Genomic DNA, 288,358 nt, shown 5'->3' with positions numbered 1-288,358 from the left:
TGCCATTTAAGTAATGATCTGATCTTCCATTCTTCCTTCCAAAGTGAATAACCTCACATTCGCCAACATTGTACTCCACCTGCCAGATCTTACCTATATCTCTCTGCAGACCCTCTATGTCCTCTGCACAATTTGATTTTCCACTCAATTTAGTGCCATCAGTAAACTCAGATGCACAACACTCTGTCTCCCCTTCCAGATCATTAATGTACATTAACAGTTGCGGGCCCAGCACTGACCCCTGCGGTTATCTCCCATGGATCCTGCTCGATCCCCCCCTCCAGTGAGTTCCCCCAGAAGGTTGTATTTAACTTCAGATTCCAGCATCTGCAGCCTCCTCTGTGTCAACAGTGAAAAAAGATAGATGTAGATTTTTTTTCATTTTGTTTTGCTCATACTTTGAAGAAGGGTTCAGGCCTAAAAAGGCCATTGCATTTCTTTACCTCCTAATGGATGCTGCTGAGTTCCTCCAGCATTTTTGTGTATTTACTACAATCACTGCATCTGACCCCTGCAGAAGTAAACCTGCATATGGTTACCAAGGACTCAAACCTAAGCTCATTTGCAAATAATGCTTTACAACAAAATACATTATAATCCAGCAAAGTATCTTGTATGTATACAATAGATGATAGACAGTAGGTGCTGGAGTCAGCCAATTGGCCCGTCGAGCCAGCACCACCATTTTTCAGATCATGGTTGTTCATTCTCTGCCAGTATCCATTCCCTGCCTTATCCCCATAACCCTTTACTCCCCTGCCCACAAGAACCTTATCTAATTCCCTTTTGAACATATCCAGCGAATCGGCCCCTACCACCCTCTGCAGCAAAGCGTTTCACAGATCCACACCTCTGGGTAAAAAAAATTTGCCATCATCTCCATCCTAAAGGGCCTTCCCTGTAATCTTAAACTATGCCCTCTAGTCCTAGTTTCTCCCAACATTGGGAACATGTAATCCGATTTCACCCCATCTAGCCCCTTGATAATCTTATATACCTCAATCATGTCTCCCCTCTTTTAAACTCCATCGCATATAAGCCCAGACTTTCTAACCTTTCAGCATATGTCAATCCTGCCAACCCGGGAACCAACCTTATAAATTTCAGCTGCACTCCCTCTATAGCGAGTATGTCCTTCCTCAAATTTGGGGACCAGAACTGGATGCAATATTCCAGGTGAGGTCTCACCAGGGCCCTGTACAACTGCAGGAGGACATCTCTGCTCCTATACTCCAATCCCCTCTTTTATGAAAGCCAGCATGCCATCTGCCCTCTTCACAGCTGGCTGAACCTGCATGCTAGCTTTTAGTGACTGGTGTACGAGTCCACCCAGATCCCTTTGCACTACCCCACTCCCTAGCTTGACTCCATTTAAATAATACTCTGCTCTCTTATTACTGCCTCCAAAGTGGATAACCTCACATTTGCTTACATTGAACTTCATCTTCCATTCCTCTGTCCCCTCCCCCAACTTCTCCAAGTCCCTCTGCATTTTCCTGATATCCTACTCACACTTTACACTGCCACCCAGTTTAGTATAATCTGCAAATTTGCTCATGTTGTCAATAATCCCTTCATCCAAATCATTTACATTAATGGGTATAAGTGTTTCTCAGGCTTGTTCCTGGAGGCTCCCTTTTAAATGGTATGCATTCTTGTTCAGGTCCAGAGAGTTAATTCTGTGAGAACAATGCTGTTTCTCATCTGACAGGTTCCTGAGCAGACTTGTCCTGGGGCATGATGTGCCCCGCCCAGTGCACTTGGGCGTTGTCATTAAGGCAGCAAGAGCCAGCTATTTCACACTCTTTTCTACATGATGCATGCAATCGGGGTGGTGGTCGTGGGGGGGGGGGGGGTGGCTCTCTCCTTAGCCGTTTTCAGGTGCTTGGATGCAGATAATGCACCGGCAGACGCGGCTGGGGGAGTGCAGCTGGGACATTCAGGTGGCCAGAGAAGAGACCTTTCTGTCACCCGAACGTGCTGGCTGAAAGAGAGCCGCATCCGAGCGAATGCTGGCTCCTGTGGACTGTGGCTGTAGTCACAGCTTGTTTATGGAGCATCTTGTTGCAGCACTACATGAAAATAATGGAAAAGAAATAAACTTTAATTGTTGTCCACAAAACAGTTGTTGGTTTGTCTACACGAGGATAATATCTCCGCGCGTCGCTCCCTATTGATGTATCCTTTCCTCTTGATCAATGATAATTTATGACAGAATTTCTGTGGGTTTTGGTTTATCAGGTTTAAGGATTGTTGGAATATAGGGGTTAATTAATCATAGAAAACATGTAGAATATATGCTTATGTACTATTCAGTTTGTATACATGAATCCAGAACTATGTAACAATTTAATATTTACCTCATGGTGAAGGGAAAGAGTAATGTAAGTAAGGGGCAGCCACAGTATGTAGCAAAGTTGGCTGATTACAGTAGGTTTAGAATTGCCTGCTCCCAAAATACAAAAGAGAGGATATGTATGAAACAATTTAGTAGGAAGGTTAAGGCAAAAGGAGGTGTTGATGAGCTCAGGAGACAAGCCACCTGAAAGCACCTCTTGCCTCAAACGTCCTTGTCCAATTTATATTATAAAAAGCAAGGGTCCTCGTACTAAACCCTGAGACACTCCACTGATCTGGAAAAGTGCCCTCCATCATCACCTTCTGTCCTGCTGAGTTCATCCAGCACAGGTGCTTTGCTGAACACCTTCGCTCTTGTCTGCAACAATGCCGGTATCGCCCAGTGGCCAACCCTTCAATTCCATGCCCCACTCCCGCTCTGACATAACACTCCATGGCCTCATGCACTGTCCAAACTAAAACATCCTGTAAATTGGTGGTGCAACACTTGATTTTCCATCTGTGCGCTCTCTAACCTGTTGGCATTAACATCGACTTCTCCGGTTTCTACTAGCCCACTCCCTGTTTTCCCTCTCTTTTCTCCATCCCTCTGTCTTCTTTCCCCCACCACTCCACCCCCTTCCCTCTCTATTCACAGAGCCAGCACCCTCCCCTTGTTTGCTGAATTACCCTCCCTCCCTTATCCACCTATTACCTCCTGCTTTGGGCCTGTGCTCCCCTCCTTCCTCCTCCCCATAACCATTTTGTTTGGGTGCCTGCCTATATTTTACTTAAGCCCAAAATGTTGGTCGTGTATCCTTATCTGTGCTATATGCTGAGTTTCTCCAGCGTTGTGTTATTACTTCAACCACAGACTCTCATATTTACCTCTGACTCCTATCACTGAGCGATTATTTTTACCCAGTTGGCTAACTGGCCTCCTATCCAGTGAGCCCTAACCTTTCAAAACAACCTCCCATCACTAAAATCCATAACAACTGCTTGCCCTCGTCTATCTCCTCAAAAATAATTCCAGCAAGTACATAAATCATGATGTCCCATCCCCAATTCCATGTTATCTCTCCTAAATTTTCCCCTGGCCATCCAAATGTTGTAAGATTATTATTTCTCAGAACGTTCTCCAGCCATTTCCTGGCCACTGAGGTCCAACTAACAGGTCAGAAATTAGCCAGACTGTCCTTAGAGCCTTTTTATTTGAACAACAGCACCACATCTGCCATGCTACTGTCCTCCAGAATGTCTCCTGTCTTCAGCCATGTGTTGAACGTTGTAAAAACACGATGCTGGAGAAACTCATCAAGTCAAACAGTGCCCTTTATATAGCAAAGATAAAGGTACATTGTGGTCGTTTAGTGACGAGCTAAATTCATCAGTTGTTGTAATTAAGACTAACTGCTTTACTCAATTCCGATGCTCATTTTTTAAAGCACCCTCGCTCCCGACGACCTTCGCAATGCTTGGCCCGGAAATGACGTCATCTCTGACGTTCGACAGCAATCCCAGAACTCCAGGGATTCCTGTTCTTGCCTACTCAGATCTCCATGAGTCGGTTCGTTGTTTAGCGCGGTTCGGCCCGCTACAACGTAACCAATGGTTTGGGCTTGAAACCTTCATAGAAAAATGTCAGAAAGTGCCCGAATAAAAAGATAATGGCAGGAGGGGTAGGGGGAGGAGCACAGTCTCAAAGGTAGAAGGTAATAGGTGGAAAAGGGAGGGAGGGCAGTACAGGAAAAGGGGGGAGGGGGTGGCTCGATGAATAGAGAAGGATGTGGAGACCTGAAAGAAGGAAGACAGGGGAAAGGGGAGAAAGGAGAGTAGGTTAGCTGGAGAGTGTCCAGATGGAAAATTAAGTGTTTTCCTCTAATTTTCGGGTGGTCTTGGTGGGATACCACATGAGGCCATGGATAGATGTGAATATGGGACTGGTATGCAGAACATGAAATGGTTGGCCACTGGGAGATCCCTGTCACTGGTAGGACAGAGCAAAGATGCTCAGCGAAACAATCTCCCAGTCTGGGCCCAGTCTCTCCAATGTAGAGAAGGCCAGAAAGGGAGCAACGGGTGCAGTAGATGACTCCCACGGATAACAAGTGAAGTGTTGTTTCTCTTGAAAGGCCTGTTTGGGGCTCCAGACTGTGGTGAGGGAGAAGGTGTGGGCGCAAGTGTCGCACCTCCTGCGGCCACAGAGGAAAGTGCTGGGGTGGGGATGATTGGTAGGATGAGTGCACAAGGGAGTCACAGAGGGAGCGGTCCCTATGGAGAACAGTGAGGGGAGGGGAGAGGAAGAAGTGTCTGGTAGTGAGATCCTGTTGTAAGTGCTAGAAATTCTGGAGGCTAGCGGGGTGGAAGGTGAGGACAAGGAGAATCCTGTGTTTGTTGTGTCTGGGGGCAGAGAGGGCCAGGGCAGATGAGCGGGAAATGGAGGAGATGCGGTGAGGGCTGAGTTGATGGTGATGGAGGGGAAGCCATGTTCTCATCTGAAATGTCCGCCTTATTCCACAAACGTGGCAACACTTCACATGTGGCTTTTTCTACATCGGAGAGACTGGGCGCAGACTGGGAGATCACTATGCTGAGTGCCTTCGCTCTGTCCACACCAGTGACGGGGACCTCCGAGTGGCCAACCATTTCAGTTCTGTATTCCACTCCCACACTCACATGTCTGTCCACGGCCTCATGTACTATCCCACTAAGACCACCCATAAACTGGAGAAAATCACCTAATTTTCCTTCTGGGATCTCTGCAGCTGGATGGCATTAACATTGAATTCTCCAGATGCTGCTAATCTACTCTCTCCCCTATCCCCTATGTTCTTTACCTCATCTCTCCACCTCCTTCCCTCTCTATACCCTGAGCTATCCCCCTTCCCCCTTCTTGCTGCTGTGCCCTCCCTCCCTCCCTTCTCCACCTATTACCTCCAGCCTTTGTGACCGTGCTCCTTCCCCCCACTCCTCCCCCATACCTTTTTGTTCAGATGCCTGCCAACATTTTCCATACCTTGATGAAAGGCTCAAGCCCGAAATGTTGGTTATGTATCCTTACCTTTGCTATATAAAGGACACTGTCTGACCTGCTGATTCTCCAGCGTCGTGACTTTACTTCAACCAGGGTACCTGCAGACTTTTGTGCTTTACATCAGTTAAACATGTCTGACTCGGTCCCGACTATCTCTTATCTGCCTTCATATCATTTTCAGGAATTCACCTAGCCCAGAACTAGTCACTAATCTATTGTGAAGAAATAAGACTACTAAAAGCTTTCATTACTGATGCAGATATGCCCTCGGTTTTCTTCAGTTACCTCCCGCCCTTGGTTATCCTGCTCCACTGCAAAGAGAGTCACAAAGTGTAAGATCTTCCTAATCTCCTCTGATTCAGCACATAATCGCCCATCCCGATGCTTAAGGGGACCATTCTTTCTATTGTGACCATTTTGCTCTTAATAAGTTTATAAAATCATTTTGGATGCTCCTTTATAAGGTCTGCCAACGTCATCTCAAGATGTCTTTTAGGCCTAGTTATTGGCTATGCTCCTACATTCCTTATCTATCTCAAGTGATTCCTTCAAACCTATCTGTCTTTATCAGAATCAGGATCAGAATTTATTGCCATGGACAAGTCATGAAATTTAGTGTTTTGAAGCAGCGTCATAGAGCAAACATTCATATTGTAACCATTTTACAACATTGCGATAAAAATAACAGAGCATGAAAAGTAAGGCAGTGTCTTTGGTTCATTGATTATTCAGGAATCTGATGGCAGTGGGGAAGAAGCTGTCCTTGTGCCACTCAGTGATCGTCTTCGAGTTCCTGTACCTTTGTGGCGATGGTAGCAGAGGGAAGAGGTCATGGCCTGGTGGTGGGGAGTGCCTCCTTGATTGCCTCCATTTTCTTTCTGATCTCTTGTAAACAAAGGTTTCTTACCCTTGGCATCCATACCCTGGGTACTAGCAATAATAATTGATGGCAATGTGTTCATTGATGAGCAGCTGCAGAGGCTGCGGGAGGGCTGGAGGTGAATCCATGGACACTCAGTGTCTCTGAAAGGACTCTCTTTCTCTCCCACTTTAAGGGGCGCCGGGCAATACTAAGGCTGGGCAGTGGGTTAGTGGGGTGGAGTGGGTTAGAATCCTCCCATTACTGACCGAAGGAAAGTCCCTCAAACAATAGAGCGGGGAGAAGCAACAAAGTATTATGGGGTGATAATGGTGTATTCAGAGAACAAGTACATGTTGGGAATGTATAGATATGTACTATGGCCATGAAAAGACTTGGAATGGTTTTCTTTTTTGTACATTATTGTGAATAAAGTCTAGTTTTGGAAAAAGATGGATCAACTCATGGCGGGGTGGACTCGATGATCTGACTAGCCTATTTCTGCTGCTCTGTCTTATAATCTGAGCAATTTAGCCCTGTTTGTGCTTGCATTCACTGAAGGGCTGGTTGTGTTTCACATTCCTGTAACCTGCAGATGTGAACACAGCTGTTCTTCGGCTTGCACCTGGAGCTAGTGATTAATGGTTTCTAACCTCCGAGCTAAGGGCGAGGCTCATCTAGTGTCAGAAACTTTAGTAATGTAGTTGTCTCCATCTCTCGCTCTCCCTCCCAATTCTCACCTTTCCTTCCTTTATGCCTTCTCACACTTACTGCTGCCCAGTTGCTTCTTCTGCAGACTGGCTTGCTGGGCCACTCTGGAGGGCATTCAGAATGAACCACATGCTATAACTCCCACCTAAGTGGTTGGACCCCTTCACTAAAGTTAGATAACACTGGATAATGACAATCTTTCTTCCTGAACACTTGTATTTAATGGATTTTGGGCTGCCGATCATGAAAATCACCGTAACATATTCCCATCATGTACAATTTTTAAATATAACCTAATTTTGTGATTTCCTGACATTTTTTAACTCTACTTCAAGCAGACAAAACCATGTCATTGAAAATTTATTTTCTGCATTCGCACTTGGACGCTTTCCCAGCTGGTCTTGGTGCAGTCAGTGAAGAACCTGGTGAAAGGACATTGCGACCATGGAAAAGCGGTATCAGGGAAACTGGAATCCATCAGTGCTCGCCAACTATTGTTGGACACTGACACGAGAGGCATCAGATGCTGAGTACAAACTAAAATCAGCGGCAAAACATTTTGAGGTCAGTTGAACTAATGTAACGTGTCAGCATCATTATGTAATTAAACATGGTAAATTCAATCAAAGTTAATTTGATGTTTCTCCAACTTCCTCCATGATGCAGCAAATCTGAAATGATCTTTGTATTTAGATTGAAGTTTTCTATCATAATCCCCAAGATTTTGTCAGAAAGCAAACCTTTTGAAAATAAATTATCGTCCAGTGATGTTCCTTTATCCTCAATTAATGTGAGCACTTATGATATTCACTCTTTACCCCGAAACCAGTAGTAGATGAGGTAACTCGCTGGATCATTTCAGGGAGTAGGTAAGAGCAATGGTGCTGGTGACCCACCATGATGTTCTGCGAGCTGCAGAACACCTTACTCCCTTTATTGTTAAATTTACTGTTAAATACTCACCTCCAAAGCTAAATGTTTCTCTACGTCTAAAGTTGTGTTTTGACCAAACTGAACATTGATAACAGACCACCTTACACTCTACGGCAAACCCAGTGATGCCTACAGCTACCTAAACCAAAGCTCCTCCACCCATTCTCCTGCAGGGACTTGCCTCACCCTGAACAACTCTGTTTAACACCTCTCATTTCTGCCAAATTAGATGTGCACATGCTATGGGTCCCAGGTGTGGCTACCTTTTTTGTTGGCTATGAACAGACCCTTAGTTTGTGCCATCATTCATAGCTCACCCCCTCCCACATTCATCCTACGGCCTTTTACTCCTTCCTCCTTTCCTACACATTTAAAACCGAAGGTCTGTTCCTCGCGAGGTACTATAAGGCACTAAGTGCCTTACACAATTTCTCCTGCGTTCAATTTTTTTTTTCAAAAGTTTTTAATTTAGTTACACAGCACGGTAACAGGCCCTTTAGGCCCATCAGTCCGTGCCTTCAAATTTACACCCCATTAACCTATGCCCCCAGGACATTTCGATTGGTGGGAGGAAACCGGAGCCCCCAGGGAGAACCCATGCAGATACGGGGAGAGTGTGAAAACTCCTTACAGACAGGGTGGGATTCGAACCCCAGTCCCGATCGCTGGTGCTGTAAAAGTGTTGCGTCAACCATGGCCTTCAGATCAAGAAGGTGTTGGAGGATTTATTTTCCATTCATCGTTATGTATTCACTTCCTTTTTTAAAAATAAATTACAAATAAAATGTACAAACTCTTAAATGGCCACAGAATAAAATAATGTACTATGAGGCGCAACTAATGTTCAGAAGCAGGAAACCATTGTTAACTCAGAGCCAGCGCATCAACAGGGCGCAAAAATATGCAATGATCACAAAGTTAACATCGGTCAGCATGTCAGAGAAACCCCTCACTCATCCCATTCCTTCACCACCCTCTGCTCTTCTGTGAAATTTCACAATGGGATTGTTATACATTCAGATGAAATTAAAGTGCTGGATGAACTCAGCTGGTCATGTGATATCCACAGGAGGTAAAGGTATACTCCCCCTCCATGTCCTCCCCCTCCACGTCCTCCCCCTCAAAAGATGCTCACAAACTCAAGCTAGCATGCTGGAACATCAGAACCATGCTAGACAAGGCTGACAGCCACCGACCTGAACGTCGGTCTGCCCTCATCGCACATGAACTCCTCAGACTTGACATCGACATAGCCGCTCTCAGTGAAGTCCGCCTGGCAGATGTAGGCAGCCTCCAAGAACGCGGCGCGGGCTACACACTCTACTGGTCTGGCAAGCCTTCGGATGAATGACGCCTATCTGGTGTAGGCTTCATGGTCAAGAGCTTCATTGCCTCCAAACTCGAAAACCTTCTGACAGGCCTCTCGGACCGAATCATGTCCATGCGACTCCCCCTTCAAAACAAGCGTCACATCACCCTCATCAGTGTCTATGCTCCAACCCTCCAGGCGGAACCAGCAGAAAAGGACAAGTTCTACACCGACCTGCGCAACCTCATCCAACGCACCCCTACAGCCGACAAGGTTGTCATCCTGGGCGACTTCAACGCTCATGTCGGCAAAGACTCAGAAACCTGGCCAGGAATCCTGGGCAAGCATGGCGTCGGCAAGTGCAACGACAATGGGCGCCTCCTGTTGGAGCTCTGCGCAGAACAGCGGCTTGTCATTACAAACACCCTTTTACAGCAGAGGGACAGCCTTAAGACCACCTGGATGCATCCCTGATCCAAACACTGGCACCTCCTGGACTACATCCTGGTGCAAGAAAGTGACAAACGAGATGTGCTCCACACCAGTGTGGCGCAGAATGCCACACTGACCACCGGCTGGTTCGCTGCAAGCTCAACCTTCACCTCAAGCCAAAGCCCAGGAACAATAAAGCCCCCAGAAAGAGGTTCAATGTTGAAAACCTACAGTCAGACGAAGCGAGAGGAAACTTCCAGGCAAACCTCAAAGCAAAGCTCGATGATGCAACCCGCCTCACGGACCCGTCCCCTGAAACCCTCTGGGATCAGTTGAAGACTACCATACTGCAATCCACTGAAGAGGTACTGGGTTTCTCCTCCAGGAAAAACAAGGACTGGTTTGACGAAAACAGCCAGGAAATCCAGGAGCTGCTGGCAAAGAAGCGAGCTGCCCACCAGGCTCACCTTACAAAGCCGTCCTGTCCAGAGAAGAAACAAGCCTTCCGTCGCGCATGCAGCCATCTTCAGCGCAAACTCCGGGAGATCCAAAATGAGTGGTGGACTAGCCTCGCCAAACGAACCCAGCTCAGCGCGGACATTGGCGACTTCAGGGGTTTCTACGAGGCTCTAAAGGCTGTGTACGGCCCCTCACCCCAAGTCCAAAGCCCGCTGCGCAGCTCAGACGGCAAAGTCCTCCTCAGCGACAAGATCTCCATCCTCAACCAATGGTCAGAACACTTCCAATCTCTTTTCAGTGCCAACCGCTCAGTCCAAGATTCCGCCCTGCTCCAGCTCCGTCAACAGCCCCTAAGGCTAGAGCTGGATGAGGTTCTCATCCTGGATGAGACATATAAGGCAATCGAACAACTGAAAAGTGGCAAAGCAGCAGGTATGGATGGAATCCCCCCCAGAGGTCTGGAAGGCTGGCGGCAAAACTCTGCATGCCAAACTGCATGAGTTTTTCAAGCTTTGTTGGGACCAAGGAAAACTGCCTCAGGATCTTCGTGATGCCACCATCATCACCCTGTACAAAAACAAAGGCGAGAAATCAGACTGCTCAAACTACAGGGGAATCACGTTGCTCTCCATTGCAGGCAAAATCTTCGCTAGGATTCTACTAAATAGAATAATACCTAGTGTCGCCGAGAATATTCTCCCAGAATCACAGTGCGGCTTTCGCGCAAACAGAGGAACTACTGACATGGTCTTTGCCCTCAGACAGCTCCAAGAAAAGTGCAGAGAACAAAACAAAGGACTCTACATCACCTTTGTTGACCTCACCAAAGCCTTCGACACCGTGAGCAGGAAAGGGCTTTGGCAAATACTAGAGCACATCGGATGTCCCCCAAAGTTCCTCAACATGATTATCCAACTGCACGAAAACCAACAAGGTCGGGTCAGATACAGCAATGAGCTCTCTGAACCCTTCTCCATTAACAATGGCGTGAAGCAAGGCTGTGTTCTCGCACCAACCCTCTTTTCAATCTTCTTCAGCATGATGCTGAACCAAGCCATGAAAGACCCCAACAATGAAGACGCTGTTTACATCCGGTACCGCACGGATGGCAGTCTCTTCAATCTGAGGCGCCTGCAAGCTCACACCAAGACACAAGAGAAACTTGTCCGTGAACTACTCTTTGCAGACGATGCCGCTTTAGTTGCCCATTCAGAGCCAGCTCTTCAGCGCTTGACGTCCTGCTTTGCGGAAACTGCCAAAATGTTTGGCCTGGAAGTCAGCCTGAAGAAAACTGAGGTCCTCCATCAGCCAGCTCCCCACCATGACTACCAGCCCCCCCCCACATCTCCATTGGGCACACAAAACTCAAAACGGTCAACCAGTTTACCTATCTCGGCTACACCATTTCATCAGATGCAAGGATTGACAATGAGATAGACAACAGACTTGCCAAGGCAAATAGCGCCTTTGGAAGACTACACAAAAGAGTCTGGAAAAACAACCAACTGAAAAACCTCACAAAGATAAGCGTATACAGAGCCGTTGTCATACCCACACTCCTGTTAGGCTCCGAATCATGGGTTCTCTACTGGCATCACCTACGGCTCCTAGAACGCTTCCACCAGCGTTGTCTCCGCTCCATCCTCAACATCCATTGGAGCGCTTTCATCCCTAACGTCGAAGTACTCGAGATGGCAGAGGTCGACAGCATCGAGTCCACGCTGCTGAAGATCTAGCTGCGCTGGATGGGTCACGTCTCCTGAATGGAGGACCATCGCCTTCCCAAGATCGTGTTATATGGCGAGCTCTCCACTGGCCACCGTGACAGAGGTGCACCAAAGAAAAGGTACAAGGACTGCCTAAAGAAATCTCTTGGTGTATGCCACATTGACCACCGCCAGTGGGCTGATAACACCTCAAACCGTGCATCTTGGCACCTCACAGTTTGGCGGGCAGCAACCTCCTTTGAAGAAGACCGCAGAGCCCACCTCACTGACAAAAGGCAAAGGAGGAAAAACCCAACACCCAACCCCAACCAACCAATTTTCCCCTGCAGCCGCTGCAACCGTGTCTGCCTGTCCCGCATTGGACTTGTCAGCCACAAACGAGCCTGCAGCTGACGTGGACTTTTACCCCCTCCATAAATCTTCGTCCGCGAAGCCAAGCCAAAGAAAGGTATACTGTAAGAGGGGCATTGGGTGACACTGAAGCAAGGCTACCAGAGAAATGGTTCAGTGGCCAATCTGCAGGACCATAAGAGTGGCAGAGAGGATCACTGGAGTCTCCCTCCCCTCCATGGACGTGATCTACTTGTCTGAAGAGGGTGCGCAAAATCATGGAGGACCCCTTCTACCTCACGTGCAGCATCTTTTAGCTGCTCCCGTCGGGGAAGAGATACAGGAATCTCAGACCCAGCACCACCAGGCTGAGGAACAGGTTCTTCCCATGGACAGTGAGAATGCTGAACGACCAAAAGAATGGATCACACTGACCATCCGAGATTGACATATTTCTGAAACAATATTTATTTATTTATTTGTACATATGAATACTTGACCTGCATATGTATTGTTTGTCTGTATGTGTGTTATGTCTGGTTGTGTGCTATGTCTGGTTGTGTGTCTGCATGTTTTGCACCAAGGACTAGAGAGCGCTGTTTTATCAGGTTGTACTTGTACGATCAGATGATAATAAACTTCATTTGACTAATGGTGATTCCTTAGACAGGCAGAAGGCTATTACATGTAATACTACATGTTCTGTACTATTACATGATAATGAAGGAATTTTGAAATAACCAACGTTTCTGGCCTGAGCCCTTCGTTATGGTATGACACCCATTCAGTTGCTTTACTGCGCAGTTTCTTTGAAGGATGCCTATCCTGGAGACGTTCTTCTCACACCTCGACGAAGGGATCACAAGAAGTCAGGTCCTGATGGCGTACCTGGCAGGGTACTGAAAATCTGTGATAACCAACTAGCCAGTGTTCACAGATGTTTTCAACCTCTCGTTGCTGCTTCAAAAGGGCTTCAATCATCCTGGTGCCCAGAAAGAGCAGGGTGAAGTGCCTCAATGACTATCGCCCAGTAGCACTAACATCTATGGTGATTAAATACGTTGAGAGGTTGGTCATGGCCAGAATTAACATCACTCCACAGCAGATGCAATATCATTGGTTCTCTAATCAGCTCTAGATCACCTTGAAAACAGCAACGCATAAATCTGGCTGCTCTTCATAGACTACAACTCAGCCTTCTACACCATTATTCCCTCAGTGCTGGTCAAGAAGTTCCAAACAGTAGGCCTCTGCGTGCCCCTCTGCAACTGGATCCTTGATTTCCTCATCGGAAGACCACAATCAGTACCAATTGGAAACAACATCTCCTCCTTCTCACTGAATATCAACACAGACGTGCCTCAAGGATGCGTGCTGAGCCCATTGATCTACTCACTATACACCCATGACTGTGTGGCCAGGCACAATTCCAATGTTATCTACAAATTTGCCGATGACACCACGGGTTATCGGCAGAATCACAAACAGCAATGAGGAAGGGTAGATAGATCTATTCGTTGAGTTGTGTCACACCAACAACTTTGTTGCTTGCACTCAACATTAGCAAAATGAAGGAGATGATTGTGGACTTCAGTAAGAAGTCAGGAGAACATGGTCCAGTCATCAATGAGGGCTCAGTAGTGGAGAGGGCCAAACCTTCAACATCTCTGAGTATCTGTCCTGGAGACTTCATATCATTGTAATCATGAAGAAGGCTTGCCAGCAGCTATATTTTGTGAGGTGTTTGAGAAGATTCAGTATGTCACTGAAAACTCTCGAAAACATCTACAGGTTTACTGTGTAGAGGATTCTGGCTGGTGGCATCACTGCCAGATATGGAGGCGCCAATGCTCATGTTAAGAAAAAACTCAGCCTCATGAGCACCAGACTTAACCCCATTGAGGACATCTACATGAGGCGGTGTCTTAAGAAAGCAGACTCTATCCATTGGGGAAAAGGTACAGGAATCTAAAGACGAGCACTCAGCGGCACAAGGACAGCTTCTTCCCCTCCTCCATCAGATTCCTGAATGATCAATGAACCAAAGACACTGCCTCACTTTGACTTTTTGTGCACTATTTTTATTTATTGAAAGGTGATTTATACGAACGTTTCCACTGTGACGCTGCTACAAAACAACAAATTTTTTGACAATATATTCTGACTTTGAAAAAGGCAATGAATGAGATTTCTCTTTTTCATTGTGTTGTATTAGCATAGATTGATGGTTAGTCATCAAATAGAAACACAAACGTGTTTCTTTCAGGCAGGAAGGGTGTAAACAGGGTGCTCCAGGGATCAGTTCTTGCCATTCAATTATTTCAGATTTATATTAATGGCCTGGAGCAGGAGTCAGAGCGTAAAGATATCTAAGTTTCACATTGACACCAATAGAGGCTTTGAACTCAGTGGTTAGAGCACTGGTCTTGTAAACCAGGGGTTGTAAGTTCATCCCTCGCTGGGGTCTCGTCCCTGTGAGGGGCACTGGACAAAGTGGTGACTCTCTGTATTCCTTATGGTAGACAAAGTTAAAAAGAATTTCATATACGTTACATTCTAAATGCGACAATAATGGAAACAATGTGGCCGGGACAGCATGCTACAATGAGGACATTAGGACGGTGTAACTGGATATAGATAGGTTAAGCGAATGGGCAAAAAATTGAGAAATGAAATTTAATATGGGATTGTGTGAGGTTATGCCTTTTGGAAAACTACTTTCCGAATGAAGAGAGATTGCCAATGAGTGAAGTGTAGCGGTATCCAAGCATTCTTGTGCATGAATCATGAAAATTGGCAGGTGAGAAAGACAAATGAGATATTGACCTTCGTTGCAAGATGGTAGTCGTTTAAAATAGGGATATATAGGGATGGAACAGACTCAATGGGCTGAATAGCCTACTTCTGCTCCTCTACGCTCTGGTGAGACCACACCTCGAGTTTTTGCATTGCTTTGATCTCCCCTTTTAAGAAAGGGTTTACTAGTAATGGAAGCAGTCCAAAAGGGATCCACGCAGCAAATTCCAAATCTGATGCATTTCAATAAAGATCACCTCTCGTTCTTAGATTTACACATAGAGCACAGTAAAAGACCCTTTGGGCCCAGGAGCCCATGCCGCCCAATTACACCCAATTGATCTACAACCCCTGGTACATTTTTGACCGATGGGAGGAAATCAGAGCACCCAGAGGAGACCTACGCAGACACGGGGAGAATGTACAAACTCCTTCCAGAGAGCGATGGATTTGAACTCCGCACCCAATCACTAGTGTTGTAATGGTGTTGTGCGAACTGATACGCTAACCATGCTACTGTTGCCAAGAGCATAAGCTGGTCAACTCTTTTTTTCACCTGAGGAATTATCCCAGCAAATCTTCCCTGCAGTCAAGTATACATTTTCTTCAGTATTCAGTCAAAGAATATAATTAGTCTTTCAGCTGTTGTCTCATCGGCACTCTATAACATTAATTTAATTTAATTTCATCACAGCACATGAACAGACCAATTTGGTCCCATGAGTCTGTGCTGCCTTAATTTACATCACATTAACTTGCGTCCCCAGATATGTTTTGAATGGAGGGAGGAAGCCAGAGCCCCCGGAGAAAACCCATGCAGCAATGGAGAGTACATACAAACACCTTACAGGCAGCGCGTGATTTGAACCCCGGTCCAGTCCCCATCGCTGGTGCTGTAAAGGTATTATGCCACGTGCTACCCTAATGCGATGGTGCTAACATCCGAAACGTTAGCTCCATCACCCTCACATTAAAGTCCCCTAATTGCACTGAATGGGAAGTTTTTGCTTCTTGAACACTTTTGGGTGTATTTTATGGTTTTGAGCTGCTTTACACAAAAATTATCTTAATATTATCCCATTACGTAGCTTTTTTAGCTATTACCTATTTTTGTGATGTGCAACATGGCATAGAAAATGCATTTTCTGCAATCGCACTTGGACTTCTTCCCTGCTGATCTTGGTGCAGTTGGTGACGAACACGGTGGAAGGTTTCACCATGTACATTGTGCCCATGGAAAAGTGACCAGGGCAACTGGAATTCTTCAGTGCTGACCAACTATTTTGTTGGACACTGACATGAGAGGCATCAGATGCTGATCACGAAAATCTCCTTAAAATTTTCCTATGACTTACTTTTTTTTTAGATACAACCTGTTTTGTGATTTCCTGTCATATTGCCTACAAAGCAAGCTGTTTGGGTCAGTCCAAGCATGCCTGGGCCTGCACTCAGGGCAGGTACTATGCAAATGTTGCCTTAGGCAAATGTTGTCTTAGGCATTCTTGAAAGGCATTTACATAGATTGAGAATTTTCTTGGCATCTACAGAGCTCCAGACTACATCCAGCTGATTGAGAACAGAATCAGAAGCTGAATCAAGATTTATTGTCATGAATAAATCATAAAATTTGGTGTTTTGCAGTAGTGTCTTAGTTCAAATATACATATTTATAATAATTTTATGACATTATTGGATAAAAGATTAATAATAATAATAGTGGATGAAAAGTCATGCTGTGTCGTTGGTTCATTGATCATTCAGGAATCTGATGGCAGCTGTCCTTAAGCCGTTGAGTGCTTTAGGCTCCTGTAACTTTTTCCTGATGGTAGCAGAGTGACGAGGGCATGGCCTGGGTGGAGGGTGTCTTTGAGGATAGAGACTTTTTTAAGACACCGCCTCATGATGGAGTGAAGGTTGGTGCCTGTGATGGCGCAGGCCAAGTTGACAATAGCCGCTGGCGAGCCTTCTTTGTGATTGCATCAACATGAAGGCTCCAGAACAGATCCTCGGAGATGTTGGCACCCAGGAATTTTATGTTTTTTTAAATGTTTTATTTTGTCTCTTTTTCATAAATATACATATCAAAAAATATATATGAAAAAACTTTTTCTTACAAAAGAAAACACAACAAGCCCCTCCTCCATTCCCTTCACAGTATAAATCCATACACCACTGGGTTTAAAAAAACAAATTTCATTGAGGAGGTCACTTATATTTTTATAATAGCAGCACCTTATTTTTTATTATATTTGGGCCCCTATCCAAAAATGGTTGCCATATTTTTATAAATACATCATCTAAATACAACTGTTCATCTTTGTCTTCCATTGTGCTATCTGTAGAGGGGAGTCATATTTCCAAGTAATCGCAATACTAAAGCTATTTTAACAAATTAAATTTGGAATTTAGTTAGTTTAGGAAATTGAAGTTCTTGACCCTCTCCACTATTAAGACCTCGATGAGGACTGGGTCGTATTCCCCTGACTTCCTCCTGAAGTCCACATCATCTCCTTGGATTCGCTGACATTGAGTGCAAGGTTGTTGCCGTTCCACCATTTAACAAGCTGATCTCTCTCCTTCCTGTACGCTTCCTCATTGCCTTTTGAGATCCTGCCGACAACTGTGGTGTCATCGGCAAACTTTAGATGGCATTGGAATTGTGCCTGGCCACACAGTCGTGGGTGTATATTGAGTAGAGCAGTGGGCTAAGCTCGCATCCTTGGGGTGCACCTGTGTTGATGATCAGAGAGGGGGAGATGTTGCTTCCAATTCGTACTGACGGTGGTCTTCCGATGAGAAAGTTAACGATCCAGTTTTAGAGGGGGATATAGAGCCATCGAGTTTGTAGCTTTTTGACCAGCACTGAGGGAATAATGGTATTGAAGGCTGAGCTATAGTCAATGAAGAGCAATCGTATGTATGAATTACTGTTTTTGAACGATATTGCCAGCAATATTCCATCTGCCATGGAGTGATTGTGACAATAGGCCAGATCTTTACAGGTACGTGTTAACTCTGGCCATGACCAGCCTCTCAAAGCATTTCATCACAGGAGAAGTTAATGCTATAGGGTGGTAGTCGTTGAGTCTTGGGTACCAGGATGATTGTTGCACTTTTGAACATGCTTCAAGCAGACAAAACCACGACCTGCACCACGTCATTGAAAATTTATTTTCTGCATTCGCACTTGGACTTCTTCCCTGCCGATCTTGGTGCCGTTAGTGACGAACACGGTGAAAGGTTTCACCAGGACGTTACAACCATGAAAAAGCGGGATCAGGGCAACTGGGATCCATCAATGCCGGTCAACTATTGTTGGACACTGACACTAGACCAGTGGTTCTCACCTTTTTCTTTCCACTCGCTTACCACTTGAAGTGTTCTCTATGTCATAGGTGCTCTGTGATTAGTAAGGAATTGCTTGAGATAGTATGTGAGTGGGAAAGAAAACGTTTGAAAACCACTGATTTGATCGTACCTCATTGACTCATTATGTGCACTATTTCATAATTCAAAGGAAATGGGCCAATGACCATTTTTCTCCAGCAAAATATTTCAGTCATAATCGGGTCCAGAGCAGTGATTCTCATACTTCCCTTCCCACTCACCTACCACCTTAAGTAATCCCTTACTAACCACAGAGCACTGAGGGCAGAGGAAATATTTAAAGTGGTAGGTGAGTGGAAAGAAAAAGGTTGAGAACCCCTACCCTGGAGGCATCAGATGCCGAGTACAAACGAAAATCAGCGCTGAAACATTTTTGAACGAAAATGGTGCATTAACTATATTAAATTCAATAAAAGTTCATTTAATGTTTCTTCAACTCCCTACGTGGTACAACAAATGATCTTTGTGCTCAGTTTGAAGAAGTCTATCATCGCCCCCAATTTGTTTTCGGGAAGCCACCCTCTTTGGGAAAAAGTTGTTGTCCAGAGTTATTAATTGCGCCTGGATGTTGACTTGCTTTCAACTGATGAGTCCAACTTGATCACCCCGCCCCAGCTCTGACCCGTTCGCCCTGCCACACCTGCCTCGGAGTCGATCCAATGAGGCCGCGGGGCGGCTCCCTTGGGGTGTATAAAGGGAGGCGCGGGTGGTCCCAAGGTGTCTGTGCAGCGTCCCTACCGCTCGTCATGGCGTTCAGCTCGTTCAGTCTCAGCGCTCAGGGGCCCCGCAGGTATGCCCAGAGCGTCCAACAGCTGTCGTCTCGGTCGCCCTCCGGGAGGTCCAGCACGACCTACTCCGTGCGCTCCAGCAGCCGGGGCTTCGGTGGCTCCGGCTTCAGTGGCGCCGGCTTAGGAGCGAGCAGGAGCTTCGGGCTTGGCAGCGCGTCCTTCTCGCTGGGAGGCGGCGGCGGCGGCAGCGGCTCGTCTTTCGCCATGGGAGCCGGGGGCATCGTCGGCGACGAGAAGAACGCCTTGCAGAACCTGAACGAGCGCCTGGCCAACTACCTGGGCAGGGTGCAGCAGCTGGAGCAGTTCAACAAAGACCTGGAGAGGCAGATCCGCGAGTTCGGGGGCAGTAACGTCACGGAGGGGTTCGACTGGTCCCTGTACGAGCAGACAGTCAAACCTCTTCAGAAGGAGGTAGGCGCAGTACCCACTTCAATTCCCCCTCCCATCCCCTTGCTGACCTGTCTGTCCGTGGTCCAGTGCACTCACTGCCAGACTGAGACCACCTGCAAATTGGGGGAGCAACGCCTGGTCCTTGGTCTGGGCGCCCTCCGATGGGATGGCATGTACGTGGACTTCTCCCCTTTCTGCTCACCTTCTGTCCTTTCTCCCTCTCTTCCCCCTTGTCTGCTTTCCACATCCCCCCCCCCCACCCCACCCTACCTATAGATGGGAGGGAGGGAGATGGGAGGGAGGGAGGGAGGGAGGTGGGAGGGAGGGAGGGAGGGAGGGAGGTGGGAGGGAGGGAGGGAGGGAGGGAGGTGGGAGGGAGGGAGGGAGGTGGGAGGGAGGGAGGGAGGTGGGAGGGAGGTGGGAGGGAGGGAGGTGGGAGGGAGGTGGGAGGGAGGTGGGAGGGAGGTGGGAGGGAGGTGGGAGGGAGGTGGGAGGGAGGTGGGAGGGAGGGAGGGGGGTGGGAGGGGGGTGGGAGGGAGGTGGGAGGGAGGGAGGGGGGTGGGAGGGGGGTGGGAGGGAGGGGGTGGGGGGGAGGGAGGGGGGAGGGAGGGAGGGAGATAAAAAACCAAACTGGCATCTGAAGATAGACTGATGACTGGCCAGGGATCCAGATCAACAAAAGGCCTGAAACATTAGCATTATATCTTTACCTCCTATGAGGTAAGACTGGATGAGTTCCTCCAGCATTTCTGGGTGTTTTCACAAAATACAGTGAAACACAAAGACTGCAGATGCTGGACTCTTGAACAAACAATGAGGGACACACAGACATTATCTGTGGGTAGAAATGATCACTCAGGTTTGTGTCAGGACCCTCAGTCTGGACTGTTTACTCTCCAAGGCTACACTTAAAGCAGGCAGTGTCTCCCCTGCAGTTATAACTACAAAAGTACTGGAGAAACTTGGAGGGCCTTGCAGCGTCCATAGGAGGCAAAGGTCAATAACCATGTTTGTGGTCTGAGTAAAAAGCAGATGCCTGAATAAGCAGCTGGGGGACGGGGTGGGGGGGAGGGAGGAGGGAAGATGGGGAGGAGGATGGGGGAAGATGGGGAGGAGGATGGGGGAAGATGGGGAGGAGGATGGGGGAAGATGGGGAGGAGGATGGGGGAAGATGGGGAGGAGGATGGGGGAAGATGGGGAGGAGGATGGGGGAAGATGGGGAGGAGGATGGGGGAAGATGGGGAGGAGGATGGGGGAAGATGGGGAGGAGGATGGGGGAAGATGGGGAGGAGGATGGGGGAAGATGGGGAGGAGGATGGGGGAAGATGGGGAGGAGGATGGGGGGAAGATGGGGAGGAGGATGGGGGGAAGATGGGGAGGAGGATGGGGGGAAGATGGGGAGGAGGAGGGGGGAAGATGGGGAGGAGGAGGGGGGAAGATGGGGAGGAGGAGGGGGGAAGATGGGGAGGAGGAGGGGGGAAGATGGGGAGGAGGAGGGGGGAAGATGGGGAGGAGGAGGGGGGAAGATGGGGAGGAGGAGGGGGGAAGATGGGGAGGAGGAGGGGGGAAGATGGGGAGGAGGAGGGGGGAAGATGGGGAGGAGGAGGGGGGAAGATGGGGAGGAGGAGGGGGGAAGATGGGGAGGAGGAGGGGGGAAGATGGGGAGGAGGAGGGGGGAAGATGGGGAGGAGGAGGGGGGAAGATGGGGAGGAGGAGGGGGGAAGATGGGGAGGAGGAGGGGGGAAGATGGGGAGGAGGAGGGGGGAAGATGGGGAGGAGGATGGGGGGAAGATGGGGAGGAGGATGGGGGGAAGATGGGGAGGAGGAGGGGGGAAGATGGGGAGGAGGAGGGGGGAAGATGGGGAGGAGGAGGGGGGAAGATGGGGAGGAGGAGGGGGGAAGATGGGGAGGAGGAGGGGGGAAGATGGGGAGGAGGAGGGGGGAAGATGGGGAGGAGGAGGGGGGAAGATGGGGAGGAGGAGGGGGGAAGATGGGGAGGAGGAGGGGGGAAGATGGGGAGGAGGAGGGGGGAAGATGGGGAGGAGGAGGGGGGAAGATGGGGAGGAGGAGGGGGGAAGATGGGGAGGAGGAGGGGGGAAGATGGGGAGGAGGAGGGGGGAAGATGGGGAGGAGGAGGGGGGAAGATGGGGAGGAGGAGGGGGGAAGATGGGGAGGAGGAGGGGGGAAGATGGGGAGGAGGAGGGGGGAAGATGGGGAGGAGGAGGGGGGAAGATGGGGAGGAGGAGGGGGGAAGATGGGGAGGAGGGAGGGGGGAAGATGGGGGGAGGAGGGAGGGAGGAAGATGGGGGGGAGGAGGGAGGGAGGAAGATGGGGGGAGGAGGGAGGGAGGAAGATGGGGGGGAGGAGGGAGGGAGGAAGATGGGGGGGAGGAGGGAGGGAGGAAGATGGGGGGGAGGAGGGAGGGAGGAAGATGGGGGGGAGGAGGGAGGGAGGAAGATGGGGGGGAGGAGGGAGGGAGGAAGATGGGGGGGAGGAGGGAGGGAGGAAGATGGGGGGGAGGAGGGAGGGAGGAAGATGGGGGGGAGGAGGGAGGGAGGAAGATGGGGGGGAGGAGGGAGGGAGGAAGATGGGGGGGAGGAGGGAGGGAGGAAGATGGGGGGGAGGAGGGTGGGAGGAAGATGGGGGGGAGGAGGGAGGGAGGAAGATGGGGGGGAGGAGGGAGGGAGGAAGATGGGGGGGAGGAGGGAGGGAGGAAGATGGGGGGGAGGAGGGAGGGAGGAAGATGGGGGGGAGGAGGGAGGGAGGAAGATGGGGGGGGAGGAGGGAGGGAGGAAGATGGAGGGGGAGGAGGAGGAGGGAGGAAGATGGAGGGGGAGGAGGAGGAGGGAGGAAGATGGAGGGGGAGGAGGAGGAGGGAGGAAGATGGAAGGGGAGGAGGAGGAGGGAGGAAGATGGAGGGGGAGGAGGAGGAGGGAGGAAGATGGAGGGGGAGGAGGAGGAGGGAGGAAGATGGGGGAGGAGGAGGGAGGAAGATGGGGGGAGGAGGAGGGAGGAAGATGGGGGGAGGAGGAGGGAGGAAGATGGGGGGAGGAGGAGGGAGGAAGATGGGGGGAGGAGGAGGAGGAAGATGGGGGGAGGAGGAGGGAGGAAGATGGGGGGAGGAGGAGGGAGGAAGATGGGGGGAGGAGGAGGGAGGAAGATGGGGGGAGGAGGAGGGAGGAAGATGGGGGGAGGAGGAGGGAGGAAGATGGGGGGAGGAGGAGGGAGGAAGATGGGGGGAGGAGGAGGGAGGAAGATGGGGGGAGGAGGAGGGAGGAAGATGGGGGGAGGCGGAGGGAGGAAGATGGGGGGAGGCGAGGGGATTGGCGGGGGGTGAGGGTCGGGGCGGGAGGGGAGAGGAGAGATGAAGGGGCAGGGGAATGAACAAGAATCAACAGCACATGCCACAGGTGGACATGGATCGGCTGATAGGAGAGAAAAGCTGACAATTGCTCAGGGGAGGAGGGCAGCTCTGTAAATGCAGAACTGGAGGAAAGTAGAGTGGGGAGAGGAAGATACATAAAGAGACATCATGTGCCAAGGTTCGCTTCCTGAAAAAAAATATTGGGGATTATGATAGACAACTTCAAGCTGAACACAAAGATAATTACAGATTTGCTGCATCATATAACATTGGAGAAACATTAAATTAACTTTGATTGAATTTAACATGTTTAATCACAAAACGACGCTGACACGTTGCGTTAGTTCAATTGACCTCAATGTTTTGCTGCTGATTTTCATTTGTACTCAGCATCTGATGCCTTTTGTGTCAGTGTCCAATAATAGTCGGCCGGCACTGATGGATTCTAGTTGCTGCTTTTCCATGGTTGCAATGTCCCGGTGAAACCTTTCACCATGTTCATCACTGACTGCACTAAGATTAGCCGGGAAGACGGCAAAGTGCAGATGCAGAAAATGAATTTTCAGCGACATGTTGCACTTCATAGTTTTCGATGTGTGAAGCAGACTTAAATATATGACAGGAATTCACAGAAATAGATTATATCTACAAAATAACAGTACGTGTTGAGGTGATCTTTCATGATCAGAAGCTCAAAATCCCTATAATGCACCCACAAGTGTTCAGGAAACAAAATCTTTGTTGTCCAGTAAGCAAGTCCCTTCAGAGACACAGAGATTTGCCTCCTGTGCTTCTGTCAGCCATGACTGAGGGTATGTCACAGTGAAGAACATAATGAGGGTCATCATCAGGACAGATATGATGGGGAAATCAGGAGTAAGGGGGGACGTGAATTCAAGATATCTGAAAGAATCCATCAACCTTTAATGGAGATTGCTCCTGAGTGAGCAGAGAAGGTAGAGAATGCACAGATTCAGAAAGATAATGGGTGGAAACTATTGGCATGGTAATGAATCCTTTGAGCTCTTCATGAGGGTAGGAAGCAGCACTGATACATTCATAGATGACCTGCCAAAAGGAATGAAGGAGGGGCTTGAGTAGATAAACAGGACAGACCCCACTTGGGTGTGCATGGGATTCCAAAGTTGCACCTTTTGATCTGGAGGAGATGATACAGAAGTTCTCCTCTTTAAAATCGAGAATTGTTTGTAATCAGGTGTTGAGAAAGGGAGATCTGCACCAATTAGGAAAGGCAGAGCCCAGGAATCTGTGTCCAGGAATATTTGTTGTCCTCCAAAGCTCAATACCAACACTGATGGTGCTAATTGCTAACTAAATTTAGACATACTGATCGGTAACAGGCCCTTTTGGCCCATGAGCCAAATTTACACCCAAGTGGCCTACACACATGATATGTTTTGGACGGTGGGGGGAAACTAGAGTGCCTGGAGGAAACCCACACAGACGCAAGAAGAATATACAAACCCCTTCAGACCGTGACCGATTTGAACCCTGGCCATTTATGCTGTAACAGTGTTATGCTTAATAGCTGTGCTAATCCTGCCGCCCAATGTTGAAAGGCACGTTATTGGTTGATTTCTCTTCATCTCTCTTAGATACTAGATGCTATGATGATGAATTCCCAGATCGCTCTGGAGATTGACAATGCCAAGTTGGCAGCTGAGGACTTCCAAAACAAGTAGGTTACCATTTCTCTGCAGTGTCCTTCCTCTCTCCATCACCCAGAGTATCCTACACCATTATTCCCATACTTGATGCTTGCTGATGTGGCTTCTTACGTGAGCGTCCTGACTGCATCACAGTGGGGTACGGTTGCTGCAGAGAAATAGAACGGAGGAATCCACAGGACCATAAAAGTGGCAGAGAGGATCAATGGAGTTTCCCTCTTTCCCACCCCATCACCACCCTGCCCCCATATATGATCTATGAGGATTGTTGTCTGAAGAGGACAGCCCCCCCCCACACAGCATCTTTCAGTTGCTCCTGTCGGGGAAGAGATATAAGAGGATCAGAGCCAGCACCACCAGGCTGAGGAACAGCTTTTTCCCATGGGAAGAACGACCAAAGGAACTGCTCACACTCACCCTCTGAGGCTCTCGTATTCAAAAACTATATTTATTTGTATCTATGAATACTTGTCCTGCATATGTGCTGTTTGTCTGTATGTGTGCTATGACTGGTTGTGTGTTTGCATGTTTTGCACTGACGACCTGATTCGTTGGGTTGTACTTGTGCAATTGGATGATAATGAACTTGACTTCTTGTTCTGCCCTTTCTACTCCAGGTGGCAGACAGAGCTGATGCTGAGGCAGTCTGTGGAGGCTGACATTGATGGCCTCCATCAGTTAAAGGACACCTACCTGCAATTACAAGGCAATGTGACCTCTGACATCGCTGGGCTGGAGGACGAGATTGCCTACCTGAAGAAGAACCATGAAGAGGTGGGGCTTTCACTGTCCTATTGTTATACTGTTTATATCTGTCTAATAGTCGATATCATGTAAAAGTCGACACCCTATATTTAGCCCCAAAACTGGTATTTTCCCTAAATCATGCATAAAAGTTGACCTCCCTATTTTCAGACCTTGTGACTACCCACTGGATCTCCCGATGCCCTGAACGCAGACTTGCCTAGGCTCCAGCTGCCTGCCTATCTAAGCTTCCCCATGCCTCGTCCACTGACTCTTACCTAGGCCCTGCCCACCCGCCCATCTGAGCTTTCGACACCCTGAGCACAGACATAGCACCCTTTCCTGGCCACCTGGCCATCCGAGCTCCTGATGCCTTGTCCATGGACTCTCGCCAAGGTCACTGTTACCCTAGCTCCTGACACCTCGAATAACATGGGTAGTTACCATGATCAAAACTAGTATGTGTGTAATAGTTAACCCCCTAAATTTTACCCTAAAAATTGACTGTTATATGTGTAAATACGGTAGTTTTTTTTTTGCATTAGGATTGATGCTTGTTTGGCCTCTCTTGTTCATGGGAAGCTGTTCCTCAACCTAGTGGTGCTGGCTCCCATACTTCTGTATCTGTTCCTTGATGGGAGCAACTGAAATGTGCTGTCTGTGAGGTGGTAAGGGTCCTCAAGGAAGGACCAAGCAAAGGTGGTCAGAGTAACCTTCCCCAGCCAATGGGGAAATTGGAGGCATCTTACTGGACATCTGGCTTCAACATGTGTTACTGTGGGAAAGCATGAAACACGGATTAATCTGAGCCCATCACATTCCAAGCAAGAGGTTTCCACACAATCAACATGAAGCATTCTCACCCCCTTTCCCAGATCCAGGTTTATGTTAGGCAGTCTTAGACCCATGCCACTCTTTGGATGGGTGTGGAGTAATATGTCATCTAACTCTTCTGGGATCTTGGCCTCCAATTACCTTGCAGTGTTCAGCCCATACAGTGTTGTTATACCCACAGTCTCAGGATGAAGGAAGTCCTCAGTGCACTTGCCAGCTACAGGTGGATTGAACTGATCCAGCTGTCTGTCACCTGCTTTTTTTCTCTAGGAACTGAAGATGTTACGGCAGCAGAAGACCCAGGAAATGAACGTTGAGGTGGATTCTGGTCCATCCATTGACCTAGGTGCTGTCCTGAAGGAACTCCGGGACAAGTACAGCAGCATGGCTGAAAAGAACCAAGCTGACTTGAATGATTGGTACAAGGAACAGGTAAGGGGGTGGATTGGCCATGAATGACAATACAAGATGAATCTGAGCAGTGTCATGTGATGCTTGGTGAGGCAGCTTAGATGGTAGTGGGATAAGGGGGGAGGTGTAATGTTGCTGGACGATTCACCATGATTCCTTACGGTAAACTACAGTACCTCCACCAAATTCCCACCCACTTTGGTCATCACCCAATACAAGCGCCCCTCCATCGACTCTGTCTATACCCCGTAAAAGTCACTAACCTATTAGAGAAGCCATCCCATGCTGGTCATACTCTACCCCTATCCCCCACCCCATCAATCCTTTCCATGGCATAAAATGCATGTGCTTCAGAACACAGACAATTTTTTTTTTTTTTTTAAAGTTTGCTTCCTGGAAAAAATGAAAGGTTTTATGATAGACAACTTCAAACTGAATTCAAAGATGATTTTAGATCTGCTGTATCACGTCGGAAGTTGAAGATCACCTCAGCACGTACGACACATTTTGTTAGTTCAACTGACCAAAAAATGTTTGGCCGTTGATTTTCATTTGTACTCAGTACCTGATGCCTTCTGTGTCAGTATCCAGCAATAGTCGGCCAACATTGATGGATTCCAGTTGCCCTGATCCCACTTTTCCATGGCCGCCATGTCTGCCACTGGCTGCACCAAGATCAGCAGGGAAGACGTCCAAGTGCGAATGCAGAAAATGTATTTTTAGTGACATGTTGAACTCCATGGTCTTGTATGCGTGAGGCATGTTTAAAAATATGACAGGAAATCACAAAAATAGATTATATCTTTTAAAAAAACGTACATGTTGAGGTGATTTTCATGATCAGCAGCTCAAAATCCCTAAAGTGCAGCCAAAAGTGTTCAGGAAGCAAAATCTTCCTTGTCCAGTGTAGTCAGAAACTTGAATGCATTTATCACTGGCAAAAGATGATGACCCTGCATTTTAAACTGTTCTTTTCTCATATCCAGCAGATGGTAGTTCTCTTTATACCTGCCTTGAATTATAGTCCCACCACTCCCTGTACTGTTGTTTACGGGTATTTGTTATTATTGCTCTATGTCCTGTGAGTTGATTTGCCTTGATAGCACTCAAATTAAGCTTTTTACTGCACCTTAGTACATATGGACTGCAAACCATTCAATTAATTTCTGTGGCCAAGAGCAAGATTAAAATCAAGATTATTTTGATGTCGTCATAAAACAGGAAATGTGATATGGCACAAAATTTTCTTTAGTCAAGATTCAGGATTCAATTTATTATCTTAACATAACATAACAGTGTTATGTTACATGAAATTTCTCTCTTCCTGCTGCAAGGCAGACAGATTTGCCACTGGCAGGAATTGCCTAAGCAGTCAGAGAGAGAGAAGCAAAAGAGACTACCCACCCCCACCCCCAGAGTCACCAAAAGATGGTAGATTCACTCCTGCAGCCCCACAGAGTCCAGATCCAAACCTTCGACAAGGTCAGGAAACCTTCAGCACCCTCAGCATCTCCTCACGTCTCGGTTCTGGTACCTGGTATCCCCCTCGAACCAATCAGTGCACAGCCTGGCGCGAGTCTCCCAACAGCAGACCTCGGCAGCCCGCAGCTTCCACGGGTTCCTCGGCTCGAGTCGTCAGCAGCCCGCCGCAAGCACTAGTCTCTCGGCCACAGAGCCCCCTCACTGGTCTGCCGCCGTGGTCACAGTCCATGTGGGTTGTCTCCTCTGCTTTTCCTTCTCAGACTGCGGCTGCTGACATTTAACTGTCACCGCCATCTTGGGCGCAGATCAGTTCACAACCCATGCGGCACTGACGGCAGTCAACTGGGTGGCTGGCCCCTCATAGTTCCTAAGTTCAGGTTTATTATCGTGCAGCTGTGCAAGTATAATCTGATGAAGCAGTATTCTCTGGTTCTTGGTGGAAAACACTCAGGCACACAACCAGACAGAAATCTTATTGATCTGAAGCTGCTCATTTCAACTCCATCTCTTCTAATGTCCCGCTTGTGTTTTTCTTCAGCTGGCAGTTCGAGAAACAGAAATCACTCAGAATGACCAGGTTGTAGCTGGCGCCAAGAACGAGCTGATTGATCTTCGTCACCAACTGCAGGCCCTTGATGCTGAATACAATGGATTAATTGGAAATGTAAGTGGTGTTTGCCAGTGTGTTTGAGTTTTAACTTTCTCTTCAGACTTTGGTTCTGCCTGATTGGGCTTCCAGCCTGATTGTCATGGACTTGAGTAGCTCGTTGGACCATTTCGGGGGTCAGCCCCTGACAGTTGTTTTGGGTAGATGCACAGCCCAGATTGACAGATTTCTGCTCCTAAGAGGCATCAGGAGAGCCTGTGGGGGTTTCTCACAAGCTGGTGATGTGCCAAGGAACCCACTGTCCCAGATTTTGATAATTAAATTCCCCATCTGAGGTGGTGGGAGATGAATTTGTCTCCAGATTGAGTCCAGTAATGTAACCTACAGACTTCTGTCACCATGCTGGTCACAAGATCCCAAGGTACAGGAGCAGAAGTTGGGCCATCGAGTCTGCTCTGCCGTTCTTCATGAGCTGATCCATCCTCCCGCTCAGCCCCGCTCCCTGGCTTTCTTCCCCCAACCCTTGATGCCCTGACTAATCAAATACCTATCAGTCTCTGACTTAAATGCACCCAATGACCTCAATTTCACAGCTGTTTGTGGCAACAATTTCCACAGACTCATGACCCTCTGACTTTATATGGCATCTCTGTTTTAAATTGATGCCCTTTTATCCTGAGGTTGTGCCGTCTTGTCCTAGACTTCCCCGACCATGGGGAACATCCTTGCCCATTTGGAAAGAGCAACAGGCTGATTGAGGTGACCTTGTGCTTTTAGTTGAACGCACTGGAGTCCACTCTATGCAATACAGAAGCATCGTGTGCCGCCGAGCTTCAGAGTTTACAGACCAGAATCGCGCAGCTGGAGGGGGAGCTGGGAAACATCAGGAACGAGGTGATGCGTCAGATCAAAGAATACGAGAATCTCCTGAATGTCAAGATGAAACTGGAAACTGAGATCAGTCAGTACAGATCACTACTGGATGGTAGCAAACAGAGGTAAGGCAAATGAATGTGGTCATCAAGGACATACCAACTTGTTCAGCTAGTTATTCCCATATAAATTTAACCACTTCCCTGTTGTAAAATAATGATGGGAAGTGAGTGAAATATGGAAGTCTGCAGATGCTGTGATTGTAGTAAAAGCACACAGTAAATGCTGGAGGAACCCAGTCAGTCTTGCAGTGTCCATAGGAGGTAAAGATATATTACTGACGTTTCGGGTCCTTCAAGATGGAAGCAAAAAGCAGGCAGGCGTCTCAATAAAGACAGAGAAATGTGGCAGAGGGAGAAGTCCAGGCCAACAGACAAAAGATGACAATTGGATTTGATAAGAGGAAAGGTGAGAATTGACTTTGCCTGAGAGAGAAAGAGAATGTGAGAACACGAGGAAAGGAGGCAGGGGGAAGGGGAACCGTTTTAATGTAATCCGGAGAAGTTGATGTTAATGCCATCCAGTTGGAGGGTGCCCAGGTAGAAGATGAAGTGTTCTTCCTCCAATTTTCAAGTGGTCTTAGTCTGGTAGTGCATGAGATCATAGACAGACATGTCAGCAAGGGAATGGGGCGGATGATTGAAATGGGACACTCTTCAATGACCTATCAATGCCTGCCATGATTTTGCATACCTTTATTTGGTTCCACTCCATATTAGCTCATAGCCAAACAAGCCAGCCATTCCAGTCCCTCCTTATAACTGAAACATTCCATCCCAGGCCACATCCTGGTGAATTGTCTCCACACCCATTACCATACCATCAATATTTCCAAGGAGCCAACCATTTCAAGTGCAGGCTGAACCTTTATTCCTCTCCAAGAGCAACAAAGTTTTTGTCTGAAATATCATGTCCTGGTCAGGTTGTACACTATTGGAAAGACCAGATAGCACTAGAGCATGCATAGATTAGCAAGGACTTGACAGGGCTGGGGAATAATTTTTATGGAGAGATCTTAACAGGCTGAGGAAAGTTTTCTTTCCAATGTAGAAGACTGAGGGGAGATGTAATTGAGACATTTTTTTTAAAAAATGAGGTGTAGGCAGGATAAGATAGCAACCTTAGGATTAACTCACAATCCATTTCCCTTAGCAGAGACCATAAGTCATAAGAGCAGAAGTTGGCCATTCAGTCCATCAAGTCTTCTCTGCCATTTAATCATGAGCTGATCCATTTTCCCCACTCAGCCCCACTGCCCAGCCTTCTCCTCATCACCTTTAATACCCTGGCTAATCAAGAACCTTACAATCTCTTGTCTTAAATACACCCAATGACCTGGCCTCCACAACTGCATGTGGCAACAAATTCCACAGATTCACCACCCTCTGACTGAAGAAATTCTTCCGCATCCTTATTCTGAGTGGACACCCTTCAATCCTGAAATAGTGCCCTCTTGTCCTTGACTCTCTCACCTTGGGAAACAACCTTTCTACATATTCTCAGTACACACCTTTCAACATTCGAAATGTTGCAATGAGATTCTCCCTCATTCTTCTAAATTCCAACGAGTACAGGCCAAGAGCTATGATAACTGGAATCATCCTAGTAAACCTCCTTTGAATCCTCTCCAACATCAGCCCTTTTTTTGTTAAACAAGGAACCCAAAACTGCTCACAGTACTCCAAGTGAGGTCTTCCCAGTGCCTTAAAGAGCCTCAACATCACATCCCTGCTCTTATATTCACAATGAATGCCAGCACTGCATTTGCCTTCTTCCCTACCTTCTCAACGTACAAGTTTCCCTTCAGGTGGTCTTGCACAAGGATGCCCATGTCCCTTTACTGAGGCGTCAGTAATCAGGAGAGTTGGAGGGAGGTGAGAAGATTTTCTGTCCTGAGGATGAAGACCTGGAACTCGCTGCCTGGAAGGGCAGAGGAGACTTGGAACTCTCATCACATTAAGCAGGCCCTTGGATGTGCCCTGGATCTGCTCTGACTGGACCAAGAGCTAGAACGTGGTTTTTGATCGTGATGGGGTGAAAACTATTTTGTGTCTTTGAATGTTTGATGATTTGGCTTTGCAAGGCAGGGATGCAGTAGTAGGAGTAGTAGATCAGACCTCAGGAGGGAGAAGCAGTGACACCACTTGTCTCTTTATATTATTCCAAGGGAGAAGTGGACCAGCTTCCCTTGAGAAGCCATTCCTTGTGGATAAAGGGCCAACTCTGTTCTTGGGGATGGTAGTGTTAGAGACTAGTTCGATCAAATATTTTCCAATAATTAAAGTCACGTCCAATGGAAATAGTGCCAGGAACCAGGAGCAGAGGACAAAGAGATTTTGCTTTCCAGCTCTGCTGGGTCGAGACTTCTGACTTTCCTAGGGCAAGGTTTTCAAAGGGAATGGATGGGTTTGCTGCCAGCAGCAACTCCCGTGAAAATCCACAACTATGTTCCGGGGATATTTCCTTTGAGCAGATATCCAAAGTGCCCCAAGCTGTGGCTGAGAACTGCTCTCCTCCACTCCCAGCCTGTCATCGTCAATCTCCATTTTTGTGTCAGTCTTGCTTAATTTTGTTTTCTTTCCCTCCCTTTTCTCCCCCCTCCCCCAACCCTTGTCTAGTCTGGTTATTGGTGGCTTATCTTCCGGTTTATCGTCTGGTGGGTCAGGTAAGTCTGGCAGTGTTATTTTTGTTTGTTACATGAGGGAGAAACTTTGTGTTTCAGGGATGATAATTTTTTTTTTTTTTCTTTTTTTTTCAACGTCAGTCCCGCACAACCCTGAGCTGTGGGTGAGAGAAAATGTCCCTCCGTCTATATGACTATGTATTGGGCAGCAATCATCACACCAGGACTTTCACCTTGACTCAAGCCCTCTACACTCTCTTGCCTCCTCCATTGGTCCCTCTTGCCTCCTCCATTGGTCCCTCTTGCCTCCTCCATTGGTCCCTCTTGCCTCCTCCATTGGTCCCTCTTGCCTCCTCCATTGGTCCCTCTTGCCTCCTCCATTGGTCCCTCTTGCCTCCTCCATTGGTCCCTCTTGCCTCCTCCATTGGTCCCTCTTGCCTCCTCCATTGGTCCCTCTTGCCTCCTCCATTGGTCCCTCTTGCCTCCTCCATTGGTCCCTCTTGCCTCCTCCATTGGTCCCTCTTGCCTCCTCCATTGGTCCCTCTTGCCTCCTCCATTGGTCCCTCTTGCCTCCTCCATTGGTCCCTCTTGCCTCCTCCATTGGTCCCTCTTGCCTCCTCCATTGGTCCCTCTTGCCTCCTCCATTGGTCCCTCTTGCCTCCTCCATTGGTCCCTCTTGCCTCCTCCATTGGTCCCTCTTGCCTCCTCCATTGGTCCCTCTTGCCTCCTCCATTGGTCCCTCTTGCCTCCTCCATTGGTCCCTCTTGCCTCCTCCATTGGTCAATCCTGAATGGTTCAGCTTCCTAACTGTTTATTGGACTCTCTGTATCTTTATGCCCCATAACCTTTGACCCTTGATTCACCTTTGTTTCTCATTGTGGAGTGACTACCTTTTGAGTTGGGGAAGGGTAAAATTTGGTTCGAACTGAGCCTTGCCATCTGTAATGAAGTCTGATAATCCGGCACCCATGGCCCATCTGGATTTCTGGATTACTGGAAGTTACTTCCATTAATCACCAAAACCTTTGTACCTTTTACAGTAGTGTGGTAACTACTGCAGGGGGCATAGTGGTTAGCCCAGCACTGTTACAGTGACTCCAGGCTTGAATCCCACCCTGTCTGTGAGGAGTTTGTATATTTTCCTGGTCTCTGGGTGGGTTTCCTCTCGGGGCTTCAGTTTCCTCCCAACCTTCAAAATGTACCTAAGGTGCCGAAAGGGCACCATATTGTATGTCCAAATTTAAATTTACAGTAAAATCCTGGCTATCTGGAATTCAAGGAACTGGCAAAAAGATGGGTTAAAAAATTAGTTTAAAATTGCCCCCCCCCCCCCCCCCCTCCACCCAGCGGTTAGTTAATCAATCCACACAATCTCAAGCAACTGGCAAATTTGCTTATCCAGTATCTCGGTGCCAGATACTGGGAGCTTTACGGTAAATTTTAAAATCCTCCACTGAACCTGGTCAGTGTAAAAGGAGCATCAAATGTTCAAGCCATCTGAATCTTGACTCCTAGCCAGTCCTATCCTGGACTGTAGTCTGGACTCTAACCACTCACCCTGTTTGCACTTTGAACCCTCTATCAGAATCCAGACTAATGAAAAAGGCAGACCCTGAGAATTATTAACTCGTTGGATGCCGGATTATCAGAGCTCTCCTGCACTTTGAACTGTGCTTCTCACTGTTGGTTAACTGTGCTCTTTTTCCTTTCCAAACATAGGTACAGGAAGTTCCAGGACAACCATCACGTAAGTTGGACCTGTTGATCTGGGCCTGGGAGATAGCTGAAGGCTGGGATTGAAGCCCATGCCCAAGGCATTGGGATGAGATCCAGAGTGTGTGCCCTCTCCCGGAATGGCTACCATTCATTTTGGATTACTCCGACTTGTTGTTTTTGGATGTGGCCTATGAGGAACGTGGGGGGTAGATTGGTGACTATCCCAAGAAGCACCTGTTCACACGCCAAGTACCTGATGAAGTTTGCCCTTTAACTCACAGCATTTTCTCAAAAGCCTACTGGGGTGGGGCATCTAGAATTCCTGAAGCAGATTTTAAGCAATAGGACACAGTATGGATTTTAAGATGAGTGGCAGGAAGTTTGAGTTTTGCACGGCGATTGGGTCGGTTCGGATTTTCTGGATTCTCGGGCAGTACCTTTAAAATTCAAATTTAAGGAGGAGTAAAGATAAATAGGTATGATGGGCCCAGAGGACCCCAAAACCCAGCAGCAATAAAAAATCACCAAGACCAATGGTTACATAAAACAAAAGTTGCTTTTCATTGTCTTTAAACATGAAAACAGAATCAAACTTGTTACTATTAATTTAACCCCCTTCTAATCACACATGTATGTAATGTGTGTGCAAGTTCAGAAAAGTTCTTTGATTCACAGTGCAATTTCACTTCTCACTCCTCCAAGTTCACGGCAATTCTTATACTGTGCACAGAATTGAACATTTATGAATCTTCACCAGGCTTTGGTGCTTGAAAGGTAAATGGTTACCGCTCAGGAAGGTTCTTGTCGGTTTTCAGAGAGAGATTTATTGCTCGTTGGACAAACTGATTCCTTCTAATCAGTCATTTACTGAAGAAACTTGCCCCATTAGGGTTTTCCAGATGATGACCTCTTTCTTTCAGGTTATCACAGAGTTCCTTTTTGTTTCCCTTATTTCAAGTGAAACATTATACAGCCAGTCCTCTCCTCTTGTATAGACCACAAGGGCATTGACCAGGATGAACTCGGAACTCACAACCCATCTTCAGAATGGGTTTTTTTTACACAAGCTTGTCCTGTTCCAGTCCCAGCTGCTGAAACTGCATCCTTACAGACTGTGGCACTGGACCCAATCTTCTGAGTCCATTCATCTGTTGCTTTCCAAAACAATATCCATGTCCAATTAACACCTACTTGTGAAGTCCTTCAGCAAAGCTGTTTCCATTGTCTTTACAATGGCACTGGGAGCCTGGACTGTCTGGCTTGAGCAGAGCTCTAGCATTTTAAAGGAGATCTGTGTTTAGTGTTTGTTTGTGACCTACACTTTATCTATATTCAATATAAAATATAACAATCTGTCACACAGGTCAACGTGGATAGGTTATTCATTAGTAAACACTGCCGCAGTTCTAAAGAAAAATAAAGTCAACGCTTGCCAAAAATGTTCACATAGAAATTTTCACTCCAAAAAAAAAGCATGTAATGCTTGAAACTGTTTAAAATGAACATTGTAAAAGAAAAATACAGTGCACAAATGAATTTCTTTGTGATAAGATTACTTGTATTAAGCGTGATTACTTGTTGCTGCTGTGCATCTGTGGCACTTACGCACAAACACAGAACACACTAAATTTAAAAAAAAATGTGAGAGTCCAGGGTCTCAGGTGGTTCAGATTTCTGGCATCCAGATTTTGAACTTCTACCATATTGTGTTTAATGCCTTTCTGGTTTGAGTTTGTGAATACTGTTTAACCTAATGCTATATAACCCAGGAACTGGATTAAATTGCGAGAGATTCAGTGTCATGTGCATATTTAGAAGCCGTATTTCTCAACCTTGTGGTCCAATAATAAACAAATTTCTTAGCATGTAAAATATCACACAAACTAAAGGCATTTGAGGTCTGCACTTTTGGTGGGGTGGTCAGTTTAGAGCCTGCTCCAGTGCTTGCTGTGTAGTTTGTGTCCCAGATCGCCACTGATTCTACTGTCCTTTGTTCTGTTTCAGGTCCACGACTGAAACCAAAGGTAAAGTCTTCTCTTTGCTCTGATGTCAGTGGGGCACTGTGTTCTCAGAGTACAGTGCAGGCCTGAGTTTAATGCTTGCACCTTTCTAGGATGTTTGTGACGCTCTGGCACTGTGGGGAATGGTGGGTTCTGATCCATTATCCAGGGCTTGGATCAAAATTAGAAAGGGATCTGCAGTTCTGGGCAGAACATCTGACGCGTCCCATCAAGTCTGGTCTGTGGAATTGCAACTCTGTTGTGGGTTTTATCCCCAGTATAGAGTCAAACAACATCGGTGGGGGGGGAGAGGTCTGTCCCATTGTAGATACAAACAAAACCTGTGGATGTGGTGTCTCATAGAACATAGAACATGACAGCACAGTACAGACCCTTTGACCCATGATGTTGTGCTGACCTATATGAACCTACTCAACAATTTAAAACTTTCCCTACTTCACGCACAAGCCCTTTAGTTTTCTTACATCCATGTTTGTTTTAGGGCCTTTTATATGTTCCTATTTTACCACCACCCTAATGGCAATGCATTCATACTGTTTTAAAAAATATTTACCCCTAAACTTTCCTCCCCTCACCTTGTACAGACATCCTCTGGTGTTTGCTACTCCAACCTGGGGAAAAAAGGCGCTGGCTGTCCACCCTATCCATGTCTCTCATAATCTTGTAGACCTCTGTTAAGTCCCCTCTCAACCTTCTTCATTCCATGGAGAAAAGCCCAAGCTCTGTGTTACTTCATAACACATGTTCTCCAAACCAGGCAGCGTCCTGGTAAATCTCCTCTGCACCCTCCATAACTTCCATAACTAGAGAGTTATAGAGCTGCAACATTACCTCATGACTCCTGAACTCAATCCCCCATCTAATGAAGGCCTGAATACCATGGGTCTTCTTATCTTATCAACCTGCACGGCAACATTGAGAGATCTATGGATTTGGATCCCAAGGTCCCTCAGTTTTTCCACACTGTTAAGGATCCTACCATTAACAGTGTACCCTACCTCCAAGTTTGACCTTCCAAAATGCATCACCTCACTTTTATCTGAATTGAACGCCATCTGCCACTTCTCTGCACAACTCTGTCTATATCCTGATGTAACCGTTGTCAACCCTCAGCACTATCCATAACACCTCCAACCTTCGTGTCCTATTTGGGAGACCAACACATACATTTGGGTTGATGCTCCAGCACAGAGCTGAGGAATTGACCAAAGGATGTTGAGTAAAGCAGGAAACTCTGCAGATACTGTCATTGAAATAAAAAGACAATGATGGAGAGATTCAGCAGGTCAAACCGTGGACTTCATGTCGCAAAGATAAAGATACATAACCAACATTTCGGGCTCGAGCCCTTCATCGAGTTATGAGCAAAATGTGGACAGGTGCCCAAACCAAATGGTGGGGGGAGGGGGAGGTGGAATAGCACAGTCCCACAGGCAGGAGGTAATGGGTAAGGGAGGGAGAAGACAGCAGAAAATGGGGGAGATCTGTGGATGGAAAGGGAAGGGGTTGGAGAGCTGGAGGAAAGGAGACCGGGATGGGGAAGGGAGGGAGAAAGGAGAGTAGGCTAGCCCCAGTTTCGTACACAAAAATCACCTTGCATTCTCAGGGGCTTATGTTGAAGACAAATGGAAACTTTCCTTCCTCCAAAGTGAGGGGAAATGATCAAATTCACCCCAACTAGTTTCCTGTTGTCCTTCAGCAGATGAAATCCTACAGTCATAGGCTCATGAAATTATACAACGTGGGACAGGCCCTTTGTCCCATTTGAGCTAGCCTCACTTGTCTGCTCTTGGCCCAATTCTTCTCACCCTTTCCTATCCATATGGCTGTCCAAATATCTATTGTATTCATCTCTACAGCTTCCTCTGCCAGCTCATCTCCCCACCACTGTCCTTCAGCAGAGATTGCCCTTTGTATCTCTTTTAATCTCCTAGACCAGGGTGGCCAACCTTTTAATTTTTAATTTAGACATATAGCACAGTAACAGGCCATTTTGGCCTACAAGTAGGTGATTTGGGCGCCACAGACTCGTGGGCTGAAATGGCTTGTTGCTGTGCTGTCTGTCTAAATTAAGAATAAAAGGTTGGCCACCCCTGCCTTAGAGATATACCATCGCCCTCCCCCTATTTACTAGTTTGCCGTCATCCCTAATCCACCTCCTGCCTGAGGCTGTATTCCTCCCCCCTGCATCTTCCCACTCCACCCCACCATTTTGTTCAGGCACCTGCCTCAATTTGGCTCACACCTTGACGAGAGGCTCAAGCCTGAAATGTTGGTAATGCATCTTTATCTTTGTTATAGAAAGGAGACTGTTTGACCTACCAAGCATCTTCAACATTGTTTTTACAGTGTCTGCAGACTGCTTTTTCCACCTACACCTCAAGTTTCTGAAATTTTCACCTTCTCTATGCTCGTGATGATTTAATAGGCCTCTAAAACATCACCCTCCCGTTCTTGAGATGGGGAGGACTAGCTAGTCTCTCCTAATAACATAGTCGGCTGAAGCTGAAAGGGGAACGGGCAATAAATGTTGGTCTCGTCAGATCCTGAAATGGAAAACCTTCAGTTTTCCGAAGGAAGTTCTGGCCTTGGAGGAAATGGGAGAGGGGGAAATTAGACTGGGGAGGTGATAGATGCAGGGTGTTGGTTTACAAACTTAACCTGAATTGTTTGTTTTTGTTGAAAGTGTTTTGAATTGGACTCTCCATCTGCAAGGGGCTTGCTGGCATGCCTGGATTAAAGCCCTCCGACTGCTTGCTGCTGTGGCTTCTGCCAGAATCACTGGGATGCGGCTGTCTGTTCTTCATGCGCTGAGACTTCTGATCAACAGGACTGAAAGTCCTGCCACTCCCCTCAGAGAATTGCACTGCTTCTAAGTCCAATGTGGTGGTCATGGAGACAAACACCCCCTTGTCATCCATTTTCTTTCACCCACTGCCTCTTGTGTTTTCAGAGGCTTCCAGATCCACCTGTCTGTCCCCTGCCGCCCCCAACCCCCTCCCCCTCCCCATCTCTGATGGGCGCTGGGTCTTGTTGCTGGTCAGTCATTCAGCACTACTGTCCTATGTCAATAGGTGAACACTGGAACATCCCAATTGGCCTCAGAGAGGCCTTGTCCGTGGGACAGACTTTCTGTCCAAGGGCAGATGTCCAGAGGTCACAGTCCTAATGTGACTGTGCTGACTCACTGTTGGACCAGGACCTGTCAACCACACTGGTCCCAGTGCTGCTGGTCAGACGGATGGGGGTTGGGACTGGGACCAACTGCTGTGACTGTCTTGGTGTCCTCTGCAAATCTGCTGTTTTCATTTTTGCTTTCTGTTCAATGTCTCAATAAATTCATCTTTGGCCTACCATCAAGCTGTTGTGTTTGAAATGATTAATGAGCACTTTAAACCCATGGGCTTTGGTGAAGTTGCCCAGACTTAGAGACTGGGATACTGTCCTCGTGAGGCAGAGAGAGCTGCAAGCTGAGCAGGTGGGCCAGACCAGGGGTGGGCCAAAACTGGGTTATATTACATGAAATTGCTTTTCCCGGCTGTAAGGTGGACAGATTCACCATCGGCAGAAATTGCCTGAAGTGCCTCTTGGAGTCAAAGAAAGAAGCAAAAGAGAGTCTTCCCCCCCCCCTCCCCAACCCCACCAGAGTCACTGCATGTATGTCTGTAGATTTGCCTCCTGCAGCCCCCACGGCCAGAGTCCAGTCCGAACAATTGCCAACCTGAGATCCAAATCTGAATCTCCAATGCTATCAGGATCTCTTCAACACTCTCGCATCCCGGTTCCAATACCTGATACCCCTCCAGCCAGTCTCCAGCAGTCTGCAGCCTAGTGCGAGTCCCTTGACCGCAGTCCCCTGCGTGGGTTCCTCGCTGCGAGTCCCCAGCAGCCCACTGTATATGAGGTTCCTTCAACCGCAGAGCCCCTCAATGGTCTGCCGGTGTAGATGTCCTGTGGGGCTTCTTCTCAGACAGGGGGTGTTCTCCCTGTTTTCTGTACCCTGCACTTGTCCCCTGCTTCCACCAACACCCTGTTCAGCTGGAGCCCTAGCGTTATCCCCTTGCAATACAGGCCAGTATTTCATCTTACCACCAGAATTTTTTATGTCCTCAAGTAAGAAGAGCCCTCAGCTCTCTTTAGTCTCCGTTCTGTAGTATCTCCATTGAAATTATGTTTTCTTTTTCCCAGTTAGTTCACATTGCACTTCATCTGCCAGACTTTGCGTAAGGAATAGGGGCAGGAGTGGCTCATCTGTCTCTTCGAGCATGTTCTGCCATCCAGTAGGATTGTGGCAGATCTAGCCATGAACTCAGCACCTGCCTATAACCCTTAAGATCTATCCAAAAGTATCTGAAATAGTTATTGAGTGGATTCCAGATTCACTCCTCTTCTCATGTCTTAAATCTACACCCCTGAATCTTGAGGCTAGTTCTAGTCTCACCTGCCAATGGAAACATCCCTTCTATCTTCCTTTCATCATTTTGTTTCCATAAGATCTCCCCGCAGCCTTTTAAACTCCAATGAGTATACTCCCAATCTTTATAAGTGGGGCACAGTTGGCGTAGTGATTAGCACAACGCCTTTACAGTGCCAGCGATCGGGACGGGTTTGAATCCTGCACTGTCTGTAAGTTTATATGTGCTTCCCATGTCTGTGTGGGTTTTACCCCGGGGGCTCCGGTTTCCTCCCACAGTTCAAAACGTACTGGGGTGTAGGTTAATGGGGTGTAAATTGGGCCTGTTACCGTGCAGTGTGTCTAAATTTAAATTTGAAAAAAAAATGTAAGCTAACCACTTCATTTCTGGAACCAACCAGATTAATTCCAGAAGATAAAGAAATGAATCCAAAGGAGATGTGAGAATGGGATCAGAGGCTTTGGTGATAAGGGGTTTAGGGATGGAATTTTCAAGCTGAGGGTCCAGATCTCCCCTCATCCTTTTAAACTCCAATGAGTAATGGGTCAATTCTGGGATGTGCAAAGTGAGACATGGGGGAAGGCTGGGGTTTCAGAGAGTTGTCAGCGAGGAGATTAATATGCCCACGTGGAAGGGAGTGGAACCTTTGTTGGCAGGATTCTGTTGTTTGCGTTAGCAAACAGGTTGATTTGGTGCAGTCTTGTGGTGCTCTATCTATTGTAATACCAGTGGAAGGATTCCATCACACTGTCCCATCAAACAGTTCTGGGCAGGTTCAGCAACCTAATCTCACTGGACAATTTTTTTTTCAAAAGCTTAGCTGAACTCAAAAATAACTTCAGATTTGCTATATCACGTAGGAAGAACTTCACTGAATTTAGCCTGTTTAATCGCATAATGATACTGACACATTGTGTGAGTTCAACTGACCTAAAAATGTTTTGCCGCTAATTTCCATTTTACTCTGCATCTGATACCTCTCGTTCGTGTCAGTGTCCAACAGTAGTTGGCCGACAGTGATGGATTCCAGTTGCCCTGATACCACTTTTTCATAGTCGCAATGTCCTGGTGAAACCTTTCACTGTGTCGTCACTGACTGTCAAGATCAGCAGGGAAGAACCATATAACAGGCCGGTTTGGTCCTTCAAGTCCATGCTGAACACCCTCTCCCACTTAGACCCACACCCACCCCATAACCTTCTATACCTTTCTCTGGTCCATACACCTAGCCAACTCTTCCTTAAATATTAAAATGGAGCCCGCATCTACCACTTTGGCCGGAAGCTCATTCAACACTCCCCTCTGAGTGAAGAAATTCCCCCTCATGTTTCCCCTTTACTGTCTGATTTATGAAGGCCAGCATACCAAATGCTTTCTTCACCATCCTATCTACATGTGACTCCACTTTCAGGGAATTATGTACCAGAATTCCTAAATCCCTTTATCCTACTGGAATCCTCAATTGTCCACCATTTAACATGTATAACCTTTGCTGATCAGTCCTACCAAAATGTAGCACCTCACACTTAGCAGTAAAACCTCACATCTTTCAACCCACTCTTCTAACCAGCCTATATCCCACTGCAAGCTTAAGCATAAACTTAAGCATTGATTACAAACGGAAAACCAAAGGATTTGATTTGGACTCCACTCCCCTTCTGATGAGGAATTGAATTACACCACTCAGTGCGCTGAAGAAAGTATTTATTAGCTGATTTTGAAGAGAATTAAAACATGCCAGAAGGTATGGAATATTAGGTGTCTCTGATGATTGAGCTGGAGGTCCGGAGGGGATTGGAAGTCCTGAACCCCACTCACATGAAGCCCCATGAGCAGTGACTCTGGATCCCAGTGAGATTCTCTCATTGTTGGGTGTTGGACTAGCAAAGAGATGGTGGGTTAGACTGGTTAAACACCAACCATCTAGGCTGTGGTTCAGCCCCAAAGGAGCTGAGGGTCTGACTTGTCTAGCACTGGTTGGGGGTTCAGCATGGCGGACAGCGACTGCTATGGTTGGGGAGTGAGGGTGGCTGGTGAGACCGCATGGTTCAGCGGTGCTAATCAGCCATCAGCTAAGGGTGGAGCAGCTGACGGTTTGTCTCCGTGGCAATCCCAGTGTAGTGCAAAGTGAGTGGCGGGGATCATCTTCCACCCAGCGGGGGACATCAGAACAAAGAGCGAAGAGCATAGGGCGTGAGTGGGGAGCTCACAGCCGGAAAGAGCACATCCTAGGGCATCCAACAGAAGGTCCAGCAGCAAGGAGCACCAGTCAGGGACAAAGGAACCATGGCCCTTTAGTTGTAGCGAGTTGTATAACTTTCTGTAAAGACACCAAATAAAGGGAAATTTCAAACTTCATTTACCCTTTCTCTCACTGTCAGTTATAATATACAGGTTGCACAAGCAGAGTCACAGATCTTTACAGCATGTAAACAGGCCCTTTGGCCCATCGAGTCCATGCTAGTTCCATTTGCCTGTGTTTGGCCCATATCCCCAAATCTTTCCGATCCATGTACACCCCTGAATCTTGAGGCTACGTCCCCTAGTTCTAGTCTCACCTCCCAGTGGAAACATCATCTCTTCTATCTTCCTTTCATCGTTTTATTTGTTTCCATAAGATCTCTCCCCATCCTTTTAAACTCCCATGAGTATACTCCCAATCTTTATAAGTGGGGCACGGTTGGCTACCTCTAAACAATTGTAATGTGACAAACTTCAGGCTATGGACCCCCCCCCCCCCCCCCCCAACCCATGTCTCCCTCTCAAGTGGAAATAGTGGTTAGCGTAGCAGTTAAGACAACACTGTTACTGCACCAGTGACAGGGGTTTGAATCCAGCACTGGAGTTCGTACATTTTCCTTGTGTCAGCATAGGTTTACTGCTGGGCTTCCTCCCACCGTTCAAAAAAAACATACCAGGGGTATAGATCAATTGGGCGGCACAGGCTCGCGGGCCAAAAGGGCCCATTATCGGGCTGTATGTCTAAATTTTAAAGTTAATTTTTTTTAGATCGACTCCTCAGCTACCTTCAAAGCCCAGGGCAGAATCTCCTGCCCACACCTGACTGCAGTTTTTTTTAAACTCAGCACAGGCCACGTGTTCACTGGATCCGAGGGCTTGAATCTAATTGTATTCACAACAATCGATCCCATCAAATAGAAAAACAAAGGTCATTTACCTGTTATAATTTCCTTTCTGTAATAAAAAGAGAGAGATGGTAAAATAAGTTAGTTTGTCTTTATAATACAATATAATTTTAGTAACTTCGATTAATTTAAAATTCTTGGGTGTTAGCTCCTCTGAGGAGCTGTCCTGGGGCCTCCACATTGATGCATTTATGAAGAAGACTCGCCAGCGGCTTACTTCATGAGGAGATTTTGTATGTTACCAAACACTGTCGCACATTTCTGACTGGTTGCATCACTGTAGTGCCAATGCGCAGGATAGGTAAAGAACTCCAGAGAATTGTTAACTTGGCCATCACTACTGCAGGCATCTTTACTCCATCAAGGACTTCTACAAGAGACGTTGTCTCAAGAAATCCTCAAGGACCCCTACCACCCAGACCACGCCCTCTTCACACACACATTTCATGGATGCTCAAGACAATAAATTCAGATTGTGATTCTAACCACTGTGACATGAAAATCAGAACTAATGAGGTGAGCTTTGCTCCTCACTCCCCATGACCATTAATCCAATCCATGCGGAAAGTTCGATTAATTTCAGCATTGTCCCTGCCTTGAAAGGGGACAATGGGATAGTAAGGAAGGAACTTTTGACTACGGATCGATGTCCTTGAAGTGTCCCGGGACCAGTCTGTATGTTTTCTTTTGTGGAAGACCATTAGACTTCAAGACATAGGAGCAGAGAAAGGCTCTTCATCCCATTGAGTCTGCCCCGCCACTTAATCATGACCTGATTCATTTTCCCATTCAACCCCTCTGCCTGGCCTTCTCCCCATAGCCTTTAATGCCCTGTCTTTTTAAGAACCTATCAACTTCTGCCTTAAATAAGCCCAATGACTTAGCCTCCACAACTGCCCAGGGCAACAAATTTACCACCCTTTGGCTAAAGAAATCCTCCGCATCTCTGTTTTAAGTGGAGACGTCCTTCAATCCTGAAGTTGTGCTCTCTTGTCCTCGACTCTCCCACCATGGGAAACAACCTTTCTACATTTACTCTGTCCACGCTTTTCAACATTCAAAAGGGCTCATTTTCTTAAATACCAAAGATTATAGGCCAAGAGCTGTCAAAAGCTCCTCGTACGATAGCCCTTTCATTCCCAGAATCATCCTTGTGAACCTCTTCTGAACCCTCTCCAACGTCAGCACATCCTTTCTCCAATGAGGAGCCCAAAACTGCTCCCAATCCTCCATTGGGCCAGGGATCTCCCAGCCTTCTCTAAAGTTATCAATCAGAATAAAGGCAAATCAACTCACGTAGCCATGGAGCGTTCTGGAGTCACGTCTGCAAAAGAAAGAACAATCCAGTGTGGAGCTAATGATTTTAATGAGCCTCTATGATAAGTTTCATAAGATTATTTGAAAAGGTGTGGAATCCTGATCAGAGGAGTGGAATACATAAATGTGCTGGAGAAACTTAGCAGGTCACACAGCATCGTAGGAAATCGATTCATTTTTACAATATATACAGATAACCTGGTTTAGAGGGAGGGGGTAGATTAGTAGGGATTTTAAAAAATCCTTTTTATTATTGACTAATAAGGAGGGGGTTTAACTACAAATCACAGAACAACATGATCACATCAGCGAAGGATAAAATATCTTGTTACACGTGTATTATTTGTATAAGTTTTATATTTAATATTGATTTTGGACAGTACGAATTATGATTTAATTGATTAATTATTTGATGTCCTGAACTAAGTAAGTTATGTAATAATTAGTTATGCTTCTAATTTATATTTGATTCATGATGTGTATATATGATTTATGTTATCATTAGTTTACCTTGTGTAAAGGGTTTTCACTAAACTCAATTAAAAAATTTACAGAGTAAAAGCATCTGGATCAGGGGTCCTCAACCTTTTTTCTTTCCACTCACATCCCACTTTAAGTATTCCCTATGCCAGGGGTTCCCAACCTTTTTGTTCCTCTGTACCCCTTGGGCATTTTTATAGGTTCCCGTGTACCCCTAAAAATTAAGGATAAAAAAAACACGACATTGTGCAATCTGACTGCAGATTACACCACCATGTATTGTACAGCAGTGGCTATTCTCCCTGAAAAATGCAAATATACCACTGGGGGTACATGTACCCCAGGTTGGGAACCCCTGCCCTACGCCATCGGTGCTCTGTGGTTAGTAAGGGATTGCTTAAGGTGGGATGTGGGTGGGAAGAAAAAGTTTTAATCGTACTGTCTTAATCATTCCAAATTGACTCGTTATGTGCCTGGTTTCATAACTCCAAAGGAAATGGGTCAATGACAATTTTTCTCAAGCAAAATATATCAGTCGCAATTGGATCTGGAGCAGTGATTCTCAACCTTCCCTTCTCACTCATCTCCCACCTTAAGCAACCCCTTACCATTCAATGAGCACCAATGGTGTAGGGATTACTTAAAGTGGGAGGTGAGTGGAAAGAAAAATGTTGCGAACCCCTGTGGTAGTGGTTTCTCCAGCATCATGTTTTTACTTCAATCACCGTGTCTGCAGACTTTTATATTTTATTTTTAATTCTTGTTGATCTGGTCAGAGGGATGATAGGTTGACCTCTTGAGCAGAGGAATATCACAGCATCTCTTCTCCCCGTCCCCTCCCCTGCACTCCAGCCCAAGGGTTTGGCAACGCCCTCACTGCCAAGGACTCGAACGTCACACATTACCGCATAGACCACGTCCTGGCCATCAGAGCCCAACAGCAGAGGTTCTCCGAGAGCCTGGGTATGGGCACTAGGTGCCAGCGGTGGCCCTGTGGACACCTCCTGCATTGATTTGGGTGGGGAAACCCATCGTGGTCCACAGCAGATGGCTGTGTGGTCTCGGCTACTGTTCCTCCCAAAACCACTTACTTGTGAAAAGTTGCGAGACTTTTGAAGAGGAGCCTCCAGAAATTGAACAGCTAAAAAAAGGAAAGGAGAATGATTAAAATGGCTAACACTCCCTCTGCCCATCAGATACCTGCATATCCTCCTCACCCTCCCCCTACCCTTCTCCAGCATGGTCCTTGATCTCAATAGAAGCACAAGCACAAGAGAAGGCCGCACTACCCATCGAATCTGATGGATTCTGGTTGGCACCTTCTCCTGTGGACACAAGTGGTGCCACGCTTGAACCCACACCTCCTACCTCACCACCACTCAGGGCCCCAAACAGGCTTTTCAAGTGAAGCAGCACCTCACTTGTATATCTGCGGGAGTCATCTACTGCACCCGGTGCTCCCGCTGTGGGCTTTGCTACATCAGAGAGACTGGGAGGTCGCTTCGCCAAGCACCTCAGCTCTGTTTGCATCAGTGACAGGAATCTCCCAGTGACCGACCACTTCAATTCTGCACCGCACTCCCATACTGACACATCTGCCCATGGCCTCATACACTGCCAAACCAAGACGACCTGTAAATTAGAGGATCATCACCTAATTTTCCATCTGGGCACTCTCCAACCGCATGGCATTAACTTCAACTTCTCCGGTTTCTGCTGGACCATTCTTCCCCATCTCTCTGTCTCCAGCTCTCCATCCCTTTCCCTCTCCATTCACAGAGCTGTCCCCCCTCCCCCTGTTTGTTGGTGCACCCCCTCACTTATCCACCTATTACCTTCTGCCTGTGGGACTGTATTCTCCCCAGCCCCTCACCCCCAACCATTTTGTTTGGCTGAATGCCCACATTTTGCTTATACCTTGATGAAGGGCTCAAGCCCGAACATTGGTTAAGTATCTTTATCTTTGCTACATAAAGTCCACAGATTGACCTGCTGAGTTTCTGCAGCATTGTGTTTTTAAACTCTGTCCTGTCCCCTTTGTACTGCGGGCTTCTCATATAGTAACCCAACTCCCCTCGGACACCACTGATTCCCCTGCCGCACAGACCACATGTTCCAGGATGACTTCTCCTTTGTAGCTTTTGTCCAAGGAATAAACCTAATGGGGTTCAAACCCTCTGTAAATGAAAATGGTTACAGTTTCCTCAACCCATCGTGAGTGGGGGCTCCTTGATCAAATCTTCTCACTCCTATCTGCTCCGATGAAAAAGGGTCCCACTGACCCTAGACTCTGGAAATGTTTCAGAAAATCTTTTCAGCTATCTTTCCAACTTTATTTCCCCTCTTCTTCATTGTGTGTGTGTGTGTGTGTGTGTGTGTGTGTGTGTGTGTGTGTGTGTGTGTGTGTGTGTGTGTGTGTGTGTGTGTGTGTGTGTGTGTGTGTGTGTGTGTGTGTGTCCATGCGCGTGGGCATACATGTCTGTATTATTGTGTGCAAGTGCATACACACGAGTAAAAGTGTAATTGAGTGGGTGCTCACATGTTTGCGTAACTGTGTAATTTTGCGTGAATGTTTGAAATGGTCTGTTACACCGTGAGGGGGGAAGAGGGTGAGAGTTGTCTCAGAAAGCCAATGGCTTTGATCTTGAGTTTATTGGAGGAGAGTGAGTTTCACTCATGAGTGCATTGGACAACTGAGAACACAGGCAGTGGGAGAATTGGGACATGTGCTCAGTTTGATCAAGCGTCTCCAAAGTACAAGGAAATTTACCCCATGCTTCTGGATGACTTGAAAATCAAGGAGAGGCAGAGAATGAGGTACAGACAACAAAGAAATCCAGAGGTAAGGTTGCAGTTAATCCAACCAAGGTGTATAATGAAATGAGGAGATGCAAGGTTCAGCTTCAAGACCAATGCATGATGTGGTTGAGTTGGCTTTTACCCTCAGCTCATCCAAAACCCACCCAAAAAATTCCACTTCTGTCAGAAGAACTTCTGTGTTAGTTGATGTGAACAAAACAAAGTGAATCATTCAAACTGTCCCTGACTCCCTGTCCCTCTGACTGTAAAGGAGTCGAACCAAATGTTGAAAGTTCCATATTGGAAACAACTAATTCTTTACTGAATCTCCCTTCCTCTTCAGAATCTTCCTCAAAACCTATTCTCCACCATTCAGCTCTTCTCAAACTGCTGCCCAAACCCACTGGTTGGATTTCAACTCCTTTTGCTGGGCCAACCAAAGTTTTGCCTTACCTCTGTTTGCTACCATCCAGTAGTGATCTGTACTGACTGATCTCAGTTTCCAGTTTCATCTTGATGTTAAGGAGGTTCTCATATTCTTTGATCTGACGCATCACCTCGCTCCTGATGTTTCCCAGCTCCCCTTCCAGCTGCGCGATTCTGGCCTGTAAACTCTGAAGCTCGGCGGCATACGATGCTTCTGTATTGCACAGAGTGGATTCCAGTGCCTTCAACTAAAAGCACAAGGTTTCCTTGGTTAGTCTGAAAACCCTCTCCAAATGGGCTGCTTTAAGAAGCAAGGTCATTGATGGGGCTATTTAATTTTTTTAAGACCTTCAACAAGGTAACAGTCCCCTTCTGGAACGCGAGCCCAATTACCGCCAATTAACTTACAGCCCCTGATATGTTTCGAACAGTGGGAGGAAACCAGACCCCCCGGGGAAAATTCACTCAGATACAGGGAGAAGGTTAAAATTCCTTACAGACTGCGCGGGATTCAAACCCTTTTACCTAAGTTGACACATGTTGATCAAACAGGTTTCATAAAGAATAGATATGCTTCAGATAATATTCTTCGAGTGATTAGTTTGATTAATAAATATCGACAGTGCCCTGACCATCCAATGGTGATATCTCTCGATGCAGAAAAGGCTTTTGATAGAGTTGAATGGAACTTTTTATTTAAAGTTTTAGAGAAATTTAACTTTGGTCCTTCTTTTATTGGTTGGATTAAAGCTTTATACAATAAACCAATAGTCAGGGTATTGACAAATGGTCAGATCTTGGAACCGTTTAAATTAACTCGTTCAACTCGACAAGGTTGTCCTTTGTCTCCAGTTTTGTTTGCGTTAGTAATTGAACCTTTAGCACAGTTGATACGACAAAATACACAGATACAAGGTATGAGAGTTTTAGATGAGGAGTATAAAATTAATCTATTTGCTGACGATGTACTGGTGTATTTAACAAATCCAGCTCAGTCACTTTTACACTTGAAGGAATGTTTAACACAATATGGATCTTTGTCTGGATATAAAGTTAACTGGGAAAAAAGTGAAATTTTACCGATAGGTGAAGGAGATTATTCAGTTTATAAGAATATTATTAATTTGAAGTGGACTGATCAAATTAAATATTTGTATATAAATGTGGACATTGATTATCAATCTTTTTATAAATTAAATTATGTACCGTTACTGAAAAAGATCAAAGCTGATTTGATTATCCCACCACCCAAAACAGGAAACTTAAAGTAACACTGGACAATGAAGATTTTGCTTCCTGCACACTTTGAGCTGTATTTTGTGGATTTTTGGGCTGCTGATCATGAAAATGACCTTCAAATTTACCACATACTGTTTTTAGATGTAACCTATTTTTGTGATTTCCTGTCCTACTTCAAACAGACAAAATCACGAAATGCAACATGTCGTTGAAGATTAATTTTCTGCCTTCGCACTTGGACGTCTTCCTTGCTGATCTTAGTGCAGTCAGTGACGAACACGGGGAAAAGTTTCACCAGGACTTTGCGACCATGGAAAAGTGGTATCAGGGCAACTGGAGTCAGTGCCAGCCGACTAATGTTGGACACTGACACAAGAGGCATCAGATGCTGAGTACAAACAAAATTCAGTGGCAACTGAACTAATGGAATGTGTCAGCATCATGATGCGATTAAACATGTTAAATTCAATCAAAGTTAATTTAATGTTTCTCCAACCCACATGATGCAGCAAATCTGAAATTATCTTTGTGTAGCTTGAAGTTGTCTATCATAATCCCCAATTTTTTCAGGAAGCAAATCTTTTGAAAAAAAATTGTTGTCCAGTGTCATTAATTAAATGTGGGACAGAGGTCCCCCCAGCCAATCCCACGGGCTCTGCCGATGCCCTTCAGGAACAGAAATCTGTCAAACTAGGCGTGCATTTCCCCAAATTGACTGTCAGGGGGATGACCCTAAGCAGCTCTCCAAAATGGCCCAACAAGCTAGTCAGCCCAAGGGGAAATCAGGCTGGGGGCCAAATCTGGCAGAACCAGTGACACCCCAACCCTGTGACGTTAAAACTCTACACAAACAAACTAGCAGACGCCACTTACATTTCCAAGTAAGCCATTGTATTCTGCTTCGAGGCCCTGCATTTGGTGACGAAGTTGAGACACCTCGCTCTTGGCACCAGCCATAAGCTGGTCATTCTGAGTGAACTGAGTCTCTCGAGCTGTCAGCTGGATAAAAATATGAGAGAGATGTTAAAGGGGATGGAGATGAGACGAACAGCCTCAGGCCTATAAGGCCCTATCAAGATGGTGACACAACGGCACAAGCCCGTCCACATGAGATTTGTGGATACACTCCGCCAGAATCCAGAGGCCTTCAATTCTGAGTCTCAGAGATCATCTAGACAGGGTGTGGATGGAGTCAGTGCACAATTACTGGGCCACTTGTTGTCATGAAACTCCTTGGTTGTCCTCAGTGTGTACGTCATGGTCATGAAGCTCTGGGCCGGGGTGGGCAAGTAGGGGATGGGGAAAGAAGGGACTTGCTTATCTTGCAGCCTACATGACCTTAGGATATCCAGCCCATCCCATTCTTCTGAGGTTTGAACTCACTAGAAAAATTAATCATCAGGAAAGCAAAGGAGCCTTTGGACTCACAAGACCTCTTCCAAACACAACTGGATAGGAACTAGCCAATGCAACTCCACGTATCTTCCTTATCCCAATGCCAAATGTATCGCATGACAATCCCCTTTATCAAGATGAACTGAAATGAGGCTCATGGAATTATAGGAAATCCTTTCCATCAAGCACACAGGATCTCTGACCCACTGCCCCACAAGGCAGGTACAGGAACATCAAAATCAGGACTGCCAAGCTGGGAAACCGCGTCTTCCCACAAGCTGTGAGATTGATGAACTGAACCTGAGTAAATCATCCCAAAATAGTTATATATGTTTATTTTAAATGATGTCTTAAGGTGGGAGGTGAGGGGGAAAGGAAGGTGGAGAACCACTGCTCTAGACCCAATTGTGACTGAAATATTTTGCTTGAGAAAATTGGCCATTGGCCCATTTCCTTTGGAGTTCTGAAACCGTGCACATCACGAGTCCATGCGGGATTATTAAAACAGTGGTTTTCAAACCTCCACTCACAGACCACCTTACATAATCCCTTACTAATCACAGAGCACCTATTGCACAGGGATTATGTAAGGTGGTCTGTGAGTGGAAAGAAAAAGTTTGAAAACCACTGGTCCACTTATTTGAACTGTCACTCGTGGCCAATCCACCCCCTTACCTGTTCCTTGTACCAATCATTCAAATCAGCTTGGTTCTTTTCAGTCATGCTGGTGTACTTGTCCCGGAGTTCCTTCAGGACAGCACCTAGGTCAACGGATGGACCAGAATCCACCTCAACGTTCACTTCCTGGGTCTTCTGCTGCCGCAACATCTTCATTTCCTGGAGAAAAAAGTGGGTGACAGACGGCTGGATCAGTTCAATCCATCTGCAGCCGGCAAGTGCACTGAGGACTTCCATCACCCCGTTTGGTATGATAATAGGCTATGAGCTGAACACTGCAAGGAAATTCAGGACCAAAGTCAGAGACTGGGATTCATTAAGAGTGCTGGAGAAACTCAGTAGGCCATGCAGCACCCACAGGAAGGTAGTAACATCTGTTGATGTTTCGGCCCTTTTTCAGGAGGTGCTGAAAATCATGATTTAAAGGGTGGGTAGGGTGCTGGGGGAGGACAGTGGCTTCGCTAAGGTTGGTGTCACCAAGTGCGCTAACGCAAGGTGTCAAACCCACCCCCATGGACTACCTCCTGTACTAGACAAAATCCTTAGTAATGTTGTGCATCATTGCCTGGTTTGACACAGGATAAGAGGGTTTTTGACTTGTCTTGCTGGTGCGGACTTGAAAGGCCGATATGGCCTGTTTCTGCTCCGTAAATGGTTATATGGTTTGTTGTACTGATGTTACTTGTAAATCGTAATTCCCGTCGATCACTGAATGTAGCGACAATAGTAGTGAGATAAACAACTAGCAAAATTAAAATTATGCCTTTAAAATATAATATCATATGCACAGCAGCCACAAAAACAAACAGCGCTTGCTGGTGACACGGGCAGATGAGACCACGTGGTTCGAAGCGTCATTGTCATCAGGTAATAACGGTAGCTCTGACATTAGAGGGTTCATAAAGTAAATTTGCGTCGAGTTTTAGCTTTGTATGTCTATTGATACATGTAAGCTGGGCTTATGAAAAATGTTTTTGTTGTTATAACGAACTGCAGGGAAATATATAGAAAAAATAATAAATTTCTGCTGAAACGCTGCACAAAAATTTTATAGACTGTCATTTTGGTGTCACCCCCTCTGATGGTGTGGTCCGCCCTCCCCGCACCTCCCTGGTGACGCCAGCGGGGGGGGGGGGGGGGGAGAAGGGAAGGGAACACAGGTGAACTGGTAGGTGGTAATAGATGGATACAGATGTGAATGTAGAAGAGAACAAAGGTGAGGTGATGGGGGAGAGGATGGAGGGCTAAGAAAGATAGCTCTGTCGTGGAAGGAAGGGAAGGGGATAGGGAGAGGGAGAAATGAGCGAAGGTGCTCAACGGAGCGATCTACCAGTGTGAAGAAAAAATTAGTAAAGAAAGTTTTAGTGGATAACAAAGAGTTAAAAGTAAGCTGTGCGCTGCCACTTTTAAGACTATTAATCATTATAAGGACACTTGGTACGTTAAGCTGTGCACTGTTGAATAAGATTGTGTACCCTCTGCATTCCGCCACAGTCTTTAAATTGTTTCTTTTTGAATCAACCAATGACAATTGCTTTCTCCCTTATATGGTGGACGCTCTCAGAGCTTCAGTGTGTCATGTGTCTATTGTTTGTACCTTTGTATAAATTAAACCGGCTGGTCCGTGCTCAGACAGAGCAGCCCCAGTATTTTGGTGGGACTGTTCTCCAAGATATCTTATAACTAAAAACTCCTTCTGAAGCGACTCCTTGGTGCCTCAGTAGAGTTATTTCGTTATAAAACACTTTTCTCTGCCACAACCAGTCTGCATCCAGTCCACCAGATGTAGAGGAGGTCATAACAGGAGCACGAGATGCAGTGAATGATCCCTTTAGGTGTGCAAGGGAAGTGTTGCTTCACTTGGAAAGCTGTTTAAAGCCCCCAAGAGTGGTGAGGGAGGGGGTGCAGGTGCACTGGGGTAGGAAAGGATGAGTGGAGGGCGTGATCCCAGTGAAAAGCAGCGAGGGGAGGGGATGACATGTCGGGTGGTAGGATCCTGTTGTGGGTGGCAGAACTTTTTTTTTGCCCACTGGTGAAGTAAACTGCAGATTTCCTTGTTTAGCTGTTTACATTGCAATTAAGGGCAACTCGTTCTTGCAGAACCGCCATACTTCCTGATTCACAAGGATTGTTGAGGCCAAATTTGGAGCATTGTGTGCAGATTTGATCACCTAACTACAGAAAAGATACCAATAAGATTGAAAGAGTGCAGAGAAGATTTACTAGGATGTTGCCTGGACATCAGGAACTGAGTTACGGGGAAAGGTTAAACAGGTGAGGACTTTATTCCTTGGAGTGTAGAAGATTGAGGTATTTAAAATTATGAGGGGGATGGACAGAATAAATGTAGATTGGCTTTTTCCACTGAGGGTGGGTGAGAAACAAACCAGAGGACATGGGTTAAGGGTGAAAGGGGAAAAGTTTAGGGGGAACTTCTTTCACACAGAGAGTGGTGGGAGTGTGGAATGAGCTGCCAGCTGAGGTGGTGAATGCGGGCTCAATTTTAACATTTAAAAAGAATTTGGACAGGTACATGCATGGGAGAGGTGTGGAGGGCTATGGACTGGGTGCAGGTCAGTGGGACTAGGCAAAAAAAATGGCTCGGCACAGACTAGATGGGCAGAAGGGGCCTGTTTCTGTGCTGTAATTGTTCTATGGTTCAATGCAAGTCCAGCATAACCATTGCACCAGAGCCATTGTAAAGCCCAGCACTGGCCACAGGGGGGCAGTAGCCAGCTCTCCCTGACTCCACCTGACAACTGATACTCAGGGGCACTGGGCTGCCATTGCACTGCTTCACTGGAGGCACCAGAGGGCACTACTGCCCTAATCAACTCTCACCTTTCCTCCCTCTTGTCCTATCCAATTAACACCTTTTGTTTGTTGGTCTGCACTCCTCTCCCTCCCGTTCTTCCCTCTTCCCCAGCCTTTTAATACAGGCACCTGCCTGCATTTTGCTCAAACCTTGAAGGACTCAGGAAACATTAGTAATGTATCTTTACCTCCTCTGAACACTGCGAGATCAGCTGAGTTCCTCCAGTATTTCTGTGCTTTTTACCACTTGGATGGACAATTCCAAAGATTCACTGTACCTCTCAGTGAATTTATTTCCCCTCAAGTCAATCCTGAATGGGGCCAACTCCTAATTCCGAGACTGTTCCCTACTCTCCCAGTCACCCAGCGTAATAGCCACCCCTGAATCCAGTACACATGTTAAACTCATTAGAGTACAGGCAATTTCTCCTCAGAGACAAACCTGCCATGCCAGGAAACCGCCTGGTGAACACTGAGCATGGCACGGTTAATGTAATGTAACCCGGTCAAATCCAGTACTGTCTGTCTGTCTGTCAGGAGATGGTACATTCTCCCCGTGACCATAATATTGTTGGGGAGCCGAAGCCAAAAGGCAGACCTTAAAGATTAGAACGTGTGAGAGAACTCTGGGTGGAAGGGATAGAGGGAGTGAGAAGAGCAGGGTGTGAGTTGAGAAGGAGGAGGGGTGGTGAAGGGGGTGGGTGGCGAAGGTGGGAAGGGGTGGGAGGAGAAGGTGGGAAGGGATGGGAGGCGGTGGAAGGTGAGGGCAAGGGGCAAAGCTGTGTGAGATGGGAAGTGAAAGGTGAGGAGGGGAGGTGAGAGATGAGGGAGTGAGGAGGGCAAGTGAACACATAGCCTCTGGTGTCACCCTCCCACAATGGGCTTCAGTTATAAATTTCTGGTCAGTGATGATTAGAAGGTGTCTGTTTGCTCGGGTCGAGTGCAAGTATCTCCCAGCAGGTTGCTACAGGAAATCCCTGTGTGCAGCAACAGGAGTATGGAACACCCACCTCAGCATGGTTCTTCTTCAGGTAGGCAATCTCATCCTCTAGCCCGGCGATGTCAGAGGTCACGCTGCCTTGTAATTGCAAGTAGGTGTCCTTCAGCTGGTAGAGACCTGCAATGTCAGCCTCGACGGACTGCCTCAGCATCAGCTCTGTCTGCCACCTGGAGCAGAGTGGGGAGAGAAAGGGCTCAGTACTGTAATCATTGCTTCTCCTCTCGACCAATTCACACCTTGAGATTTTTTTTTTCAATCTTGCACAGTAACAGGCCCTTTTGCCCACAAGCCCGTGCCATTCAATTTACACCAAATTAATCTATAACCCTTGGTGTATTTTCTGATCGCTGACTAACCGCAACACCAACCATGTCACCCAGGGTTTACCAGGATGTTGCCTGGACTGGAAAATAAGTCTTACGAGGCGAGGTTAGCAGAGCTGGGACTTCTCTCTTTGGACCAAAGAAGAATGAGAGGAGACCTGATAGAGGTCTGCGAGATTATGAGAGGCCTAGATAGGGTGGACAGCTAGCACCTTTTCCCCAGAGCAAAGGCCAAAAAAAATGTGTACAAAGTGAAGGGAGGAAAGTTTAGGAGAGACATCAGAGGTAAGTTTTGTTTTACACACATAGAGAGTTGTGGGTGCCTGGAATGGTGCTGGAGGCTGGAACATTTAGGGCTATTTAAAGACTCTTGGACAGGCACATGGATTAAAGAAAAAATAGAGGGATATTGGGTAGGAATGACTTAGTATTTTTTTGATAGGAACAACATTGAGGGCAGAAAGGCCTGTACTGTGTTGTAATGTTTTACATTCTCTTTCAAAGCTCTGCTGCCTACGTTTGAATTGGCATCAATCCCCACTCTCCACATGGTTGCCTCTGGAAACTCAGCCTGCCCCTGAACACCTGAAGCTTGGTACTTTCCTTAGTTTTCAGTGTTTTTATATTGGTGAGGGCATTAGCCGGGACTTTTTAACTGCAGTATTCTCCCCTTAAAAGGTGCACGGTTAGCACAACGCCATTACAGCGTCAGCGACCCGGGTTCGAATCCCGCACTGTCTGTAAGGAGTTTGTACGTTCTCCCCATGCCTACATGGGTTTTCCCCGGGGCCTCTGGTTTCCTCCCACCATTCGAAAACATTTGGGGGTTGTAGGTTAATGGGGGCATTTGAGGGGCATGGGTTTGTGAACCCGTTACCATGCCATATGACTGAATTAGAATTAAAATACTGCTCATGAAGATGCTCCTTTAATCCTACGACTTTCACTGAGCTTTTTGTCACCTGCTCTAATTTTCTTTTTGCCACAACAACTGCCCTGTCAACCAAATGGGACGTCTGGGCATGTGGGAGGGTTGAACTGTAATTTTTTTTGTGCAACCATGTTCTTGAATCCGCTCTGCTTTCATCCAGCGACGTCGATTGTTGTTAAGATGATGGAGCGTTCCAGAGAATTATCCTTTACTCACTTCAAGGTTCCCAGCCCAGGGAAAGCTGCAGAAGAAATCGGGCCACTTACTTGTTGTTGAAATCTTCGGCCGCCAACTTGGCATTGTCAGTCTCCAGAGCGATCTGAGCATTCTGGATCATGGCATTGATAATCTGGGAGAAATGGAAGGGACTGTATTAGGAAGGTAAAGGGAGAATCTGTAGGAGATCCTCCATTTGAATGCACCACTCCTGGAGAAGGTGATTAACCCTCCAGATGGACCATAAGCCATGGGAGAAGAAATAGGCCATTCATCGAGTCTGCCCCACCTCTCAATCATTTCTCCACTGCCCGGCCTTCTCCCATAAGCTTTGATGTCCAGGCTAATCAAGAACCTCTATCTTAAATATACCCAATGACCGTCTGTGGCATCAAATTTTACAGAATTACCACCCACTGGGTAAAGAAGTCCTGAAGCATCTTGGTTCTAACCAGATGCCCTTCAATTCTGAAGTTGTGAGGATAGGAGTCACGTGATGGAGTAGTGGCCGGTATGGTAAAACCAACCCTCTCCAGAAAAGAAGAAAAAAAGTTAAGAAAAGACAGAGTTCAATAAATACAAAATATAAGAAATAAAAGATAAAGTTGTAGAGAAGAGAAAGAAAATGGCACCTAAGAAGGAAAAAGTAAAAACAATGGAAAAAAAAAAGAAGAAAAGATGCCTGAAAAGAAAGAAGAAGGCCTTACCTGCATGAAGGAACAGGGAGCCGTGGTGGAGAAAAGCGCCCGATCTCCGAGGTTGGTGTCGGCCCTGCAGAGTCGTGACCCCCCCGACTGGTGGACTGCAAAAATGGTTCTCTGAGCCAAAAGTGCGCAACTGTGCAAACTAAGGTAAAGGAAAACACCGACGGGAGGGGGCTCAGCCGAGGAGCGGGCAACCACGGGGCGACCAACTGAAGGACGCCCAACACCAGGGCACTCAGCTGGAGGAGAAGGAAAGCAGCAGGAGAGGGAGTGAGGTATCAGGTGAGAAAGAAAGTCGACGGGTGAAAGGAAAGAAGAGCAGCAGCTAGAGGCTCGACAGATGAGCAGCCCAGAAGGGGAGGACCAACAGCGAGAGGCCCAGCAAGAAGAGACCTGACAAAGTGAGACAAGTTACTCATCAGAAAAATCAGAAGAGACACAGATACAAAGAAGAGAAGAAGACACAAACACAGGTACAGACACAGAAGAAGAGGAAGAAGAAGACCAAGATCTTCACAGAGAAATAGAAGGTGGACAGAATATAGATAAAGCTTTTTTTGAAGAACAAATGAGAGCATGAAAAGAATGGTTGTCATTAGAATTTAGTGCAATTAAAAGAAAAATTAAAAGAACAGAAGATAAAATGCAAAGATTGGAACGAGTCATGACAGAAATAGGGAAAAGAGTAGAAAATGTGGAAGAACGAGAAACGGCTGTAGAAATGGAAATAAACGACTTAAGAGGAAAATTGGAAGAAAGTGACAAAAAAATTAAAGAGTCACAAGAGCTGTTAGCTCAGAAAATTGATATGTTGGAAAATTATAGTAGGCGAAACAACATAAAAATAGTGGGCCTAAAGGAGAGTGAAGAAGGCACAGACATGAAGGAATTTATAAAAGGATGGATCCCGAAGGTCCTGGGAATGACAGTAATGCAGGAAGAAATGGAAATAGAAAGGGTTCACAGAACACTAGCTCTGAAACCACAGATACATCAAAAACCAAGATCCATCTAAATAAAATTTTTGAGATATACGACAAGAGAAAATATACTGGAGCGGGCAAGGAATAAAATTAAAGAAGATAATACACCATTGGAATACAGGGGTCAAAAAATATTTTTTTACCCAAACGTAAGTTTTGAACTCTTAAAGAGGAAGGAGTTTAATACAGCAAAATCGATCCTATGGAAAAAAGGTTATAAATTTATGTTAAGACATCCAGCTGTGCTTAAAATATTTATCCCCGGTGAGCAAAACAGACTGTTCTTGGATCCGGAGGAAGTACAAGAATTTGCAGAATGCTTGCAGGACAGGAGAGATGAAGATATGTAACAAGAATGAAGAACGGCGATAAAATATATATAAAGATGTAAAAACAATGTATATGTAAAGAACTAAAGAAGGGAAAGAAAAGGGACGAAAGGAAGTAAGGGGAAAAAAAGGGAGAACTTTGTAATATGTGTAAAAAAAGTGTTTTCTGGGGGGTTGGGGGGGAGGGAATAACTGTCACTGTGAAATCAGTTGATGCTTGCAAGCAGGTTCGCAATCCAAATGGAAAAGGGAGTTGTGGTTGCCCGGCAAAGGATAAGGGGCAACTCAGAGGGGGGGTGGGTGGTATTTGGGGTTAAGGGAATATTGGATGTGGGAGTTGTTGGGAGTATTTTATGTTTTAAATGTGTTGTTATACATTGAGTTTAAAAAGGGAAAACTGAGAGATGAAAAAGGGGAAAAGGGGGATGGTGGTGGTGAGGAAGCAGAAATGAGGTATAAACAGAATATGAAAAAGCCATGTTGAACTATTTGACTATAAACATTAATGGAATACATAACCAAATTAAAAAGGAAGAGGCTATTAAATTTACTGAAAAAAGAAAAACTAGATATAGCATTATCAGCCACTAATAAAGAAATTGCAGGAAGACTTAGAACATTGGAAAGAATTACCGCTAACGTTGATGGGAAGGATAAATTGTATTAAAATGAATGTCTTCCCAAGGATACAAAACTTATTTCAATCATTACCAATTCCCTTAACAGAGAAATCCTTTAATGAACTAAAGAGAATAATAAGGAAATTCTTGTGTAAGGGTGGGGGGGGGGAAAATCGAGGGAAGCGTTAGATAAGTTAACAGAGAGGGATAACCAAGGTGGTTTGCAGTTACCAAACTTAAAAAATTATTATAGAGCCACATAATTAAGGTATTTATCAGATTTTTACCAGACAAGGGAAAAACCAGACTGGACTAAGATAGAACGATATAAAATAGGGGAGAAGGTACCAGAACATATAACTTTATAAATGGGATGAAAAGCTGGTATAATATAAAAGCTCACCAGTACTGCATCATTTCTTTAATATATGGAAGAAGATTCACTTGGAAAGGAATAAAACGAATTACCAAATACCAAAATTACTATTGACGCAAAATCTGCTAATCCCTTTTACAATAGATAACCTTTCCTTTAGAGAATGGGAGAGAAAAGGATTCAAAAGAATAGAAAATTGTTTTTTGGGAAATAATTTATTAACATTTGAACAGTTGAAGTACAAATATGGAATAACTCATGGTACAATGTTTGCATATCATCAACTGAAAGCTTATTTAAAGGATAAATTGGGAAACAGATTGAGATTACCAGAAGGAAGCAGCTTTGAATATGTGAATACAGACACAATGATAATTAAAAGATTTATAACGAACATGTACATTAAGCTGCAAGATAAGGAAAATTATGAAATAAGCTATAAACCCAAACAAAAGTGGGAAAAAGATTTAAACATAAAGATAAAAAATGAAACATGGGAAAAGTTATGTTCTGGAACTATGAAGAATACAATAAACACAAGGTTATGCATGATACAGTATAATTGGTTACACAGGTTATATATCACGCCCCAAAAGTTAAAAGAATGGGATCCAACATTATCAGATAGATGTTTTCGCTGTAAGAAGGAAATGGAAACAACAGTACATGCAATTTGGGTATGTACGAAAGTGAAAATGTTTTGGGAATATTGAAATCAGATATTAAATAAAATCACAAAAAATAACATACCAAAAAATCCAGAGATCTTTCTTCGAAGTAACATAAGAAGTAAAGAATTAGGCCTCAAACTGGATGAAGCGCAAAAAAGATTTATTATGATAGCCTTAGCTGTAGCAAAAAAAGGTATAATGTCAACTTGGAAAATGGAAGACAGCCTGAGAGTACAGCAATGGTACATGTAAATGAATAAATGTATTCCATTGGAAAAAATAACAATTTAAAAAATAAAGTCACATTATTTGAACAAATTTGGGAACCGTACATGGAACATAACAGAGAGGGCTTGCCTCGGACCTCCACCCCACTAAAATGATAAGAAGACAAAACGACTTGATCCAGTGTGTAAAAGTAGATGACACATTTTTCTTGTTTATTTTTCATTGTGTGAAGACATTGTTTAATGTTTTTTATTGTATTGTATATGTTGAATATTTATTGGTTTTGAAGTGGGGTGGGAAGGGGGAAAAAATAAGAAAATGCCACTGTGTATATTTAATGAGAAACATTTGTATATATTTTGGTTGATATGGTTCACAGTGTGAAAAATAAAAAAATATTTTTTAAAAATCCTGAAGTTGTGCTCTCTTGTCCTAGACTCTCCCACCATGGGAAACAACCTTTCTACATCTACTCTGTGTGTCCACACCTTTCAACATTCAAAATAAAAGAAATTCCTTCGCACCTCTGTTTGAATTAGTTTATTGGATGGACCTGGGGGTTGCACTGGTGGGACTACCCAGCAGTCCAGGGTCCTTCCTTTCCTGAAGTTCAGGTTTATTGCCGTGTTATATCTAGTACAGTGGGGAGGGGTTTGCTTCAAGAGAAGACCACCAAGTCAACTCCAGCATGCGCAACAAGGCAGACAAATTCACCGTTGGTTTCCACGGAGGCTTGGCTCATTTCTGCATCAGGTAACATTCCAGCAACCACGCTTTCTTCCTGAGATTGTTCCTCCAGATTGGACCAGCTGCATTCTCCTGTGTCTGGGAACTATGGGAATCAGTCCAACACCCTGCCACATTCTGTATGACACTGGCAGACATAAAATGCGAGAAACTCAGCAGGTCAAACAAACAGAAATGCCAAACAAAATGATGGGGAGAAGGGGCGGGGGATGTTAGTTTGCAGCACAGTCCCTCAGGCAAAAAGTAATAGGTGGATATAGGAGGGAGGACACACCAGTAAGTAGGGGGAGGGGGGATGGCTCTGTGCATGGAGAGGGAAGGTGGTGGACAGGTGGAGGAAAGAAGACCAAGAGAAAGGGAAGGGGGGAGAATGGGGAATGGGCTAGCAGAAACCAGAGAAGTCAATGTTAATCCAATCCAGTTGGAGAGTGCCCCGACGGAAAATTAAGTATTGGTCCTCCAATTTACAGGTGGTCTTGGTGGTATGGTGCATGAGGCCATGGACAGACATGTTGGCAGAGGCATGGGGTGTGGAATTGAGGTGGTTGGCCACTGGGAACTGACACAGACAGTGTGAAGGCCTGCAGCAAAGTGATCTCCCAGTCTGCATTCAGCCTCTCCGATGTTGAGGAGGCCACACGGGAGCACCAGATGCAATAGATGGCTCCTGCGGATTCACAAGAAAAGTGTTGAAAGGATTGTTTGGGGCCCCGAATGTTGGTGAGGGAGGAGGTGTGGCACTGGTTGACATAATCGCTGCCAATATTTTCTGTTGAGAATAAAACGGCAGCAATGAGGAAGTGTACAAGAGAGAGATAGATCAGCTCATTGAATGGTGTCACACCAACAACATTGTACTCAACATTAGCAAAACCAAGTGAATGATTGTGGAGGAAGTTCTCTCCACTACTAAGTCTTCATTGAGAGCTCAGTAGTGGAGGGGTTAAGAACTTCAAGTTCCTGGGTATCAACGTCTACAAGGACCTGTCCTGGGGTCACTGTGTCGATGCGAACATGAAGAAGGCTCGCCAGCGGGAGGAGTCACGTGATGGAGTAGTGGCCGGACGGTGAACTCCAGCCCTCTCCAGAAAAGTCGGGAAAAACAAAGGAAAACACAAAGGCACAGAAATAAAAGTTACAGAAAAGTGAGTATAAAGGTGGAAAGAAGATGGCGACAAAAAAAGAAAAATCGAAAGCAACGGTAAGAAGAGAGGAAGAGAAGACAAAGGAGGAAAAAGGTGAAGGCCTTACCTGTCCGAAGAGGCCCGCTGCGGAGAGAGAAACCCGCTCCCTCAGGTCGGTAAATAATGGACTACAAAAATGGCTCGCAGAGCCGAGTAAAAGTGCGCAACCGCGCATGCGCGATACTTCGCGCATGCGCGATGCGAATGAAAAAAAACACACCAACGGGAGGGGGGACCAGCTGGGGAGTCGATCTCCACAGCCGGCAACGACAGCTGCAGAACACCTGCAGCAAGAAGAGACCACAGAAGACAATAGAAACAAGAAAGAAGAGGAGGAAAGGGCAACAAAGAAACAACAGATGGTCAACCCAGAGGAAGAAGAAGAGGAAGAGGAAGAGTACAGTGAAATAGAAGAAGAAAAGAAAGGCAAGGGAAAGGATATACTTGCTCTTATTAAAGGATACATGGAGTCATTTAAAGAATGGCAAACACAGGAATTTAAGGATTTAAGAAAAAGAATAAACAACACAGAAGAGAAAATAAATAAAATGGAGATGACCTTAACAGAAATGGGAAAGAAAATGGACAAGATGGAAGAGCGGGCAGTAGCAGCAGAAATGGAGGTAGAAGACTTAAAAAAGAAATTGGAGAAATCTAATAAAAAAACTAAAGAGACACAAGAACTACTAGCTCAAAAAATAGATACATTGGAAAACCATAACAGAAGAAATAACATAAAGATAGTGGGCCTTAAGGAAGATGAAGAAGGAAAGAATATGAGGGAGTTTATAAAAGAGTGGATCCCTAAGACCCTAGGATGTCCAGAACTACAGCAAGAAATGGAAATAGAAAGGGCACATAGAGTATTGGCCTCTAAACCACAACCACAACAAAAACCAAGATCTATTGTAGTAAAATTCCTAAGATATACTACAAGAGAAAAGGTACTGGAGAAGACAATGGAAAAAGTAAGAGAGGGCAACAAACCACTGGAGTATAAAGGGCAAAAAATCTTCATTTATCCAGATATAAGTTTTGAACTCCTAAAGAAGAGAAAAGAGTTCAATACAGCAAAGGCGATTTTATGGAAGAAAGGGTATAAATTTATACTAAAGCATCCAGCGGTATTGAAAATATTTATTCCAGGACAACAAAACAGACTATTCTCGGATCCAGAAGAAGCACGAAAATTTGCAGAACAATTACAAAAATAGACTGAGGGAGGAAGACGGATAATGAGAGTTAAAATGATCACGATTGATATGTATGTGGGTAAAGACAAAAATAGACTGAGGGATGAAGACGGGTAATGAGAGTAAAAATGATCACGATTGATATGTATGCGGGTAAAGAGGTATAAGAGTGAATAGAGACAATGAGCATACATGAATGTATCTGTACTTAGAGGAAAATATAGATAGTATAGACAAGAATTAATAAGGGAAGGTAATGGAATAGAGAGAATAAGGAGGGAATTAAAAGAGTGACCTTTGTGACATATGAAAAGTGAAATCTTTTCTGGGGGAGGCGGGGTGGGGGGAAATAGCGGTCACTGCAAAATCAGTTGACGCTTGCGAGTGGATTCGCAAATCCAAATGGAGAGGGGAGATGTGGTTGTCCGACAAGGGATAAAGGACAACTCAGGAGGTGAAGGGGAGATTGGGGATAAATAAGATAGAAATAGGAGAATAAGGAAAATGTTGGATGTTGTAGGAATGTTGTCTTATAAAGAGTTGAAAATAAGAAAACAGAAATGGAAAAGGAGGAAAGGTAATGATGGAAAAACGGAAAGAGAAGATAAACAAAATATAAAAGGGCTACGCTGAACTATATGTCTTTAAATATTAATGGAATACATAACCAAATTAAAAAGGAAGAAACTACTAAATTTAAATGAATAAATGTATTCCATTAGAAAAAATAACATATAGGTTAAGAAATAATATTGAAATATTCGAACAAGTATAGGAGCCTTACATTAAATACAATAGCGAAAACCTACCGGGGACAAACATTACCTAAGTTGATGGAAGGAGAAGGAAAGAAAAGAATGGACTCAGTAGAATTTCTGGGGTAATTTTGTTGAATGACAACATTGTCTGACTGGCTTAATGCAACCTAGATTGTATACCTAAAATGGATGAGAGGGGGGGGTGGGGGGGTGGTTTGGGAGGAAAGGGGGGGGGGGGAGAAAAAGTCACTGTATATGTGTGAAAAAGAAATAGTGTATATCATGGCTAATGTGATTAATGGTGTGAAAAATAAAAAATTTAAAAAAAAAAAAGAAGGCTCGCCAGCAGCTATATTTTGTGAGGAGAGATTCGGTATGTCACCGAAGACTCTTGAAAACTTCTACAGATGTACCATGGAGATCTACCGTGGAGATCATTCTGGCTGGTCTCATCACAGGCATCAGTCTTTACTCCATCGAGGACATCTATAAGAATTGGAGTCCTAAGAAAGCAGCCTCTATCCTCAAGGATCCCCACCACCCAGGCCATGCACTCTTCACTCTGTCACCATCAGAAAAAAGGTACAGGACCTTGAAGACGAGCACCCAGTGGCTTCTTCCCCACTGCCATCAGAAGCCGGAATGAACAATGAACCACAGACACTGCCTCACTTTGACTTCCCATGCACTATTTTTATTTATTTTGAAATGTGGTTTATATGAATGTTTGCACCGTGACATGTCTATCCTATGCTGCAAAGTAATGAATTTTGTAACATGTTCATGGCAATTAATCGACTGGCTGAAGGAACTCAGTGGCCCAGCAACATCAGTGGGAGGGGAAAGAATAGACAAATTCTGCTTCACCCCCTGAGTTCCTCCAGATTACAGTAAAAACACACCGAAATGCTGGAGGAACTCAGGGGGTCTTTCAGCATCCATAGGAGACAAAGATACCTTATATTGCTGACGTTTCAGGCCTGAGCCCTTCTTCAAAGAATAAACAAAATGAACCAGAAGCAGGAAATCTCAGAATTCAGACAGTCCCAACAAAAGGTGATAATTAGATATGATAAGTGGAGAGGTGAGAATTGGTTATATCTGTGTGAAAGGAGACAGGGCTGGGGGAAGATGTGGGGGGGGGGGGGGTAACAAAAACCAGAGAAGTCAACATTGGAAGGTGCCCAGTCAGCAGATAAGGTGTGTTCTCTCAAATTTGCCAGTGGTGTCAATCTGCCAGTGCATGGACAGAGGACAGACATGTCAGCAAGGATGGGGATGGGGAAATGAAATGGGTGGCAACTGAGCAGTGGTGGATTGACCATTAGGCTGAATAGGCTTAAGCCCAGGGGCCTGGAAGGAAGAGGGCCCAGCAGGAGCGGGTACCTCGGGCAGGAGCGGGCACCTTGGGCTTGAAGTGAACTGCGATTCGCTGGTGGTGTGCTATACTGATGGCTGGCTCTGCCTCCCAGCTCCACCCCCATCTACCCATATGTAACCCTGGTTTCCCGCCAAAACCCTGAGCCCCTCTGAAGACCCTCGCCTCAGCGAACAAAAGCAGGTGTTCTCCCTCCAGTCGTGAGAGCTTTTATTCCCGCTACAGGGCTCTACAATTCTTTTGACCCCAAAAGTTCAATCAACCCTTCCCCCCACCCCACCCCCTCCTCGCATTCGGATAGTCCGAGGGGTTGAGGTCGACCACTCCCCCTAATTTGTAACTTAACGTCATTTTATTCTATTCAAGGAAGGGGGAGGCAGGTGGGCGGGTGGTGGTTACCGCCATGCTCTTGCTGCAGATAGACAGAGCCATCTGCCAGTCTCTGAGATGTAGAGGGGAGTCTCCCCCTCCCCAGATTTCAGCCACTGACTTACTTGCTGCTGCAGGGGCTTCACCAGGCTGTTATATTTGGACCAGTCGAACGAATCCACGCTCTTGGAGGAAGCCAAGGCCAGGATCTGCTTCTCCATTTCCCTGTTGGACGCATCCAGCGTGCGGACCTTCTCCAGGTACGAGGCCAGACGGTCGTTCAGGTTCTTCATGGTGTCTTTCTGGTCGGTGATCACGCAGCCCCCGGGCATGATGGAGGCGAAGGAGCCGGAGCTCAGCCCCGAGCCGAAGCCGGCAGCGCAGCCCAGTGTCAGAGCCGACCGCGCCGACGCCCCTCCCCGGTAGCACAGGCTGGTCTGGGACCGGGGGCTGTAGCTCTGCATGGAGCAACTGGAGAAGGAGCGCTGGGGAACGCCGAGGGAGCGGCTGCTGATCGAGAGAGATTGCCTGCCGAAAGATGAAGACATGGTGCCGGCAGAGGGGTCTGGATCGGAGGCAGAGAGCAGTGCGAGGTCTGCGCTTCGTTCTGGGAGCGAGTGGCCCCCGTCCCCGGACCGGCTCCTCTTATACCCAGTCTCAACCGCACCCAGAGCGAACCTGGCCGTGCCCGGAGATCCACCCACAGCCGACAATTCAAGGCTTTGTTGCCTGAGCCCAATCCCTCCCCTCCAGCTCCTGATCCACCTCAGCCCCGCAGGGCGAATTCTCAACCACTTCAAGACGCTGAAGCTCCCTCTTTTTTCTCTTGATGAACCACCTGAGGGCGACTACGGTTTGCTCAGACCTTGATGAAGGGCTCAAGCCCTAAACGGCGGTTATGTATCTTGTGACGGGCCCAGAGGACCCCAAAACCCAGCAGCGCTAGAAATTCACCAAGACGAATGGTTACTGCAACAAAAGTTTTCATTATCTTTAAACATGAAAACAGGAACAAACTTATTAACTTCTAAGTGCACGGGTATGTAATGAGTGTGTATAAGTTCAGAAAAGTTCTTTGATTCACAATGCAATCTACACTTCTCACTCCTCCAAGTTCACTGGTTGCAGGCAATTTTCTTAGACTGGGCACAGAATTTAACATTTATGAATTTGGTGCTTGAAAGGTAAATGGTTATCGTTCAGGAAGGTTCTTGTTGGTTTTCAGAGAGAGATTTGTTGCTCATTGGACACAAACTGATTCCTTCCGATCAGCCTCTTCAGGGTCTTGCCGAAGGAACTTGCTCCATCAGGGTTTTCCAGATGATAACCTCTTTCTTTCAGGTTTCCACAGAGTTCCTTTTTGTTTCCCTTATTTCAAGTGAAATATTGTGCAGTCAGCCATCTATCTCCTTTTGTATGGACCACAAGGGCTTTGACCCGGCTGAACTAAGAGTTCACATCCCGTCTTCAAAATGGGGTTTCAAACAAGCTTGCCAGCTTGTCCTGTTCCAGTGCTGCTGAACTATAGAACTGAATTCTCTCTTTCTCTCTCTCTCTCTCTCTCTCTCTCTTTCACTCAGAGAAAACCACATGACCATCTTAGAACAGCAAACTGCATTCAGACAGACTGCACACGGACACAATCTTTCATCTGCTGCTTTCCAAAAAAATAACCCTTTACTCCACAGCATGTCCAATTAACACCTACTTGTGAAGTCCTTCAGCTAAGCAGTTTGCTTGGTTTTTACAAAGGCACGGGAGCCTGGACTATCTGGTTTGAACAGAGCTCTAGCATTTTAAAGGAGATCTGTGCGGTTTAAATCATATCCATATACAATATAAAATATAACATATTCTGTCACATGCTATTTAAAGTATGTCGTTTGACCTGCTGAGCTTTCTTCCAGCCACATCTGCCTACATTTTGCTACCTTCGTGAAGGACTCAAGCTTGAAACGTTGGCTATGAATTTTATCTTTGCTATACAAAGGACACGCTGCTGAAGATCCAGCTGCGCTGGGTGGGTCACGTCTCCAGAATGGAGGACCATCGCCTTCCCAAGATCGTGTTATATGGCGAGCTCTCCACTGGCCACCGTGACAGAGGTGCACCAAAGAAGAGGTACAAGGACTGCCTAAAGAAATCTCTTGGTGCCTGCCCCATTGACCACCGCCAGTGGGCTGATATCGCCTCAAACTGTGCATCTTGGCGCCTCACAGTTCGGCGGGCAGCAACCTCCTTTGAAGAAGACCGCAGAGCCCACCTCACTGACAAAAGACAAAGGAGGAAAAACCCAACACCCAACCCCAACCCACCAATTTTCCCCTGCAACCGCTGCAACCGTGTCTGCCTGTCCCGCATCGGACTTGTCAGCCACAAACGAGCCTGCACCTGACGTGGACATTTACTACCCCCTCCATAAATCTTCGTCCGCGAAGCCAAGCCAAAGATACAAAGGACATTGTTTGACCTGCTGAGTTTCTCCAGCATTGTGTTTTTACTTCAACCATGGTGTCTGCAAACTTTCGTGTTTTACTACTGTTCAAGGTGTGACTGTTTGTGAGGCAGAAACTCCCCCCAAAATTCAGCAGGAGAGGCTAATGTTGTCCACAAGAGTGACCTCACCAGAAGTGGGTCAGGGGAGAGGGAAGATTTCAAGGAGAATGCAAATGCTTCTATCTGGAGCGAGAAACAACTTGCTGGGGCAACAGTGGATCAGGCAGTGTCTGTGGAGGTAGAAGTCCAGACACTACGAGGAAGACCATGTGGGTGGGGGTGGGGTGTGTGGAGGTGGTGGGGTTGGTTATAGAGTGAGTCGGGGGCTGAAATAACAGCGTCACAGATACATTGGGGAAGGGGCTTCTCCAAGAGGTAAATGAGCCTTTTAGGGCTGGAAAGACTTTACATTACAGAGACGGTTTGGCTGGAGGGGGTTCCAGAGGGAGGGGTATAGGGGTTGGAGGGAGTTAGAGGGAGAAATGTTGGGGTGAAGGAAGTTACAGCGATAAGGAGGGGTGTGGGGGACTAGAAGGGGCTTACAAAGACAGGGAGGAGTGTTTGGGACTGGAGGGGGTTATAGATACAGGGAGGAGTGCAGGGGACCAGAAGGGGGTTACAAAGACAGGGAGGAGTGTTTGGGACTGGAGGGGGTTATAGATACAGGGAGGAGTGCAAGGGACCAGAAGGGGGTTACAAAGACAGGGAGGAGTGTTTGGGACTGGAGGGGGTTATAGATACAGGGAGGAGTGTAGGGGAAAAGAGGAGTATAGAGATAAGGAGGGATGTAGGGACCAGAAGGGATTACAGAGACAGGGAGGGGTGTAGGGGAATGGAGGGAATTACTGAGACAGGGAGTGGTGTAGAGGACCAGGGGGGTTACAGAAACAGGGAGGGTTGTAGGGGACTGGAGGAATTACAGAGAAGTGGTGGGGTATGGGGGACCAGAGGGGGTTATAGAAACAGGGAGCAGTGTCAGAGACTGGAGGGAATTAGAGGGAGGGGGACTCAAGGGGGTTACAGAGATAGGGAGGGGATGGAGTGGGTGGAGGGGATGCAGAGGGAGGGGTATAGGGGTGAAGGAAGTTACAGAGGGAGGGATGTAGGTGGGGAAGAAGTTGGAGGGATGAGTGCAGGGAGTGGAGTCAGAGGGGTCGGTCTGGGAAGAATTAACCATGCCCCTTCGAATTCGTTTGTCCATCACCCACACCCTCCGTATTTGGGTCCATCTGCACATCATCCCTACCATAAACGATTCCTGGATCCATGTCTCTTCCCCACCTCCACCCCTTAATTGAATTATTTTCCACATGCACTGAGATGGAGAGAAAAAACTTCCATTTTGCATGCAATCCATGCAAGTCAGCCCAGACATAATTGCAACAGTCAATGCAAAACAAAAGAAGAATTGTAATTAACTAAAGGAAAGGATTGAGTGCTTGCATCTCACAAAACGTCACCATGTTCTGGTACCAACTGGCTATCTCCTCTCCACTCTCTCTAGGTCCTGATGAAGGGTCTCTACTCGACACATTGACTGGCTCATTCTCCCCACCATCACTGCCTCCAGTAATTATTTTTTGGACCAGCATCTACATTCTCTGGCGTCTCCATTGGAGGGACAGGGCTGAGCAATTGATGGTGGGGGTGGGGGGGGGTCACAAAGAGAGGAGACACGGTGACTGAAGGAGGTTACCGAGCAGGGGTAGGATATGTTGGAGGTGGGTACACAGGTTGGGAGGTATCTGGGGCCTGGAGGGGATTACGAAGATAAGGTGGGTGTGGAGCTGGATCGATTTATGGACAGGCCAGAGGGCTAAAGAGAAGGAAGGTGTAGGGATGGATGGGTTTTAGAGTGGGGATAGAGAGTTGGTGGGAAGGGAGGTAGAAGTGGTTGGTGACACCAAGTCTGTCAATTTTAAATTCAAGAGCTTTGAGTGTTTTTAGACATACATCATAGTAGCAGACTATTTCAGTCCATGCCGCCCAATTATACCCAATTGACCTACAACCATGGTAAGTTTTAAAGGGCTGGAGGAAACTGGAGCAGCTGGGGAAACCCCACGCAGACATAGGGAGAATGTACAAACTCCTTACAGATTCGAACCCCGGTCTCTGGTGCATAATTGTGTTGTGATAAACCTTGCTAATAGATTTCCTCTGTTGGCTATTCCAGATTCTGTTGGTCTCACCCTTATTTGGGAGGTGTTCGTCATTGGGGGGGGGGGGGGGGTGGAGAAGGTGGTAAAGTTATACCACAATACAGATTTCCCACTGTCCATTGCAAAACTGCTGCCTCCCCCTATCCTCCTCTTCCCATGTTTTCAAAGGAACTCAGCGGATGAGTCAACCAGCCTCTGTCCTTACTCTGCGTTTGTTCAGACCTGTGAACTGACATCCTAGAGACAGAAACGAGATGATTGATAACCTGATTTAGCTACACCCCTCCACTCCTCGTTCATTGAAACTTTCACCTCATTCATGGAAGCCTGCCCTTCATTGGAAGACACTGCAATCTCCTTACAGCCTAAGTCATGCTTAAAGTTTTAGTCATAACTTTTGGTCCGTAAATGGGATGATCAAGGGCAGATAAATTGTAGTGCAGACATCATGAAAAGGTAACCTGTGGGGTGAAAAGACAACTGGCCTGATAAAATTCTTGAGGAGCTGAAGGAGGGTGGGGTTGATCTAGTCCTTGAGGAATGTGTAACACAAGTCTTGTGAGAGAGAATCACTGGATTCTCCCCTCCGCCCAGCACCCCCCCCCCCCCACTAATTGACGTGATCTACCGGAATCGTTGTCTAAAGAGGGCTCGCAAAATCATTGAGGACCTCTTCCACCCTGCACACAGCATCTTTGTCCCAAACATTATGGAGAGCACTGTACATGAGGATCAGAGCCAGCACCACCAGGCTTGTTCCCACGGGCAGGGAGAACACTGAACTACTCATACGAACCCCCCATCTGAGACTCTCATATTCTTGAAACAATATTTGTTTATTTGTATAGATGAATGCTTGTCCTGCATATGTATTGTTTGTCTAAATGTGTGTTATGTCTGACTGTTTGTCTGTGTGTTTTCCATCGAGGACCAGAGAACGCTGTTTCGTCAAGTTGTACTTGTGCAATCAAATGACAATAAACTTGACAACTTAATTGCTCTGTTTGGTTTTTTGTGTGAGTCAGATATCGCTCTGTCTACAACTCAGGGAAAGATTTTTAGCTTTTACTACCCTGATGGCCAGACGAACAATTTTACTGAAATGGAAGGATGATTCTTGACTGCACATTAGGGTTAGGGTTATACAATCTAATGTCTTCCTTAAGCTTGGAGAAAATTAGATACAGTATTAAAGATAGAAAATTCCAATTTGTAAAGACGTGGAACCCATTCTTGGAATAGTATTATGATTGGAAGAATTAAGAACTCTGAAGAGTCCGGGAGTTCGCCGTCCGATGTCTAATTCCAAACTTTCTTTTGTATAATAAATGGTTACCTTGATTAGAGGGAGGGGGTAGATTAATTGTAGCTTTATAGATTTGCTTTTTTTTCCTTTTTATCTTTTTTTAACCCAAATAATTTGGTAAATGGGTTTAATTATGTACATTAAGAATATGTTAATTGCTTTGTTTCATATGAATAGGGAACTGGCCAACACTGTATTTCTTTCTGACCTTTACACATGTGTGTATAATCCCATTGAGTTTATATATTAAACTCAATAAAAATATTTGGAAAAGACTTGACTTGTAAGGTGTGGCCATATTTTAAGTCAGCGCCCTGTCGGGGAAATGGAGCCAACCCAATTAGGTCTCTGGGCAGGTGGATATTAAGTGTTTGAGCTGATGTGAATGATAAAATGGATGCCATTGATGTGAAATTTTACAGACATCTTTATAAAGAATCATAGAAAGATAGAAAAGAGAGGCCTTCTTGGCTGATCACATGACTTCACTACCCTATTCCTGCTTTCTCTCTGTTATGCTTGTTCTTTTTAAGAACAATTATGAGTGGGTTTAACACTTAACCAACTTTATTTTCTTAGAGCTGCTTTTACAGACTTTATTTTCAAACAGCTGTTTCAACCGTTTAACCGACTCCAACTAACAACGCACACGATTCCCGTCATATTCTAATTCCGGATTCCACCAAACCGCGAGCATTGCCTGCTGGGAAATGTGGTTCCTTATTTACACGCATAATATCCTCCACAGCCTTTTGATCCCTTTAGCCCTTTTGAATACATCTAATGAACTGGCCTTGACATGCTTCTGTGGCAGGGAGTTCCAAAAGTTAACAACGTTCTGAGTGAAGAAGATTCGTCCTCATTTCGGTCCTATTTGGCTTCCCCCTTCTCCTTAGACTGTGACCTCTTGTTCTGAACCATTTACTTCCTTCACCACCTGCTGTTACCTGCATTCCACCCTTCTCTGATGGATGCAACATTATCCCCAGCACATGTGGTACCTATTCATTCATTTGGGTGCCTTGCTGTTTGGCGTGGATAATCATGTCTCTCCATCCGCCACGAACTCTGACTCTCCGAACTGTAGTAGTTCTCCTTCGATGAAGGCTCCATCTTTGAGCTGAGACCATGGTTGATGTTGAGTTCATGATTATACGAGGGAAAAAATACTGAAGTAGTTTCCCCATTGCCTTCTTCAGCTGCGGGGTCCATACTGGACAGGAAAACCCTGGCCATTGATCTGCAAATTCATCTGCATAGCATTTTTGGTTTGACAACCATAAATTCCAATTTGTGGAATCTGCTTGTAAAAACCAACCACCGTCTGCTTCATGTGACCCTGATTTGGAGGCTAAACATATACTACACCTTGCCCAAGGGTGACCTGCAGGCTATTGGATGGAGGGAGCGCCTTACACCTCCTTTAGCGGAGCAATTGCACAGCACCAACACTTTTCATAACTTCTCGCCATAATAATCTGCCTTCCTTTTATTGCCAACCAAGTGGGTAACCTCACATTTATCGACATTAGACTGCATCTGTCACACATTTGCCCACACTCATAGTCTATCGGAGTCACACTGGAAAATTCCTCATAGCTCACACTGCTACCCAGATCAGTGTTATACTATTGTATCATATGTGCTTAGCCCACTGCTCTACTCATTATACACCATGACTGTGTGGCCAGGTACAAGTCCAATGCCAACTACAAGTTTGCCAATGACACCACAGTGGTTGGCAGAATTACAAACGGCAATGAGGAAGTGTACAGGAGGGAGATAGATTAGCTCATTGAATGGTGTAATGACAACAACCTTGCGCTCAACATCAGCAAGACCAAGGAAATGATTATAGACTTCAGGAAGAAGTCAAGGGAACACAACTGAGTCCTCACTGAGGGCTCAGTAGTGGAGAGGGTTAAGAACTTCAAATTCCTGGGTGCCAACATCTCCAAGGATATGCCCTGGAGCCTCCCTGTTGATTCAATCACAAAGAAGGCTCACCAGTAGCTATACTTTGTGAGTTGTCTGAGGAGATTCAGTATGTCTCTGAAGACTCTCGTAAACTTCTACAGGTGTACTGTGGAGAGCATTCTGGCTGGTTGCATCACTGTCTGGTACGGAGGCATCAACTCTCAGGACAAGAATAAACTCCAGAGGGTTGTTAACTCGGCCTGCAACATCACAGGCACCAGGCTTCACTTCATCGAGGACATCTACATGAGGTGGTGTCTTAAAAAATCAGACTCTATCATCAAGGACCCCCACCACCCAGGACATGCCCTCTTCACCCTGCTACCATCGGGGAAAAGGTACAGGAGCCTGAAGACGAGCACCCAATGGCACAAGGACAGCTTCTTCCCCTCCGCCATCAGATTCTTGAATGATCAATTAATCAAAAACACTGCCTTACTTTTTGAGCTGCCGCAAAACTTCAAATTTCATGGCTTGTCCATGACAATAGATTCTGATTCTGTTCTCACAGCTGAAATATGGTAAAAGGCCATCTGGTCCGACTGGTTTGTCGCGGTTGACAAAGAAAGCATTGTACCTGTCAAGAATGCAAAGCAGTCAACAGTTTTCCCATCAGTAAGAGTTAGCTGGTGATTGACAGTATCTGGAACTACACCCTTTCACAAAACACCTGAGGGTTTAACATTATCTCTTCCTTGAAGCAGATTGCTCAATTGTCTAGTCTCTATGCAGTTCCATTTTGGGTTGAAAGAAGTTGTCTCAAAACAGATTAATCTGATGACCAATTTCTTGTTTAGGAAGATACAAAATCCCAGAGTTGGAATGAGACACCCTACACCATTTACTCCCTGATCTGCTCCAAATATAAAGGCACAGGCAAGAGAGGTTTAATTTCAACACAAAACCATTTAGGTGCGGTGTATCATATGTTTTTTAAGACACCTTGATTTCACTATCTGTTGATTTTAAGTTCTGAGTGGCCACCCCCGGCATTGATATCAGGACAAGAAAATTTCCAAGGGTGTGAGAGATGTTTGTCTCTCTGGGTCAGGCAGAGGGAAAGAATTAATGTTTCCAGTTAAATCCATTTTCAGTTTTGGTTAGCTTTGGGTTTGTCTGAAAAGTTTGGTTTGCCACGAGCAGGTCAGGAGCAAGGTGAAGAATCACCTGAATCATTCTCTTCATCAAAGCCCCCCGTTCCCCTCTGTGCTCTCCCCACTCCACTTCCACTTTCCTTACTTCTTGCCTCCCTCAACCCCCAGGCCACATCTCAGAAGGTGAGAGGCACAGACCCAGGGCAGGGAAAGCAATTGCAATCAGAGGAGCGGGCAAGGTTGGCTCCCCTTTCCAGTGGGGCCTCCCTGGGATCCGAGACTCATGTGGACTTGAAAGCGTCAAGGAGATCACCCCCCACCCCTCCGGTTGGACCAATGTCTGATGTGAAGGACCAATGGAGAAAGACCATTCAGCTGGGTGGACTGGTTGTAAATTCTTATTTACCCTGGAGCTTTTATGTGTACACAATTGGATTTGGCAACCCTCCTTCATTCTACACTCCCTCCCGTTAGCAGTAATACAGTCAAACAAAGCCAGATATTAGAGAACTGCATAGGACAGTTTCAGTGGGCAGCATAGGGTTCCTTGGTGTGCATGTGAAGGACAACCTCTTCTGGACCCAGGAAGGGGCAGCAGCGTCTACACTTCCTAAGGAAGTTGTGGAGGGGCCCTTTTTTGACACACGTAGGTGGCGAGCTGTTGGCGACTTGCGGGCAAGGAACCCACACAGGCTGCTGGAAACTTGAAGTCAAAGGATTCAGATTTCAGACTTTAGGTCAAGTCAAATTTATTGTCATCTGATTGTACAAGTACAACCTAATGAAACAACATTCTCTGGTCCTCGCAGACACACAACCAGACATCACACGCATGCAGACAAACAATACACGCGCAGGGCGAGTATTCATGTGTACAAATAAATATTGCTTCCGAAATACGAGAGCCTCGGATGGTCAGTGTGAGCAGTTCCTTTGGTCGTTCGGCATTCTCACTGCCTGTGGGGAGAAGCTGTTCCTCCTGTATCTCTTCCCCGATGGGAGCAGCTGAAAGATGCTGTGTGTGGGGTGGAAGGGCTCTTCCATGATTTTGCCTGACCTCTTCAGAAAACGATCCCAGTAAATCACATTGTTGGTGGGGGGGGATGGGAGGGAGACCCCAGTGACCCTCTCTACCACTCTTATGGTCCTGTGGATTGATCTCTGATCGATTTCTCTGCAGCAACCATACCACACAGTGATGCAGCCGGCCAGGATGCTCTCAATAGAGGCTCCTGTAGAAGGCTGGCGTGATGGTGGTCAGTAGCCTTGCCCGCTTCAGTCTTCTCAGGAAGTGCAGTCACTGTTGTGCCTTCCTGATGAGTGAGGAGATGTTGAGTGTCCACCATAGGTCACTTTATTGTCAGAGGACTTACATGACATCACATACACCCTGAAGATTTTTCCCATGGTTGAGGCAGAATTACCACTAATTGGAAATGAAGAAACTATACACAACATTCACATGTAAACAAATGAAGAAATATAAACAGATAACAAATGTAAACAAACTGACTGCACAATACTGCAAGAATTTTAAAAAATTATAAGAGTACACAAGTAAGAGTCCTGATTGAGTTTGTTGTTGAGGGGTCTGGTGGTGGAGGGGGAGCAGCTGTTCCTGAACCTAGTGGGTGTGAGTCTTGTGGCACCAATACCTCTTTCCTGACTGCAGCAGCGAGAACAGAGCGTGGGGATCCTTGATGATCGTTCCTGCTCTCCAATGGCAGCGTTCCCTGTAGATCAGTGGTTCTCAACTTTTTCTTCCCACTCACATTCCTCTTTAAATATTCCCTATGCCATAGGTGCTCTGTGATTAGTAAGGGATTGCTTGAGATAGTATGTGAGTGGAAAGAAAAAGTTTGAAAACCACTGTTTTAATCGTCCCTAATTGACTCATGTGCACGGTTTCAGAACTCCAAAGGAAATGGGCCAATGACAATTTTTCTCAAGCAAAATATTTCAGTAACAATTGGGTCTAGAGCAGTGATTTTCAACCTTCCCTTCCCACTCACATACCACCTTAAGCAATCCCTTACTAACCACAGAGCACCAATGGCATAGGGAATACTTAAAGTGAGATGTGAGTGGAAAGAAAATGGTTGAGAACCACTGCTGTAGATGTTCTTGATGGTGGGGGGTGGGGTTTGCCTGTGATGTCCAGAGCTGTGTTGCAGGGGTTTATGCTCAGGAGTATTGGTGTCCCCATACCAGAATGTGGTCCACTACACATCTGTAGAGATTTGCCAGGGTTTCTGGTATCATACCAGGCTGCAGGATGCTGGAGAACCAGGTATCGGAACTGGGATTCAAGAGGAGGCTGAAAGTAAAGCAGGCCTCAAAGGGCTCTGTGTACTAAAAGTCTCATCATGTCAGAGGTTTGGATCTGGGCTTGGGTGGCCGATGGTTTGAACTGAACCGAAGTCTTGTGGAGTTGCAGAGGGTGTGGGAGGGCTGGAGGCGAATTCACAAACACTAAGTGACTCTGAGGGCACTCTGTTTTGCTTCTCTTTCTCTGACTGTAAGGGGCAGTGGGCAATTCTAATGGTGAATCTTCATCTGCCTTATTGAAAAAAGGCAATTCCCCATGTAATACATTTTCTGTTTTATTACATAACAATAAATAGTATCTGATTGGATCTGTGTCTGATCTGAACGTTTCGAGGAGCATGACTGAGAGTGTCCTGCCTGTCTGCACCATTGCCCTCATCTGTTGCAACAGAAAACTAATCAGTGCTGAATTTTCATGCGAATTTCTGGCCAGCAAAAAAGGATTTTCAAAGGTGACATTGCCCGGGTAAAAACTCAAAGCTGGAGAAACTCAGCACGTCAAACAGTGTCCTTTATAAGGCAAAAGTGAAGATGCAAAACTGATGTTTTCGGCTTGAGGTCTGGGAAAATGTCGGCAGGCATCCAAAAAAAAGCAGGGGGGGAAGGGTTGTTGCAAAGGCAAGGAGGTGATGGGTGGAGAAGGGAGGGAGGGGACAGTAGTGAGCAGGAGGAGAAGGGATGGCTGGGTGAATTGAGAGGGAAAGGGGAGAGGAGAGCAGGTTAGCAGAACCGTCTATGTGAAAATCCTGCCCCTTTAAATCTTTGCCCTATTTTAAAGATTCTCCCTCCTTAGGAAAAAAAGACTGTGATTATCTAACTTATCTACGCCCCTCCTAATTTTATAAACCTCCATACGGTTACCCCTCAGCCTCATTAACTGCATGGAAAACAATCCCAGCCTATCCCATCTCTCCTGATTAACTTAGCCCTCCAATCTTGGCAACAACCTTGTGAATCTTTTCTGCATTGAAAGCACAGTAATTGGCGGAGGAACTTAGCCGGTCTTGCAGCATCCTTAGGCGGGTAAGATATATCACCGACGTTTCGGGCCTGAGCCCTTCTTCAAGGTATAACTGAAAAGCAGGTAGGTGTCTAAATTAAAGACTGGGAGAGAAAGGGGGACGATTGACAGGGGGGAGGAGTTCAGGCCAACAGATGAAAGGTGTTAATTGGATATGATCAGAGGAACCGTGAGAATTGATTTTGGTTCTGTGAAAGGAGACTGAGGGGAAAGGGGAAGGGAGGGAGCGAGAGAGAGAGAGTGAGCGAACAAGAAGAAAGCGGTTGGAGGCTGCCCAGATGGAAGATGAGGTGTTGTTTCTCCACTTTGCGGGTGGTCTCAGTCTGGCAGTCCACCTTTCTGGGTTTTTTCTGTACCTTCACCTGCTTTAGTCACTTCCTGCATTGCCGACTCTGGCTAGATGTTTCCATGGAGATTTCAACACATAACTTTCCTCTGCCTATCTCCTGATATCAGTCTTATTTTTGCACTTTTTGTACTGTTGGATTCAATAAGCACAGTGTTAAAATTTGTGTATTAGTTTGGCATCTTGTGCCCACTAATGCAGCAGGGTTTAATTTGATAAAAACAAGTGGAATATATGCTGATCAATCTTCTAATAGTTTGCACCTGTTGGGTGTTTTACCTTGAACATCAAATACTTCACCACTGTAATTAAAATCTGTCATGACACAATTTCTTCAGGATCAAAGGACACTGTGGGCTGCAGTTACAATTACCTCAGTCCTCCTATGTTGCAGGCAGAACATTAACTGATGCTGAATAAGTTAATGAAAACGTTGGGCAACCAAAAAAGATTTAAAATGTGACACCGCCCTGGTGTAGGTGTGGACCTTCAGCTAAAATTATAGTTTTAACTGTGAACACACTGTCAACTACCTTTATTATAATTTCCTCTCTTTGGTTCTCAAGCACTGTTTTTTCGCACTAACGATAAGTGGAACTTTTGCCTGGGCCGCAGGAAGAAAGAATTTCAAGGCTATACGTAGGGAGGCCACTTCCAAATTTCCAAAAAGAAGGGCACGGTCATAGGTTACCAGAGATACAGTGTGTTTCCAAAAAAAATATATTGCAAGAACAACAAATACACTATATGAAATATATGCATACACATATATGGTAACCTATGTCCATGATCTCCTTTTGGAATGACCACCCTAGTAGTATGTGATGTTCTCTAATTTTGCATATCTATCCCTTGGGAACAACCTTATCAAAAGCCCTTTGAAATTCCAAATGCAGAAAATCAACTAGTTCACTGTTGTCCACGCCACTGGTTACATCCTCACACAATCCTGGATGATCAATTGGGGATGATTTCCCTTCTGTAAATCCACGCTGACCAGTCGCTTCTCTCCAAATGTGCGGCAACAATGTTTTTAATCAGAATCCAGTACTTTCCCCAGCACCAATTGGTCTATATTTAGTTGATGTGGCAGATCCAAAAGCGCCATTTTGGATAAGACAAGTCGAGATTATTGTCATCTGATTGGCTCGAGTACAAGCTGACGAAACAGCTACATAAAGGATACTGTTTGACCTGTTGAGTTTCTCCAACATATTGTGTTTTTACTTCAACCGTGGTGTCGACAGAATTTTGTGATTTACTTGTGTGTGCGCGCTTGCGCGCATGTGTGTATGTGTGCATGTGTGTGCATCCGTGCGCGTGTGTGTGTGTATGTGAATGATTGTACGCCTGCTCCATATTCTGGAGAATCACTGTTTTGTCTCGTACTGAATGTACACTCAGACGTTAATAAACTTGAACTTAAATTTGGTGGTGAGCCACTTCTTAACCTGTTGCAGTCCTGGTGAAGATATTTTGATAAGTGAGGAGGGAGTTTCAGGGTGTGGACACAACCTTGATGAAGAATCTGAAGGCTCCTCGGGTGGTGTTCCCATACAGCTGCTATCCTGACCCTACCTGGTCTTGGAGGTCACGGATTTGGAAAAGAAGAACCCAGCCAAGTAGCTGCAGAGCATTTGTAGATTCGACTGTAAGGAGTTTGTACGGTCTCCCCATGACTGAGTGGGTTTCCTCCAGGTTCTCCGGTCCTTCCATGTTCTGAAGATGTATGGGGTTAGTAGGTTAATTGATCACATGGGTGTAAACGGGCGACGCGAGCTTGTGGCCAGTAGGGCCGGTTTCCGTGCTGTAACCCTAGATTACAGTAAAATCTCTGTTATGCAAGCTCGAGGGCAGTAGGACCGGTTCCCGTGCTGTAACCCTCGATTACAGTAAAATCTCTGTTATGCAGGCTCGAGGGCAGTAGGGCCGGTTCCTGTGCTGTAACCCTAGATTACAGTAAAATCTCCGTTATCTGGGATTCAAACAACCGGCCAAAAAAAAAGTGCTAAGTAAATAGGTAAAAAATATGGAAGTTTAAAATTGTGTCCACCACCTCCCCCCCCCCCCCTCACAACAGTCAATTCGCCAATCATGCAACATGCAATCTCAACCAACCGGAAAATCCACTTATCCGGCATTTACCAATCCACCATGATTTGGACCAGAGGTAAAATATCCAAGTTGGAGTTGATGCAAAGACTGTGTGTAGGATGACTGTGAACTCTGAGGAGGAGAAACGTGACTTAGATATTGAGTGGGTGGCACTGCAGTACAATTTAGTCGAATGCACTTTGGTTCTCAAACTTGGAAAGTTATTAGACCTCATATACCAGCCAGTGGAAGCAAGCATTGAGGTGCCGCACGTTCCCCATCACTGCTAGAGGGATTGAATACAGGTCCGAGGATGTCTCTTCTCAGTTGCTTAAACTTAAACTCTCCCTGATTCAGATCTCCGATTTCATATTTATAGTCAGAGTACAGCCATGATATCACATACCACCTGAGATTCTTTATCTGTGGGCCAGGCAGATTTACCACTTATTGGTAGTGATTTAAAAACTATACATAATGTACACATGTAAATAAATAAAGAAATGTAAACAAACTGACTATGCTATACAGTCAATAAAGTGCACAAGTAAGAGTCCTTAAATGAGTTCCTGATTGAGTTTGTTGTTGAGGAGTCTGACAGTGGAGGGGGAGCAGCTGTTCCTGAACTTGGTGGAGCGAGTCTTGTGGCACCTCTATCTTTTTCCTGATGGCAGCAGTGAGAACAGAGTGTGTGCTGGGTGGAGGGTGTCCTTGATGATCGCTGCTGCTCTCCAATGGCAGCGTTCCCTGTAAATGTTCTCAATGGTGGGGAGGGTTTTGCCAGTGATGCCCTGGGCTGTGTCTGCTACCTTCTGCAGGGCTTTACGCTTGGGAGGTATTGGTGTCTACCATACCAGACCGTGATGTAGCTGGTTGGCACATTTTCCACCACACCTCTATAGACATTTGCTGGTGTTTCCGACGCAGAGGATGCTTGTTTAACGTTGACAGACTCAGCATAATATCACTCCCCTTATAATAACGTAAGTAAAAAAAAAGACATGTTCATCATGACTTAATATCGCTCATCTCAGGGACTGAATGCTGCCAACAAACCCACACCAAAGGCGTTTAAACTGAATACTGTGCAATGTGTCCCTCCTGTGACAAGTTCTTGTCTGGGCAGAGTTGTTGTGTATGACAGCTTCAGCTTTAGGGTAACTTGCTTTTGGAACTGCTTAGGACAGTTGTCCTTTCTATAATTATACAATGCCTCCCACCTTGAAAATTATTGCTGATGCATTCAAATAAAACAATATAGAGCTGCCAGAATCTTTAAAGGCAGGACTGATATTATGTTATATTATGATATTATGTAAGAGAGTGAACATTTCCCAGTAACAAGTTATATGATGAATGTCGAGGGTGTGAACCTTGAATACTAGAAAACCTCTGGAGTTAGAAGAATGTGACAGTAAGGAACTCACCTCTCGGGCAGCTCTTCATCATTCAGGGCAGAGCAGCTCAAGTTCATGTTCAAATTTATCAACCTGATGGAACAGCCTTCTCCGGTCCACTCTGAACTCTGCAAACAAACATACCAACCTAACAAAGGTACACTTTGTGTGACCACACTTGGAATAGTGAGTTCATGCTATATCTAATTTTCTCCAAGGCATATCATGCAACCATCGAGGAGGTGAAGTATTATCTTTCCATTTCATTAGAATTGCTCTTCTGGCTATCAACAAGATAAAAGCTAAGATTCTTTTTTTGGGTTGAAGTGAAGGGTGTAACTGTTTCTTGAGAAAAACAAAAGAAAGCAATTAAGGGACATGGTCCTAATTTGATCATTAAGAATCACTGATAAAGTTTGGAAAAATTGTACCCAGAATTTCTTTAATTTGGGCCACTCCCAAAACATATGAATCAGTGAAGCTTCAAAGATTTTACATTTATCACATAGCGGAAAAATATTAGAATTAAAGCAAGATAATTTAACTTTAGACGTGTATTCTACGCACCGCCTTAAATTGTAACAGAGAAGCTCGTGGACAAAATGAAGATTCATTCTTCAAATGAAGAGTGTGCCCCAGTCCTCATCTAAAAATGATCTATTCAAATCTCCTTCCCATTCATTCTCAAGCCCAGTCACTGAGGTTGTTCTTAGGTCCACCAAATTGTTGTAAATAACTGATATCAATCCACAAGGGGAAAACCAATTCCACTCTTAGCTGTTGTAATACCACAGGGAAACTGCAGCATCAGCATTGAACTGTCCCAATGAACATTACTCAGGCCAATTCAGCAAATGTTAGATACATACACCCAATCTTTGGACACCTGGTGCAAGAAGGACCCGGCCAAGATGGACCTTCAGAGGTGCAGGCAGTGGCCATTGAGGCCTCCTTCTGAGCCCAACTCCTGTCAGTATTCAGAAAATACATCAAAGCACATATGTGTGTGTTTGTGACGTGTATGCATGTGCACAGACAACAACAGACAGCAATGCAATACAAACCAGCTCCTAAAGGTATGTTGTACATTTTTCTACACATGCCCACCCACACACACATACACAACCCCACACATGTGTGTGCACAAACTCAGACATGCACATACATGACAAACACACAAATACACATGACACACACGAACATGCACACACACCAACACCCATAATCACACACACACACACGTAATCTCACACACAGACACATCTACACACATCTCAGACATAATCTCACACACACATGACACCCCCCTGGGGCCACTGCACACTTAAGGGGGAAGTGGGGTGGGGGGGGGGTCACAGATTGAAATTTTCAATATTTTAAATATGTTTTACATCATTGTTTGGAGAGAAGTACAGAAGAAACCAACTAAACTTGACTGCTTCACAGGGAAGGGGCCCATAAACTATGAGCAGAGACCTAAGGGAGTCATAGCCAAAAAGTGGTTGAGAATGGCTGTTCTAGAATGAGCAGTCACGGTTAGGAAAGGGGAAGAAATGGAAAGATAAAGAGTAAAGAAAAAATGCTGATTTAATGATATTTGCAAATATGTGGTCATAAAGGAAATTATTGTGAATATAAACTGCTTGAAATAATAGAGTGACTGCTGCCTGGACTAGTCAAGTCAAGGTTATTTTCATCTGATTGCACAATTACAACCTGACGAAACAGTGATCTCCAGTTCTCAGTGCCAAACACGCAGATACACTGTAATGCGCGTCAAAAGAACCAAAGACTTGTTGATCCAAACCAAGGCTTTTATTAACTAAAAGACTGGAGCATATCACAAGTAGGTCGACCAGTCCAGAATGACCTGGTCTGGCTAGGAGCAATACTTTATGACCTGCCAGTAGGTGTGGCTACACTCTCAGCCAATTACAGTCATCCTACACTACCATCTGTACATATGTACATACACACATTGGTGATAGAATCAACCAGATGTAGCACACATACAGACAAACAACATATATGCAGGACCAGTATTCCTATATACAAATAAATAAATAAATATTGCTTCATGAATATGAGAGTTTTGGAGGGTGAGTGTGAGCAGTTCCTTTGGTCATTTACATTCTCGCTGCCCGTGGGAAGAAGCTGTTCCTCAGCTTGGTGGTGCTGGCTCTGATCCTCCTGGATCTCTTCCCCGACGGGAGTGGCTGAAAGGTGCTGTGTGCGGGGTGGAAGGGGTCTTCAACTACTGGCTCTGCCCTAACCACAGGCATTTACTTTCACACAAGGCACATTGCTTTATGCAGGGAGTTTCCATTCCAGCACTGGAGGTGGATGAGGGAACACCTATGGAACTGCAACAACTGTTTAACCCCCTGGAAACCTCAGCCCCGACAGGCGGGCATCTTCCGCCTTTCAGGCACAGAAATTGTGGATGGTGGAGCAGGCCACCTTACCTTTTTGTGAGAGACCACTGGCTTCGAGTGCAATAATCTAGACTGAAGCTCCAGTGCTGTCTTGAGGGAGTGTCCAAGTTTATTTATCATCCCATTGCACAAGTAGAACCCAGCAAAACATTGATCTCCAGTCCTCGGTGCAACACATGACAAACACACCCACATATGCATAACACATAGATAGACATGTGCACAGTTCACATATACAAATATTAAAATAAATAAATGTTAAATAAATCGTGGCATCCCCGATGGTTAGAGTGAGCAGTTCATCAGTCGTTCAGCATTCTCACTGCCCGCTGGAAGAAGCTGCTTCTCAGCCTGATGGCGCTGGCTCTGATCCTCCTGTGCAGCGCATATTTGGGACAAAGACATTTTTTCCCCTCTATTTGCCCCTGTGCTCCACAGTTTTAAATTTGTAATCAAACAATTCACATGGGATTAATTGTCATCAGCGGTGGAGGGTCTTCCTTGGCCGACCAGTCACTTTGCAATTACTGAGCTCACCAGTACATTCTTTCTTTTTAATGATGTTCCAAACAGCAGATTTTGTTCATCCAAAGGTGTCTTTTAACTGTTTTATTCTTGTTTTTCAGCCTCATATTGGCTTCTTTGACTTTCATTGGGCACAACTCTGGTCCTCGTGTTGAAAAATGGCAACCACAGACTTCAAAGGTGATCAAACTTCTAGAAGCAAGCCCCAGCTCTCTCATACCTACACCAATGAAGCAATTTATTTTTAAAATTTAGACACAGAGCATGGTAACATCGCCATTTCAGCCCACGAACCATTGCTGTCCAATTACACTCAATTGACCTACATCCTCAGTACGTTTCAAACATACCTGGATCCTCACAAACACCTGTGAAGCCAAATGTCCCAAACATTACGGTGCCTTGAAATGAGGGGACTATGTAGAAAAGTGCTGGTCAAACTGAAATGTTTACAAATAAACTTGAATAAAATCTGGAAGGTGCACTTTATTGTTTGATTACAAATTTAAAACTGTGGAGCACAGGGGCAATTAAAGGTAAAAAAAAGTGTCTTTCTCCCAAACATTATGGAGGGCCCTGTGTCTCCCAACGCCCACCCAGTACCACTGCTGCTCTTTAACTGTGGCACATGTATCGTGGACGTTGAGGGGGATTTGTCCCCAATTTCCGCGTGAATATTGATCTTCTCAATCACAAAGGTTATTGCAATGTTCTGATTTGAAAGATTTAGAGGGACTTGGGCCATGTGGATGAGCTCAGATGGGCACTTTGGCCAGCGTGGATGAGACGAGCCAAAGAGCCTGCATGGTTTTATGCCTCTGGCCAAGAGGCTCAGGAGCTCTGAGGCCCTCCCTTCTCTGCTGATGGCCCTTCTGATTACAAGACCACTTGCACCTTGTCTTCACCCCTCCCAATGACTGCATCCCGAGACCCCCTCTATGAGTCAGTGTTGACTCACCAAGGAGCATCCTACTTCCCAATACCACTCCTGTGTGAGGTCCCTGCCCAGCGCTGACTCACTAGGGAGCAGCCTACTTCCCAAGACCATCCCTGTGCGAGGTCCCTGCCCAGTGCTGATTCACCAGGGAGCATGTGATGTTGGTCAATCATCAGATGTGCTTTGCACCAAGATACTTTGCCCAGAGATCTTTCCCCCTCTCCAATTCCTGATGTCAACCAGCTCCTTAATCACCCCGTTTAATTCCTCTAACTTCAGGTGCAAGGTTTCTTGTATAAATAAATGCAGGAATACTGAATACCCACAAAGGCGAATGACAAACTTCAGTCTTAATAACAACCTTGAAGAAGTTTCACCAACACTTCTACTTCCTAGGAGACGGGGGTGGGGGTGGGGGGGGGGAGGGTGGTTGACATGTCATTGAACACATATGGACAGTATAAAGAGTGGATGCATTGCAGTCTGGGTTGGGAATTAGACTGGCCAGGAACACTTAAGGTTGCAGAAGGTAGCAAACATAGAGAGGTCCACCACATGGGGGTCCTTTGTGGAGTCGGCTGCCATCTTGAGGCAGCGCCTCACGTGGATATCATCAATGGATAGGAGGTTGGTGCTTGTAAAGGACTTGCCGAGGTTTGCCACTTACTGAATTCCTAGGTACTCGTGTTTCCAAAGTGCACCCCAGCAGATATATTTCGGTAAGGGTTTGAAGAGATTTGGATTGTCACCAAAGACTCTTACAAATTTCCTCAGGTGTACCATGGAGAGCATTCTGTCAAGTCGCATCACTGCCTGGTATGAAGGTGCCAACACACAGGACAGGAAAAGGCTGCAGAGGGTAGTTAACTTGGCCTAAGACATCTTGGGCTCCACTCTCCACTCCATTCAGGACATCTGAAAGAGGTGGTGTCTTAAGAAAGTAGCCACCATCCTCAAGGACTCCCACAACCCAGGCCATGCCCTTTTCTCACTGCTACCATCAGGAAAGAGGTCCAGAAGACTGAAGACGAGCACCCAACGGCCCAAGGACCCCGTCTAACACACAGGTTGAACCAGAGGGACCTCATCTATCACACAGTTTAAACCAAAGTTCTTTAATACATCAGAGGAGATTCTCACAGACGCCCAGGAAGCACAACATTACAAATTTAAACTTAATATTTGAATATATGGTGCTAAATTCATAAAAATGTAGCATATTTATTTCTCAAATTATGTTAATTTTTTCGAAAGGAATTTCTGCATTCCATCGTGCCGTACCCAAATGTGTATTTGATTTCCAAGTAAATTCGTTCATTGTTTAATACAAATCTAATATGGTTCCCTGCATCGCACATGAGTGACAACATCATCACGCCCGGCGTGGTGATGTCATACGCATGCCGGCGTATATACATAACACTAACAAACAAGAAAATAACAATTGATATCCGCCTTTGAGCTCTCAGCTGCTACATTCTTCCCATATTGACGTCTGGCTGCAGATCGTGGACCATCACAAAGGCAATGGAAAAAAGAATCAATGCAGCAGAGATGTGGTTTCTCTGAAGAATGCCGTGCAGATCGTATACGGTCAGGATAACCAACGAAGAACGAAAACAAAACATACATTACTTGAAAGAATCAGAAAACAGCAATGCAAATTCTTTGGACATATTATGCGAAGATTTAGTTCCAACTGGAAAAAAAAGAAGCAGAAGCCAACAGTAACATTGTGGTTAGAAACAGGGGAGGCAACAGCTACAATTTATAGATTCGGAGACTGATAGATGGGGAGAAATGATCACCCACGCCGAACTGCAAGGCACCTGAACCATCTCCAGTTCACGAGTTCAGGCAGGCCAGAGAGAGGGGGCAGGTGAGAGGGGCTGGAAGCTCAGTGGAGTCCAGGGAAGACCAGTTGGCAGCTAGACTGCAAGTCCTGGGCTGGTGTGACACCCGCTCCACCCTGTGGCCATCACTGGTATGACAGCTCTTTGAGCTGATGGCTCCCACTATTTAAAGCACACACATTGTTGTTAATAGGACTTAGTTTCACCTTCTATTCTCCGGCTACGTCAGAGGTTTTTTTAAAGAAAGAGCCCTAAATGGCATTCTTTTGTGAAAGGGCACAGATGGCGGTGCCTATGATTGGTAGCGGCCACGAGGAGTTGCAGACTCCGGGGAAGCAGAAGACTGGCGCAGGGCACCAGAAAACGCTGTTTGAGGAGAAGCGGAGGAGACGATCCACAGGAGGGTGACCATGGCGGCAGACCAGCGGGGGGCTCTGAGGCTGAAGAACACACAGGCGGTGGGCTCGAGGCGAGGAACCCGCGGAGGATGCAGGGTGCAGAGACTGCAGGAGAACTGGAGGCACATCCATGGACACTCAATAACTCTGGGGAACTCTCTTTGGCTTCTCTTTCTCAGGATGTAAGAGGTGCTGGGCAATTTCTGCTGACAGCAAATCTTTGTCAACTAAAGGAAATTTTGTGTAATATCATACTTTCTGTTTTATTACACGTGACAATAAAATAATGTTGAATCTTGAATAATGTGAAAAAAAGTAGATGCTGGATATTTTTAAGTTCAAAGTTGAGATTTATTGTCAGAGTCTATACATGACATCACATACGACCCTAAGATTCTTTTACCTGTGGGTGTGGCAGAGTTTCTACTTAGCAGTCATGGAAACTGAACTTAAGAAAAGCTAAGTATACAAAAGAGAGAAGTGGAAACAAAGAAAGAAATGTAAACAAACTGTCTGTGCAAATTCAGTAATAAATAATGTGCAAAGTACTTAAAAGAGTCCCTGATTGAGTGTGTTGTTGAGGAATCTGATGGTGGAGGGGAGCAGCTGTTCCTGAACCTGGTGGTGTGAGTCTTGTGGCCCCTATACCTCTTCCCTGATGGCAGTAGCAAGAACAGAACATGTGCTGGGTGGTGTGGATCCTTGATAGTCGCTGCTGCTCTCCAACGGCAGTGTTCCCTGTAGATGTTCTCGATGGTGGGGAGGGTTTTGCCCGTGATGCCCTTTTCCTTTTGCAGGGCTTTCTGCTCAGAGGTATCGGTGTTTCCCATACCAAATCATGACACAGCCAGTCAGTCCAAACAGAAAAAGCTGGAAACACTCAACAGACCAGGCAGCATCCGTGGAAAGATTTAAATCTGAAATGTTTCAAGCTGAAGAATGCTCATGGAAAGTCTGCACAACAGATATATTTTTGCAATGATCTCAATGAAGGAACTGCCATGTTTTTTTACTCCTCTATAAGCAACCACCTTGCAAACAGGCTTCTGAGGCCGGTCATGTGTGCTGGGGCAGGTCAGAACGGAATACAATTCTGGCTGACGACCAGTTGAGGTGGCAGCTAATAGCCTGTGGGTACTCATGACCGGTCCTCTGATGAAGGAAGGAGACCAGGGCGAATGAGGGTATGTTCTCCCTGCAGGAGAAACCTTCTCAGATGGGGAGGGGCTGGTATGATCTCCCTATTTTCTGGTGCCCTTCACAAGTCCTCTGCTTCCCTGGAGTGGATAAGGATGGTAGGCTCAGTGGAGATACTCTTATCATTCTTTGGCGATTCTCCGCTTTTTCCCTCACAGTTCCACTCTTCCAAAACCACAAAAATTTCTGGATGCTCCAGGAAGGAGTGGTCTCCTGGTTCAGGTGCCCACCTACATTTTGCTCACACCTTGATGAAGGCCTCAAGCCCAAAACATCAGTTCTGTATCTTTATCGTTGCTGTATAAAGAACAATGTTTGACCTGCTGAGTTCCTCCAGTTTTATGTCTTTACTTCAACCACAGTGTCTGCAGACTTTCGTGTTTTACTTTAGGCCTAAGGTGACAGAGTGTGGTGGAGATGGGGTCAGATCATTTGTCGCATTACAGACAAGTTCATCGCAATTATCTAATATTCCACCAATAATTTACCAGCCAGGACAATTTAATTTAATTTGGATAAGTGCCAGGATTTGCATTTCGGCCCCACAAATCTATCTTGCGTGTGTCATGTTTACCCTAGGTTAAAGCTCCAGTGTGTGACTGATCAACCAACATACCACAACCTGACTCTGCCGACTTGTAATTTCCTTTCTCAGATTCACAGGTAGCATCAAGAATCAATTTCTGTTACAATGTCGGCAGTGTGGGTTTGGTTATTCAGAGGCTTCCCAAGCAGGAGGTCAGGAGCCTGATGTGGACTGCTGACACCACTACCCTTGCCTCTGGCTTTTGTCCACAGCCCTCCCTCACATCTGGCTTCAGCTGGGACCCCTACACTGACCGTTGAACGTCCTTGTGAACTTTTATTTTGTCTGTTGAGGCAAAGTTAGCAGAGCTGGGACTTTCCTCTTTGGAGCAAAGAAGAATGAGAGGAGACTTATCAGAGGTTACAAAACTCTGAGAGGCGTAGATAGGGTGGACAGCCAGCACCTTTTTCCCAGGGTGGGATAGCAAAGGACATCTGTACAAACTGAAGGGAGGAAAGTTGAGGGGAAACGTCAACTGAGAGAAAGCAAAAGTGGAATAGGGATGTGTGAGGCAAGATTTTTTTTTACACAGAGGAGTGAGCCTGGAGCGTGGGAATAAGACACTGGTGAGGCCAAATTTGGAGGATTGTGTGCAGTTTTGGTCACCTAACTACATCAGTAAGATAGAAAGAGTGCAGAGAAGATTTACTGGGATGTTGCCCAGACTTGAGGAACTGAGTTACAGGGAAAGGTTAAGATTAGGACTTGATTCCCTGGAGCATCAAAGAATGAGGGGAGATTTGATAGAGGCATACAAAATAATGAGGGGGATAGATAGAGAATGCAAGCAGGCTTCTTTCACTGAGATACAAACTAAAGGACATGGGTTAAGGGTGAAAGGGGAAACATTTAAAGGGAACATTGGGGAGAATTTCTTCACGCAGAGTGTGGTGGGCGTGTGAAACGAGTTGCCAGCTGAATTGGTAAAAGGGATCAATGTTGACATTTAAGAAAAATTTGGACAGGTATGTGGATGGGAGAGGTACAGAGGGATATGGTCTGGGTGCGGGTCAGTGAATAATAAAGGGAGAATAATAGTTTGGCATAGACTAAAAGGGCCGAAGGGCCCTTTTCTGTGCTGTAATGCTCTGAGGTTTTATGGAGGGTGGTGGACACGATACAACCGCAAGATTTAAAAGACATTTAAGCAAATACATGAACAGGCAGGGAATAGAGGGATACAGACCAGGTGCAGGCATGTGGGCAATCTAAAACCAGAGGGCACATGGGATTAGTTTATACTTGTGGTAGACGGTCAATCTCACACACCTGTTTGGCTGCAGCAGTTAAGTATTTCAGTGCATCTGTCCTTTGTACGTTTGAGTATGACAAGTTTAAAGGGGCAAGTTTACACTTGCTTATGGCAACATAGGGGAGGTGGGCTGAAGGGGATGTTTCAAGGTTATTATCTTCCAGACAAAAACACTGTTTCTCCAGACCACAGTGCACACTCATACACACACAGTAAACAGCCCATAATAATCACATAGATACATACTGATATAATTTATAAATATTTTGGGATGATTTACTCAGTTACAGGATGCTGTTGAACAATCTCACAGCCTGTGGGAAGGCTATTTCCCAGTCTGGAAGTCCTGATTTCAATGCTCCTTCCTGATGGTCGTGGGTCACCGATACTGCACACTGGATTGGAAAGGGTCATCGATAGCACTTTGTGCCCTATTTAAGATAGCGGAGGTCAGGGAGACTCCAGTGATCTTCACGGACGTTCAAATGATCCTCCTTATTGACTTCCGGTCCGATTCTTTGCAGCTACCACCCCACTCACTGATGCCACAATGTAATGACACACAATGCAGTACGACTGTGATTCTATAAGTACCCCTTGAACATGATTCATAGCACGGAGGAACAAAACCTGTGCTCCTGATAATCAGCCCTGCCTCTGACGTGCCTGAGGGATGCTGAACTTTGAAACTGAAGATTTCAGATTTATTTGTCAGAGTAAATACATGATATCAGATACAACCCTGAGATTCTTTACCCTGCAGAATTACCACTTATCGGGAGAGCAAAAAAATCTGTACACAATGTACACGTAAACAAGTAAAGAAAAAGTAAACAAACTGCAATACAGAGAGAAAAAAAATCAATCAAGTGCATAAGTAAGGGTCCTTAAATGAGTCCTTGATTGAGTTTGCTGTCAAGGAGTCTGACGGTGGAGGGGGAGCAGCTGTTCCTGAACCTGCTGGTGGGAGTCTTGTGGCACCGATGCCTCTTTCCCGATGGCAGCAGCGAGAACAGAGCGTGTGCTGGGTGGTGCAGATCCCTGATGATGGCTGCTGCTCTCTGATGGCAGCGCCCCCTGTAGATGTTCTCAGTAGTGGGACGGGTTTTGCCTGTGATGTCCTGGGGTTGTGTCTGCTACCTTTTGCTGGGCTTTAGGCTTGTGGGGGGATATTGGTGACCCCGCACCAGACAGTGATGCAGCCGGTCAGCACATTTTCCACTGCACCTCTGTAGCATGAATTTTCCACCCACTGCTTGAAGCCCCAATGCCAGCAGTAACAGTCGAGATTTCCAGTGGGCTCAGTATGAGATGTTTATAACTCGGTGCTAGAGTGGGAGGTGGGGAGGGGGGAGGATGTCTCGCTCAACCACACTGGATGTGGTCAGCAACGGTTGAGATGCTGGCTGGGGGCAATGGGTTTTGTGGTCACATCTGTTACCTCTGTTTCGTTGGATGGAAACAAAAAGTCTGCCTCTATATTTAGTGAATCTTATTAAAATCTGTTCTGACGGTGGGTGGGAGTATATGGGAGATGGCTTAAGTCCATTCCTGATTTTCCCAAGGCAGTAGCCACAGAGCAAGGGAACACCCAGTTGGAGAGGGTTCAGAGAAGGTTTACTAGAATGATACCAGGAATGAAAGGGTTAGTACATGATGAACGTTTGTCGGCTCTTGGACTGAACTCGTTGGAGTACAGAAGGATGAGGGAGAACTTCATGGAGTCATTTCGAATCCTGAAAGCCCTGGACAGAGTATATATGGCAAGGGTGTTCCCCATGGTCGGGGAGTCTAGGGCAAGAGGGCACAACTTCAGGACAAAAGGGCATCAATTTAAAAAAGGGATGCAGAGAAATTTCTTTTAGTCAGAGGGTCGTGAGTCTGTGGAACCTGTTGCCACAGGCAGCTGTGGGTTGTTGGGTGTATTTACAGCAGATATTTAATTAGTTAGGGCATCACGAGTTACGGGGAGAAAGGCCGGGGAGTGGGTATGAGTGGGAGGATGGATCCGCTCATGATTAGAATGGCAGAGGAGACTCGATGCACCAAAGGGCCTCCTGCTGCTCCTATATCTTATAATCTTGCAAACTTCCAGCCCCACTCCCTGGCCTTCTCCCCATAACTTTGGATGCCCTGGCTAATCAAGAACCTTTCAATCTCTGTCTTAAATACATTCAATGACCTGGACTCCACAACTACCTGTTGCAAAAAAATTCCATAGATTCACCTCCCTCTGGCTGAGAAAATTCCTCCGCATCTCTGTTCTAAGTGGGCACCCTTCGATCCTGAAGTTGGTGCCCTCTTGTCCTAGACTCTCCCACTATTAGAAAGAATCTTTCCTCATCTACTCTGTCCACACCTTCCAACATTCAAAATGTTTCAATGAGGTCCCTCTCTTTCTCCTAAATTCCAACAAGTACAGGCCAAGAGCTGTCAAAAGTCTCGGAGAACAGAGTTACAGGGAAAGGTTAAACAGGGCTTCAATCCCTGGAGTGTAGAAAAATAAGGGGAGTTTTGATAGAGGAATACAAAATTATGTTGAGAATAGAATCTGTACTCTAGATAGAATAAATGTAAGCAGGTTTTTTCCATTGAGGTTAGGAGAGATGAAATTAAAGGACATGGGTTAAGTTTAATTTGTTTTAAATTTAGACATACTGGAGGCCTAGTGGTGTGCCTCAGGGATCAGTGCTAGAATCATTGTTGTTTGTCATCTATATCAATCTGGATCTGGATGAGAAGGTGGTCAATTTGATCAGTAAGTTTGCAGATGACACTAAGATTTAGCGGCGCTGTGGACAGCGAAGATTTTCAAAGTTTGCAGAGGATTCTGGACCAGCTGGAAAAATGGGCTGAAAAATGGCCGATGGAATTTAATGCAGACAACTGTGAGGTGCTGCATTTTGGAAGGACAAACCAAGAAAGGACATACATGGTAAATGGTTGGGCGCTAAGGAGTGCGGTAGAACAGAGGATTCTGGGAATACAGGTACATAATTCCCTGGAAGTGGCATCACAGGTGGATAGGGTTGTAAAGAGAACTTTTGGCATATTGCCCTTCATAAATCAAAGTACTGAGTACAGGAGTTGGGATGTTATGGTAAAGTTGTATAAGGCATTGGTGAAATCAAATTTGGAGTATTGTGTGGAGTTTTAGTCACCTAACTACAGGAAAAATATCAATAAGATTGAAAGAGTGGAGAGAAGATTTATTATGATGTTACCTGGACTTCAGGAACTGTTATAGGGAAAGGTTAAACAGGTTAGAACTTTATTCACTGGAGCGTAGAAGAATGAGGGGAGATTTGATCGAGGTATTTAAAATTATGAGGGGGATAGATAGAGTAAATGTAGGTCAGCTTTTTCCACTGAGGGTAGGTGAGATTCAAACCAGAGGACATGGGTTAAGAGTGAAAGGGGAAAGGAGTAGGGGGAACATGAGAGGGAACTTCTTCACACAGAGAGTGGTGGGAGTGTGGAATGAGCTGCATTGGTGAATGCTGGCTCACTTTTAACATTTAAGAATTTGTACATGTATGGGAGAGGTATGGAGGATTGTAGACTGGGTCAGGTCAGGAAGACGGCAAAAAAAAGGTTCAGCACAGAATAGAAGGACCAAAGGGGCCTGTTTCTGTTCTGTAGTGTTCTATGGTTTCTGTACTGCTCGGTAACAGGCCCTGACAACTCACAAGCCCGTGCGGCCCAAATACCCCAATTAACCTACAACCCCATACATTTTGAAGGGTGGGAGGAAACCCACGCAGAAACGGGGAGAACGTACAAACACCTTACAGACAGCGCTGGATTCAAACCCAGGTCACTGGCGCTGTAACGGCGTGGCACTCATCGCTACGCTAACCGTACTGTGCTGTGTTTAAAGGGAACATAAAGGGGAAACTTCTTCATGTTGAGCGTGGTGGGAGTATGGAACGAGCTACCAGTTGAAGTGATGACTGCAGGCTTTATTTTGACATTTGACAAAATTTGGGCGGGGTAAGGAGGGCTATGGACTGGAAGGGTCAGTTTCTATGCTCTATGGTTCAATGGAACTCACAAAGTGCTAGAGGAAGTCAGCAGATTGGCCAACTTTCACGACCAGCGACGATTCAGGCTGGAGCCCTTGATCAGGGATAGCTTTAGACAAATTCTCAGCCCCCAGCTGGAGGAAATCAATGAGATGAGAACTGTCAGTGGCAGAAAAGGAACTGGGCAAGGTTGAGGGTTAGAAACTTTCATCAATTCTTGGCGAAGGGCTCCAACCCGAAACGGTGACCATTCTCCCCCACTGATGCTGCTCACCCCGCTGGGTTGTTTCTTGGAAGAAGGGAGGATGCTCAGTGTCCTCTTACGAGGGAGCAAGTGGGAGCACGCACTCTTGCTTCTCATTAGTACTCTGGAGTGCCCGATGCCAGCAGCTTCCTGCCCCCATCACAAAATCACTCACCCCTTGTACCACAAGGTTCTACAACTTCTACTCTATCGAGAGAGTATCCTAGCCAGTTACATCACTGTGTGGTACGGTTGCTGCAGAGAAATGGGTTGGAGGTCGATCCACAGGACTATAAGAGAGGCAAAGAGGATCAGCGGAGTACCACCCCCCCCCCCACCATCAACGTGATCTACTGGGATCGTTGTCTGAAGAGGGCACGCAAAATCAGTGAGGACTCCTTCTACCCCGCACACACCATCTTTCAGCTGATCCCGTTGAGGAAAAGATACAGGAGGATCAGAGACAGCTCCACCAGGCTGAGGAACAGCTCCTTCCCATGGGCAGTGAGAATGCTGAACGACCAAAGGAACTGCGCACACTGACCCTCCAAGATTCTCGTATTCATAAAAGTATTTTTATTTATTTATTGTATAGATGAAATACTTGTCCTGCATATGTATTGTTTGTCTGTATGTGTGTTTTGTCTGTTGAATGTCTGTGTGTTTTGCATCGAGGACCGGAGAACGCTGTTCGTCGGGTTGTAGTTGTGAAATCAGATGACAATAAACTTGACTTGACTTAACCCTTTGAATTCCAGCTATTTTTAACCTTTCATGAAATATACTCCAGACTGGGTCCATGGGTAAACTACACTATGAACACCAATACGAACCAGCTGGTGGTTGGGTATAAAACAAGACCTGGAAAACCAGGTCATGGAGTATATGTGCTACCTGAAAACAGAAGCGCGGAGTCCAAAAGGTTAAGATTCTCTTTGTCATTGTACAATACTTGACCAGCTTCCAGGACAGCCAAAGCAACTGTGTTTGCCCTGTCACAGAAAAATGGCCAAACAGTGGATGAGGCAAGACCCAAGCTCTGAGTATATAGTCAAGCCTAGAAAAACTGCTTCAATTTTCACTCTGGAGTTAATTTCTCTGAAACAAGAGGCAGGGTTTTCCATTAGTGTGGGAAGTGAGTGGGAACTTCCTCTGTAACCAACATCAAGACTACAGATCACACCTCCACTGAGTAACTGAAAGCCAAAATAAACCAGTAGATGTTGCAAACTTGAAATAAAACATAAAGTGCTGGAAACTATGAGCAGGTCCAGCCACATCCGACCCTTTGAACATTCCCTCAACTTTTACGTTTATTCCATTTGGTGACTAACCAGCTTCGGTCATGTTGATGCGATCACAGGCCCATGGTCAGCGCAACGTGGTTACAGCGCCAGCGACCCGGGTTCGAATCCGGCTCTAACTGAAGGAGTTCGTATGTTCTCCCTGTGTCTGCGTGGGTTTCCTCAGGGGGGCTCCGGTTTCCTCCCACCCTTCAAAATGTACTCTAGGTCAATTGGGTACAGCACGGGCTCGTGAGCTGGAAGGGCCTGTTACAGTGCTGTATGTCTAAATTTAATTTAAATTTAAATGATATTATGTTACTGGTTATTCCCTGATGTTTATCCATGTCATGGATGGTACCTTGGTTTGTTCCTAATTCAAGCTATTACTCCAATGTAAAACTCTGTATCATCTCTCGTACATGCCACATTACTTCCCCCAACTGTTTCTCCACCCAATGACTTCCTTGCATTAACTGGAGTTATTACTTCATTTTATAAAATCCACAGGTTCATTCCCTCGCTTTGTCCTAGTCACACCTAAGGCCATTATTCCTCAGTTTTCAAGTTCAAGTTTGTTTATCATCCGATTGTAACAGTTCAACCCGACAAAACTGTGTTCGCTGGTCCACAATACAAAAACAATGTGGACAAGCAATACACGTATACAGATACACAGAATTTATATGCATGCTTTATATATTAGAAATAAATATTGCTAATAATTAGTAAAGTCCCTGTTTTAGCAGGTTCATCAGTCGTTCAGCAGTTTCACTGCCCGTGGGAAGAAGCTGTTTCTCATTCTGGTGGTTCTGGCTCTGATAATGGCTATCCCTCGAGGTCAAGGACGAGGGACTTCATTCCGTTGATGCACAGAGCGAAGGCGCCTCTGTATTTATTTGTTTAACGTAGACTTGATGCTGCACTCCAAGAAACGCACGATACTTCACAAATCAATCAAATGACATGGAAACCACGTTGATTGGAGCTGATGGATTTGTTGCAGCCTTCATTGCTGTTGAGTTCAGAGTCACTTCATCCACCTGTTCCACCGTTGAGGACTTAGTTGTATTATTCTTTGTCAGGGACCCCCCCCCATTAGCCTTACTGCCTTGGGTGGCCCTACCAGGTGACAACTGGCTCTGGCTCTAATACTTCTGTGAAAACACAATACTGGAGAAACTCAGCAGGTCAAACAGTGTACATTAATTAAAGTTTAAAGTCTGCTGTTTGACTTGCTGACTCTCCAACCTTGTGTTTTTACTTCAGTCCCTGCTTCTGCAGCCTTTTGTGTTTAGCACTAATACTTCCCTGACAAGGGTAGCTGGGAGTTGCTGTGTGCCAGGTGATATGGGTCCTTATAGATTTTGCAAGCTCTCATTAAACAATGATCCCGGTTAAGTATATCAATGGGGGTGAGGGAGACCCCAGCAATCATCTCTGCCGCTTTTATGGTCCTGTGGATTGATCTCCGAACCACTTCTCTGCAGCAACTGTACCGTACTGTGATGCAATCGGCCAGCTCGCTCTCAATAGAGCTCCTGTAGAAGGTTGACGTAATGGTGGCCGGTGGTCTTGCCCACTTCAGTCATCTCAGGAAATGCTGCTTCCTGACTAGTGAGGAGATGTGTGTCCACAATAGGTCACTAGTTAAGTGGTCTCTGAGCAACTTGGTGTTCTGGAGGGAGGTCATTCTTAGTCCTCCTGAAGCCCATGATCATCTCATTTGTCAGTCACACAGCTGCTGCTTTTTCTTCAGGTGGACTTTCAAGCCACCTATCTGAAGTAGACATTGATAATGCATCTTATTGCCTCTACTTAGCAGCAGAATGACTGGCTCAGGATTCACAGCTTTTTTAAAAAACTCACATTGACTTCAGTTTCTTCCAAGGTCTATTTCTAGAGTTCACACTTGAGCTGACGCTGACTTCCCCACAACCACAACCACTCGGGTTATGGGGACAGGCTGAGATCTGGTGTGTAAATGGCTCAGGGAAGACATGTAACCATGTACTGAATAACTGAAGCCACAGCCCTTGGGGATACTCCCCGAATGGTTTCAGGTGCAGGCCAGTAATGGTAAAAAGAAAGAAAAAAAGAAAGAAAATGTCCCCAAAATTCCCCCGAGAGAGAGAGAGAGAGAGAGAGAGAGAGAGAGAGAGAGAGAGAGAGAGAGAGAGAGAGAGAGAGAGAGAACACAGAAAGCAGTTGGGACACAGTAGATCACACAAATAGATCCTTCTAACAAGAGCTTACGACACGAGAAACAAACTCCTTATTGAGTATTGGGCACAAGTCAATAACTAGCGAGCATGGTGGAGAAAGTTCTAACAATTTTAAATTTGAGAATTGTTGGGGGCCTTTATCATCCTGCTACCATCGGGGAAAAGGTACAGGAGCCTAAAGGTGAGCACTCAGCCAACAACACAAGGACAGCTTCTTCCCCGCTGCCATCATATTCCTGAATAATCAATGAACCAATGACACAGCCTCACTTTCCATCCACTATTATTTTTATAGTAATGTTGCAAGATGGTTATAATATGAATGTTTGCTCTATGACGCTGCCATAAAACAATGAATTTCATGGATTGTTCATGACAATAAATTCTGATTCTGATCTAATTCAGAAAATTGCTAGTAACTACCTGCCAATCTGAGAAGGACCCATTTCTCACCACACTCTCTGCTTCCATCCTGTCAACCAGTTTTTTAAAATCTAAGTCAGAACATTCAGGAATCTGATGCAGCGGGGAAGAAGCTGTCCTTGTGCTGCTGGGTGTTTGTCTTCAGGCTCCTGTATCTCCTTCCCGATGTTAGCAGAGTGAAGAGGTGATCAGGGTCCTTGAGGGTAGAGGTTGCTTTCTTAAGAGACCACCCCTTGTAGATGTCCTTGATGGAGTGAAGTCTGGTGCCTGTGATGTTGCAGACCGAGTAGTTAACAACCCTCTGGAGATTTTACTTGTCCTGAGTGTTGGGACCTCCACTCAAGACAATGATGCAACCAGCCAGAATGCTCTCCACAGTACACCTGTATAAGTTTGAGTCTTTGGTGACATACCAAATCTCCTGAAACTCTTCACGAAGTATAGCCACTGGCGAGCCTTCTTTGTGATTGCATTGATATGGAGGCTTCAGAACAGATGCTCAGAGATGTTTGACACCCAGGAATTTGAGGTTCTCGACCCTTTCCACTCGATGAGGATTGGTTCACGTTCTACTTTGGCCCTTCCATTAGTCTGCGTTGTCTATGTGAGCCAGTCCCAAGACGAATTGTTGACTATCCATTTTGCACCACGAATGCTGCCAGTCCTGAGGAGTTCCTTGGGGTTAACCAGTCTATCTCCACACTGACTTCAAGGTGGAAGATCTGGCCCAATCTTTCTCCAAACAGTAAATGCTGGGCAGAATCATCTGGCCAATCAGCTGTCACCAGAAATAAAATGATGATTCCTTCAGATGAGGACCTTTAATCAGAAGCATTCTCTCGATGTTGGGTGCTGACTATGTGGAGTTTAGACAGCACCTGATATTTCATAGCCATTTTCCAGGGTGTGGTTGATAGAGCTGTTGAATCACTGCTCCAGAGAGCCTGACAACATTCTCTCACACCTTGATGAAGGGCTCAAGCCTGAAGTGTCGGTTATGCATTTTTACTTTTGCTACATGAAGGAAGCGGTTTGACCTGCTGAGCTTCTCTGGTATTTGTGTTTTCTTCAACCACGGTGTCTACAGATTTTTGTCATTTACAGTTCTCATGGGATACTTTTCTCTTTTTATTGATTATCCACATCCTGCACTTCAAAGGATTTCCTTCACGATTTATCAGTCTCTAAAATTTGTGATCAAATCTGGGCTGCACCTGCCAAGAGGGAGTCTCCGACAGCCTGTGCACGACTCTCAGTCCATTCCTCTCTCTGTTTATCTCTCCACCTGCCTTTCCCTTTATCATTTCCTCTCACTCCTGCGTGCGTTCACCACAGGGAGGCATACGGATGCACCGCAGCATGGGATGGGAACTACTCTGCGCAACACGGCTCAGGCCATCGCACAGACTGACCTCCTCTTCATCAACTTGGTCCATGTTTCCTGCTGCCTCAGGAAAGCAGCCCATGTGTTGCAGGACCCATCCTACTTTATCAGGCAGCTGGAGAGCAAGCTCAGAAATGTCAACCTCCAGGTTCAAGGACAACTTCTTTCTTGCTGTTAACAGCCTTGTGATGGACCTCTCATTGGTAAAAGATCATGACCCATATTATTTTAACTGTACTTCTCTCTACACCCTGCCTTTTGACTTTGGAACACCATAGCTTGCACTCTCCAACTTAAGGTAACACCAACCCCTGCACTTCGGTTTTATTATCACTTAGTACTGTACTTAGTATGGGATGACTTGTCTGGATAGCACAAAAAATGAAGCTTTTTCACTGAATCTTGGTACATATGACAATAAATAATTTAATTTACAAAACTCCTGCTAATCTCTCTCAGTGTGACTATTGACCCCTCTCTCAGTCACTCTCTCTCTCTCTCTCTCCCCCCCCTTCCCCCTTCTCTCCCTCTATCCTCTCTCTCTTTTCATCTCTCCCTCTCTATTCCCTCTCTCTTTCTCCTTCTTTCCTCACTCTCCTCTTTCCCTCCCTTTCTGACCCTTTCCCTATCCAACCTGCCTGACTGCCTTTCTCTCTGCAAGCCTGTCCGTCTCACGACACCCTGCCTTCCCGTCTGTCCCTTACCTGTTTCTCCTTCAAAAACAAATCAAGTAACCGGACAAAGTGTGGTGTTGTGCTGGGGACAATGTTTTCCAGTGGCTGGTCCTGGAATGGAATCTGTACTGATCCCATCCGATCAGACCAATTTCAGATTTTGCCTGGTCTTGCTCCAATCGGAGATCTTCCAAGACCCAGTCTGCAACCAATCAGGGACGTGGGTTTGAGAGGCCTCCTGGTGCACTGGGTCCTAAAGAATCATTTGCAGCCTGTCAGTTGTTCTCCAGACAGACTCCTGTTCAGAATTAGAAACAAAAGATGCTCGAAACACTCAATATGTCAGGCAGCATCTGTAGAGGTGCTAAGGTTTCAGGTCTTAGACTAGGAAAGAGAGAAGAGTTTTCTCAATAGCCCCTTTCACACGGCCAACCCTTCTAGGAAGCGGGTAAACATGCTGAACTCAGGAGCCTTTCCTACTGCACCATGATTTTCCTGGTTAATCGGCAACCCGACGTTTTAAGAGGGGGTCCCACCTCCAGTGGTGACAATGTGAGAGCAGGTTGTGCTTTCTTACCGCCAGAAGGTGATTAGTGAGTTAACTCAGCCGGGCTCCGACACTTGCCTCCACCAACTGTCAGGGCCTGGTTGAATTTAACCCACCCAGACAAGTTACACCTTGCACGATTACGGACCCACTAAATTAGCCGGTTAACCCACACGGGATCAGCAGTGTGAAAGGTGTTTTTTGATAGTTCAGGATCAGTTCTCAGTGCAGCCTGAGACCACACTTCCTGCAGCTGCCAAGTGTCTCCAGCACATGGCACTAGAGAACCAATAACCTCTTGCTACCAGAGTGAATTTGAACAATCTAAATGAGCTCCAGAAACAGACAGATGCTCGAAGATGAAGGGACAGTATTGTGGAGGCACCTTTGGGTTACTGATGGCAACCAAGGAATTGAATAAATATTTGTGTGAAAACAAGAACTAAGGCCCTAACATAAGTAGCACAAGGCAACTGGTTAGAGTCCACTGATGAGGAAATCAAGGATCCAATTGCGAGGGGAGTAACAGACTCCCCTATCCCTGAGTGCGGTTATCAATTTGGCTGGTGTGATGGAGTAAAATACCTAGCTGTAGTCAACAGCTATCAATAGAAATAAAAATTTTGAGACTGGTGAATTGTAGCTAGATAATTTCAAGTCAACTTTATTATCAGCAAGTCCAATCTGACAAAACAGCGTTCTCCGGTCTTCATTACAAAACACAGACACGGGACATAACACACATAAGACAAGCAATACATGTGCAAGACAAGTATTCATGTCAGAGTGCAGATTCACATTTCAGATTTATATTTTCAGATATGTACAAATAAATAAATCAACATAGTTTTGTGAATCTGAGAGTCTCGGAGGGTCAGTGTGAGCAGTTCCTTTGCTCATTCAGCATTCTCACTGCCCGTGGGAAGAAGCTGTTCCTCAGCCTGGTGGTGCTGGCTCTGATCCTCCTGGATCTCTTCCCCGATGGGAGCAGCTGAAAGATGCTGTGTGAGGGGCGGACAGGGTCCTCAATGATTTTGTACGCCCTCTTCACACGTTGATCCTGGGACACCATGTCGATGGAGGGTGGGATGGGGATAGGGAGACCCCAGTGATTCTCTCTGCCACTCTTATGGTCCTGTGGATTGATCTCCGATCTATTTCTCTGCAGCAACCTTACCCACACTGTGATGCAGCTGTCCAGGACACTCTTAATAGAACTCCTGTGGAAAGTTTGACAGGATGATGGCCGGTAGCCTTGCCCACTTCAGTCTTCTCAGGAAGTGCAGTCACTGTTGCACTTTCCTGACAAGTGAGAAGATGTGGTGTGTCCATGATAGGTCACTAGTTAAGTGGACTCCAAGGAACTTGGTGTCCTTTACTCTCTCAGTGAAACACAAAAGTCAGTAGATGCTGTGATTGTGGTAAAAACACACCAAAATTCTGGAGGAACTCAACCGGTCTTTTCAGCGGGCATAGGAAACAAAGATATATTGCTGACATTTCAGGCCTGAGCACTTCTTCAAGGAATAAGCCAGAATTAACCCTTTATTTTCTCCAACATTGATGTGTAGTGGAGGGTGGTCGTTTCTGGTCCTCCTGAGGTCCACGATCATCTCCTTCATCTTGTCCACGTTGAGACTCAGGTTGTTCCTCTCACACCATATCACAAGATTTTCCACCTCTTCTCTGGAGTGTGACTAATCGTTGTTGCTGGTGAGGCCGACGACCACCGTGCCATCTACAAACTTGGTGACACTGTTGGAGCTGGATGTGGTGATGACGTAATGGGTCAGTAGCGTGAACAGGAGTGGCCTGAGCTCACAGCCCTGAGGTGCTTTAAATCACAAAATAAAAGCAATTGAAACTGCAATAAAACTTTAGGTGTAGTACATTGAAGCATTCAGCATTGAACACAAAGTATAGAGACTAATTGAACATGGACGGTGATGAAGTGCTTTGAGAGATTGTTTATGGAGCAAATCAACTCCCACATGAGGAAGGAGCTGAACCGACTTCATCTTGCTGTCGTTTCTCTCTGCGTTTGATCACCTGGACCAAAGGAACAGCCACATCAGGCTGTTGTTCATTTTTTTTTAATTTTTATTTTTCACACTATGAACCATATTAACCAAAATACACACAAACATTTCCCTCTTGAATATACACAGTGTCATTTTCTCCCCTTTTCCCCCCTTCCTTCCTTCCCTCCTTCCTGCCCCCCTCCCCACCCACTAAACGTTCAACATATATGATACATTAAACCCATTAAACAATGTCATCACTCAATGAAAATAAACAAGAAATTTGTGTCATCTACTTTTATACACTGGGTCAGTTTATTAGGCTGTTGTTCGTTGACCACAGCTAGGCGTTTGACTCCATCACACCAGCCAAATTAATAATCAGACTTGGGGATCGGGGAATCTGTTCCTCCCCCTTGCTAATGGAGCCTTGATTTTCTCATCAGCGGACCCTAACCGGTGCAGATCGGCAACATCAGCCCCTTCCAGCTGACCGTCTACACAGGGGCACCACAAGATTGCACGCTTAGCCCCTCCCCCTCACTCTTCCCTCTATTTCCTCTTTTGCATTGCCAATGTAATCTGTAAATTAGCTGACTACACCATCACTGTTGGCCGAATAACAGACAACAATGAGTCAAATTATAGGACAGAGATCATGAGTCAGGTTGTGTGGTGCCAGAACAACAATCCTTCTCTCAATGTTAGCAAGACCAAGGAGCATATTGCACAAGTAGCAATGTCAGTGCATCTGTACATACCGTCATATCTGTATATGACAATAAACTCTCATAGCAAATCAAATCATTTTGGAAATGTACAGGAGTTGTAGGTTTATTGGGGTATTTGGGCTGCACTGGCTCGTGGCCTGTTTCATGCTGTAAGTCTAAATTTATAAATTTAAAATTTAAAATGGTGCTTTGTATTAAAGGAGTGCAGGGAGAGTTCTGTGTAAAGTTTTACAAACCTTATCTATTGAAAAGACTGACAAGAAAATATATCAAAGGTCATTGTGAAAAATCCATGTAATTCTGGATAACTCTAGGTAGTATTTTGGTATATTGGATAATGATAGAAAGAAGACTGGTCTATCAAGACATGCCTCGCCATGGGAACCATGCTTTTCACTCAATATCCCAAGTTCTGATATTACCAGGGTATATCCCAAGATCTTGGCTACCAGAAAGATTGCAGTATATAGTCACGGAATTATCCAGAATGGAAGCAGGCCCAACTGCTCCACTTCCATGCCAATCAAGTTATCTATCTTAGCTATCTCTCTCTGCAGATTTCCCTCTTCTCTGTGGCTTTTAAATCTTTCATTTGTACCTACTTCCACCATTTCCTTTGGCAGCTCAAAAGTGGCATCCATCCTCTGTGTGAAAATGTATCCTCAAGGACCGCCACCATTCAAGGGCACCAGACTTCACTCCATCAAGGACATCTACATGAGACGGTGTCTTCAAAAAGCAGCCTCTGTCCTCAAAGACCCCCACCATCCAGGCTATGCCCTCTTCACTCTGCTACCATCGGCAAAAAGGTACAGCACTCATCAGCACAAGGACGGCTTCTTCCCCTCCGCCATCAGGTTCCTGAATGAACCATGAACCCCAGACACTTCCTCACTTTTCTTTTTCTTGCACAATTTTTATCTATTTTGTAATGTGATATATTTACCCTATGATTCTGCTTCAAAACAACAAATTTTGGATGTGTTCATGACAATAAATTTTGATTCTGATTAAATCTTTGCTTTTTCACTTAAAACCATCATAATTAACTCAAGGGGAGTGTAATCCATCAGACACAGTGAAGGTGGGGGGGGAGGTGGGGCGTAATACTACAGTGATATGATGGCGATTGTGGAATATTAGATGATGCAGCAGTAATATCTTCGCATCTGGCTTGGAAGCACAAGGGCCCAGGAATGCAGAAGGCTGCAGTAGAGTGGCAAACCCTAGCCAAGTTCATCAAGGGCTGAGATCTCCCATCCATTGAAGACATCTATGTGAGACGCTGCCTCTAGAAGGCAGTCAACGTCATAAAGGACCCTGATCACAACCTCCTTTCACTGCTACCTTCAGGCTGAAGGCATAGAAGCTGAGTCCAGCTCCTCTAGGTTCAAGAATGGTTTCCTTCCCAATGGCTAAAAGATATTTCCTTCTAGCTTTCCAGTTGGAACTAAATGTTCTAATGAATCTCTTCCCATGATGTGTCCAAAGAATTTGGATTGCTGTTTTCTGATTCTTTCAAGTAATGTACATTTTGTTTTCGTTCTTCGTTGGTTATCCTGTCCGTATACGATCTGCACGGCATTCTTCAGAGAAACCACTTCTCTGCTGCATTGATTCTTTTTTCCATTGCCTTTGTGATGGTCCATGACCCGCAGCCAGATGTCAATATGGGAAGAATGTAGCAGCTGAGAGCTCAAAGGCGGATATCAACTGTTATTTTCTTCTTCCTCTGTATCACCCATCCATAAGACATAGGAGCAGAAATAGGCTATTCCGCCCATCGAGTCTGCCCTGATCCATTTTTCAACTCAGTCCCACTGCCCGGCCTTTTCCCCATCACCTTTGATGCCCCGGCGACATCAAGAACCTGTCGATCACGGCCTTAAATACTCCCACTGACCTGACCTCCACAACCTGAGGCAACAATTCCACAGATTCACCACCCTCTGGCTGAAGAAAATCCTCTGCGTCTCTGTTCTAAGTGGACGCCCTTCAATCCTGAAGATGAGCCCTCTTGTCATGGACTCTCCCACCGTGGGAAACAACCTTTCTACATCTACTCTGTTCACGCCTTTCAACATTTGAAATGTTTCAATGAGATCGCCCCTTCATTCTCCTAAATTCCAATGAATGCAGGCCAAGAGCAGTCAAACAACTCTAGGACAACCAAAAGATCAGTTTGAACTATTGAATTGTCACTTTGTTTCTTGTACTAAGTGCAACTGTGGATATTTATTTATACCTTGATAAAGGACTCAAGCCTGAAACGTTGGTTCTGTAACTTTAACGTTGCTATATGAAGTCCACTGTTTGACCTGCTGAGTTTCTCCACCATTACTTCAATCACAGTGTCTGAAGACTTTCATGCTTTACTCTTTTGAATATTTATTTAACTGCACTTTTACATTTAAACATGCAACACTTTTACATGTGAAGGTCAATCCAAAGGACCATAAGAGTGGCAGAGAGGATTACTGGAGTCTCCCACCCCTCCCATCGATGTAATCTACTGGGATCATTGTCTGAAGAGGGCGCAGAAAATTATTGAGGACCTCTTCCACCCAGCACACAGGGTCTTTCAGCTGCTCCCATGTGGAAAGAGATCCAGGAGGATCAGAGCCAGCACCACCAGGCTGAGGAACAGCTTCTTCCCATGGGCAGGGAGAATGCTGAACGACCAAAGGAACTGATCATACTAACCATCTGAGACTCTCATATTCACTATGCAACATTTATTTGCATATATGAATACTTGTCCTGCATATATATTGTCATATCTGGTTGTGTGTGTGTGTGTGTGTTTGGACCGAGGACCAGAGAACACTGTTTTGTCAGGTTGTACTTGTACAATCAGATGACAATAAACTTGACTTGATTTGAATACAGGCCCAGAGCTGTCAAATAACTCTAGGACCACCAACAGACCTGTTTACACTGTTAAAATATCAATTTGCTTCTTGTGCTAAGTGCATCTGTAAATATTTATTTATACCTTGATGAAAACCTTAAGTCCAAAATGTCAGTTATATACCTTTATTTTTGCTCTATAAAGGACACTGTTTGACCTGCTGAGTTTCTCCAGCTTTGTGTTTTTACTTCAACCACGGTGTCTGAAGACTTTCGTCCCCCCTCTCTCCTCGGCCCCCTGGTCGTCCCCCTCTCTCCTCTGCCCCCTGTTCATCCCCCCCTCTCCTCTGCCCCCTGGTCGTCCCCCCTCTCTCCTCTGCCCCCCTGGTCGTCCCCTTCTCTCTCTCTTTTGAAAGTCTGCAGACTTTCATGTTTTATTTTGTGAATATTGATTTAACCTGCACTTTTTCATTTATTATCTCCTTTTCTCTCAGCACATGATCAGAATCAGAATTTATTGTCATGAACAAGTCACAAAATTCGGTGTTTTTGTCACAGTGTCACAGTTCAAACATTCAAATTATGAACCATCTTACAACAATAATATATCAGAAAATTAAAAATATTAGGGCATGAAAAGTGAGGCAGCCTCTGTAGTTCATTGATTATTCAGGAACCTGATAGCAGAGGGGAAGAAGCTGCCCTTGTGCTACTGGGTGCTTGTCTTCAGGCTCCTGACAGTAGCAGAGTGCAGAGGGCACGGCCTGGGTGGTCTTTAAGGAGGGAGGCTGCTTTTTTTAAGACACCGCCTCATGTAGATGTCTTCGATGGAGTGGTGCCCGTGATGTCGCAGGTCGAGTGAACAACCCTCTGGAGTTTATTCTTGTCCTGAGAGTTGGCGCCTCTGAGGCAACCGGCCAGAATGCTCTCCACCTACACCTGTAGAAGTTTACGAGAGTTTTCGGTGACATACCGAATCTCCTCATTATTATAATTCTTGAAAGTATATCAATCATTTTATTATATTAATAAATATATAAATTATTAGAATAAATTAATTAATGCCATTGTAACTGACTGCAGCAAGAATTTCATTGCATCTGTACATACATGTACGGGAAGAAATAATAATTTTTCCCCCTCCTATTTTTTTGCCATTATTATTTCCAATTAAATTATCTCAGATTCCAAAGCCTTCAACTGGGCTCTGGGTGCATTCAAGGGTTAATGTTTGGCAGACGGCCAAAGCGTCAGCTTTGAAAAAACCCCCTCCATTCTCCAGACTCTCAGGTCCGGGGGAACCAATCCTCTGTTCGCCAAGCCTTTTACTCCCACCCTCCCCTGGTTCCCCTCCTCCAACACCGCCAGGGATATATATATATATATATATATATATATATAAAGCAGCCAAGACTTTATAAGCATTGTTGTCAAAAAGGCTTCTGCAGCTGGGAGCTTTCCCCCGACTCAGAGAGTAAACGGCACAGAGAGAGGGGAGTCGGGGGAGTGGGGGGAGAAGAAACGGCGTTCGACTCTGTGGCGGTGAGTGTTCCAACTTCATTATTTGGGGGACGGGTTCTTGCCCTCTCTCCAAGGGGGGGGGGGGGGTCCTCAGGTCCCCCCGGCTGAGCCGACCTCTGATCATGATCTCTGCTTGACCTCTGGACCAGGGAATAAAGTTTGAATCTCTCCCAAGTGTTAACTTCCCGGGACGGTCGGGGCGGAACCACGGTGCCAGCATCTAACCTGGTGCATCAGAGTTTACTGAGTTGGACGTGCCACCAAATTCGCGGCATTAATGCAACAAATTACTTTTTAAAAATAGTGTAACAGAAGAAAAAAAGCGAGGGGGGGGGGGATGTCGTGTCTGATTCATTGCACATTCAGAAATCTGATGGGGGCAGGGGGTTTCCTTGGTTTGGGTTCAAGACTTTTAGCGGGTGTTGTGTTGGGAGGGAGTCCTGGGCTGGATGAAGTGTCTGGGACCGGACGGGGAGGAGACGGCAGGTTGGTTGCCCGGGCCACTTGCTTCTAACAAAGGGGCTGCAACCCGGGCTCCTGCTCCGCCCCGGCTCACGACTCGTGGGGAAGTTTTGGAGGGGTCCCGACCACCTCCGTCCCCGCTCAGACAAAGCCCCTTCACTGCTGGCCCCGCGCCAGCGAGGTGCCTCCTCTCCCACCGGGTGGTGCGGAGACGTGACCCGACGGAAGTTGCTGGGGACCGTAGAATAGGGCCCTTTGGCCCATCGCCCTGGCTCGCCCTTGACCTAATCCCATCGGTCCAGATTCGTTTAATTTCTATTTCTCTTTGATCTAGCGCCTCCATCCGTCCCTCTACCACACCCCTTGCCTCCTGGTTCCCCCCCTCTCTCCTCTGCCCCCCGGTCGTCCCCCCTCTCTCCTCTGCCCCCCGGTCCTCTCTCCTCTGCCCCCCGGTCCCCTCTCTCCTCTGCCCCCCGGTCCCCTCTCTCCTCTGCCCCCCGGTCCCCTCTCTCCTCTGCCCCCCGGTCCCCTCTCTCCTCTGCCCCCCGGTCCCCTCTCTCCTCTGCCCCCCGGTCCCCTCTCTCCTCTGCCCCCCGGTCCCCTCTCTCCTCTGCCCCCCGGTCCCCTCTCTCCTCTGCCCCCCGGTCCCCTCTCTCCTCTGCCCCCCGGTCCCCTCTCTCCTCTGCCCCCCGGTCCCCTCTCTCCTCTGCCCCCCGGTCCCCTCTCTCCTCTGCCCCCCGGTCCCCTCTCTCCTCTGCCCCCCGGTCCCCTCTCTCCTCTGCCCCCCGGTCCCCTCTCTCCTCTGCCCCCCGGTCCCCTCTCTCCTCTGCCCCCCGGTCCCCTCTCTCCTCTGCCCCCCGGTCCCCTCTCTCCTCTGCCCCCCGGTCCCCTCTCTCCTCTGCCCCCCGGTCCCCTCTCTCCTCTGCCCCCCGGTCCCCTCTCTCCTCTGCCCCCCGGTCCCCTCTCTCCTCTGCCCCCCGGTCCCCTCTCTCCTCTGCCCCCCGGTCCCCTCTCTCCTCTGCCCCCCGGTCCCCTCTCTCCTCTGCCCCCCGGTCCCCTCTCTCCTCTGCCCCCCGGTCCCCTCTCTCCTCTGCCCCCCGGTCCCCTCTCTCCTCTGCCCCCCGGTCCCCTCTCTCCTCTGCCCCCCGGTCCCCTCTCTCCTCTGCCCCCCGGTCCCCTCTCTCCTCTGCCCCCCGGTCCCCTCTCTCCTCTGCCCCCCGGTCCCCTCTCTCCTCTGCCCCCCGGTCCCCTCTCTCCTCTGCCCCCCGGTCCCCTCTCTCCTCTGCCCCCCGGTCCCCTCTCTCCTCTGCCCCCCGGTCCCCTCTCTCCTCTGCCCCCCGGTCCCCTCTCTCCTCTGCCCCCCGGTCGTTGTCCCCTCTCTCCTCTGCCCCCCGGTCATTGTCCCCTCTCTCCTCTGCCCCCCGGTCGTTGTCCCCCCTCTCTCCTCTGCCCCCCGGTCGTTGTCCCCCCTCTCTCCTCTGCCCCCCGGTCGTTCCCCCCTCTCTCCTCTGCCCCCCGGTCGTTCCCCCCTCTCTCCTCTGCCCCCCGGTCGTTCCCCCCTCTCTCCTCTGCCCCCCGGTCGTTCCCCCCTCTCTCCTCTGCCCCCCGGTCGTTCCCCCCTCTCTCCTCTGCCCCCCGGTCGTTCCCCCCTCTCTCCTCTGCCCCCCGGTCGTTCCCCCCTCTCTCCTCTGCCCCCCGGTCGTTCCCCCCTCTCTCCTCTGCCCCCCGGTCGTTCCCCCCTCTCTCCTCTGCCCCCCCGGTGTCTTTTCCCCCCCCCTCTCTCCTCTGCCCCCTGGTGTCTTTCCCCCTCTCGTTCCTCTGCCCCTTTGCTAACATTATTCTCCTGCTCCCGTTTTTGCTTTTAAATTTGGACATCCAGCACGGTATCTGGCTCGTTCTGCTCTACGAGACCGGGCCCTTAGTCCCATTAACCTACATCCTGGTATGTCTTTGAAGGGTGGAGAAGTCCGGCACTCCCCCAGGGAAAACCCACCCAGTCATGGGTTGAATGTACAAACTCCTTACTGATAGCGCAGGATTCAAACTCTGGGCTGATCGCGATCATTTGTGCTTTAAAGGCGTTGCGTTAACTGCTCTGCCAATTGTTCCGCCCCTTGCCTACCTTTCTCCCCTCCTCCTTCCATGATGGGGATCATGGAACCCACTGTGTTTTTGGGAAGTGGTGGGTAGGGGAACAGGAGCATCCGGAGAAAAACTGTGGTCACAAGGAAAATGTGTAAACTTCAGGCAGGGAGCACTGGCGATCTTGTTTTTTTTTTAAAAAAAAAATGAACGAAACAGCAACCTGTCACAAATGAGAGGGACCAAAAGGTGTGTGTCAATCATTCTGTGACACTCCCTGATGTGCCCTTCTGCATTTCCCCCTCTGTGCCCTGTCAGGCACCAAGTGGTTTGGTGGTGTTAGCATTTATTGCTACCACCTCACAGTACCATTGATCCAAGTTCTGCCATGACCACTGCTGCTGTGTGTGTGGAGTTTGCACGCTCTTCTTGTGACCACAGGGTTGGCTTTGAGTGTTTCTGCCCCCATTACCAAGAAAGTACAAGTCAATAGGTTCATCAGCTACCTAAAATTTCCCATCATGTGCAGATGTGTGGTGGAATGTTAATCCACTTTGTCAAGTTCAAGTTTATTATCATCCGATTGCACCTGACCAAATAGCATTCTCTGGCCCACTGTGCAAAACCTGCAGACACACTACCAGACATAAAACGCATACTGACAAACAACACATCTGCAGGACAAGTATTCATAAATACAAATAAATATTGTTTCCTGAATAGGAGAGTCTCAGATGGTCAGTGTGAGCAGTTCCTTTGGTCGTTCATTCTCACTGTTCGTGGGAAGAAGCTGTTCCTCAGCCTGGTGCTGCAGGCTCTGATCCTCCTGGATCTCTTCCCTGGTGAGAGCAGCTGGTAGATGCTGTGTGCAGGGTGGAAGGGTTATTTTTGTGTCCCTTCTTCAGGCAACAGTCCCAATAGATCATGTCAACTGGGGGGGGGGGGAGGAGAGGAAGACTCCAGTGACCCTCTCTGCCACTCTTAAATCCTGTGATTTGACCTCTGATCCATTTCTGCAGCAACCATTCCACACTATGGCGCCACTGGCCATGGCGCCACTGGCCATGGCGCTCATGAAGGAGCTCTTGTAGAAAGCTTGGAGGGCTTTTGATAAGGGAAGAACTTCATAAAAGGCAGACTTGAAGGGCTTGTTTCCATGTTATAAGAATCTAAATTTAATATTCATATTGTTTCAGCTTCAGAACCATTTTTGCAGTTCTATGAAAGGAATTGAGGGGCATTAATCATGTACAGATAGGTGAGCAGTTTAAATGGCCACAGACATCCAAAAATAAACTTTATTCACAATAAATAATTAACAAAGGAAAATTGTTCAAAATCCTTTAGGAGCCTTCAAGATTCAGTACAGAAATATGTAATATTACACAAAATAGCCTTCTGCCTGCAGTAGAGCAGGCAAAGAGTCACCATCAGTGTCGTCCGCTGCCCCTTACAATAAGGGAGAAAGAGAAGCAAAATCACCGAGTGTCTGTGAATTTGCCTCCAGCTCTCCTACAGACTCCTGTTCAATCCCTTGGCCATAGATTGTCCTTGATCTCGTTTCCATCACTGGTGCATTGTTACACGTTCTCTGTTGTGAAGGCAGGACTTCATTCCAAGAGAATGAGGCTCTATTTCAGTTGGCAAAGCCCTGATAAAGTCGCATCATTGAAGAGGTCAGAATCATCAGGTTTATTATCGTTAACATTTGTTTTGTGGCAGCAGGTATTGGGCAGAACGGGCTGCAAAGTTGCATTAAATTACAATTTCATGAATACAAGATTTAAAATAAATAACTAGAGCAAAAAAAAGTGGTGTAATGTCCATAGGTTCATTGTCCGTTCTGATGGCAGAGGGGAAGAAAGTGTTCCTGTAACGTTGGGTGGTGAGTATATAACTAGCCCTGATTAATTAATGAGGGGAGGTGCAGAATGAGATTGGTATGTGATTTTTCTTTACATAAATCACTGAACTTGACGTGATTGTTAATTGGTACCCAATCACAAACTGCTGGTTGATTATGAACCAATTTGATTTGTAAACCAGCATGAGATTGTGAGGCGATAGGTTTGGTGTCAGAAAGAATTATGTGACTGATTCCTCAGCTGCTTGTAATTGTTAATTAATAGCATGTAACTCCGAGTCCTACAGGGCATCAGGTAATATGTTATGGGTAGCATTCAAAACTGCTTCAAATGAAGTTGCAGCGTGTTGGTCATTGCGTGCTTTTGCCAGCCTGTGATATGACACCTGTGCAGAGATGTTATGTTTTGCTGTAATTGACTTGAGGCAACATGGAAAATGTATTGTGGGGAGGAGGAATAATTGTCAAACCACGTCTGTAGCAGTTAAAATAAAGATACCAATTATATTACTTTATTGAAAGCAATAAAGTTGAGATCCCATGACCGCAGGGTCTACGCCCGTGCAGACTCCAGGGAAGCAGAGGACTGGAGCAGGGCACCAGGTCAAACCCTCCCATCTGAGAGGGAGAAACAGAGGAGGTGACTCGATGGAGATTTGCACCAGGCCGTGTACTGGAGGAGTAACTATACTCTGAGTATAGTGGCTTGAGGGGTACCAGGTATTGGAACTGGGATGCGAGGAGGGTCCCTGACTGTGTCGGATGTTTGGATCTGGAGCTTGGGTTTGGACTGAACTCTGAGTGGCTGCTAAAGTGCTGGAGGTTAATCTGTGGACATTAGGTCATTCTGGTGGGGGGAGGGTGGGTCTCTCTCTCTCTCTCTCTCTCTCTCTCTCTCGAAGAGGCGTTTGGGCAATTTCTGCCAGTGGCGAATCTGTCTGCCTTGCAGCAGGCAAGAGGAAATTTTGTGTAATAGGACACTGTTTTATTACGATGTCAATAAATTTAATTTTCAAGACTTGTTAAGTTTTGAGAAACAACATTTGAAGGATGCCATGTGTTTATGGGGAACGATTCATGGTGCTGTTGCAGTGGTTTAAACAGTCACAGAACTTTCCAAAGTTAATTTCAATGATTTGATTTTTTTTTAAGTGGTTATTGGAAACCTAGCTCCCAATAAGCACAGAGTAGGCAAAGCCTACCAGGTTTTTTTTGCTTACACCCTGGAAAAAGGGCTTTGGCCCGAAACGTCGGTAATATATCTTTACCTCCTATGGATGCTGCGAGACTGGTTGAGTTCCTCCAGCATTTCTGTGTGTGTTTTTAATACCTACAGCAAGGTCAGGGAGACTAAGTAATCTGCTCTCTTGAGTGAGGATGGGTCTCTGGGGCCCTTCTGTCTGTGAGCCAGACAGATTGATCTTAACATCTTGCCTGAAAACTTTAAAGCCAGGATCTTTCAGGTAGAGCCAAATTCAAAGGTGTTCTTATCCTTTTGAATGTACCCGACTACCCTGGCTGGTCATTCCAGAACTCTATAGGCAAAAAAAACATTTAAAAATGTTCAAGGTTTTCAGCTTTTTTGCAGAGTACTTTAATTAAGTGTCCTCTTGTGATTAACTCTTCCACCACTGGGACCCTTTTCTTATCCGTGCTGTCAACACAATGGATTTAATAATGTGTATCTGGTCTCCTTGTGGTTGTACTCTTTCCCAGTACAGTGGATTTCAACCTTTTTCTTTCCACTCACATACCACCTTAAGTAATCCCTTATTAACCACAGAGCACCTATTGGCATAGAATGCTCTAGGTGCTCTGTGGATAGTAGAGGATTACTTTTTTAAAAGATGACTTTTTTTAAAAGAAAAGGATCAACAAAGAGATAGACAACAGACTTACCAAGGCAAATAGCGCCTTTGGAAGACTACACAAAAGAGTCTGGAAAAACAACCACCTGAAGAAACACACAAAGATCAGCATGTACAGAGCCGTTGTCATACCCACTCTCCTGTTCGGCTCTGAATCATGGGTCCTCTACCGGCATCACCTACGGCTCCTAGAACGCTTCCATCAGCGCTGTCTCCGCTCCATCCTCAACATTCATTGGAATGACTTCATCACCAACATTGAAGTACTCGAGCTGGCAGAATCCGCAAGCATCAAATCCACGCTGCTAAAGACCCAACTGTGCTGGGTGGGTCACGTCTCCAGAATGGAGGACCATCGCCTTTCCAAGATCGTGTTCTATGGCGAGCTCTCCACTGGCCACCGAGACAGAGGTGCACCAAAGAAGAGGTACACGGACTGCTTAAAGAAATTTCTTGGTGCCTGCCACATTGACCACCGCCAGTGGGCTGATCTCGCCTCAAACCGTGCATCTTGGCACCTCACAGTTCGGCGGGCAGCAACCTCCTTTGAAGAAGACCACAGAGCCCACCTCACTGACAAAAGACAAAGGAGGAAAAACCCAACACCCAACCCAAACCAACCAATTTTCCCTTGCAACTGCTGCAATCGTGCCTGCCTGTCCCGCATCGGACTTGTCAGTCACCAACGAGCCTGCAGCAGACGTGGACATACCCCTCCATAAATCTTCGTCTGCGAAGCCAAGCCAAAGGAAAAAAAAGACTTTTTTAAAAAAAAAACCACAAATGCTGGAGAAACTCAGCAGGTTGAACAGTGCCTTAATGTAGCAAAGGTAAAGATACATCACCAACATTTCGGGCTTGAGCCCTTCATCAAGGGTACATGAGTGGAAAAAAGGTTGAGAACCACTGCCCTTGAGGAACACCACCACTATCTTCTCCAGTCTTAAGACACTCTTCTTCGCTGACCTGATGCTTTGCTTCCCCTCTGCTTAATCCACTCACCGAGCTCGTGTAATGTTTCCCATCTTTTTTCTCTCTCTCTTTCCATGCTTTCCACATGCTGCACCAATGGAGCACTGCCAAAAACACTGCTGGTTTTAAATTAGTGGCAGGAATGCAGGAATATATCAGGAGAGCAGGAAACGGAGCTCTGACTAATGTGGGACCTAAGCCAAACTCTTTGATCTTTCTAGTTCACTCTGACAATGCAGATGTTATTAAAGGAAAATCTGCTTCATTTGATTACAAGCTCTTTACAATGACTCCCCATCACAACTCTCCATACTGATGTACTGTTATCTCATAGTCGAGGTAGAATTGCCGTACCTTGACTTGATTATAGACTCGCACACTTAACAGATCATCCCTCAAATTTTTTTTTAACAGAGCCTAGAGATTTGAGATGAAAGGCTTCAAGGCTGTTGAAGGTTACTGGGGCAGGAAAACAAATCCGGTGCTGTATCACTTCCAGAGAACAGGGATTCTGTTCCAACCAGGGAAGAGTTGGATACCAAAGCTTTGTGTGCACTGTTTGTATGTACCTCAGTGGCAGATATGAGCTTTTGTAATGTCTGTGAAACTGGAGTTTCACAATCGCTGAAGGTTGTGTTCAAAATATTACAGCTTCGTCAGCTTGCATCTCTGTATAGTCCTTGCTTTTTTAAAAAAAAACAAGCCAGGATGCACTGTTCCCTCTTAGCTGAGCATGTGCACATGTTTTGCAACCAGCACACAAAGGAACTTAATGTGCGCACGAAAGGTTAGTTACCTAAAATAATGTAGTAATTAATAATTAGACTTATTGAAAATAATCTCTAGGCTGTTTCTGTTAACTAATTCGTCAGTTAAACAAGTAGATAATCATACTTGAATTAGATTAAAACATGCCAATACAATTTTAATAGCCATGAAATGTAGGCTGTGCCAAAATGGTCTTGAAATTGTTTCATTTGCATTTACATTCACATTCAATATGCATGCACTTTTGTCACAGGAAAAAATTAGAGGGAACATTGCCAGGATGCTTCAATGGGCAAATAGAATCAAGCTGACCGTAAAGGGGGTATTGGGTTAAGGAATCGTTAACTGTAGATCTACTGCACCTGTTGTGGCCTCCTTTACATCGGAGAGATTGGGAGATCACTTCACTGTGCACCTTTGCTCCATCTGCATCAATGACCGGGATCTCCCAGTAGCTAGCCATTTCAATTCTTCGCCCCACTCCCCTGACATGTCTGTCCATGGCCTCGGATACTGCCAAACCAAGGCCACCTGTAAATTGGAGGGGCAACACTGAATTTTCACTCTGGAGACTCTCCAACCAGATGGCATTAACATTGTCTTCTCCAGTTTCTGCTAGCCCACCACCCTGTTCTCCTTCCCTTCCCCATCCCTCTGTCTTCTTTCCTTCAGCTCTCCACCCCTTTTTTTTAAATTTAAATTTAGACATACAGCACGGTAACGGGCCCTTCCAGCTCATGAACCATTAGAAATGCCATATCACTTGGGGATCTGCACCTCCCCCACCCCCTTCCCAGTTAGCAAGACATCCTAGGCTACTCACAAAACAAATTCCTCACTGTACTTCCGTATGTGTGACTATGAACCTGAACAGGAGATGGTAGTCGATCCGATATTGGCTTCTTTTCCATTCTCATGCAAGTTCACCATTGCCCTCAACTCTATAGAAGTGTTTGGTTGATTTCAAATTTCCTTGTATTGCCACCTTATAACCATACACATTAAAAATGTGATTATAGACAATAAATGTCAACTTTTGCCTGCTGTAAGTAACCATGAGCATTGCCTGATGCCCCTAATAATAGGAGAAAGAGAAGCAAAAGAAAGTCCTCTTAGTCACTGAGTGTCTGTGCATTCTGAAGCACAGACTCTTGTTCAATCCATCGGCAACTCTAGATCCAAATCCCTGACGTAATCGGGAACCCTTCAGCACCTAAGGCTCTTCAGGACCCCTTCTTGCCTTCAATGCCCTTTCAAATCCCAGATCTGATACCTGTTACCACAACCTGTGTGACTGAGTCCCTTGCTGAGCCAATGCTGTGGTCATCATCCTGTCGGGTCATCTCCTCTGCTTCTCCTTCTCGATGGGGATTGGTCGCCCTGTTACTGGTGCCTTGCATTGATCTGCTGCTGCCATGGAGTCTGCAACCCCTTATGGTATGCTGCCCAACAAAGGCACTTCCATCTTGGGTACAGACCCGTGTTGCAGGATTTTTTTAAAAAAAAACACCTTCAATTCCTTTAACGCTTCTGCTTTACACATGTAAACAAATAAAGAAATGTAAACAAAGTGTGCAATAGATAGAAAAAAAATCAATAAAGTGCACAATAAATGAGTCCCTGATTGAGTTTGTCATTGAGTCTGATGGTGGAGGGGTAGCAGCTGTTCGTGAACCTGGTGGTGCGAGTCTTGTGGCACTGATACCTCTTTCCTGATGGCAGCAGCGAGAACAGAGTGTGTGCTGTGTGGTGTGGATCTTTGATGTTTGCTGCTGCTGCTCTCCGACGGCAGTGTTCCCTATTGGGGCGGGCGGGGGGGGGGGGGGGGGGCAACTTTTTAATTTGGACATCACATTATCGGGCCATTTCGACCCATGAGCAAGTACTGGGGGTGTAGGTAATTGGGCGGCATGGACTCGTGAACCAATATGGCCTGTTACTGTATGTTCAAATTAAAAAGTTGGCCACCCCTGCAATGGTGGGGAGGATTTTTTCTGTCCTGGGCTGAGTTCACTACCTTTTGCAAGGCTTTACGCTCAGAGGCTACATCCAGTCACCCACTTCCAATGCAAATATGACCTTCCTCAAGAGGGAGACCAAAATTTTATACTCCAGCTGTCATCTCATGGAAGGCTTGCAATGAGAAATGAGTACTGACCTGTGTTCTTTCTCCTGTAATTACACAATGATGTCATTTTACAGTATTGAATTCTTGTCCTGTTGAAGGAAGGTCTGCATTATACATTTAGTAATCCTCAGTAATTGAAACTCTAACACTTTAATTGAAAACTAACACTTGTAAGCTGGTTTACTATTTAATTCTGATTCAGTGATTCGAACAAGGAGCTCGATGCAGCGAAACTGTTGACGTCATGTTGGGGGCCAGCGATTAAACTCTCTCTCTTTTGTTCTGTTAGTTTTGAACATTCGGAGTTAGAGTGAGCAAATAAAAGCAATTATGTGTGTAACAATGACACCTGGTGTTCAACAGTAGAGCCACTCCAATGTCTGCTTGTAAAGCCGCAGAACCCTTTTGTTTCCCAGCCTTGTCAGTGCTGTCCACTTTAGGTATAGACTTTACAGAGCAGTGATCCTTGTGGGCACCAATTCTGTGGCCAAGACAAAGGGAACAGTGGAACTTGCATTTTTGCTGTGCTTTTTGCAATCTTTGCCCCTGTGTTATCCCTGTGATTTTATTTTTCAGACGGGCAAGTCACAGTTGTAATGCGCTTGCAAGTTCCCAAGAGCAGCAAAGTGGTGCTTGGATCAAGGTGGCTACTGAAGGCTGAACTTGCACAGCAACGGGTAAGTCTGTTTTGTATTTTGACGAGAGGGGGCACGGTTGGCATAGCGGTTAGTGCATTGCTGTTACAGTGCCGGCAGTCGAGATGGGTTCTAATCTCGTGCTGTCTGTAAGGAGTTTGTACATTCTTCCTGTGTCTGCATGGGTTTTCCCCGGGGAATCTGGTTTCCTCCCATCATTCGAAATGTACCGGGGGTGTAGGTTAATTGGGCAGCCTGGATTCATGGGCCAAATAGGCCTGTTTCCATGCTGTATGTCTAAATAAAAATAAATTAATTTAAAAAATAGCAACTCCAATACTCGAGCACTTTCTCAGTTCTCTGAAGGATCACCCATCCCCCACCATTGATGTGTTTGAGGGGTGCGCAAAATCGTTGAGGACCCCTTCCACCATGCAGACAGCAACTTTTCAGCTACCCCCATCAGGAATGGATAGCACATTAGAATTCTAGTGGGTGAAATGATTCGAAGATTCTGGGTTCAAGTCCAAGCTCCTTGTGGCTGGCCCAGTTGGCGCAATGCTGTAACAGCGCCAGTGATTGGGAATTGGGTTCAAATCCGTGCAGTCTGTAAGGAGTTTGTATGTTCTCCCTGTGTCTGCGTGGGTTTTCCCCGGTTGCTCAGGTTTCCTCCCACCCTTTAAAACATACTGGATGTGGTGGGTCAATTGGGTGGCTCGTGGCCTGAAATGGCCTAAAATTTTAAAGATTTTTAAAAAATATTCAGGAGGATCAGAGCCAGCACCACCAGGCTGAGGAACAGCTTCTTCCCACAGGCAATGAGAATGCTGAACGACCAAAGGAGCTGCTCACACTGACCCTCCGAGACTCTCACTGCCATGAAACTATATTTATTTGCATGTATGAATACTTCGCCTGCCTAAGTATTGTTTGCATGTGTGTTACGTCTGTGTATTTTGCAGTGAGGACCAGAGAACGTGGTTTTGTCAGGTTGTACTTGTTCATTCAGATGATGAAAAATTTTGTGCATCTCCATGCCCAGGTCATTTTGCAGGCAACTTTCAATTGATCTGGAAGGTGAGAGAACCCTCAGAAATTTTGTTTCGTTTTTCCCAGATTGAATTGGCATTTAATTTTATTTCCCTTCATTTTGCCCTTGCTGTGTGGAGAAAGGCTGCCCTTTCCCCATCTCATTTTCTCAGTGGATGTTCAAATAACAAGCCCTTGGTGGATGTTGAAAGCTGCTGTTGCACCTGTGAGAAGCTCTTGGCCAGGAGACTGAGGGTTTTTGAGTGGAGTTCCATAGGGATCTGCTGCTTTTGTGGAGTAGCGAATGAATTGTCAGAGGTCCATCTTTCAGTTGTCACCATATTGAGTCCCTTTCTGATCTTTTGGATTAAATGTAAAAGATCTTGTGGGCTTTACACCAAATAAAGTAGGGAGAGTTACTCTAGTAACTCGATCAATGACCAATGAACCTTCCTTGTGAAGAACTGTTGTCAGCTCTTTGGAATGTCCTGAGATGGTGAAAAGTCCTCAAAGATTCATTGCACATCTTAAATGCTTTGAGGTACCAGGTGGTGGAATTAATCATGGTCCAAATGGTTCCAAATTATTGGGTAATTGGTGCATGTGTGTGTCTGGAGGCTGGACATTGAATGACATGTGAGGCTCATCTTGTAGCAACTGGTGCCAAGCTGTTTGGTGGATTTGAAGCCTGTGGGCTGGGAGAGGGTGTGTTGGTGGCTGTGATACAGGCTATCGCACAGGTGGGGAACTCCCTCCTGGGCTATTGATGAGATGCCCACGTTTCCTGGTTTTGTTTACCACTTGCATCCCCCTCCCTACCGCTGATTTTTGTTGGGACTCTTTGGACCTCTTCCTGATTGTCACTGGTGAGACCTCACTTGGGCAGTTTTGGGCTCCTCGTGTAGGAAAGGATATGCTGACATTGGAAAGGGTTCAAAGGAGATTCACTAGGATGATTTCGGGGAATGAAAGTTATCACATGAGGAGCATTTGACAGCTCTTGGGCTGCACTTGTTGAAATTTAGGAGAATGAGGGAGAATATTTCAAATGTTGAAATGCATGGACAGAATAGATATAGAAAGGTTGTTTGCCATGGTGGGAAAGTCTAGGACAAGAGGGAACAACTTCAGGACTGAAGGGTGTCCACTTTGAACAGAGATGCTTTTGCCAGAGGGTGGTGAATATGGAATTTGTTGCCACAGGTAGTGAAGGCCAGGTCATTGGGTGTATTTAAGGCAGAGATTGATAGTTTCTTGATTAGTCAGTGCATCAAAGGTTATGGGGAGAAAGCCGGGCAGTGGGGCTGAGTGAGAAAACTGATCCGCTCCTGATTTAATGGTGGAACAGACTTGATGGGCTGAATGGCTTGTTTCTGCTCCTATGTCTTATGATCCTAATCAGGTCAAGTTTATTGACATCTGATTGTGGAAATCTACGAAACCGTGTTCTCCGTGCAAAACACATAGTCACATAACCAGACATAACACACATACAGGCAAACAATACATATGCAGGACAAGTCTTCATATATACAAATCAATAAATGGATATTATTTCTTGAATATAAGAATCTTGGATGGTTAGTGTGATCAGTTCCTTTGGTCATCCTTCTTGTGGGAAAGATGGTGTGTTCAGGGTGGAAGGGGTCCTCAATGATTTTGTGCACTTTTTTCAGACAACTATCCTGTTGATCACATTGATTGGAATGGGCAGGGGGAGGGGAGGAGAGGAGGAGACTCCAGAGATCCTCTCTGCCCCTGGTATGGCACTGTGGATTGACCTCCAATCCATTTCTCTGCAGCAACCGTACCACTCTGTGATGTTGCCGGCCAGGATGCTCTCAATAGAGCTCCTGTAGAAGGTTGACATAATGATGGCCGGTAGCCTTGCCCACTTCAGGAAATGCAGTCACTGTTGTGCCTTCCTGACAAATGAGGAGACGTTGAGTGTCCACAATAGGTCACTAGTTAAGTGAACTCAAAGGAACTTGGTGCTCTCCACAGAATTGTTGTGTAGTTGAGAGTGGTCATTCTGAAGTTCACAATCATCTCCTTCGTCTTGTCCATGTTGAGACTCTGGTTGTTAATCTTGCACCATGTCATGGGATTTTCCACCTCTTCCCTGTAGGACAACTCATCGACTGTCATGTCATCTTCAAACTTGATGACAGTGTTGGAGCTGGATCTGGTTCAGTCGTGGCTCAGTCGTGTGAACAGGAGAGGGGTGAAAACTCAGCCCCAAGGTGCACCAGTGGTCACTTTTTGACTCTCCTCCTGATCCTGGCTGATCCTTGCCCCTGTTATCATTTTGAAAACATCAAATCTCCGATTAATAATTTAAAAAAAACTTTACTGAAAGGTGCTGGCAAAATATTGACCTTCATAGTGTGCCTGTTGCCAGAAGCTAACAGCATAAAGTTGGCCTCAATGGCTATTCTTGGAGCAGGAACAGTACATGAGCTGTGGCTTTTTCTGGTATAACTTAATTATTTACATTTTTCCATACCTTGATGAAGGGCTCAAGCCACATATTATATCTTAGCTTTACTTTTGGGGTGGCACGGTTAGCGCAACGCTGTTACAGCGCCAGTGGTTGTGACCAGTGTTCAAATCCTGTGCGGTCCGTAAGAAATTTGTACGTTCTCCCCATGGGGGCTCTGGTTCCCTCCCACCTTTCAAAATGTACCGGAGATTGTAGGTTAATTGGGTGTAATTGGGCGGCACAGACTCGTGGGTCGAAAGGGCCTGTTACCTTGCTGTCATCTAAATTTAAAAAAAAATTGAATTAAAAAATATAAAGTACACTATTTGATCTGCTGAGTTTTCTTCGGACGCCTGCCTGCATTTTGCTCATACCTTGGTGAAGGGCTCAAGCTAAAACATTGGTATGTACCTTTATGTTTGCTGTATAAAGGACATGGTTTGACCTGCTAAATTTCCCCAGCAATTGTGTTTTTACTTCAACCACACCGTCTACAGGCTTTTGTGTTTTAAAGCTAACTTAATGATGTGCATTAAAAATGCAAAGCTTATTTTACTGATGCAAGGAATGAATTGTAATAATTTGAGTTGGACGACTTGGCTGCCTGAAGAGACAGAATTAATATGACGAGGCACGACCTTGAGCATTTAGACATTTTAACCTTGAAAAATTTGCCTGATCTGTCAGGATAAACACATCCCAGCTTTTCATCCTTTGATTTTTCAAGTGTTTGATATTTTAAGCACTAAGAATTTTAAAACTTCTTCATCTTGTGTGTAGCAGATGCCAGCAAATTATGTCTTGATAATGACATTTTTTTTCATGGAAAAGAGTGTGATTTGGGCAGATTCTAGAGAGAGGGAAGTTTTACATACAAGACCAAGAGATGGGATTCAGTGTAAGGGGAGGGGGTGGGTTTAGAAGTGGATGGTGTGAGTGAAAGGTGGAGTTGTAAAGAGGTGGATGTTGGCTTTTTGGAGGGGAGGAATGGAGTGGGAAAGGTTGGGGGGTGGGGGGAGAGAAGTAAAGTGGGAGAAACCAAGCGGGAAAAGACACGGGAAAAGACAGGGACTGGAGGCCAAGAGGCACACAATGGAAGATGCAGCGGAATTGCAGGCTGGCAGAGGGACAAAAGAATGGTGGGGGGGGGGTGGGTGGTGGAATAGAGAGTACATGGTGGGGGGAAGGGGAGAGGAAGAATGAACAGGTGTCCGGGCCAAAATCCCTGAGGAGCTGTCTAGACATTTTTAATGCCTATTATGCGGTAATGTTGCTGAGGATTGACCTTTCACCTCCGTCTCCTTTGGCAGCAGCAGGTGCTGCCTGTTCCCTTCACTCGGATCTGGAACACATGAGGGTAATGAAGGAGCCCTCCCTCCCGCCGGGGGCACAATGGGTCCCCTTTGTCAGGGCAGTGGCTGTGTTTAAATACCATGTTGGGGATTTTTGCTCCTTCCTCCCTGCCATGGCTGGAAGAACGGGAGGGGGGGGTGATGGTGGGGGGTAGACTAGCTCATCTGTAACACAGTGAATGCTAAAGAGTCTCCAAGCTATTGTATAATCTGTTATTATCACTTTTATCTCCATTGCCAGACCCTGATGGATTGAAATTTTAAAACATTTTGTACAGAGCATTGTCCAGCCTTGAGCTGCGCTATCTGCCCATCTCTCCCTAGTCCAGCCGATCTTTGTCCCCTCTGCAAAGGTCCTTTATTTTCAAACTGCCACTAGGCTGCAGTGAGTCGCAAGATCACAAGGTATAGGAGCAGAAGGAGGCCCATCGGGTCTGCTCCTCCATTCTAATCGTGAGCTGATTCATCCACCTGCTCAGCCCCACTCCCTGGCTTTCTCAACAACCCCCCCCACCCCCCGTAACCCTCGAGTCCCTGACTAATCAAATACCTGTCAATCTCTGCCTTAAATACACCCAATGACCTCGCTTCCACAGCTATCTGTGTCAACAAGTTCCACAGACTCACGACCCTTTGACTAAAGACGTTTTTCCGCATCCCTGTTTTAAATTGACTCCCTTTTATCCTGGAAGTTATGCCCTCTTGTCCTAGAATCCCTGACCATGGGGGAAATGGTCCTATGTTCCTACTCTATCCAAGCCTTTCAGTATTTGAAATACCTCTGAGGTCCCCCTCATCCATCTGTACTTTGAGTACAGTCCAAGAGCTGACAGTCGTTCCTCATCTACTAACCCTTTCATTCCTGATATCATTCTAGTAAATCTTGTCTGAACCTCCTCCAACGCTGATATGTCTTTTCTCAAATACAGTGCCCAGAACTGTACCCATTAGGTCTCACTAGTGCATTATAGTCTCAACATTACATCCCTGCTCTGATAGGCTATCCCTCTAGAAATGAATGTCAACATTGCATTCTTCTTCTTCACCACCGACTCAACCTGGAGGTCAACCTTTAGGATCTCCTGCAGTCACTCCAGCTCAGAGACCACGTTAATCTCTGAAATCTCCTTCGCCAAATGAAGAGGAAACTCTCGAGGCGGTCTGTCTACAGAGAATGTTTCTGCCTTCAGGAGCAGGCCCTTGTGGGTTGGCCTGTGACTTAGACAGCATGGAGGAGGGATGGGAACAGGAAGGAAGGTCTTAGCAGTTTAGGCAACATGTGTAGAATAAAGTTCGGGGTAAACATTGTTTAGGATGTGAGACCCTTCTTTGGAATGGGTGAGGTTCAGTTCTAATTAAGTGTCTTTGTCTTGAAACATTAACCTTTCTGCAAATGCTACCTGACTTGGTGAATTCTTCCAGCATTTTAAATTTAAACCTACAGCATGGTGGCAGGCCCTTCTGGCCCTCGAGCCTGTGTCACCCAATTAACCACCAACCCCTATACATTTTGAAGGATGTGAGGAAACTGGAGAACTCGGTGAGGGGGGAGGGGGGAGGGGGGAGAATATACAAACTTCTTGCAGACAGCGCTGGATTCGAACCTGGGAGACTTGGTGCTGTAACTGCGCTATGCTAACTGCTGCCCATTTCCTGTCAGGATTCCAGTGTCTGCAGTTTTCTCTTTGCCCCCCTCCTTTAGGTGTGGGAGAAAGTTGAGAGGTTTTGTCAATTGTCTTGCCAAACATTACTTCCATCCTTTTAACATCTGTTACCAAGCCAGATCAGGAGGTGATCAAAAGCCTCCAAAAACAGATGGTTTGAACTGAACTGGATCCTTGTGTTGAGAGTGCGAGGTGAATCCACGAACATTTGGTGCATCTGGGAGACTCAGACTCTCTTTTGCTTTTCTTTCTCTGACTGTAAGGGCAATGCTAATGGGGAATCTTTGTCTGCCTCGTGGTAGACTAAAGGTAATTTGATGTAATATTACATTTCTGAGTTGGTACATGACAATAAATAGTGTCTGATCTGACCTGTGAAAAAGACGTCCATTTCTTTTGGATTAAGAGCCTTGATGACGAAGAGCGGTTTTGAAAGCTAACGTGAGATTTTTTGCCACGAGTTTTCAGGCAGGTTCAGTGAAGGTTCAAAGTTCAGATTTATTGTCAGAGTACATACATGATATCACGTACAACCCTGAGATTCCTTTTTTAATCCCTGTTGGCTGGGCAGAGTTACCACTTATTGGTAGTGGGGGGGAAAAAAAACTGTAGACATGTAATCCAATAAAGGAATGTAAACAAACTGCAGTACGCAGGGAGAAAAAAAATCAATAAAGTGCACACGTCAGAGTCCTTAAATGAGCCCCTGATTGAGTTTACGGTTGAGGAGTCTGGCAGTGGAGGGGGAGCAGCTGTTCCTGAACCTGGGGTGGGTTCGAGTTTTGTGGCCCCGACACCCCTTTCCTGATGGCAGAAGCGAGAACAGAGAGCATGCTGGGGGATGTGGATCCTTGATGATCGCTGCTGCCCTCGATGGTGGGGGAGGGGTTTGCCTGTGATGCCCTGGGCTGAGTCCACCACCTTTTGCAGGGCTTTAGGCCGGGGGTGGGGGGGTTATTGGTGCCTCCGGACCTCTTTAAGCTTTACTAAAATGAGCTTAATCAAGCATAAACCAGTTTGCCAACATGATGGAATATGAGGTCTATGTCTCCGACAAGCAGTACTGTCCTCAGCTGTGATTCTAAAACATTGTGGCGGTTATTGTGCAGGGTCACTAGTTCTGATTGCCTATGGCTACAAGCTGCACTCTGCATTGATGTCCTTTGCTGCTCTCTCAACTGAATCTTCTATTTGTCTTCACAGACAGCTTCCCCATCTGAATGCCCTGAGGTCTGTGTAGGTGCAGAAACTCTCCCGTTCCTTCTCCAAACCCTAGCTTGGTGTGGTGAGTGACCCCAGCCTCTTAACCATCCAGTGCATTGCAACCTAACCAGGTGTTGGACATCAATAGGGTGTTGGAGGGCTTGGTGCAATCACGAGATCAACTAAATGGTTTGTTTCTGACCTGGCATTCTATGTTGGATTCTGTACTTTCCAGTGGGAATCATTGGGAGGTTGGTAAAAGCTGGAATCGTGCCTGTTTGCAACTCCTCACAGCTCAAGCCTAATCTAAGTGGGTCAGATTAAACCCTGCTCCTTGCTCCATATGACTCAGGGGACATAATAAGGCCATTCAGCCCATAGTATCCACCAATCGAATCATGGCTATGTTTCCTCCTGGCCCATTCTCTTGACTTCTTGCCATTATCTTTGAGGACCTTACTAATAAGGTCATCCAATGACTTGGCCTATGTAGCAGCCTGTGGCAATGTAGTCCATGGGCATACCACCTGTGGCTTAAGAAACTCCACATCATTTCTGTTCCAAAGGGATGCCCTTTTATTCTGGTCCTAGACTCTTCCACTACTGGAAACTTCTTCTCCAATAGTGGGGATCTCCCAATGACAACACATATCAATTTCCTGTCCCATTCCCGTGCTGACACCACCAGACACATATTTTCCTCTCCTCCTTTCTCTGCCTTCTGTAAGGACTGTTTCTTCAGCAATTCCCTTGTTCACTACTCCCTCCCTACCCATCACTGACAGTATCCCTGAGACTGCAGGAGATGCTTCATTTGCACCCTCATCTCCTCCCTCACCACCATTTGGGGCTGCAAACAGTCCTTCCAAGTGAAGCAACACCTCACTTGTGAATCTGCAGGGGTGATGCTACGTGTATGAAATTTGAGATTTTTTTTTTCCCTTCCTCACGTAACTTTGCCAAAATGTGAAATCCCCTTCCTCCCCCACCAAAGGCCAATCTTTTGTTTCTCCTTGAGTGAACTGGAATGCAAGCAGGTAGGAGTGGGCCGTCATGGTTCTCGAGCTCACCGTGATCTTGGCTGATTGAGCCCAGGGCTCTGTTCCTTCTGTGCCACTTCCCCTTCAGCCCAAGGTATGCAAGTGGCTCGAGCATCTGTAAGTAACCCTGAGTTACTGCAGTTGTGCGACTCGCTCCCCAGCAGGGTGGCAATGCTGAAGCTGTCTCCAACTTGTTCTTTGTGTACTCCATGCGCAGTCTCAAATTACACACACTTTCTGCAAAACCAGTGCCTGAATGTTGAGGTCTGGCTTTGCTCTTGCAGTAGCTAATGGCACCAAAATCTGACTCAACACTATAACGTTTCCCTTGCTGTGTTCCAATTGATCTCTCTCAGTAACTCAGTACTACCATAAATTTAGTCTAATGTACAAAGGACCTTGTGCTATGTATGGGTTGACGAGCTGGATTGCACACAAGGTGAAGTTTCTTGCCGATGCACAGTACACTTGACAATAAACTTGAACTTTAAATCTGTTGCTGAGGAATTTTCGAAGCACAAGGGGGAAGGTTGCTGTTGTTTGGCCCCCACCTTCATTGAGGGGATTGAGGGAGAAATGTAGTAAAGAAAGATCCCCTGGCCAGAGATTTGGTGGATAGCTGTCAACGGTGTTTGGTTTAAAATAAAAATCTAATGCTGGTGAAACTCAGCAGGTCAAACCCTGTACTTTATATAGTAAAGATAAGGTACATAACTGACATTTTGGGTTTGAGCCCTTCGTTAAGGTATGGGCAAAATGTTTTACTTACTTCTTGATAAAGGCTCAACCATGAAATATTGGCTATGTATCTTTATCTTTGCTATATAAAGTACAGGGTTTGACCTGGTGAGTTTAAATTTAAATTGCATTTTAAATTTAGATATGTAGCATGGTAACAGGCTCTTTTGGCCCGTGCCGCCCAATTGACCCACGACTCATGTTTTGAACAGAGCGAAGAAACCGGTGTGCCCAAAGGAAAGCCATGCAGACATGGAGGGAGTTTATAAACTCCTTACAGACTGCATGGGCTTCAACCCTGGTCGTTGGTGCAGTAACAATGTTGCGCTAACCACTACGCTAACAGTGTCACCCCATCAATGTGCTTTTAGTTTAATCACGGTGTCTACAGACTTTTGTGTCTTACAATGGTGTTTGAACTACTCATTCTGCCCTGGATCATTTGTATTGGATTGTAGTTGCACACCTCATCTGAGAGATGGTCCACTCCAAATCTTTATCCGTCATTGATGGTAGGGGAAAGGCCTTTCCCTTGCACACTGCCCACTCAGTAGCCAACCCAACTGCTTGAAGATTGAATAGAGAAAAAACACATGAAATGTTGGAAGAATTCAGTCAGTCTCTCAGCGCCCATAAGAGATAAAGATATATCACCAATGTTTCAGGCCTGAGCCCTTCTTCAAGGTGTAAATAAAAAGCAGACCGATGTCTGAATTAAAGACTGGGGAGAGAAAGAGGGAAGAATGGGAGGAAGAGGAGTCCAGACCAGCTGGCAGAAGGTGTTAAGAGGAAAGGTGAGAATTTATTTTTGGCTCTGTGAAAATAGATTGAGAGGAAAGGGAGAGAGACAGAACTAGAGAAAAGGAGACTGGGACAAAGATGGCCACACATTTCAAATTCCCCACCCCATTCTCTTGCTGACATGTCTGTCCATGGTCTCGTGCACTGCCAGACTAAGACCAACTTTGCCTTCAACCCCCCTCCACCCTCTCCTTTTCCCTCTGTCTCCTTTCAGAGCCAAAATCAATTCTTACCTTTCCTCTTGTATTCAATTAATACCTTTTGGCTTTGGTCTGGTCTCCTCCCCTCCCATTCTTCCCCCTTTCTCTATCTATATTGAAAGTAAAAGTGGAAGAATGGAATGTGATAAAGGTATCTCTCATCCTTATTGAGACGCCTGGCTGCTTTTCACTTGATCCTTGAAGAAAGGCTCAAGCCTGAAACATCGGTAATATATCCTTACCTACTATGGATGCTGCGGAGTTTTTCCAGCATTTTTGTGTTTTCACAACAATCACAGCATCTGCAGACTTTCCTGCTTCATGAAGATTGAGCAGAACCAAGCACTCTAATTAATTCTCCAGATGTAATGTGCATTTTCTTTTTAATTTGCGGTAAGAGGATCTGGCAGTGACATTTTTTTTTGCTTTTGTACATATCCTGATAATTATAGGATCTAAATTATAGGATTCTCAGATTGCACCATGAAACTGCACCCTCTCTCTGTCACGAGGAAATATGAGAATCGAAGACGCTCGTGATTCTCTGGGGCTGATGAAAATAGTATTTGTGCAGGATTCCTGGAGCTATTGAGAGGGAGCATTCCTTTCCCTTATTATAAAGTGAAGCCCCTCCCCTTACTGGCTGGGGATTAGTAAACATTACCTGATGTAAAATGATTGGTGGGCAAAATGTGGAATTCTTCCACAAAAAGATCTTGGTTTGTCAACATTCTGTTTTGCTAAGTATGGAGTACGGAGTTAGGATGTAATGGTACAGTTGTATAAGTCATTGGTAAGGCCAAACTTGGAGCACAGTCACCTAATGACAGGAAAGCTCTCCATAAGATTGAGAGTGCAGAGATTTGTAGGATGTTGCCCAGACTTCAGGAACTGAGTTACAGGGAAAGGTTAAACAGGTTTGGACATTAGTCCTTGGAGTGTAGGAGAATGAGGGGAGATTTGATAGAGGTATTTAAAATTGAGGTTTGTAGACAGAGTAAATATAGGTAGTCTTTTTCTACTGAGGGTAGGTGAAATACAAACCAGAGGACATGGGGAAAATTTCAGTAGGAACATGAGGGGGGAACCTCTTCACACAGAGAGTGGTGTGAGTGTGGAACAAGCTGCCAGCTGAACTGGTGAATGCGGACTCATTTTAACGTTGAAGAAGAATTTGGACAGGTACATGGATTGGAGGGGTATGGAGGGCTATGGCCTGGGTGCAGGCCAGTGGAACTAAACAGAAAAATAGTTCAGCACAGACTAGAAGGGCCAAAGGTGTAACACCTTTACAATGCCAGCGATTGGGACACGGGTCCGAATCCTGCGTCGCCTGTAAGATGTTTGTACATTCTCCCCATATCTGCATGTGGGCTTTGGTTTTCTCCCAACATTAGAAATGTATTGGGCATAGGTTAATTGGGTGGCATGGGCTCGTGGGCCAAAATGGCCTGTTACTGTGCAGTATGTAAATTTGAAGGGGCCAGTTTCTGTTCCATAATGTTCTATGGTTTGGAATAATTTGAAAAATTCCTGGCTTGCCAACCTTATTTCTGATCTCTTGAGCTTGGCACTGTATGTCCTTGAAGTTGCTGTTGGGTGAATGGTGGAATTTGGGGCGAGTTGATGAGCATAAAATGTGGTTGGTGTAAATGAACACTTGAACTCAGCAACCACTGATAATCCAAACCTGACTCTGCTACTTTCTGGCCTTCTGTGCTGTTGCTATAGAGTTCATTGTCAACATTCCAAGTTCAGATTCCTTGCCAGAGTACATACATGATATCACATACAGCCCTGAGATTCTTTTTCCTTTTGGCCAGGCAGAATTTCTACTTATTGGTAGTACAAAAAAACAATTGTACTCAAGAAAAGAGAACAATTGCCACCTCATTCTTCCCTGATCCAACAAGTACAGTCCTGAAAAATGTTCCTCCTATGCTAATGCTGGCAGAGTTTAGTAAATCTTCTCTGAACCCACTCCAAGGCCAGCACATCATTTCTCAAATAAGGTGCCCAAAGCTCCCAGTGAGGTCTCACCAGTGCTTTATAATCGCTGGCACTCTAACAGCGTTGTGCTAACTGTGCCTTCCTTGCTTGCAAAGCCTATGCCAGGGAATTTCTTCCAGGTTCCGAGTGTCCTCAACTATTAAACAGCACGTGTGAGAAAATGAATACAGGCATTCTGACCTCTGGCTGAGGTGGACCAGAACATTTTTGCACGGCTGCTCATTTCTGTTCTCGCTTCCCCCTCCTTGGCTTCAGCGTAACGAGCCATTGGTTGCAATCACCCCTGCAGTTTTCCTTGCAGTCTGAATTAAAGCTTCAGCTGTGTCACCTCAAACTTTGCTGCTTTCCAAAGAAAACAAGTTCATTTCTTTTCAAACCTGGGCTGGCAACGGTTTCTGTTGCACAGCTGAATCTGTGTAACCCTCTTTCAGGGGAACCCAGCCAGCCGTAATACAAACTGATGAAGTGAATGTGCAGATCAGTGTTGGAAGTACTTTTTTCTTCTTTCCTCCTTTCTCTCTACCCCCCTCCCCCCAGCCAAATATTTACAGAAGTCCAAAAATACCCAGAATCCAAACTCTCAAACTTTTTAAAGTTGATGGGCTTTTGCGTGCATAAGCGCCACAGATTCACAGTGGCATTTTTAGTTTTCTTTAAAACTATTCATTTTGATCAATGAAGTGTGCGGTATTTGGCAATGAATAAACTATCAAAATTTTACTGTTCATCTCTTCTCCTTTAAATTTGAATTTTAAAAGTACTGCCCAACAATCCGGACCGACCCAATCCCCAAGCGGTCCAGATTTTCGGACTTCTATTCTAATCCGTACAGACAACAATTACCATTTGGAGTATGCATTAGGGCAACCGTGCATGCTTTGTCCCCAGATGGCAGCTTCTCCTGCAGAAGTGGGTCACGACGCATCAGAACAGTTATCCACCTGTGTGCATGTAATGTTCCAAAGCGTGGCTATTGCTGCCTTGTTTTTCTGTGATTTTAAAATATTCATGAACCATGTCATTTTTAACCATTATTCCAATTTTCTAGCTCACATTTTGTAAAGTAACATTAATCTTTAAAGCCAGATTCTGTGAAAGCCATCTATTTTCTTCCTTGGCCGTGCATGCAATACAATGCATGGAATCTTGGGATTGTTATGACACACGCCGCTCATCTCATTTAAAATCTGTGATGGCCCCCAGTATATATTCGTGTGTTTTTTTTTTTAATTGATCTCATGTAAAAGTTGACCCCCCCCCCCCCAACTTTTGGCCAGAAAATATCTTGTGTTAAAGTCGACCTTCGTCTCTCACCTGATGTCTTGGTCGTGGGCCTGCCTGCCTGTCGGAGCTCCCAACTTCTCCCAACAACTAAGATACTTACCGCGATCCTGACCTCCTCCATGGTAGGACGTGAGTTTTGATGCACAGACTACATTTCTTTCTTTATTCATTTAGAGATCATTTGGACTTCTGCTACTGATACAGTATTCTGAATTCTAGTGTGAATTTCTGCCCCTCAAAAATATTGTCCATGTAAATCTGGACTGCTTGGGGATTGGGTTGGTCCAGATTGTCAGGCAGTACTTTAAAAAAAAAAAAAAATAAAAATAAAAAAAAATTCAAATTTAAGGAGTAAAGAAGAGATGAACAGGTAAATGTGGATATTTAATTCATTGGCAAATATAGCACACTTTATTGATCAAAATGAACAGTTTTAACATATTTTTGTCTACAAAATTCACCTTTTACAGGAGTATATTCGGTGATCCCATCAGTCCCAATTTCATCAGGTTGTATCTCTATTTACCCTTTGACTGCTTCCACTTGCACCAGTAGCGAGAACCAGATTGTCACCATTCTTGTCACTTTGGGAGAAAAATATTGTCCCACCTTTGTATCTTTTTGTCAATTGCTTTAAATCTGTCTCCACTAATCCTTGGGCTCTCACCAATGGGACCAGCTTACCTCTATTCCTCCTCTTTCATTTACCTTTTATCTTGTCATCTCCAAGGAATCTCCTCTCTATTTGCTCCAAGGAGAACATTCTCTGCTTCTCCAAGCGCTGAAACCTCTCATCCTTGGAATCATCCCACCAAATCTCTTTTGCATCCTCTCTGGGACCTTCACGTCCTTCCTAAAGTGCAGCGACCAGAAATGGGTGTGATACCATTCCCTCAGCTGTGCCAGGTAGGAGGTAATAGTAGGATAAGGGAGGGAGGGCACATTAGCAAACAGGGGTTGGGTCTGTGAATGGAGAGGGAAGGGGGTAAAGAGCTGGAGGAAAGAAGATGAGGGGAAAGGGAAGAAAGGGAGAACGGGAAGTGGGCGAGCAGAATCTGGAGAAGTTGATGTTGATGCTAACCAGTTGGAGAGTGCCCAGATGGAAGATTAGGTGTTGCTCCTCCAATTTTCAGGTGACCTTGGTTTGGCAGTGACAGGCACATGGAAAGACATGTCAGTATGAGAGTGATTGCAAGGGTTGGCCACTGGGAGATCTCTGTCACTGATGCGGACACAGCAAAGCTGGTCTCTCAATCTACATGCTGTCTCTCGGATGTATTGAGGGCCACAGCAGGAGCCCCGGATGCAATAGGTGACCCATTCACAAGTGAAAATGTGGCTTCACTTGGGAGGACTATTTGGGCCCTCGAATAATGGTGAGGGAGGAGGTGTGGGCACAAGGGTGGCATGTCCTGGTCCCTATGGATGGCGGAGAGGGGATGACGTGTCTGGTGGTGGGATCGTGTTGTAGGTAATGGAAATTGTTGTTTTACCCTGTTGAGGCTGTGTAAGCCTGGAGTGAGCAGCTGTGAAGGGGTTAACGAGGGTGCATTTGAGTGGAATTGACTGGATCTGCGTACTTGAAACACTAGGCTAGGGTGTGTAGTTTCCTGTACTCTCTCCTGTCACATCTAATCAGATCATTACCATGAGCCGGGTTTCAGATGATGATGTCTCTCTGAGCCTGCGGACATCTCCCCTCATATTAATTTAGTAAAAAATCCAATTGTCGGTAAAATTCTCCAGCAGGATGTCTCCTGGGAAAGTGGATCTTGTATAAGAATGAGTCACAAAAATCAGATATCACATTTTAACTGGGGTAAAAGCAGTGATTCTTTTTTTATTGGACTAGAATTGAACCATGCCTTTGTTATTTTACAGCACGGTAATGAGCCCTTTCAGTCTACAAGCCTGTGCCGTCCAAGTGACCTACAACCCTGGTACGTTTTGAAGGGTGGGAGGAAACCAGAGCCCCCAAGGAAATCCACGCAGACATGGGGAGAGCGTACAAACTCCTTACAGGCAGTGTAGAATTCTAACCTGGGTGGCTGGTGCAGTCACGGTGTTGTGCCAACTGCTAAACCCTTCTGTAAGGTCACCGTCTTCAAGGGAGTATGTTTGGTGTTTACTCATCCCTATAATTTAACCTTGGCAGCCCTAGTTTTACTTGTTTCAATCTCTATTACTCTTGGAGTAATCCTCCTCCAGAAGCTGAAGTGCAAATTATTTATCTGTCCCTTACCAGGGACGCAGCCATTTGATAATGATGGAGATAACTTGGTGTTAGGAATGCATTGCAGAGGTCTGATGTGTGCTCTCAGGGAGATAGTGGTGCAACTACAAGAGCTTCTGTCTCCCAGTGCCAGAGTCCTGGGTTCAATCCTGAGCTTGGTCACCAGGAGAAGGTACAAATTCCAGGCAAACCATGTGGATCCCATCATGTCCTGGGGAAATTATACACCTGAGTGCTCCAGTTTCCTCCCACGTCTCAAAGACACCAAGGTTGGCAGGTTGATTGGGCTGCCCTTAATGGTCTCTTGCTTGAAGGTGAAAATCTGGAGGGAATTGATGGAATGCAGGGTGAATAGAATGGGATTAGTGGAGATGAGTGGTTGATGGTTAGTGTTGACTTGGTGGGCTGAAAGGCCTGTATCCTTGCTGTATCATTTAGAGTTGACAAGATGCAGGACGTATCTGAGTCTAGAGAAGCAGTGTAGGTGGAATTGACGAGTGGGAAAGAAATGGTAACACTTATGGGGGTGTATTATAGATCACCTACTGTGGAGAGGGAACTGGAGGAACAAATTTGTAAAGAAATAGCAGTTAATTGTAGTAAGCACTGGGTTGTGATTGTGGGAGATTTTAACTTTGCACACATTGACCCATACTGTACATGGGCTGGATGGTTTGGAGTTTGTTAAATGTGTGCAGGATCGTTTTCTATATCAATATATCAATATATTATATATAGATATAGATATATATATACCGGATGTAAACAGCGTCTTCATTGTTGGGGTCTTTCATGGCTTGGTTCAGCATCATGCTGAAGAAGATTGAAAAGAGGGTTGGTGCCAGAACACAGCCTTGCTTCACGCCATTGTTAATGGAGAAGGGTTCAGAGAGCTCATTGCTGTATCTGACCCGACCTTGTTGGTTTTCGTGCAGTTGGATAATCATGTTGAGGAACTTTGGGGGACATCCGATGCGCTCTAGTATTTGCCAAAGCCCTTTCCTGCTCACGGTGTCGAAGGCTTTGGTGAGGTCAACAAAGGTGATGTAGAGTCCTTTGTTTTGTTCTCTGCACTTTTCTTGGAGCTGTCTGAGGGCAAAGACCATGTCAGTGGTTCCTCTGTTTGCGCGAAAGCCGCACTGTGATTCTGGGAGAATATTCTCGGCGACACTAGGTATTATTCTATTTAGTAGAATCCTAGCGAAGATTTTGCCTGCAATGGAGAGCAACGTGATTCCCCTGTAGTTTGAGCAGTCTGATTTCTCGCCTTTGTTTTTGTACAGGGTGATGATGGTGGCATCACGAAGATCCTGAGGCAGTTTACCTTGGTCCCAACAAAGCTTGAAAAACTCATGCAGTTTGGCATGCAGAGTTTTGCCGCCAGCCTTCCAGACTTCTGGGGGGATTCCATCCATACCTGCTGCTTTGCCACTTTTCAGTTGTTCGATTGCCTTATATTGTCTCATCCAGGGTGGGAACCTCATCCAGCTCTAGCCTTAGGGGCTGTTGAGGGAGCTGGAGCAGGGCGGAATCTTGGACTGGGCGGTTGGCACTGAAAAGAGATTGGAAGTGTTCTGACCATCGGTTGAGGATGGAGATCTTGTCGCTGAGGAGTCTCTTCAATCTGAGGCGCCTGCAAGCTCACACCAAGACACAAGAGAAACTTGTCCGTGAACTACTCTTTGCAGATGATGCCGCTTTAGTTGCCCATTCAGAGCCAGCTCTTCAGCGCTTGACGTCCTGCTTTGCGGAAACTGCCAAAATGTTTGGCCTGGAAGTCAGCCTGAAGAAAACTGAGGTCCTCCATCAGCCAGCTCCCCACCATGACTACCAGCCCCCCCACATCTCCATCGGGCACACAAAACTCAAAACGGTCAACCAGTTTACCTATCTCGGCTGCACCATTTCATCAGATGCAAGGATCGACAATGAGATAGACAACAGACTCGCCAAGGCAAATAGCGCCTTTGGAAGACTACACAAAAGAGTCTGGAAAAACAACCAACTGAAAAACCTCACAAAGATAAGCGTATACAGAGCTGTTGTCATACCCACACTCCTGTTCGGCTCCGAATCATGGGTCCTCTACCGGCACCACCTACGGCTCCTAGAACGCTTCCACCAGCGTTGTCTCCGCTCCATCCTCAACATCCATTGGAGCGCTTACACCCCTAACGTCGAAGTACTCGAGATGGCAGAGGTCGACAGCATCGAGTCCACGCTGCTGAAGATCCAGCTGCGCTGGATGGGTCACGTCTCCAGAATGGAGGACCATCGCCTTCCCAAGATCGTATTATATGGCGAGCTCTCCACTGGCCACCGTGACAGAGGTGCACCAAAGAAAAGGTACAAGGACTGCCTAAAGAAATCTCTTGGTGCCTGCCACATTGACCACCGCCAGTGGGCTGATAACGCCTCAAACCGTGCATCTTGGCGCCTCACAGTTTGGCGGGCAGCAACCTCCTTTGAAGAAGACCGCAGAGCCCACCTCACTGACAAAAGGCAAAGGAGGAAAAACCCAACACCTAACCCCAACCAACCAATTTTCCCTTGCAACCGCTGCAATCGTGTCTGCCTGTCCCGCATCGGACTTGTCAGCCACAAACGAGCCTGCAGCTGACACAATATATATATATATATATATATATACACACACACTATATATATATATATATATATATATATATTGTGTATGTATATATATATAGTGTGTATGTATATATATATATATAGTGTGTATGTATATATATATATATTGTGTATGTATATATATATATTGTGTATGTATATATATATATATTGTGTATGTATATATATATATTGTGTATGTATATATATATTGTGTATGTATATATATATATTGTGTGTGTGTGTATATATATATATTGTGTGTATAAATATATAATATATTGTGTGTGTGTATGTATGTATATATATATATGGGTAGCAAGTAGAGAAGGGGCAACGCTGAGATGGGTCAGGTGATGGAGGTGTGTGTGGGGGAGAACTTTGGGTCCAGTGATCACAATACCATTGGTTTCAAAATAATTATGGAGAAAGATGGGTCTGGACTCTGGGTTCAGATTTTTGATTGAAGAAAGGCTAATTTTGAGCAGCTGAGAATGGATTTGGAAGGTGAGGACTGGGATAAATTGTTTTATGTGGAAGATGTAGAAAGAAAATGGAGGGCATTCAAAGGTGAAATTTTAAGGGAATCGAGATATGTTCCTGTCAGGATGAAAGGAAAGAAGTTTTAGGGAGCCTTGGTTTTCAAGGGTTAACAGAAATATAGTTCAAAAAGAGAGAGAGGTGAACAAAAAGTCTAGACAGCATGAAGTAAATAGGTGTTAGAGGAATATAAAGAATGTAAGAAGAATCTTAAGACAGAAATGAGAAAGGCCAAGAGGAGATGAGAGGTTGCTTTGTCAAGTAGGGTGAAAATAAATCCAAAGGGTTTTCACAGATGTATTAGGAGAAAAAGGATGGAGAGGGATTAAAATTGGTTCCCTAGAGGATGAGAGTGGATGGCTGTACGTGGAGCGAAAAGGGATGGGGGAGATTTTGAAGTTTTTCTTTAGTAAGAAGAAGGATATTGATCTGTGTAAAGTAAGTAGGGAAGTTGTGGAAACCATGATGCTTTAAGGAAAATAAAGGTGGTTGTCTCCAGGTCCTGACAACTTATTTCCTATGACCTTGATGGAGGTTAGTGTAGAAATAGTAGGGGCTTTGACGGAGATATTTAAAATGTCATTAGTAACAGGAATGGTGCTGGAGGATTGGAAGGTAGCCCATGTAGTTCTATTGTTTTAAAAAAAGGTGCGAGGAGTAAAGCTAGTAATTATAGGCACACAAGTTTGATGTCAGTAAGTTAATGGAAAGTATTCTTAGAGATGGTGTAAATAAATATTTGGATAGGTAGGGTCTGATTAGGAACAGTCAACATGGATTTCTGAGGGGAAGATCATGCTTGATAATGAATTTTTTGAGGAGGTTACTAGGAAAGTTGATGAGGGTAAGGCAGTGGATGTTGTATATATGGATTTTAGTAAGGCCTTTAATAAGGTTCCTCAGAGAAGGTTAGTTAGGAAGGTTCAATCATTAGGTATTAACATTGAAGTAGTAAAATGGATTCAACAATGGTTGAATGGGAGATGCCAGAGAGTAGTGGTAGATGATGGTTTGTCAGATTGGAAGCCACTGACAAGCGGTGAGCCTCAGGGTTCAGTACTGGGTCCATTACTATTTGTCATATACGTTAATGATCTGGATGATGGGGTGGATGAATAAGTGTGCGGATGATACTAAGATGAGTGGAGCTGTGTATAGTGAAGAAGGGTTTCAAAGTTTTCAGAGGGATTTGGGCCAATTAGAAAAATGGGCAGAAAGATGGCAGATGGAGTTTAATGCAGAGATGTGTGAGGTGTCAAATTTTGGTAGGGATAATCAAAATAGAATATGCATGGTGAATGGTAGGGCATTGAAGAGTGCAATAAAACAGAGGGATCTAGGAATTATGGTACACAGTTCTCTGTTGAAGTCACACGTGGATAGACTGGTGAAGAAAGCTTATGGCATGTTGGCCTTTATAAATCAGACCATTGAGTATAGGAGCTGGGATATTATGTTAAAATTGTACAAGGCCTACATTCCTTGTACATTGTACAAGGCCAAATTTGGAGTATCGGGTATAGAAGTATAAGAAAGATATCAACAAATTGGAGACAGTGCAGAGAATGTTGCCAGGGTTACAGGGTCTAAGTTAGGGAAAGGTTAAATAAGTTAGGTCTTTATTCTTTGGAGTTTAGAAGGTTGAGAGGGGATTTAATTGAGGTATTTAAAATTATTAGGGGAATAGATAGTTGACATGGAGAGGCTTTTTCCTTTAAGGGGGAGATTAAAAACAAGAGGCCTTGAGCTGAGAGTTGGGGGGCAAAAGTTCAGAGGAATCATGAGGGGGGACTTGTTACTCAGAGTGGTGGGTGTGTGGAGCAAGCTTCCAGACAAAGTGGCAGAAGCAGGCTCGATATTAGCATTTAAGGAGAAGTTGGATATGTATATGGATGGGAAATGAATGGAGGGTTATGGGTTGAGTGTAGGTCAGTGGGGTTAGGTGGGAGAAAGTGTTCAGCATGGACTAGAAAGACCAAGTTGGCCTGTTTCTAGGCTTTAATTGTTATGGTTATATAGAACAATATTGACATTAGTTGCATATGGTGAAATACTGGAACCGAGACACGAGAAGGTGCCGAGGGCGCTGGAGGTATGCCGATGGTTCGGACAGGACTCTGTGCGACTGTGCAAGCACTCAAGGCAAATCCATGGACACTCAGTGACTCTGAAGGGATTCTCTTTTGCTTCTCTTTCTCTGACTAAGGGGTGCCGGGCAATTTCTGCTGATAAAGAATCTTGCAGTAGACTAAAGGAAATTTCATGTAATATCACATTTTCTGTTTTGTTACTTAGCAATAAAATTGAATCTTAATTATCTTTCAGTTTCCATCTATGGAGAACAAAATTAATAAATCCTCATCTTGGTGGATTTAATCAGTATGGTCTTTCCATAATGGGGCCCACCACAGAACTGCCCTTCAATCAGTAAGTCCATACTGAATGTAATGAAGGAATGCACAACTGTAGCTGTCGTCGTCCATATATATATATATATGATGAAGCAACTGCATTGAATTTGAACAGATTCTGAAGGGCAGTGTTAAAACACGAAAGTCTGCAGACAATGTGGTTGAAGTAAAAACACAATGCTGGAAAAACTCAGCAGGTCAAACAGTCAGTAGAGATATCTTGGCCCCAAGCCCAAATTGATGGTGATGTATGGAAAGGAATGTAGGCAGTTGCCCAAACAAAATGGTGTGGGGTGGGGGGGGAGCAGAAAGAGGGCCACAGTCCCACAAGCAGGAGGTAATAGATGGATAAGGGAGGGCACAGCAGCAAACAGGGAGGAGGAAGGGAGGGAGAATGGGGAGTGGGCTAGCAGAAACTGGAGAAATTGATGTTAATGCCATCTGGTTGGAGAGTTCCCAGACGGAAAATCAAGTATTACTCCTCCAATTTATCGGGTGGTCTTGGTGGGACAGTACATGAGGCTGTGGATGGGCATGTTAGAATGGGAGTGGGCCATGGAATTGAAGTGGTTCGCCACTGGGAGATCCCCGTCACTGATGCAGACAGAGCAAAAGGTACTCGGCAAAGCGATCTTCCAGTCTCTCTGTTGTTGAGAAGGCCACAGCGGGAGCACCAGATGCAGTAGATGACTCCTGTGACTATACAAGTAAAGTATTGGTTCACTTGGAAGAACCTTTTGGGGTCTCTAATGCCAGTGAGGGAGAAGGTGAGCAGCTGCAAGAAATGCTAGTGGGGGGAGGGGAAGGAATTGATGGGGGGGAGGTATGTGTGGACGAGGGAGTCGAGGGCTCAGCCTCTCCAGAAAGCGGAGAGGGGAAGATGGTGGGATCCTGTTGTAGGATATTGTGGAGGATAATGTTTTGGATTATGAAGGACGTTCTCTCAGAACTGAGATGAGCTGCAGTAATTCGGACAGTTTCCAAGGAAACGGGAATTTCAGAGGCCAATTGAGAATCATCTAATGGAACAAGCTTGTGGCATTGCCTTGGGATCAAACTCTTCCAGGTCAGCTATTGCTTGAAACTAATAGAAAGTGCTGCCTATTTGTGTTTAAATATAAAGTATACCTTAGGCAAATGCACTTGTAAGATCTGTAATTGTCTCTTTTCATAAGATTGAAGCAATATCTTGACAATTGGTGCATGAAAAGGATGGGACGTTTATAGGTTACCTTCTTATGAAAGATGTTGTGAAGAATTGGGCAGAAAGGATCAGCTAAGTGCTGTTGTGGTGCTTTGAGGGCAGGCTGTGGGGCTCATTGAAGGTCGTTGGTAAGATTTTTGGACCTCAATTTGGGCAGTGACTTCATCAACACTCAACATCGGGACAAGGGAAAGATGTGCGCCAGAAACCAAGGGGACACGTCTATTCCTTGACACTCGACTCCCCAGCCTGAGTTAACATGTGCCCCCCCTTATAGAAAGAGTGTCTCTGGAAGAACTTCACTGGAGGGTCAAGGAGGTCAGAAGTGGAGGAGGGATGGTTGCTGACCCTCTGTGAGGGGCAGAATCCAGAGTGCCTCTGGATAAAAACAGAGTAAGTGGACCTCCCTCTCTCCCACGAGCCCGTGCTGCCCAATTACAGCCAATTGAGCTACACACCGGTACACTTTTAAAGGGTGGGAGGAAAGTGGATCATGCTGACAAATTTTGTTTGCTGGTTGCTGGTATTGTAACGGCATTGCCCAATCCACTACGCTAACCGTTCCACCCTCCCCATATCAGGACCCTGAGGAAGGCTCTGATCTGAGACAGGGTTCTGAACTTGCCTCTTGGTATTGTAGAAATGATGAGCAAAGGAAAATGAAGTTCCAGGGAGGGGAAAAATAAACCCAGAACATTTGCAACTGCAGCAAATGTCTGCTGACGTAACATCACATGGGAATAAAATCCTTGAGTTTGAGGTTCATTTATTGTCACGTGCATAATACTTTTGTTTGCCCATGAAGGCGCACACAGAGGAATCACTCGTCCAGCGTCCTTCCAAAGAGAAGGAAAAGGGAATCCCTTCAGAGACAGTGTCTGTGGATTCCAACTCCTCCTCTGCCACCTCCTGCACTCCCTTAACTTCTGTAGCTGCGTGCCCTCCTGTCTATTCAAGCGGAGAACCAACATTGCCGTCCTTGACCAGGCCTCCTCATTGTGCTGAGATCAATAGCTCTGAGGTATGTACTTAACATTGACTGCTTATTTACTTGACATCCCATGATTTAATAAAGTTTCAGAACTTTATGGATTTTTATATTCACTCTGCCTGTTTTAACTGACCCTCCTGCTTTTGAATCTCATTGGAGAAACAGTGACAGTATTGGCCATTGAAACGGAGGCTAGACATTGTTCCTTTGGCAACGAGTCTGGGTGAAGAGCTGAGATTAATTGCTGAGGGGGGGGCCGGTGGGGTGTAGCTGGGAGTGTGGTCGAGTGCCCCCAGTGAGAGAAGGGGGTCTGTTGGGAGGGTGGGACAGGTTAGAGACCACTTGAGGTGGGGATGGAAGAGAAAGCTTTGATGAGGGATTCTGGAGGGCAGGTTGTGTGAAGAGGGAAGGGTGCAGAGGCAAATCACCAGATTGCTTCCAGGAATGAAGGGGTTAGCCTATGAGGAGAGATTGAGTCGTCTGGGATACTCACTGGGATTTTAGAAGAATGAGAGGCAATCTTATTAAAAATGAATAAAATTATGAAAAGCATAGATATGATAGAGTTGTTTCCATTGGGGACAGAGGACTAGGAGACATAACCTCAAGATTCAGGGTAGTAGATTTAGGACAGAGATAAGGAGGAACTGCTTTACCCAGAGGGTGGTGAAACTGTGGAATTTGCTACCCATTGAAGCAGCGGTGATCTCTAAATATATTTAAGACTAGGTTGGATATATTTTTACATAGTAGGGGAATTAAATATGTGGGGAAAAGGCAGATCGGTGGAGATGAGCCGATCATCAGATCAGCCGTGATTTCATTGAGTGGCGGACCAGGCTCGACAGGCCAGATGGCTGACTACTGTTCTATTTCTTGTGGAGAGAAGGGTTCATGTGACTCAAGCTGTGTGAGAAATGCATCATGGTGGATGGATCAGGTCTGTTGGACTAAGTGGCCTCCTGCTGGCTGACTGAAGCTTTTGCCCTGCTGGGAATGGGCTGGGGTCTTGTTTTCCTTCTCTTGCCACCTGTGAAGTTCTCTATTGACCTTGCTGTTCGAGACCTTTCCTATTATCACATCCAGATAACACCTTTTGTCTATTGATCTGTACTCCTTTCAAAATTGGAATTTATTGTCATGAACTAAGTCACGAAATTTGTTGTTTTGCAGCAGCATCTTAGTGTAAACATTTATTCAAAAAAAATAGAGCATGAAAAGTCAAAGTAAGGCAGTGTCTTTGGTTCTCTGATCATTCAGGAATCTGATGGAGGAAGCCGTCCTTGTGCCGCTGGGTGCTCGTCTTCAGGCTCCTGGACCTTTTTCCCGATGGTAGCAGAGTGAAGAGGGCATGGCCTGGGTGGTGGGGGTCCTTGAGGATAGAGGCTGCTTTCTTAAGACACCGCTTCATGTAGATGTCCTTGATAGAGTGATGCCTGTGATGTCACAGGCCGAGTTAACAACCCTCTGGAGTTTTTTCTTGTACTGAGCATTGGCACCACCACACCAGACATTTGGCACTTTTACACAGCCACTGAGAAGCAGAAAATTTTCACTCTGCTGGCAGTGTAAAAACATTGAGACAAAATCTATTACATAAATTCCATCCTGGAATATTTCCACCAGGACCCCTACACATTTTTACAGAGCGGTTACAGTCTAATTTGACCACAGGCTCTCCGCAAAAATGGGCTTCTAGCCCAGACTGACTGTGTTGAGTGCTGTCACAACAACAACCTTGTACTCAACGTTAGCAAAAGGAGATGATTATGGATTTCAGGAAGAAGTCAGAACACAAATTAGTCCTCATTAAGGGTTCAGTACTGAAGAAGCTCAAGAACTTCAGATTCCTGGGTGGCAACATCTCTGAGGATCTTTCCTGGAGCTTCCATGTCGATCCAATCACAAAGGCGGCTCGCCAGCGACTATACTTTGTAAGGTGGTTGAGGAGATTCAGTCTGTCACTGAAAACACAAACTTCTACAGGGTTACCATGGAGAGCATTCTGGCTGGTTGCATCACTGTCTGGTACAGAGGCGCCAACTCTCAGGACAAGAAAAAACTCCAGAGGGTTGTTAACTTGGCCTGTGACATCACGGGCAAACTCTATCAAGGACGTCTACATGAAACGGTGTCTTAAGAAAGCAGCCTCTATCCTTAAAGACCCCCGCCACCCAGACCAAGCCCTCTTCATTCTGCTACCATTAGGAAGGAGATGCAGGAGCCTGAAGATGAGCACTTAGAAGCACAAGGACAGCTTCTTCCCCTCTGCCATCAGATTCCTGAATGGACAATGGACCACAGACAATGTCCTGCTTTGATTTTTTTTTTCTTGCAGGGTGGTTTACATAAATGTTTGCCCAGTGATGATGCTGCAAAACAACCAATTTCGTGACCTGTCCGTGACATTCAATTTTGATTGTGAACTTCATCCATGGCTGGAGAAGCACCTGAACCACAGATTCTGGAATCTAGAGCAGACCAAGGAAAGCTGGAGGGTCTGGGTAGGTCAAGCAGCATCCGTGAAAGTAAAAAAAAAAAAAATTTTTTTTAATGTAGACAAGGTCCCGACCTGACACATTTCTCTCCACGGATGCTGCCTGACTTGCTGGGTCCTACCAGCCTCTCACTTTGGTTAACCTGTGGTTGGTTGTTCTGGAATTGCTATCTGCTTTGTGAAGCTGTTAATGTGACTGACTTGGAGAGTGGTTCAGGACTGAAGCGCATCCAAAAACAGAGATGTGGAGGAATTTCTTCAGCCAGAGGGTGGTTAATCTATAGAATTTGTTGCTACTGGGTGTATTTAAGGCAGAGATTGATTGGTTCCTGATTAGCCAGGGCCTCAAAGGTTGGGCAGTGGGGCTGAGTGGGAAAATGGATAATTAAATATGGGGTAGACTTGATGGGCTGAATAGCCTATTTCTGATCCTGTGTCTTGTGGTTTTTGTGGTGTGAAGAAGCTCCTGTTGGGAGTAGATGTGGTGCTAGTATTGTGGTCAGTCGCAGAGTGAGGATGGTGAAGGTGTAAAGTGGATGCTGGAGATAGGAAGGACATCAGAGCAGAATTAGAATTTAATCATGAATATGTCACAAAATTTGTTGTTTTGCAGCAGTATCACAGGTGTCAAATTGATCTAAATTACATGTTTTTTTTAAAAATGGTGCAAAAGAAGGAAAAAGTAAGGCAGATTCTTGGATCTGGTGGTGGAGGGGAAGAAGCTGTCCTTGTTTTGCTGGGTGTTCATCTTCAGGCTCCTGTACCTCCTTCCCGAGAAGAGGGCGTAGCCTGGGTGTTGGGGTTCTTGACGATGGAGGCTGCTTTCTTGAGACACCCGGCTTGAGATCTCCCAACTTGGGTCAGCATAGAATAAAATCTGGGAGTTGAGTTTTTTGGTAAATGTTAGCAGGAATCACGAGTCCAGATTGTCAGTCAGTAAATACAGTATCCGGCACTTTGGGGATTGTAGAATATGGGTATGTGAATTTTCTGGTTGCCTGAGACTCATTCATACAATGTCTGATACACCTGCTTTAAGAATTAATAGTTTAAAAGACAGTACAAAATATAAAGTAATTTGAAAAAAATTTGTACTGTAGTCCTTAATTATGTAAAGTTCACTTTACATAAAATTCCTGTAACTTACAAAATTTAAATTTGAACCCGGGTTGCTGGCCCCTTATAAGTGTTGTCCAAACCAATACAATGTTGCCATCATAATTAACCCCAAGTTTTCAGATAAAGCCTAAAAGACTTAATAATAAAGATAAAGACTTATTAAGCAGGGTAGAGGGAGACACGTTGGGAGAGTCGCTTCAGCGGCGAGTGGCATCCTGGGCACTGTCAATTTGTTGTAATGCAGCCTTCTTCACGACCAGGGCGCACCGCTGGCTCCCATCTTCACCAAGGGGTTGTGGGTTGCTTCAGAGAACATGTACAATTTTAAACTTTTTCTTAAATTTGTATTTATTAACAATCTAAATATTTATTTATTTCTCAATTTTTTTTTGCCAGATGCTTGAATAACACTGCATTGAGGGAAGGGAAAAAAAGACCTCCAACAAGGTGAAGGCAAATCTAGGAGAGGGGTTTGAAAATTCTAAAGGTTGATTAACAAATGCAGTAGATTTCTAGATGCAGGATTTATTGAAGAAGCTCCAATTTTGAGGGAAGAAAGATTTTTGGAAAGCTTATCTACCACAATTTCCAGGGCAGTACTCCATCTAGTGGCAGAACTGAGGAGCACAAAGCAACACTGGTAAAACTCGAGCTGAATCCTGAGAAAGGCTTCACGAGCTGAAGTACAGTCTCGGCTTCAGTGAGATTCACAGGGACATGGGTAATGTGAATAAATAAGAAAGCCTGTACGTGCTGGGGTTGAGTGTAATACCTTGGTTCCCCTTTGTTTTTAATGATGAAGGCATGGACAGAGTAGATGCAGAAAGGTTGTTCCCCATGATGGGTGTGTCTAGGACAAGAGGGTAAAACTTCAGGATTGAAGGGCGTCCGCTTCGAACCGAGGTGCGGAGGAATTTCTTCAGCCAGAGGGCGGGGAATCTGTGGAATTTGTTGTCACAGGCGGCAATGGAGGCCGAATCAGGAGGGATTAACCGGCTACAATTGAGAAACCTGCTGAGGAAAATACAATGTGAACTCTCATTGTGAGCCAGCATTCGTGAAGGTTCAACCATGGATTGGTTACGACTTCAGTGAACATTCAACGCTGTCGGTGAGTTTGGGCATCAGAAGAACCATCGACCGTTGACTGTGCCCTGCGGTTGGCCTGGCGTCTGTTCTGCAACCTGCTCATTTGAGTAGCACAGAATCAAGAGGGAAGGGAGTCCTTGGGTTGGGAACTCCACTCCACCTGGAGTGGAAGCAAGCAGCTTGTGAGGCCAAGGGCAGCAGGTGGAGTGGTTCAGAGGGTACTGCAGCTTACTGGCAGCCAAGATGTGCCTGGGGTTTTTTCAGCAATGACGAGGTGATCTATGGCCCAAGCCCACCCCGTGGAGAGGCTCACTTATTGAGGAGTGCAATGGTTAATGAATTGGCTCCTGTTGGAAGGAACACTTCCTGATCTCCTGTCGGAATCCTGTAGCAAGTACCATATATACATGTTTAACAGTTGATACCATGTAAAAGTTGACCCCTATTTTTGGCCCAATAATCAGGTATTTTCTGTATATCATGTGTAAAAGTTGCCCCCCTCCATTTCTGGCCCTGGCTGCTTGCTCACTTGAGCTCCCTACACTCCAACCGCAAACTCTTGCCTGGGCCCCGGCCACTCACCCACTATGCCCCGACCACGGACTCTCTCCTGGGCCCCAGCTTCCCCCGACTTGCTAGCTGGTCCGTCCAGATGCCCACCTGCCCATTGGAGCTCCCATTGCCTTAAACAACGCAGGTACTTTCCGTGGTCAAAAGTAGTGTGCGTGTAATAGTCGACTCCCTAATTTTACCCTAAAAATTCGTCCACAAAATTCGACTATTGCACGAGTATATACAGTAACTCTCCCACTTACTTCCCAAAGCCTGTGCATTATCTACATGAGTGTGATAGAATACTCTCCGCTTGCAGCTTCAACAACAAAAGCTTGATACGGTCTGGGACACTTCAGTGGTTGACAACCATTCCCACACCCCTCCAAGGCATGTAGCTGCATTCTGTACCCTCTATAGCAGTGGTTCTCAGCCTTTTATCCACTAACCTATGGTTAGTAAGGGATTACTTAAGGTGGTATACGAGTGGGGGGAGAAAGGTTGAGAACCACTGGTCTATAGGATGCACTGCAGCCACTTGCCCAACCCCACTACCTTCTCTATGTGGAAGGTCAAGGGCAGCAAAAGCAGGGGAACCCCACCACCTGGAAGTTTCCCTCCAAGCCATGCACCATCCTGACTTGGACGTGGCTTGCTATTCCTTCACCGTCATTGGGTTACATTTCTGGAACTCCCTTCTCCACAACATTGCAGGCAGACCCACACCTCAGTGATCACAGTGTTTCGAGAAGGTCACTGCCCACCACCTTCTCTGGAGCAAATGGTGATGGACCGGGGCGTGGTGGGGGGGCAGCAAACTTGCTTAGTGTAAGAGCCACATACGATAAACTTCAGATGTTTGAGATGCAAGACATGAAAAAATATACATTTTTACTCTTGCGTGCACATTGTCATTTAAATTTTAAGAAATACATATACATAATATTTATTCATGTATGGAGATTTTAAACTCTATTAGTTTCAGTAATCATAAGGTTACACCAAATGCTTTCAAAATCCTGACTGATTTTCTGTTTAAAAAAAAAATCTGCCTAAGGAAGCAGTAAAGGCTGCCTTATTAAATATATTTAAGATACAGAAAGAGTTTTTGCATCGTAAGAGAATTGAGGGTTATGGGGAAAGGCAGATCTGGGCCCATGGCCAGATCAGCCGTGATCACGCTGAATGTGGGAGCAGGCTCGATGGGCCAGACGGATGTCTCTTGCTCCTGATGTGTTCTTTTTGGGAACGCTGCTCCTGCCACTAGTCTCTGCATATACTTGCATCAGTGCAGCGTCCACAGCCAAGCGCATGATATGGAAAGCCAACTCAGTGCAAAGCTGCCTCCTGCAGCAGGGCGAGACCAGGGTGCCTGGACTAGTGGCAGGGATTTGGAGTACCCTGGGGCAACCGGGAGCACTGGTATCTCCTCCCCAGCCAATACATTTCCACAAGCTACACATTACATCAAAGAGCTGGATGTGGCTCGCGAGCCATGTTTGGCCACTCCTGGGATAGAGAGTTGAATGTTGGTTTAGCTTGAAAAGCCCACATCCCTTGAATGATTAAGAAAAGACACTACCCAAGGGCCCTGATTCATTGTTCCTCAACAAATGACCTTGTTCATGCCAGTCTGAGAAGTGAACTAGACCACAGTTTGAAAAAAAAACCCAAGGCCTCGGGAGCTTTCTGTGTCCCTGCTCGCAATGCGCACAGTTCCTACACGGGAAAAAGGGAGGGCTTCTGGGGGACCTCGAACATGGTGATTGTCACCTTCTTCAGGAAGGGAGATGTGTTTCAATGATCGATTGTAGTGTTTTCCCTACCTTCCTTTAACATGGGCCAAATCATCCAAGGTTTCCTGATTTCACTCTTGGTCATCTTAAATAATTTGTGTTTGCCAGCTTCCAATCTTTGTTTCTTTTATTGTAATAAAGAAACTTGGGTTCTTTTATAACAACAAAATTTGAGCTTTAGAACTTGCGACTCATGGAGGTATCCATTTTGAATCTACCCCTAGCTGCAACAACTTGAGTTCGACATTTCCAGTCCAATTTACAGCATCTGGAAGCTTCACACTCTGTTTCTTGCTGTTATTGACTGATTCTCACTCTGCACACTCCTGGTGTTTCTTGTATCTTGATTTTTGTTTGTGTGTGGACACACACTATGGCTATGGTCATGCCTTTATTTTCACTGGCTTTTGCACTCTCACTAAACTTTTTCATGTGCTGCAAGCTAATTCGCTGGTGTGATGTATCTTCACAGTTCCAGTTAAGGTGTGTTTTTAATGATCTCAACCTGCCTGTAGGTCTATTGGAAGTAAACTTCAAAGGAAACAGTGTATAGTAGGAAAGCTTACAATTCAATGGAGGAATATTAGAGCATTGGGATCGGGGACAGGCTCAGTTGGCTATCGGTCACTTTGGTGATCACCTAATGGTAAAGGCCACAATCAACATTCATTGCTGTCGGTGGGTTGTGGATGATGGGAAACTCACTGACCAATGAGTGGAACTGTGGCTGGATAGTACATCCTTCATGCCAGGCGGTGTGACATGTTACTGTGGAACTAAGACCCCCTCCTCCCCGGAGGAGAATATGAGGTCATCCGGCTGCATTTGTATCACAATACTAACCGATGGGTTTCTCTTCCCAATCCATTTCAAGCACTGCATCAAGTGACCCATGGGTGATACAACTATTGGTGCTCGTTCTCTGCAGGCCAGAAGGTTGTGAAGTCTTATCTCTAGTTCATTTGTTGTCAGGTGTATTGAAAATGCAGAGATAGAGCAGACCAGTAGGGAGTTTCTTCCAAAGTACAAGAAAGATGCCATGCAGTTTCAAATTTTTTTTTTGTCAGAATACATGCATGACATTACACACAACCCTGAAATTCATTTTCCTGCAGGCCAGGCAGAGTTACCATATTTTGGCAGGGCAGAGGAAAATTCTTTGGCTGGTAGTGCTGGGCCCTCGCTGGGGGCCGGGGCCTTGTTGGCTGGTAGATCTGCACCCTCGCTGGGGGTAGCACTGTGCCTTCTCTGCAGCTGGGGCTTTGTTGTTCAGTAGCACTGGGTCCGTCCTCGCAGCTGGAGGTTTGAAGTCGGGAGGCCAGTCGGGCTGGGGGTTTGAAGTCGGGAGGACAGTCGGGCTGGGGGTTTGAAGTCGGGAGCCAGTCGGGCTGGGGGTTTGAAGTCGGGAGGCCAGTCGGGCTGGGGGTTTGAAGTCGGGAGGCCAGTCGGGCTGGGGGTTTGGTGTCGGGAGGCCAGTCGGGCTGGGGGTTTGAAGTCGGGAGGCCAGTCGGGCTGGGGGTTTGAAGTCGGGAGGCCAGTCGGGCTGGGGGTTTGAAGTCGGGAGGCCAGTCGGGCTGGGGGTTTGAAGTCAGGAGGCCAGTCGGGCTGGGGGTTTGAAGTCGGGAGGCCAGTCGGGCTGGGGGTTTGAAGTCGGGAGGCCAGTCGGGCTGGGGGTTTGAAGTCGGGAGGCCAGTCGGGCTGGGGGTTTGAAGTCGGGAGGCCAGTCGGGCTGGGGGTTTGAAGTCGGGAGGCCAGTCGGGCTGGGGGTTTGAAGTCGGGAGGCCAGTCGGGCTGGGGGTTTGAAGTCGGGAGGCCAGTCGGGCTGGGGGTTTGAAGTCGGGAGGCCAGTCGGGCTGGGGGTTTGAAGTCGGGAGGCCAGTCGGGCTGGGGGTTTGAAGTCGGGAGGCCAGTCGGGCTGGGGGTTTGAAGTCGGGAGGCCAGTCGGGCTGGGGGTTTGAAGTCGGGAGGCCAGTCGGGCTGGGGGTTTGAAGTCGGGAGGCCAGTCGGGCTGGGGGTTTGAAGTCGGGAGGCCAGTCGGGCTGGGGGGTTGAAGTCGGGAGGCCAGTCGGGCTGGGGGGGTTGAAGTCGGGAGGCCAGTCGGGCTGGGGGGTTGAAGTCGGGAGGCCAGTCGGGCTGGGGGTTTGGTGTCGGGAGGCCAGTCGGGCTGGGGGTTTGAAGTCGGGAGGCCAGTCGGGCTGGGGGTTTGAAGTCGGGAGGCCAGTCGGGCTGGGGGGTTGAAGTCGGGAGGCCAGTCGGGCTGGGGGGTTGAAGTCGGGAGGCCAGTCGGGCTGGGGGTTTGAAGTCGGGAGGCCAGTCGGGCTGGGGGTTTGAAGTCGGGAGGCCAGTCGGGCTGGGGGTTTGAAGTCGGGAGGCCAGTCGGGCTGGGGGTTTGAAGTCGGGAGGCCAGTCGGGCTGGGGGTTTGAAGTCAGGAGGCCAGTCGGGCTGGGGGGTTGAAGTCGGGAGGCCAGTCGGGCTGGGGGGTTGAAGTCGGGAGGCCAGTCGGGCTGGGGGTTTGGTGTCGGGAGGCCAGTCGGGCTGGGGGTTTGAAGTCGGGAGGCCAGTCGGGCTGGGGGTTTGAAGTCGGGAGGCCAGTCGGGCTGGGGGTTTGAAGTCGGGAGGCCAGTCGGGCTGGGGGTTTGGTGTCGGGAGGCCAGTCGGGCTGGGGGTTTGGTGTCGGGAGGCCAGTCGGGCTGGGGGTTTGGTGTCGGGAGGCCAGTCGGGCTGGGGGTTTGAAGTCGGGAGGCCAGTCGGGCTGGGGGTTTGAAGTCGGGAGGCCAGTCGGGCTGGGGGTTTGAAGTCGGGAGGCCAGTCGGGCTGGGGGTTTGAAGTCGGGAGGCCAGTCGGGCTGGGGGTTTGAAGTCGGGAGGCCAGTCGGGCTGGGGGTTTGAAGTCGGGAGGCCAGTCGGGCTGGGGGTTTGAAGTCGGGAGGCCAGTCGGGCTGGGGGTTTGAAGTCGGGAGGCCAGTCGGGCTGGGGGTTTGAAGTCGGGAGGCCAGTCGGGCTGGGGGTTTGAAGTCGGGAGGCCAGTCGGGCTGGGGGTTTGAAGTCGGGAGGCCAGTCGGGCTGGGGGTTTGAAGTCGGGAGGCCAGTCGGGCTGGGGGTTTGAAGTCGGGAGGCCAGTCGGGCTGGGGGTTTGAAGTCGGGAGGCCAGTCGGGCTGGGGGTTTGAAGTCGGGAGGCCAGTCGGGCTGGGGGGTTGAAGTCGGGAGGCCAGTCGGGCTGGGGGGTTGAAGTCGGGAGGCCAGTCGGGCTGGGGGGTTGAAGTCGGGAGGCCAGTCGGGCTGGGGGGTTGAAGTCGGGAGGCCAGTCGGGCTGGGGGTTTGGTGTCGGGAGGCCAGTCGGGCTGGGGGTTTGAAGTCGGGAGGCCAGTCGGGCTGGGGGTTTGAAGTCGGGAGGCCAGTCGGGCTGGGGGGTTGAAGTCGGGAGGCCAGTCGGGCTGGGGGGTTGAAGTCGGGAGGCCAGTCGGGCTGGGGGTTTGAAGTCGGGAGGCCAGTCGGGCTGGGGGTTTGGTGTCGGGAGGCCAGTCGGGCTGGGGGTTTGAAGTCGGGAGGCCAGTCGGGCTGGGGGTTTGAAGTCGGGAGGCCAGTCGGGCTGGGGGGTTGAAGTCGGGAGGCCAGTCGGGCTGGGGGGTTGAAGTCGGGAGGCCAGTCGGGCTGGGGGTTTGGTGTCGGGAGGCCAGTCGGGCTGGGGGTTTGAAGTCGGGAGGCCAGTCGGGCTGGGGGTTTGAAGTCGGGAGGCCAGTCGGGCTGGGGGTTTGAAGTCGGGAGGCCAGTCGGGCTGGGGGTTTGAAGTCGGGAGGCCAGTCGGGCTGGGGGTTTGAAGTCGGGAGGCCAGTCGGGCTGGGGGTTGTAATTACCAGATCTGAAAGAAAATTTCTTTCAGCAAAGTTCCTGATGTTGAGTGTGAAAGTGGGATTAGAAATGGTGTCATAGTGTGAAAGGAGATGACCTGCTGGAAGCAGCCTATAGTGTTCCCAGCTTCAGTGCCTTTTTACTTGCAGACACAGACCATTGGGTTGTCAGGGTCCTTGCTGGCTCCTAGTAGAGATCTCCTTGGACACATTTCCCTGCAGCCATGCATCTTGCTTTCTTCCACACAAATGCCTGAATTCCCTTTTGATTCCTTTACACCAGGGGTAATTGCATTCTTTTCTGTTTAAGCTGCCAGCATATCCTTGGGAAGAAGTGAAGGCAGCCCAGGGTACATCCACACCCACAGGACCTAAACTTCAGATAGTAGGATTGGATCCAGCTCCGTGGAGCTGAAATTGCTTGCAAGTCTGAATCAAGTTTAACACATGCAAAAGTCAAGGTATCATCTGATTTAATCGGGTTATATTTGTGCAATGGCGTTCTCCGGTCCTTGGAGCAAAACACGCAGGCACAACACATACAGACAATACATTTTCAGGGTGAGTATTTTATTTGTATAAATAATATTGTTATGTACAAATGAGAATCTTGGATGGTTGGCATGAGTAGTTCCTTTGGTTGTTCAGCATTCTCACTGCCTGCGGGTTGTCCTCCACTACTGAAGCATCCAGTCCAGACTGTCACTTGAGTGCATGGTTGAGACATTAATGGTATTCAAACGACAGTAAATGGTTTTTAAAAAACCATTTGGTGAGTGAAACGATGAATTTATTGAACAGGAAAATGATGGAAAACAGTACTTTGATTTATCACAATGAAAATTTATTGTCCTATTTATAAACAAGACCACTTTTAATTTTTTTTTTATTTTACACACTGAACCATATCAATCAAAATACACACAAACATTTCCCTCTTGAATATACAGTCATTTTCTCCCCTCCCCTCCCCCCTCCCTTCCCTCCTTCCCTCCCCCCCTCCCTTCCCCCTTCCTACCTACTAAACATTCAACATATACAATACAATAAACCCATTAAACAATGTCATCACACAATGAAAATAAACAAGAAAATTGTGTCATCTACTTTTACACACTGGTTCAGTTCATTTCGTCATCTTCTCATTCTATCATTTTAGGGGGGTGAAGGTCCGAGGCAAGGTTACTGTTCCATGTACGGTTCCCAAATTTGTTCAAATACTGTGACTTTATTTTTTAAATTATATGTTATTTTTTCCAATGGAATACATTTATTCATTTCTATGTACCATTGCTGTTTTCTCAGGCTCTCTTCTGATTTTCAGGTTGACATAATATTTTTTTTGCTACAGCTGAGGCTATCATAATAAATCTTTTTTTTTGCGCTTCTTCCAATTTAAGGCCTAATTAACAAGACCACTTCTGAAGCTATACACTATTTAATTTTTAATTTGGAGATGTAGCACGGTAACAGGCCATTTCAGCCCCACAAGTCTCTAGTGCCCAATTTACACCCCATTAATCTATATCCTGGTACGTTTTGAACAGTGGGAGGGAACCTGAGCCCCTGGATAAAACCCACGCAAACATGGGGAGAACGTACAAACTCTTTACAGACAGCGAGGGACTCAAACTCCTGTCCAGTCCCAATCACTGGCGCTGTAAAGGCGTTGCGCTAACTGCTCTGCCAACCGTACCGACCTAAAACAATGGGTAAATATTCAGCTTGTGGGGGGGGGTGGGGAGAAAGATATATTACAGTGGTGCAGACAATCATGGTTAGGGTAGTACTAGATATTTTCAGATTCAAATAAGATTTATTTCAGAAATTATTATTTTAGGATAAAGTATGCGAGTGAACAGACCAAAAATGCAGTGAATGCAAAGCTGTTGAGTTTTAATTTTAATGTAATCATACAGCATGGAAACAGGCCCTTTTGAACCACAAGCCCGTGCTGCTCAATGGACTCTTAGTTTTGTATTTCATTGACATTTTTTCCTCTTATTGCACAATCAAATGTTTATGCTTACCAATAAGTGGTCATCCTGTCGCGGCCACAGGAAAAAAAAATCACAGTGCTGTATGCGATGTCATGAATGGACTCTGAAATCTGATTGTTTCTTGCAAGTCCTGTTCAGTCATCTGTGCTATTGTATGAAATGATTTACAGGACCGGAGACAGTAACCTTGATCTCTGGTTGGAGCAGTGCATGCAGTCTGCATTTCTGACACCAAACTCACAAAACGAGCCCCTTGAGCCCAGTCTCCAGGAGGGAAAATAAAATCCATCGAGGACTTTCTCCCTGGAGGGGGAAGTGGGGGGGAGTGTAACATCCTCAACAACTGGTCTGCATCTTTGGCATGAGATTGCTTGCAGTGGAGAAATGGCAGAAAGGGTGCTGAGGTATGCCCGTAGAGGCAAGAATTATTTCAGATTTATTGTCAGAGTACATCCCTGACATCACATAACGGTAAGATTCTTTTCCCTGTGGGCCAGGCAGAATTACCAAAAAAAATGTATTCGACATTCACATGTAAAGAAACTGCGCAATACAGAGAAGAATAAAACAAAGTGCATAATTAAGAGTCCTTAAATGAGTCCCTGATTGAGTTTGTGGTTGAGGAGTCTGATGGTGGAGGGGGAGCGGCTATTCCTGAACCTGGTGGTGTGGGTCTTGTGGCCCCGATACCTCTTCTGATCACTAGGATCACACAATGTCCTGTCGAGCCCCAGCTGGGGACACAGAACACCTGAAACACTCCCCCACACATCCTGTCGAGTTCCATTTTTCCCAGTTAGGGTGGAGTGTGCAGAACCCACAAAAGCTTTCCCAGACGTCTGGTAGCCCAGGGAACTGGAGCCAAATGCCCTCCACCCAAAGCTGCCTTAGAAGAGCTGAGGCAGCTACTTACAATATCAAAGCTGTTTCTTCCCATTTATTTTCACTGAGCATGGGGATTTCCATTTCTGAATGTCACTTTTGACAATAGTGGAGATCTAATCTACTCTTGGTCTCACCTGCTGATTGCAGCTGACAAAACGGCTGAAATCTTTGATGTTTGGCTTCTGTGCCACGGCACCTGTTAAATAAAGGGGATAGTTAACACCTCTTGTAATAATTCAGTTACTTAAAGTAGCAGTTGAATGCTAAAATAACTCCGATAAAGGAGCTAACTATTGCTGACGATGGCTGATTAGCACACTCCCAAGTTCTGCAGCAGGAATAGTGACTCAAACTGCTGATCAGATGTTGTATATTGTCATGTAATTTTTTTTTACATACAAGATCAACTTTAAGTGTGATCTAAAATATAAAGAAAATCTTTTTCCAGAAGGTAAATGATAATAAAAATGGTACACAGCTCCTTCAACAAGCCTTCCCATTAACAACTCCTAATTATTGCAGATTAATTCAAAAATGTAACAATCACGGAATTGCCTTTAGTCTGCAAATAAGGAAGATGAAGATTTGCCTTTAGCATTGCCTGGCACCCCTTACAGTCAGAGAAAGAGAAGCAAGAGCGTGTTTTTCAACCCCACCCCTCACCGAGTTACAAGTGTTCATAGAATCGCCTCCAGCACTCCCACAGACTCCAGATCAAGGCATCAGCAATCTGAGCACAGGTCCAAAATCTCCAACACAATAAGGAAGCCTTCAGTGCCCAGGGCCCTTAGGGAGCCCTTGACATCCTCTCAAATTTCCAGTTCCAACACCTGGTTCTCATGAGCCAGTCTCCAGCAGCCCACTGGAGATCATTTAAGGACTTAATTTTGCACCTTATTTTCCTCTCTATACAGCAGTCAGTTGTTTACATTTGTACACTTTTTTGCCTTGCTTTCAGGAAAAGGAAACTTGGGGTTGTATGTATTCTGACAATAAATCTGAAAACTATTACATTTGTTCTCTGAATACCTGTTACCATCACTGTGGCACTTGTCGTTGCTTCTCCCTCTGTTTGTTGAGGGACCCCCTCCCCTCCGTCTCAGCCCCTCATTGCTCATTAATGGGAGGACTTTAGACTCTTTCCCCACAGCGCCCTTGCATTGGCTGCACCAAGCCTCCGTGTCAATCAGCAACATTCCGAAAGACCAACAGGTTTCAGGCAGACCAATGGCTGTCTAATGGAAGACCATTGAACTACAGAGAGAAAGCGGGAAGGGAGCTGGAGGTGTGGGGAGTGTAGCTGATGTTCTTCTAACACTTGAAATGTCTTGAGTTTTTTTTATCTGCTGCAACAGCAGCCAAGAATGATATTACTTACTGTCTTCAATGTGACTGATTCACACCAAGTCCACAAAAATAACTTTGCATTTAACAGCTGATGATGTAGAGAGCAAACATTACAATTTCTTTATTTATATATATATATATTATGGTCAATTAAACAGTTTTAAAGGACATGCCAGATCACACATCAGAGACTGATAACAATCTTTAACCAATCCTGTCATTCAGTTGATAACAATGCAGGAGTTGGTCTTAAAGGTAACCCCCCTCTTGAGTGAGACCAGACACTTGTTGATAAGCACAAAACCCATGGCAAACTCTGGGTACAACATATGGACTGACTACCTGGAGCTGAACAAGGTGGTGCAGGATATGATTGAAGCTCGGCACAAACCAAGGTATTCAGGAACAGAAACCATGAGGTTAAAACTGAGCACTGGATTGCATGACACGCAAAGCTGGAGGGTACTGAGCGAGTTCAGGCAAAGGGAACAATCCATTCCAGAGAACAGCGTAACTAAGGAACAACATGAAGCAGAAGCTCTGACCATGGAACCTGGGACTGGCCTGTGGTTGACAGATAATGCCCTAGAAAAGATGCATCGCAAAGAACACATGAAGGAGCATCACTTGTGCGATGGTTCAACAGAATTGCAACATTTTCCATGGATTCATTATCCCATAGCTTGCGACTGTAGTGCAGAAAGGCAAGCTGGTTTCTTTGGCTGTGAATTCAACAGAATGAATAATCTGGCACCAAAACAGAAGGGGGCGATAAAGAGGAATAATTTACTGAAAGATCATTTCTTCCAGAGCTGCCTGTTGATGGAAACAGAAGAACCTTGTGAGTTTTCAGTTGTTCACAGTGGGGGAAATGCCCTGCTCCTCAGGGGAAAAACATCAAACGGTGATTTTACTAATACACCGTCCACCTCCAAAGTCGGTCAAGACCCAAATAAATGCATGTTCTGTAAACGAAATGGAGAGTCAAAAAACACCTACACCTCACATGCTCTTAAAGATGTGAATGGCAAGATTGTTTGTCCAATTCTGCGTCAATACATTTGTCCACTGTGCCATGCAACTGGGGACAAGGCTCACACAAAACGTTTCTGTCATCTGCAAGGTAACTATAGATCAATGTATAAGAAAGCAGCAAGAGACTAAGAATTTTGAAACTTTTTTAAAAAATGCTCTAATGTCTTCAATGTGACTGATTCACACCAAATCCACAAAAATAACTTTACATTTAACAGCTGATGATGTAGAGAGCAAACATTACAGTTTCTTTATTTAGTGTTTTTTTTTAATATGATTAATGTTGGAAGTGTAGAATTCATCATCGTTTTGTCTTTCTGTTGTTGATGTATGTAATATTTAGTAAAAGCTCATGCTTTTAGTCATGGGAGTTTGGAGTAAATATTTGAAAGTGAGTAATTCCTAAAAATGGAAAAATTATACTGTCACTACATTTCAATGTGTCAATTTAAATTGTTCTCAATAAAATTGTTATTTCAAAACCTTTGTCTTGTGAAAGTGATTTTAAAATGGAAACATCTTTGTATTAAAATAGAGCATAGTTTCTTTTTGAGTCCAGTAATGTTCAATGGTCATTATTTCTGTAAGCATTGTACAGTCAAGCCCAATCCTGTGGTTATTCTAGATATTGCCTTGACTCAGCTTTTGGTTTTGAGCATTTAGCTGACGTATTCCACCAAATACTGAATATGCCATTAGATAGGATAACACTGGTATTTCCACCCAAAATGTAGGTTTTTTGAGCAATGCCTTTGTATAAATCCACAATTTGGCAAATTTGGCACTTACCACTGACCAGTGGATACAGTTAAAAGCACAGCATAATTACCATGCAAAGGTTTTAATTTTATTTGCATGTTTTAAAACGAAATCCATTGTTGGCTCCTGTAACAGGCCGTTTTAAGGCCTGTACAGAGCCTACAGCAGTCTGACTGGGCGGATGGACACCGTGGGGGAGTGCTGAGACTTCACTGATAACAGCATGTGCAAGATTGCATCAAAACTGGCAGGAAGATGCTGGTGGTGTTGAGACTTCGCCATCAAGGTATGCATTTTAGATCCAGCTTATAGGACAACCCTGATTTTTTTTTTTAAGGTGAAAATTTTGTTTCTGATCATCCTATACATTGGCATATTTAAGTAGCTGCCCAGTGTCAAAACTAACAGCTTAAGTGCCTAACATACTGAGCCTTTTGTGTATGTAGAGTGTGTGAATATGGTGTATGTTTGTTATCTTTTTGCATTTATAGTTATTAATAACTATAACTTTTTCCATTTATCATTTAGTAGCTGCTGACATGATTAAGAAGCACACTTGGTCAGGTCTAAAGTAGCTGCAATAAAAAGTGGAGCTTCCCTCTCTGATCTTGCGTAGGCTCTTGACCTGAAATGTTAACTTGCACCTCCTGCCTCCATGGATCTTACTGCTGAGTTCTTCCAGTGTCCTGTTTAGGATTCCAGCATCTGCAGTTTTTGCCAACCTGATAAGTGATCACTAATCCCAGAGACTGACTTGCAGACATGGTGGATAAAACAAAAAAGTTTTTAATGTTTAGTTAAAAGTTATTGTGATTTTTTTTTTTTTAAAAAGGTCAAATTTCTAAGGTTTTTATTCTATGACACGGTAGAACCCTGATGTGTTACAGGTTCAGTGGATGTGAACATCATTAGTCTGGCCAAACGTGGTGATATTGGATATAATCTTTCTGCAAGTGTTGAATGCATACAAGATTAGAGCAGAATTTTTGATTAAAAAAAAATGCAAACATGCAGCAGGGTAACAGGCCCTTTCGGCCCAATTAACTTACAACTAACCTACAACCCCCCTACGTTTGGATGGTGGGAGGAAACCAGAACACCCGGAGGAAACCCACACAGGCTCCAACAGACAGCGCTGGATTCAAACATGGGGCGTTGCAAATGCTTTGCGCTAATAGAGTTCCCAAAATTCACTTCATTACTGTTTTGTAATAGTGTAAGCGCAGCACAGACTTTCATGTCTGGAACCATACATCCTTGTGGCATTTTGAATCGAGTATTGCCTACTCAGTTGACCATCATTCACGAAGGAAAACAATGGGGCGGCATGGTTAGCACAACACTATTACAGGGCCAGTGATCCGGGTTCAAATCTGGCTCTGAACAGCGTTTGTATGTTCGAACTGTGTATGTGTGAGTTTCCTCCCAACCTCCAAAATGTATGGGGTATTTTAGTGGCCCGGGCTCATGAGCTGGAAGGGCCTATTGCTATTCTGTATGTGATTTAAATATTACTCTAAGGTCTGCAAAGTTGGGCGGTGCAGTTGGCATAGTGGTTCGCACAATTCCTTTACAGCGTCGGTGATTGGGACCATGGTTTGAAACCTGCGCTGTAAGGAATTTGTACATTCTTCCCTGTGTACATGGGTTTTCCCTGGGGGCTCTGGTTTCCTCCCACCATTCAAAACCTACCAGAATCTAGGCTAATTGGGTGTAAATTGGTGCCAAGTACTCGTGGGCCAAAATGGCCTGTTATTATTTAATTTAAATTCACGCTTCTCCATTCGATGCTTTGTGCAATGCATGCATGGATAATAGTTCTGCATTTTCACCCATGTAAGCATGATCCACCATTTCACAATTTTTCCAAAGCCTACTTCAATATTACTTGAAAGGGACTATCTTACACAGGGGTCAGTCCACAGGTAGTTCCTCTGAGGTTGCAACCTGTCACCAATTTGGTATTCAACAAGCCCATTCTTGCACATTGGCCTCACCTCGCAGCAGCCTGTCCTGAGCTGATGCATAGCCTTGTCACCCCTGGCCAAACTCCCACTCCCCACCAATACATGGCATTCTTCATTCATCAATCCCAGCCAGACACTATATCAAACATCTAGCTCCAAAGATCACCAATTCTCTCCCGGAATCTTTAGATGTCGCACCCCCTCAGGACTTATCCAATTACCTTCCAAGAATTCCGTGCCAGTGAACCACATTTAGGAGCATTGCTTAGTGCCTGCTTGGGTGTGCACACCTTAATTGGTTACTACTAGATCTCAACAGAAGTGCTCCTGGAACCCCCATGTGCACAATACCATGAATCATTTCATTCCCTTTTCCCATGTGTTTATCAAGCTCTCCCTTTCTCTTGACTATTCAATACTACTTATGCTCACGTTTCTTTTTGCAGCTACCATCCAGGTAAGGAAGTTTTCTTGAAATCCCCCTTACATTTCTTTCTAATGACTCTCATCTTTACTGGCCTTTGTTATGGCCAATTGCACAAGAGAAAAAAAATCCAAACTTACCCTTGATCCAAATGACACTGTAACAGGCGATTTCAAGACATAATCTTTAAAATTCTCTTAAGGCTGAAATTACATTTCAGCGTACAAGTCAACTGGTGTTTCAGTTGACTCCCATTTTTGAGCCTAATTTTAAGGGTTTTTCTGGTGTACAAGTCAACCCCATTTTTTGGGCTGTCTCGGCCTCCCAATCGCAAGTAACAAAGCTAAGTTTAAAAAAAACACCTTGGCTTATCAAGCAGGAGCAGCGACGGCAACCTCAGGGTCCCAAGTAGGAGTGGCTATGGTGGCGCCCAGCAGAGGGGCGGTGTCAGGTAGTGACGGCGCCAGCAGTGGAAAGATGCTTTCAGCATCAATCTGGCTTTTTTTGGTGAATTTAAGCTCCAAAAGTATATCTGACATACAAGTCGACCCCACCCCCAAACTTTTGGGAATTTATTTTAGTGTTTCACAATTAAACGTATGCCAAAATATACGGTAGTTAAAAATGAAAGAGCTTTGCTTTTCACAGGAAGTAACTACCCATTCTATTTTAATTAGCTAGTCTGTAATATAAGTGATGCAACCTGGTGTATTTTATGGTGTGAAAACAACCATTGGTGCCACAAAGTCCCAAGGTTTAAATTGTTAATATGTTTGCTTCTGGATCTTTTCCAAACCCTATTGAATTTTTCCATTGCAACATCAGTCATTGTGCACTGTTTGTGTTTTCCTCACTATCTCATTGGTGTCTCATTTCTAGTCAATGGCCCCTGATTTCTGCTGAACTTCCTCATATGTGGTCAATTCCCAGGATGGCTCCAGAAACTATTGTTTAAAGATTTAACTTCCTGATAATTGTTCAGACAGACCTGTGGATGGGGGAAATGTACATATTGTTGTAAATATTCGAGTATAATGTGAAAAAATTTCCTTTTTCCCCTCAAAAATAGGGGTGGTCGTATTATATACAGGAGCAAAATGTAAAAAAAAAATTCTGCAATCTTGCGACTCAGGCCGGGGGGGGTGGGTGTTGTGAGAGATAGCAGTGCGACTCGGGTGGGTGAGTGGGGGTTGCATTAATTATACACAGAACACATTATGCACAAATATTTACGGTATATTTTTCTATTTTTAAAAAATTCTGATTACTGAATATGCCATTGTATAGGATGATACAAAGCAGAATTTTCACCTTAAAAATTGGGCTCGTCCTAATACAAAGAATCCAAAATTCTTCCCTTTGGTCGCAACACTGTCCCCAACTTCCTGCTGGCTCCTTTGTGCATGCATCATTAGTTATTTGTGAAGTCTCAGCACTCCTCTGTGGGGTCCATCAACTCTGTCCGACTGCCAATAGCCCTGTACAGGCTTTTAACGGCCTGTTTATAGGAGCCAAATGGTTTTTAAAATATCAAAATAAAATGTAAATCTTTAAATGATCATTTGTATTAAAATATTGTGATTTGTCTTAACAGCATCCCCTGGTCAGCGGGAAGTGCCAGATTTTGGTGGTGGTGGCGGGTCATATTCTAAGCGTATTTCTCAAAACCAACATTTTAGGTGGAAATTCTGGGGTCGTTCTATACAAGAGTATATATGGTAGTCACAAAAATAATGAAGGCAGGAAATTATGCTCAAGACCTGATTAGGTATGAAGAATCAAATTTAGTGACATTGTTATTCTTGATATTATCCTTCACTATCATCTACAGGTCCCTGTCTCACCTACCTCTTCTGGCTATCTTTCTTCTGTATTCAGTTTAACGAAGGGTCAAACTGGTGACTCCCTTTCAGGATGGCTGGACCTCCACCCTACAGAGTCCTCTTGCATTCCACCCTGTTCCTCTCCCTTTCAGGTCTGCTTCGACCCTCTGATGTTCTCTCCCCACGTCCAGTTGTGCATCACCAAGGTGTCTCCCTTTCATGTCTGCTGCTGCCCTCTCCTTTCAGGTCAACTTGGCCTTCACTCTACACAATCTGCTTGTGTTCCATGCTGTCCCTTCCAAAAATATGGAATTTGCATGCCATCCTGGCATAGGGGCCCTGCTATTCTTCTGTTCCAATTTATCAACTTATTTGCAGATTTATAAATACTCATAAACCTAATTGTGCAGGAGTAAACCATAAGCAAAGGAACAACTACTGAGAGCCATAATTTCTCTGCTCTGTGTTTCTTTAAAAATGGTATATTGAGAAAATGTCATCAACAAGGTAATAGAGGAATTCTTACCTTTTGGTAAGTTGATGAAGCTCCATTACCCGTCATGTAGAGATTGGAAAAGCAAAACATGATCCTATGTACTGTAAGGGGTGCCAGTCATCTCTCATGGTGACTGCTGCAATTTTGTACAAATTTATATGTTCTGTACTATTACATGGCAATAAAGGAATCTTGAATCTTACCTCGAGTTGAGAATAAATCAGATGTTTTTTGATTTCATTAAGATACAAACTTTTATTTTGTTCAGTTTGCAAACATTTCAAAATAATGAGTCTGAACAATATCTCCCAGTAAGATAGTTGGTGACATTGCTCCCCACCCAAAGATCTTTAATTGCAAGAACTTATTTCAACAACTGTAAAACAAGATTAATTATGCTCCAGGATAACTTTACTGTAACCATGCCAGTGACTTCATTAGTAACAGTAACCAAAGGGCAGTCGCCGACTCACATGTATCATCATAAGGCAGTGGATATTTTTCAATTGATACCAACTTCATACCATATGAGAGAGAAACTATGCAAGAACATTAAAGACAAATTTCTGCTACCTAATGATAGCATCAAAGAATTCTCATTGGACAACCAGATTCTCTTGCTTCCTTTGGTATGAGTTGACATTGGCTTGTCTTACATCATCTATTGCACGTACTGGCCATTTCCTGTGGTCTTGTTATATCAGATTGGTGACTGTATCCCTTTGATTTTAGAAAGTGTTTCTCAATCCTTTCATGCCTCCACTCCATCATTTTAAGTTTCCTTATGTGACAATTAAATTTAAAACAATCTGTGAAAGAGAAACCAAATAAGACTTTAAGGTGGCTAAATTTCACAAGGTGGGAAATGGTGATCCTTTAAATTTGGTGCCGAGGCCCCTATTCAATATTTACATTTGCAATTTGGTTCAGAAATAAGAATGTCAACATTTGTGAACAGAACCAATCTGGGTCTTACTGGTCATACTGACAAAATACAAGACAGCGTTAATAAGCCTGAAATGTGGCAAGAAGAATGTGGCCAGGCATTCCTTGGAAAGTTTAAATTAGGTACAGGACTAATGGTAAATGAAGATTAATAAAGCACTGTGGCTATGTTCTGGAGGGGGAAGAACTGGAATGCAGCCAATTTACATTAAATCTTCACAAAACATTGGTTTATGAAACTTGGACTACCAAACTGAAGATTTTAGAAGATTTGATTGTGTAACAAAGATATAAAAATATGGTATTAGAATTGAGGAGTCACTCAGGGGGGAATGATCACACTATGGTAATTTTCAATAAATAAAAATGGGGAGACCGAGGGTTGATGTTACAGTGTCTTTTGGATCAAGGGTAAATTTGGATTTTTTTTTCTCTTGTGCAATTGGCCATAACAAAGCCCAATAAACATGAGATAGTCATTAGAAGGAAATGTAAGGGGGATTTACCTGGATGGTAGTTGCAAAAAGAAACATGAGTAAAAGTAGTACTGAGGTGAGAAAGGGAGAGCTTGATAAGCACCTGGGAAAAGGGAACAAAAAGATTCCTTGATGATTTAAAGAAGGGAGGCAGCATGTTTTGTGTCACATAAACACCAAATGGACAGGTTGGCCATTTCTCTTCTATAAGTACTTCACTGACCTTGTGAAACATCAGCGAGCACCAATCCCGTTCACAGATCTTTTCTCTTTGGCAAATATGGTACATTTGTTGCTCCTTGGTGTGGGTGTCTGCCAACCATTCTCACTTTCCTGTTCTTGTGCCGTTTCATGCTTTCCAGCTGCCGATGTGTGATCATAATGATGCGACTAAAAGATAAATGTAAATTGTAAAAAAACATGATCAATGATTTGACGTTTCAGCTTGGCTTAGGTTGGAATGCCCACAGCCTTGAATCAGAAGCATGCAGGACTCACCACCACTGTATGACTAGACCAAATACGGCTGACATTGCACCTCCTCTAACCTCATCTCCTGTATTTGGCGCTCTCAATGTGACCTCATCCACCTGGGTAGAGACTAGAAGACTCCTTTTCTGGACTCTGTCTGCAATGGTCTCCCAGTCGTGAGCCATTTTAAATTCTGAAAGCGGTAATTTGGCTGCAGAATAATCAAGGAAGAACCAGTTCGACTGACTGCATGATATCACAAAATCAACGTTTCATTTGGTTTTGATTATTTGCAGTCAAATGCAACAGCCCTTCAGAAATGGGGAGGCATGGTTAACGTGGCAGTTAGTGCAATGCTGTTTCAACAGCAGTGGTCAGGACCAGGATTCGAATCCCACGCAGGAGTTTGTACATTCTTCCCATGTCTTCATGACATTTCCCTGGGGGCTCCAGCTTCCTCCCAACCTTCAGGGGTGTAGGTCAATTAGGCATAATTGATCAGCATGAGCTCGTGGGCCAGAAGGGCCTGTTACCATGTTGTATTGATAAATTTAAATACAAACATGTCTTGGCCTCATTCACATCTGGGACTTCAGCACCTTGACTTATTGCATTCGCTACATCCCATGGAGCTGTGATTTTCAACAGATCCAACATCTAGCTGACATTCATTGTCCATCGATAATTGCCCTGGAATTGAGGAGGAACAAGTCTAGAGTCATATACAGACCAGAACAACCCAGGTCAGCATTTTCATTTGTCAAAGAAATTCAGTCAACCAGAGAAAATTCTTCAACAACCTCGTAGTTACTGAAAATAGCTCTCTTTTAACTCCATATTTTATTTAATGACTTAAAGGTAAACTCCCCTGCCGTGGGATTACTCAACTAGCTTCCCCTTTATTCCTGTGGTTCTCCAAAGCTGCACACATTCATGTAGCAACTTAAGACTCAGGACCCTTCCTGTTTGAACACATCCCAGTTTGGATTATTTATTTTTATTGAACGTAATTAGAGAGCATGGAGTATTGATTAGAACAGTCAAAGAATTGGAAGATGAAACTAATCGTAAATATGGGAATTCAGCGAATCATGAAACTATCCTCAAATTCTTGCTCTCATTATTTCCCCTTGTTCACATAAACATGTCATTTATGAACTAATTACCTCCTACTTTTTATTTGACTTTTAGTCTTTATACCTTCCTAGCTTAATGAAAGATTATAGCCACAAAGTTGGCCGCATCTATTGCTGCTCTTGGCTAGCTCCCTGAATGCACACAGGAGCAAGTATTGAGTGAGGAGGTTGGATTTCCTCACCCACGGAATTGCTTGGCTCATGCTCAATCCCTCCTCACTCATCCTGTCTATAACAGAGAGCCCAAATACACCAGATAACATACATATTTCCTTAAAAGCCATCATCAGAGCCTTCCTGTGGGCCTTCAGTGAGTTAGACTTCTGTATAAATTGAAGGTCTGAGCACAGAAAACACATTTCTATCTCACTTGCTTAAGGGATAGTCAGCAGCAATAAAACTTTATAAAACAAAGTATTAACAACACTATTCACTACTACAAGAAGTATTATTTATTATATGATTTTCTCTTCAGGATTCACACAGAATTTTAAACCGATGTACAAAATGTTAAGTACATATCATTTAAGTGACTTCAAATACATAAAATTTACTTACTTTACTTTGGAAAGTTCATTAATGAGTCCACAGACAACATGTGTGGCATCTTCCTCTTCTGCCGAAGAAAGGGCCTGCCAATTAGATTCACTGTAACCAGATGCATTTCGGTTACATGATTATGAAGGCACTCATTAAGGGCAATAATACTGCACGATCACTAGGGTCTCCCTTTCCTCTATAGATGACATTTACTAACAACTGTCTAAATAGGGCTCAGTGAATTATAGAAGACTCTTTCCATCCAGCACTCAGTATCTTCAACTCACTACCAATAAGGACAAGGAACAGGAGCATCAAAATCAGGACTGCCAGGCTGGGGAATAGCTTCATCCCACAGGCTGTGAATTTGATGAACAGTATCGTATAACTGTGACAATCAGTTCAAATACACACACACATATATTTTGATGATTATGTGATTTATATGCACTGTATTTTTGTCCTTGCACCATGGTCTGGCAAGATGCTGTTTTGTCAGGTTGTACATGTTGTGGTGCTACCATTATTTATATATATATATATATGTGTGTATGTATGTATGTTCTGTATGGGCTGGCCTGACTCCTGAACATGTGACTTCTCCCTCCCAGATATTCCTATAAAGGCTATTATGCCCAAACCCCTCACTCAGTACCTGCCTTGGAACTATGCCAGCCACATGCACGATTCTCTATCTGAATGAGGTTGATTGATAGTATCCATGTACAATCAGATGATAATGAACTTGAATTGACAAGAATAGTTAGGAGTGATTTTCAACCAGTGCATTTCCTTTTTTCTTGGTTGGCAGACAAAATATTGGAGAACGATAATCTCAACTATCCTTTAAATTCAAATATTGTGGTAGGTGTGTAATAAAGATGGCTGTATGGTGTATTTGCTTGAAATAGTTAGGTGATGCTATAATATGGAAAATGGATTTAAATGATTTGTTAAATTAGGAATGTTTTTACAAGATGCATGTAAGCAGAGCTTACATGCAACCAGCATTCTTTGAGTTCTAAAAGGGCCATATCAAAAAGCTCTATGGAGAAGCCAGATTCATTCTCCTCTCTCCAGGTTTAGGACAACCTGCTATAAGCATCTAAGTGAGGCCCAAGACCAAAAATGTTCTCCCCAATGAAAGTAGTACAGTGATGTGTCCTGATTTCAGGCAGAAGATTTCCCATATCTCCTCTGACAACCGCCCCCCCCCCCCCCACCCCCACCGCCCCCTGATTCCCCAAACTCATCTGCTGCCTTTTGAGAAATCCAGTCAAAAATTTGTGGCATTATTTATACAAGATTTCACCTCCGGTACGCTTTGACTCTTCACTTCAAATTTTAACATGAGCAACCCCATTGGGTAGGTTAAGTCCAATGCTTTTACATCAATTCAAATCTCATCCATAGCAGTAAAAAAAAGGCTGCCTTTTTAATATGCTACTAACTTCAGAAAATAGGAACAGACATAAGTCCCTTAAGACTATTCTGTCACTCAAAATCAATACTAAATTCTATGCAATACTGAATTAGTATTCTTTGCATAGAAGTGTTTTGCAACTTTACTCCTGAAAAGCTTGGTTCTATTTTGTCCCAGTTCTAGATTCCCTCTTTCTTGAAAGCATGTTTCAATTCATTTCATTAATTTTAAAATCCCATGAAATACAATTCTAACTGTAATGTCCTCTCATAATTTAGCTCCTGCGAGATGGCAGGCCCAACTGGTACCACTCTCTCCATTTTGAACGTTCTACCCATGATTAAAAAATGACAAGCTAAATCTGCCAAGCATCTATCAACAGCCTTGAATCCATAATATACCAACTTTTAGCAAGAATTAATTCTGACTGATAAACTAGATCAGAGCAATTGCACCAGTTTTATGGTAACAACGAGCATATTCCCTAGATCTTTGTGAACAATTGCCTCCACAAGGGAGTTTTAATTTATTTTGTCTTACTTATTTACTGCTTTGCTCACGAAGCTAGTTTGTCAAGTTAACAAAGTCCTTTGGAGGAATACAAAAGCTGCAGATGCTGGAATCTTCAGTGAACACATCTCTAGCAATTATTTGTCTGCTAATGGAGCCCGTTAAATGAGAAGAGGGTTGATAAGCTACCTTTAAAGACAGAAACACAAAAGTCTGCAGATGCTGTGATTGTGATTAAAAACACAGAAATGCTGGAGGAATTCAGCAGGTCTTACAGTATCTATAAGGAAGGAAAGGTATATAACCAATGTTTCGAGCCTAAGCCTTCTTCAGGCCTGAAATCAGCTATCTATCTTTACCTCCACTGGATACTGAGATCTGCTCAGTTCCTCCAGCATTTCTATGTTTTACTACCTACAAAGGCAGTTTGGTATCAATCATATTGTTGTGGGTCATAGACCAGACCAAAACATGAAAGCAAGACTTCTTGACACCTAATAAGAGAAAGAATAAACCTCCCTACAAATGTAAAATATTCTTATTCCCCACAATTATTTACTGCCTTGAACACCCATAAATAAGGTCATTGCTTTTATAGACTGTGGCAACATTTTATACTATAAAGCAACATTAAGTTGGAATGGTATCAAGTCTGCATTGTTAGATTCTAATACTTTAAAATCTGTATGAAGTTCAAATCAATCACAAGGTGGCTAATGTTCTAACACACAAAAATTCCATTTTCTAATTAAAATTGATACCTCAAATGCAGGTCTTCCATCTCAGATGTAAAATTAACATTTCCCTGAGGGGCAATGAGCAGTGAAACATCCATCACATCCTTGTTTTCTGTCATTGGTTTAATGAGTTGTAATTCACGATTTTTATCATCTAGGAGGCAGATATGCTAGTTTATTGCTTTAATTAATAATTACACTAGTTTTCCATTCATTTACAATGAATGGCAATGACCCTGAAAGCTTAAATTCCATATATCCAGGGGCATAGCAGCATTCTTTGAACATTTCTGTAAATTATATATCATAAAGAAATAATCAACATATGTTTTAGTCATGAGATCTCTGTTCAAGTTCCAACATAACCAAGTACTGTGAAGTTTCTACAACAAATATTTTAAACATTTATACCAAGAATGTCTCATGAAAAGCTTAATGTTTTTATCTTACGATTACTTAACAGGATTGAGTATAGCATTCAAAATTTGACCAAGCATTTGTAGTTAGTGAATACTGTGGTCACTACACATTGGACCAGGTTATAGTTGTTGGGTTGAAGCCAGATCTAGAGTTAACTGAAGTGTCTGTCCTTCCCTACCTGAGTAATATGAGTGAGACTGTTTTGTCATGCCTAAAGTTTTCAAATTTTCCTGTTGATCTACACAATAGATCTTCAGCGATTGCACATCAACAACTGCAATTGAGTTCACCTAAAATTACTATCATGGCTAATTCCTTATGCATCTCAGTGAGCGATGAACTGGTATAAAATAGGGAAAGAGAGTGAACATATCAGCTCTCCTACATCCTCAAGCAAACAAAGGCTTCAGTGTATCAGTGATTTCTGTCACTGTCCTGCTCTGCTATGGGGTGGCCAGACCAACTCAACAAACTCACATCATCTGACAAGCTTCTAAACATCCTGGCTCTTTCAATAATATGTACCAAAGAGTAAACCAAAAGGGGAAACATAATATAAAGTATAAAATAACAAACTGTAATTAAGATATTAACACATACATATGATTGCTTACTTAGATGTACCTTGTCTTGAATGGGCTTGAAGAATGTCTAAAACAAAAGAAATAAAGCTAGTGAAATATTTAAGAACCTGCACAAAAAGGCCATTATATTTTTGACTAACATTTCATTAAACATCTACACTGCATGTGTTCATTAGTTGTCGTCTGCTTAGAACAGAGATGTAGAGAATTTTTTTTAGCTGGAGGGTGGTAAATCTGTGGAATTTGTGGTCACAGGTGGTTGTGGAAGCCAGGTCTTTGGGTGTATTTAAGGCAGAAATTGATAGGTTCTTGATTAGCCAGGGCATCAGAAAAGGGGAGAAGGCCGGCCAGAGGGGCTGAGTGGGAAAATAGATCAGCTCATGATTAAATGGTGGGGCTGAATGTCCTATTTCTGCACCTGTCTTATTATGTAACAATGTGAAGTTGGTGCAAGCATGTTCACAGGAGTTTGCAGAAATTAGCCCATTTATTTTAGTGTCCCATATAGCATCAATGATAAAGCACAGAAAACAAAATGGCTATATTGCCGGTTAAAACCCTTGCTTCTGCCCCAAACATTTACTTTAAATTTGCTCTTTCAGCACATGCAACTTGTGAAGCAGTATTACCAAATGTCAGATCTCACATCTGTCTAGATTTAAAGAGATGTGTATTCAGTTTTTCACATTATCCTGACTATATAAAAAAAAGCCTGCAAAACCAATAGCAAGTGAGGTATCAAGTGAAGAGACCACAACTACTAATACTGAAGCATCAACACAGGTTAAGCATGACAAGCTACACATGTACTAGCAACATAGAGCCCAACGATTGCAGCCAAGTCCACAAAATGGTGAAGCAACACTGCCGCCAGTGCAATATTGATAAGAACTATTTAAAAATAGTTGAGTCAATAAGCTATTGTATAAATTCAGTTACTTAAGTAGGACTGGAAATAAAGTGATAAAGAACACAATCTTTCTTTGTCTTGTAAGAATAAACCCTTCTCACGGTAGTAACTGTAGTGCACCACTGTGTGGCATATGTATATAAGAGTGTGTGAACAGTTTTCCTTAGATGGTGGAAGGCATCAGTAAGTAAAGACTTTTCTGTTAATTAAATCTCGCATCTCCAATTTATTTAAGAAGCCTCCCAAGTAACTCAAGAGACATAGCAGGTAATATTACAACTCTATGAGACCACATTTAAGAGTTTTGTGTTCAGTTCTGGTCACCTCATTAAAGGAAGGATGTAGAAGCTATGGAGAGGAGATTTAACAGTATATTGTGTGGATTGGAAAATAAGTCTTCTGAGGCAAGGCTAGCAGAGCTAGGATTTTTTGAGTAAAGAAGGATGAGAGGCGATTTAATAGATGTCTACAAGCTTCTGAGAGGCAAAGATAAGGTGGACAGCCAGTGCCTTTATACCAGGGTAGGATTAGCAAACACCAGAGGACATCTGTACAAAGTGAAGGGAGGAAAGTTTAGGGGAGACATTAGGGGAAAGATTTTTTTTTACATTGAGAGATGTGGGTACATGGAATGCCTTGCCAGGGATGGTGGTGGAGGCTGAAATGTTTGAGCCATTTAAGAGAGACGTGGACAGGCACATGGATGAAAGAAAATTAGATAGGAGGATTTGATATTTTATTTCAGTAATAATATACAGGTTGGTGCAACATTGCGGATTGAAGGGCCTGGAATGTGATGTAATGCAATGTTCTATGTTAAAAATAGAAGCTGCTCCAAAAAGAATGCTTAAATACTGATGCAGGAGGATCATCAGATACTACACTGATCATCTGGTACAGTGTTACACTCCCCCCAGATTTCACCACTCACCTACACATCAGTAGCAATTTGCAATGATTAATAATGATACCAATGACCTTTGGGAGCACCCAGAGGAAACCCATATAGCCTGAAGGAGAACATGGGAACACCACAGAGACACCAACAGAGATCAGGATTGAACCTAGGTCATTGTTGTGCAGGAGTCTTACTACCTACACCACTGGGCCCTCATACAATTAAAATAAATTAATCCATTAAATATTAAAGGAATTAGTCTTATAACATATAAAAATATTGTAAATGCTTTCAGAAGTATTTGCTTTCGATGTTCTTTGTAAATTTATGCATCATTTTATTTTGTGAATTACAGTAGTTTTCTTTAGTCTCTAGAAATAATGCAAGGACGGAGTCACGTGATGGAGTAGTGGCTGGTAGAATACCAGCCCTCTCCAGAAAAGAAGGAAATAAGTGAATAAAAAGCCAAGCCCCAGACACACAACTCACAACAAATAAAAAATAAAGGTGTGGAGAAAATGGCACCCAAGAAAGAAAAGCCAAAAACAATGGGAAGAAAAGAAGAAAAAAAGACTCTGGAAGAGAAAGGTGAAGGCCTTACCTGCACAAAAAAGCAGGGACCCGCCGTGGAAAGAGGAGCCCACTCCCTGAGGTTAGTGGAGACCCCGCAGGGTCGCGACCCACTGACTACTGGACTGCAAAAATGGCTCACGGAGCCAATCAGGGGTGCACAACTGCGCACGACAAGGAGAACACTGACAGGAGGGAGGACCAGCTGTGGTGTGAAACTCCACAACACGAACAGCTGAGAAAGACCCGACAGCAGGGCTCCCAGCTGGAAGATAAAGAAAGCAACGAGAACAGGAGGAGGGAGAAAGAAAAATGGAAACTAGGGACACAACAGATAACCAACCCAGAAGAAGAGGACCATCATCAAGAAACCATGGGAAAAAAAATGCAACAAATTGAGGCAAGCAGCTCAACAAGAAAGTCAGAAGAGACACAGATACAAGGAAGAGAAATAGAAGACACAAACCCAAGAGCAGACACAGAAGAAGAAGAAAAAAAAGAACACCAAGCTCTGCACAGAGGAATAGGAGGTAGAATGAATGGACAGTACATAGATACAATTTTTTTTCAAGAACAAATGAAAGCATTAAAAGAATGGTTGACACTAGAATTTAGTGAAATGAAAAGAAAAATGAAAAGTACAGAAGAAAAAGTGAGTAGAATAGAGCTGGTCATAACAGATGTAGGGAAAAGATTAGAAAATGTGGAAGAATGTGTAATGGCAGTAGAAATGGAAGTGAACGACTTAAAAAGAAAACTGGAAGAAAGTGACAAAAAAGTTAAAGAAACAGAGGAGTTGATAGCTCAGAAGATGGATATAATGGAAAACTATAGTAGGCGAAACAATATAAAGATAGTGGGCCTTAAGGAAGATGAAGAAGGCAAAGATATGAAAGAATTTATAAAACAATGGATCCCAAAAGTTCTGGGAATGCCAGAAATGCAGGAAGGAATGGAAATAGAAAGGGCAAACAGAACATTAGCCCCGAAACCAGTCACAACAAAAACCAAGATCCGTTTTAGTAAAATTTTTGAGATACACGATAAGAGAAAATACATTGGAGAAGGCAATGAATAAAATTAGAAAGGACAAAAAACCACTAGAAATAATGCAAGGACAAAATATTTATGAACACATTAGAAACTGGAGGAATTTTTTCCTTTTGAGTGTGAGGTTTAGTGTATACTTATATGTAAAATCATATGCTAACGGCTTAATTTGTCTTTGGTTGTTTGTGCTAATTGTATTGTTATATATAACTCCATATACTTAGTTTTACGAGTCCATGGAATTGAATATATGCAGGTGGATATAATAACAGGTAACCTTACATGCCTTTGTGTTTGCAACAAGAACAAATCATTCCTTCAATAACTTTCCATACAGAGCTTTGAGGAATTGTGGCTGAATAGTGCAATGTAGTAAGATTATCAATAATTGTTAATAAAAGCACATTTACCTCACAATTTGTAGTGGGGCATGAATTCTGTTCATTTTTGTCGTTTTGGTCCACAGTCCAAGATGCTGACGTACATTGAGCGTTATTCTTCTCCTGATCCCTACTGGATTTCTCATCGACCATAGACAAACTGTAGTCCTTACATTCATCAACGTTGCTTATATTATGATCAGTCTCTGTGTTCGGTTTCCTATGAACAGAAGAACCATCTGCTGTTTCAACACTGGATGTTGAAAGACCGCCATGCCTTGCGATGAAACGATCCAATTGATATTGTGAGGAGACCACTGAAACGGTTGTTACATTTGGGTCACCTCTGGGTAATGTGCTCTCATCTCTAGTCGCAAGGTCACAACGCAGTTGCAAATCCACAGAAAAAACTGTCTGATCAGATCTATTTCCATTTCCTTCTTCCTTTGGATGGCCTGTTGAAGAGTGCATTGCCTGTTCTTCTACCCCAAACTCTTTATAATCATTGTTCACAACTCCACTTTCCACATTTCCTCCATCGGGCACCTGTTTATTTACTTTTTCTTCTTGTTGACAACTATCTGTATCATCTTCCATTCTCTTGCTGGATAATTGTAAAGCTGCAACAGTATCCTCACTCCTTACTTTAATGTTGACTTTCTGCTCAAATTCTTTTCCATTTAGATTTCTTGAAGCTTCAATGTCAGCCATATGGCTTTCTGTCTGGAAGCCCAGGTTATCTACTGATGCCAATTTATTGCATTTTGTTCCTTTATTAGTGTTGAATGACATCTTATTGACGGTCATTAGTTCTTTTGCACTCTCTGTCCCCTTTGCATTACATTTACTGCTAAAATGTATCTCATGACAATTTACTTCAATATCAGGAATAACTTCATTCTTGACAGGACAGACAACTGTTTGTAAAGGGTTGATATTTGTTTCCAGCAGTTGGGGTTCAATATTGTTAGTTTCCAGGTGTGAATCTGGCTCAGAAATACAGCTGTTCCTTGAACACACAAGGCTCTCAGATGTATCAGTTTGCAAGTCGATGAGTGCAGAGTTGGTCAACTGAGTTTCAATGAACTCGGGCCCATTGCATCGTTCGCCGAAGCTTCCTTGATAGTGTGCAAGGGTATTATATTTCTGGTCTGCACTGTCAGTTGAGAAAGCACCATTGCCATAATTTTCACTTAATGCTTCCAGGATCTGTTCCTTTGTTTCTTCACCAGTTTCACAAGGATTCTGGACGATTTTCTGATATTGATTTTGGGTTATGTCCTTTTCTGCCTGGTCATCAGGATGTAGCTTTGATTCAATATCCATCCTTTTAACATCTGAAAAGCATTGGTTTGGTTGTTGTTGAAAATTAGTATCTTCACCACTTGTGTCTTTGCAGAGAATTATGTTGTCAGTTGTGGACTGGCTAGTGATATTCACTGAGTCAGAACAGTTACCATTAGAACTTTTTTGGCAATCATTATCGTTTTTTAAGGCACGGTATTTCGTCGAGTTGGATGACTCTGGCAACTTCCCATTTACATTTCGATGTTCATCTATTTTGTTAGACTGAGAATTAAAATGATAGTTTCCCCGCTGATTTTCAGCATTGGTATCAAGTGACAGGTCAGCAGGTTGTGAACAAGTCTCTTTCGTGTCACTCTGTGCAAACAGATCTGTGCTTAGATTCATTTGGACAAACAGTTTCACTTTCATCTTTTCACAGACTACATTTGGAGTCTTCTCTCTATAACTGAAGTCCATTAACACCCCAGGAGTTTGCACACTGTCTTCTACATTGTCTGCATTCTCCTTTGTTGCTGTGGAGTGTTCTGCAGGTTCACGTTGAGATACTGCCAATTCCTCAGGGGTGACTGGCACTTTGTCAATTATTTCCTGGTAAAAGGAATGATGCATCAGCTCATTGTTCGGCTCAGCATCAGAGAAACAGGAGCTTAAAGTCAGTGTTTTGAGCTCTGATTGAGTTAGTGGTGGTTCTAATACTGTATTATGAGCCACTGGGATTGGAGTGCTGCAAAGCACACCCATTTCACATTGAAGGTTGTCCAGTGTGCTGCTTTTATTCCTTACTTCATTAACAGCAGATTTTATAGGGTCTGAGTAGCATGCCAACCCTTCTCCAGCTCTGTCCATAAAGTCTGTTCCCAGTTGGATTCCTGAAAGCGATACACAGTTACTGCTCCCTTGTTGAACGCAATCCTTATCTGCCAAAGTCTCCTGCTGCTCATCCTTAGACACTTCAGAATCTAGATGACTTGATTGAAAGGCAACTTGTTCTGTAGTCTGTTGGAATATCTGCACTTGGCAGAATTCTGAACACTCAAGAACCACATTATGAGAACGATCGTCACCTTCTGTTTTAATTATGTTTGAACTCTTAAGTAATGCAGAGAAAGTAAATAAGGACATGTCTAACTCATTTATTTGCTTACTGTTACTGAAATACATCATTCTTTGTTTTATATTGTTGTCCTTCATGAGCACACAATCATTGATCCTTACGGTTCATCTGCTATTTTACACAAAAGGGATACAATAATAGAATTTACAATTACAGAATTGTCACCTTCAGAAAATAGTCTAATGATCTCTCCCAGGGAGTATATCATAATTCTAAGATGCAGTAAACAAAAATATTTGACAGGCCAACCAGTAAACTGCAATAATCACTGGAGTCGTAGGAGACTGCAGCGGTGTATCACTCGGACAGATTGTAAGGACAATCTCTCATTTATTCTCATGCACTAAATGAGATTCAATTTTCGGTCAATGCTAACATTTCCAATCTCAATGGAAGGCATTGAACTGAAGGATGGAATAAAAAAGAAAAAAAAAACTATCTACTCAGGAGATCAGACAGCAGACATGGAGAGAAAAAAAAAGAGCTAACTGTTCATATTGGTGGCCTGAAAGACAGATTTTCAATTTTCATCCTATAACCCCTGTCATGGTCTGTGCACATAAATGTTGATGGAGGCAGGGACATGCTGTTATGTTGCCTTCCAGAGTCAAACAACCATTGCTATTTCTTTTCGGGCTTATGCAATAAAATAAGGTCATTTGGAAGAAAAATTGGTACCAATAAAGTAACACCACACCACAAAACAAGGAAGAAAGAAAATATTCACAGTCTTTTTCTAATAATAAAGAAATATAAACTCTTATCTGTAATTTAGTAGTTAATTGACAATATTTATTACAAAAAAATGATACTGCAGCTAGTATTATATTACCATCCCATAAATAAAATGCTACATAATACCTCTTTGTTTGTGTTCACAATAGAATTCTTCCAAGAATCTCTGCGACAACGTTGATTTTTTGGCTTTTGAAAGACCGGAACATATTTTCCAGCTGAATTCTATGGTGCAAATTTCAAAATTGAATGAAATAAAGCCAAAATGATATTTGATAGAATATTTATTTTATATTTTACCATATATATGCAAGATCAGTGTAGGAGCCACAAAAATTTATAATCAACACTGATGATTTGTTTGAAGGGGCTCAATGTACTTATGCTAGATTTGCCTGTGAGCAAGATGTGAGGAAGACAGAGAATCATAGAACATTACTGGACAGAACAAGCCCTTTGGCCCTTCAAGTCTGTGCCAATCCATTTTTCTGCCTAGTCCCACTGACCTGCACCCAGTCCATAGCCCTCCATATCTCTCCCATCCATGCCTGTCCAAATTCTTAAAATTGAGTCTGCATGCACCATTTCAGCTGGCAACTTGTTCCACATTCCCACCACTGTCTGTGTGAAGAAGTTCCCCCTCAAGCTCCCCTCAACTTTTCCCCTTTCACCATTGACCTATGTCCTCACCTACCCTCAGTAGAAAAAGCCTACCTACATTTATTCCAACTATACTCTGCATAATTTTATCAAACCTCCCCTTATTCTTCCACGTTCTGGGGAATAAAGTCCCAATCTGTTTAACTTTTCCCTGTAACTCAGTTCCTGAAGTCTGGGCAACATCCCAGTAAATCTTCTCTGTACTCTTTCTATCTTATTGATATCTTTCCTGTAGTTAGGTGACCAAAACTGCACACAATACTCCAAATATGGCCTCACCAATGTCTTATACAACTTTACTATAACATTCCAACTCCTATACTCAGTACTTTGATTTATAGAGGCCAATATGGCAAAAGCTCTCTTTACAACCCTATCTAACTGACACCTCTTTCAGGGAATTGTGTACCTGTATTCCCAAATCTCTCTGTTCTACTGCAGTCCTCAGTGCTTTACCATTTACCGTGTATGTCCTTTATATGGAGCTTGAAAAGGAATAAACATAATCTATTAAAATGAAGTATAAATTTGTCCTCAATTGGCAGTGCATGGACAGAGCAAATGATTCCAAAATTCTACTGAAGCCAATATCCATTGATTACACAAAATTGAGTATCAACTTCTACCCCATTAAATTCCAAAAAACCCAATGTGTTTTAATTTTAACAAACCTGAGAAAGTGGAAGTGACAAATGTTCTTCTTCCTGAGATCCATTCACTCTGCAGTCTTTTTCCTCCACAGCTGGTACAATCAGTTCAGTTCTAAAAGAGTAAGAAAATAGCAAAATATAAATCTAATTAAAAGTGTATGATACAAGAAGCAATTCTGAGCAATATACATTAGTCTTTTATCAATCTTTCTCCAGGTAAGATAATATAAAGTGTCATCTATTCAGAGATAAGCATAAAACATCAAGTTGGTAAACACCAAAACTGCAGCTGGAATCTTAAGCAAACATTTCTGGAGCAGCTGAGCAGGTCAGACCGTGTGCATGGGTAGAAATGGTCAGTCAGCGCTTATGGAATTTTTGTGTCTGGAGTCTTTCACAATAAGTGTTGGTTATGGTGGTAAACAAGAAATCTGCAGATGCATGGGTTAAAGGCAGTTTATGTCTTTAATTTAATAATTTAAACATACAGCACAGTCCACAACCCAATTCTGCCCAATACCCCAATTAGCCTACAACCCCTGTGGGATGAAAACAAGAGCATCCGGAGGAAGCCTGTGCTGATGTGGGGAGACTGTACAAACTTCTTACAGATAGTGCTGGATTCGAACCCGTGTCACTGATACTGTAACAGCGTTGTGCTAACAGCTACACTAACTGTGCTACCATTTAAGATTTTCATACACTAACTAACATTTTTTCAACCAATTCCTATCAAGGTACACTGCAGAACTATTGAGCTCTGGATCACCTCAAAAACAGCAATTCATACATTTGGCTGCTCTTCATCGACTACAGATCGGCCTTCAATACCATTATTCCCTCAGTGCTGCTCAAAATCTAGGCCTCTGTACTCCTCTCTGCAACTGGATCCTTGACTTTCTCATCGGAAGACCATAGTCTGTACGAAATGAAAATGTATCCTCCTCAATGATGATCAAAACAGGTTAGCCCACTGCTCTACTCATTATAAACCCATGACTTTGTGGCCAGGTACAATTCCAATGCTATCTACAAGTTTGCCGATGACATTACAGTTGTCAGTAGAATCACAAACAGAAATGAGGAAACGTGTAGGAGAGAGATAGATCAGCTCATTGAATGGTGAAATGACAACAACCTTGATTGTGGACTTTGGAGGAAGTTGGGGAACACGACCTAGTCTTCATCAAAGGGATGAGTAGTGGAGAGGGTTAAGAACTTCAAATTCCTGGGTGTCAACATCTCTAAGGATCTGTCCTGAAGCCTCCACGTTGAACCAATCACAAAGAATCACCAATCACCAGCGACTATACTTTGTGAGGTGTCGGAGGAGTTTGGTGTGTCACCAAAGACTCTCGTAAATTTCTACAGGCATACCGTGGAAAGCAATCTGGCTGGTTGATCCAATGCCTGGAATGGAGGCACCAATTCTCAGGAAAGAATAAACTCCAGAGGGTTGTTAACTTGGCCTGTGACATTACAGGCACCAGATTTCACTCCATCGAGGACATCTCCATGAGGTGGTGTCTTAAAAAGCAACTTCTATACTCAAAGACCCCTACCACCCAGGCTGTGCCCTCTTTACTCTGCTACCATCAGGAAAAAAAGTACAGGAACCTAAAGATGAACACTCATGGCGCAAGGACAGCTTCTTCCCCATTGCCATCAGATTGCTGAATGATCCATGAACCAAACACACGGCCTCACTTTTTGTGCACTATTATTTTTATAGTAATGTTGTAAGACGGTTATAATCTGAATGTTTGCCCTGTGACGCTGCTGCAAACCATCGAATTTCATGACTTGTTCATGACAATAAATTCTGATTCTGAAAAGTAGCCACCATCTGAAAAAGTTGCGAGAATTAACATTTGCCAATGACATGCAGAAGTACAGATGCTTCAAAAACTGTATTTTCCTCCCAGTGATCAATTCATAAATAATGCATTTAACAAGACTACGGTAATTGATGCAATTCAGGGATCAAAACAAAAGTCATTGTTAAGGCAGCAGATGTCAACTGAGGTGGCAGACGAGTTGAGAGAACTTGTGAAAGCAACCAATCTGCTACCCAGCATCTGCTTCTTAATCCTTTTACAAACTGATGGAAACTGATAATGCAAGCTGTGCCTCACATTAGCTACTTTCAAGTGGAACCATAGAACACTACAGCACAGAAACAGGCTGTAATGCATTTCGAAAGAACCAAAGACTTGTTGATCCAAACCAAGGCTTTTATTAACTAAAAGACTGGAGCATATCACAAGTATGTCCAGAATGACCTGGTCTGACTAGGAGCAATCCTTTAAGACCTGCCAGTAGGTGTGGCTACACTCTCAGCTAATTACAGTCATCCTACACTACCATTTGTACATATACACATTGGTGATAGAATCTGTACTATCATACAGGCCCCTTCGGCCCTTCTAGTCTGTGCCGAACCATTTTTTTTTGCCTAGTAACACTGATCTGCACCCAGTCCATAGCCCTCCATTCCTCTCCCATCCAGGTATCTGTCCAAATTCTTCTTAAATGTTAAAATTGAGCCTGCATTCATTACCTCAGCTGGCAGCTCAATCCACACTCCCACTCTCTATGTGAAGATGTTCCCCCTAAACTTTTCCCCTTTCACTCTTAACCCATCTCCTCTGGTTTGTATCCTATCTACACTCAATGGAAAAAGTCTATCCCCCTCATAATTTTAAATACCTCTAACAAATCTCCCCTCATTCTTCTGCATTCCAAGGAATAAAGTTCTAACTTGTTAAACTTTTCCCCGTAACTCAGTTCCTGAAGTCCAGACAACATCCTAGTAAATCTTCTCTGCACTCTTTCTATCTTATTGATACCATTCCTGTAGTTAACTGTCTAAAACTGTACACAACACTCCAAATTTGGCCTCACCAATGCCTTATACAACTTTAATATATAACATCCCTGCTCCTGTACTTAATATATTGATTTATGAAGGCCAATATGCCAAAAAAATTCTTTACAACCTTATCCACCTGTGACACCACTTTCAGGAAATTATATATTCTCAGGTCCCTCTGTTCTACTGCACTCCTAGTGCCCTACCATTCACTGTGTACGCCCTTTCTTGGTTTGTCCTTCCAAAATGTAACACCTCATTCTTATCTGCATTAAATTCCATCTGCCATTTTTCAAACGATTTTCCCACCTGGCCCAGATCCCTCTGCAAGTTTTCAAAACGTTTTCAAAACCTTCTTTGCTGTCCATAGCACCACCAATCTTAGTTTCATCTGCAAACTTGCTGATCCAATTTATTACATTATCATCCAGATCATTGATATAGATGACAAACAACAATGATCCTAGCACTGATCCCTGACACACACCACTAATCACAGGCCTCCAGTCTGAGAAGCAATCATCCTACATTACTCTAAGGCTTCTCCTGTCCAGCCATTGTCGAATCCAGTTCACTGCTTCACCATGAATACCTACCAACTGAACCTTCCTGACTAAACTCCCATGTGGGACTTGTCAAAGGCCTTACTAAAATTCAATTAGACAATATCCACAGGTTTTCCTTCATCAACTTTTCTGGTAACCTCCTTGAAAATGAATGGTTAAACATGACCTACCAGGCACAAAGCCATGTTGACTATCCCTAACCAGTTTCTAGCTATCTAAATAATTGTATATCCGATCTCTTACAATACCTTTCAAGAATTTACCTACTACTGATATCAGGCTCACCGGCCTATAATTTCCAGGGTTACTTTTGGAGCCTTTTTTAAACAACAGAACAACATGAGCTACCCTCCAATCCTCCAGCACCACACCCATGCCTAAGGACATTTTAAATATTTCTATCAGAGCCTCTGCAATTTCTACACTAGCTTCCCTCCTGTTAGGCCCTGGGGATTTAACCACCCTTATTTGCTTTAAGACAGCAAGCACTTCCTCCTCTTTAATCTATATAGGTTCTACATCACTGCTCATTTTCCTTTCTTCCCACAACTGTTTCCAGAGTGAATACTGATTTAAAAAAAACCATTTAAGATCTCCCCCATCTCTTTTGGCTCCATACAAAGCCTCTGATCTTCAAGAGGACCAATTATATCCCTTAATATCCTTTTGCTTTTAATATACCTGTGGAAACCCTTAGGAGTTTTCTTCACATTGTCTGCCAAAGCAACCTCATATCTTTATTTTGTCTTCCTGATTCTTTCTTGAGGTTTTTCTTGTATTGTTTATACTCAAGTACCTCATTTGCTCCATGTTGCTAATACCTGCTATAGACCTCACTCTTCTTCCAAACCAGATCCCCAATAACCCTCAAAAACCAAGGTTCTCCATGCCTGCTAACCTTGCTTTAACCCTGACAGGGACAAACTATGTATTCCCAGAATTTCACCTTTTAAGTTTCTCATTTCCTGCATGTTTCTCATATCATAATCAAAGACAAATTTTAAAAGACGCTGAAAAAGTTATCCCACTAAGGATCTGAGCAGAGAGAACAATGCTTCACCTTTGTCTTTTACACTCTATGTTGTGACTTATGGTTACTGGTTCTTCATCCTCTCCTGGTTTCATGGCAATGTCTTCTGTACCTTGCCTTTCAGTCATGGTCTTGCATTCTGCTTCTACGGTGTCTCCATTCTGCTCCTCACCAGGTTGAAAATGTTTCTTTTGCAGCGTTCTTTCAACAGATAACAATGCTCCATCTACCTTTCCTTTAACTATGAAGGAATGAAAGAGGTGTACTTAAATATTCATCACTCTTTCTGATGGAACTTGAAGAAAGACTGTTTTAATTCTCTGAAAGGTGTTCTCAAAATGAGGATTTAATTTAAAAGTAGCCACAAAATAAAGTTAAGCAGAATGCTATAAAGGTAAAAAGAGGGTGGCATTACAACACAGTACAGACCCTTTGGTGTTGATGTTGAGCCAGCCTATAAATACCTACCTAAAAAAAAAGAAACCCTCCCTAACTTGTATACCTCTTTCTTTCATTTTGTGCCTATCTAAGAGTTTCTTAAATGCCCCTAATGTTCCATCCTCCATCACCACCCCTGGCAATACATTCCAGGTACATTTAATGTTTAAAAATCCTACCCCTGATGTCTCCCCTAAACTTCCCTCCCTTGACTTTGCACAGAATATTACAGCGCCATCCACCCGGTTTGAGTACAGTGATGGCTGTAAGGAGTTTGTACCCTCTCCACGAGACTCTGTGGGTTTCCTTGGGGTGTCCGGTTTCCTCCCACCCTTGAATATATATGGGGGGATGGGGTTATAGATTAATTGGGTGTATTTGGGCGGCACAGGTTTTTGGGCTAAAGGGCCTATTACCATGCTGTATATCTAAATTACATTTTAAAGAATTAAATTACATTAAAAATTGATTAGGATAAAACATTATTATGTTAAACATTACTCCAGAACACATTACTTGATTTGTGTTACTTTTTTTAATTGTAGATGTCCAAGATTCATTAATTTTTGCATTTCTCAGAATATTTATATTAGGTAATCATGAAGGATGTACCCTAAATTACTCCAGATTCCTCAATAGCAGGGTAAAGGTTCTTAAATTTAGTGTACGTAAGCGTGTGTGGGATATCTCAAACAAGTTATTTCTCTTTCTGTTGATTAGAACATCCTCTTTGACATCTATAACTTATCCAACCAATATAGAACGCCAGCTTCAACATGTATATTTAGGAAAGAGAATGAGGGTTATAAAAATTGGATTATTCTGCAAGAAATAAGAGCTTTGTTAAATATGCAGAACAAGAATGAAAAGGTTTGTCAGTTTACTCATGAGTACACCACCTCACTTTTTCTCTTTTATTGCACTGTATTTAAAATTGTCATAAGAACAATATATATTTAAATTCTGGGCCCACAGACAGCCACTAAAGACTATTTAACAATCGTCAACAATTTAGGTTAATTCTTTTTTTAATGATTTATACCTGAAATAATTTGCAACTCTGATAATACAAGCTTAATACTTACTTGCAGAAGCAGACTTTTTACGTTTACTCATGGCTCATGTATTTTCTGCAAAACAACAAAATCTAAAAATAATGTCTATCGCAACAAGTGCAGTATACAAATAAAAACCACCCAAGGATTAAAATAAAGAGAGAATGAAAAGAAAGCTACCAGAAATTGAAATAATGAGCAAGTGTAATAATTCCAACTGGAACCCTTCATTAAAACTAACAGTGGCTAAGTTTATATATTTATTTTGCATTACAATGACTGATTTTATACAACAGCTTAAACTTAGCAACATAAATGCAATTATGGTATGTGGAAACTGACTGTTAACCATTGAATTCAGTATTGGCATTGAGGGAATTGAAAACTTTTGATTATAGGATTTTAAGAGTTCTGTTTACTTCAGCAGAAATTCTGAAGATTAAAATAATCATCACATATTGAGCAGTCATAAAATTTTTTACTCCCCAGGGTTTAATGGTAATGTCCAACAGCATAGCTGATACAAGGAACATAAATATTTTGTAATCAATCATATAAAGGAAACAAGAACACTTTAACACCAATCAGCACCTTTTAAAACTATAAAGGTGTTTTCAAAGATTTTGAATTCAAAGCAAACAATTATTTCACCAATGTTGCACATCGCTGTGAGTAAACCAGCCCCACTTGTACCACCGTGCTGGTGGGCCAGCTGCAGAAAGATGGCGTCGTCAGGGCTTGCTCTTGCCTCGTGGCTTAGGCCATAGCTCGCGCCCGGGCAATGTGGTGACGTCACCGCTGCGTGGGGCGGGCATTGGCCTTAAAGGGGCGTGCGCGAAATTCAAATAAACAGTTTAACTGAAACCCCCCATCAAGTTCAGTGGTGTGTTTGGGTTGTAGCAGCCGCTACACTATATTGTTTGAAGTAAGTAGTTTCGAGTCAACTTAGAAATCTGCAGCCATACTGTTTGAGATTTTAAAACATCTTTGAAGTTTCCAAATTACAATTTGTTACAACCATCATGCTGTGCCCAGAACTTGGGAATATTTCTCACACAATGTACTAAAATAAAATTGAAAAATAACGACTTAAACCCATGCAAAAACAAACATGCTGAAATTACTGGCAATTGATGAGTCCCACCATCCTGCATTCATACTGACCTGTGCGATTTGAAATGCAATTCTATAAACTCTTCAACAGAACAGAACAAAAACAGACCCTCTGTCCATATCTGTGAAACCAACCCAATTTAATCTGGTGAAATTGATCTGCATACCTCTATTCCCTGCCTATTCACGAGCCTGTCTGAATGGTTCTTAAATATTGTTACCATTTCTGCTTTTATAGTTCCACTGGCAGCATGTTCGAGGTACCTACCCCTCTGCATTACAAAAATAGTCTCATATATTTTTCCTTTAAACGAAAACCCCTCACTTTAAATTTACAAATCCACCCTGGGAGAAAGATCATCTATGCCTCTCATAAATTTTTATACTTCTCTGATGCTCCAGAGAAAACAATTCAAGTTGTTTTCTAAATTAAATTTTTACTTTAAAAAAAGTTGATCCAAACTTTCCATATTGCTTATAATCTCCAATCCAGGCGACATCCTAATACACGTATTCCCTTTGCCAGCATTTACACCATTTCTAAATTCTTTCATCCACGAATTAGTCTCCAAATATCGATACTCTGGGTGTGAGTAGATTTTCCAGGTCATCTGGTGGAATGCTTCAACACCAGTGCTCACAAACAAGTACCAGGACTTGGCCAGGTTGGCAGTAGTGAAAAATGTCCTATGGTCTGCCAAAAATTTGTTGGTCTTCTAGTATTCCAAGATATCAGTGAGGGAATACTGTCGATTGACACATTCCATGTTGCAGGAGTGTGTACAGGGGGCGCACTGAGGCTTTGTGCAGCCAACGCGAGGGCGCTGTGAAGAAGGATCACCATCTCGAGTCCTTCTGTTATTGGGCATTGGGAGGCTGTGACAGAGGGGAAGCCCCTCAAACAACAGAAGGGAGAGTAATGACAAGGGGCTACAGTGGTGACAATGGTGCTAAAAAGAGAATGAAAATAATAACATACAGTGATGGAAATGCATAGATATGACATTAAGGATGTGAAAGTACTTTGAATGAGGTTTCTTTTGTAAATAATTAATTGTGAATAAAGTTATCTTTGGGGAAATAAATAATGTCATTACATTGTTTATAGCACTTCTTCTGGCAACTCTTACCACATCGCCAGTTTTCTGTGTGAAAAGCTTGCTCTTTGGGTCCCCTTTGAATCTTTCCCCTCACCTATGTCCTCTAGTTTTAGCCTTCCCTAACCTCATGATTTACTAAAGGTCACCCCTCAACCTCTTCCCACAGGCAGTGAGAATGCTGAACGACCAAAAGAACCAAAAGGACCACTAACCATCCGAGACCCTTATATTCATAAAGCAATACTTATTTATTTATTTGTACATAGGAATACTTGTCCTGCATATGTCTTGTTAGTCCATATGTGTGTTATGACTGGCTGTGTGTCTAGGTGTTTTCCACAGAGGACCAGAGAACCCTGTTTCGTCAGGTTGTACTTGCACAATCAGATGACAATAAACGTGATTTTTGCTTCAGGGAAAATAATCCCAGTCTATCACTATATCTCAAACCCTCCTGTCCTGCTTCTCAACCTTTTCTGCATCTGCTCTGGCTTAATCACATCCTTCATATAGCATGGTGACCAGAACTGCAGACAATATTCCAGGTGCAATCCTAACAACGCCTTGTAAAATGTTTTTAATATGATATCATAAACATCTTTTTTCAGTACCCTATCTACCTGTATTCATTAATAACTCAAAATATTAACTGTTTCTCTTGGAACAAAAATGATTCCTGACCCAATGAGTATTTCCAGCATGTTCTGTATTTATTTCAGATGTCCATCATCTGAAGTTTTTGTTATAAATTTTCAAATCTAATTTCAGGCTTGAGTTTACAAAGCAATATTTCCAACATTAGAAATTGTTTTCCTGAAAAATATCAGTTATATTCCATGTGACATCATTGCTGAGAAATTTATCAGGGTATATGTCATCTATAATTGATTGCAGAGAAAGTGTCTATACACAACATTTTATGACAATTATCCCACAACTATTGTACTTTCTTCCACTTCTCTTTTGGCTTTTATATCATATCCTCAAAACTACTAAGAATTCATATGGCTTTAAAGCCTGGATCATACTTTATCTACTTTGTTATCATGGCCATCTTGCATATTGAAACAGATTTCAGTTAATTTCAGCCATACATTCTTACCACAAAATTCACTCCACCCAATAAAACTATCCAGCACTAACATCTGGTAAAGATATTACCAGATGTTCTAAATTATAATGATTTTATAAATCATTGCCTTCAACAGTGCATATATACTGCATGGCCAGTGTTAAAGCCAGTTATAGATTTTGCACAGAACTATAATCACACGATTCAGCCAAAAAAAAGGAATTCCTCAAGCAGAACAAATCCAACTAGTGAAACTTAAAAATATCATGAATGGGAAAATGGCCGAAATTTTCTCAGAGCGGATCACGACCTGTATTCTTCTCCTCACTAAAGAGGTTTTCACTCTAAATGGAAACCTAATGAGAACTTCTGCAACAAATCCAGCTTGATTAGTAAGGAATACAGGACTTACCAATCATAAATCCTAAGATATGCTTTAACGTGGAGCTAAATGAGCTGATATAGCTTGAACATTCGTTCAATGGCTAATATTCACAATTAAATACCATACAGGTGCCTGAGGTGGTTCAGTATGTCACTGAAGACCCTCATAAATTTCTACAGGTGTAGGTGGAGAGCATTCTTTCTGGTTACATCACTGCCTGGTATGGAGGCACAAACTCTCAGGACAAGAATAAATTCCAGAGGGCTGTTAAAGGCCTCCAACATCACAGATATCAGACTTCATTCTATTGAGGATATCTACATGAGGCGGTGTCTTAAAAAAAGACTCTACTTAAATTTAGATATACAGCACTGTAATAGGGCCATTTCAGCCCACAAGTCCTTGCCACCCAATTTATACCCATGTGTCTGTGTGAAGTTTCTATATTCCATCTGCAACTTGGTTGTCTTCTGTGGGGTGCTCATTTCCTTCCACATCCCAATGATAAAGACAGGTTAAATTACGACTGTAAATTATACCAATGCAGATAAATAGCTAAGGGGCATTTCCAGGAAAATAAAACTGGTCATTGGGACTGATAGAAATGTTTTGCTGGGAGCCAGCATAGAACTGATGGACCGTGGCCTCATCCTCAGTCTTTGAAATGTTTATGTATTGTTAAATGAGAGCCTTTGAATGTGCGTCAAGATTCCACAAAGAGCAATGTGCAATTGTAGAACATGACAAAACATCATTCTCCTGTCCTCGGTGGAAAACACAGACACACAACTAGGCATAACACACATACAGACAAACAATATGCAGGGAAAGTATTCACATTGCCACAGAAATAAATAAGTAAATATTGTTCTGAGAATGAGAGTCTTGGATAGTTAATATGAGAAGTTCCTTTGGTCGCTCAGCAGTCTCACTGCCCGTGGGAAGAAGCTGTTCCTCAGTCTGATGGTGTTGGCTCTGATCCTCCTGGATCTCTTTACCGACAGGAGCAGCTGAAAGATGCTGTGTGCAGGGTGGAAGGGGTTCTCAACCATTTTGCGCGCCCTCTTCAAACAACGATCCTGGTAGATCATGTCAGTGGGGGAGGGTTGGGAAGGCTACCACTCTTATGGTCCTGTGGTTAGATCTCTGATCCATTTCTCTGCAACAACCATACCACACTGTGATACGGCTGGCCAAGATGCTTTCGATAGAGCTCCTGTGGAAGGATGACACGATGGCAATTGGTAGTTTTGCCCATTTCAGTCTTCTCAGGAAGTGCAGTCGCTGTTGTGCCTTCGTGACAAGTGAGGAGATGTGTGTCCACAATAGATCATTAGTTACATGGTCTCCAAGGAACTTGGTGATCTCTACTCCCTCCATTGCAGCTATTGATTTATAATGGGGCATGGTCATTCCTCGACCTCCTGAAGTCCACAATCATCTCTTTCACCTTGTCCATGTTGAAACTCAGGTTGTTACTCTCTCACACCATATATCATGAGATTTTCCACCTCTGCTCTGTAGTGTGCGACATCACTGTTGCTAACAAGGCCAACTACTGTTGTTTCATCTGTAAATATAATGACACTGTTGGACCTGAACCTGTCGATGCAGTCATGGAACAGACTGCGGTATTTCCGTTAGGAAGTCCAGAATCCAGTTACAGAGAGGGGCGCTGAGTATCAGTGAGGACAACTTCTCCACTACATTTGAGAAATGATCGTAATAAATCAATATTTGTGAACAAAGCCAATGAAACATCATAAAAGAAGATATTATTTGAAATAGTCAATAGATCTGTAGCATCTAAGGAAAACAAAACAGTATGAATGTTTCATGTTGAAGTCCTTCTGTCAGAATTGTATTTGTGCAGCATCAACATGAATATAAGATCTCAGCAATTTTTACATGAACATCAAGTGAAATTACTGCAAAATCCCACTATTTTAAAGGTGCAAGTGTGAAGCCAAAAGGGCAAATAGCAGGATTTCACAAGCTTTGAGGCATCTGGTCAGTCAGCGCATGAAAAACAAGAATGCAAATTTAAGTTGCAAATATGAAACTAATGGCCCAACATCAAAATGACACAACACTTTGGGAGTCAAATAAGAAAGTCTGCAGATGCTGTGATTGTAATTCACACAAAAGAGAAACTCATCGTCATGTAGCAAAGATAGATAAATAACCAATGTTTTGACCCAAGCCCTTCTTCAAGGTATGAGCCAAATGTAGAGAGGTACCTGAATAAAATGGTGGTGGCGGGGAGAAGAAGTGAGAGCAGGAAGAGGAGCACAGTCCCACAGGCAAGAGGTAATGGGTCAATGGATAAGGGAGGGAAGGCACAAGAGTAAACAGGGGGAAGGTTTTGTAAATGGAGAGGGAAGGGGATGGAGAGCTGGAGGAAAGGTGACAGGGGGAAAGGGGAGGGTGAACGTGGAGTGCGTTAGCAGAAACCCGAGAAGTAAATGTTAATGCTTTCTGGCTGGAGAGTGCCCAGATGAAAAATTTGGTGTTATTCCTCCAATTATGGACAGACATGTGAGTGGGATGCAGAATTGAAACGGCTGGCCAATGTGTGCGGGCTCAGCAAAGAGATCTCCCCCAGTCTCTCCAGGGTAGAGAAGGCCACAGCGGTGTCACAAGAGTTGCTTCATTTGGAAGGACTCTTTGTGGCCCTGAATGGTGGTGAGGAGGAGGTGTGTCTATCAAGTCCAGTGTTCGACGATCTGAGTAGCTCCAGCATTGTGTTTTTACATCAATCATGGTGTCTGCAGACCTTCTGCCTTAGAGTAGCGCCGGTCACTGCTCCTGTTCTGGCGGCCTGAATCCGTCAAGCTCAGCTCCAATTAGTCCGTATTTCTCTTCAATTCTTCTCTCTACAACACCATTTGAATGGCGTTTCAGGAGACATACTACCTGGCTGAAACACCCCTGTAGATCGGAGAGGACGGCGAGGCGAGACGCAGGCGTCAAGGAGTCGGTGCTTCGACGACTTCTTCCCGCCCGCTTCCACTGCGCCTGCGCCTCGCCACGCCGTCCACTGCCGTTGAGGCCGTCCTCTCCAAACTCCAACTCCCGGCGTGCACGGCGGAAGCGCCCTTTCCGGCCGTTCGCCCTGGATATGGCGCTCCCACCCTTCCTGATGCCCAGGAGCCACTGGGTCCTGCATCTAAGACCACGCAGAGCTCACTCTCGCCTCCCTATCCATGGGCAGATGCTCCAACATGCCTCTTCCCCACTCCATTCCTGTGCCAAAGGTGGAGTTGTTTCACGACAGTGCGGGCGCCTCTTTGCGACGGTTTGGGCAGAGCCGTCCCCGGCAGGCGTTGCAAGGCGGAAGCGGGAGAGGAGGTAGTCGTCAACAAGCTTTCTGATCCCCTCGCCTGCCTGAGGCCCCTCGGTCCTGGAATAATCCGATTATAATCGAGATGCCTTCTGATTTTGGCGCCTCCGCCTAAGTGGGGGAAGGAATCGAGTGTTCGACGTGATTCTTCCCTCAGTTATGAAGGATTGAGAGGCAATGAACAGGAACAGAAGAGCAGAGCCCAAGGGCCGGGGAGCGGCGAAGGCCAGACAGGTAAGGCCAGGTGGACGCAGGTAGGATGGAGGCTGCTGCTTCATAGTTCTCTTGAGAGTTTATACAATGCAGCAAACTTCAAACAGCTATTCACAAATACAGACGACCACTTTAGAATTATTAATTGATCCCACTGCTCTCCGGAGCATCAGAAGTATCTAAAAGTAAACGCCATCAAAAATATTGATCATAGCAGTCATTACAGAGCGGGTTAAATAGGTTAAAACTTTATTTTATGGAGCGTAGAAGAATGAGGGGAGATTTGGTAGAGGTATACAAAATTCTGAGGTGTATAGATAGTAGGGTGGCCATTGCAAAGTAGGACATAGTCAAAGGTTACCATATATACAGTGTGTTTTAAACATATATACTTTTTATAAGATTTAAACGATATTGCCAAAAAACCAACAAACTGCAAGCACACTATATGTGTAATGTGTGTATAGTAGCCTCTGACCATGTCCTCCTTTGGAATATCCTATTATCATATCTGTTAGATAAAGAAGGCTTTTTTTTAAACTGAGGGTAACTGAGATACAAACCAGAGGATGCAGGTTAAGGGTGAAAGGGGTAAAGTTAAGGGGGAACTTCGTCACCACAGCATGGTGGGAGTGTGGAATGACCTGTTAGCTGAAGTGTTAAATGCGGGCTCAATTTTAACAATTTAGAATTTGACAGCTACGTGGATGGGAGAGTTATGGAGGGCTATGGACTGGGAGCAGGTCAGTGGGACGAGACAGAAAAATGGTTTGGCACAGTCTAGAAAATCCTGCTGTAACATTCTGTAATGTGTTGAGGGTCTGCATTCTGGAGAGAACACAGTTGCTTTTACAGTCCTTTCAGTCTCTGATTGTATGTGGCCAATGCACTTTCAGCTATGGAGGTTTGCCACATCAGTCACCAACAAGCTTATTGGGATTCTGCCAGTTACTAAGTGAGTAACCAACAAGGTCGGGTCAGATACAGCAATGAGCTCTCTGAACCCTTCTCCATTAACAATGGCGTGAAGCAAGGCTGTGTTCTCGCACCATCCCTCTTTTCAATCTTCTTCAGCATGATGCTGAACCAAGCCATGAAAGACCCCAACAATGAAGACGCTGTTTACATCCGGTACCGCACGGATGGCAGTCTCTTCAATCTGAGGCGCCTGCAAGCTCACACCAAGACACAAGAGAAACTTGTCCGTGAACTACTCTTTGCAGATGATGCCGCTTTAGTTGCCCATTCAGAGCCAGCTCTTCAGCGCTTGACGTCCTGCTTTGCGGAAACTGCCAAAATGTTTGGCCTGGAAGTCAGCCTGAAGAAAACTGAGGTCCTCCATCAGCCAGCTCCCCACCATGACTACCAGCCCCCCCACATCTCCATCGGGCACACAAAACTCAAAACGGTCAACCAGTTTACCTATCTCGGCTGCACCATTTCATCAGATGCAAGGATCGACAATGAGATTGACAACAGACTCGCCAAGGCAAATAGCGCCTTTGGAAGACTACACAAAAGAGTCTGGAAAAACAACCAACTGAAAAACCTCACAAAGATAAGCGTATACAGAGCCGTTGTCATACCCACACTCCTGTTCGGCTCCGAATCATGGGTCATCTACCGGCACCACCTACGGCTCCTAGAACGCTTCCACCAGCGTTGTCTCCGCTCCATCCTCAACATCCATTGGAGCGCTTACACCCCTAACGTCGAAGTACTCGAGATAGCAGAGGTCGACAGCATCGAGTCCACGCTGCTGAAGATCCAGCTGCGCTGGATGGGTCACGTCTCCAGAATGGAGGACCATCGCCTTCCCAAGATCGTGTTATATGGCGAGCTCTCCACTGGCCACCGTGACAGAGGTGCACCAAAGAAAAGGTACAAGGACTGCCTAAAGAAATCTCTTGGTGCCTGCCACATTGACCACCGCCAGTGGGCTGATAACGCCTCAAACCGTGCATCTTGGCGCCTCACAGTTTGGCGGGCAGCAACCTCCTTTGAAGAAGACCGCAGAGCCCACCTCACTGACAAAAGGCAAAGGAGGAAAAACCCAACACCCAACCCCAACCAACCAATTTTCCCTTGCAACCGCTGCAATCGTGTCTGCCTGTCCCGCATCGGACTTGTCAGCCACAAACGAGCCTGCAGCTGACGTGGACTTTTTACCCCCTCCATAAATCTTCGTCCGCGAAGCCAAGCCAAAGAAGAAAGAGAATAGTGGGCACAATTGGAAATTGAAATATTTTCTGAAAGAAACTTGAGTATTAAAAAAGTATTTTGATTGATTGAAATCTTCCCTCTTACAGTGTAGAAACTAAACTGTCTCACGGCGTTGAAAATCAGAATGGGGAAAGTGAGAAACTGAGGATTTTTTAAGTTGTAAAGAGGGCGATGGATCAAGTAAACAATGGGAATGCAATATGCCAGCGTGGAAACTAAGTTTGACAAGGAGAGGATTGCTGTCTTGACGGGGAGGGTGAAGATGAATGCTGATATATCTCATGGAGTCCATGGGGAGGATGAAGAGGGCTGTTTTGAGGATGAAATCTACGTATGTATATTTCAGAATGTTGCTCTGGAGAGATTTCAGCTGCACATCTGAGATCAGAAATTGTTTCATGACAGTACTCATTAATATGCATGATTATCATTTATTTGAAACTTTTATAATAGTATAATAATCCTGGATAGGAAAAATGGAATAGACTTCTACAAATTCTAAAGGATGCCACTATTCTTATGTGATCCATGACTTGGGAAGAATTAAGCAACTTGTTAACAGTATACCTTTGTCCAACTGATCAAAATACTATGCTAAGTAATTTGAAAGGGCTTCATGCATTGGATCTTTAAATTATGTTCATATTTGAAATCCTATATTTTTAAATGTATTACCTATTGTGTAATTATATAGTTCAATTGTTTATATATTAAATACCAATAGAAATATTTTAAAAAGAAAAGGGCTTCATAAGCCACAAAAATGTGTGCTTTAGCAGAGTCTCTTTGATTCTGATATTTTTTGGGGGATACATACATAATTAATAAAATTCAACTAAAGGATGGTTGTTTTTTTATGTTTTTTAAAAATTTCTTTGTTAATGGCAGATCCTGAAACAGTGTTTTGATTGGAAGCATGTATATCCATTTCCCTCTGTGGATGCTGTCTGACCCGTTGAGTTCCTGCAGCTGTGTTTGTTTTATTTTGTGGTCGGGTCATTTCCTGTCTGATCTGGCTGACATTAGTGTATATTTCCAATGTGTGCGATGGAACCTGAATATGGCATGTTAATAATGTTACCCATTTAAATAATGCTTGGCAGTACATCTGTGACCTAAGTTATGGGGAGAAACATTGTGCATCACTAGTTTGCATTAATTTAGCCAGTCCAACTAATCTCTTAAACTGACGGTGACAAGTTGACAAAGAGCATCAAGTATTGCATCAGCAGAGAGCAGCTGGGATGTGATGGGACCGTGGCATCGATTCTCAACCTTTTTTTATGCTCCCATGCCATTTTAAGTAATTCCATACTAACCACACAGCGACTATGGCATCGTATGCCATTGTGCTCTGTGGTTAGTAAGGCATTACTTAAGGTGGTATGTGATTGGAAAAAATGTGGGTGAGATTCATTGATTTAAGTGATCATTATTACTGGAGGCTGTTTTGCCACTTGTGTAATGGATATCCTGGCAGCATTTGGGAAGTCAGGGTCAATAAAAGAGAGCTCTTTTAAAATGAATAATCTATGTTGTTGGTCTCTACATTAATGTCTGCTTTATAACTGCACTGTGGTTTGAACTTTGTACTGACCTTGAAGAACTGAGAGAGACCAGTAAAAGTTAACTACCTCTGGGAGGTGGAGTTGTCTGAAGATTTTTCTCAATTTTTAATTTTTCTTTTTGAGTGCAAGCTTTGTCCGCACTTGTCAACCAACATCAAATGATTTCTGTAACAACTCAATGCTGGAGAAACTCAGCAGGTCAAACAATGTACCAAATACTATGTACCAAAGATTTGGGCTTCAACATATTGGTTATGTATCTTTATATTTGCTATATAAAGTACACTGTCTGACCTGCTGTGTTTCTTCAGCGTCGTGTTCATACTTCAACCACGTTGTCTGCAGAGTTTTGTGTTTTATGTCGAATGGTTTCTGTTTTTTTTTAAGTGTTTGTCTCCAGTGAGATCATGAACATTGCAAAGCAATGCAATAAATAAGCCCAATTATAACTGTCATTTTTCTGAGAGTGCATTCCCTCACTGATTATCGATCATCAAGTTCATAGTAAGTGTGTTTTCACAGCTTGGCTTGCTGGTTGACTTCTCACCAGAAGGCATGTTGATGGATGTGAATGACAATGAAAATGATTCCGATTTAGAAGCAGAACTGGCATTAATAACCAGACAAAAGCCAGCTAGAAAAGGAAATCCAAAGGGAAAAGGTAGGATATGAAATTTACAACTCAGAGAATTGCCACCGTATTTCTTCTTTTCTTGGTGCTGAATGGGTGATTTAGATTTGTTATCAGAATACATACATGACATCTCAAACAACCCGGAGATTCTTTTTCTGGAGCTATGTGGGGAGGTGGGATGGTAGGGGAGGGAGGAGGAGGGGGTGGATAGCGGGGAGGAGCAATGGACATCCTCTCTTTTCCTGTTTCAACTTGAAACTACATTCTCCGCAAGCTGCTCGAGTGCTGAGTGACAGATCAATTAAAACAGGTGGACTTTTGTTTCTGCAGAGCCCCTCCCAATGGAAACTATTGAAAGAATGGCTGCTCTGTGCATGAAGGACCTCGATGAAGAAGACAGTGATGATGATGTGGACGATGATGACCCAGACTTGATGGTGAATATGTTTTCCCCAAAACTATTGATGTAGCTTCCCTTGTGGTTCTCTCTAAACTGAAGAAGAATTGTGGTTTTCAGTGTACTCTGTGAGCTGATCACCTACTAAATTCATTTTTACCACACCATGATGAAGGGCTCAAGCCAGAAATGTTGGTAATGTATCTTTATTTTTGCTGACCTGCTGAGTTTCTCCAGCATTGTGTATCTTATCTATTAAACCCACAAAAAAAAACCCAACAGGAGGAGCTCCAAACAGATACTGTATATCTGGTATCAGCAGAAACTATTATCTGAAGAGTAGGATTTGTTTTGGGGATCTGCTTTGTTACTTGTGAAGCATCAAATAAAATGGGCCATTGTGCCTGTTATTGTATTTGCTTTCCAAAAGGATTATTGCTGAAATTTTACAGTGCTGGAGAAACTCAGCAGGCAACGTTTCGGGCCTGAGCCCTTGGTTAAGGTATGAGGGGAGAAAAAACCAGACAGGCACCTGAATTAAAAAGATGGGGGAGGAGCACAGGCAAGAACATGGGCAGGAGAGAAAAGAAAATAATTGATTGGGAAAAGGGAGTAGCTCTGTGAATGCAGACCTGGATAAAAGGAGACAGAGGGATAGGGAAAGAGTTAGGTCCTTTGCAGTTGGAATCAGGGGAATATATAATGGGGAATAAGGAAATGGCAGACCAATTAAATTCTTACTTTAGTTCTGTTTTTACAAGAGAGGATACAAATAACCTCCCAAGGATGTTGGGAAACATAGAGACTAATGCAAGGGAGGAACTGAAAGAAATCAGTATCTCTAAGGACATGGTCTTGGGGAAATTGATGGGATTGAAGGCAGATAAATCCCAAGGGCCTGATAATCTACATCCTAGGGTACTTAAGGAAGTGGCCATTCAGATAGCAGATGCTTTAAGAATTATTTTCCAGAACTCGATAGACTCAGGATCAGTACCCATGGATTGGAGGGTAGCTAATGTTACCCCACTATTTAAAAAGGGGGGTAGCCTTACAGCAATAGTGGGTAAAATGATGGAATCCATTATTAAGGATGTAATAGCGGAGCATATGACTAGCAGAGAAGGGATCGGACGGAGTCAGCATGGATTTACAAAAGGTAAATCGTGCTTGACAAATCTATTGGAATTCTTTGAGATGGTGACAGGTAAAATAGATGGGGAAGAGCCAGTGGATGTGGTGTACCTGGACTTCCAAAAGGCCTTCGATAAGGTCCCGCAAAAACGACTGGCTTCCAGAATCAAGGCTCATGGGATTGGGGGCAAAGTATTGATGTGGATTGAGAACTGGCTGGCAGGTAGAAGACAGAGAATTGGGATAAATGGCTCATTTTCTGAGTGGCAGGCGGTGACCAGTGGGGTACCACAGGGATCTGTACTGGGACCCCAGCTGTTCACAATTTACATTAATGATCTGGATGAGGGGATTGGATGTAATAGCTCCAAATTTGCAGATGACACTAAGCTAGGAGGGGTTGTGTGCACGGAAGAGGGGGTCAGGAAGCTCCAGTGTGATTTGGATAAATTGAGGGACAGGGCAGATCCATGGCAAATGCACTACAATGTGGATAAATGTGAGGTTATCCACTTTGGTAATACAAACTGGAGGGCAGATTACTATTCGAATGGCAATAGATTAAGAGATGGAGAAGTGCAGAGAGAACTAGGGGTACTTGTACACCAGTCTCTGAAGGCGAGCATGCAGGAACAGCAGGCGGTTAAAAAGACAAATGGTATGTTGGCCTTCATATCAAGAGGGTTTGAGTAGAGGAACAAGGATACCTTACTGCAGCTGTACAGGGCCTTGGTGAGACCACACCTGGGGTATTGTGTGCAGTTTTGGTCACCTGATCTAAGGAAGGATGTTCTTGCAATGGAGGGAGTGCAGAGGCGATTCACCAGGCTGATACCTGGAATGGCAGGAATGACTTATGAGGAAAGATTGCGCAAATTGGGATTGTACCCGCTGGAGTTTAGAAGATTGAGAGGGGATCTCATAGAGACATATAAAATTTTGGCAGGACTGGACAGAATGGATGTGGAAGGGATGTTTCCAAGGATGGGAAAATCCAGAACCCGGGGCCATGGTTTGAGGATAATAGGCAAACCATTTAGGACCGAGATGAGGAGAAATTTCTTTACCCAGAGGGTGGTGAATCTGTGGAATTCATTGCCACAGAGGACAGTAGAGGCAGGTTCATTAAATATATTTAAGAGGGAATTAGATATATTTCTTCAGTATAAGGGTATTAAAGGTTACGGAGAGAAGGCGGGGACGGGATACTGAACTTTAAGATCAGCCATGATCTCGTTGAATGGCGGAGCAGGCTCGAAGGGTCGAATGACCTACTCCTGCTCCTATCTTCTATGTTTCTATGAGATAGAGAAGGGATGAGGAACTGGAGGAAAGGAGACATTGGGATGAGGAACTGGGGGAGGGGTTGTCTAATGGAAACTGAAGAATTTGATGTTAATGCCATCTGGTTGGAAGGTGCCCAGATGAATTATGAGGTGTTATTCCTCCAATTTGTGGATGGTCTCACTTGGGTAGCGTAGGGACAGACATGTCGGCATGGTGGTGGGGCAGGAAATTGAAATGAGTTGCCAGTGGGCGATCCCCACAATTAGAACAGTCAAAACAAAGGTGCTCAACGAAATGATCTTCCAGTCTGTGTCCAGTCTCCCCAACTTACAGGAAGCCATAATGGGAGCACCTGATTGCTGTCACTGGAAACTTCCATCTCGCCCTGCCTTTGGGCTTCTTTTGTTGTCATGTAATAAAATAGATCTAATATTACAGGAGGGATTGAGGGGAGTGTGGGGGGGGTGGGAGGGGAAATAACTCTCCACTGACCATTGATGACTCTTCCGTTGAGGTTGTCAAGAGTATAAAGTTCCTAGATGTGCACTTGGCGGAGAATCTCACCTTGTCCCTTAACTCCAACTCCATACCCAAAAAACCCAGAAATGCTTCTACTTCCTGAAAAGGCTGAGGAAAGTTCATCTCCCACCTTCCATCCTCACCACATTCAACAGAGGATGGATCAAGAGCATTCCGAGCAATTGCATCACCACCTGGTTAGGAAGAGGATGGTGAAGTCAGCGGAAGAGATCATTGGGGGCTCACTTCCTACCACGACGGACATCTGCGACACTTGATACTCACAGAAAGCAATAAACATTGTGAAAGACTCCACACATCCCGCATGTAAACTGTTCTCCCTTCTGCCATCTGGTAGGAGGTACAGTAGCACTCGGCCCCTTTCTTCCAGATTGGACAACAGTTTTTTCTCCCAAGCCATCAGACTCCTGAATTCCCATATGTGGATAGTATACTGTGGACTTTTACTGTATATGTCTTAATATTTTAACTTCTGTTTTAACTTGTATTTATGAAAATCTGCTCTGTGGAAAAACTATCTCGTCTTTACCATGCAATGCATGGTATGAACGACAGAAAGGTGATGACTTGAAATTCCATTTATTCTACCTTAAGGCAGACAAAGGTTTGCCATTAACAGAAATTGCCTGCTGCCCCTTATAGTCAAAGAAGAAAAAGCAAAGGAGAGTCCCTTCAGAGTCACTGAATGTCTGTGGATTCTTCTCCAGCGCTCCCACAGCCTCTGTAGCTGCACAGATTCCTGTTCGATCCATCGGCCGCCTGAGCCCCAGATCCAAACCTTTGAAATGATCAGGATGGTCTCTGCGCCCTAGGCCCTTGACTCCCTCTCGCATCTCAGTTCCTATACCTGGTACCCCTTCAGTTAGTCTCGAGCCAGTGTGAGCCCATTGACTGCAATTCACTCACAGTCTGTGGGTTCCTCGCCTCGAGTCACCAACGGCTTTCAATACTTTAGTGATTTAAGAAAGCAAGTGCTGATGAATAATTTATTAGTTTGATTGTGTAAAGACTAAAATATTTAAAATATTCAGGGGTATTACGGCCCAACCTTTTTGTGCTACAACATATTTTCCACATGTTATCAACATGCTTATGGTGAAGAGCTCATTTTTATTATGTGGTACAAAAGGTTAGGGGCAATGTATTAACCATAATTAACATTACATTCTCTTGTGGCACACAATTACAGGGATGTATGTTGTGTGCTACCCAATGTGTCTAACACATGCCATTACTTGCTCTCCCTCTGTATGTCATCATACTTTTCAGACGCATTTGTTTTCTCTATCTTGTCTTAGTTTTAATTTAACATCTGGGAATTGCCACTGGTGAGACAGCCAAAGAACAGTTTTAAGGCCTTATATCTAACCACCGACCAGAGCAACTTATTGTAACTTTAGTGTAGCATAAAAATAGTGCTGCTTTTTGGCAGACCAAGTAAAATTAGACAGAACAGATTCCATATCGCCCTCTGGAGTTCTGGCTAACAGTATTTCTTCAATTATGAAAATAAGAGATTGCCTAATGACTGCCACCTTGTTTCTTGGGATCTTGTTCTGTACAAATTGGTCGTCTTGTTTTCTACATAGCTGCTGTCATTAACTCTATGGCCGACTGGAACATTCTGTGGGCATAAGAGGTTGTTTCTCTTCATCTTCATGCTCTGAAGAAATTGGGATTTGGAGATCTCACACAATGCATGACCATGTTTAAGAAATAAATCTATAAGTTCCTTGGCTAGAATTGTTTTGGGACTTTGTTTTTCAATAAAGAGCTAGTTTTATATTTTCTAAATCTTAGTACAATAACATTCTAGTTTTCTGGAATAAAATGTTCAACTTTGACTTCCATTGGAGGTTTACTGTCGGAGGAAAAGGAACTCCAGTACAACTGGGTTAACATCTCTCTGAACAAATGATAATTTATCTATACAAACGAATGGCAGAAATAAGCCCTTCTGCCAGATTGAAATCCATTTTGTTTCTTAAAACTCTGACTGTTGGTTTTTTTTCCAATATTTATAATACTGAACTGTTTTAAAGTTACTACTTTTCTAGGCAGAATTGAATGAAGTTCTTGAAGATGATACACCAAGTGTGAATGTCACTTCCCATGCAGAGAAGAATACTACGCCTGACAGAATTTCACAGGTAGATTAAATCTCATTTTCATTCTTGGGTTTAAAAACAAAACAAATTCATTAAGATTGCACTTATTACAATTGACAGGAACTTAATTTGCTGCCTCTCCTCTGAAGGATTGTGTATTTAGCAATGAACAGTACCGGTATCCAAGTTTTGCTTCTGTTATTATTTCCATGAAGGTTAGCAGGTGATGGTCTTTTTTTCTATGCTGTGTAACTCTTAATTTTTTTTTTAGAGTAAAGCTCAAAAGTCTAAAGATGCTGTGATGTAGTAAAAACGCAGAGATGCTGGAGGACCTCAGCCAGTCTTTGAGGGGTGACAGAGGGTGGTGGAGAGGAGAGAGAGTTGGAACTGGAGGAGAGGAGATGGAAAAGAGGATTGGGTGGGTGGGTGGTGGCAGATTCAATGTTGATGCCATCTGGTTGGAGGGTGCCCAGGCGGAATACAATTTCATTACCTCCTATGTACGCAGCGAGACGGGCTGAGTTTCACCAGCATCTCTATGTTTTAACTCTGAGTTTCAAGAGGATACTAAAATCCCCATTTAGGATCTTTCATTCAAGAACTTGTTCTTGTTCAGGGATGCCAAGCATTAGGGCCAGCATAAAGAAGCATAAAATTAACGTAGTTTTGTGTGGAACTGTAAAATAGACAATACATTCAAGAAGAAATAGAGTGTAAAAAGAGAAATTTAGTTTTGGGGAGCAAGTATAAAATTGCGCTGGACAACATATTTTTTCAAAAGGTTTGCTTCCTGAATTGGGGATTATGATGGGTAACTTCAAGCTGAATACAGAGATAATTTCAGATTTGCTGTATCATGTAGGATGTCGGAGAAAAGTTAAATTAATTTTGATGGAATTTAATCACGTAATGATACTGACACTAAATGATACTGACCTAAAAATATTTTGCCACTGATTTTCGTTTGTACTCAGCATCTGATGCCCCTCATGTCAGTGTCCAACAATAATCGACCAACATTGATGGATTCCAGTTCCCCTGATATCGCTTTGCCATGGTCGCAGTGTCCCGGTGAAACTTTTCCCCAGGTTTGTCTGGCGGTACCAAGATCAGCAGGGAAGACGTCCAAGTGCGAATGCAGAAAAAGAATTTTTAATGATATGTTGCAGTTCATAGTTTTGTCTGCTTAAAGCATGTTAAAAAGATGACAGGAATCACAATAATAGGTTATATGTAAAAAAAAAAGGTATGTGATAGGAAAGTTTTATGGTGATTTCGTGATCAGCAGCCCAAAATCCAAAATCCACAATCCACAAGTGTTCAAGAAGCAAAATCTTCAATGTCCAGTGTTGCCTTTGGCGCAGTGTCCACCTTCAGCAGAAACCATAAAGTCAGCTTTGAGAAAACATTGGTTTTTCAAATAAGCAATTGCTAATCTGTAGCAGTCTGGTAATTGCTTACATTTGGACAATAGTCATTTATTGCTTCAGAGTGCTCTCCATATTTGAGTCATGAGGCCATTCAGCACAGAAACAGGCCCTTCAGCCCTGCACATCCATGCTGACCATTGTGTAATTGTACTAATCCAATCTTCCAGTTCATTATATTGTCGGTCCATAACCTAGGATATTGCAGTGACCATCTCTTCTGGGCGGAATGGTGAAATTGGAGGCCTTAGTGTCATATTTGATGGTAAAATTTAATTTTTAGGGTATCTGTCCTGATTAATTTTCAGGAATCAATTTTGATCTTTTAGGGCTAATAGTTGTCCTCCGATCTTAAAGTGTTAACTGAATCTTTTTTCTGACCTCCAGAGTGTTGCCAGAATCTTGATTTTTCGTCTTGCCAGCAATTTGTACTGGATTTAAACAAAGCTGTTAACATTCTTAATAGGATTTCAGTGCATAGTACGACCTGGTTAGAACCAGTTGACAGACTGTTATGGTAAATCTATACCTGCAGCAAAATGCTGCTTGGTGAGTTGTGTCAAGAGGAAAGAATTGGCCATTTGAATCTGAGATGAGGAATAACTAATTCCGAGGGATGTAACTCTTTGGGATTATGTTCTCCACAGAACTGTGGTTATAGCTCGGGGGAAGTAAATACACAAAAGTGCTAGCGAAACCCAGCTGGTCCTGCAGCGTCCATAGAAGGCAAAGCTATATTACCAATGTTTTGTCAAGGTAGGAACAAAAAGCAGGCTGTCGCCTGAATAAAAAGGTAGGGAGAGGAAGTAGGAATGGGCAGGATAGGAGAACAGACCAACAGCTCACTGCTTCTCATTTGCACTTCCTGCTGCCCTGATGAGTGGTAGTTGGCCTCTTCACCTCCCCCTGCCCCTTCTCTCCTTCCCCCCTACCTTTTTATTCAGGCGCCTCCCTGCTTTTTGCTTGTACCTTTATGCAAGGCTCAGATCCGAAATGCTGGTTATATATCTGATTCCTATGGATGCTGTGGGACCTGCTGAATTTCTTGAGTATTTTTGTGGATTTACTCCAATCACAGCGTCTGCAGACTTTCTTATTCACTCCTCACAGTTTGAAGAAATTAGTTACTGCTCCTATTTCATTTGTTCCGTATAGGGATCTCTTGCCCTGGCAGTGACCTGGGAAAAGTTAACACAGTACGTTTCCCCTTATCCGAAGTTCTGTAACCAAAATGATTCATTAATTGAACGTTTTTGTGGTGCCAATACAGCGTCACAAGTTGAAAAAAAATCTCCAGAATTTCCCATATAGGCTCTGTTGGCACCATTTTGTTTGATGCTCCATTTATCTTACTTTGTAAATAGAGATCAAGTTGTTTCATGGTACAGATTAAACATTATTTCATGCTCAAAAAGCCTGCCATTGTTTAATTGCTGATACAAGTACACTGCTGAGGCTACTGAGCTGTTCCAAACCCATTGTTCCGTTAACCACAAAACCTAATAACAGAAAACTGGCTGGTACCAAGCTTTTTAGATCTGGGGAAATGTACTGTATATATTCTTGATATCTAAAACGAACCAATTGTTTGATAGTATTTTGCTCTCGCATCATTAACTAATGAAGTGTGCTTTTTTTTTAAATTTCAGTCCACTACAGCACCTGCAGATGAACTGGAAGGTACTCTGACAGAGAGGATTGAGATGTACAGATGTGCAATAGACAATGCTAAACGATCGGGCGAGAGCTCCAAAATGCGAAGATATGAACGTGGCCTTAAGGTTGTTTTAAAAAAAAAAAAAATTGTTTTTGGTGAAATGCGTCAGTTGACGCACCTGTGCAATTAGAGTTGATAGACCTAATCTATATCTGTGGCTCAATGCTAGTTGAATATTGGGTTCAGAATCTTTTTTCGGGGTTGTGTCAGCCTATTTTATCCTTAAGTTCTGAAATGAGGCTAGAGTCATCACCATTAGTAGCCTCGTGCCCTTTTGATAGTCATGGCTACTTGTATTGTGGAAAAAGGCAAATAAGCAAAATCATCATTTTCATAACTGATTTACTTTTTTTAAAAAGACCCTCCAAACCATGCTTACATCTGTGAAGAAAGGGAAACAGATCAATGAAGAAGACATTCCACCTGCTGTGGCTTTTGGGAAAAACAATAACGCAACAGCTCCATCTACCTTGGAGATCTCAAATTCTACAGCAAGGGACCAGTCTTCGTCGACGGACGTCTCTGAGTCCAGGGAGTGTCCTGTGCCAGCAGCCAAGCCTGCAGCTCCTCCTCTGTTACCCAAGCCAAAGATATCTGTACCCCAAGCTCTTCCTCCTCAGCCAGGTCCTGCAAAAATAGAAGCAACCATCCCTACATCAAATTACAAAGCAGGTAGGTTTGGAATTCTGTCAGTAGGTTTCCATTTCTTGAAGGTTTTATTAAAAAAAAATTATGTTTGGGTTATGTGTTGAGTGTTCATCCCCTGAGTTAGAAGCTTGAGTTCAAATGCCACTCCGGAAAGTTGATCAGAAAATTTGATTTCACTGAATCGGGAAGGAGGTACAGGAGACTGAGGACAAACACCCAGTGGCACAAGGATTTGGATTGTTTACAGATGTGCCCTTGGATACTACACTAAGACCCAATGATTTTGTATTATTTAACTGTTAAAACATTGCTTTGATTATTTGTGATTTTGTGTGTCTAATGTCAATGGCTGATTTCATAGGTGACTGGCTGATTTTACTGTTTGGGTATAAATCTCTCTTCATTCATTAACTGCACAGGTTTAAAGAGATTTGATCCAGAGCTGTTACAGTGCGCTTCACAGAATAAATGTGAGGTATTATCATTCCATGAACCAATGTGCGCGATTGTATTCTATTACCTTGGAAAAAACTTTCAGCTCTGTTCCTACAATTTTATTTAGTATCAATGAATTCCAGCATGAAAGAGAATGCAATGAGCAGACAAAAAGAATACAAGCTCGCTGCCCTGCAAGCCAAACGCAATGGGGACACAGAGATTGCAATAAAATACTACCAAATAAGCAAGGTGAGGTTAAGCAATATTAATCACTGAGTTTTTAAACAACAGCAATTTGAGCAAGACACGAGTTGCATGAAATTGTATATTGGAATGAGGGATATAATATATTTCCCAATATATGTGTTCAGTTTTCAGTGATGTTGAGATTCATGTTAAAATATTGAATAGGGCAGTGAGGGAACCAAAGACGTACTGGGCGTAGTAAAATATGAAAGTCTGCAGAAGCAGTGATTGAAGAAAAAACACAATGCTAAAGAAATGCTAGAGGTCAAAAAATGTACTGTATGTAGCAAAGATGAAGATACATAATGTTTATCTTTGCTATATAAAGGACGCTATTTGACCTGCTGAGTTTCTCTTCTTTTCATATTGAGCGTAACTGTCCACATTTGTTTGAACATCTGCTTGTTAGTAGCATAGATCTGATACTAAATGTATTTGGTCAGTCTGTTTTGCTTCCATAACTTTCATGTAACCAACTTGTCACTAAAGTAACGTCCAAAGGTTCAAGGTTTGTTTTATTGTCATGTAATAACATATGAATACATGATATACTTCAATATTTGTCTGCCATGAGGCAAACGACTCCCCTTGAGCATTGCCTGGCATCCCTAATAACGGGAGAAAGAGAGACGCTTCAGAGACACTGAGGGGCCATGGATTCACCTCCAGCGCAGCCTCTGCAGCCGCACAGAGACTAGTTCAACCCGAACTTCAGATCCAAATCTCTGGCATGATAGGCCCTCCAGCCACCCCCCACCCCCCCCTCAGCTCACTCATGAATCCCAGTCCCAATATCTGATACCCATCAGCCAGTCCCCAATAGCCTGCAGCCTGGTGTGAGTCCTTCGACCACAAGTCACCATTAATTTTTAAGAAAAAATTAGATTGCTACATGGATGGAAGAGGTCTGGAGGGTTATGGAATGGGAGCAGGTCTGTGGGACTAGCGGAATGATGTTTCAATACAGGGTTGAATGGCCTATTTTCTGTGCTTATAGTGTTCTATCGTACTGAAGTAATTCAGAAGATGGACTTTCACCAAAGTTAGTTGGATTTTTATCGAGCAGGGTGTTGAGGTTTATGGATTAAGATGGTAGATGTAGACCTGACATTGAATGGAGAACAGGCTTGAAGGAAGTGAATATTTTCCTATCCTTTCTACATTTTAGCATAGAGAAAAAGGTGATGGTGTGATTATTTCCACTGACTTCATGTGCATTGGAATCTGTCCAGATTATGTAAATTCTCCTTGCAGTTATAACACCATTTTGTTTTTTCTGTTCAAACTAGAAATTTGATCCTATTCTTGAAGCACTGGACAGAGGAGAGACTGTGAATCTCAGTGACTTGCCGCCTCCTTTTGGTATGCATTTATTGGTCATCTCTGTTTCAGTGGATCTTTATGCTTTGATTACAGGAATCCATAATCCTTGTGAAGTGACACTAGGGTTAGTTCTTAACTGGGTTTAATCTGGGGCCTGAATGGAATTGTATTGATTTTAGGAAATAGTTTAGAAATGTAGAATTAATTTATCTGCTGCCATTTTTTTGGGTGTGTTTTTTTTCCTAGATGGCATACCAAAGGCCCAACAACCAACCCTTCCTCCATCTAATGTGCCTGTTCTCTCAGTACCAGTAGCCTCTCCTGCACAGTCGGTGACTACATCAGGTAGGTCTTGAATGCCTTTGGAGAATCTTTCTGTTAGTACAGAATAATCCTGATGATTTTCTTCCAGTTCTCTCTCTGTTCTTTCAAAGTACTTTTTTGGGAATATGCATCTTAGTATTGTGCGTATGCCAAGTGAGAGAGCATGAAGATATATGGCTGGCAATATGGAATGGGCAGAGTGATATGGGGATCTCGTGCTAGGGCTGTTTATAGAACACTATAGCACAGAAAACAGGCCATTCGGGCCACTCTAGTCTGCTGAAACAACATTCCACTAGTCCCACTGGCCTGGACCCATTCCATAACCCTCCAGACCTCTCCTACCCATGAATCTATCCAATTTATTCTTAAAACTTAGAGTAAGCCCACATTTAGCATGTCAGATGGCAGCTCGTTCCACCACTTTGATTTATGAAGGCCAAGATGCCAAAAGCTTTCTTTACAACCCTGTTTACCTATTATGCCATTTTCAGGGAATTAAGAATCTGTATTCCAAGATCCCTTTGTTCCTCCGCTCTCCTCAGTTATGTCTGTATGCTGACAATAAATCTGAATCTTAAATTTTTTGGTGTCATAAAGATAGCTAGTAGAGTAATTTAGGGTAGCAACCTCCTTTGAAGAAGACCGCAGAGCCCACCTCACTGGCAAAAGACAAAGGAGGAAAAACCCAACACCCAACCCCAACCCACCAATTTTCCCCTGCAACCACTGCAACCGTGTCTGCCTGTCCCGCATCGGACTTGTCAGCCACAAACGAGCCTGCAGCTGACGTGGACATTTACCCCTCCATAAATCTTCGTTTGCGAAGCCAAGCCAAAGAAAAGAAAAAGAGTAATTTGCAAAGAGGTCCCAAGAAGGCTTCAAAGAAAGGTCGATGGTCTGAGTAAGTAGGATAAAGTATAGCAAAAAGAGGATTACATAGGAAATTATGAAATTTCCTATTTTGACAGGAAAATAAAAAAATGGCAAGTGATTGAAGCATTGACAAATGAAGGGATCTTGCATACATGAATGGCAAAGGGGTAGTGTCAGAATCAGGTTTATTGTCATGAACATGTCATGGAATTTGTTGTTTTGTAGCAGCAATATTGTGCAGGACAAAGAGCAAAATTACTTTAAATTATAATGTTGTAAATAAAAGATTTAAAACAAATAATCAGTGTAAAAAAAATGGAAAAAAGAGAGAAATCTGATGATGGAGGGGAAGAAGCTGTTTTTGTTACGTTGAGTGTGTGTCTTCAGGCTCCTGTATGTCCTTCCCGATGGTAGCAATGAGAAAAGGGCATGGCTTGCGTGGTGAGGGTCCTTGATGATGGAAGCTGCTTTCTTGAGGCACCGCCTCTTGAGGATGTCCTTAATGGAATGAAGACCAATGCTCATGATGGTGCTGACTGAGTTTACAACCCTCTGTCGTCTGGTCCTGTCCTGTCCATACCAGACAGTGATGCAACCAATCAGAATGCTCTCCACAGTACATTTGTTGAAATTTGCAAGTCTTTGGAGCTATACCAATGTCCTCAAACTCCTAACAAAATACAGCCACTGATGTGCCTTCTTCATGATTGCATCGACATGATGGCCCCAGTATGTTTGGAGAAGTTGACACCCAGGAATTTGAAGCGTCTTGCCCTCTCCACTGCTGACCCCTCCTGTATTCTCCTGGTTTCCCCTTCCTGAAGTTCGTAATCAATTCCTTAGTTTTGCTGACACTGTGCAAGGTGGTGGTTGTGACATCGCTCAGCTAGCTGATCTATCTTCCTCCTGTAAATTTCCTCATTGCTGTCTATTATTCTACCAACAATCCTGGTGTACATTGGAGGTACTACAAGTAGTTAGGAGAGGTAACTGTTTATTGTTAAGGGAATTGAAAATGGAAGTTATAATTCATTTCTGCAGGGCATTTGTGCGACCACATGGGAAGTACTGTGCATAATATTCATCTCTTTATTTAATAATGTCTTTGGAGCAGTTCAGAGAAGGTTAACTAGATTAATAGTGGAATGGGCAGCTTGTGTCACAAGTAAAACACAAAAATCTGCAGACACTGATTATAGTAAAAACACACTGAAATGCTGGAGGAACTCAGCCGGTCTTTTCAGCATCCATAAGAGACAAAGATATATTGCTGACATTCCAGGCCTGAGCTCTTCTTCAAAGAATAAGCAGAATGAACCAGAAGCAGGAAATCTCAGAATTCAGATAGTGCTGGCTGGGGGGAGGAATCCAGATAAAACAAGGTTGGACAGGTTAGGCTTGTATATGCTGCAGTTTAGAGTGGGAGTCTACTTGACAAGAGGGTTTGACAGCGTGCATAGAGAGAATGTTTCCACGTGTGAAAATCTAGGGCTCATTTTTATTTAAAAAAAATGGTTGCTCTTTTGGGACACGAGACATTTTTTTTTCTCACTGAATTTGAGTTTTTTGGAGCTGTTAATCAAAGGGCAGTGGTAGCAGAGCCTTGGAATATTTTTAAGGCAGTGGCAGATAGATGTTTTGTAAGCAGAGGGCCGGAATGTGGAGTTGATTACAGTCGAATCAAGCACGATCTTGTTAAATGGTGGAGCAGACTGCAGGTTCAGGTGGCCTTCTATTCCAGATTCACAGGTTCAGAGGCTCCTGTTGCTTTCAAGTAATAATACATTAAAATGTAAGAGGCATCCTACACTTCAACCTTTGCCTGCCATAAGGCAGACCAGGAGTCGCCATGAGTATTGCCCGGTGCCCCTTAGCAATAGGAGAAAGAGAAGCAAAAGAGAGTCCCTTCAGAGACACTGAGTGTCCGTGGATGTTCCTCCAGCCCTCCCGCAGCCTCTGTGGCAACAGAGACTCCAGTTCAAACCTCCGATGTGATCAGGAAGCCTTCAGCACCTGAGGCCCTTTAGGAGCTCTTTTTGCTCTCAGCACCTTCTCATTCATTTGAGCAATTCTTCACGTGCTGTGGCAACCAGGTGTAATCCTTCTCTTGTCTTGCTTTTCTGTATGAGCCACTATGAGGGAATTGGGGATGATTTTTTTTTCAATGCCTACCCCTGGTAACAGTCTTGGGTGTTTTGCTGTTGCTGCACTGCCATTCCTAATAATCACTGGAAATATTGTTATAGTCCTAGCATTCCACTTATGCACCCATAATTCCTCCATTGTACCTGGTATCTACAGAATGCATCAATGGTTCTTGCACTGTGTGCAAGTCTCACTGCAATTCCAGTACAAATGGCCACTTGTCTATGCACATATGTGCATCAGCACCCAGGACATTCTCTTTTCTTGATGGTGCCATTAGGAAAGGGGTATAGGTGCCACAAAACTCGGATCACCAGGTTCATTTGCTATCCTCCACCAAACAACAAGCTGAATCAAAGGTCTCTTACTTTCCACATTATTTATGACTGAATGTTTATTTTCTGCATTGCACGGTCAGTTTGTTTGCACTTTTCTTTGCTTACATTTCACTTGAGTACAGTTTTTTGAAATACCAATAAATAGAAATTCTGCTTAGCCCACAGGGTAAAAGAATCTCAGGGTAGGATGTGATGTATGTACTTTCCACCACCTGCACTGGGACTGATCAGTGAAACTACGATAAAACCCCTGGTATCCAACATCTATGGGGATGCCAAATAAATGTATTTTCTGGTTGCTTGAGATTAAATGGTTCTGTGATTGGCGAACTAATAGCAAGGCGTACCAATTTTAAACTTGTGTATTTTTTTTAACCTATTTATTTTCCTCTTTTTTTTATGCCAGTTGCTTGAGGGTACCAATTGCTTGAATTCCAGATAACAGGGGTTTTACTGTACATTGTTGACAGGTGCTTGTTGCTTTACTCTCATGATCAAGATTTAATTTATTGTCATGTAATACAGCAGTGTCTTATTACATAAATTACTTTTGCCTGCTGTAAGGCAGACCGATGTGCCATTGGCAGAATTTGCCTGAAGCACCTCTTACATGGATTCGATACCATGCTGTAATACTTGGTCAAGTATCCTGACTTCAGGGATCTTTAAATTCTGCCCTGTCCAGATGGCGATTAACCCTCCTTCTATTAATTTTCTTATCCACAGCAGTTCCCCCTCCTCCTAAAGATGTTATGGAGGCTCTTCAACAGAGGATGGACAAATATAAAGCGGCTGCTGCCCAGGCTAAGAGTGCAGGCAATGACCGGAAAGCAAGAATGCATGAACGCATAGTTAAAGTAAGTAAGTTTCCAGAGTGACACTGTTTGCTCAAACCTATTGATTAACCTATTGTTTCTCTTTTAAATAAGAGATTAAGCTGCTCTCTTTGTTGAGACCACTTCTCTTTGGTCTAGTGAGTTGGCAGGTCATTTTAATCTTAATTGTCAGTTTTCAATAGAATTAAAACAATTAGTCTGCTAACTCACTTTCGGCTCCACAGCTGTATGCGAGCTTGTGAAATTACCTCTCGACCTCTCTCCCCCTCATTCCTTATCTTCCTTAATTCATTTTAAAATATAGACATGCAGTGTGGTACAGGCCTTTCTGGCCAGCCAAATACCCCAATTGACCGACAACCCCTGAACTTTTTATGAAAGGTGGGAGGTATCTGGAGCACCTGGAGGAAACTCACGCAGACATGGGGAGAATGTACAAACTCCTTCTCGACAGTGCTGGATTCAAACCCAGGTCACTGGTGCTGTAGTTGCATTGCGTGAACTGCTATACTAACTGTGCTGACCTCACACAAAGTCATCTTTGTGGGCATCTTGTTGCTTTGCACTCATGATCAAGATTCAATTTATTGTCATGTAATACAGCAGTGTCTTATTACATAAATTGCTTTTGCCTGCTGTAAGGCGGACCGATTTGCCATCGGCAGAATTTGCCTGAAGCACCTCTTACAGTCGGAGAAAGAGAAAGAAAGAAGAGTCTTCCCCCCCCCCCCCCCCCTGGAGTCACTGAGTGTCCGTAGATTCACCTCCAGCACATCTGCAGCCCCACAAAATCCAGTCCAATACCGTTGGGGACCTGAGCTCCTGATCCGAACCTCCGACATGGTCAGGAACCCTTCAGTGCCCTGGGCACCCCCTTACATCCTGGTTTTGATATCTGGTACCCCTTCAGCCAGTCTCCAGCAGACCGCTGGAGTCCCCCGACAGCAGTCTCCCGCAGCCCGTGGTCTCCTCGAGTTTCTCACCTTGAGTTGCCAGCAGCCTGCTACAGATCCTCTTCACTGGTCTGCCTTTGTGGTCACCGTCCCATGGGTCATCTCTGCTTCTCCTTCTCAGACAGGGAATAGTCTTCCTGCCCAGTGCCAGTCCTCCGCTCCCCTGGAATCTGCAACCCCTCGGGTTTGCTGCCGATCATGGGCAAATTAGATGCCGGAGTAGAATCCCCAGTATAACAATTCTCTGCTTTCTTGACCAATGTTTTGCAATCTTTTCCAGCAATACCAGGATGCCATTCGAGCACACAAAGCAGGAAGAAATGTTAACCTCAGCGAACTGCCTGTGCCACCAGGTAAAGAGGAGGCTTTGGTTAATTTCTGTCATGTTGTTAGATTGAACCATGGTACGCAGAGTGAAAATCAGACAGAAAATGTTGGAACCACTTCCTTGAGAAAGGGCTCAGGCCTAATATATCTTTACCTCCCCTGGAGGCTGTGAGACCGGTTGAGCTCCTCCAGCGTTTCTGGTTTTTTTTAATGACAATCACAGCATCTGCAGACTTTCATGTTTCACTTATCAGTTCAGAAAAAACTCCAGAGCAGGGGTGGCCGACGTTTTAATTTTTAATTGAGACATACAGCACTGTAACAGGTCATTTTGGCTCACGAGTCCGTCTACACCCCGGTACATACTCGTGGGCCAAAATGGCCTGTTACTGTGCTGTACGTCTCAATTAAAAATTAAAAGGTGGCCGCCCCTGCTCTCGGGGTCGGTGTCAGAACAAGTCTAATGGGGTGGGGGGGCATTAGGATAACTGCGGGGTTGAGGGGAGGCACAAACTGACATTCGAAACTTGAGGGTGGTCGTGGTGTGGGTGCCTTTCCGGCCATAAACCTCTATCCACCGCTGTCACACTTCATCCTCTCTCCAACGGAACACACAAACGTGCATGTTTATATCGTGTACTGACATTAGTGATGCTAGTGCTGTGGGTGGGGGGGCACAATAACTAATTTGTGGGGAAATGCCTGCCTATGCCCCCTCCCCTTTGGCGCCGGCCTTGCCTGGTCTCGAGCAAGAAACAGAGTGAACACACCAGGGAGGTGACTTTTCTGGGAGAGTATGTCCCTTTTCTTTAGGAAGAGGAGAAATCAAATCCTTTATATCTACATTTGCAGATTTGTTAAGAAAAGTTCCCTGACCTTGAGGTTTGATTTCTGCACTTACATTTACTGTTTCCAATTTTGTTCCGATCACTTTGTCAGCATGGACAAATTGGATCAAAGGGCCAGTTACATACTGTAGAACCCTGTGACTAACTTTCCTGCCTTGAACCCTGAACGTGGTTATTGCCCATCAGTCTGAGTTGTCAGAAGAAAATATGCTATTTGTTTTGAAGGAATATTTTTTTGGTCATTCGTGTTGGCATAAATGTCTTGAGTTACGAACAGCATCTGCAGAATAAGGTTGCCGGATTGTGGCATGAAGAGGGCGCACAAAATCATTGAGGACCCCTACCACCCCACACAGCATCTTTCAAATACTCCTATCAGGAAAGAGATACAGGTGTATCAGAGCTAGCACCACCAGGCTGAGGAACACCTTCAGGAGTACAGCAATTCTAACTTCATTTCCCTTTTCTACTGTGAATGCATCAGTCTAACAACTGGAAAATGTATTTTTATGGCATTACAAGTGTGTGGAATGTGATGACGGAGTTGGAATTTCCATCTGGTCTGTTAGGAATATTCCATGACTCTGGTTAGTCATTTTAACCAGCTTTCTTGCAGCAATATGTGAAGTGACTGGTTTAGGCACAAAGCCCTATATCCAGAGAATTACAACAGGCCAAAAAAGTAGCTCAGCTAGTAAAGATACTGTTTCACACCTCCAATGACCCAGATTCAATTCCAACCTCTGGTGCCATCTGAGTGGAGTCTGCATGTTCTCCCTGTGACTGCATGGGTTTTCTCTAGGTGTTGGGGCACTTCTCACATCTCAAATATTTAAAATAGCCCTGGTCAGACCTAAAGATGGGCTTTGCCACTCCAGCCTCACTGGTCTGTCAATCAAATAGATAGTATGGTGTCTGAAAAGGTGATTGTGTAGGATTATATCTTTTGTCTCTCCCCCCCCACCATGTACCTCCAGGTTTCCCACCACTTCAGGGATTAGAAAGTGGTGCGCAGAATCAGAACATTGTGGGAGTGCTGGAGAATGCAATGAAGTTGGCCAACCAGGACGTGAATGAAGATGCTGACCCTGAGGCAGAGGAGGTAAGCTTCCACAGGTGGCAAAAAAAAATCCTATCCTATTGCACAGTAAGTGTAGTGGTTAGAGCAAAACTGTTCCATTACCAGCAACCCAGGTTCGGATCTCGCGCTGTCTGTAAGGAGTTTGTACATTCTCCCTGTGTCTTCTCTGAGGACTCGAGTTTCCTCCCACCTTTCAAAACATAGGTGGGTTGTAGGTTAATTGGGGTATTTGGGAAAAATGGGCTGGAAGAGTCTGTTGCCGTGCTATGTATAAACTTAAAAAAATTAAATTAAATTTCAAAATCTCCTTGCTATTGAAATGTTTTCGTGTCTGTCTTCCTCTGTGTTAAAATCTAATTTGTAAAGGTGTGGTCAATCAGCACAGAAGCAAGGTGCTGTAAAGATTAATTCTGTGGTTTATATACAATAAAATGATCCACCTGTGTGGAACTCCTGTTGGTTAACTGTTTGGCCAAGGTGATGTTTGCGGCACTTGCTCAATTGAATGTAGATTCCTGCACCGTCTTTAAATTTGCTGTGGTGACTAGAAGAAAGTTCCTCAAATGGTTTTGTTGAAACACAATAACGGGTCAAAGATCAAAGTGTCAGAAGGGTGGAGAAAGAAGAACATAAGGAATAGGATCAAGAGTCGGCCATTTGGCCCGTCGAACCTGCTCCGCCATTCAATGTGATCAAAGCTGATCTGATGATAGGCTCATCTCCACCTCCCTGCCTTTTCCCCATATCCTTAATTCCCCTACAATGAAAAAATATATCCAATCTGGTCTTAAATATATTTAGAGATTGTCTCCACTTCTTCAATGGGCACCGAATTCCATAGACTCGCCATCCTCTGTGAAAAGTAGTACCTCCTCATCTCTGTCCTAAATCTACTATTCTGAATCTTGGGGCTATGTCCCCTAGTTCTGTTCTCCACAACCAATGGAAACAACTTGCCTACCTCAATCTTATCGATGCCTTTCATAATTTTGTTTCCTAAGATCGCCTCTCATTTTTCTAAATTCCAGCGAGTACTGTCCCAGACAACTCAATCTCTCCTCATAGGCTAATCCCTTCATCCCTGGAATCAACCTGGTGAACCCCATCTGCACCACCTCCAAAGCAAGGAGACCAGAAATGCACTAGTGAAATGAATTTGAACCTCAGGATTACCCTTGTGGATTGAATTGTGGATTGTGGATTGAATGGAGATTACCCAATCTGCATTGGTTTATTCCATGCAGAGGAGACCCTTGAAATAGAAGACCTGTAAATGGATTGCTGCTTTTGTCTGGAAGGACTATTAGAGTTTCCGAACGGTGGGAAGGACAGATGTAAAATGGCATGTGTTGGACATCCTGTGGTTTCCTCGGAAATTACGAGAAGGAACATGGCAGTTGGAGATGGAAGGAGGAACAAAAAGAATGTGGTGAGGAGAAGAGGATGTTCTCTGACAACTTGGTGAAGGAGGAGGTTTGCTGAAGATAATGAAGCTCTACTGCTTTTGTTTGCTTGTGGATATATTGTTTTCTTTCTGCCCAAAGAGAATTATTTCAAATTTATTATGTGAACAATCAAAACTTCTGATGTTTAGATTTTGCACCGTCCAAGAACGTGAATAGTAATGCATTTTCTCTCCCCCCCCCCGTTCTGTCTTAAGCCAGCACAAAGGACACCTGCTTCCAGATCTCAGCAAGCGCAACCCCGGACATCAGCACCAAGAGTATTGCCATCTGCCCCCAGTGGCTCTGAGAATCCAGCACCAAAGCAGATGTCAAGCAAAGGTAGCATTGAAGTTGAACTGTGAAGAGCAGCCACAGTTTCCAAAACTTACCTGATGTAAAAATGTACAAGCTCTCCTGTAGCACTAAACATATTTCCACTCACTGGTCTATTTATGTGGATCTGAAGCTCCTGAAACTGGACAATGAGCCACAAATGCCCTGCCCTGATTTGATTCATGCTAAAATCTGTAAGTTCAATCAATGAGGCCTAACCTGGGGACTTGAGTTAAATCCAAATTCTGATTAGCAAAGAAAAGTATTAAAATAATGAAATACAAATATATTTAAAGCTAAAGTTTTGTAAAAGTTACCAAAGTTATTTAAGAAATTAAAATTGGATGCTTAAAATTATTCTTGTTATCAAATTTCCTTCCATTTCTGTGGCTGTCGAGTAAGAGTCTCTCACTCCCTGACTTCTACTCTCAAGTGACCCATCTGTTGAATATTTGACTCTTGTCACCCTGCACTCTGAGCAGGGTCTCACATTCACAGCCATCATCTTGCAGAGTCATGGAACTAAATGTTAGAAGTTCTGACTTTCTTTCCCAGTTCTGATTGTTTTTCTTTCAATTCCCAGTCTCCCTTGTCAGAATTGGCCTGAACTCTTGTAGCCCTTCTCTTTCATTTGCTGTTAGAGTAGAAGTCCAAAAATCCAGACAGCTCGGGGATTGGGCCAGGTTTTCCGAGCGAGTTCTCGGGCAGTAGTTTTAAAATTCAAATTTAAGGATGAATAAAGAAGAGATGAACAGGTAAATTTTGACAGTTTATTCATTAGCAAATACAGCGTGCTTTATTGATCAAAATAAGCAGCTTTAAAGAAAAATAAAAGCCAACACGTGACAAAAATGGGTGGCACGGTTAGCATAGCAGTTAGCACAACGCTGTTACAGCGCCAGCGATCAGGACCAGGGTTCTGTGAGGAGTTTGTGCGTTCTCCCCGTGTCTGTGAGGGTGACCTCCCACCACTGTTCCCTCCAGGCTGGGTGCATGTGCACACATTTCGCAACCAGTGCACAAAGGAAATTAATGTGCGCACAAAAGTTTTGGGATCGAAAATAATGGAGCAATTCATGATCATGCTTATTGAAAATAATCTCTTAACTCACTGTTTCTGTTAACTTGTATTCGTACTTGTATTGGATTAAAACATGCCAATACAGTTTTATTAGCCATGAGAGATGGGCTGTGCCAAAATTATCTTGAAACAATTTCAAGTTTACATTTTCACAACCAGTCAATGTGCACATGCTTTTGCCACAGGAAAAAACATTTGCACAAAATATTTTTGCGCACACTGACTACTAAAAATTAGAGGGTACATTGCCTCCCACCCTTCAAAACATACCAGGGGTTGTAAGTATCCTACCATATGTAGGATGTTATTAGTCGGCACGGGCTTTTGGGCTGAAAGGGCCTGTTACTGTGCTATATGTCTAAATTTTTAAAATGTATAAATTAAATTTTTTAAAAATGTAAGCAAAATTTTTTCACAACAAAAAAAGCATGTAATGCTTGAATTTATGATTCCTTATTAAACTTAAACCCTGTTGCATTTATACTTTGGTTTTCAGCCAAAGTTTTTATAGGCAAACACTTCCACTCAAACCCCTGTTTCATCAGCTTTATAAATTTGATTAGCTGCAAAATCACAAGTCAGTTACGTGTACGCACATGAAAGCATGCTAAATTTAAAAAGATTGAGAGTTTTCAAACTCTGGATTCTCAGGTGGTCTGGATTTCTGGCATCTAGATGTTTGGACTTCTACTGTATATCCCAGAGATGCACCTCTGTGTGCGTGTGGCTCAGCACTGCGTCACGTCATGCTTGTCACCATGGCATTGCAGTGTACAGAATCTGTTAAGGTTTTTTTTTTACACCCAGCTGCTGCATTCCTTAAAATTATTCCCAAATTCCTGGAACGCAATCTGTCCAAAAAGATTGGAAGGGAAATTAGTGATTCATTCCTGTTCCGAAATTTTACCTGCAGGACTCCTAGACATTATTGAGGTCTAAACTGAACTGCAGGTGGTCCACAACAATGGGCTAATGAATACGGCGCAACAGGCGACATTGACTTACGCAAGTACCACATGCAAGGTACTTAGTCTAAAGGTGGCAATATCACTACACGGGTCGTTCTGTGTGAATGGCCATTCCGGAAGTTTGAAAATTGACAATGGAAAAATATTTATACAGTATGTTTAAAAAAACAATAATTGATCAGATTAAAACCCTTCCTTGTTTGTTTTTGTTCCATGTGACAGCTCAGCAGCAGTTACAGTTCTTGCAGAACAGGAAAAAGCAGTTCATGCAAGCAGCACTGCACAAAAAGCAGAAAAATGATTTGGATGGAGCAAAATTGTATCTTCGGCAGGCTAAAGGCCTGGATCCCATGATTGAGGCTGCCAAAGCTGGGCTGCCAATAAATATTACCAAGGTAAAGAATGTGCTTTGTTAAAATAATGTCCTTGGTTTTCAATAAAAACCGGTGTGGTTGGGAAAGCATTTTACAAATGGATGTCCCAAAGACTTAAACCCACTGAAATAGCTCCTTATTTTGAAGCATTGTAATAATGATATGCAAATGATGGCCAATATGAACATAAAATTTCTACGAACATCTGATGTTTGATGGACAATAGGAAAAGCAATCCTCAGAACCAATGAGGAAACATATAGGAGGGAGGTGGATCGGCTTGTTGAGTGGTGCCACAACAACAACCCTGCACTCAATGTTAGCAAAGCCAAGGAGCTAATTGTGGACATCAGGAAGAGGAAATCAGGAAAACGTGAACCAGTCTTCATCAAAGGTTCAGCATTCGAACGTGCTAAGAACTTCATGTTCCGGGTATCATCATCGCTGAGGATCTGTCCTGCTGGGTCTCCACGTCGATGCAATCGCTAAGAGGGCTCATCAGCAGCTATACTTTGTGAGGAGTTTGAAGAGATTTGGTATGACACCAAAGTCTTGCAAATTTCTAAAGGTGTACAGGGAGAGCATTCTGACTAGTTGCATCAATGTCTGGTATGAAAGTGCCAATGCACTGGACAAAAAAAAAACTAAACAAGACCAGTGTCACAGGCAACAGCCTCCACCCCATAGCAAGATTTGACCTGTTTCTTTGGCTTGGCTTCGCGGACGAAGATTTATGGAGGGGGTAAAAGTCCACGTCAGCTGCAGGCTCGTTTGTGGCTGACAAGTCCGATGCGGGACAGGTAGACACGGTTGCAGTGGCTGCAGGGGAAAATTGGTTGGTTGGGGTTGGGTGTTGGGTTTTTCCTCCTTTGCCTTTTGTCAGAGAGGTGGGCTCTGCAGTCTTCTTCAAAGGAGGTTGCTGCCCGCCAAACTGTGAGGCGCCAAGGTGCACGGTTTGAGGCGATATCAGCCCACTGGCGGTGGTCAATGTGGCAGGCACCAAGAGATTTCTTTAGGCAGTCCTTGTACCTTTTCTTTGGTGCACCTCTGTCACGGTGGCCAGTGGAGAGCTCGCCATATAACACGATCTTGGGAAGGCGATGGTCCTCCATTCTGGAGACGTGACCCATCCAGCGCAGCTGGATCTTCAGCAGCGTGGACTCGATGCTGTCGACCTCTGCCATCTCGAGTACTTCGATGCTAGGGATGAAAGCGCTCCAATGGATGTTGAGGATGGAGCAGAGACAACGCTGGTGGAAGCGTTCTAGGAGCCGTAGGTGATGCCGGTAGAGGACCCATGATTCGGAGCCGAACAGGAGTGTGGGTATGACAACGGCTCTGTATACGCTTATCTTTGTGAGGTTTTTCAGTTGGTTGTTTTTCCAGACTCTTTTGTGTAGTCTTCCAAAGGCGCTATTTGCCTTGGCGAGTCTGTTGTCTATCTCATTGTCGATCCTTGCATCTGATGAAATGGTGCAGCCGAGATAGGTAAACTGGTTGACCGTTTTGAGTTTTGTGTGCCCGATGGAGATGTGGGGGGGCTGGTAGTCATGGTGGGGAGCTGGCTGATGGAGGACCTCAATTTTCTTCAGGCTGACTTCCAGGCCAAACATTTTGGCAGTTTCCGCAAAGCAGGACGTCAAGCGCTGAAGAGCTGGCTCTGAATGGGCAACTAAAGCGGCATCGTCTGCAAAGAGTAGTTCACGGACAAGTTTCTCTTGTGTCTTGGTGTGAGCTTGCAGGCGCCTCAGATTGAAGAGACTGCCATCCGTGCGGTACCGGATGTAAACAACGTCTTCATTGTTGGGGTCTTTCATGGCTTGGTTCAGCATCATGCTGAAGAAGATTTGACCTGTAATGCTGTGCAAAACAACGATTTTCGTGACTTGTTCATGACAATAAATATTGGTTCTGATGTGAATTATGTCATGGTGTCACTTTGTCCATCTGACAGCGTGGGCGAGTTCTGGTGAAGTTTTCATTCATAAATACACCCGCTTCTCACAGAGTTGATGTGTATGTTTCTGTGACCAGTAAACTGGAAGCTGAATTTAGTGATAGGTAAACGACCTGCTGACGTGGAGAAGCCACTGTATTGCTTCCAGGTGGGGTGAACAGCTGGTCACCCACAGAGCCAGGTTGACATGAACTCTTATTGACATTGATGGTTGTGTAGTTAACTGAACTAAAGAAGTCAGAATCAGGATTTATTGTCATGAACAAGTCATGAAATTCGTTGTTTTCTGGCAGTGTCATAGAGCAATCATACATATTGTAACCATCTTACAACATTACTATAAAAATAGTAAAAATTATAGTGCATGAAAAGTAAGGCAGTATCTATGGTTCATTGATCATTCAGGAATCTGATGGCGGAGCAGAAGAAGCTGTCGTTGTGCCGCTGAGTGCTAATCTTTAAGCTCCTGTACCTCTTTCCCGATAGTAGCAGAGTGAAAATGGCATGGCCTAGATGATGGGGGTCTTTGAGGATAGAGGCTCTTTTTTAAGACACAGTCTCATGTAGATGTCCTTGATGGAGTAAAGTCTGGTGTCCATTCTTATCCTGAGAGTTGACACCTCCGTACCAGACAGTGATGTAACCAGCTGGAATTCTTTCCACGGAATACCTGTAGAAGTTTCTGAGAGTCTTAGTGACATACCGAATCTCCTCAGACACCTGATAAAGTCTAGCCGCTGGTGAGCCTGCTTTGTGATTGCATCAAAGTGGAGGCTCCAGGACAGATCCCCAGGAATTTGAGGTTCTTGACTCTCTACTACTGAGCCCTTGATGAAGACTGGACCGTGTTTCCCTGACTTCCTCCTGAAGTTTACAATCATCTCCTTGATTTTGCTGACATTGAGAACAAGGTTGTTGCCGTTACACCGGTCAACGAGCTGATCGATCACCCTCCTGTCGCTTCCTCATTGCTGTTTGTGATTCTGCCGACAACTGTGGTGTCATTGGCAAACTTGTAGATGGAATTGTGTCTGGCCGCACGGTCGTGGGTGTATGAGTAGAGTAGTGGGCTAAGCACATATCCTTGGGGTACGCCTATGTTGATAATCGGTGAGGAGGTTTCCAATTTGTACTGACTGTGGTCTTCCAATGAGAAAGTCAAGGATCCAGTTGCAGAGGGGGGTACAGAGGCCTGAAGTGTGTAACTTACTGATCACTACAAAGGGAATAGTGGTATTGAAGTGATTTGATAGTGAGAAATGCTTAATGTTTGTGGCACCCTTTAAATTTCTAGGTACCAGCAGCCCCAGAAAATGAGGAAGACTTTATGTTAGTGCGACAAAAAGGTGTGCACGTCCCCCCGAAAACAGCAGAACAATATGGTCACCTGATGGAAATCCTGAAACAACAGTATGAGGTAAAATCACAGCAAAGACTGGGGGATGGAGGGTAGCAAAGCATCCGCCACCTTATGGGGACCTTCCTCTGAAACATTATCCCAGGCTCCAAGATGATTTATTCCGCTCTGCTCTCCTGGTGCCTGAAATGACTCGCAGCCTCTTTCTTGGTGGTGACTGACCAGGTGGGTAGATCTGGGAGGTTAAGTGCTCCTTCCACATTTTCACAGGGACTCTGGGTCCTGCTGCCCGTAGTCTCGGTGATCTCAGTTAAGACAACAGAAGAATAGTAAAGTAGGAGCATATCTCATATCAAGACAAGTTTCTCGTCATCTGATTTTTTTTTTCCACAAGTACAACCTGACAAACACAACGTTCTCTGGTCCTCAGTGCAGAACACGCAGAGATGGCACACATACACAAGCAAGACAAGTATCATATCTACAATAAATAAATAACTATTGTTATGTGAGTATGAGCATCTCGGAGGGTCAGTGTGAGCGGTTCCTTTGGTCGAAGTCTCCCTGCCCGTGGGAAGAAGCTGTTCCTCAGCCTGGTGGTGCTGGCTCTGATCCTCCTGGATCTCTTCCCCGACGGGAGCAATTTGCATGCGGAAGGGATTCTGTAGGAATTTTACATTCATTTGTAACCCATTTTTATTCCAACAATTAAATAAAACCTCAAATACTCCATTCCTTAGTGCAATAGACCATCTGCATGTAATGACTGTCAGATTCCAAAGTGGAATCCACTGTGGGCCACGGCACATTTAAGTAAAAGGCTTATTTTGTTTTCACCTGAAGTAGCAAGTATTTTTAAATTTATTTTTATGTAGTTGGTAGTAGAGAAGTGCAGAAGAGAGTGAAAAATGAAAGTCTGCAGATGCTGTGTCTAAACACAGAAATGCTGGAGGAACTCAGCCGGTCTTGCAGCGTCCATAGGCGGTAAAGATGTATTACCAACTCAGGCCCGAAGCATCGGTAATATATCTTTACCTCCTATGAACGCTGGAAGTCCGGTTGAGTTCCTTCAGCTTTGTTTTGAAAAGTAAGAAAAGAACCAAAACTTAACAGCTTTACAGTAAAAACATTAAGCAGAGTCCTAAGGAGGCCATAGACAAAAAAAAATTGAGAATGGCTGAACTAGTGGAAGGTTGATTATATCAGCCAATCATGAACTGCATTATTCAATTTTTAATATTAATTTTTTTTTCAAACTTTATTTATTCACTCAAGATACAGGTAATATGTAACATATATAACAATAAACTAGACATGAACATTACATTTTATATAAAAGAAAAAAGAGAAAACCCCCCCCCCCTTCAGCCAACTCTCCGAAGGAGACCCATGAAAAAAAGAGAAAAAAAAATAAAGAAAAATGAAGCATACTTATTAAAATCTAATCAATGTAAATCAAAATGTAAATATTCTGAATATAAAAACCACTTATGAAGAAAAAAATTATAATTATCACGCGAAACATATGTCATTTTTCCCATTATTAAACAATATTTCATCTCATTATGCCACCTATAATATCAATCATATTCATATCCTTCCACGTACTAGCAATACATTTTTTGCTACAGATAATGCTAAATATACAAAAGCAAGTTGAAATTTATCTAATCCCAGACCTTTCAAAGGTTGCAAACTACCCAATAAAAATACCGTCGGGTCTAAAGGTATTTTAATCTTATACAGGTATTCTAAAAACAATTGAATTTTTTCCAAAATGATTGTATATTTATACTTGACCAAACCACATGAAAAAAAGTTCCAACCGCGTTACCACATCTAAAACACAAATCTTGAGTCATAAAACCATTTTTTTTAGTTTTTCAGGTGTTAAATATAGTTGATGTAAAAAATTATAATTAATCATTGCATAATGTGCATTTATCAGTCTAGTTACAGTATCATAACAAATATCTGACCAATCATCCTCAGAAAAAATAATACATGTCCTACCCAATCCCTTTTCAATTTCATACTTTCTTTGACATTCAAATGTGTTTCTTGTGAAAAAGCGATATCAATTCTTAATATACGCCAAAATACGTTTACGCTTAATCGGACTGTTTAAACCTCGAACATTAAAAGTAGCAAACTTCAACTTTGACATACCTACTAATATAACTAAGAACTAATAATATCAATATATAAAAACTCAGATCAACGTAAATAGGCCCTCCAATAGGAGAAAAAAAAACTACAAATTAAAGTCTAATAAAAAAGAAAATAAAAAGAAAGGGAAAAAAAAAACCCAAAAAAACTACCAAAAGGTAGTAATCCCTAAACAAAACTTGGGTGTGGATCACCCACCTGTGGCTGATGACTAATAGAACATAGAGCAAATCTCTCCCTCCCCAGCCAAACAAAAACTAACAACAAGATATCATAATGACATAAAATTAAAGTAAAAAGAAAAAGGTTCTTCTATTCATCCAAGAGATTGCAGACTCGGTGACTCTATTTCAAGAGAAGTTGGATTCTTTCCATTCCCATTTCTTCCATTTCTATCATTTCTTCCATTTCCAGAACAACTAGACAATGGTGGACTACGACTTTGTCCTCTTACATCTGGCAACGAATCAGCAAAAATCATTGCCTCACGCTCATTCTCAAAAAACCGAGATTGAAAGTCTCCACAGAACACCTTCAACACTGCCGGATAGCAAAACGTAGATTTATGGCCTTTACGCCACAAAACTTCTTTAACTGGATTAAATCGGCACCGATGCTGAATAACCTCTTGACTCAAATCAGGGTAGAAAAAAACTACTATTCTGAATCATTAATGGAGCTTGTCGTTGTCTTGCATTTTGCATTGCTAAACGAAGTATCGTTTCTCTGTCCAAATAATTCAAGCATCGAATTATCACGGGTCTCGGTGGCTGACCAGGCAGAGGTCTTCTTCTTAAGGCTCTGAGCTCTTTCCAATACCAAGCCTCCAGAGAAAAATTCCTGCCCCAGTATTTGTGGAATCCATTCGGTAAAAACACGAAGAGGATCTTGTTCTTCCATGCCTTCTGGCAAACCAACAATCTTCACATTATTCCTTCTACTTTGATTCTCCAAATAATCTACTTTCCTCTAACTCCTTCTCACGTTCTCGCAATTCTTTAATGGATTTTTCCACCTCCAACATTTTTTCTGTATTAGAAGTCACTTGTTGACATTTCAAAAAAGCAGCCTGAAATTGTTTAAAATACTCACAAGAAGTTTCCACATGTATTTTAACTGTATCCAGTTCCAAACTGAGCCTCTGAGACATTTCATTCAGCATAGGCTGAATGATAAGGCTTAGCTGTTTACAATGTAATTCAGAAAAGCTCAGCCCTGCTTTCCCTTGCGTAGTGGCAAAATCAGGTAACTGCAGCTCCTGCTGCATCTCAGCAACAGGCAGTTTTCCAGCAATGGAGACATCTTCTTGCCTGCCTTCTCCGTTGAATTTGGCAGGCTGCCAGGATCAGGGTCCACATCAGGGGGACATGCATCTTCCTTCTGAGAACGGGTAATTCCAGTGATGTCCTTCTCCTGGTGAGTAGTAGTCATTTTATCAGCTCCCACAGGCAATCTCTGTGGTTTAGGCTTGAAAGAAAGCAAACTTGAAACTGGAGCAGACTGCTCAGGCCCTAAATCTTCAACACTCCGAAAATATAGTTTCTTCTGCACTTGATGTTTAATCTTTTTACCATTAATAGCCATAACAATTCCTTGATACTTTAAACTAAGTTTAAAAAAAAATTTAAACCTGAAAACAGTTAAAAACGGGTTCTTAAAAGTCTGGCCAGAGAGGTCGAGATTACTCGTCTAGACTCTACGCCATCTTGCCACGCCCCCCGTTTTTTTTCATATAGATAGATAAATATTGGGTGGCACGGTTAGCTCAACACTATTACAGCACCAGCGACCTGGGTACGTATCTGGCGCTGTCTGTAAGGAGTTTGTACGTTCTCCCTGTGTCTGATTGGGTTTCCTCCATGTGCTCCAGTTTCCTCCCACCCTTCAATACATCTGCAGGTTGTAGGTTAATTGGTGTATTTGGGCGACGTAGGTTAGTGGACCATCATCTCTCGTGATGATGAACTATGTTGACATTTTAAGATGACCTGTTGGGCTGTGGATTGCAGTATCTCTGGCAACAGTGAGAACTTTAGAGGGTAGAAAATGGGGAAAAATGTTTAATTGAAGTGATCACATCATTCTTTAATGACAAGGATGGGAAATAAATGTTCAAATTGTGTCACTTGATATTAACAGGTATTGATGAACTGGCATTGAGCAAGGTGATGTCAGAAAGGAAAATTCTTCAATCACAGGGCAAGAATTTTTGAATTGGGTGAGGTAAATAGAGAATGGTGAATTGAGGTGCAGTGATCAAGTACCTTCAGTCCCCTCACCAAATACCTACCTTACTGAATTCATGCCTACCTGCTTTTCACTTACACCTTGAAGAAGGGCTCAGGTCTGAAACATCGGTGATAAATCTTTACCTCCTGTGGACGCTGCAAGATCTGCTGAGTTCCTCCAGCATTCTGTATTTTTACCTATCTTACTGATTCTTCTACCAGCTCCTTTAACATTGTAACTGAGCACTGTTGATTTTTCACAATGAACATTCAGTCAGTTCTGCACTTTAAAGTTCTACATGTTTAGTTGCCTCCATGATTTGAATAGATTAGGGTAAATCACTTTTGTGTCTTGGTCTGCCGATGCACGTTAGAATAACAATAGATACGATAAATGTTAATTAATTGTGGCCACATTGTGAACAGACTGGTGACAAGAATATTGATTTTTTAACTTTTTCTCTCAAAAATGTAAAGTTAAATTTTCACACATACAGTAAAAATCCTAGTTAGCTAGAATTCAGCAAAACAATTGAGGAAAATAAATAAAAATAAAATAATAGGTAAAAAATAAGTGTTTAAAATTGTAAAAGTAAATGTTCTCACACAAGTAACACACAAACCTTTGGTGAAGATGGGAGCAAATATTCAGCCAGCGAAGTGTCTTGGTCGGGTTTTGCTCGTAGCAGCTATTTGAATAAAATTGTGTGAAACAGTGATGCTGTTGCCCAGGATGAAGAGTTGGTTGATGCCACTCACCATTGGGGTGACTCTCTTAATGTGTCTCCTCAACACCCTGGTCAGAGGGGTTTTCTGTAAACTTGGAGGAGGGGAAGTGGTTAATTATCTATAATGTTATTGTTCATCTTTCGGGCGGCTCCAGGGAGGGGGAGGAAACTGCACATGCAGTGATGGTTAAATGTTTTCAAAGAAAGTGACTGAAAATGAAGTGAAATGCTTTGTTTATATATTCATGCAAGTGAAATTCAGTGCAAGAACAGTATAGTATTTTTGCCTTTTACAATGGACCTTAATGAAGGTATATTAGGCATTGCAAGTCTTAAGCAATCGGAAAATTCTCTTACCTGTCATCTACTAGTCCCTTAAGTGCGGGATACCAGGGGCTTTACTGTGTATGAAGAAAATTGAATGTATTGGTGATTAAATATATTTGGGGGAATACAGTATTCTGTTTGCTTATTGTGTGACTTCCCACAGAAATGCATGAAGTACTCCAAGCAGTACACACACCTTGGCAACTTGTCAGAGACGACCAAGTGAGTATCTCCTTTCACCCTTGCTTGTCCACCCTGCATTCAGTATTTATTTCAGAAAACCAAATTACAAAGTTGTCATTTTAATAAGATAATACAGGGTTCAGTAAAATTCCATGTACAAAAATCCCAAAGGTTTAGCTTCTGATTTGCTGGAAAGCGGGAAAGATTTAAAACAAAAAAAGTGAAATTTCTTTGGAGCAACATCCTGTATTCTGCAAAATCTATCAAAAGTTTATATTTCCTTTAGGTGAAAATCTTATTTAAAAAAAAAAATGTTATAGGGGATTTATTGCCTAACTACCTTTAAACTGGAGGATACAAATTGAAAATATCCACTGGTATATGCATTTTACTGGACTATGTTCATGAGCACCATCTTTAATTATGTGTTTGAGATGAAATGACAGTGAAGATTGCAAACCATGTTTTAGCTGTCTATTTAAGCATTGGAGGATTAAGTTTGTAATGTAAGTCATTTGGCTATCTAGTTTTGATCTACCTGTTGCTATCCTAAAGTGTTAGGGTGCAGCACAGCTAGTGTCGCGGTTAGCCCAGTGCTTTTAAAGTGCCAACGACGCAGGTTTAAATCTGCCACTGTCTATAAGGAGTTTGTATGTACTCCCCGTGCCCTGCGTGGGCTTCCTCAAGATGCTCCGGTTTTCTCCAAAGATGCAAGGGGTCGTAGGTTGATTGATCACGGGTATATTTCAGCAGCGTGGACTCGTGGGCCACAAGGCCCTGTTACTGTGCTGTATCTCTAAATGTCATGTTTTTTTTAAAAAAATGTCAAGATTTAGTCTGGTTATTAACACAACAAAGATTACGGAAGGCTTCCTTGGGTTAGATTTGTGTTGTTTGACTGAGGTCTTTGGCTCAAGCATTATGGGATTTTTCTATAAATACAGAAAAGTCAAATCTGTTTCTGGCACTTACTCAAGAAAAGTTAAAAGTTGGAGCCCAGTTCCTGTGAATTCAGTTTCTGAGAATTTTTAATTTTAAGCAGTATCATTGAAGTGAATACTTCTGTATTTTAAAAAAAAAAATGTATATATTCTCATTTTTAGGTTGCTTCCCTGGATTTTAATTGACTTTCATTTTAGGTATTAAGATCAAAAGGCCTAGTAAATGATAGTATTTTTCTCAATCCTTTCTCTGGTTGTTGAGCAGCTTCAGTGACCATCTGGGTTTTCATTGTTGCCAATCATTGATATTACTTTAAAATTTCACTGAAGTCCAGAATGTGGCCCTGAGGTTTAAATCTTCCAGGGAGCAGAAGGATTAAAGCTATCATACAACGGATGGTGTGAGGAATACACAGTAGGTTAAGTACTCTGTGAAAAGAGAAAAGCAGTTAAGCCTCCAGGTTAGAAATCCCCTTTGTCAGAAGTGAGTCAGTTTGTCTTTACCCGAAATTTTAACTCTGTTTCTCTTTATATAGATGCTGCCTGACCCGCTGAGTGTTTTCAAAATATTCTGCTTTTAGTTAAGATTTGCAGGATCTGCAGATTTTTGTAAATGTCATGTATGCTGGTGTATCACCAAAAACCAGGGATTGTCTTATATGCCAAGTATAAAATCCGAACCTTGAGAGTGAAGTCTCAGTGCTCCCCCACGCAGAGTGTAAAGTCCGAACCCTAACGACGAAGTCTCAGCTCTCCCTCCGTGATGTCCATCTGCAATCGGCTCTGTACAGGTTTTAAAAGGCCTATTAAAGGAGCTGACAGTGGTTTATTTTAAAATATGCTAATAAAATATAATTGGGTAATTTCCTTTTAAACTATTGTGACAGTGGAGTGATTAGTGGGATGGATGGTAAAGGACTACTGGGGCAGTAAGACTGGGTAGTCTCAAAACATACATTTTAGGTGGAAATTCATGGGATTGTCTTATAAACAAGTCGTCTTGTATGCTGGCATATATGATATGTATTCTTGGTTTGTTGGAGATGGGTGTATAATTCTTTATAGCAAATTTCTTTCTAGCAAGTGTACCATAACCAGTATAATTGGGAGCGCTGGAGGTGAATCCACGGACACTCGGTGACTCTGCGGAAAGGGAGGGGGTGCAGTGTGGGGGGGGGGGGGGGGTAGGAGAATACACTTTTGCTTTTCTTCCTCTGACTGTAAGGGATGCCGGGAAATGCTAATGGTGAATCTTTGTCTGCCTTGAAGGCAATATTGTGTAATATTACATTTCAGTTTTATTACATGACATTAAGTAGTATCTGTAGCAGTGCCGGCGATGAGGAAGATTAAGCAACACTTTTTAATCAATTTGTTCCAATGTTTGTGTTAAAGATTTGAGAAAATGGCAGATGACTGCAAAAAGAATATTGAGATCCTGAAACAGGCACATGCCCAGGGCTGCCCTTTACCCAGGTACCACCAGGAGGAGAGGACTTTCCAAGTGATCAAGTGAGTAACGGCTCAAGTAATGTGCCAAAGGATTGGGAATGATTCATTGGTAGGATTCATTATCTTCTGCTGTTGTAAATATTCAGAAATAATTTTGAAATAATTACTTTTGAGTAAAATTAATGGGCAAATCTTAATCAGATGGAATTGTTGGAAAGCTGCAGCTAAAATAAATATTGTTTCAAGCTAAGGGGGTGGCCATTTAAAACCGAAGTGCATTAGAAACTTCTCACAAAGGGTGGTGAAGCTCTGGAATTCTCTGTCCCAAAGGGTTGTAAAGGCCACTCATTAAAAGTATTTAAATTGGGGGCAGATTACTTTTTTCAAGATTGGAGTATTGAGGGCCATGGGGATCTGGGTAGGGGGAGGAGTGGCTGCAGGGCCATGGGGTTCTGGGGAGTGGATGGAGGGCCTTGGGGATCTGGGAAGGTGGAGGAGAGGATGACTTGTGTGGCATCCTTCAGGAACCAAATGCCTTCTCTTGGTTTTGTGTAATATTGGCGTAGTACATTCCCTTGGATTTAATCTGTTTAAAGCAATGTATAAATTCAAATACATTTATATGGCAAAAACTCAATTCTTTTACCACTGTTTATATTGTATATTATGTAGGTAGCCTTTCTGCTGAGTTTAAGTTTTCTTCCATCCATGTGACTATCTGAGAGTCTCTTAAAAATGTCCCTCATGTTTCTTTCTCCACCATTATCCCTAGCAAGACATTCCAGGCACCCACAACTCTGTGTATATTAAAAGAAACTTGCCCCTGGAGTGGCAAGGTTGGTGTAGTGGTTAGTGCAATGCCATTTCAGTGCCAACGATCATGACTGGGGTTTGAATCTTGTGCTGTGTGTAAAGGATTTGTACATTCTCCCTGCATGTGTGTAGGTTTTCCCCAGGGATTCAGGTTTTGAAACCTACTGGGGGTGAAGGTTCCTGGGCTGAAATGGCCTGTTACCATGCTATATGTCCAAATTTTTAAAAATTGCTGTCTCCCCAAAACTTCTCTCCTTTCAGTTTGTACATATGTCCTCTGGTTTTTGCCATTCCTGCCCTGGGATAAAGGCACTATGCCTCTCATAATCTCGTAGACCTCTTCTCCACCTTCTACACTGCAAAGGGATAAGTCCCAGCTCTGCTAACCTTGCCTCATAAGACTTACTTTCTAATCCAGGCAATATCCTGGTAAATGGACATGGAAGTCTATTTTTGTAAACATCAGAATAATGTGCAGAATGAACTGCATTCCGTAATGGAAAGATTGTGGAGGGAAATAGATGAGGACGTCTTGCCTTGTCCTCATCATTCAGAAAACATCATAAGATTACTAGCATCTATCTGGAATGGACAGTCATGGCTTCAGATTGGAACATAACATTCCCACACTGGATTATCCTGCAGAATTACATCTAGTCCTGGTGTGTGTCTGACCATTTGACCGATATACCTAGAGCTCACACCTTTGGTTATCCTGATGTTGGGGTGTGCTTTAATGTCTGTTTTTGCTTTGTTTCAGGATATTTCCTGACCTCTCAAACAGTGATTTGATCCTTTTTATTGTTAAAGGAATCAACCTGCCTCCTCCTTCAGGTAATGTAATTAACCTCTGTTTATAAACTCAGCATTTCCGGGCGCAAGGCCTAGATTGGCCATTAGAGTGAAAAGACTACAGACTATGACCTAGGAGCAGAAATAGGCCACTGAGCCCATCGAGTCTTCCCCGCCATTTAATCTTGAGCTGACCCATTTTCCCACTCCGCCGCACTGTGCTGCTTTCTCCCTATAACCTTTGATGTCCTCATGTCAAGAACCTATAATTTTCTCCCTTAAATACACCCAACAAATTCCACAAATTCACCACCCTCTGGCTGAAGAAATTCCTCTGCATCTCTGTTCCAAGCAGACACCCTTCAATCCTGAATTCGTGCCCTCTTGTCCTAGACTCTCCCACCATGGAAAACAACCTTTCTACATCTACATTGTCCTTGCTTTTCGACCTTCAATATGTTTCAATGAAATTTCCCCGAGTGCAGGCCAAGAGCTGTCAAACGTTATTCATATGATAACCCTTTCATTCCCGGAATAATCCTTGTGAACATCCTTCAAATCCTCTCAAACCTCCTCTGAATCCTCTTGAATAATGCAGGGCAACTAGTGCTTGCCTGAGTTGTGTATCATGCATGCAGGTGACTTACAAAAGGCCAGCTGCGGGGGCTGCTTCGCTGCGGGGGCTGATTGTGTTTATTTTGCTTTAAGTCAAGAGAAGGAGAAGCAGTGGAGATGACCCTATAGGACAGAGACCACGGAGGGGGATCAGTCAGGGGCTCAGTGGCTGAGGGACCCACATGGGCTGCAGGCGACTTGCAATCGGGAGACCTGCACTCACTGCAGGATGCTGGAGACTGGCTCATGGGAACCTGGTATATCAGAGCTGGAATTGGAGAGGGTGCTGAGGGCAAAAAGGACTTCCAAAGGGTCTTGGGCGTTGAAGGATTCCCGATTGTGTCGAAGGTTTGGATCTGGAGCTTGGGTTGCTGCTGGATAGAGCAGGAGTCTTTGTGGCTGCAGAGGCTGTGGGAGTGCTCCATCCATGGACAGCCAGTGACTCAGAAGGGACTCTTGCTTTTCTTTCTCTTGTACTGAAAGGGGCGCTTTACAACACTAATGGCAGAAGACAATTTAGTGTAATATTAAATGTTCTGTATGATTAGAATCAGAATTTGTCATGAACAAGTCAGGAAATTTGTTGTTTTAAAGCAGCTTCATAGTGAAAACATTTAAATAAACCACCTTACAAAATAGATAAAAATAGTGCATGAAAAGTCAAAGTGAGGCAGTGTCTGTGGTTCATTGGAAAAAGCTGCCCTTGTCCGCTGGGTGCTCGTCTTCAGCTCCTGTACCTCCTTCCCAGTGGTAGAAGAGGGAATGGCCAGGCTGATAGGTGTGCTTTTTTTTAAATTTTTTTATTTTTCACACTATGAACCATATTAATCAAAATACACACAAACATTTCCCTCTTGAATATACACAGTGGCATTTTCTCCCCTTTCCCCCCCTCTCTTCCCTCCCTCCGTCCCAACCCCCTCCAAACCCATTATACGTTCAACATATCCAATACAATAAGCCCATTAAACAATATCATCACACAATGAAAATAAACAAGAAAATTGTGTCATCTACTTTTACACACTGGGTCAGTTCATTTTGTCGTCTTCTCATTCTATCATTTTAGGGGGTGGAGGTCCGCGGTAGGCCCTCTCTGTTGTGTTCCATGTACGGTTCCCAAATTTGTTCAATTAATGTGACTTTATTTTTTAAATTATATGTTATTTTTTCCAATGGAATACATTTATTCATTTCCATGTACCATTGCTGTACTCTCAGGTTCTCTTCTGATTTCCAAGTTGACATACATTTTTTTTGCTACAGCTAAGGCTATCATAATAAATCTTTTTTGCGCTTCATCCAGTTTGAGGCCTAATTCTTTACTTCTTATATTACTTAGAAGAAAGATCTCTGGATTTTTTGGTATGTTGCTTTTTGTGATTTTATTTAATACCTGATTTAGATCTTCCCAAAACTTTTTCACCTTCTCACATGCCCAAATTGCATGTACTGTTGTTCCCGTTTCCTTCTTACAGCGAAAACATCTATCTGATAATGTTGGACCCCATTTATTTAACTTTTTGAGCGTGATATATAGTCTGTGTAACCAATTATATTGTATCATGCGTAACCTCGTATTTATTATATTTCTCATAGTTCCGGAACATAGCTTTTCCCATATTTCATTTTTTATCTTTATGTTTGGATCTTTTTCTCACTTTTATTTGGGTTTATAGCTTATTTCATCATTTTCTTTCTCTCGCAGCTTGATGTACATGTTTGTTATAAATATTTATATGTGTCTGTAATCACATATTCAAAGCTGCTTCCTTCTGGTAATCTCAGTTTGGTTCCCAATTTGTCCTTTAAGTAGGTTTTCAGTTGGTGGTATGCAAACATTGTACTGTGAGTTATTCCATATTTGTACTTCATCTGTTCAAATGATAATAAATTATTTCCCAAAAAACAATTCTCTATTCTTTTAATTCCTTTTTTCTCTCCCATTCTATAAAGGAAAGGTTATCTATTGTGAAAGGGATTAAGTGATTTTGCGTCAATAATAATTTTGGTAGTTGGTAATTTGTTTTTTCCTTTCTACGTGAATCTTCTTCCAAATGTCGAGTAAATGATGTAGTACTGGTGAACTTCTATATTGCACCAGTTTTTCATCCCACTTATAAAGTATATGTTCTGGTACCTTCTCCCCTATTTTATCTAGCTCTATCTTGGTCCAATCTGGTTTTTCCCTTGTTTGATAAAAATCTGATAGATATCTTAATTGTGCTGCTCTAGAATAAATTTTAAAATTTGGTAGCTGCAAACCACCTTGTTTGTACCATTCTGTTAATTTATCCAGCACTATCCTCAGTTTCCCCCCCTTTCCACAAGAATTTCCTTATTATTCTCTTTAGTTTATTAAAGAATTTCTCTGTTAACAGAATTGGTAATGATTGAAATAAGTATTGTATCCTTGGGAAGACATTCATTTTAATGCAATTTACCCTCCCTATCAACGTTAGCGGTAATTCTTTCCAATGTTCTAAGTCTTCCTGCAATTTCTTTATTAGTGGATGATAATTTAGTTTGTACAGGTGGCTTAAGTTATTATCTAACCTGATCCCTAGGTATCGGATTGCTTGTGTTTGCCATTTAAATGGTGATTCTTTTTTAAATTCTGTATAATCCTCATTACTCAGTGGCATCACTTCACTTTTTTTTATTTGTGTGGATCTTGTACTCTGATATTTCTCCATACTCCTTCAATTTCTTATGTAATTCTTTTATTGATATCTCTGGTTATGTTAAGTATACTATGATGTGATCTGCAAATAAACTGATCTTATACTCCTTCTCTATTTTTATCCCTTTTATTTTATTTTCAGTTCTTATCAGTTCCATGCTATGACCTCATAATCTGAATTAAGTAGAGATATTGATCTATATGATGCTGGTATTAATGGAACCTTCCCCGTCTTTGGTATTACTGTAATTATTGCTGTCTTACATGAATCTGGCAAGTTTTGTGTTTCTTCTATCTGATTCATTACTTCCAGGAGAGGAGGAATTAAAAATTCTTTAAATGTTTTATACAATTCTATTGGGAATCCATCCTCTCCAGGTGTTTTATTGTTCAGCAGCTTTTTTAATATATCCTGTACTTCCTCTATTTCAAATGGTTTTATCAGTTTGTTTTGTTCCTCTTGCAATTTCGGCAGTTCAATTTTAGCTAAAAACTCTTCTATTTTATTGTCTTTCCCCTCATTCTCAGTTTGGTATAATTGTTCATAAAATTCCTTAAAGTTTTTATTAATCTCTATTGGGTTATATGTAATTTGTTTGACCTTTTTCCTTGATGCCAATACAGTTCTTTTAGCGTGTTCTGTTTTAAGTTGCCAGGCTAATATTTTGTGTGTATTTTCTCCTAGTTCGTAATACTTTTGCTTTATTTTCATTATGTTCTTCTCCACCTTATACGTTTGTAATTTTCTTATTTTTTTTGTCTGCCAATTCTCCCTTTTTCATTATATCATCCCTTTTTACTAGTTCTTTTTCTGTACTTGCTATCTCCCTTTCCAACTGCTCTATTTCCTGATTGTAGTCCTTTTTCATCTTAGTTACATAACTTATTATCTGCCCTTTTTACATCTTTATCTGTAGTTTGTCGTCATTCTTCGTTCTTATTACATCTCTTCATCTTTCTTTCTGTCCTGCAGGCATTCTGCAAATTCTCGTGCTTTCTCCGGATCCGAGAATCAAATGCTTTGCTCCACCGGGATAACTATTTTAAGCACCGCTGGATACCTTAACATAAATTTATAGCCTTTTTTCTATAGGATCAATTTTGCTGTATTAAACTCATAACATAACAATTACAGCACAGAAACAGGCCATTATGCCCTTCTAGTCCGCACCGAACCAAACACTCCTCTCTAGTCCCACCATAACCCTCCACCTTCTTCTCATCCATATACCTGTCCAGCTTTTTCTTAAATAATACAATTGACTCTGCCACCACTATTTCTCCCGGAAGCTCATTCCACACGGCTACCACTCTCTGAGTAAAGAAGTTCTCCCTCATGTTACTTCTAAACCTCTGCCCCTTAACTCTTAACTTATGTCCTCTTGTTTCAATCTCTCCTACTCTTAATGGAAATAGTCTATCCACATCCACTCTGTCTATCCCTTTCATAATCTTAAATACTTCTATCAAATCCCTTCTCAACCTTCTACGCTCCAAAGAATAAAGACCTAATCTGCCCAATCTCTCCCTGTACTCTAGATGCTTAAACCCAGGTAACATTCTGGTAAATCTTCTCTGCACTCTCTCTGTTTATATCCTTCCTATAATTTGGCGACCAGAACTGCACACAGAATTCCAAATTAGGCCGCACCAACGCCTTATACAATCTCAACATCACTTCCCAACTCCTATATTCCATGCAATGATTGATAAAGGCCAGCATACTAAAAGCCTTCTTCACCACCCTATTCACATGAGTTTCTACCTTCAGGGAACGATGTACCGTTACTCCTAAATCCTTCTGCTCTTCTGTATTCATCAATGCTCTCCCATTTACTACGTATGTCCTGTTCTGATTCTTCTTACCAAAATGAAGCACCTCACACTTATCAGCATTAAATTCCATCTGCCATTTTTCAGCCCACTTTTCTAAGCAGCCCAAATCCCTCTGCAATCCTTGAAAACCTTCTTCATTATCCACTATTCCACCTATCTTAGTATCGTCTGCATATTTACTAATCCAATTAACCACCCCATCATCTAGATCATTAATATATCTAACGAATAACAATGGGCCCAATACAGATCCCTGAGGCACACCACTGGTCACCGGCCTCCAACCTGACAGACAGTTTTCCACTACCACTCTCTGGCCTCTCCCTTTCAGCCAACGTTCAATCCACTTGACCATCTCAAAATTTATACCTAAAGACTGCACCTTCCTAACTAACCTTCCATGTGGTACCTTATCGAAGGCCTTACTGAAGTCCATATAGACAACATCCACCGCGCTACCCTCATCCACATTCCTAGTCACCTCTTCAAAAAATTCAATCAGATTGGTCAAACAGGACCTTCCGCCCACAAATCCATGTTGAGTGCTCCTGATCAGACCCTGTCTATCCAGATATTTATAAGTACTATCTCTAAAAACTTTCTCCATTAATTTACCTACCACAGACGTCAAACTTACAGGCCGATAATTGCCAGGCTTCCTCCTTGAACCCTTTTTAAATAACAGAACCACATGCGCAATACGCCAATCCTCCGGCACTATCCCCATCTCTAATGACATTTGGAAAATTACTGTCAGAGCCTCTGCTATTTCCTCCTTTACTTCTCTCAATTTCCTGGGGAAGATTCCGTCTGGTCCCGGAGACTTATCCACCTTTATAATTCCTCAAAAGCCCTAACACTACATCTTTCGTAATCACTATATTCTCCATATTTATCCAATTTGCTTTTTTTATCTCACATATCCCAATATCCTTCTCCTTGGTGAATACTGAAGAAAAGAAACTGTTCAATATCTCCCCCATTTCTCTAGGCTCCACACACAGTTTTCCGCTCTGATTCTCTAAGGGACCAATTTTGTCTCTTGCTTTCCTCTTACCATTAACATATTTGTAGAACCCTTTTGGATTAATTTTCACCCTGCTTGCTATAGTCTCCTCGTACCTTTTAGCTTTCCTAATTCCTCTCTTAAGATTCCTCTTACATTCAATGTATTTTTCAAACATCTCCTTAATTCCATGCTTCTTATACCTAATGTACGCCTCCCTTTTTCTTCGAACCAAGTTTCCAATATTCCTTGAAAACCACGGCTCTCTCAAACCTTTTGCCCCTCCTTTTAACCTAACAGGAACATAAAGCTTTTGCACTCTCAAAATCTGATCTTTAAAAGACTTCCATCTCTCTACTACATCCTGCCTATAAAACAAATTGTCCCAATGCCCACCCTGTAAGTCCTTTCGCATCTCCACAAATCTAGCTTTTCCCCAATCAAAAACCTCAACCCTTGGCCCTGACTTCTCTCTTTCCATAATGACATTAAAGCTGATGGCATTATGATCACTGGACCCGAAGTGCTCGCCAACACTAACCTCCGTCACTTGACCCATCCCATTTGCCAACAGTAGATCTAACACTGCTCCTTCTCTGGTCGACACCTCTACATGTTGTAAAAACTATCTTGCACACATTTCACAAACTCTAACCCATCCAGCCCTTTCACAGAATGTGTTTCCCAATCTATATGTGGAAAATTAAAATCTCACATAATTACAACCCTGTGCTTATCTCACTAATCGCTACCACATCATACTTCCAAGTTTCAATCCACACCTTCAGCTCATCCACCTTTTTTACAATACTTCTGGCATTAAAATATATGAATTTCAGAGATTTCCCAATTCTTAATCTCTGTTTTCCCTCTTCTTTAATGACAACATTATTTCCTTTTCCTGCCAATTGCCCTTCATCTTCTTCCAGAGCATTTCCTTTCTCTATCACCTTCCCATCCATATTCAAATACTTACTACAAACTTTCTTTGTTTGCATTCTAACCTTCTCCTTACTGCTCTGTACTATTTTGCTCCCTCCCCCCAACCATTCTAGTTTAAAGGATCCTGAGTAGCCCTAGCAAATACCCCTGCCAGGATTCTGGTCCCCCTGGGATTTAAGTGTAACCTGTCCTTACTGTACAGGTCACATCTTCCCCAAAAAAGGTTCCAGTGATCCAGAAACTTGAAACCCTGCCCCTTACCCCACCCCTTCAGCCACGTGTTAATCCTCCACCTCATTCTATTTCTATTCTCACTGTCACGTGGCACAGGGAGTAATCGAGAAATTACCCCCTTTGCGGTCCTTTTTAACTCCCTACCTAACTGCCTGTACTCACTTTTTAGGACCTCTTCTCAATTCCTCCCTGTGTCATTGGTACCTACATGTACCACGACCTCTGGCACCTGTCCCTCCCACTTTAGGATATCCGGGACACGAGCAGCAACATCCCGGACCCTGGCACCAGGGAGACAAACCACCATCCGGTTCTCCTTGCTGCGTCCACAGAATCCCCTATCTGTCCTCTTAACTATGGAGTCCCCTACCACTATTGCCCTCCTCTTCCTTTCCCTACCTTTCTGAGCTACAGGGGCTGACCCCGTGCCAGAGGCACAGCCACTGCTGCTCTCCCCCAACTTTGATGTCCTCCTCAACAGTACTCTTCTTTCGGAGTTTGAAACTTGTGTCTGGGTAGAAAATTTTTTTTTGACCTTTGTATTCCAGTTTTTTTTTGTCTTCTCTAATTTTATTCATTGCCTTCTCCAATATATTTTCTCTTGTGTATTTCAGAAATTTTACTACAACGGATCTTGGTTTTTGTTGTGACTGTGGTTTCGGGGCTAATGTTATGTGTGCCCTTTCTATTTCCATTCCTTCTTGCATTTCTGGCATTCCCAGGACTTTTGGGATCCACTCTTTTATAAATTCTTTCATATCTTTGCCTTTTTCGTCTTCCTTTAGGCCCACTATCTTTATATTGTTTCACCTACTATAGTTTTCCATTATATTTCTGAGCTAACAACTTTTGTGTTTCTTTAACTTCTTTGTCACTTTCTTCCAATTTTCTTTTTGTCGTTCACTTCCATTTCTACCGCCATTACACTTTCTTCTACATTTTCTAATCCTTTCTCTACATCTGTTATGACCAGCTCTATTCTACTCACTTCTTCTTCTGTACTTTTCATTTTTCTTTTCATTTCACTAAATTCTAGTGTCAACCATTCTTTTAATGCTTTCATTTGTTCATGAAATTTTTTTTTAATCTATGTGCTGTCCATTCATTTTACCTTCTATTCTTCTGTGCAGAGCTTGGTATTCTTCTTTTTCTTCTGTGTCTGCTCTTGGGTTTGTGTCTTCTACTTCTCTTCCTTGTATCTGTGTCTCTTCTGACTTTCTTATTGAACTGCTTGCCTCAGTTTGTTGGGTTTTTTTTTCATGGCTTCTTGATGTTGGTCCTCTTCTTCTGGGCTAGTTATCTGTTGGGCCTCCTGCGTTTGCTTTTCTTTCTCATCCCTCCCTTTCCTGTTGCTTTCCTTTTCTTCCAGCTGGGAGCCCTGCTGTGGAGCATCTCTGAGCTGTTTGTGCTGTGTAGATTCACTCCACAGCTGGTCCCCCCTCCCGTCGGTGTTCTCCTTTTCCTTGTTGTGCGCATTGCGCATCTCTATTTGGCTCAGTGAGCCATTTTTGCAGTCCTGCGGTCGGGAGGTCGCAATCCTGCGGGGTCTCCACTAACCTTGGGGAGCGGGCTCCTCTGTCCACAGCGGGTCCCTGCTTCTTCGTGCAGGTAAGGCCTTCCCCTTTCTCTTTTGGCATATTTCCTTTTTTCTCCATTGTTTTTGGTTTTTCTTGGATGCCATTTTCTTTCTTTTCTCCACACCTTTATCTTTTATTTGTTGTGTTTTGTGTATCTGGGGCTTTGCTTTTCCTTCACTTTTTTTCTTCTTTTCCGCAGAGTGCTGGTATTCTTCTACCCGCCATTACTCCATCACGTGACTCCTCGGTGATGGGTGTCCTTGAGAAGAAATGTCCTCGATGGAGTGAAGTCTGGTCCCCTTAATGTCGCAGTCCAAATTAACAACCCTCTGGAGTTTTTTTTTAAATTGTCCTGAGCATTGGCACCTCAGTACCAGACAGTGATGCAACTAGCCAGAATGTTCTCCACAGTACACCCGTGGAAGTTTTTGAGTCTTCCCCTCAAACTCCTCACGAAGTAAAACTGCTGGCAGGCTGCCTTCGTGGTTGTATTGATATTACGTGACAAAGGAATACACGAGTGGAGCATGCTTTAATGTTTGAAAAGCGAGTGGCGTTGTTGTGGGTGATAGTGGCAGTACTCAGCGAGTGCCGTTCGTTGATCAGTTATGGGGTGTAAAAGCCAGCCTGACTTCTATGCTGATTGGAAGTGTGTTGCATCATGACCATTTCCTATTCTCCACAGGTGTTGCATCAAATGATCTAGATGCCTTTGTCAAGTTTGAATTTGCCTTCCCAAACTTGGTAAGTACAACGGGGCTCAGAAGCTGCACATTGGCCCATCTGTGGACTGGAGTATCAGGCGAAGCTCAGGACAACCAAGAACACAAATAGGATAATTCTAGGGCTACAGATTACAGTTTCAATTTAGAAACCATTATCTTGGAGAAACATGCTTTTAGATCCTGTGAAAGTACGTTTAATTTTTAAAATTTGGGCATACAGCGCAGTATCAGGCCATTTTGGCCCACAAGTCTGTGTTTTCCAATTTATACCCAATTAACCTACAACCCCTGGTACATCTCGAATGGTGGGTGGAAAACGGAGCCCCCTGGGAAAACCCACGCAGACATGGGGAGAACGTAGAAACTCCTTACAGTCAGCATGAGATTCAAATCCCAATTATTGGCGCTGTAAATGCGTTGCGCTAACCGCTATGTCAACCGTACCGCCTTGGAAAAGGGCGTTAGCACAATATCTTTGCAATGCAAGCAATTGGCACCAGGGTTCAAATCTTGCCCTGTCTGAAAGAAATTAGTACGTTCTTGTGTCTGTGGGGGTTTTTCCCCGGGGTCTCTGGTTACCTCCCACCATTAGAAATGTACTGGGGGTGTAGGTTAATTGGGTGTAAGTTGGGTAGCACAGACTCGTGGGCTGGAATGACTTGTTATCATGCTGTATGTCTAAATTTAAATATTAAACATTATTGAATTTAAATTTATTGCAGCAGATATGCTTCTCAGATGCCTTATGAAAAGACCATTACTAAATATTTAATAATCTTTATTTCAGTAAAGTGAGTGGCTTAATGCGATGATGTATTGTGTTCTACTAAACTTCATACTCTGTGTGATTTGCTGATGACATTTGTGAATTTCATATGAAAGGAAAGAACAGTAAGTGGGGAGGATGGATAGTATTAGTGGGTCTAATCATGAACTAATAGCATTAATATCGACTTCTCTGGTTTTCCTAAACCACCCCGCCCACCCCCCACCCCCACCACCTGCCCCCTCACTTCTTCCCTGTCACCTTTCCCCAGCTCTTTCTCTCCCAGCTCCTTTCACACAAACATGATAAATTCTTACCTGTCCCTTATCATATCCAATTAACACCTTTTGTTGGGGTCTGTATTCCTCCCCAAGCCAGTATTGTCTGAATTCTGAGATTTCCCGCTTCTGGTTTATTCTGCTTATTCTTTGAAGAAGGTCTCAGGCCTGAAATGTCGGCAATATATCTTTGTCCCCTATGGACGCTGCGAGACTGGTTGAGTTCCTCCAGCATTTCATTGTGTTTTTACTACAATCACAGAATCTGCAGAGTTTCGTGTTTCACTCTAAGTGTGAACAGAGAACTAGAAAAATTCAGAATCAGAATTTATTATCATGAACATCTCACGCAATTCATTGTTTTGCAGTAGCATTCCAGTGCAAACGTTTCCGGTTCGCCTGCCTAGTGGTGTGCCGCCACACACTTCTTTTATCTCTGACTTGCCGTCAATTTTGTTAGGTTGCACTGGGACGTTAGACTTATGTTTTCTTACATATAAATAATGTTTTTCCATCATCAATATTTGCACTTGTCTCTGGATTGGCCGTTCACACAGGATGATCTGTCCTGTGCACAGATATTGCCGTGTGTTCAGACGAAGTACCTAAGTACGTGGTACTTTCATTGTATTCGTTAGCCCATTGTTGCAGACCACCTGCAGTTCAATTTAGACTGCAGGTGGTCTGAGATAATGTCTAGGGGTGCTGCAGATAAAATTTCGGGAAGGGAAATTTCCATTCCAATCTTTTTACACAGATGTGTTCTGGGAATTTGGGATTAATTTCCTGGAATGCAGTGGGTGTGTATATATAGACTGTGTGGTGTGGCCTTAAATTTAGTCCTAATTCCTACCTGATTTTTTTCCAATGTACAATTGCTTTAAGTTCTATAAGGTCCAGCAGATCTCATTACAATTTTAGTACCTCTTGGTTGATGCCCCTGTGGTTTTGTGAATCTGTCCAGCTGCCATCATGGTGGTTGCTCTGTTTCTTTCAACAGGAAGATGCGCAGAAGGACAAAACCAGTGTTGTGAAGAATACAAACTGCCCAGGTACGTAAAGCAGGTGAGCTACGGTTGCCGCAGATGTGGTGAGAAGTGGCACAGAAGCACATCTGGACTGCCGAAGTGCCGTTCACATGCTACCTCTGCAGTTCCACTTGGAAAAGGCTGCTACAAGCAGGCATAAATCTGAATACTGGTATAAATGACCCCACTGCATTGTTGAATATGTTGGGTATGAGGAAAGCTGCAGACTAGTCTGGGGGCAGGAGTCGATGGAATTTCAGTGACAGAAGTGTAAGGTAATGCATTTGGGCGGTACAACTGAGCATGGGCGTACTCAGTAAAAGGGGCTAATCGACTTGTGTGGAGTATCGGAGGAATCTTGGAGTAGTGTGTGTGTGCACGCCCGCGCGCTTGTGGATATGGATGTGTGTGTGTGTGCCTGAGCATGCTCATCCTTGGGAGTAGCATGTCAGGTCAATGGCACATGGGTTCCTTTCCTTTGTGAATTGAGGCATAGAATAAACATGGAGTCTATCTATATAGCATTAGTTGGTGAGAGTGAGAAGGTCCTTGATTGAAACAAGGGATCATGGAGGGGATAAGAAGATGAGAAATAAGAGTCGGCTTCTGGTCCATTGAGGCTGCTCATCCATTCAATAAGATTATGGCTGATGTGGCCATGGACTCACCACTTATTATTTCACCACCCCCCCCCCCCCCCTTTTTCTATCTTTTCTAAAATTCTTGACTAAAATTTGTTTAATAAGGCTGGCTCTGCTGCTTCATTGAGCAGAGAATTCCACAGATTCACTACTTTCTGGGAGAAGCAGATCCTCCTCATCTCCTGGATATTTCCTGTTTTGAGAGAATCTTGTTTCTGTAAAGCTTGGGGGGCCCTAAGTAAAGCAAAGATGTGGCAATTTTTTTTCCTCTGATGCATGGTTGAGATTATTTGGAATTCTCTTCCTCAATAGGTGGTGGAAAGAGATTCTTTGGCATTTTTTTTTAGGCACCAATAGATAAATTCTTGAGTTACTAGGGCTAGTTAGAAAGGGGGTGAAACAGAAAAGTCTGCAGGTCCTCTGATGTGTAGTAAAAATCACAGAAATGCTGGAGGAACTCAGCCAGTCTCATAGTTTTCATAGGTTTCGGGCCTGAGCCCTTCTTCAAAGAATAGGAAGATGTCAGAATGAAGACAAGACCAGCAGGGAGAGGAATCAAGACCAACAAAAGGTGTTAATTGGATATGATGAGGAAAGGTGAGAATTGATTTTGGGCTCTGAAATAAGACAGAAGGAAGAGGGAGACAGCTGGTGGAAAGGCGAAGGGGAGGTTAACAGAAACCGGAGAAGTTGATGTTAATGCCATACTGTTAGAGAGTGCTCAGATGGAAGATGAGGTGTTATTCTTCAAATCTGCGTGTGGTCTCTGTCTGGCAGTGCGTGAGACCATGGACAGACTTGTCAGCAAGGGAATGGGATGGGGAATTGAAATGGGTGGCCACTGGGTGGTTATTGTGACAGACAGTGCTGCAGAAAGGGGGAAATTGGGATTCTAATAAGACCAACCATGGCTTATTAAATTGCAGGACAGATATGAGGATTTATTAATACATTTGAAGGGAAGAGAGTGTTGGGGGAAAGCAGTCATTAACGAGCAGCAATAAAATGGAATGACCAGAGTGTCAGTGAGAAAGGCTGTCATCCTGCACTCTATTGATAGAGAGTAATCTAGTTTTTTTGGCTCTGAAGATTCAATCCATGCAGCCTACTTCTAACTCTAATTTGTTTGCAATATTAGAATTCAAAGAGAAGTTTAAATTGAACATCAACCGAGAACATCGAGCATTCAAACGGGTGGTACAGACCAAAGGAATTAAATTTGAAATACTTCATAAAGGGTATGAATTTTCACTTTTCAATGCACTTTAATAAATAGAATGTTTGCTCAATGCCGTTCTGCACTGCATGTGATCTTAATGTATTTTCTAGACTGAGAATGAAGAATGTTGTGTTGATCTACTTATTTTCCTAAGTCAGCCACATGATGGCATGAGAGCCAAATCTTTGATGCAATAGCTGATTTCCAAACTCCGATCATCGCAATCCCCCTCTCTCCCCTTTGGTGGCAGGCTAGCAAATTTTCTGGCTCATCGGAAGTTATTTCTATCACTGCACTTGATCTTAGCCTAAAGGCCGAGAAGCAATGATGTTATTTCTATTGCTTCAACACCGCACTTAAACGGACTTTTTTATGCTATGCAGTATTGTAACCTAGTTTTCAGTGAAATGGGTGAGGGGAGAAGGGAAGTTGAGAGTTCAGAATCAAAACTTATTGTCATCAAATTCATTGTTTTGTGGCAGCATCACAGTTCAAACATTTGTATAAAACCATTTATTAAATAATTTTTTTTTTAATCCGTGAAATTTTTCGATGGTAGCCGAGTGAAGAGGGCATGACCTGGATGGTGGGGGTCCTTGACGATAGAGGTTGCTTTCTTAAGATGCTTTTGTGTTTTTTTGTTCCCATCCTCCCTACCATATGCTATTGTACATTGGTAAGGTAACCTGATTTTGGATTTCTGTCCAAGGAAAAGTCTCCAGGTTAAATGACTCACTCCGTTCCCAACCTTTCCCCTACCTAAAAAAGCCTTCAAGATATCAGTCCAGAACAAAAACTCTCTCCAGTGACTCAATTTTTATCTCCTGCTGCCTTATCGAAAGATTTGTGCTATTATTATAACATAGAACAATATTCCTTCCTTAAAAAAAATTCAAAACCCTCCCTACCCCTCTATTTCTTTTTCATCCTTCGTGTCTGTCTAAGAGTCTTAGATGCCCCTAATGTTTCTAGCCACTCTCTCTTCACCTATATCCAGCAGAGAGAAGATTGAAGAGTGTACAACCTTGCACCACCAGATTCAATCTGGTTTCTTACCCACCAGATTTTCCTGAATGAACTTCACAATAGTAAAAATAATGTTGCCTTTGCTCAGTATCATCTGATCTCTCTCTAACTCTGCATTTCTGTGTTGTATCTTAGTTACTACTCAGTGCATGAGGTAATAGTGTTTATTGCTGTACACATTGTACAATGTACATATCCCCTAGAATTCTTACCAACACCACACAATGTCTATCTGGATTTTATCATTGTATGTTACCCAGGAAAAAAATAGTATAGGTTGTACCTCTCTTATCTGGCACTCTATAGGTTGTACCTCTCTTATCTGGCACTCTATAGGTTGTACCTCTCTTATCTGGCACTCTATAGGTTGTACCTCTCTTATCTGGCACTCTATAGGTTGTACCTCTCTTATCTGGCACTCTATAGGTTGTACCTCTCTTATCTGGCACTCTATAGGTTGTACCTCTCTTATCTGGCACTCTATAGGTTGTACCTCTCTTATCTGGCACTCTATAGGTTGTACCTCTCTTATCTGGCACTCTGTGGTCCTGCAACTCCATGGTCTGGCATGTTTTGAATCTGCTGGCATTAGTATAAGCTCCTTACAGGCAGTGCAGGACTCAAACCCCAGTTCCAGTCACTGGCGCTGTAAAGGCATTGCAATAACCGTGCAGCCCTACAGTATCATTTCCTGTTTCAAGCTTTGTTCTACCTTTCTTATGTTTACATAGGGGCTCCTTTAGGGGTCAATTTCTGTTTTCCGGAATTTTCTGTGGCCTGGCAATGGCCAGGTCCCAACGCTGTTATATTAAAGATGTGTTTCTTTTTAAATCTGAAATAATTGTTCCTTTTTCCCTTGACAGGGGGCTTTTCAAGAATGATCGTGTTGTGGGAACAGCTCAGCTTAAACTGGATAAACTAGAATCGCGGTGTGAGATTCGGGAAATCCTGGAGGCAAGTTTCATATTTTGTGATATTGTTTGATGTATCAGTGACTTGCTGGTTTCTAGTGATTAGAAACTAGAATTGAAGAGAAATCTCTTGGAAAAGTTTTGTGATTGAATAAATAAAGCACCACTCACTATAAGGACTCTGTGCAGCCTCCCTTGGTTACTGGAGGGAAGGAGGGTGTTTGGCCTATTATGTCTATACACAATCCAGCTAGTTCTACTCCTGATGCTCAGTGACAAGGATCTCCTAGTAGCTAACCACTTCAATTCTGCACCCTACTTCCATGCTCACATGTCTGTCCTTGGCCTAATGTACTATCCCACCAAGAGCACCCGTAAATTGGAGGAGCACCATTTGATTTTTTGTTTAGGCACTCTCCAACCAGATGGGATTAACCTCAACTTTTCTGGTTTCTGCTAGCCTAGTCTCCATTCTCCCTCTCTTCAATTTCCCTTTGTTGTCTTTCCTCCAGCTCGCCACCTCTTTCCCTCTCCCCCTGCTTGCTGGTGTTCCCCCTCCCTTCCATATCCACTTATAACTTCCTGCCTTTTGGTCCATGTTCCTCCCCCCCCCCCCCACCATTTTATTCAGGCACCTGCCTATATTTGTCATACCTTGATGAAGGGCTCAAGCCCAAAACGTTGGTTATGAATCTTTATATTTGCTAAATAAAGTGCACTCTTTGACCTGCAGTGTTTCTCCAGCCTTGTGATTTTACTTCAGGTCTGTTATAATCTGATTTCCCCCAAGAACAGATTAGGTTTGAGGTGATCAATAACCTGCTGCTATGCCTATGCTCCTGTGGATTCTTTGATGCACAAGTACAGTCTTCTAGCCATGGCAGAGGTCTCCTTGGATGAGATAAGGTTTAATGAGATCTGTTGTTAATTGGTTTGCATTCTCAAATTGCTTTTCAAACTACCATATATGTCGGCATATAAGATGGTAATTGAATCTTAAAACCATTACCCCAAAACCAGGGGTCGTCTTATACCCCAAGTATAAAATCCAAACCTTAACATCGAAGTCTCAGCGCTCCCCTATAAGGTCCATCTGCCGAGTTTGACTGCTGTCAGCTCTGCTCATGCTTTAAAAGGCCCATTAAAGAAGTTAATATGCTAATAAAATTTAAAATCTTTATCGGGTAATTTTGTTTTAAAATGTCATGAATTAGTATATTAAATGTGCCTAGCAGCATCACCCCACTGGTTAGCAGTAAGTGCCAGACCTGGGGTAGTCGTATACAGCGAGTATAGCTTAAAACCTTTTGGGTGGAAATTCTGTGCCTTCGTCTTGCACACAAGTTGTCTTATACACAGGCATATACAGTTAACATTTTGACTAAAATTTAGCTAAGATTGAAGGACTCTTAGAGAGGAAGATGTCCAAAATTGCGTGACAGTGGCCCACACGGGCACAGCTGCGGAATTTCAACCTGTTCAAGGCAGCCTGGCCAACGTGTTGTGTTGATTGGAATTCACTGTGTAGAGAGAGTCAAGACCATCAATTGTGACCATCAACTGTTCATCCAGACACTATCTGCAGGGACAGTTAACAAGTAGTGAACAGACAATAGAAGGGGATCTGGCATCTATCTGATCAATGGCTGTATTTGCAGGCACACAATGAAATCGCATATCATTGCTGCCAGATGTCAAAGTAACTAGACTCAATGAGGATCATTTGGATTATAGATGATATTTTTGGCAAATTAACATTTATTCTCACGTATTCCGTGAGTTACTGTGCATAGAATTGGCTTTTGTTCAAACCCATTTGAATCACTCTCTTTCATTTTCATTTCTTTATCAGGGCAGAAGTCTAATTGATTGGTGTTTCTATCATCGCAGCATGCAATAACTTTTAAAAGCTTCTTCCCAGGTGCTGGACGGCAGGAAGACCACCGGAGGTCGGCTGGAGGTGATTGTAAATATCCGGGAGCCGCTAAGTTCCCAACAGCTCGAGACCGTGACAGAGAAGTGGCTCGTCATTGACCCCCAGAGCTTGCCAGTGGTACAGACACATCTGTGTAACATTAAAAGTTAAAGCTCTTTGAAGTTGTTACAGAGATTTCGATGTCATTTTGTAAACATAATAATTTAAGGCTGTCACAGTAGCAAATGTATCTGTTGCTTCCTTCGTATGGAGCAGGGAAGCTAAGGTGGAAATATTTATAGAACTAGACACGGTTGGCGTAGCAGTTAGTGCAACACCTTTATAGTACCAGCGATTGAGACATGGTTTGAATCCAATGCTGTCTATAAGGAGTGTATATTCTCCCCGTGTCTGCCTGCATGGATTTTCCCCAGGGGCTTCCACCTTGAAATGTACAAGGGGTATAGGTAAATTGGATGGCAAGGACTGTGGGCCAAAATGACCTGTTACCATGCTGTATGTCTAAATTGAAAAATTTAAATTATCAATAAAATTCAAGATTATTTTATTATCACGTAATAAAACAGATGTAATGTTACATGTCATTAAAAGGGCGGCCCAGTTAGCATAGTGGCTAGTGCAGCGCAATTACAGTACCAGCAACCCGGGCTCAAATTCCACGCTGTCTGTAAAGGGTTTGCATGTTCTCCCCGTGTTTGTGTGGGTTTCCCCCAGGGGCTCTGGTTTCATCCCACCCTTCAAAACGTACGGGGGTTGTAGGTCAGTAATTGAGCAGCATGGGCTCATGGGCTGGAAGGACTTGTTAACTTGCTGAATGTCTATTTTTTAAAAAAAATTACACAAAATTGTATTTAGTCTGCCACAAGGCAAAAAAAGATTTGCCATCGACAGAAATTGCCTGGAGCCTCTTGCAGTCAGAGAAAGAGAGGCCAAAGAAATTTCCTTCTGAGTCACTGATATGTGGGTTTTAGTTTTAATATATTTAAAGTATTGTTTCTTTACTTAATTGCAAAGTTGTTTCCCTGAAAGGGATTGTGTCGTTTTGGAAGCTTCCCTTGAGCTTTGGACCGTGGCTAGAATGATGAGCTGCTCCACCTCTCTACAACCCTGCCATGCAGGGTTGATGGAGGATTTTTAGGTTCACTAGAAAGCCCTCTCACCATATTGGGCTTTCTGCGTGCATCTTTGATTTTTGGATAGGAGTGGATGGCATATTTTCCAGCTTCAGTATTTGAATGGGAGTTCCAAATGTAACATATCCAGGTTTGCCATTAATGCAAGGTGGGTGGCAAGTGTGAGATAAATGGGATTCAAAGATCCTTCACAATAGACAGATCATGTCAATGTGTGAAGACTTGGCAGATTGAATAAGATGTAAAGTCATCCACCCTAATAGAGAAAAAAATTGGAAGAGATTTTTTTTCCAATGGTGAGTTAAAAAATGTTGCTGTACAGAGGAGTATGGGTTTCCTTGTATATGGATCACTGAAAATTAGCATGCATGCAAGTACAGTTAGGAAAGAACTGGTACATTGACCTTTAATACAATTGGCAAACTTCTACAGATGTTTGGTGGAAAGTGTGCTGACCAGCTGCATGCATCACAGAATGGTCTGGGGGCACCAATACACTTGAGTGTAAAGCCCTGCAAAAGGTAGTGGTCACAGCCCAGGACATCACTGGCAAAATTCTCCCCACCATCGAGAGTTTGTTTGTACTTCTTCTTTGTTTACATTTCACTCTTTCGTATTTATTTTAAAAAAACACATAAATGCTGGAGCACCTCCTCTCCGTCCGCAACAAAAGTGACCTCCCTGTAGCCAACCATTTCAATTCAGAGTCACACTCTCAAGCTCACATGCCTGTCCATGCCTTTCACACTACCCCACCCTGACCACCCACAAAATAACAGCATTTGTGTGTTCACTAACCATGGTGTCAACAGAATCCTGTGTTTTAACTCTTTTGTGTACGTATATCTTTCCTTGAGTATAGTTTTTGTATTAAGTATAGTTTTTGTATTACCACTAAGTAGAAATCCTGCCAGGCTTGCGGGAAAAAGAATCTCAGGGTTGTATGTGATGTCATGTATGCACTCTGAACTTTGACTCTATGAAGACGTCACAGTAATTATATGGAGCCCTGATACAGCAGCACCTGGAACATTGAGAATGCAGTTGTAGGATATACTTGGGATAGGGGGAGTGCAGTGATACTTCGAGTTTAATTCCACGTGTTGGGGAGTCTGAGAGGAAATGGTCCTATGGATATTGAACTTGGAGGCATCTGCATGCAGGTTATAGAAAGGTCACCAGTTCCAAAATAGTTAGCCTTTATTTTATCGTGCAGACAAAGAGGGACGGGTCTTTATCACATTGCTGTTGATTGGTGCAAAAACATTGGCCAAGATCTTAATTGCCATCTTTTGATGATGCCACAAGGCCTTTGGCATTAGCAGAGGGAGCTTGGTTTAAGATGGGAGTGACAGGGCATCAGACCCTCTACGCAGCATTGAAGTGTCTGCCGCCACTGTGAGGGAGGGTGTCTGTTGCTACATCTGCAGGTAATAAAGCAAAACTGTTGTTTTCTTACAGATTGCGGTTCCAAAGTCAAAGGAGCAGCGGGATGCTACACAGGTGGTGGGAGGAAGGTAAGTGTAGAGGGACAGTGTCAGCATGGACATCTCCAATCCTCAGTGGAAAGCTCTGTCCATTTTTCATCTGCTCATAGTTCATTCTTTCCCTTTTAACTCCATGCAGCTGAAAGTTTTTGTGTTACAGCACAGAGAAGCTGGTGATTAGGGATTCATCTGTACATAGGTCCTGAATGAAGAATGCTTGGATCAAATAGTTGCCCTGATCTGAGCTATCATACATTGCCTGCAGATCTTTCTTGTGAAGGATGTTCTAATAGTTCAGGTTGAGGTTCTAGTGTTCCTAAAGAGGTATACCATAAAATCCCCAGTATCCAGCACCTATGGGGATCGCGGATGCCGGATATGCAAATTTTCTGGTTGACTGAGACAATGCCTAACTAATACACCCGCATTAAGAATAAAGAGTTTATGTTCTGGAACGATGAGAAATACAATAAATACGAGGCTGCGTATGATACAATATAATTGGTTACACAGACTATACATTACACCTCAAAAGTTAAATCAATGGGACCCAACAGTATCTGACAGATGTTTTCGATGTAAAAAAGAAATGGGAACAACAATTCATGCAATCTGGACATGTGAGAAAGTAGAAAAATTTTGGGAAGATCTCAACCAGATATTAAATAAAATAACAGAAAACAATATACCAAAGAATCCAGAGATCTTTCTCCTAAGTAACATAAAAAACAAAGAATTTGGAATTGATTTGGAGGATGCACAAAAAAGATTTGTTAAGATAGCTCTAGCCGTAGCAAAAAAATGTATTATGTCAACCTGGAAATTGGAAGATAATTTGAAAATACAACAATGGTATATAGAAATGAATAAATGTATTCCATTAGAAAAAATAACATATAGTTTAAGAAATAATATTGAAATATTTGAACAAATATGGGAGCCTTACATTAAATACAATAGCAAAAACCTACCGGGGACAATCATTACCTAAGTTGATGGAAGGAGAAGGAAAGAAAAGAATGGACTCAGTAGAATTTCTGATGTTTTTTTTTCGAGTGACAACATTGTCTGACTGGTTTAATGTATCCTAGATTGTATACCTTAAATGGATGGGAGGGGGGAGTGGGGGGGGTGGGTTGGGAGGAGGGAGGGGGGGGGGAGAAAATGTCACTGTATATGTGTGAAAAGGAAAAAGTGTGTATCATGGCTAATGTGATTTATGGTGTGAAAAAAAAATAAAAAAAAAAGAATAAAGAGTTTAAAAGATAGTGCAAAATATAATTTGGAAAAATCATATTGTAGTTAATTATGTAAGATTCATTTTAATCAGATAATTTCCATAATTTGCATAATTTAAATTTGAACCCCAGTCGCTGGCACTGTAACTTTGCCTCCATCATAATAAACCCCCACCTAACCCTCATCCAAGTTTGTAGATTAATCCTTTCTAATATACTTAATACAAATAAAGATAAAGGTTTTTACCAGGCAGGGATAGGGAGACACTTTGGGAGAGTACCCCCAGCGGAGAGCGGTATCGGCCAGCATTTCATTCCAACACGTTATTCAAACAGCTACTGCGGGCGGGGCACGTCTAGGGCGCTCCGCTGGCAGAATGTTTGCTCCCATCTTCACCAAGGGGTTGTAAGTTGTTTCAGAGAACCTTTACTTTTAAACTTTTATTAGCATTTTTATTTATCTATTCCATCGGTTTTGTTTTGCCCGTTGATTGGGTTGCCGGTTGCTTGAATTCCAGATACCGGGGATTTTACTGCACTTTAACTCTTGCTCTGAATTATTAAATCTATCCAAGACTGCGATCTTTTTTTTTCGATGAATGCCTGTTGGGGGGGTGAGTGGGTGGGTAATTAGAGTAGCAGATTAACCTACTAGCACATCTTTGGCGTGCGGAGGGAACTGGAGCACCCAGCACTGACTCATGAAGTAATAGGGAGACTTATAGACTGTGTGTGCAGTTGCAGAGGTCAGGATTGTCTTTGAGGATGTGAGCCAGAAGCACGAACTTAGAGTGCATCTTTTGAGATTGTTGAAGTTGCAGTGATTAGTGGTTTTAGTCCTGATCTCATCGACGAATCTGCGTGGTTGGATATTCTCAAATAACTTTGCAAGACACCAACACAAGGTTCTGGTATGACATCCGGCCTGTTCTTTCAAGCTGCCCAATCTCGTTTCATTTGCTCAGATCTTCCTGTAACTGAGAGGTGATGAGAAAAATGAGAAAATTAGTGTACTGACTATGCCATTCACAACTCACTCCAAAAGTACCTGTATTTCATATTCAAACGCATTTCAGTGAGCAGACAACTTGTCAGGAAGCACAATCCACTGTGGTCCAGCAGAATGTTTATCAGGCTCTGAAGAGTACGTAGGAGCTTCTCGAGTTCGGCATTTCAGGCTTTGAGTAGCAAATGAGCAATTGAGAACCCAAGCCAGTCGATATCATTTGAAGCATTTCAAACACTTGATGATTTCCAGTATTAATAATTTAAAATTAATGCACTTTTTTGAGTGCTATTATTCTTTGAAATTGTGACAATGACTACTTAAAAATGTAATATATACCCTTCAATGTCTTCTGAATGCGTAGTCATTTATGATGGTTTGGACAGCTTCCTGACAGACATTCGATTATTGTTGCTGTGTACATGGATGAATTAATTGCTGTTGAATTACCTTGTTGAAGTGGGCTATAGAGTGGAAGATAACATTACCAATTTTTAATAAAACATATTTTATTAGAGGATAGTTTCAGAGCCCAATGATTCATCAGCTGAAAAGTCAAGAACATTTTATACGGTTGTGTTTTGGAAGTGGGTTGTACAAGGAGAGGCGAGGCTGGTTAGAAATGAACACAGTTAGTGTAACAGTCAGTGTAGTGGTCTTCAGTCTTTTTTGGTCTATGGCCCATCTGGTTTCTGGCCTCACATGCCATGGTCCACTCGTGGCAATGACAGCAAACTTTTCAAGTCGAAGGTAGCTCTGTAAGAAACACATCTTTATCTAATTTAAAGAAATTGATTCCACATTTTTTTGAAAGACCCAAATGGAAACACTGGATTGCTATTACTGTGCCAGCAACCCAGGTTGTTGTTTGTCAAGAGTTTATACATTCTCCTGATGTCTGCCTGGGTTTTCTCCAGGTGCTCTGGTTTCCTCCCCCCCCCTTTCAAGACAGATGTATGGGTATACTCTTTGTGTTCCAATCCTATTCGCCTGATATCACGACGGTTGGTGAACATTAAATGAGGCTCTTTACCTATTGCTTTGCAGACTCCATTAACTGGGTCCATTTGATACCCATTATAACATTCACATTTGTACCCTCCTTTCAAGTTGATACAAATTTGACTACAAATTCCAGGGTTCTGGAATTAATTGTATTGGGAGCACAGGCTTGAGGGCCAGAAGGGGCTGTTACCGTGCTGTATGTCTCAATTTAAATGAAAAAGGAATTACTCATTTATAATGCACAATACTGCTGCTGTCAAGCAACCAATATTGTGACATGTGTTAATGACGATAAACCCAATTCTGCTCACAGAGTGAGCTATGGCATGATTGCTTGGCATCTGTGCTCACTCAGTGAGGTGACACTTTTGGAGTGTCGACAAAGGCGATATGGCTGAGATTCTGGACGGACTAAAAACCTGATAGAGTATTAGAAAGGCAGGCAGGATAAATCATCTGGTACAGATGGATGGAAGTTGGGCTGCTGAGGGAAGCAAGGTGATGGATAACTGATAGGCTGACCATCATCTTCCAAACATCTATGGATTTGGGGTTGCGTCGATCAACTACACCTGGAACATGTTGAGCGATTCTGGCCACCATACCTTAGGTAAGATGTCCTGGGCTCAGAGAAAAGAAGTACAGCAAGGATTTAACAATAATATTTATACCAAATAGTTAAATTATGAAAATTCAGAACAGGTTTATAGTTGTGACAACTTAGAATGGGTATTTTGTTCAACTGGCATTTTTGGGTGGCAGTGTGACTTTCAGGGTGCTGTTTTCCTTTTGTACTAGATGTTGCGAATTTGGTTAATGCTTTTGAAATGTTGAGTGTATTTTGTAGACTAACAGCACAGTTAGGTAGTTAACGCAATGCTGTTACAGCACCAGTGACCCAGCTTTGGTGTTGACTGTAAAGATTTTGGATGTTCTCCCCACGTCTGCATGGGTTTCTGCTGGGTGCTCCAGATTCTCCCCACCCTTTGAAACATATAAGGGTTGTAGGTCAATTGGGTGACACGGGTTCTTGGACCGGAAGGGGCTATTACCATGCTAAATGTCTAATTTTTTTTTAATTACGTTTTTAAATTTAAAAAAAAACAGGAGCTGCGAATTGGTAGTGGAGGGAAGAAATGTTTAAGGTTGTAGATTGGGTCCTATTCCAACCTTTCCTCCATCAACAGGGTGGAAGTCAGGAGTGACAGGAGGTGAGTTGCTTGCTGCAGGCTATACAGCCTCCATGTGGCTCTCCTGACTGAGCTTCTAGTTCATGGTGAACCTCGTGTGATGTTAACAGTAATGCTAGTGAGCATCAGGGGCAAGATATTTGCTTGTTGGAGGTGGTCATTGCCTGGCACTTTTCTGCCTGCTTCTGAGAATTTTGGAACTCACCTCCCTGTTATTGATAAATCTGAACTGGATTGCTTTCTGCTTATCAATCAATGATTTGGGACAAGAGCAGTATATAGAACCATAGAACACTACAGCACTGAATCAGACCTTTCACCCCATCTAGTGCCGAACTGTTATTCTGCCTAGTTCCCCTGACCTGCACCTAGATCATAGCCTTCCAGATGCCTCCCATCCATGGACCTCTCCAATTTAAAAAAAAATGTCAAAATGTAGCCCGGGTTCACCACTTCAGCTGACAGTTCATTGCACACTCTCTGCATGAGGAAAGATCATCTGAAGAATGAAGTTTGAAAAATCATGGTAGATCAGTGACCTTGGAAGGAGCTAAAAGATTTGAGTCTTTTGCAAGGATTTCTTGTGCTCTTTTACCCAAAAATGGTCTTTGCTTGAGCTGACAGTCAACATCCCTTGAGTCAAACCACCATTAGTTAAATGCAAGATTCCAGACATTCCATGGTACCATTTGCTCTAATCTCTTCGTTAACAGACCAGATTTATCCTGAATCTGTACACCAGGATCTATGAATCACATTCTGCTGTTCTATCCATTTTCCAATCAAACATACCATCTAATTTTTGCCCAGAGATGGTTTAATTGCAGGTTTAAGAAGCTTGTTTGTAAACTGTCATTGATGTGAAGTAGCACGATTTAATTCCTATGTCATTAAAGTGTTGTTTGTGATCTAATTTTTTAAAAAATGTAGACATACAGTTCCAGCCCATGAGCCTGTGCCACCCAATTAAATCCAATTAACCTACAACCCCTGTACATTTTGAAGGGTGGGAGGAAACCCATGCAAACATAGAACGAACAAACTCTTTACAGATTTAAACCCAGGTCACTGGTGCTGTAACAGCCCTATGCTAACTGCTGTGTGAATGAAGGAAGCTGCTAAGCACTTGATGTCAGTTCAGAGTTTTAGTGGTTTATGGGATAAATGCCCGTTTGATGTCACACAATGGCAAGTCCTTGAACAGGTTGGTTGTTGGATTCTGCGTTGTATTGTGTGGTGAAGTGAGCTGTACTTACGGTATGATGTTGTCTGGAAATTTCATCCCTGATGGCGTGGCAGGATTATCACTTTCATGAAGCTAACAAGGGCAGGGTTAATGCCTATACAGTACGCCAAATGCTTTAGCTGTACAGATCTGGAAAAATAGTTTTTCCCAGGGTCAGCCCTCAAACATCGAGAATAGAGCGTTTGTTGGGTGTTGTGGATCCTTGATGATTGCTGCTGCACTCTGACAGCGGCATTCCCTGTAGATGTTCTTGATGGTGGGGAAGGTTTTGCCTGTGATGCTCTCAACTGTGTCCACGACCTTTTGCAGGGCTTTATGCTCAGGAGTATTGGTGTCCCCATACCAGACGGTAGAAATTTGCTAGGGTTTCCGATGTCATACCAAGCCGTCACAAACTCCTAAGGAAGTAGAGACGCTGACGTGCTTTCTTCACGATGCCATTAGTGTGTAGGCTCTCATCTGTGCTCCTTAAACTAGTTCAAGGCCTGAGCTGATGACATAATTGTGCAATTAATTTTTGACCTGATTTCAGTTCTTTTTTTACTGTCATTTCCAGCAAACCCGCCTACTCTCTACAAAGCTTCAATGTCCTTAAATTTGAAAAAGAGCGCATTGAAAAGAAGGTGAGTGAAGTCTGAGAGCACTGTGATTGTGTGGTGATAAAATCTAGTGCAGCTTTCTTGAACTGCTGCAGTCCGTCCAGTGAAAATGCCCCATGGCACAGTGAGGGAGCAGTTTCCAGGGTTTAGATCCAGAAATGTTGTCCATGGAAATGATCCATGAAATCTTGTCCTTCTGAGATCCCAAAAGGTTAACAATGAATTCCTTTCCTCCAGTAGTTTGTTTTGATGAAGAAGCTGTGACGTATTTACTTAAAGGGCGATGTGCGTCTTGCTGGGGTGGGGGGTGGGGGTGGGGGGGGGGGCGGTCAGCATGTTTCGATGTTTTCAGTTGTCTGCTTTTCTTATCCTTTTCAATGCTGGAGGTCATGGGTTTAGAAGATTTTTTTTAGAGTATCCTAGCTAAGTAACTCCAGTAAACAATACACATTGCAGAGAAAGTTAAGAGGTTTTACAAAGATATTTGTAAACTCCATGAAGGACCAACAGACTGGGATATAAAAAGAATATGCTGGGTTCATAGCCAATAGCTACAAAAATGGGTCTATGATTGATGTACCAAGATTTGTGCTTGTATTGGGGTTGAATACCATTCTCTCTAGTTGTGCAGCCTACTCTCTGTGGCTTGTCTAATCTACCAGAGGACATTTTGACCTGCACTTCAATGCGCTATCACAGCCGTTCTTACCCCTACGATTCTGCTCAGTTCATGGGTCCCCTTCCCTGCGAAACAGTCAAGTTTCTCCTGTACTTCTACTGACTACATTAAAAAAACCATTAAAATATATATTACATAAGGTGAAAATGAACAAGACTTTTACTTAAATCTGCTCTGGCCCCCAGTGGGGGGGGGGGGGGGGGGGGGAGGGGAACCATGGGCGTAGGGCCTCATTGAGTAGTTGGCTGTTCTGTCGTATGGAGCAGTTCCTTTCGAAAAGGATTCATATTTCAAATTTATTGTCAGATACAAAATCGAATACAAAATCACATACAACCCTGTTGGCGCGGCAGAATCACCACTAATTGGTAGTGATTTTAAAAATACTCTACATGGCGTAAACATGTAAACAAATAAAAAACTTTAAACAGATAACGAATGTAAACAAACTGCAATACACAGAGAATAAAAGAAAATCAATAAAGTGCACAAATAAGAGTCCTTAAGTGAGTCCCTGATTGAGTTTATTGTTGAGGAGTCTGATGGTGGAGGGGGAGCAGCTATTCCTGAACCTGCTAGAGCAAGTCTGTGGCATCTATACCTCTTTCCTGATGGTAGGAGAACAGAGCGTGAGCTGGGTGGGGTCTGTCTTTGATGTTTGCTGCTGTTCTTCGAAGGCAGCATTCCCTGTAGATGCACTCAATAGTGGGGAGGTTTTGCGAATAAATTGGTGGGACAAGGGAAAAAAGCCTTTCCTGTCTCCCATTCCTTGGATGTTTGAGAGCTTGAATTCAAAATCTCAAATTTCAGAAGAATGGGACAGAGGAGTGATCTGGTTATCTGGATAATTTCTCTGAATAACTTATTTACACCAAGGACTTAGCAACATGAAGGTTAAGGATCCATTTTATCAGCTGTAATTCCCATGTTAGTGATCTGTTTTCTGTTGGGGTGCTGTGTAAAAGGCTGGTCGGGAGAAATGTGCCTTGGTTTTGTTGTACACAAGATCACATATATTAATTATCAGTAAAAACAATGCTGGAGAAACTCAGCAGATCATACAGTCTACTTAATGTAGCAAAATAAAAATACATAACCAACATTTTGTTCTTAAACCCTTCATCAAGGTATGTTAATGATCAGTTTTGCTTATTCAATCTATTGAACTGTTTATCTCCTGTAATTTTGATAAACTGCTGAATTTAAAGATGCATGTTCCTTGTATGTCAGATTTATTGTTACAGGACATGCATGATATCATACAACCCTGAGGTTCTTTTTCCTGTGAGCGAGGCAGAATTACTACTTATTGGTAGTGCAAAAAAAAATACACAGTGTACACATGAAACAAATAAAGAAATGAAAACAAATGGACTGCAATTCAGAGAGAGAGAAAAAATTAATAAACTGCCAAAGTAAGAGGGCTTAAATGAGTCCCTGATTAAGTTTGTTGTTGAGGGGTCTGATGGTGGATGGAGAGCAGCTATTGTAAACAAAGACTCACGCACACACAAGTTTGATTTGTGAATACATGAACTTTTTCCAGAATGTTGTGGGAAAGCCCATTGGCTTTAATATCATTCCAATCATTTCTCTAGATCCATCTGTTCAAACAGGAGCACAAAGCTCCTCCGGAAGAGCTCCTGAATCAACACCGTGACATTAAACAGCGGATCCAATGGCAGAAATCCCAGCTGGATCATGGAAACTCCAAGGCTTTGAAAGGTAGACCACTAGTCTCTCCTCTCTGGGCTTAAAATCCAATTTTATTTTTTGTTTTCAACTGAAGTGTGTTTGTTATTTACATGATTGTGTGAAGTGTTAAGGTATGGATTTAAGGGGGTGAAACAAAAGTCTGAAGATGCTATGATTGGAGTTTAAAAAAAATAGAAATGCTGGAGGAACTCAGCCAGTCTCGCAGCATCCATAGGAGATAAAGATACATTACTGACATTTCGGGTCTGAGCCCTTTCTTCAAGGTGTAGGCAAAAAGCAGGCAGGCGTCTGAATTAAAGGCTAGGGAGAGAAAGGGGGAAGAATGGGAGGGGGAGGAATCCAGATCAACAAGAGATTTTCTGGAAATTATCTGTCCCATCCGTGCTGTGATCTCTTCCCGTTTCTTCTCCCCATCCCTTCCCAACACAATCACCCCAGTATATTTGCTGAACTAAATTATCCCAGCAATCTCCCACTATCACAAGTAGTGTAGTTGGTTGGAGAGAGGTATTGAAGACACCTAAACTTGACTGTTTCACAGGGAAGGAGTCCATAAACTGAGCAGAATCTTTGAAGAGGGATACCGGGGGGGGGGAAAGGGTTGAGAATGGCTGGGATAGAGCTTTGAAGTGCAGATCAAAATGAGCTCTGGTAACGCATCCAGCAGCAGGGAGTAGGAGGAAAAGCCAACACGAGGCTCAGTTTGCAAGTATAGACCCAATGCAGGTCACACAGCATAGTAAAGATAAAGATGCAAAACTGATAGTTCGAGCCTGAGCCATTCATTAAGGTATGGTCAATATGCCCCTGAATAAATGACAGGGGGAGGGGAAAGGGAAGGAGCCCACAGGGATAACGTCAGGTGGTCATGGGAGAGAGGGCACAAGAAGGAGGGTGCTTGGGAGTCTGGGGGGAGGGGATGAAGAGGAAGACTGAGGAAGCTGGGGGGTGTTGGTGGAGCAGATTGGAGAATAGGGAAGCCAGACGGGGGGAAGAATTGAGGGATGGAGAAACGGGGGGTGGGGGGGGGGAGGGTTTGAGGGCTAGGGAGGTCAGAGGACAGACCTGTGTGTGCCTTCTGTGAAGCTGATACAAGACCCCAGAAGCAGCAGCGCTTGCTGGAACCCTCCTCTTTGACTGTTGCTCTATTTTTATGCAGTAGCTGTTCTTGGATTCCTCCTGAACCACAATAGAATTGAAGTCCAGAAGATTTCAGCCTTTGCTTCTATGTTTCAAGTTATTTGAAGCAATTAACCTGAACAAAATGGTGATTTCAATTTTCTGCACCGTATAAAAGCAATGTTTAGGTTAATTTGAAGCAACCCTGGGGTCTGCGCCCAAGATGGCAGTGTCTGTGATCAGAGCAGCACGAGGGATTGCAGGCTCCAGGGACGCAAAGGACTGTCACAGGGCACCAGAACACAGAGACCATTCCCTGTTGGAGAAGCAGAGGAGATGACCCATGGGACAATGATCACTGGTGCCGGACCAATGAGGGGTTCTGTGATTTAAAAAACACGGAGGCTGCTGCCTGACTGCGATTAAGGGATTTACGCCAGGCTGTGGACTGGAGACAGGCTGAAGAGGTACCAGGTATTGAGACCAGGATGCGAGAGGGGGCTGAAGAGCTTCTGATTGTGCTGGAGGTGGCGCTGCTGATGGTTTGGACCGGACTGTAGCTGTGGGAGCTGCGGAAATGCTGGAGGTGAATCCACAGACACTCGATGACTCTGCAGGGACTGTCTTTTGCTTCTCTTTCTTTAAGTGTAAGAGGCAGTTCAGACAATTTCTGCCGATGGTGAATCTGCCTGCCTTCAGGCAGACAAAAGCAAATTTTGTGAGTTCAATCATCATGGTTTTTTTTTTTTGTAGAGTATTTGGCGGAGTTGGAGAGATATGTGAACCATTATACTGATGCAGCGAAGCGGCTCGGCAATGAAGGAAATCGGGTAAGTGACAAGAATCTCTTGATTTCATGGCTGGAAAATGCATGGCTGAACAGATCGGGAGGAGTTTGTATTCTTCTATTTATCAGAATCCCGCATCCTCTGAGGGAACGTTACTTTTATTTCCCAATAGCCTGATCCAGGAGAAACATCAACTGAGAGCTGCTAACTGGACTGCTTCGTCTGTGGCAGTGAGCCAGCTGGCTACAGATCTCTGAAGACTTGACTCAGTATCTTGGGGTCCAACCAACAGCCCACCTTTGAAAATCTTTAAAATTGTCACTTCACTCAACCCGTCAGTCTTCTGTGCATTGATCCATAGTGGTGGTGAAGTTGCCACAGTTTCAACCTTAAGTTCTCCAACCACCTTAAAACCCCTGGTATCTGGCACCCATGGAGATTGGTAGATGGCGGATAAGTGAATTTTCCGGTTGCTTGTGTTTGCGTGTCACAAAATTGGCGAACTATTGGCAGGGCGTGCCAATTTTAAACCTTTATTTTTTTTACATATTTATTTTCCATAAATTTTTTTTGCCGGATACGAACAGGGGTTCTACTGTAGTTTGCCTGGCTTCTCCATTCGCTATCTCTGTAAACCTCTTCAGATGTGCAGTCTCCATTTCTGACCACTCAATTTTCATTGTCCAGTCTCGCCAATTGTCCTTACAGCCATGAATTTTTTAATTTTCCTCCTTTTCCCTCTTTGAAGGGGCTATTTCTTCCTAGAACTTGAGAGGGGGAAGCGGATAATTTCTGCAAAGGTGGTTGCATAATTCCAACCATTCAGAGTGCAGTGTGTTACACAACTTTTCTTTTTATACTCTGACTGATTTTGTTCTCCTTTCTGAGCAGGATTTGGCCAAGGAAGCATTATATAAGAGGAAGTTGGTGACTGACGAGGTGAGCTACCACACCTACTGCTACTTTATTCACAACACTCTTGTGTTTAACCTTCCTGCCACACCACCCAAGAATGGCGCAGTTAGCGCGATGCTGTTACAGTGTCAGTGACCCAGGTTTGAATCCTTTTAGACTAGAGGAGTTTGTTTGTCCTTCCAGTGTGTGTGGGTTTTCCCTTGGTGCTCCCATTTCCTCCTACCCTCCAAAACATATGGGGGTTGTAGGTTAATTTGGGTGTAATTGGGTGGCACGGGTTTAAATGGTTGGAAATGACTCCTACCGTGCTGTAAATAAATAAAATAAAACAATCTAAAACAGGTGTAAGTTGGCTGTGAGTATCCATCTCACTCTGAATCAGTAGTCCATGAGTTTAAATACACAAAATTTCTGGAGAAGTTCAGCAGGTCCCGCAGTGCTCATCAGTGAGTTTAACTTGTGGAGGCTGATGCTTCTATGCAGCACTTGGATGAGCTGACATTCATTTACCTGCCAATGGGAGTATTCTTGTTCCACTGCCCGCTTTTACCTGCCTGCTACTGTGTAACGTTGGTCCAAGAGTGTCTGTGCCTTGCAGGGGGCTTCACAATGATTCCGCACGAAGTGATCAGGCACTCATCTCCTCAAATGGCCCACGTATGATTTTGTTGGCATTAAAATGCCACTGGTAGATTTTGGGCGCTCTTGGACTAGCCCGAACTTTTGACAAAATAATTAACTCACTTTTTCCCTTTTTTTTTAAATCCTCTGTTCCATTTTCCACCTCTGCTCCTTTACTCTCCCTTTACATCTAATTGCCTTCACGCACATGTAATCTCCCTTGCTCTCTGTCCCTCTCTCTCCCCTGCCTAGTTGCAGAGATTCCGACGCTAATGGCTGCACTACTTGAGTTGCTATCACATCCTCCTTCGTATTTCACACTAAACTGTCATTTGAAGCTGCTTCATCACACCATCTTTAAGGTGAGCTAGCGCTATCGGATTAACTGAGTGGCAAAGACCTATTAACTAGCACAGGATCTGGACAAGCCTTCTGGCCCTGGAACTCTCTGAAGTCTTCATTCCCCCTGCACATTTGGATTCCAAGCTGAACAGTGGCAGAAGAACAGACATCTGGAAACTACATCATGGAGATCTATCAAAGTGCCCACAGACTGTGTCCCTGCTTGCACCACCTGTCATTAGAGACTGGAACACAAGTTTGAAACCACGAATTGACTTGCCTTGCTCCCTCCATCCCTCGCAGTAACTAACCTCTGTCCTGTCTAACAGAGGAAGATGATACTCATTGTCACTTTCTGATGCTTGAGACGATCTCCATAAAGGCAACATCCCAACAGTCTGTTTAGTACCTTCGTAATATCCTCCCACCTGATCTATGTAAGAACTAGAATTGGCCCAACCTTGCATTAATTCAAATTTGTTTTTATCTTGAGCGATTCTGTAATGTTTTCATCTAAAGTTTTCTTCCATGTCCCCATGATTGGGTGTGCTGTATTCTCTGGCCAGTTGCTGATGTATGACTGATGTGAACAATATTTCCTTTATGGTTTCTCATTTATTGAATGGAGTCATGTGCAGTGAGAGGGGCCCCTATAATAATGGATTGCCACAGAATTTGAGCAGCTCCTGGAACTCTTTAGGAGTTGATGGCGTGCCAGGTTGGAATTATTGATCCTGTCAGCTGCCAACTGTTGATACTTTGAGAAAGATCATAAGAAAAATTTGCAAAAAAAACAGTCCGGTTCCATCATTAATTGTGTGACTCAGGAAACACTGATGCTGTGCAGTGGATGGAGGGACGGGATGGTTTCCCATAAACAATACAAATTCCAGTTTTGACTCTAATCAGCAGGCTGTTTAAAAGAAGGAACAGTATTTTGTTTGCCTTGAAACTCTTCCAAATTAAAGTGGTGGAGAAGAACATCACATCCCCATTGTATATACAGTCCATTCTGTTCAGTGTTGGAGAATGTGTGCCTTTTCTGCCTACTGTAGCCCAGCAATGACTTGTGACTGTCCATTATTGAGGTTTATAAATGCGGTGTCTTAGCAAGAGAATGGTAATGAGTTGGGCCTTGGACTTAGATGGGACTTGGTTGTCCATCTGGAAGTGAAGGAGAAGGTTGTGGATTTGTCGGGTCCTGATTTTGGAATGTTCAGGTGAGGGCTTACTAGATGCCTTTTTTTTCCTGGTGCTTTTGGCCTTCTGTAAGGGATGTTCAGTTTTATTGAATAAACTGACTATCGTTAGTTTTTCTGCTTCCCTTTTGGAGGTGGGCATAGTGCAACCCCCATCTGCAAACCAATAGTCTGTGTTGTGTGAGCACTGGAGAGTATCCAATGACCTCCTCTGCGTGAACCCAGTGCGCGAGTGGAGACTTCTTCCCAATGCTTTTCTGATCAGCTCACTGGACCCCTTAACTGCTTCCTTCCCCAAATATTTGCATACGCTGGCCTCTTCTGGCCAGCACAGCGGTGCACAAAGCCATAGCCACACCAGCAGCCTCACTAAATTATGAGGGGAGGGAAATGCGACACTGGCCAAGCCACTGAATGAAACCCATTGGACATTTTGCTGGCCTTGATGCTTGATGCTTGATGCACGATGAAGTGCTCATAACCAGTACAAGCGATAGGAAATCATCCTCCACAATTAGCTTTGTGGGATGAACACAACTTGCATTGTTATTTTAATAAATATATTTTTGTATGAATTGGTAATTGAGTTGTGCCAGAGTATAAAAAGGTTATAGGATATAACATTATTCCCAGTGGGTGCCCCAGATTGAAGTACATGTATGTATATTTATATACAAATGTTACTCGTGAGCCGAAATGGCTTGCTACTGTGTGTTTGAATAATATGAATATCTTCAGGAGTCAAATCTGTCGGAATGTCGATCGAGGAAGACGGGATTGAGCTACTTCTGCCTGGTTTCATTATGGCAATGTAAACGCTTAAATGCAAGGATGTTGTGGCAGATCTGGTCAGGTGGTGTGTCACACAAGGTTGTGCTCCCAATCAGCTCCGTCGTTTGAAGCTGATTTGCTGTCTCCATGACCTCTAGGCATTCCATCTCACAAGTAAAAGAGGAGTGGCTCTTGCAGTCTCCTCTCACTTGTGTACTGCTCTTGCACCAGAGTGAGAAGAGGCGAAAGGAAGATTTGAAATAAAACTTTGTTGAACGGACGGAGTGTCTGCCAGCAGAGTTAAACAGCACAGCCGATTTGTTTCTCTGTGCCTGTGTTGACCCTTTAAAAGAGCATTGAGACAGACCCATTTATCTGTGACCACGAGGAACTTTGCTAGTAAAATGGATCAGAACCAAACCAACCCTATATTCCTATAGCCTATCAGTGATAACATTTTTTGTTTTCTTAAATTCTGAGTATCTTCCTGCACTGATCTATCTAAATATGAATTTGGATTAGGACTTCATTGGAAGTGGGCTGAGCCAGGGAATGGCATTGTATTCAGAGGCCAGTCCTCCCATTCACAGAGTGTACGACAACTCTTGCATGGCAGTTCGCTCACACTAAACTGGATCAGCCCAGTGAATGCAGCCTACTAGATAAGCCTCGTTCGTCACTGTGCACATGGTGTGACTGCACACCAATCCCATTCATAAATACTTTCTCGACCAACCACTTGCTGAGTTGTGGAAGCTTTTCTCAGTATGAGGGAGAACATCAAACGCTACAGCACAGTACAGGCCCTTCAGCCCTTGATGTTGTGCTGACACATCTATTCCTAAAAAGAAGTTCTAACCGCCCCCTACCCATAACTCTCCACTTTTCCACCATCCATGTATCTAGAGTCTCTTAAATGCCCGTTTCAGCTTCCACCAGCATGCCCAGCAAGGTATTGCAGCCACCTGCAATTTTTTGCATTTATTTTAAAAAAAACCTTACCCCTGATGTCTCCCCTGAACTTCACTTTCTATATGTGTCCTCTGGTGTTTGCAGTTCCTCTCCACATCATCTCATTCACCTGCTGTGGCCTGATGGGGTGGTTGGTTAAAGGTAGGGCATGAAGTGCCTCTCCAGCTTTCCATGTTGGGCCAGTTGCAGTGGACACCTCTCACTTGTATTTCCCGCTTTAAAAGAAAGCTCCAAAGAGTTGTGTGTGGGTTTTCACTGCACCAAGCCTGCTGAATTAGCAACTGAATAAGATGGTGTTTCTGGCTCTTCATCCTTGTCTATGTTTATGGGAAATTTTACACTAACTCATTGTATCTTTATTGGAAACTGTCCTAAACAATCATAACTTGGGGATGAGAGAACTATTCCAGTCTTGTGTCAGGAACTGGAGAGAGTTCATGATCTTCCTCCAATACTGAGAGTATACAGTGTAATGCTTCCTTTCTCACCCCTGACTTGACTGAGACTTTGGTGCTGAGGTGGGGTTGGGGGGGGGATGTGTTTTGATCAGATGGGAGTTGGTGGAGATGTTCAGAATTTGGTGAAGTGCCTGTTAACTCTGTACTGAATTGTTTTACTGTTTGGAAAATAAATGTATAAAAATGGAGATGACTATAGATAATAAAAAGATACATGAAGATTTTGTAAACAGTTGTGCTTGATCATTTGCAGTAGCTTGCAGTGTGCGCGCTACGCGAAGTGTGAAGTAAGAACGACACGCACACAGTTGAGACGAAGTTGAAGACTGATTTGTTGCACTGCCAGCTCTGTTTATATTCATTCTCTGCCTCTGACGACAGGAGTGATGACACCACAGCTGTTCCCTGCAGTGCGGGAGGTCACATGGGACGACGGCTGTTGGTTCCCTGCGGGGCCCTTGTGATTGCCGTGTTTGCCGGCCGTTTCGTGGGCCGCTATCAGCTTTCCCTTTATTAGCAGCTTCTATCTATCGTGGGAAACAATTTGGGGTCTATTTCTACACCTCACCCCTGCCCTTTAGTTTGTTCTTTCATCCAAAATGGAAAAAACTAATGTGAAAGTGGAGGGATTCAGTGGGTCCAGGCGGCTTCCATGGGAAGAAATGGTTTGTCAATGCTTTGGGTAAAACGTTTGCGGCACCTTCCTGTGTGCAGTCAGTTGCAAACATTTCAATTCTGGTGCTCTTCTAACATAAATATGGGGTGGCATGGTGAGCAGAGCGGTTGGCGCAACGCTGTTACAGCACCAATGATTGGGACTGGGGTTCAAATCTGGCACTGTCTGCAAGGAGTTTGTACGTTCTCCCCGTGTCTGCGTAGATTTTCCCCGGAGGCTCCGGTTCCCTCCCACCCTTCAAAACCTGCAGGGATTGTAGATTTATTGGGTATAATTAGGTGGCATGGGCTTGTTGGCCGAAAGAGCCTGTTACCATGCTGTTTGTCTAAATTTATTTTAAAATAAATGTCCTTGGTCTTTCTTTTAAAACCTTGTACTGTTGCAAAAGGTCCTATACAGCACCTCATAGCCTGAATATGCCTGGGATTGTCTGATCTCGGAAACTAAGCAGGCTCAGGCCTGGTTGTACTTGGAGCGGAGGCCACCTGGGAACACCAGGTGCTGTAGGTTTCTGTGAGGGGCGTTGGACAAAGTGGCAATTCTCTGTCTTATGGTAGACAAAAAATTTCATGTATGTTACATTCTAAATGTATTACATGACAATAACTGAACCTGTGTAGCGGCAGCTACACTGCTACTGAAAGAACACACAACCAGACGGGTTGAGCTCAGTGAGCAGAAAACTGGTTTATTGCTGGCTGCTGGGCTGGACTTGTACTCCCAGCCCGGACCTGGCTGAGAACCGCACTGGGGGGCGTCGACGTCACGTGGTCCCCCAGCGCAGCCTTCTGATCCCGGTGCTGAGAAGAAGGGGAAACCCCCGGCAGCACCATTTTGGCCAGCTGCCCCGCTGCATGGATTACAAGCGGGGCTGATCCGCCACACCTGTACCTTTATACCTTTATAAATGTAGGTTTGTCAGGTCTTGATGTATACAATGACCAGGACAAGTTGAGCTGATTGGCTGGGTTGAGAATCATTACCCCTTGGGATTTTGTTTAAAGTTCAGCAATTCAAGTAGTCGAGTTTATTGTCATCTGATTGCATAAGTACAACCTAATGCAACGGCGTTCTCCAGTCCTCGGTGCAAAAACACACAGACACACAACCAGACATAACACACATACAAACAAGCAATACATGTGCAGGACAAATATTCATATATACAAATAAATAAATATTGTTTCATTAATATGTGAGATTCAGATGGTCAGTGTGAGCAGTTCCTTTGGTCGTTCAGCATTCTCACTGCTTGTGGAAAGAAGCTGTTCCTCAGCCTGGTGGAGCTGTCTCTGATACTCCTGTATCTTTCCTGACGGGAGCAGCTGAAAGATGCTATGGGTAGGGTGGAAGGGGTCCTCAGCAAGTGTGTGCACCCTCTTCAGACAACTATCCCAATAGATCACGTCAATGTATGGGAGGGAAGACACCATGATCCTCTCTGCCATTCACAGTCCTGTGGATTGATCTCCGATCTATTTCTCTGCAGCAACCATACCACACTGTTTTGCAACCAGCCAGGATGCTCTCAATAGAGCTCCTGTAGAAGAACAGGGAATGACTGGGTTGGTGGGACTGGAAATGCATCTTTTTCCACTAAGGTTAGGTGAGATACAAAGCAGAGGACATAGATTAAGGGTGAAAGAAAAGTTTAAGGGAAATGTCTTCACTCAGAGAGTGGGGAGTGTGGAATGAGCTGAATTGGTGAATGCAGGCTCAATTTTAACATTTAAGAAAAATTTGGGCAAGTTCATGGACGTGAGGAGTGGGCTGCATGCAGGTCAGTGACATTAGACACCAGATAGAAGGGCTGATTTTCATGCTGTAACGATTTGTGGTTCTGTGATTGGAATTAGCATGCAAGATGGTAATGATTTATCACAGCAATATAGATAATGCCCTTAGATAATGCCTTTTGTCTGCCCTATTGGTTCAAGGGAATATTGGCCCATCATATTTGAAGTCCTAGCTAATGTTTCTCTCAGTAGAATGACTAGTGAGTTATCTAATTATTCTGTAATATCAACCTCTCCAGTTCACCAAAGGAGCTTAGGGCTGCTATCAACAGTTATTCAAATCACAAATTTCACAGCTGCGAATGTAGTCATGGCAAGTGTTTATTTGTAAGCAAATTCGATGTATTTCTGGAGTGAAGCACGAACACAATGAATGCTGAGAAACCCAGCTGGTCAGAATCAGGATTTATTGTCAAGAAATTCGACAACATCATAGTTCAAACATGCATATTATAACCATCTTACGACATTTACTATATAAAAAAATAATAATAATCGTGCACGAAAAGTGAGGCCATGTCTTTGATTCATTGATCATTCAGGAATCTGATGGCGGAGGGGAAGAAGCCATCCTTGTGTTGTTGGGTGCTCATCTTTAGGCTCCTGTACCTCTTCCCCGATGGTCGCAGAGTGAAGAAGGCATGGCCTGGGTGGTGGCGGACCTTGAGGATAGAGCCTGCTTTCTTAAGACACCGCCTCATGCAGATGTCCTGGATGGAGTGAAGTCTGGTTCCTGTCATGTCACAGGCTGAGTTAACGACCCTCTGGAGCTTATTCTTGTCCTGAGGGTTGGTGCCTCCGTACCAGGCAGTGATGTAACCAGCCGGAATGCTCTCCACTGTACACCTGTAGAAGTTTACGAGAGTCTTCAGTGACAGACCAAATCTCCTCAGACAACTCACAAAGTATAGCCGCTGGCTCCAGAAAAGATCCCCAGAGATGTTGACACCCAGGAATTTGAAGTTCTGGATCCTCTCCACTACTGAGAGTTGGTTCTTGACCCTCTCCGCAATTGGGGATGAGGACTGGGTGGTGTTCCCCTGACTTCCTCCTGAAGTCCACAATTACCTCTTTGGTTCTGCTGACGTTGAGCGGGTTGTTGCCATTACACTATTCAAAGAGCTGAGCTATCTCCCTCCTCTATGCATCCTCATTGCCGTTTGTGATTCTGCCGACAACTGGTGTCATCGACAAATGTAGATGGCATTGGAATTGTGCCTGGCCACACAGTCGTGGGTGTATAACGAGTAGAGCAGTGGGCTAAGCTTGCATCCCAGGGGTACACATGTTGATCAGGGAGGAGATGTTGTTTCCAATTTGAACCGACTACAGTCTTCCAATGAGAAAGTCAAGGAGCCAGTTGCAGAGGTAGGTACAGAGGCCTGGAGTTTGTAGCTTCTTGATCAGCACTAAGGGGATAATGGTATTGAAGGCTGATTTGTAGTCGATAAAGAGCAGCCCTATGTATGAATTGCTGTTTTCGAGGTGATCCAAAGCTGAGTGGAGAGCCAGCAATATTGCATCTACCTTAGAGCGATTGTGTTGATGGGCAAATTACTTAGGTCCATGTTAATTCTGGCCATGACCAGCCTCTTGAAGCATTTCACCACAGTAGAAGTTGATGCTACTGGGCGGTAGTCTTTGAGGCAGCCCATGCTACTCTCCTTGGGTACCTGGATGCTTGATGCCCTTTTGAAGCTGGCGGAAACCTCTGACTGCCACAATGAGAGGTTGAAAATGTCCGTGAACAATCTGGCCAGTTGGTTTGCACCGATTTTCAGTACCCTGCCAGTTACATTGTCAGGGCCTGACGCATTGCAAGGGTTCACCCTCTTGAACGATGTTCTGATAAAGATACAGGACCATCGTTTTTTATCAAGGTACAATCACTAGGCATGAGCATGAACAAAAACGCCAGAGGGAGAGGCAAGGGAAGGAGCCCACAGGCATAAGGACCGAGGTGGATATGATGAGCCCTTCACCAAAGTTGAAATGTCATCCAAAAGCTTGGTTCTGTACCTTTATCTTTGCTTAATCATGCACTATTTGTCGTGTTTTTAATTAAGTATGGTACTCAGTCTTTTGCATTGTTGTCTCCTATGGACACTTGAGACCAGCTGGGTTCCTCCAGCATTTCTGTGTGAGTTTTACGACAATCTCAGCGTCTGCAGATTTTTGTGTTTCACTTGACTGATTGAGTTAACCCTTTGAAAGATTCGTGAATTAGGCCAGCTTGTCTGTTTTCTGCTTTATAAATGTAAACAGCTAAAATTTGGAGTTCTGATGGTGGTTTAGGCCATCACCATGATATCATGTTAATAAGCTCTCAGAGCGAACCTCGACATCTCAGTCTTTGAGTTAATTTCTGCAACAAAGGTTAATCTTTTGATAAAGGCAGAAAATGCCAGAAGCATTCAGCAAGTCAGGTAGTATCTGTGGAGGGAGAAACAGGTAACATTTCAGGCGTTCATCAGTTTCTCTGTCCACAGGTGTTGACGTTTCCATCATTTTCTGTTTTATTTTGGATTTCCAATATATAAACTTTTTTTTTGAACATTTTAATTCAGGTTTATCATAATGGTACATACTCGTGTAACAGTCAAGTTTTTCGGGTCAAAAGGTGGTGGGGGGGGGGGGGTTTGGCTTTTATATGGGTCATACTTTTGACCATGCTAAATACATACATCGTTCAAGAAGTTGGGAGCTCGGGTGGCTGGAACCGGATGGTAAGCTTGTGTTCGGGTCATCGGGAGCTCGGATGGGCAGGTAGCCAGGGTGAAGATCTGCAGTTTGGCCGTCGGGAACTCGGAAGGGTGGGTGGCCAGGGCGAGGACCTGCGGTCGGAGCATCGGTGGCTCAGATGGGCGGGCGAACAGTCAGTGCCAAAAATGGGGGGTTGACTTTTACACGGGTATTAACGTGTTTAAAAAAAGTTCATATTTTGGAAATCCAAAATAAAATATAAAACACTGAAAAATTCAGCACCTGTGGTCAGAGCAACTGATGAATGTCTGAAATGTTACCTGTTTCTCCCTCCACAGATACTACCTGACTTGCAGAGTTGCTTCTGGCATTTTCTGCTTTTATTGAAAGATAAACCTTTGTGGCAGAAATTAACTCAATTAAAGTGATTTTTGGGCCAAAAAAGAAAGGGTTGGCTATTAGGCAAATGTATATGGTATTCTGATGTAGCTGAGCAGTTTTCGGTTGAATCCTTCAATTTTATTGACAAATAGAGGTTTTTTTAAAAAAAAACATTTAATATAAAAGTGTTATAATCAGCAGAATATAAGTTGAGGTTATGACTGTATGCAGTGATATGATGGTTGAAGCTGGTCAGATGGTGAATTTTAAGCATAGATGCAGATAATTCCGCTGTTAAGCTACGTCTGCCTGTCCCGCATCGGACTTGTCAGCCACAAACGAGCCTGCAGCTGACGTGGACTTTTTACCCCCTCCATAAATCTTCGTCCGCGAAGCCAAGCCAAAGAAGAAGTTGCTGTTCCATGATTGTGTTATGCACGGTTCTTGCCAGATGGACAGTGTCTGCTTGCCTCCGCTTAGCTAGTTGGTTGTAGTTCATTGCACGGCTGCTGTGCTGTTGCTGCGTGCTTGTGTTGGCTCTCCTGAGATGGTGTGCAGAAGGATACTGATGTGCTCAAGGTTGCCGTTCAGATCCAGAACCTGCAAATGTTGCAGCCCCTTGAATGCTGTCTTCTCCAGGCCAGCAGATGTCAACCGGTTCGACCTGTGGAATAAACCAGCCACAGCAATGGATCCTGGCAGCAAAGCTTCTTTTTAAAATATTTTTATTGAGTTTAACATAGAGCAGCAAAGTTCTGAGGGAAGGGATTGTGCCGATAGCCTGTACTCCAATTTCAACCCAGGTCCAAACATGCTCCAGAATGATGGGGCTTGCACGGATGGAACCCAGCAGGGTGGACAGGCCTCCTGAGAGTCAGTGTCTCAGAGCCGCAGTGGATTTAGAAGTCATTATTGTTGAATCATGCAGCGTGAAACAGTCCCTTTGGCCTAATTTGTCCATGCTAACCATGTTGGCATCCAGCCAGGACCCATTTGTATGCATTAGGCCCATATCGTTTTAAAACCTTGCATCCAAATGTCCTGAACATTGTAATTGTACCCATTTCTACAGCTTTGGCAGCTCATTCCATATTGGCTCCATCCTCAGTGGAAAAACTTGCCCTTCTGGGCCCTCTTAAACCTCCCCTCTCACATTAAATGTATGCCCTCCAGTTATAGAATTGATTACATTGGGAAAAGAATTGTGAGCATTTGCTTGACCCATGCCTCTTGTTTTTTTATAAATCTCCTTTAGGTTACCCCTTTGTCTCTTGCACTCCAAGGAGTGAAAACCCAGCCTATTCCTATAACTCAAACCCTCCAGTCCTGACGACGTCCTGAGCAATATGTTAGTAAAAACGAATCCTGGAGAAGTTCAGCAGGTCAGACAGTAAACTTTATGTAGCAATGATAAAGGTACATAACCAATGTTTCAGGCTTGAGCCCTTCGTCAAGGTAGGAGCAAAATGTGGGCAGGCACCTGATTAAAATGGGAAGGAGGAGCACAGGCCCACGGGCAAGAGGTAATGTGTGGATAAGGGAGGGATGGCACACCAGCAAATAAGGGGGAGGGGTTTCGCTTCTTGAATGGAGGGGTAAGGGGGTGGAGAGCTGGAGGAAAGAAGACAGAGGGATGGGGAAGGGAGGGAGAACAGGGAGTGGCTAGAAGAATCCGGAGAAGTCGATGTTAATGCCATCCGGGGGAAGAGTGCCTGGATGGAATATTAGGTGTTGCTCCTCCCATTTAAGGGCGGCCTTGGTTTAACAGTACACTAGGCCACGGACAGACATATAGGCGCAGGGCAGGGGGAACAGAATTGAAGTGGTCGGCCATTGAGAGATCCTTGTTACTGATGCATTCAGGGTGAAGGTGCTTAGCGAAGCGATCTCCCAATCTGCGTCGTCTCTCCAATATAGAGAAAGCCACAATGGGAGCACCTGATGCAGAAGATGACAATCTACATTTTGCTCATACCTTGATGAAGGGCTCAAGCCTGAAACATTGCTTCTGTATCTTTATCGTTGCTGCGTAAAGTACACTGTTTGACCTGCTGAGTTTCTCCAGCGTTGTGTTTTTAATTCATTTGCGGTATCTGCAGACTTTCATGTTTTACTCCTGGTAAATTTGTTGTTAACTATAGGCCTCTGATTGACTCGGGCAAACAAATATAGTGGTTTGAGTTTTATTGAAATGTAGAAACTGTCTGGTCAGTGTAGTAAGACCAATGTGTGAAATGATGGACTCTGGACTTGACATATGGATGCTAGTTAGTGTTGGGCGACCCAGTTTCAACCAGACTCAGCCAGGGGATTTGAACGCTCAACCAATTGCTGCCACCTTTAAGCTTATCTCATCACTATCTCAGCCCAACACCAGTGACCCAGGTGAATTCTGGCCTGCACCCACTCATAAAATCACAAGAGGTGAGAGCAGAAGTAGGCCATTTGGCTCTACCCTGCAATAAGACCATGACTATCTCCCTTGACACCATTCCCCATCCTACCCCTTGATTCCTATGATATCCAGAAATCTAATAATCTCCAGTTTGAATCCAAATCAATGATGATCACTGAAATGGAAAATTTCAAAGGTTTTTGTGAAGAAAATCCTCCTCATCTCTGTCCAAAATGACCCACCTTATTCTGAGACTAATGACTCATGCTAGACTCCTCACCCTGGGGAAACGGTGTCCTTGAACCCTCCAAGAATTTTGTACCTTGCCTCATTCTTCAAAGCTCTTCAGAAATGGGGAGACATATTTTCACACAGCAGGCGGTGTTCTGTGGAATGAGCTGCCCCTAGAGGCAGGTACAGTTGTCACGTTTAAGATGTTGAGACAGGTACATAGGCAGGAAAGGTTTGAGACGAACACTGGCAAAGTGGACTACCTTGAGTGGACAACTTGGTCAAGTTGGGATGAAGGACCTCTTTCTGTTCTATAGAACTACGACTCTAGTTATCCATCCTCATGTCAGGAGCCATCTTCGTGAATTTTTTTCCACCACCAATTGCAACTGTGAATATTTATCCATCTATCTTTTTATGTCTATTATCTCATTTTCTATTTTGGGATATTGGGGGTCATTTATACAGTAAGATCCCTGTTAGCCAAGCAACCAGCAACCTCAAGCAACCAGCATTAAAAAAAATTGTGGAAAATACATGGATAAAAACACGGAAGTTTAAAATTGGTGCGCCTCGCTGTTCGTTTCACACAACAAGCAGTCTCAAGCAACCAGAAAACTAATTTATCCGGCATCTACCAATCCCAATAGGTGTTGGATAGCAGGGGTTTTACTGTACTATTGTAGTTGGAGCATCTTGAATACCAAGCTGCAGCAAGCAAGACTTTTGGAGCATATAGACATTTTACTTGGGACAATAAATCCCCATCTCATCTCTTTATTATCCTTCCTCGTTCGTCTCCACAGTGAAGAGCTTCACTGTGCAGCATCTGCCTTGGCAGAGGTTTTCCAAGGTGCCAAGACTTCAGTGGCGCAATCAAAGCAGCGGGTAGTTTCTGCTTACCTCAGGACTATAACTTGAATATTTGTTGCCGAGGCAAAGGAGTGTGAAGTGATTGCTGAAATACGGTTATTCTGAAGGTAGATGTACTCCAGGGACTCGGGGAGATCTGGAGGGACGTAGGATAATTCGTTGTATCCCAGATCTAATAACTAAAAGCAATAAAAGTAGATTAATTACAATTATAATCGATGTTAAACATTAACTGCAGGAGAAATCGGCCTTTGGTTGCTCATACTAAGTGGGTATGTCATTTGCCAGTTGACCATTGGAACTAAATGTTTGGAGTGAGTACCTATTTAGCACGTGCCAGAGTTTCTCTCCACAAGCTCTTACTTCTCACATGCTCGCTTTTCAATTTGGAAGTCAACTCTTTGTCATAAGCTTCCTCCAATTCGTGGGGTTTCCATGCATATGTTCCCAGTTTCCTCATCACAAAGACATACTACTGGTAGATTTAATTAGCTGTTGGCATCAGTGAAAGGTTAAAAAAAAAATGCAAAGGGGAGTTGGAGCTGGTGAAAGAGAATAAGCTGCAAGGCTCCAGGGGAATGGGGAGAGGGGGGAATGGGGAGAGGGGGGGAATGGGGAGAGGGGGGAATGGGGAGAGGGGGGGAATGGGGAGAGGGGGGAATGGGGAGAGGGGGGGAATGGGGAGAGGGGGGAATGGGGAGAGGGGGGGAATGGGGAGAGGGGGGGAATGGGGAGAGGGGGGGAATGGGGAGAGGGGGGGAATGGGGAGAGGGGGGGAATGGGGAGAGGGGGGGAATGGGGAGAGGGGGGGAATGGGGAGAGGGGGGGAATGGGGAGAGGGGGGGAATGGGGAGAGGGAGGGAATGGGGAGAGGGGGGGAATGGGGAGAGGGGGGGAATGGGGAGAGGGGGGGAATGGGGAGAGGGGGGGAATGGGGAGAGGGGGGGAATGGGGAGAGGGGGGGAATGGGGAGAGGGGGGGAATGGGGAGAGGGGGGGAATGGGGAGAGGGGGGGAATGGGGAGAGGGGGGGAATGGGGAGAGGGGGGGAATGGGGAGAGGGGGGGAATGGGGAGAGGGGGGGAATGGGGAGAGGGGGGGAATGGGGAGGAGGGGGGAATGGGGAGGGGGGGGGAATGGGGAGGGGGGGGGAATGGGGAGGGGGGGGGAATGGGGAGGGGGGGGGAATGGGGTTTACCTGCTGGGTGCTGGCTAAGACATGTTGATTCAAGATCACTTTATTGTCATGTAATATAAACCATTGTAATATTATACAAAATTTGCTTTAGCAGAGAAAGAGAAGCAAAACAGTCACTGAGTGTCTATGGATTCACCTCCAGCACTCCCTCATACCCCCACAGTTCAAGCCATTGGCACCCCGGGCTCCAGATCTGAACCTCCAACACGATCAGGAACCCTTCAGCCCCCTCGGCACTCTCTCAATCCTGGGCACGGTTTAGTGCCCAACTTTCATCTTTTGGGACGTGAGTAGAAACCCAAGCATATAGGAGAGGGTGGGAAACCCACATGATCACGACGGGAAGTGGAAAATTACGCTAACTGCACCGGAGGATAGAATCAAAACCGGGTCAGTGGCTCTGTACGGCAGCACTGATACAGCTACGTCACTGTACAAACACAACGCAGGGGAAACTCAGCAGGTCAAACAGTGGACTTTATGTAGCAAAAGTACATAATCAAAGTTTCAGGCTTGAGTCCTTCATCAAAGTGTGAGCAAAATGTCGGCAGGCACTCGGAACAAAATGGAGGGAGGCGTGAAGCAGAGGGAGGCGTGAGGCAGAGGGAGGCGTGAGGCAGAGGGAGGCGTGAGGCAGAGGGAGGCGTGAGGCAGAGGGAGGCGTGAGGCAGAGGGAGGCGTGAGGCAGAGGGAGGCGTGAGGCAGAGGGAGGCGTGAGGCAGAGGGAGGCGTGAGGCAGAGGGAGGCGTGAGGCAGAGGGAGGCGTGAGGCAGAGGGAGGCGTGAGGCAGAGGGAGGCGTGAGGCAGAGGGAGGCGTGAGGCAGAGGGAGGCGTGAGGCAGAGGGAGGCGTGAGGCAGAGGGAGGCGTGAGGCAGAGGGAGGCGTGAGGCAGAGGGAGGCGTGAGGCAGAGGGAGGCGTGAGGCAGAGGGAGGCGTGAGGCAGAGGGAGGCGTGAGGCAGAGGGAGGCGTGAGGCAGAGGGAGGCGTGAGGCAGAGGGAGGCGTGAGGCAGAGGGAGGCGTGAGGCAGAGGGAGGCGTGAGGCAGAGGGAGGCGTGAGGCAGAGGGAGGCGTGAGGCAGAGGGAGGCGTGAGGCAGAGGGAGGCGTGAGGCAGAGGGAGGCGTGAGGCAGAGGGAGGCGTGAGGCAGAGGGAGGCGTGAGGCAGAGGGAGGCGTGAGGCAGAGGGAGGCGTGAGGCAGAGGGAGGCGTGAGGCAGAGGGAGGCGTGAGGCAGAGGGAGGCGTGAGGCAGAGGGAGGCGTGAGGCAGAGGGAGGCGTGAGGCAGAGGGAGGCGTGAGGCAGAGGGAGGCGTGAGGCAGAGGGAGGCGTGAGGCAGAGGGAGGCGTGAGGCAGAGGGAGGCGTGAGGCAGAGGGAGGCGTGAGGCAGAGGGAGGCGTGAGGCAGAGGGAGGCGTGAGGCAGAGGGAGGCGTGAGGCAGAGGGAGGCGTGAGGCAGAGGGAGGCGTGAGGCAGAGGGAGGCGTGAGGCAGAGGGAGGCGTGAGGCAGAGGGAGGCGTGAGGCAGAGGGAGGCGTGAGGCAGAGGGAGGCGTGAGGCAGAGGGAGGCGTGAGGCAGAGGGAGGCGTGAGGCAGAGGGAGGCGTGAGGCAGAGGGAGGCGTGAGGCAGAGGGAGGCGTGAGGCAGAGGGAGGCGTGAGGCAGAGGGAGGCGTGAGGCAGAGGGAGGCGTGAGGCAGAGGGAGGCGTGAGGCAGAGGGAGGCGTGAGGCAGAGGGAGGCGTGAGGCAGAGGGAGGCGTGAGGCAGAGGGAGGCGTGAGGCAGAGGGAGGCGTGAGGCAGAGGGAGGCGTGAGGCAGAGGGAGGCGTGAGGCAGAGGGAGGCGTGAGGCAGAGGGAGGCGTGAGGCAGAGGGAGGCGTGAGGCAGAGGGAGGCGTGAGGCAGAGGGAGGCGTGAGGCAGAGGGAGGCGTGAGGCAGAGGGAGGCGTGAGGCAGAGGGAGGCGTGAGGCAGAGGGAGGCGTGAGGCAGAGGGAGGCGTGAGGCAGAGGGAGGCGTGAGGCAGAGGGAGGCGTGAGGCAGAGGGAGGCGTGAGGCAGAGGGAGGCGTGAGGCAGAGGGAGGCGTGAGGCAGAGGGAGGCGTGAGGCAGAGGGAGGCGTGAGGCAGAGGGAGGCGTGAGGCAGAGGGAGGCGTGAGGCAGAGGGAGGCGTGAGGCAGAGGGAGGCGTGAGGCAGAGGGAGGCGTGAGGCAGAGGGAGGCGTGAGGCAGAGGGAGGCGTGAGGCAGAGGGAGGCGTGAGGCAGAGGGAGGCGTGAGGCAGAGGGAGGCGTGAGGCAGAGGGAGGCGTGAGGCAGAGGGAGGCGTGAGGCAGAGGGAGGCGTGAGGCAGAGGGAGGCGTGAGGCAGAGGGAGGCGTGAGGCAGAGGGAGGCGTGAGGCAGAGGGAGGCGTGAGGCAGAGGGAGGCGTGAGGCAGAGGGAGGCGTGAGGCAGAGGGAGGCGTGAGGCAGAGGGAGGCGTGAGGCAGAGGGAGGCGTGAGGCAGAGGGAGGCGTGAGGCAGAGGGAGGCGTGAGGCAGAGGGAGGCGTGAGGCAGAGGGAGGCGTGAGGCAGAGGGAGGCGTGAGGCAGAGGGAGGCGTGAGGCAGAGGGAGGCGTGAGGCAGAGGGAGGCGTGAGGCAGAGGGAGGCGTGAGGCAGAGGGAGGCGTGAGGCAGAGGGAGGCGTGAGGCAGAGGGAGGCGTGAGGCAGAGGGAGGCGTGAGGCAGAGGGAGGCGTGAGGCAGAGGGAGGCGTGAGGCAGAGGGAGGCGTGAGGCAGAGGGAGGCGTGAGGCAGAGGGAGGCGTGAGGCAGAGGGAGGCGTGAGGCAGAGGGAGGCGTGAGGCAGAGGGAGGCGTGAGGCAGAGGGAGGCGTGAGGCAGAGGGAGGCGTGAGGCAGAGGGAGGCGTGAGGCAGAGGGAGGCGTGAGGCAGAGGGAGGCGTGAGGCAGAGGGAGGCGTGAGGCAGAGGGAGGCGTGAGGCAGAGGGAGGCGTGAGGCAGAGGGAGGCGTGAGGCAGAGGGAGGCGTGAGGCAGAGGGAGGCGTGAGGCAGAGGGAGGCGTGAGGCAGAGGGAGGCGTGAGGCAGAGGGAGGCGTGAGGCAGAGGGAGGCGTGAGGCAGAGGGAGGCGTGAGGCAGAGGGAGGCGTGAGGCAGAGGGAGGCGTGAGGCAGAGGGAGGCGTGAGGCAGAGGGAGGCGTGAGGCAGAGGGAGGCGTGAGGCAGAGGGAGGCGTGAGGCAGAGGGAGGCGTGAGGCAGAGGGAGGCGTGAGGCAGAGGGAGGCGTGAGGCAGAGGGAGGCGTGAGGCAGAGGGAGGCGTGAGGCAGAGGGAGGCGTGAGGCAGAGGGAGGCGTGAGGCAGAGGGAGGCGTGAGGCAGAGGGAGGCGTGAGGCAGAGGGAGGCGTGAGGCAGAGGGAGGCGTGAGGCAGAGGGAGGCGTGAGGCAGAGGGAGGCGTGAGGCAGAGGGAGGCGTGAGGCAGAGGGAGGCGTGAGGCAGAGGGAGGCGTGAGGCAGAGGGAGGCGTGAGGCAGAGGGAGGCGTGAGGCAGAGGGAGGCGTGAGGCAGAGGGAGGCGTGAGGCAGAGGGAGGCGTGAGGCAGAGGGAGGCGTGAGGCAGAGGGAGGCGTGAGGCAGAGGGAGGCGTGAGGCAGAGGGAGGCGTGAGGCAGAGGGAGGCGTGAGGCAGAGGGAGGCGTGAGGCAGAGGGAGGCGTGAGGCAGAGGGAGGCGTGAGGCAGAGGGAGGCGTGAGGCAGAGGGAGGCGTGAGGCAGAGGGAGGCGTGAGGCAGAGGGAGGCGTGAGGCAGAGGGAGGCGTGAGGCAGAGGGAGGCGTGAGGCAGAGGGAGGCGTGAGGCAGAGGGAGGCGTGAGGCAGAGGGAGGCGTGAGGCAGAGGGAGGCGTGAGGCAGAGGGAGGCGTGAGGCAGAGGGAGGCGTGAGGCAGAGGGAGGCGTGAGGCAGAGGGAGGCGTGAGGCAGAGGGAGGCGTGAGGCAGAGGGAGGCGTGAGGCAGAGGGAGGCGTGAGGCAGAGGGAGGCGTGAGGCAGAGGGAGGCGTGAGGCAGAGGGAGGCGTGAGGCAGAGGGAGGCGTGAGGCAGAGGGAGGCGTGAGGCAGAGGGAGGCGTGAGGCAGAGGGAGGCGTGAGGCAGAGGGAGGCGTGAGGCAGAGGGAGGCGTGAGGCAGAGGGAGGCGTGAGGCAGAGGGAGGCGTGAGGCAGAGGGAGGCGTGAGGCAGAGGGAGGCGTGAGGCAGAGGGAGGCGTGAGGCAGAGGGAGGCGTGAGGCAGAGGGAGGCGTGAGGCAGAGGGAGGCGTGAGGCAGAGGGAGGCGTGAGGCAGAGGGAGGCGTGAGGCAGAGGGAGGCGTGAGGCAGAGGGAGGCGTGAGGCAGAGGGAGGCGTGAGGCAGAGGGAGGCGTGAGGCAGAGGGAGGCGTGAGGCAGAGGGAGGCGTGAGGCAGAGGGAGGAGCCCAGACCCAGAGGCAGGAGGCAATAGGTGGAGAAGGGAGGGAGGGCACAGCAGCAACCTGGGGGTGGAGGGTTGGCTCTGCAAATGGAGATGGAATAGGGTGGAGAGCGGGAGGAGAGAAGACAGAGGGATGGGGAAGGGAGAGAGAATGGGGAGTGGGCTAGTGGAGAAGTTGATGTTAATGCCAACCGAATGGAGAGGCCAGATGGAAAATTAGGTGTTGATGCTCCCATTTGGGGCACCTGTCTACATTGTCTCCATACTTTGATGAAGGGCTCAAGCCCAAAAAGTTGATTATATATCTTTATCGTTGCTAGATAAGGGACACTGTTTGACCTGAAAACACGTAATGCTGGATAAACTCGGCTGGTCAAAGTGGGTACTTTATTTAGCAACAAAAAAGATACATAACCAACGCTTCAGGCTTGAACCCTTCATCAAGGTGTGGAAGAATGTCAGCAGGCGTCCAAATAAAAACCGGGGTCAAAGGCAGGAGGTGATAGGTGGAGGAGGGAGGGATGGCTGGGTGAATAGAGGGGGAAGGGAAGGAGGAGAACGGGAAGGGGAGGGGGAAGAAGAGAGCAGGTTATCAGAAACCTGAAAAGTTGATGTTAATGTCATCTGGCTGGAGAGGCCCAGGTGGAAAATTAGGTGTTGATGCTCCCGTTTGCGCACTTGCCTAGGTTGTGTCCGCACGATGAAGGGCTTAGGCCTGAAATGTTGGTTATGTATCTTTTGCTACATAAAGGACCTGCTGAGTTTCTCCAGAGCTGTGTTTTTACTTTAACCCCAGTGTCTGCAGATGTTTAACAACTGTGTCGCTGTTCTGAGTTTGGAACCTTCCTGTACACAAATTCGGTCTCAAGGATGCTGAACAATGCCCTGGGCATTCCCAGGGACTTTTGAAATACACAGAGGATTTCTTGAAGAGAGTGAAACACAAAAGTCTATGATTGTAATAAAAACACATGGAAATGCTGGAAGAACTCAGCCGGTCTTTTCAGCGTCCATAAAAGCGAAGATATATTGGCAACATTTCGGACCCCGAGTCCTCCTTCAAGGAATAAGATGATGAACATTCTGTTTCTTCCTTGAAGAAAGGCTCAGGCCTGAAACCTCGGCAATATATCATTGCATTTTATGGACACTGCAAAGACCAGCTGAGTTCCTCCAGCATTTCAGTATGTTTTTTTTTCCCCAGAGGAGTTATTTGCCAGTTCTGGTACTTGCCTTGAGATTGGACACTTCTCCCCAGGTTCCTGGCTCTATCTGGCCGATGGTTAGCTTGTTGTGATTGAGACGGAGTTCCTCCAGAGTCTTCATGTTGTGCAGCACCCTGGAGGAGAGCTGGTTGATCTGGTTGAACTGCACGTTGAGAACCTCCAGACTGGGGGGCAAGCCACTGGGAAGCAAAGTCAGGCGATTCCCGGACAGGTCGATCTTCTTCAGATGGCGAAGCTTCCGGAAAGCCAGCCGGTGAACACGTGCGTTTTGGAGCTTGTTGTAACTCAGGTTCAGGTCAGTCAGGTGGCAAGTGGCAGCAAAGTCCTTGATGCCGATTTGCTCAATGCCATTGTGGAGGAGCATGAGGGAGTTGACACGGCGAGGGAGACTGTCTGGGACCCTGCTCAATGGGTTGTTAAAGAGGTGAAGGGTGTGCAACTTCTTCAGCTTTGCAAAAGCGCTCTTGTGGACTCCAGAGGCAGTGATCCTGTTGTTTTGAAGCAGCAGGTACTGCAAGTTGCGGATCCTGTTGACACTGCTCTTGGAGATTGAGGTGATGCGGTTTTTCCTCAACTGCAAGATGACTATGTTCGGGGGGAGCCCTTCGGGAACCTTCACCAGGTTGTTGCTGGATAGATCCAGGAATTCCATCCTTTTCATTTTACTGCCAAGTAGGAAAAACAGCGGTATCCTTAAACAAAGGTGCAACAGAAAAACATCTGGGTGTAGAAGAGGTGGGCAACTTTTAAATTTAGACAAACATCACGGTAACAGGCCATTTCGGCCCACGAGTCCATACTGGGGGTGTAGGTTAGTTGGGCAGCACAGTCTCGTGGGCCCAATTATATATTTATATTAAAAATTAAAAGATTGGCCACCCCTGCATTAGAGTCACATCATCTGGACAGAGTCAGGCCTTTCGGCCCATTGAGCCTATGCCGCGCAACAACCATCTATTGGAGGGGTGGGCAACCTTTTTTTAAAAATTTATATTCCACCTTAAGTAATCCTTGTGCCATAAGTACTCTGCGATTAGTAAGGGATTGCTTAAGGTGGTATCCGAGTATCCGAG

The 288,358-nt window shown here is 44.5% G+C and overlaps 7 protein-coding genes and 1 long non-coding RNA gene across 14 annotated transcripts in view; 4 read left to right on the top strand and 4 right to left on the bottom strand.

Moving 5' to 3' along the window:
* Window positions 1-18,960: 18,960 nt before the first annotated feature.
* Window positions 18,961-39,274, top strand: LOC138758410 (keratin, type I cytoskeletal 19-like). Its single transcript, XM_069927282.1, has 10 exons — window positions 18,961-19,516; window positions 24,476-24,558; window positions 25,165-25,321; window positions 26,396-26,557; window positions 28,557-28,682; window positions 29,403-29,623; window positions 32,177-32,223; window positions 33,901-33,928; window positions 35,902-35,921; window positions 38,605-39,274. Exons 1-10 carry the CDS (start codon window positions 18,977-18,979, stop codon window positions 38,610-38,612), a joined length of 1,392 nt encoding a protein of 463 aa, XP_069783383.1. The 5' UTR covers window positions 18,961-18,976; the 3' UTR covers window positions 38,613-39,274.
* A 2,746-nt stretch (window positions 39,275-42,020) lies between these two features.
* LOC138758409 (keratin, type I cytoskeletal 19-like) lies at window positions 42,021-67,461 on the bottom strand. The gene is made up of 10 exons (XM_069927281.1): window positions 66,763-67,461; window positions 57,148-57,230; window positions 55,638-55,794; window positions 51,811-51,972; window positions 50,614-50,739; window positions 48,529-48,749; window positions 46,368-46,417; window positions 44,776-44,803; window positions 43,512-43,528; window positions 42,021-42,653 (listed from the first exon to the last, which is right to left on the bottom strand). The coding sequence occupies exons 1-10, from the start codon at window positions 67,183-67,185 to the stop codon at window positions 42,628-42,630; spliced, it is 1,293 nt and encodes a 430-aa protein (XP_069783382.1). The 5' UTR covers window positions 67,186-67,461; the 3' UTR covers window positions 42,021-42,627.
* An 85,419-nt stretch (window positions 67,462-152,880) lies between these two features.
* Window positions 152,881-157,504, bottom strand: LOC138756803 (adhesive plaque matrix protein-like). The gene is made up of 2 exons (XM_069923192.1): window positions 157,491-157,504; window positions 152,881-155,500 (listed from the first exon to the last, which is right to left on the bottom strand). The coding sequence occupies exons 1-2, from the start codon at window positions 157,502-157,504 to the stop codon at window positions 152,881-152,883; spliced, it is 2,634 nt and encodes an 877-aa protein (XP_069779293.1).
* Window positions 156,499-194,387, bottom strand: LOC138758408 (putative uncharacterized protein DDB_G0291812). Of its 6 annotated transcripts, XR_011354273.1 has the most exons (12): window positions 194,121-194,385; window positions 187,705-187,749; window positions 186,212-186,422; window positions 181,735-181,825; window positions 180,530-180,628; window positions 177,277-179,643; window positions 173,469-173,505; window positions 172,459-172,588; window positions 169,783-169,872; window positions 167,841-168,007; window positions 166,871-167,005; window positions 156,499-158,541 (listed from the first exon to the last, which is right to left on the bottom strand). XR_011354273.1 is itself a non-coding variant. In XM_069927276.1 (11 exons), the coding sequence occupies exons 2-10, from the start codon at window positions 187,733-187,735 to the stop codon at window positions 167,872-167,874; spliced, it is 3,192 nt and encodes a 1,063-aa protein (XP_069783377.1). In that variant the 5' UTR covers window positions 187,736-187,749; window positions 194,099-194,386; the 3' UTR covers window positions 166,464-167,005; window positions 167,841-167,871. The 6 variants fall into 6 exon arrangements, 5 of the variants coding, with proteins under 5 accessions (XP_069783377.1, XP_069783379.1, XP_069783376.1 ...); XM_069927276.1 differs by lacking the exon at window positions 156,499-158,541 and having other exon boundaries at window positions 166,464-167,005; window positions 194,099-194,386; XM_069927278.1 differs by lacking the exon at window positions 156,499-158,541 and having other exon boundaries at window positions 166,464-167,005; window positions 187,705-187,766; window positions 194,261-194,386.
* Window positions 159,948-160,878, top strand: LOC138756427 (uncharacterized). Its single transcript, XM_069922924.1, has one exon. The coding sequence runs from the start codon at window positions 159,999-160,001 to the stop codon at window positions 160,854-160,856; it is 858 nt and encodes a 285-aa protein (XP_069779025.1). The 5' UTR covers window positions 159,948-159,998; the 3' UTR covers window positions 160,857-160,878.
* A 265-nt stretch (window positions 194,388-194,652) lies between the features above and the next one.
* Window positions 194,653-271,603, top strand: cc2d1a (coiled-coil and C2 domain containing 1A). Of its 2 annotated transcripts, none has more exons than XM_069927274.1 (29): window positions 194,653-194,921; window positions 199,214-199,352; window positions 199,656-199,762; window positions 204,741-204,833; window positions 207,868-207,999; window positions 208,295-208,607; window positions 209,146-209,270; window positions 210,557-210,629; window positions 210,837-210,935; window positions 215,003-215,130; window positions 216,343-216,415; window positions 218,215-218,339; window positions 219,979-220,102; window positions 222,368-222,540; window positions 225,771-225,893; window positions 231,449-231,507; window positions 233,805-233,921; window positions 235,435-235,508; window positions 245,045-245,103; window positions 247,129-247,180; window positions 248,936-249,035; window positions 250,906-250,996; window positions 252,875-253,006; window positions 255,484-255,539; window positions 261,751-261,817; window positions 264,071-264,197; window positions 266,061-266,137; window positions 266,987-267,034; window positions 267,884-271,603. In XM_069927274.1, exons 1-29 carry the CDS (start codon window positions 194,865-194,867, stop codon window positions 267,902-267,904), a joined length of 2,964 nt encoding a protein of 987 aa, XP_069783375.1. In that variant the 5' UTR covers window positions 194,653-194,864; the 3' UTR covers window positions 267,905-271,603. The 2 variants fall into 2 exon arrangements, with proteins under 2 accessions (XP_069783375.1, XP_069783374.1); XM_069927273.1 differs by having other exon boundaries at window positions 194,654-194,921; window positions 215,000-215,130.
* A 5,319-nt stretch (window positions 271,604-276,922) lies between these two features.
* The window catches only part of LOC138758405 (podocan-like protein 1), a 26,121-nt gene continuing 14,685 nt past the window's right edge, over window positions 276,923-288,358 (bottom strand). Inside the window, exons 8-10 of the mRNA XM_069927272.1 lie at window positions 287,293-287,950; window positions 280,459-280,607; window positions 276,923-277,593 (exon numbers count right to left, since the gene is read on the bottom strand). Of these exons, the coding sequence (XP_069783373.1) occupies window positions 277,425-277,593; window positions 280,459-280,607; window positions 287,293-287,950 (976 nt within the window). The 3' untranslated portion in view covers window positions 276,923-277,424. The remainder of the gene's footprint in view (window positions 277,594-280,458; window positions 280,608-287,292; window positions 287,951-288,358) is intronic.
* LOC138758406 (uncharacterized) overlaps window positions 281,728-288,358 on the top strand; it is a 12,020-nt gene continuing 5,389 nt past the window's right edge. The window contains exon 1 of the long non-coding RNA XR_011354272.1: window positions 281,728-281,911. This is a non-coding gene — a long non-coding RNA (uncharacterized lncRNA). The remainder of the gene's footprint in view (window positions 281,912-288,358) is intronic.

This window comes from Narcine bancroftii, chromosome 3 (assembly GCF_036971445.1).
Source record: "Narcine bancroftii isolate sNarBan1 chromosome 3, sNarBan1.hap1, whole genome shotgun sequence".
Classification (NCBI taxonomy): domain Eukaryota; kingdom Metazoa; phylum Chordata; class Chondrichthyes; order Torpediniformes; family Narcinidae; genus Narcine; species Narcine bancroftii.
This window is presented reverse-complemented; position numbering and strand designations above follow the sequence as displayed.

Bases quoted from the DNA above. Each gene is read 5' to 3' on its own strand.
- LOC138758410 (XM_069927282.1), top strand. From the start codon at position 18,977: ATGAGGCCGCGGGGCGGCTCCCTTGGGGTGTATAAAGGGAGGCGCGGG. The intron at 28,683-29,402 runs GTAAGTGGTGTT...TTGTGCTTTTAG, and splicing joins ACAATGGATTAATTGGAAAT to TTGAACGCACTGGAGTCCAC. The intron at 33,929-35,901 runs GTAAGTTGGACC...GTTCTGTTTCAG, and splicing joins AGTTCCAGGACAACCATCAC to GTCCACGACTGAAACCAAAG.
- LOC138758409 (XM_069927281.1), bottom strand. From the start codon at position 67,185: ATGTCTTCATCTTTCGGCAGGCAATCTCTCTCGATCAGCAGCCGCTCC. The intron at 57,231-66,762 runs GTAAGTCAGTGG...CATTTCTCCCAG, and splicing joins TGAAGCCCCTGCAGCAGCAA to ATTATCAATGCCATGATCCA. The intron at 51,973-55,637 runs GTGGGTGTTCCA...TTTTTTCTCCAG, and splicing joins TGAAGAAGAACCATGCTGAG to GAAATGAAGATGTTGCGGCA.
- LOC138756427 (XM_069922924.1), top strand. From the start codon at position 159,999: ATGGCAAACTCTGGGTACAACATATGGACTGACTACCTGGAGCTGAAC.
- LOC138758408 (XM_069927276.1), bottom strand. From the start codon at position 187,735: ATGAGTAAACGTAAAAAGTCTGCTTCTGCAA. The intron at 173,506-177,276 runs GTAAATGTGCTT...CTTTTGTTTTAG, and splicing joins GCCCCACTACAAATTGTGAG to ACATTCTTCAAGCCCATTCA. The intron at 169,873-172,458 runs GTATCAATTTTA...ATCTGGTTACAG, and splicing joins ATGGAAGACCTGCATTTGAG to TGAATCTAATTGGCAGGCCC.
- cc2d1a (XM_069927273.1), top strand. From the start codon at position 194,865: ATGAACAGGAACAGAAGAGCAGAGCCCAAGGGCCGGGGAGCGGCGAAG. The intron at 218,340-219,978 runs GTAAGCTTCCAC...TTCTGTCTTAAG, and splicing joins CTGACCCTGAGGCAGAGGAG to CCAGCACAAAGGACACCTGC. The intron at 264,198-266,060 runs GTAGACCACTAG...TTTTTTTTGTAG, and splicing joins AAACTCCAAGGCTTTGAAAG to AGTATTTGGCGGAGTTGGAG.